Source organism: Schistocerca serialis, chromosome 3 (genome assembly GCF_023864345.2).
Source record: "Schistocerca serialis cubense isolate TAMUIC-IGC-003099 chromosome 3, iqSchSeri2.2, whole genome shotgun sequence".
NCBI classification, from domain to species: Eukaryota; Metazoa; Arthropoda; class Insecta; order Orthoptera; family Acrididae; genus Schistocerca; species Schistocerca serialis.
The window spans coordinates 72,179,878-72,468,235 of record NC_064640.1 but is presented as its reverse complement, the minus strand read 5'-3'; the positions used below and the strand labels follow the sequence as shown (position 1 = coordinate 72,468,235).

At 39.7% G+C, this 288,358-nt stretch overlaps 1 protein-coding gene across 4 annotated transcripts; it reads left to right on the top strand.

The window, feature by feature from the left end:
- The first annotated feature begins 66,612 nt into the window (after nucleotides 1-66,612).
- LOC126469726 (carnosine N-methyltransferase) lies at nucleotides 66,613-251,393 on the top strand. 4 transcript variants are annotated; one of them, XM_050096918.1, is made up of 9 exons: nucleotides 66,613-66,938; nucleotides 67,052-67,136; nucleotides 83,564-83,756; nucleotides 133,413-133,576; nucleotides 154,187-154,327; nucleotides 154,438-154,603; nucleotides 183,681-183,789; nucleotides 208,359-208,486; nucleotides 250,688-251,393. In XM_050096918.1, the coding sequence occupies exons 2-9, from the start codon at nucleotides 67,057-67,059 to the stop codon at nucleotides 250,994-250,996; spliced, it is 1,290 nt and encodes a 429-aa protein (XP_049952875.1). In that variant the 5' UTR covers nucleotides 66,613-66,938; nucleotides 67,052-67,056; the 3' UTR covers nucleotides 250,997-251,393. The 4 variants fall into 4 exon arrangements, 2 of the variants coding, with proteins under 2 accessions (XP_049952875.1, XP_049952874.1); XM_050096917.1 differs by having other exon boundaries at nucleotides 66,614-66,915; XR_007586055.1 differs by lacking the exons at nucleotides 83,564-83,756; nucleotides 133,413-133,576; nucleotides 154,187-154,327; ... (2 more) ...; nucleotides 208,359-208,486; nucleotides 250,688-251,393 and adding an exon at nucleotides 72,339-72,734 and having other exon boundaries at nucleotides 66,631-66,938.
- The last annotated feature ends 36,965 nt before the right edge of the window (nucleotides 251,394-288,358 follow it).

Below are 288,358 nucleotides of genomic sequence, written 5' to 3'. Positions count from 1 at the left end.
GACGCTTCATCCAGTCCCAAACATGCTCAATGGGGTACAGATCCGGAGATCTTGCTGGCCAGGGTAGTTGACTTACACCTTCTAGAGCACGTTGGGTGGCACGGGATACATGCGGACGTGCATTGTCCTGTTGGAACAGCAAGTTTCCTTGCCGGTCTAGGAATGGTAGAACGATGGGTTCGATGATGGTTTGGATGTACCGTGCACTATTCAGTGTCCCCTCGACGATCACCAGTGGTGTACGGCCAGTGTAGGAGATCGCTCCCCACACCATGATGCCGGGTGTTGGCCCTGTGTGCTTCGGTCGTATGCAGTCCTGATTGTGGCGCTCACCTGCACGGCGCCAAACACGATTACGACCATCATTGGCACCAAGGCAGAAGCGACTCTCATCGCTGAAGACGACACGTCTCCATTCGTCCCTCCATTCACGCCTGTCGCAACACCACTGGAGGCGGGCTGCACAATGTTGGGGCGTGAGCGGAAGACGGCCTAACGGTGTGCGGGACCGTAGCCCAGCTTCATGGAGACGGTTGCGAATGGTCCTCGCCGATACCCCAGGAGCAACAGTGTCCCTAATTTGCTGGGAAGTGGCGGTGCGGTCCCCTACGGCACTGCGTAGGATCCTACGGTCTTGGCGTGCATCCGTGCGTCGCTGCGGTCCGGTCCCAGGTCGACGGGCACGTACACCTTCCGCCGACCACTGGCGACAACATCGATGTACTGTGGAGACCTCACGCCCCACGTGTTGAGCAATTCGGCGGTACGTCCACCCGGCCTCCCGCATGCCCACTATACGCCCTCGCTCAAAGTCCGTCAACTGCACATACGGTTCACGTCCACGCTGTCGCGGCATGCTACCACTGTTAAAGACAGCGATGGAGCTCCGTATGCCACGGCAAACTGGCTGACACTGACGGCGGCGGTGCACAAATGCTGCGCAGCTAGCGCCATTCGACGGCCAACACCGCGGTTCCTGGTGTGTCCGCTGTGCCATGCGTGTGATCATTGCTTGTACAGCCCTCTCGCAGTGTCCGGAGCAAGTATGGTGGGTCTGACACACCGGTGTCAATGTGTTCTTTTTTCCATTTCCAGGAGTGTATTTATTCTTTAGTGAAATTTATCATTAAAAATATATCACTTTTTCAAACCAACAGCTCAATTCATGGAATCAATACTAGAAACAATACTAGAAACAAGAATAATCTTCACAAGGCTCTAAAGTCACTTACTCTGGTACAAAAAGGTGTACATTATTCAGGTAAACACATTTTCAATAACTTGGCAGCAGCCATAAAAACAACCAATGAAATTCAGTTTAAGAGATGCCTAAAGGATTTATTGGTGACCAACTTCTTGTACTCCATTGATGAATTTCTCAGTAGATCCAACTGTGCTATATATATATAACTTCTGCACAATTTCAGAGCAGTAATGTGTTCATTGTAAACAAGTATTATAGAAGTTTTATTACATGTTTATTACCTTACAAATTAAAAAAAAACTTTTTTTATTTTGAATTCGGTGCGTTAGTGTTTGTAAAATGATTCTTTCATATAGTGTTCGTTAAAAAAATGACGATCATTCCACTTGGGACCTGTGGAAGGTACATTAGCTTATTTGTTTGAGTTGTAAATATTTGTCATGTATTATTGTTTTTCTGACATGTTTTACATCCAGGAGGACCACCTCACTATGGATCAATTGGAATGGAAGTACATCTAATCTAATTAAACACTTTTTCTTATTTTATCTATGCTCCCATACTAGATTTCAGCATAGGACAGTGAAAGTATGCCAATAATCTGTTATTCAGGTGGATGTACTGAGAGAGATTTCTAAATGCAAACCAGGCAGTACTAATAATTTTGCTTAAGTTTACTTAAGTCCACAACGATTTTTTAAAATTACAATTTCCTTGTAGGGTAAACTGTTCTTGTTTTTTCTATTAAAGAGTTATAAGCTGCTGCCTTGTTATCTCGATCGCTGTAATCCGTTTACACCAACGTGTGTCACTTCTATATATTTCAATAAATTCAGTAAAGAACTCCCAAAGCACTGATGCATATCAACGATCTTAGAATTCACTGTGTACACAAGGACGAGATATCGAGATATGATAGATTGAACAAACAGCAGATTCAATGACGTTTCGATCGCCAAAATTGAGGTTATTTTCTGTTCACATGATACAATTTGTGTGTGCAGAAATAATTTGTGCCACTACATTAGCTGGAGTCATAAGAAAGGACGAAACTCTGGAGATGACCTACCAATGATGAAGTTCTGCATTCAGGGAAATATGAATTATGATTATTTTGATTTCAACTGTTGTAAAATGTGCAACATCTGATAAAATGATCCCCATAGAAATTGAAAGACCGCTGCTCTGTCTGTAAAGGCGAATGTTCTACTCTTTTAATTATATAAACGATATTAAAATACACCATAAGAGTGTGAAGACATGTAATAAACTGCATAGGTGTAACATGTTAGAAAAAAGTTTTGTTACATATAGCAAATGTGTATTATAATCAATTAAACAACATTTTTCAGATGCCATACACATATGTCGTCCCAGGATATGCAAAGAGTTGTCGTTACAGTGGCACTAAGAGCTACATCATTTAATTCCAGTTCTCAGCAGGTATGGACATGCAGGGAGCAATTCTGAGGAAAAGCTGGATAATTTTCTTGGGTCCATGGACTATATGAAACATTTTGATGAAGAGAACATAAACAACAATTGTTCATGTTTCCTGCTTTCTGCATTTTTATACACTCCTGGAAATGGAAAAAAGAACACATTGACACCGGTGTGTCAGACCCATCATACTTGCTCCGGACACTGCGAGAGGGCTGTACAAGCAATGATCACACGCACGGCACAGCGGACACACCAGGAACCGCGGTGTTGGCCGTCGAATGGCGCTAGCTGCGCAGCATTTGTGCACCGCCGCCGTCAGTGTCAGCCAGTTTGCCGTGGCATACGGAGCTCCATCGCTGTCTTTAACAGTGGTAGCATGCCGTGACAGCGTGGACGTGAACCGTATGTGCAGTTGACGGACTTTGAGCGAGGGCGTATAGTGGGCATGCGGGAGGCCGGGTGGACGTACCGCCGAATTGCTCAACACGTGGGGCGTGAGGTCTCCACAGTACATCGATGTTGTCGCCAGTGGTCGGCGGAAGGTGTACGTGCCCGTCGACCTGGGACCGGACCGCAGCGACGCACGGATGCACGCCAAGACCGTAGGATCCTACGCAGTGCCGTAGGGGACCGCACCGCCACTTCCCAGCAAATTAGGGACACTGTTGCTCCTGGGGTATCGGCGAGGACCATTCGCAACCGTCTCCATGAAGCTGGGCTACGGTCCCGCACACCGTTAGGCCGTCTTCCGCTCACGCCCCAACATCGTGCAGCCCGCCTCCAGTGGTGTCGCGACAGGCGTGAATGGAGGGACGAATGGAGACGTGTCGTCTTCAGCGATGAGAGTCGCTTCTGCCTTGGTGCCAATGATGGTCGTAATCGTGTTTGGCGCCGTGCAGGTGAGCGCCACAATCAGGACTGCATACGACCGAGGCACACAGGGCCAACGCATTAGTATTTGTACAATGATTCTTTCATATAGCGTTCATTAAGAAATGACAATCATTCCACTTGGGACCTGTGGAATGGTACATTTTCTTATTTGTTTGAGTTGTAAATATTTGTCATGTATTGTTGTTTTTCTGACATGTTCTACATCCTGGAGGACCTCCTCACTATGGATCAACTGGAATGAAAGTAAATCTAATCTAATCTAATCAACACCTTTACATTTGTTGCAGTGGAACTGACAGCTCCACAATGTTTGGTTCTCATGTACTGTAATTTCTGTCATTTGTTAAAATTCCATTCCCATCCATTCAAATGGGAATAGCAATGCTGATTGACTGTGGGTCACATGTAATCATTGCATTACATTTATGTTTGAGCTACTGACGAGTTCTGTCATATACAGTACTAGGTTTTTGCATTGTGCACAATGTTCCATTTTCATATTTCATGGTTTCCGACACTTATTAAATTACATTTGTATATATTCCAATGATAATATATCAGTGATTTCTTCTTTTGTGCATTATGCTAAAAGCACAATTGTATGTATTAGTGATACCCATTTTGGAAGTCCGACCGTCTATTTAACAATTGCATAGTGTTATCATATTGAATGCTCTGGCTACTGTAGGGTAGGCTATTATTTTTCTGCCCACAGATTTGGGCAAATTTGCTCACATCCCGAATTTATCAGGTTATGCAAATCCTATGTCTGCACAAATTTGCTTTCAACACAACACGATTTGTTTGCAGAGAGATGACAAGTGCAGATTGAAACCTGCACAAACCTGCTGGAAGATGGAGTTAAGTGGTTTTCCACAGACATCACTCTTTTTTAGCCCCCCCCCCCCCCAACCCCCACTACCATCCCCACTCAGTAAGTCAGCCTACATGTGGAAACACTCTACTTGCAAATTGTTATGCCAGCTTATACATAAGTTATGAAAGTTGAAAGGCATTTTCATTTCTTGCACGATGTCGCTTCCCCCATCATCACCTATGAGCATCAGCAACTGCCAGAGGTGGATCTGCTCTCATACTGCACTGGTTTGTTAGACAGCACACATCGAGAAACGTTTGTTAATGTACATGGAAAGTTAGCTTGATGCCATAATAATGGGCTTTGTCTTCAATTAAATAAATAAATACTTTCTAAAGTGGCAAAATGTTCTTAAATAGTGCGATTGGAGAATAATTATAGCATTCAGCAACTCTTTATAATCACTTTTTTATAAGAGAGTAACATATCATTATTTGGAGTGTTCAGATGGTTTAAGAAATATTGAAACTGAATCTGTGTACTTTCTGAGGTTCATATTACTGCAGAACTGTCAATACTGTAAATATTTCATAATAATGATAATATTTGTTTTCTTTTATATTTGAGTGTAAATATTACCATTGCTAAATGGATTTTACTCATTCGAAAATGATTTTCGAACAAAACGTCGTCCTCGGCGGATAACTCCATTATTAGTAATTTGATGTTCGTAAATGATTCCTATGAGATGCCCATTTCCTTACCCAACATCTGTGGGTCAGTTTTATCTTCGTCAATATCACTCTATGCTCGTCAGCTAAAATGTGCGCTGCTCTCGTATGAATAATTTAATTTGTCACCATCTCGAAAATCGCTAAATAGCATTTGCAACCCAACCAAATGGAAACACTAGTGTAGTTGTAAGGATTGTGTTGGGCGACACACATGTAAGAAATTCATGACTGCGGAAATTCACTTTAGAAATTTGAGCATAATTTTCAAAATCTCGCACTGCAAAACACAGGAGTTCTTAAATCCTGAGCATAAAATTCTTTCCCACTAATGATACTAGTGTAATGCGAGAAAAGTGTGTGCAAAGCTGGTGCCGAAAATTCTCACGAGCGGACAAAAAGAAGCTTGTGAAAATGGTTGTACTGACACTTTGAATACCATTGAAAGTGATCCTAATTTCTTGGAAAAGGTAATAATGTGAGACGAACACAGATTTTTCATTTCTGATTCAGAATATAATCTCCAGTACATGCATTGGAAGACCCAATTTCACGGAGAGCAAAAAAAGTTCGAAGGAGCAAATCTAGATTCAAAACGATGATGATTGTTTTTTCTGGGTTATGGACTATTAATCAGTTGCCTTAAGGTTCTCGCTCAAGTCTGCAAAAAAATAAGGCCCAAAGTGTTTAAAACCAAATTCCGGGTTCTGCATCAAGACAACGCACCACCTCACAACATTGTCTGTTAAGAGGTTTCTAGTGAAGTGTTACTTCCTGGCAGATTAAAGCTATGTGCCTGACCGAGACTTGAACTCGGGACCTTTGCCTTTCGCGGGCGGAATTAAAGCTGTGAGGACGGGGCATGAGTCGTGCTTGGGTAGCTTAGTTGCCCGCGAAAGGCAAAGGTCCCGAGTTCGAGTCTTGGTCCGGCACATAGCTTTAATCTCCCAGGAAGCTTCATATCAGCGCACACTCCGCTGTAGAGTGAAAATTTCATTCTAGAAACATCTCCCAGGCTGTCCCACATGTCCTTTCTTCCAGGAGTGCTAGTTCTGCAAGGTTCGCAGGAGAGCTTCTGTGAAGTTTGGAAGGTAGGAGACGAAGTACTGGCAGAAGTAAAGCTGTGAGGACGAGGCGTGAGTCGTGCTTGGGTAGCTCAGTTGGTAGAGCACTTGCCCGTGAAAGGCAAAGGTCCCGAGTTCGAGGCTCGAACCGGCACATAGTTTTAATCTTCCAGGAAGTTTCATATCAGCGCACACTCCGCTGTAAGAGTGAAAATTTCATTCTATCCCAGTGTTACACTACCCACCTTGTTAACCTGACCTAGCATCATGTGAGTTTTATTCATTCCCCAACATCAAATCTGCATTAAAAAGAACAAGATTTCAGTCCGTTGAAGCAGTGAAAGAAAAAGCGGCACGCAACATCAAGGATATCGCAGAGGAAGGCTTCTACCACTGTTGCCACCAATGGAAAATTCGCATGTAGCGTTATAGGGATAGAGGAGGGCAATATATTGAGGACGACAGTAGCTAAATAGGCATGTTTTACAGCAGTAGTCACGTTATTTTATAGCCACACCTCGTGAAAGCGTGCTCTCCCAGAAATCAATTTCTTCGAATTTTTTACTTTTTTCTTATTAGGAAACAAAGGACGAAACTGCTGCAGGTGAGACGACCAGTAATGAAATTCCTGTTCTTGCTTGTCACAAATATTTAGCCGGTTTTTCCTAGTACGTCGCGATTTCTGAGGGTACAGTCGTGGCATGAACCTAAACAAACAACTTAAAATCCTGCCAGGAAACGAGCAGCAATGACATTTACATTTCTCGCTAGTCACAAATTTTTGGCTATTTATTTCCAAATACGTCCAATTTCCGAAGATGTCATTACCCAGTAGCCTAAGAGGATAGATTAAATTTCTGTTGGAAATCTATATATTCAGAACAGCATTTTGTAATATTTCTACTCTATGAGCAAAATTGAGTTTCAGTTATTCTTACCTTCATGATTTCACCCAAAGAAGTATTCTATATCTCTGGTTTCAACGGGTTTTGCTCTTTTCCCCATAGCAATAGTGACTATACAGGGTGTTTCAGAAGGGATGGTCAATAATTTGCATGTGGAAAGTACAAGCCAAAAGTAGTTAAAAAGCTCCAACGAACAAGGGTCCACAGATCAAGCGTTGCCGAGAAACAACACATTTTCTGTTGCAGTTCATCAGTGTCTAGGAATGCATGACATCTCTAAACGTTAAAGCGGGTGTTCAAAATGTTGCCCATGCATCTGAAGGCAACATCGAACTCGTCTCTGAAATGAGTTGCGAATCCTCTCAGATGGTCCTAGGGAATTCTGTAAATTATGGAAGCTACTTAAATCCGCAAGCGTAAGTGCTCAATAGAGTTCACCTCAGTAGCGTAGACCAGGCTTCTGACGTGACCACACACACACAGAATTTCATGGGATTTAAATCCGGAGACCTCAGAGACCATGGCACACGCCCTCCTCTGTCTATCCAATGTAGACCATACATCCGAATTACAAGCCGATGCACTCATAAATGAAAATGAGCTGGAACGCCATTACGTGTGAACCACATGTTCTGGCGTTGGTTCAATTGGACATCATCATGAACTGCAGGTAATGCTGTCTGGTTAGTCTCTGTGGTAGGAACTGTGGTCCAGTCATGTGGTCTCCGAGCAGTCCTGCGTAGACGGTCAACGAATAACGCTGCTTATGTCGTGATACGTGTGTTGCAGTAGGATTGACATCAGCCAAAATGTGACAATTATCGTAGTTAAAAATACCGTCACAGGTAAATCTAGCCTCATCCATGAACAGAATACTGCTCACAAACAGCGGATTTAGGGTAATTTTTGTTGCACCCATTGGAAGAAATTCTCTCAAGGAGGAATGTCTGCATTTTTGAGGATTTGCACTCGCTGCCGAAGATATGGATAGAGTACTAGCCGATGTAAAATACGCCACACACTACTATGACTCAGCAACGCTCTTGGGTATGAATAATCCTTGTTGAAATACTCGGACGTTCGTGTACAATGCGTAACACCCTTTCCTCAACGGGTGTTATGGATCTGGCTCGACCTTCTCGTACATGGTGTGTGAAACGCTCAGTTTCTCTAAGGTGCTGGTATAACCGGCTAAATGAACGCCTGTCGGGCTGCCTATGGAGGGGAAAGGCTTCTTCATATAATCGTGCAGCCTCAAGGGTATTGCCTTTCGCTTTGCCATACATGAAGTGCATGCCAGCGTACTCTTCATTGTGTAACCTGTGTCCATGGTGCCTTGAATTTCGTAACTGATTGTGAGGCCGGAACGGCATAGTGCACAGAAGGGAAACGGAAGTAGTTGCACATGCGTAAACCAACAGACTGTCGATCGCAAACCTAGAGATACCAACGTAAATACCGCGGTATGCAGGGGCGTTTACAGTTGGTTCTCAATTCGAATTAATGTGATACCTCAGCAACGGTTGATTTGTGGACCCATGTTTATTGGAGCTTTTTAGCTACTTTTGGCCTCTACTTTCCATGTGTGAATTATTGACCATCACTTTTGGAACACGCTTTTTTTGCCAGGAAAGATTTTACTGCTTAGGAAATAAGTGCACATGCAAAACACATCTGCACACACAAATCGTACCATGTAGACAGGAAATCGCCACAAAAATGGCACACATATACGAGTGAGTCAACTATTTGTTCAGTATGGTGCTTCTTTTCTTTTCGTGTACACTGAATTTTAAAATGGCCGATATGCCTGATTACTCTACAGAGTTCATTGCTGAGTTTACTGATAAATAAAATTCACATATTCCTGTGGAAATTTGAGAGCAAAGTATAGAGGAATCGATCAGTAGGGATAAGGAAGAAGCTGCTTATCATCCTTTAATGGGCAAGATAAGAGCAAACAGGATAACAATAATTTAAAAAATGTGGGAATAACCGATCCATCAATCGATTGTATTGTGTGTTACCCAAGGTACAACTTCTAAGTGGTCCTCAAACACTCAGTATTTATTGAGCAACAATATTGGTTCAATCCCATGTGGAGTTGCTAGTCTCCCATCGGGCACCTCCCCAGGTGGCGGATTGGGGAATGTTCACCAGATATGGTGGACACTGGGGAAATAAAATACCTGGGGCGGACCAAAACGAGCAAAACAATAACTGCTGCCTTGCAGTTGGGAGTTGGGTCTCCAAAGGTTAATGGAAGAAAACCCTGATTAAAAATCACCTGTCCCCTGGTAGGGGTTGGACGCAGGGTTTACAGCCCGCTGTGTAAAAAAACAACTGTTGCAAAACTTCTACAAAGTTAAGTCGGACGGATGAAGGAAGACGGACTTGGCATGGAAAAGGACAAAGAGGATGGAATACAAGTAAATGAAGGAGGGGAAATTAGGAAGAAGAGAAATATAAGGCATAGATCAGATCTATATATTGGTTCTTGGAATGTGAGATCCCTATATCGACCAGGAGCACACATAGTAATGCTGGATCAAATAATGAGTCTGAAGCAAAGCATAATTGCACTACAAGAAATTACATGGACAGGGAGTGGAGTTTTAGAAAAGAAAGAGGCGAATATATTCAATAGCTGCAGTGAAAGAAATCACCAGCTGCGGACAGAATTTGTTGTACATCATCAATTAAAGCATTTGGTAATAGGGTTTACACCCATTAGTCCAAGATTATCAACACTCAGGATAAAGAGGAAATTCTTTACCTGCTCCATAATTGATGCACATGCACCAACAGAAGAATCCGAAGAAGAAGAGAAAGAAGTATGCTATGAATCTTTGGAAAGAGTATATGCTGAGTGCCCAGGGTATGATATTAAAATAATAGCTGGAGACCTAAAAGCTCAGGTGGGGAAAGAACAGATTTATAGACCAATAATTGGCCCCCATAGCAAACACGCAACAAGCAATGATAACGGAACAAGGCTTATACTGTTCGCAGCACCTAGAAATACGGTAATAGGATAAACCCTGTTCCCACATAAAGAAGTTCATAAGAGAACATGGAACTCACCGGATGGAAACACAGTAAGCCATATCGACCATATGTTGATAGATCTGAGACACAAATCGGACCTATTGGACGTGAGGAGTCTCAGAGGCCCAAACATAGATACAGATCATTTTGTGGTATGGGCACGGGTGAGGGCAAGGATATCTAATGTAGCGAAAGGAGACCAACCCAGGGCACAGAAATATAATATAACAACTTTAGAATCAGTGGAAGTAAGAGAACAGTATCAGGAAAAGATAACTCGGATTCTGGAAAATGCAGGAGAATATAACAATACTGAAGATCAGTGGGAAGCGATAAAAACGATGGTGGAGACATCGGCAAGAGAGACACTTGGAATTGGGACAAGACAAGTAAGACCATCATGGTTTGATACTGAATGCGAAATAGTAACTGAAGAAAAGAACAAAGCATGTAGGAGGACACTGCGATCACACTTTATGAGGAGGATAGTAGAAGAATACAAAGAAAAACGGAAGATTGAAAAGAGGACTCACCAAAGAAAAAAGAGAGAATGGATGATATCAAGTGTCAAAAAACTAGATCTCATGAGAATCAAAAATGAAATAAGAAAATTCTATAGAGAGGTGAATGCACCACGGAAGCCTTTTGGTTGCAAAACAAGCTTAATAAAAGATGAGACAGGGAATATAATAAGTGAAGTGAAGGGAATATGCGAAAGATGGCGCAGGTGTTTTGATAGTCTCCTCAACCATAGAATAACTATACCAGAGAACCCAACAGACACGAATGGGGAAGAGGACCCAGACAACAACACTACCCTACCAAATATAGAAGAAGTGAAATCTGCCATGAAGAAATTGAAAAACAACAAGCCAGCGGGGACAGATGGTATTCCAGCAGAACTGTTTAAGCAAGGGGGCAGAGAGCTAGAACAAAGTCTTCTGAAAATGGTCACCAGAATATGGGAAGAGGAGAAAATGCCCCAACAATGGAAAGGGGGTATCATATGCCCCATATATAAGAAAGGAGATAAGATGGAGTGTGTCAATTACAGAGGGATCACACTACTTAATTTAGGATATAAAATACTCTCTAATATACTATTCGACAGAATACTCCCAATCATACAGAGGGAGAAGGGGCCGTACATATGCAATTCCTTCCTGGGAAGTCAACCATAGATCAAATATTCACCTTAAGACAAATCCTGGAAAAACCAAACGAATACGGAGTTGGTGTGCATCACCTCTTTATAGATTTCAAAGCAGCTTATGATAGCATAAATAGAGAGCAGTTAAATCAAGCTCTAGATGAACTGGGAATCTCTAGAAAGTTGGTAAGGCTGCTGAGAATGACAAACACAACATAGTGTAAGAATAGGAGAAATGATGTCCAACATATTGAGTGATAAAAATAGAGTGCAACAAGGGGATGCATTTGCATGCCTTCTCTACAATGCTGCCCTGGAGAAGGTGATGAGAAACGCAAACCTTCTGATCAGAGGAACGATCTTCTATAAATCGGTGCAGATACTGGCCTATGCAGATGACATAGATATAATAGCGAGAACCCAAAAAGCAATGGAAGAGACATTTACAGCTCTTGAACAGGCCAGTAGGAACATGGGGTTAATTATTAATTAACAAAAAACAAAATATATGGCAGCTGGAAAAGCACATAGAGAAAATATGCCAAATGCAATAACAATGGGCAATTATACATTTGAGAGAGTTGAACATTTCAAGTATCTGGGCTCGGCAGTTACACATCTAAATGATACCTCCTTTGAAATTAAGCAGAGATTAATACTGGCCAACAGAGCCTATTTTGCCCTAACAAGACTTCTATCCTCAAGGCTCCTGACTCGTACCACGAAATTAACTATGTATAAATCACTTATAGACCAGTGCTTACATATTCATCTGAAGCCTGGACATTAACACCTAAAGATATTGAAACACTGTATGCATTTGAAAGAAAGGTACTTAGACGAATTATCGGCCCAGTCTGTGAAAGAGGAAGATGTAGGAGGAGATACAACCATGAGTAGTATACCATATACAAAGAACAACCCATCAGAAAGATAGTGAAATAATCCTGACTGAGGTGGGCGGGACATGTGGCTCGCATGAATGATAGAGAAGTACCAAAAAGAATATTACAAGGAAAGCCAGGAGGGCGGAGAGGACGTGGTCGACCAAGAGCCAGATGGGAAGATGGAGTAATCGAAGATCTTAGGAAGATGGGCTATAGAAACTGGAGAGTATTGGCAAAGGACCGAGACAGATGGAAGAAAATTGTAGAAGAGGCAAAAGAAGATCGGCAAAATATTTTGCACGAAAGTGCGAGGCCAAGAACGGCACAATATTATTGCGCAATGTTTATGCCTGAAACGCATCAGTTAGAACTCCGTCTTTGTAGCGAACATGTCGGCGCTTGTTGATGTAGAACTTGCATGTACTGCGATTGCAATCGCTGTGTGCTGCGAAAAGAAAACCAACAGGGAGAGACGATGGGCGAAAAGCGGCTTGGAAGGTGTTCTATGCACAGCTACATTAACTTGGTAAGAGAACTTGCAGCAGAGCCAGATGGCTGTCTGAATGAATGAGGAATCTTTCAACGAATCGGGAACCTCACTACACCTTATGTATACAGACAACATACTGTTCCTATACTCGTGGGACTGCACTTTCCACAATGCTGTATAAGATCTATAAATCTGAAAGGAGTAAGGTACATTATTGTAGAGAATCAGCAGGTAGTGCTGTTATGTATTCAAGCAATAAATAATTCAAGCTTCTTAAATTAACAAATAAGCAGTTGAAGTGTTATTTCCCTGCAATTTAAACGCTTTTGTCGAATGTTTCTATGGCTAATTACTGAATAAGTATTAAATATACGATCAAACTCCTCCTGTGAATGCACTGCAACAGGTGATTCCTTTTCACATGTCTTTCCGTGTAGGTGTCAATAAACACAATCAGACATCAACAAAAGACAAGACATTAATAAGTTTATTTACACTTATTAATTGAGCTCTTCATAACTTTGAATGATGTAGGTTCTCCAGTGGTGCTCAGTTGGTGCTCAGTTATATAGAATTATAGTAATGTTATTGATAAGTAGGCTTCAATACTACACTGACAAGGAGTAATGCTCGGTAGTGTCGTGCTACATCAATATATTGTTCTCACTGCAGTCTTCCACACTAACGCAGATAAATCCGGTGCTGCTGCACCGCAAACTAATTCCCGGGTATGTATATAAGTTTGTGAAGCTATTACTTGAAGTAGACGCATGGAACTAGGTCCGACTCTTACTGTGTGTCACAGCCGGTATCTGGGACACGCGAGTGTTTTATGTTGTAGAAGGCAAAGCGCTGCTCGTAACACCTTGCTCCATTGCCTCGTATGAATAAAAAAGAGAACATCATCTGGAGAAGATTCCCAGAGCAAAAGAACATTCTCCGAGAAAGTTCGCAATTTCGTATGAACAAAAAACTCGAAGTATATTCAGCGTCGAGGGTGTTCCTTCTCACTACACCCCCCCCCCCCCCCCCCCCCCCCCCGAAAAGGCTATTGGTGTGTGTCGTCTGCTGTGTCCGGCACAGAACGCACGCGCGTAATGTTACATTTCATTCAGCTCGCTCAAACAAGGAAACTATTCAGTGTAGGAATATGGAGCAGGTGTCAGTGTGTCCTGGAAGAACTGCACTATGTTTCCATTTTACGAAAATGCATTTTCTAGCGATGTTACCGCATTTTCCATGTGCGGGAAACTCTTTTCATTTTCATCTACTCCAAACCAGAACTCTGTACAGTTTTCTAACACGTGACAATTTTGGTTAATCAAATGGTTCAAATGGCTCTAAGGACTATGGGACTTAACATCTGAGGTCATCAGTCCCCTAGACTTAGAACTACTTTAACCTAATTAACCTCAGGACATCACATATATCCATGCCCGAGGCAGGATTCGAACCTGCGACCGTAGCAGCAGCGCGGTTCCGGACTGAAGCTCCTAGACCGCTCGGCCACAGCGGCCGGCTTTGGTTAATCACGACGCATAATGGTCTGCTCGCATATCCAGTACGTTAAGTGCGCACCCGTGCGGTTAGTTGCGAGAACAGATTGCTACGTTTGTAATAAGCCAGTTATTAATTTTTCTGATCCGCCTACTTATTTCTAATGTAACAAAGTATAAGATTTATGCTGTGAGAAGACATGACGATGAACATCTGTAAATGTCAATGACACAGTTGTTTGGTGTTTACCTAAGTCTTCTCGTAGATCAGTCTGAATACTTGGGTATGCTTCATAGCATCAAAAATCTCTTAATTTTCACTTCCTTTGAAAGGTCGCTCCCTCTTCTTTCATGATTTTCCCGTAGGAAGTTCGCCAGACAAATAATGTTTTTACACTACTGGCCATCAAAATTGTTACACCACGAAGATGATTTGTTACAGACACGAAATTTAACCGGCAGGAAGAAGATGCTGTGATATGCAAATGATTAGCTTTTCAGAGCATTAACACAAGGTTGGCGCCGGTGGCGACACCCACGACGTGCGGACATGAGGAAAGTTTCCAACTGATTTCTCATACACAAACAGCAGTTGACCGGCGTTGCCTGGTGAAACGTTGTTGCGATGCCTCGTGTAAGGAGAAGAAATGCGTACCATCACGTTTCCGACTTTGATAAACGTCGGATTGTTGCCTATCGGGATTGCGGTTTATCGTATCGTGACATTGCTGCTCGCGTTGGTAGAGATCCAATGACTGTTAGCTGAATATGGAATCATTGGGTTCAGGAGGGTAATACGGAACGCCGTGTTGGATCCCAACGGCTTCGTATCACTAGCAGTCGAGATGACAGGCATCTTATCCGCATGGCTGTAACGGATAGTGCAAACACGTCTCGATCCCTGATGGGGACGTTTGCAAGACAACAACCATCTGCACGAACAGTTCGACGATGTTTGCAGCTGCATGGACTATCACTTCGGAGAAAATGGCTGCGGTTACCCTTGACGCTGCATCACAGGCAGGAGTGCCTGCGATGGTGTACTCAACGACGAACCTGGGTGCACGAATAGCAAAAGGTCATGTTTTCAAATGAATCCAGGTTCTGGTTACAGCATCCGTGTTTGGCGACATAGCGGTGAACGCACATTGGAAGCGTGTATTCGTCATCGCCATACTGGCGTATCACCCGGCGTGATGGTATGGGGTGCCATTGGTTACACGTCTCGGTCACCTCTTGTTCACACTGACGGCACTTTGAATAGTGGACGTTACATTTCAGATTTGTTACGACCCGTGGCTCTACCCTTCATTCGATCCCTGTGAAACCCTACATTTCAGCAGGATAATGCACGACCGCATGTTGAAGGTCCTGTACGGGCCTTTCTGGATATAGAAAATGTTCGACTGCTGCCCTGGCCAGCACATTCTCCAAATCTCTCACCAACTGAAAACGTCTGGTCAATGGTTACCAAGCAACTGGCTCGTCACAATAAGCCAGTCACTACTCTTCATGAACTGTGGTATCGTGTTGAAGCTGCATGGGCAGCTGTACCTGTACACGCCATCCAAGCGTTGTTTCACTCAATGTCCAGGCGTATCAAGGCCGTTATTACGCCCAGAGGTGGTTGTTCTGGGTACTGATTTCTCAGGATCTATGCACCCAAATTGCGTGAAAATGTAATCACATGTCAGTTCTAGTAGAATATATTTGTCCAATGAATACCCGTTTATCATCTGCATTTCTTCTTGGTGTAGCAACTTTAATGGCCAGTAGTGTATTATTAAACCCATATAAACTTCTACAGTACCTATTTTCAGTATTTCTTTGGGTTATGGACATCCTTTTCGCCTTCCAAGCAACAAAAGTTCTTCCATTGCTTCAAAAAAGTCGGTAAAACGTAGCCTCAACAGAACTTACTCAGCTCGGAGTATGCTACAGAGCTCATTAAAAAAAAAATACAGTAGTACAGTAGAATGCTCTCCGCTTGTGAAATGCTCTTATAGTTTCATTCATACGAAACCGGAGTATGTTCTTTGTTTTGAGCAGCTTCCCCCACCCTTTTACTAACGCTGAGAACGTTCTCAGGCGGAGTATGTTATCCGACTCGCTTTCTTCATGTGAACCTGAGAATGTTCCCCGAAATTTCGAGTATAAATTCTACGCTTTAATGATACAACCCATTGAACCGATCCATAATTGAGAAGCACAAATAGGGCAGTATCACACCTCCTAGTTACGTTATTTTTCGAGCCTTGCACTATATATCGATAGCATGTAACCTCCATGCTGAGCTGCTCCATGACATGCTAGTACGGATGGAAAGCGCGAAAGCAAGGGGGACGGACAATAGCTGAGACTCAATGGTCGGGACAGTCCGCCCTCGGTAGCTGATTGGTCAGCGCGACGGAATGTTAATCCCAAGGGTCCGGGTTCAATTCCCGGCTGGGTCAGAGATAATCTCCGCTCAGAGATTGGGTGTTGTGTTGTCCTAATATCATCATTTCATCCCCATCGACGCACAAGTCGCCAAAGTGGCGTCAAATCGAAAGACTTGCACCAGGCGAACGGTCTACCCGACGGCAGGCCCCAGCCACACGACATTATTATTATTAATGGTCGGGACAAGTCCACTGACACCTCTGTATAATGAAGGCAAATGACCGCGTACCCAGCCATGAAAACATTATGCCCAGCTTTAAATACGACCGTTTTTGAAGACTCACTCTCAGTGTTTGGTCTTCCCATCTGTATCACATTTTCCAAGGGAATGTAGTCTCGATAGATGCAGAATAGCCTGACTGACTAATAGTGATGTCGTAATGTGCTGCCAAGAGAAGACATCGCCTCTGAGATCACGGCAAGCCAGCTGTAGTGGGACTTAGCAACTGCAAGGTGTCACTGCTGCGTGCCAGCCATTGTCATTGAAGAAAATTTGGGAAAGCCTGCGCCTTCCCATGCCGAAGGGTCATACTGAGCGACTGCAAACTTCAGCCTTCCTGGCTTTACGCTGTGTTGCCGATCGGGATCCTGGGCTTCTCCCTTAATGACACGTGTCATCTGCGATGTGCTGTTGACTCCCACCTAAACGCACGTCCCTCTTCGAGAGCACTGAGGTGGAAACTGCGCCAGGTCATTATGGAATGTCTAGAAGGGCAATGCCTCCCTCGCCGCCGCCACCATCACCTGCACAGCATGCGGCTGTGGCACTGACCCATGGCAGCAACGTTATGACTCACTGACAAGGCAGCAGCATTTCTTTGCGGCACGTGTGCTTCCACACCTGGTCACTGACTGCAGCTCTTTAGACTGACATAGCTCTGTACATTTTACAGAAAACAGTTGTGATTCCAGATACTGATGTTTCACTGATGCAGTAGGATATATGAGAGCCACCCACGCCAGCTCCTGAGGTCGCCCTCCTACACCAGTAGTGTCACCACCTCACCTGCTCAACCTCCACACCCACTAAAAACCTCAACTGAGGGGTGACCACTACAGGCTCATTCAAGTGTAGTGAGGCCATGTCAATTTAGCGTCCTCTGGTGGAATATATGCGTAGCTCCAACTGATGGAGTGACAAGTGATGGAAGAGCAATGCTCACACAGTAGCGAGCTGGCAGGAGATTTAAAAGTATGCCTCCCATATAACTGTGGGCAGCACACAGTGCACTGGGTGTAGTCGACGAAGTAGCTATCGATACCACTGTTTCAGTTGTTCACACATCCTCAAAACACCAAGTCTCAGCAGGAAATGCAGTGCATTGCGCAGGTTAGTATTATTGCATCATAAATATTGTGTGTGAGGACCCCTTTACTTCCTTGTATTTTTTCTGTCTAGTACACAGAACACCAAAATATAAACAGTACAATGCCTCTGTATGATACGGAAACAGAGAATGACAACATTCCTCCAAGTGGTCTGCCAGTGAACTTTGAATACGAGAAAATATGGTGGAAAAAACCTTATTTTCAACTCGAAATATGCAATTTAGATGACAATATAATTCAGTTTTTGTTTATGGGTGACCCTCGTAGTCTCGTGGTGACATGTGTGCCTGGAATCGTTTTTCTGACCTTCCAAAGTAATATATTCGAGAAATGATATCAAAAGAACTAAGATTAAATTCTTATAGCTGGAGTTCACATTCATGAAAAGTTTTGATAATGACATCATAGTCGCCTTTTGACTATAAAATTATTTGTTAGTGAAACCCAATATTGCATATTCTATTGTGTGGTCATTATCAAGTGGAAAATGAAATTACCTCTACTACATGATGGTCACATGACCAAAATCTGAATAGTGGCTTGTACAAATAAGCAATTTGACAGTCAAAAGGCGACTATGATTTAACCTACAAAAATTGAGAGTAATATTCTATACTGCAAAATAAGGATGTACTATAATCTCTATTAAAATTGATTTATTCTAATTTATTCACCGATTATCAGTGATGCATATTCAATCAGCTGAAACAGCCTTCCTATACGGCCACTCTCAAAGAAATTAAATTTACAGAACTCATAAACTACTTATTCATATCGACTGGGAAACAAATTAAGAGCAGCGGAGTACTTCCTGGCATTCCATTCATGTAGCCAAAAGTTTTTGTGGATGGAAAATGCAAGACAACACACTAATTAAGAAATCTTATCGGTTTTTAACATTTTCCATCAACTGGTCAGTTTTTTGGCTATACCTATATATTTTTAAATACGGAAATGTGATTCGATTCAAGCGAATACAGTCTTCAGACAACTTACAGGAATGCTGCTGGGTGACGTAGTCGACAACCGCCGATATTTTGACAGGTGGCCACCCTATCATCTTCAAGGTAAAACTGCAGCAATTAAGTGCTGTGTAAGTCAATTGAAGTTATTAACAGTGAAAAATTACTAACCGTCAGGTCAGCTAGCCTTTCTCCCTCTTGTTTTTGACAATTAGGAGAGCAGGATTCCACTCACAATTGAAGCAAAGATCTCCATCTCTATTTACGAGGTTACTTGCTTATTTCATCTCAACAACTTCCTTAATAACACTATCCCAGTAGTCGGAAGTGCGTGCCAGGATCTCTGTGTTGTTATATGCCATAGGATGACCAGTGCCAAGACGATGTTCTACAGCAGCCAATTTGCTCGTCTGTTGTAATCTTGAGAGACACTTATCCTCAGTACACTGGTCCTTCATGGTCCTGATAGTCTGACCAATGTATGACATGCGAAACTACAAGGAGTGTGATAGACACCCACCTTGTACAAACCTTGGCCATGTGTTGAAATATCGGTGGTTGTCGGCCATGTCACCCTTCTGCATTCCCATAAGTCACTTGAACTTTTATTTATTCATGTCTTCGTTCTTTGAAAACTTTGTTCAGTACACTACTGAAAATGAATGCACAAATTTCTGCCAACAACGATTTATTCATTACACTTCTCAACTCCATCAGAGTCCCATCATCAAACTAATGTATTGACAGCTATTTTGGAAACAGAGAAAAAAAGGAAGCCAACTCCTGAAACATTATTTTGCATAGGTACACACTTGATATCACATTAAAAATATAGTCACAAATATCATGGACATTTATCACTCCTGTGAGCGAAAATAACAAATTGCAGAAACAATTCTCGAGAAGAATTTTTTTTAAATTCTGGCCTAAAATCCCTTTCCTCCTCCAACCATGAGTTGGATACTGCCAGTGTATTATAAAGCATGACACCGATTTGGCTAACATGTCTGAGATGTTATTGCTAACATATGGAGGGACCCACTATTTAGTTTATTGTAGCTATGATAATCATTGTTAGTTTGTAGCTCTCCAAGTTTTGCTCTGATCAACACCACATATTTGTATATGCATAGGGAGATGACAGTAATTTCACTGATGATGAATAACGAAATACAAACTTTACTAAAATGATTTGAACTTCTTCTTTTTTTTACACTGTTGCACAAACAACTACCTTTGTTCAAATTTTACTTCTCCTTCACATACTTTTATACGCTAAATGTGGTACTTGTCTTTAGGAGTGCTTCTTTTATGGTATGTTTATACAAAATATTATGAGGCAGATATAATTTTTTTTAAAATTATCATGTGTTCTTGTTGTGTGACCATGGCTAGTGAGGTAATCATACAGCTGCTCATGGAGAGTCCTCAGGTAAATCATAACACTTTGACTTACATTTTTCAAATGAGAAGACGTTTCATCATTCTCTTTAAAGTAAGTATATATATGATTTGCAGCTACAATAGACAAGTAGACTAATTTTACAGTTTCACAGTTCATCTAGTACATCTATGTTTTCCAGTATATAGCCCGCCACATAAGCTATGCCCTTTTGGTGTTCTACAGACTCACTCACATCATCTGAGTAAAAATTAAGAATAAGCTGAAGCATATCGGCGTCACCACAATTATCCAACCACTTTCATTTAAATGTTCAATACTAGCATTATTTATTACAAAATGAATTCACAAATGCTATTTTGTCAAAAACGTACGTTTTGAGACTGTGGCTGTGTAAAGAATATAGGTTGCCTCTCACAGAGAAGATAACCTCAACCAGACACTTTTTACAATGCTACTTATTTATTTAAATACCGCCGTTACCGGTTTCGAACCAACAAGTTCATCTTCAGACTGGTCATTCACGTGAAGATACATTTCACGTTAGCTTTCACTTTCTGTTTTACCAAATAATGAAATTTCTTTGGGGTGGTTGTACCATTGAAAAATCCGCGCCATTACCTTCCATTGCTGACTGCCACATGGAAGTACGTATAAAGAGATGGCGATCTTGGTGTGCGAGTGATACTTTAGATTATGTGCCTACATACACATAAAGAAAGTGCTTCATACAGCCTTGGCTGCAGCACGAACACAAGCAGCCAGAACTGGGCTGTGCGGGGTAGTCACGCGGTCTGGGGCGTCTTGTCACAGTCCGTGCAGCTACCCCCATCGGAGGTTCGAGCCCTCCCTCAGGCATGGGTATGTGTGTTGTCCTTAGCATAAGTTAGTTTAAGTTAGATTAAGTAGTGCGTAAGCTTAGGGACCGATGACCTCAGCAGTTTGGATCCATAAGACCTTACCACACATTTACAAATCTTTCAGAACTGGAGTGCAATGACGGGGATTTTTCAACAGCAATAACACCCCAAGGAAATTTCATCATTTGGGAAAACAAAGAGTGGAACCTAATGTAAAATGTATCTTAATGTGAATGAGCCATCTGAAGATGAACATGTCGGTTTTAAACCAGTAATGGCGCTATTTAAATAAATAAATAACATTATAAAAAGTGACTGGTTGCTGTTATTTTTTCTCTGTAAGAGTCAACCTAGGATTCACAAATTGTGAATGTATTTTGGTGTCAGCTGTATATTTTATTTGTGACACTGAAAATTTTTACCAGACTGGGGCTTGAAGCTGAATTTCTTGTTTATCACAGACTGTCACCTTAACTACTTTGGCTATTCATGCACGGCACCCAGACTGATCCAAACTTTCATATGTCATACATTGTCCACATCCCCTGTGCTCAAACTTTGTGATTCCTGCACAGGGAGAGATCAATTTTCACTGTAGTCATTTTAGCCCATGGAGGCTTATATATCAATGATTTAATCAATGTCTGTGTTTATCAAGTGTCTGTGTATTAGATCAAAATATGCTTAAGACATGCAGACATTCTATAAATCACTGACATTAGTTCCTGAAGAGTGTCACAAATTTTTAAATGGAGTGTAATCATCATTTTCACAATTACTTACACTTATGGATTTGAAAGGCAAAGTCATATGATACACAACACAACTCTTCAGAGGTTTTACAAATTGAAAACAAGCTGGATTTGTATTAGCAATATCATACTGCCTTATACAACAAAAGAAACGCTCTAGAGCATCTTGTGGAAGGCCTTTAAATTTAAGTACAGTACTTAATGTCAACTTCGTTTAAGGTCTTCTACAAGAAAATAATGGACTTTTATATTATGTACCAACCTTTCATAACACGAAACATATTAGTCGTGTTTCTATCTATTTTGTAACCTATTATTTGCCAGCTACCTATTTCCTTCAATATGTCTGAGTCATGCACAGTCTTGTATCGATGAGTTGCGAGCATGGCCAGAGACCCTATTACTTCATCGCTGATTATGGCTTTTACGGCATTCTGATAGGGCATACAAAAAGGTGGCTACGCATGAAGTAGATTGTGCAGAATATTTATTCATCATTTCGGATGGAGTGCAGGCTATGGTGATGTCATGTGGCATTTGGGCCTGTGTGTGGTGTGTCGTAATGGACGGAAGGTTAACGCTGAGCATATCTTAAACTTATGGCTGCAAGTTCCTGGGACATAATTCACTGGTGATTTACTGGAATTTCATCTGGGTTACGTTGAAATTGATGAGACTTATTTTTTCTAACCTTAAGCAGTGGTTTACATTCGTTGAAGATCCATTCTGATGTAATGTCCTGTCCACCCTCTTGCAGACTAAAATAAGAGTAACAGTGTCACAGGCCATCAGTGTGTTTTATACAGGGGTTTTCACGTGGTGAAGGCAACTCTAACTGGTTACTTTTCCAGAACCTCATTAGTTTTATGGCCACTTGCCACGTCTTGACTTTGGTATCACTTGAACTTCTCTTTGTATTCAGGAATTGTTAATTATGCTTTTCATTCCCAGTCTTTTGGCGAGTATTGCACCGGCTGTAATAATTGTCGGCACGAATTTCATTTTCATAGCCTGCTGATTGGATGCATTCCCTTTTTATTTAATTATATATATGCCATGTGTATAAATCCATTCTTTTTATGTTGTGGTAAAGTTGATCATTAGCAGTAGTTGCTTTCATAATTTGTAAGTCGCCTTGTCACCTTTAGGAAGTCGACCTTGATTGATGTGCTGGATCAGTGGGCTTAATACAGAGAAGCAGGTTATGATTCTTTCATTTTTTGCAATCATTAAAGTTTTTGTTCTATCTCTTAGTTTTACAAACTGTAAACAAGGTGCTTGTGCCTCTAATTATTAATTGAAGATTGTTTTTCTTAACTGTGTAAATTTTGCACGAAGATTGTATTTCTTAACATGTCTTAAATTTACTAGAAAATTAACTTTTCTAAATGTAGCCAAATTTCTTTTTGTTCCTATGGGAATAAAAATAAATTTGTGATAGACTGTTATATTTTGTGGTGTGGTCCTCCCACCCCCTGCTATACATATTGCTAACATTACAATTTCAAAAGAGCAGGGTTGTCTGATTTGTGGAAGGTGTTATACCAGGAAACATAAAAGAAATTTGGCAATTCTAGTAAATTAACTAAAACAGTTCGACTGCTTGGTGCTGCTCTTTGTGTTGTGTTACAGGTTTTTTTATTGGTAAATATGGGCACCGAAGAAGTGACTAGCACCTCGCATTTCTTACAACTGGTACGCTGTTGATTAGCGCATAATAATTGACTGACATCGCTTGTAAGAGATGGAGAGAGAGTCTTGGTGGAGGGGCAACACCTTCTGGTGATGGCTAGCACAGAGACAGTGATCACGTACATGACTGCAATATGAGGAATCAATCGAAAATGGAACACTGAGACATAGCTATCCTGTCACTGTGAAAGATGATTTTAAATGTAGATGTTGCCAGTCACCTTCAGCCAGCAGTTAGGAAACGCTCCATAACGCTCCAAAACTCTTCCAGTTTCCTTATGTCGTGACTGTCTTTTATTTCAATCATCCAGTGTGTGTGTTGTGGGAGCAGCAGCAACATGATTTACACCATGCGATGTCCAGTTTTGTGTGAGAGCCAATGGATTGGAATGTGTTAATGTCAGTTTAGAACCTGACACAGACCTCGAAGTCGTTGTGGCAGTAACAAAATGTATGCCGGTGTACAAAGCGTGTTACAGCAGAAAAAAAACGATGTATCAAACAAAAAACAGGTACCTTCTCTTGCGACTGATAGTCCATGGGATATGGTTCATCCTACAGTACAGGCAATGAAACTTTTCACTGGTCTGTGCAAGCGACTTCGATCACTGACCACGTGCTCCAATGGATCAATACCTATATACTTAATTGGATCACCACATGTGCTCGATGCCGGCACGCAAATGGTATTTTTTTTCGATATATCGGAAGAGAGAGTTGCGGTAACAATCTTACAGAGTTCCCTGTCGGATGAAGTTAGCGGCGGTTTTATAGTCCGTAGTTTTTCTCTGTTGGATGGTACACGATAACGATGATAGAATGTTTAGGTGACAGACGTGAATGCACCCTGAGGGACGCAGATCTCCTTTGGACTGTAGTACCTGTATGTAGTTTGGAAACGCATGGAATTGCAGTAGCAAAATCCTCGTCCTTCTTCCAGTTCCTGTAAGATGTGGAGTCTTCCGAATTTTCCCGATAAGAAACACCACCATACTGTTCATACTGTCTTTTATACTAGCTTGTAATGCAGGAGAAATCTTCCTTCTGGCGCTAACATTACACATTGTGCATCGTTGGCGGAGCTACGACTACATGTCTCCATTTCAAACGAGTGGTCAAAAGAAGGTCCGGACACATTAACCCAGCTTACCCTGTTTCTACACAGGGTGCAGAAGGTGGCAGATATAGCGCTCTCCAACTTCTGCTCAGTTCCGACTTAAATTGAAACGATCACATGCACAAAGCTGCATGGACGGCGGAGGAGACTGAGGAGCAGTTACAGGATGCATAGAGATTGTCTAAAAGCGCGTTAGAGTTTTACTGTAGCAGATAGGTTCGAAAAGGGTGACTTGTTTCGAGGTATGAGAGTGCCACGAATCTGATTCACTAGTAGCTGTAATCATTAACATTCATTTCCATAGGATCCAACGTAGGCATGTGAGTGAATGGAAATACTTGATTCCAAATCGCACAGAGCATTTCTACCAGAAAGCGTATCACTATCGGCGACTCTTCTATGTACCTGTAGAATCAAGACCCTTTCTATGCAGGGTGGCGGTAACATAGTCGTTCTGATCGTGTTTTTAATAGCGCGGCCCTTACGTGTAATGTATGTTGGCAGTGGTAGAATCCTTCTATGGTCAGTTCAAATGTCGGTTCTTAATAGTGTTCCTCGAAAGGAACGTCGTCTTCCCTCCAGGGATTCCCATTTGAACTATCTGGTGAGTATAATACGACTACTGAAAAAGGAAAATTACTTGCCATGAAAAGTGACTCTCAAGATCAATTTTATTAATTAGCCTACCAGTTTGACATCAGTGAAATGTCGCCTGGCGGGTGTACGCCATGGATAGGGCACCACAGATATGATTCTACACTTGGTGTTTTTTTCGTTGAGGCGATATCTTCTAACGATATTTCAATCGTCCACCTATACAGGGAAGGGCAACTATCGCAATAGAACCAGATGTGTTGCCGAATTTATATTTAGAACATCTCTGTGCTGTTACCTTAAGAGACTTCGTATGTGGCGAGACATCTGGCCACTTAAGAGAGAGTTCGAAAGTGAGGAGGCGTCCTGTGACAGTGGTAGATCTTAGCACTCCGTCATGAGCCAAAAATGAGTTTAATGTTCTAGTCCTGTGGTGCATGATGTGACAGATAAGGAAAGCTATTTTTCTACCTGATGAAAAAATTCTTAGAGGGAATATAGTCTATGCCATAGTCTATAAGTCTACCTCTACTATTGTAATTTAGTATGCTTTTACGTAAATAACAGAAAAACCTTTCTCTATCTTGTCACGTATACTATACCCGAACAGAACAAATAGCCCTGTTACGGGAAAAGCCACGTATAACCCTCCAAGTAAAATTTAGTTTAGTTCCAAAATAAAGTACACTATTGGAGGATAGTCCTCTTAATAGGAAATCTAATCAATAGAGTTACCATTTTTACAGGATTTGACCGTGTGATGTGTCTAGTGGCTAAATAAATCAGACTGTTCAATTCTTTTCCTAGGATTTTACCCAGCGGTTAAACAGAAATGAAGTATGAATAATAGTATACTGAAGCAAGGGAAACTGAGTTCTAAGTTCATTTAATGTTTCAAAACATGTAATAAAGGTCGCCAGCCTATCCAGTCAATGAAACAGTGAAGTATTGGAAAAGCAGAAGAATGAGTTTTGCCTGTTTTCTTTCTACTGTTTAATTTGGTTCTTTAACAAAAATATTACTCCACGTAAACAATATTGGTGCAGACACTCGAATTTCTTTTTGAGTACAACACCCTTATACATTACGTTTTTAAAAGAGAAAAGGCCCAGTAGACAGGGAAGCAAAAAACATTGGCCAGCGGGGATATGTAGAAAAGCATTTTCTATAATAAACAAACTTAAATAACAAAATACTTAGATACTAAAGCACACAATTCTTATACTGATAATTTCGCTTCAAGAAAACCTCTTTCCAACTGGAATTTACTTTCAAAAGCTATTATTCTTTGAACTAACTTTGTATACTGATTTACCAGATTCTAGTAGCTTGGCTGCACCCTGATTGAATTTTATGTAAGCAAACTTTTACTGTAACACTTTGTATTTGTTAAGAAAACACAAAAACAATTTAAATTGTGCCTCATTATATTAACTTGGCACTTCATAAGTCTGTAAAATAAGATACTCGGATTCATCAAACGCCAGGAACGACCCCTATACAGGTGTATGATTAGGATGAAGGAACAGGGCGAAGCACTTTCTCTAAAGTTCAAGAAAGATTATTAAGACACAGTCCACATTAATGATTAACTCTGTAAAAAAGTAAATTTACTATAAAAAAGCCTTATCTGGTGGCTGTAGGCTTGGATGTGGCGAACAATTATGGCGTCTACACTACCCACACTATGGCCTGCAAGTCTCTTGCTGTATGGCCTTAATTTCTCTTCTTGGCGTCTTTCAGTTCTACAAACAATAGCCCAACAACTCGCAGCTATGCCGTAAGCCGTTTGCAGTTTCCATCCGTCGCATTTTGTGTGAATCTGCAGGCAAAAGTTATCCTGCTCCACAAAGGTGTTGCCTCAAACATTGCTGCCTACAGACTGTAGCGCGCCAGTTCGCCCTTGCCACCTTTTCCACTCCCCATAGCCACTTTTGTTCTAAACAAAAGCACACTGTCTTTTACATAACGCCTATTTCTTATATTGTTACTAAGCATGACCATTTCTTAAATTGTCATATTTACATCAACATGAACAATTTAATCACTCAAAATATTTTTAAATATGAAAGGCCATCACATAATTATTTAACATAATAAATAATGTACACATTATTTTACTTACATTATTCACATACAATACAAAGAACTTCAACCTCGAGTGTAGCATACTTTACATATACAGAAAATATAGTACCAATATGCGAAAATTTTAAAACAAAAGAAATTCTAAAAAACCTGAATGAACCATAAACAAATATTGTTGTAAGTCCTGTGCAGAACTTTCACAATAAGTAATGATGCTTTAGCGACGTGAAGACGGGTGTATTGTCTTCAAAAATAACTCGTATAAACGAGAGGAATCTATATTTCGCATGAGAAATTCGAGGCGTATGGTCAACAACATTGTGCCACAGACTGGGTGAAGCAGATTGTTTAAACTGGTGGGCCTATGTCGGGGTGGAATTGTTTAGAACTACTGTCTACGACCAAGCCGCAGCTGCTTTTTTTGCAGTGCACCACGGCTGCCTGCAAGGGTGGTCATGAGATGTCGGAACCTGGAAATAATGGATTAGTTCAGCCTCTGACGTTTGCAAAGAATGCGCCTACCTGTCTGATCTTGCCCACAGCAACGAGGGCTGGCGAAGTGACGAGTGTGCTCGGTGAGCGCGACAGAAGCGGACATGTGTTTGTTGTATGAGAGAAGATTTAAAATGATGGACGTTTGCGCTGGACGTATCAATAACATCCGAATTCCTACCAATCGAATCATCCCCGGAAGGCCCCCCCCCCCCCCCCCCCCCATGTCCGAGGAGGCTTCTGGGAAATTTTCACTTACCTCTTTATGCGGCGCTGGGGTTGTACATGGTGGCGGGCCCACTGCGTGTGAACCTCGGGACAGGGGCACGCAGGGTGAGTGTGTATTTTTCACTATCTCCGACATCTAGTCATGGCAACTTCTGCTACAGACTTGTTCGTAGTTTAAGTTTGTCATGTTTAGTGTTTCTCAATACATTGCAGAGGACTCTGTCTTGCAGTGGTATTTGATGTTGTCTCCATCCTGTAGGCTTTCCTCCTTCCGAATGTAGCAGAGAGAATAGGCTTTCCTCCTTCTGAATGTAGTGGAGAGAACCAATTTAGGAATTCTATAGTGCTTGAAACACCAATCGCGATGTCAAACTTCCGACTGATAGCGATCTCCAACATCTAGCCACGACAACTAATGCTACTACAGATTGGATCGTGGTTAAGTGTGCTGCGTTTAGTGCTTCTCAATACATCGCAGTGGACAATGTCTAGCAGTGGTATTTTCTGTTGCCTCTACTATATCATGCACCTTCCACGCTCCTCCCGAATGTAGCAGAGAGAACCAGTTTAGGAATTCTACAGTACTTTTAAAAACCCAATCGCGACGTCAAATTCCTGATCGATCAATTTACTATTTCTGATTGTTGTATTGCATGCACGCATGTGTTCGGTTATGGGGCTCTCTTGGCCGGTGCAGACGGGGGCTACGCTCTACATGGCGTATGGGCGAGTGCCTCGCGATCACTGCTTTGTGTGATCGGTAGGATTTTTTTTTCATCAGATATGCTTAGTGGAACGTTATGGTGGAGAAGGGTGTTTGTGCTCTCAAACATTGGTACATACAAGACCTCTGATATATTTAGTGCTATGAACAATTTGTGGTGGAAATTTCATTTCTTGATTTGCATAATGTTTGTGTGCGATACTCAAATGTTGAAAATATGTTTTATTATGAAGGTGGATCATCGTAAGATGGAGGTGAGTGTTTTAATCAATCTGTTTGACTGTTGTAAATTATTAAACAATTAGTTTGAAAGGGTACTGCAAATGACTTATTTCATTCTATTTTGAATATCGAAATTGCATCAGATCTCCCCTTGTCTCCAGCACTAGCCAATAGGAACACTGTATTCTGAGGAGAGATGCAAACCCTGTTAGCATGTTTTGGTACGTTGGTTCACACAGACAATCAGGAAGTGGCTTCTTGAGAAAGACAGAGACAACGTTTAGATATCTAATTGTTCTAATTTTACCGTCTGTGCTTAGACAACAGTGTGCTTCGAAAAGTGAGTAAAATAAACATTAAGAGCCTTAATATCCCTGACACCAGTAGCAAATATAAACTAAACCTACTCAGCGTTTCCAATCATGATCAGAATAAAATAGTACGGCAGTTGTTTAAATATTTCATACTGCTATCGATTTCCTGACAAATTCTTTAAATAAACCGTATTCCATACACCATCTTGTACTCTGTAAATTGATTAAATAACCACTATTCCACACTTTGTTTAAATTGTTAAAACAATATTCCATAGTTTGCAATCGATTTCCCACAAAAATCTTTTAATAAATAAATAAACTGTATTCCATTCAGTGCCATAAATAAATAAGCAATATTCCACATATTGTCTAAATTGTTTAAACAATATTCTATACACTACAATCGATTTCCCATCAAATTATTTAAATAAATGAACTATATTCTCTAAATTGTTTAAACAATATACCATGAACTGCAATCCATCTCCCTCTAAATGGCCAATCAACTGAGTCTTTGTCCCACAAACTTCCAGGAGGGCGAGGGAACTGGGAGGGCTGGGAGGTTTCCCATAAGGTAGATTTAATTAAGTAATCGATTTAATTAATTATTCAATGATATTGCTATCAAAAGTGTGCTTGTATTGGCGAGGGGAGTTCCGAGAGGGATGGGGCAGGAGGAGGGTTGAGGGGGGAGGAGGAAGGGTGAGGGTGGGGGAACAATAGGTTAAGGACCTGCCAATGAAAAGGAAGAATTACGCCAGTGGGTCATAACCTGACAATCAAAAGGTTGGATTATTTCCAGGTAGTCTTAATCCTCTTAGCAAAAAATTAGGTTAAAGACCCATCAGTCAAAAGAGAGCAGTAGATTTACGCCTGAATGTATGCTTGCCCCTGATGTAAGCAACCTGAAATGTGTGCTGATTCTCTCTTTGTCCCCCTACTTCAATGTTTGACCTATATCGTTCATACATTTACATGCCCTGGGTCCGTTGGCTCTGTTCTGTCTAATACGAGAGTTTAAATGAAAAGAAGAATTTTTCAGACATTATCATCAGTGAATATTTTCTTGTAACTTTATTGATATAATATAAGACAGGTGAGATAACTTGAATAGTTTACTCTAGTTAAAAAGAATATACCTTCAATCCTGAATAATTTAATTTGAACAAATTACATTATGCTGTATCGTGTTTGAGGGATAGTAATAAACTGCTCCATAACCATGAATACGTTTTTCTGTAGGAAGGGATAGAAGCTATTCTAATCATTAATAACTGGATCAAATCCATTGAAAGTTATTTGATGAAAAGTCTCTTCTTCTGCAAAATCCCTTGTGATATGTGATGTGTTACATGCAGAATGAAGGCATTTAGAGTACATACGCCATTATTTTGCACCAGAGAGCTATTGGGCCAGTGTTTAGTTTGTCTTTTGTATGTATGATTGCGTGCCAGCCAATCCATAACATCCACACCACCCTTCCTTTGGTTATGAAATATCACTGCCTCACACTTCCGTTTTGGGTATAGTTTATCTATGAAGTTATCATGATGCATGATACTGAGAAGGATTGCACACTTGTTTTTCTTTGTCAAAAAACTAACGAGTATCATATCTTCCATAAATGCACACACACTTGAATTTACTTGTCTATTACTATTCCGCTTCATCTCTTTTGGAGCTTCTCTTTTATTCGTCTTTCTTGTTCCTGGAACCGTTAGGTTTTTACTCAAGAGATGTTCTGCTAATAGTACAATTTTGCCCAAGTGTGTGCAGGTGTGTTATTTGCGCTGGAGAACTTTTACTCCATACCATACCATTTGGAGCAATACATATGTTAGCAGCTACACTGTTTATTTGTCCAAAGGCGTTATTACTTACATCACCATCATCACATCACAACTGCTTTGCTCTTCATCCAGAGATTTCCATGTCACTGCCTGAGGAACAACTTTATGGTTTTCATACAAAGTAATTCCTATATCTGAAAGGAAATCGTTATCTACAATTACCCATTGAGTAACAACTGATTCAAAATAAGGGCTTGGAAAACGTATGATATCTTTTTTCCTGCTTCTTTTTTTAGATGTAGATTCCGACATTCCATACGAAAAAGAGTAATATGAAGAAATAACCTATATACTCTCTTCTTCTGAGGTCTGCTGTTCATGTTATTGTTGTGTGTTGCAAATGGCCCTTTTCTTTCTTTCAAATGAGAATCGAATATCAAACACAACAGTGCTGTTTACCAAATTCCTACAACAAAATGTACTGCTTCACACACTTGTAACCATCTACTACAATATTTCGCACTCTTACACGACACAGGAATACTCTGTCCACAGTGCTGCTGAGAGCGAGGACTGGGCCCAAGGCAAGATCTGTGATTGAGCCCAATCTTCAAATATAGCAACCCAATTTGATTGTTACTTTAAAGAAGATTTGACATGATTTAAACATAACGCAATTTCAGGAATTTTGGAGATACACAAAAAGTGCTCATTTGGATGAAATATGGTATGAATATATTTTCTTATTAAAAACTAAAAATCTCTTCACAAATGCAATCAGTCTGTGCACGATAGTGCACTGTACAGTACCAATATGATCCAAAAAGCCATGTGCAAAAAATCGAATTTTCACAGGCTCATATCTTGGATTCTATTGATCATAAAAATAAGGGGTCAACTGTTTTTGATGGCCCTCGGCCTAACGACGATTTGTATACCTATTCGTTAATGGGCCATTCCCGAAAAAAACACGCATAACTCCGGTTTTTGGATATGAAAAGTGCCAGTTGTAGGGATGTCCACTTTTATAACTTCTGTTCATGGCATAATGTCGAAAATTTGTCCATATTTTCCTAAGATAATATTCTCGGGGTACTTCGAAAAATTTTTCGATATCATTATCCGCTACCAAGATCCAGAGGTTCAAATTTGTTGTGCTTATGCAGTAAAATATGAACGTAATATCCGTATTGAGGCTTAAACGTAGATTTACAGACGTTGTGATCACATGGCAAGGGTTCTAATGTCATCACAAGGATGCAAAGGTAACCAAACTATGTTTTCGTCAGCACTTTTCACAAATAATACTTTATGACGCACTGTCTCTGTATAATGGGCACTTCAAACCTATAAAATATGCCCAAAGTGGTACCTCAGTAACAAAAAAGGGCTTAAAATGAGTGTCAAATGTGAAGCTGGAGAGACTGCAAATTCAGTAAAATATTTCTAATAACATTTTCACTCGCTTATGATACAAATAATAAACCAGGCGTTTCCGATGAACTGAGCAAAGTATTGAGAAAAACGCAGACCAAACGATATTATATCAAACTTATATTATATGCACTTTTTTGCTATTTATAATGTGCATCAGAGTATATAAATGTGCCAAAATATATAAATAAATTGTCAAAACGTTGCTAACTTATACACTGAAGCGACAAGGAAACTGGTACAGGCAGTCCTATTCAAATACCGAGTTATGTAAACAGAGAATACGGAGCTGCTGTTGGAAACGTCTATATAAGACAATAAGTGCCTGGCGCAGTTGTTAGATCGGTTACTGTTACTACAATCGCAGGTTATCATGTTTTAAGTGAGTTTGAACATGGTATTATAGTCTGCGCACGAGCGATGGGACACAGCATCTCCGAGGTAGCGATGAAGTGCTGATTTTCCTGTACGACCGTGAATATCAGGAATCCGGTAAAACATCAGATCTCCGACGTCGCTACGGCCGGAAAAAGATCCTGCAAGAAAGGGACCAACGATGAGTGAAAAGAATAGTTTGACGTGACAGAAGTGCAACCCTTCCGCAAATTGCTTCAGATTTCAGTGCTGCATCATCAGCAAGTGTCAGTGTGAGAACCATTCAACGAAACATCATCAATATGGGCTTTCAGAGCCGAAGGGCCACTCGTGAACCCTTGGTGACTGGACAACACAAAACTTTACGCCTCGCCTGGGCCTGACAACACTAACATTGGACTGCTGATTACTGGAAACGTGTTGCCTGATCAGACAAATTATTTTTCAAATTGTCTCTAGTGGATGGACATGTACGGGTACAGAGACAACCTCATGAATCCATGGACCTGCATGTCAGCAGGGTACTGTTCAAGCTGGTGTAGGCCCTGTAATGGTGAGGGACGTGTACAGTAGGAGTGATATGGGACCCCTGATACGTCTAGATACCTGACACGTACATAAGCATCCTGTCTGATCACCTGCATCCTTTTATGTGCATTATGCATTCCGACGGACTTGGGCAATTCCAGCAGGACAATGCGACGCCCCTCACGTACAGAATCGCTACATAGTGGTTCCAGGAACACTCTTCTGAGTTTAAACACTTCCTGTGGCCACCAAACTCTCCAAATATGAACATTATTGAGCATATCTGGGATACCTTACAACATGCCTTTCAGGAGAGATCTGCACCCCCTCGTACTCTTAGGGATTTATGAACAGACCTGCAGGGTTCGTGGTGTCAGTTCCTCTAGCACTACTTCAGCCATTAGTAGAGTCCATGCCACGTCGTGTTGCAGCACTTCTGTGTTGTCGCGTGGGTCCTACACAATATTGGGCAGGTGTACCAATTTCTTTGGCTATTCAGTGTAAAATTCGTCTCATGTAAGCTGCATACGCTGCTATAGTAAGGAACAGAGAGGAAGCAGCGGAATTCCTCAGCAAAAATTTCGGCATGCGAACATATTCGTGATTATCAAAAATATCCACGGGTGTACTGCCGGTCTACAGTGTCCAACGGGCACAATATTTCGGCGATCATACATGTCGCCATCTGCTCAGCTGAGCAGCCATAGTGTACGGATCTCCGTACCGGCACGTTCACAGGAGCTCAGTCCGTCAGTTCACCTGATGATGGCGACATGTATGATCGCCGAAATATTGTGCCCGTTGGACACAGTAGACCGGCAGTACACCCGTGGATATTTTGATTATCAAATACGCTGGGAGAAACTCGAGAATCACATATTCGTGATTTTTTGTGCTGACAGGGAATAGCAGAGAGATATTGACAGTAGTAGAGAGAGTAAAAGTGCCACTGGAAGAGACAGAGAGAGGAGACAATGATGGTGGTACAGAGAAAACGTGTCAGTTAAAGAGAAAGAGAGATGTATGAAGACAATTGCAGTGGTAGGCAAAGAGAGAGGAGACAGTGGTAGTCAGTGAGAGACAAAGTCAGTGAAAGATAAATAGAGATAGAAGGAGTGGAAGGAAAAGAGAAAGGATGCAGTGGAAATGAAAAATAGAGATGAGTGTACACCATACATAGGCTTGGGAAACCTGGACCCTTCCAGACATGGTGCATTTTGAGCCTAAATTTTAAGCACGTGGGTGTAGGGGCAAAGATAAATTGGACCCTTCCCTCCCCCCTGTCCCCTCGCCCCGTAGGTGTTTAGTCCTGCCAGGGTATGGTGGAGACAGTAGCAGTGGCAAAGAAAGACAAAAGAGGAGACACTGGCAGTGGCAAGGCAGAAAACAGATATGACTTACGAAATTAAAAGTTCAGCTTGAGGTGCTACTCAGTAATGAACTACTGTAAAACTATGTATGCTCAATTTAATTATATTTTTTTAATTGGTGAATTTTACTTTAACTTAAATTTAAAAGAAAAGGCTAAGTATTATACTGAGTTGTATATTGACGAGAGGTCTGGTGCTATTAATGCTGCAATGTGAAGTGTTCCGTACCCACTCGTTCTATGGTGTGACCACACGTTTCAGTAAATAGACATCAGCGCAGACGCATAGAAACCGCCATGAATCGTATGTTATAACCTGTTTGCTAATAACACTGTCAATGGCGCTTTGCGAGCCTTTCGTTTAGGAAATGTTTGACTTGTAGCATCAACACCATACTGCTCTGAGAAATTATATTCATTTTCCAAGGTTCCCAAACCTGTGAAATTTTGTTAATGCATAGTTGATCTGAGACAGCTTTTAACACGAGCCACAGTGCTGAAAGACCTTTCTGCTTCAGCTACAATCACTGGAAGAGTGTAAAAGATGCGTATTCATACACACACATTCGGAAACAAGCTTAAAATATTAGGTCATGCATCTTATTCAAGAGTTCTAATTGTTCCAAATTTATGTATTCAAAGTTTGAAGTATGAGTTGTTTTCAAATAAAGTCTCTTGTAACATCATCATGGCATTAATTGATAATTAACTTGCATGTCTCAGCGAACTGATCGTCAGTCATCTTTAAGTATTTCCATAAAATCCAGATGTATCGTCTAAACTCTTCATTTATCTTGACTAAATTTTCTGAATTCTCATCTATCACTTCATTCCTGGCTCCAGTATGTAATGATTTCTTCTTCTTAGTGCGCAACTTTGGTAATTCAGGATCGATAATAACTGCAATGGAAACAACTTTAGATCATGGATAATGGCGTCCCAATTTTCTTGAAGATATTTTACGTCACTTAATAAGCTCTCAAAGTGTCTTACCTTGGCATCAATGGTAGCATTTCGAGCTTATAGTAATATGCTTCTGTAATCAGTTGGTACCAACAACTGTAGCTAAATTCATGCCATGATTAAACACTTGAATGATATCACATAATACAAAACACCCTGTATCACAGAATTTGTTTTTAGTCGATAATTTACAACACTGTTTCAGAAGAGATGTACTACTAATGAACAGGTTGTAAAGAACTTGAATCACTCCGAAAAAAGTGTCTGCTTCATGACGACTGTTGACTGCATGTACACCACAAAAAGCTATGACAACTACACAGAGAAAATTTTTCAAACGGATTTCACTGAGGATAATGTTTCCGACCTTCTTTATAAGGCCGTCTAATACCACTTTGGTTATCATAAAATTGTCCGTGGCATTCACTGATGGTAACTGAGTGTTTCAGAAGTGTTGCTCTAATTAAATGTGCCATAGTAAATTTCGTTTTCTGATTACAGTTTACAAATTACAAAAACCGTTTATTCATTTCATATTTATCAAATTCCTTCTTGAACTTAATATAACGCACAATGAATTTTGTGTGGTCAATATGATATGAGTGAGTAGTTGGATCACCAATAATTGAACAATACTTCTAATTTTCTCTCAGTTCCAAGATGGTACACTGACATGATGGGCACAACTAGAAATAGATTTATTTTGAGTATCGCTTGACAGATAACGCACTTGCAAATGCTTTCCAGATCTTGTCGGTCTCTGACCTTTGATAATGTATTTTGCAGGAACTGGATCATAGTGATTCAAGAGCCCTAATATTCCAAGAAAATTTTCGTTATGTAATCCCCATGAAATATGGACCTTGCCGTTGGTGGGGAGGCTTGCGTGCCTCAGCGATACAGATGGCCGTACCGTAGGTGCAACCACATCGGAGGGGTATCTGTTGAGAGGCCAGACAAACGTGTGGTTCCTGAATAGGGGCCGCAGCCTTTTCAGTAGTTGCAGGGGCAACAGTCTGGATGATTGACTGATCTGGCCTTGCAACACTAACCAAAACGGCCTTGCTGTGCTGGTACTGCGAACGGCTGAAAGCAAGGGGAAACTACAGCCGTAATTTTTCTCGAGGGCATGCAGTTTTACTGTATGGTTAAATGATGATGGCGTCCTCTTGGTTAAAATATTCCGGAGGTAAAATAGTCCCCCATTCGGATCTCCGGGCAGGGACTACTCAAGAGGACGTCGTTATCAGGAGAAAGAAAACTGGCATTCTACGGATCGGAGCATAGAATGTCAGATCCCTTAATCGGGCAGGTAGGTTAGAAAATTTAAAAAGGGAAATGGATAGGTTGAAGTTAGATATAGTGGGAATTAGTGAAGTTCGGTGGCAGGAGGAACAAGACTTTTGGCCAGGGGAATACAGGGTTATAAATACAAAATCAAATAGGGGTAATGCAGGAGTAGGTTTAATAACGAATAAAAAAATAGGAGTGTGGGTAAGCTACTACCAACAGCATAGTGAACGCATTATTGTGGCCAAGATAGACACGAAGCCCATGCCTACTACAGTAGCACAAGTTTATATGCCAACTAGCTCTGCAGATGATGAAGAAATTGATGAAATATATGATGAGATAAAAGAAATTATTCAGGTAGTGAAGGGAGACGAAAATTTAATAGTCATAGGTGACTGGAATTCGAGAGTAGGAAAAGGGAGAGAAGGAAACATAGTGGGTGAATATGGATTGGGGGAGAGAAATGAAAGAAGAAGCAGTCTGGTAGAGTTTCGCACAGAGCATAACTTAATCATAGCTAACACTTGGTTCAAGAATCATGAAAGAAGGTTGTATACATGGAAGTATCCTGGAGATACTAGAAGGTATCAGATAGATTATATAATGGTAAGACAGAGATTTAGGAACCAGGTTTTAAATTGTAAGACATTTCCAGGGGCAGATGTGGACTCTGACCACAATCTATTGGTCATGAACTGTAGATTAAAACTGAAGAAACTGCAAAAAGGTGGGAATTTAAGGAGATGGGACCTGAATAAACTGACTAAACCAGAGGTTGTACAGAGTTTCAGCGAGAGCATAGGGGAACAACTGACAAGAATGGGGGAAAGAAATACAGTATAAGAAGAATGGGTAGCTCTGAGGGATGAAATAGTGAAGGCAGCAGAGGATCAAGTAGCTAAAAAGACGAGAGCTAGTAGAAATTCTTGGGTAACAGAAGAAATATTGAATTTAATTGATGAAAGGAGAAAATATAAAAAAGCAGCGAATGAAGCAGGCAAAAGGGAATACAAATGTCTCAAAAATGATATCGACAGGAAGTGCAAAATGGCTAAGCAGGGATGGCTAGAGGACAAATGTAAGGATGTAGAGGCTTATCTCACTAGTGGTAAGATAGATATTGCCTACAGGAAAATTAAAGAGACCTTTGGAGAAAAGAGAACGACTTGTATGAATATCAAGAGCTCAGATGGAAACCCAGTTCTAAGCAAAGAGGGGAAAGCAGAAAGGTGGAAGGAGTATATAGAGGGCCTATACAAGGGCGATGTACTTGAGGACAATATTATGGAAATGGAAGAGGATATAGATGAAGATGAAATGGGAGATACGATACTGCGTGAAGAGTTTGACAGAGCACTGAAAGACCTGAGTCGAAACAAGGCTCCGGAAGTAGACAACATTCCATTAGAACTACTGATGGCCTTGGGAGAGCCAGTCCTGACAAAACTCTACCTTCTGGTGAGCAAGATGTATGAGACAGGCGCTATACCCTCAGACTTCAAGAAGAATATAATAATTCCAATTCCAAAGAAAGCAGGTGTTGACAGATGTGAAAATTATCGAACTATCAGTTTATGAAGTCACAGCTGCAAAATACTAACGCGAATTCTTTACAGACGAATGGAAAAACTGGTAGAAGCCGACCTAGGCGAAGATAGTCTCAGGACTGAAGACAACAACAACAACAACAAAATGCAATCAGTCAAGGGACGTGGATAGAGATTGTAAGTTTCGGTGACCTGTTTTTCAGAACAGCTGGCGGTATCAGTGAAGTACTAGTCCGTCAAAAGTTTGGAATCAGATCATGGGAGTGAACCATGGCCTTCCCTTCATATGCACTGTTATTAATCGAGAGTGGGTTTGTATCTTACAGTAGTCAGGGAGTAGATGATCGTTTATGGATTATCATTGGTATCAAAGTGATAGGCACATTTGTAATTGGTTAACCACTAATAGCTTACTGTGAATGGCGAAAGTCTGCTGTTGTTCGGTAAGATGTGGACCAGTGTGAAAATTTCAAATTTGTCTTGGCTATTGGTGTTCCTGGTTACTAGGGGTCTTTCTTCATGTGTTATTTTGGGCTGTGACTCTATAATAAAGACACATTGCATTTTGGATTATGCTACAGAAAAGTTCCTGTTTAAATTAAAACCAGAGAGGAAGTATAGATTGTGCAAGCGTAATCGAGTCCATGGTATTAACACAGTGGAAAGGGTCAGTAGTGAGGTAAAGCCAGTTATATAGCACTTTTGATATCAAATTGATATGCTAATTAATCAAATTGATCAATCAAACCATTCTCCCCTTAACCTATCGGTCTGCTAAGTGATTTATGACCTCCTGGTTGTTGGCCTATGTCCCCATGAGGATAACACATACTTCTGAAAAACACCCCTCCCCTCTTTGTCCACATCCTCCTCCCCCACCCTCTGAGCAAAGGGACATTTTTGTCGCCCCTGCCCAGTTCAGTTTTGAGCCTCTTTTCCACCTCCTGGGAAATCCCTCAGGCCTCCCCTCCCCTACTTCTGCCCTGCCTCCCCATCTGGAAATTGGTGGGAAAAAGACTCAGTCTGTGCTGAGCTGCTGGAGAGGAAGGATCTCATGACATGCAATTTAAATCAATATCTATTGACATACTAACATACTGCTCAATTCAATTTGAGTGTCCTTTATTTAATCAGTGTGCAGGAGACAGAGCTCCTCCCCCCATCCCCAACTTTCCATGATGTAATAACTGCAGGCACCGAGGAATGGAATGAAGAGTGATATATTAACCACCGATCTGGGTCGCCAACCCGTTTGTCAGCTAGCTGGGCACGGGTGCCCTGTTGTACACATCCACCAGGAGAGTGCGGAGCACTGAGCAAGGACATCTGCATGATGTGGAGGTCGAAAACCATCCAATGTTCTTATTACAGGTCCCGATGCTAAATACCACTTGAATATCATGGAACTAGTCCTCACAGCTGCACAATGTTAAAAACAATACGAATTACTGCTCGTTTCATCTACATACCACTTGAAATCATGAAACTAGTCCTTTTGCCCGATTGCATGCATATAAAGCTCATAACACGCCCTATATATGCTGTGGAAGCTTCGACAGCTCTATTCGCTGTGGACACCTGCAGGCTAATAGTGCACCCGAGATCGCAAGCAGCAGTGCGTGCTCCTAGCATTGCCACACGGTGGTCAGAAGAAATTCCACAAGACTGCTTATGCCCAGGGTGCTGCTCCTCCACGCTGTGGAAGGAAGCTGCTGTTGGGAGCTGCACAGCTCACCACAGAGAAACTGCTTTGAGAGGCCACACAGCCAGCTACTGCTAGGAGCTGCGTTTGCTGATACTGGTCCGATTTTTCGTGTGCCTACCCATCAGTGGGATATCCATTTGTTCTCATAGCACCGAACACAGCATAATGTGGTGACATTTCTTTGATCGGAAAATTCTGGACTTACCTCCTGTCTGCATGTCTCTGTGTGTGTGTCTCTCTCTCTCTCAAATAGTTATTTGTGTGAACATGTGCATGAACCAACGTGTCCAAACACAGGTGGAGGCTTTCATCCCTCCTCAGAATACTGCATTCCTGTTGGCCAATGCTGAATCAATGAAGTTACGTAAAGCCTACCCTCACTCCCAGGCATCCTCATTCTGTTATCGTCCGTTGATGCATCAGGTTGTCTGTGTGCTTATCAACATTCCCAGTCTTCATTTGTTTGCTTGTGTGCTACTTGTTTACATTACGAGATGAAAGTTCAGCCAGCAGCAGCAATGGTGCCTGGGGCAAACGCCCTGGAGAAGGAGATTTACCTGGTAAGCGCATATACCAATCGAAAGCTGTAACTTTTTCCTCACAATTCTTTCATTAATAATATCATAGTATTGAATACGCATCTTCTTCTTATTGTTTCAGCATATATCTGTGAAATACTGGACCATCTGGAAGTTGAGAGACAACAACAGCATTAGCATCACAAGAATATATCTTGTTCTTCGTAATGCTGTGTGTATATGTAATATGTTCCTGAGACATATCCTTTTCTTTAAAAAAAATTCTTTCTGAAGTTTCACTGTAGTGCTGTGTGTATACACATGTTGTTGTATGGCACATATTCTTTGTTGCTGTAGATGGTTTTAAGGAAGAGGAGCAGAGAGGGATAGACGTTGCAATGTTTTCCCCATCACAGTTATCATGTAAGTGTACATATAGTCAACAAATAATATTCCTTCATTTTGTGTGTGTGTGTGTACTTCTTTTTATAATTAAATCAGCATGTTGCTGTCGTAGGTGATTTTGGCGACTTCGATCGATTGATCTATGGTGGTTCAGGTGAGGATGGTGATCTGCTGCAATGGATGGAGGAAATCAAGTTGGATCTGCGTCAGCTTGAGGAGATGCCAAAGGTGGTTTCCACTGACCTGAGGGATATGTCATGGAGCCAGAGCAATATAGGTAATTTTTATAAATACTCACATTTCTTGCATAAAATCTGTGCTCTTCCTTCCTTGTAACAGCAGCAAGCAATGTCTAGAACGTTGTACTAATTTTTTTTCGTTATTCTTCTTCTTCCATCACGTGTCTCACCACAATACACCGTGGCGCGGATATGGAGGGGGTGGGGGGTGAACGCAGTCCTGTGCATCACTCACAGCCATGTAAGACGCCACTCATCGCTGTGTGAGAAGCCGCAGGTGCAGCCACAGCTGTAGCTTCAGTCGCCCCTGCCGTCACTCCTAGCTGGTTCACTTAGGCGTCCATGCGCCATCTTCCCTACGGCAACTGACCCAGGGTTGTGGCAACAACCATCTCCACAACCACAGTCACACTGCTCACACTGGGGCAACGCACCATCTCCTCCCTCACATTCTCGCCTGAACCACAAGATACATGCACCTTCCTGCTGGTGCACAAAGCCTTCATCATGGTCATAGCCAGCCCCAGCAGCATCGTCAACTAGCTGTACTTGTAGCAATAGTAGTAAACCTGTGGCTCACTGCAGTTCCCTCCCCCATCCTTTCAGTGCAGGAGTTCACATTAGTAACACCATAGTTTCAATGCGTCGCTTGTATTTTATTTTATAAAATAATTCTTTACACACTTTAATCTTGAAAGATTGTATGCAGCTCAACATCCTCGCACTCGAGAAATTTCGGGATTTTATAGACGACATAACCCACTGGAACAGAGGTTGCATTTTCCAATTTAGTGTCTTTCTCATCGTTAATGTCATTCATTTCATTTTCTAGTAGTTTGTTGAGCAGCTACACGTACCCCATCTCTTCCTTTGTTCACGTGTGGGCTCCTCAATTCTTATGCTATTGAATCGTTATAGCATGAATATTCGTCCACAGTTTTGATATACACCTTTTATAAATTTTCTGGCGTATTCTTCTCTGTTTTTCTACTTCGAAATTTACGCTATCTTATTCTTTACAGTAATATGATCGAAGACTTTTTATCTAATACTTGTCAGATCAACACATCTCAAATTTTTATTCATATAATCTGTGGATGTAGCAATCCATACAACTTTTTGGTCTGTAATCATGTATAAATTAAAGTGTGCTTCCTTTGGAGTCAACAGACATTATTGCACATAAATCGATTCACAGCAGAACCTGAACCCACTACACATGAAACACACATGTACCCCAGCTGCCTGTCATCTGCTAAAAAGGGCAAAGTTTCCTATCGCAGTGGGGAAGCAATGCACTATAAAAGTGAATCCACACTGTGCCTTTTATCTGTTCAGCTTTGTGTATGCGAATAAATTTCCAACAGCATAGCTATGCATGCACATTTCTGCATGCACAATTTCCTGGAATTGAAGGCCTACCTTCAACGGGAATCTTTGTGCTTTTTGGCAGATGACAGGCAGCTGAGATCCATGTGTGTTTCATTGTGGAGTGTGTTTAGGTTCTGCTGTGAAGTGATTTATGTGCATTAATGTCAGTTGACTCCTAAGGTGGTGGTGGTGGTTTGTGTTTAACGTCCCATCGACAACGAGGTCGTTAGAGACGGAGCGCAAGCTCGGATTAGGGAAGGATTGGGAAGGAAATCGGCCGTGCCCTTTCAAAGGAACCATCCCGGCATTTGCCTGAAACGATTTAGGGAAATCACGGAGAACCTAAATCAGGATGGCTGGAGACGGGATTGAACCGTCGTCCTCCCGAATGCGAGTCCAGTGTGCTAACCGCTGCACCACCTCGCTCGGACTCCTAAGGAAGCACTCTTAAATTTATAGATGATTACAGCTACATAGACATCTTCATCTACATGGATACTATGCAAATCACATTTAAGTGCCTGGCAGATGGTTCATCGAACCACTTCACAATTCTCTATTATTCCAATCTCGTATAGTGCACCGAACAAACGAACAACTGTATCTTTCTGGGCGAGCATGGATTTCCCATATTCTATTACTGTGATCTTTTCTGCCTATGTAGGTCGGCGTCAAAAAATATTTTCGCTTTCAGAGGAGAAATTTGGTGACTGAAATTTTGTGAGAAGATTTCTCCGCAACGAAAAACGCCTTTGTTTTAATGATGTCCACCCCAAATCCTGCATCATTTCAGTGACACACTTTCTTCTATTTCGCGAAAATACAAAACGTGCTGCTCCTCTTTGGACTTTTTCGATGTATTCCGTCAATCCTGTCTGGTAAGAATCACACAGCGCGCAGCAGAATTCGAAAAGAGGACGAACAAGTGTAGTGCAGACAGTCTCTTTAGTAGATCTGTTACATTTTCTAAGTGTCCAAAAAATGCAGTCTTTGGTTAGTCTCCTCCACAACATTTTCTATGTGTTCCTTTCAATTTAAGTTGTTCATAATTGTATTTCCTAAGTATTTAGTTGAATTTACGGCCTTTAGATTTGACTGATTTATCGTGTAACCGAAGTTTAACAGAGTCCTTTCATCACGCATGTGGATGACCTCGCACTTTTCGTTATTTAGCTTCAATTACCAATTTTCACACCATACAGATATCATTTCTAAGTCGTTTTGCAATCTCATTTGAGCTTCTGATGACTTTACTAGACGATAAACGACAGCGTCATCTGCAAGCAACCGAAGACGGCTGCTCAGATTTCCCCCAAATTGTTTATATAGATAAGGAACAGCGAAGGGCATATGACACTACCTTGGGGAACTCCATAAATCACATCTGTTTTACCCGATGACTTTCCATCAATTACTACAAAACTGTGACCTCTCTGACAGGAAATCACGAATCCAGTCACATAAGAGAGACGATATTCCTCAGGCACGGTTTCACTACAAGCAGCTTGTGTGGTTCACTGTCAAAAGCTTCTGGCAATCCAGAAATGCGGATTCCATTTTAAATCCCTTGTCAATAGCGCTCAGCACTTTGTGCAAGTAAAGAGCTAGTTGTGTTTCACAAGAACGATGTTTTCTAAATTCGCTTTGACTGTGCGTCAATAGATGTTTTCTTCGAGGTAATTCATAATCTTCGAACACAATATATGTTCCAAAATCCTGCTGCATATCGATGTGAATGATATGGTCCTATAATTTTGTGGATTACTCCTCCTACCATTCTTGAATACTGTTGTGACCTGTGCAACTTTCCAGTCTTTGGCTTTGGATCTTCCGTCAAGCGAAAGGTTGTGTATGATTTTTAAGTATGGAGATATTGCATCAGCATACTCCGAAAGGACCATTACTGGTATACAGTGTGGACCGGAGGACTTGTTTTTGTTAAGTGCTTTAAGCTGCTTCACTACTCCAAGGATACCAAATTCCACGTTACTCATATTGGCAGCTGTTCTGATTCGAATTCTGGAATATTTACTTCGTCTTAATTGGTGAAGGAATTTAGGAAGGCTATGTTTAGTAATGCTGCTTTGACAACACTGTCTTCGATAGTATCTCCATTGCTATCGCGCAGAGAAGGCATTGATTGTGCCTTGCTGCTAACATACTTCACATAAGACCAGAATCTCTTTGGAATTTCTGCCAGTTTTTGTGACAAACTGTGGTTGTGGAAGCTATTGTAAGCATCCCACATTGAAGTCCGCGCTAAATTTCGAGCTTCTGTAAAAGATCTCCAATCTTGGAGATTTTGCGTCCGTTTAAATTTGGCATGTTTTTTTTTCGTTGTTTATGCAACAGTGTTCTGAGCCGTTTTGTGTACCAAGGACGATCAGTTTCATCGTTTGTTAATTTATGTGGTAGAAACCTCTCAATTGCTGCCGATATTATTTCCCTGAATTCAAGCCACTTCTGGTCTACACTTACATTATTAGTTTGGAAGAAGTAGAGATTGTCTCTCAGGAAGGCGTCAAGTGAGTTTTTATCTGGTGTTTTGAATAGGTACATTTATCATTTATTTTTGGAGGATTTGGAGTGCACATTGACTTTCTTCCATTTCTTGGCAGCCATGTCCCTAAGGTGCCCCATAACGGGCCCAATGTTGGAGCTCCCAACTATCAATAATCTCTCCCCTGTGATTGCCCGGATCTTGCAGGCTGAGAGGTTTCCTCTGAAACAGGACACGCGACTGCATCTGGTTGAGTGACAGTCTCACCCACAGACAGCATCTGGATCCTGTTTGTCAGACTAACTGGGGTGACCTTACATATGGCCGCCTGCCACGCTCTGAGGCGATCTACAAACTTGACCACAGATGAGGGGTCGACCTCATTGCGAGCAGTAACTGTGCTGGGCACCAGTGAGGAGGACTCAGATGTGCTGGATGTACGTTGGATCCCCACTGCCAGCCTGCAACAGTGGTGCCCATGCATTGCAGCTTCAAGCTATCTATGTAACCAAAGCCATCACAGCCTGGAGCTGAGTGTGAAGAGTCACCAACTCAGCTCGCATCCACACACAACAATCATAGTCCCTGTTCTTACTAAAGACCATGGAAAACTATACTACCCAGATAAACAGACTATTTAATTGCACTACAGAACTCTACTGTAGACCCTGACGAAAACGCAGGAATTATGTCTAATAAATTCGATTAATACGCAGAGATTCAAAAACCAAACTACCAAAGGAATCAGGTGAGAATTAATAATTAGCCCCTGATTAGGAACTTGTAATATGTCACAGAATCAGTTTAGTTTCCGACGGAAACGAAAACACGAGAACTGTTCCTATTAGATATTAAATTAGCATGCTGAAATACGAGAAACTAAACTATCAAAGCACAAAGGTGAATTTATACAATTCGCTCCTGGTAAGGAACTCGCAAAAATCACAAAGTCGGTTACTTCCCTGTTGCTGCGTCAGTCTCAGCTGGCCACTGCTGCCTGACTACATTAGACAAAGAAAAGTCGCATGAAAAGTCGCTGCTAAATATTTTTTGAATAAAAATTTGAGATTTGATGTCCTGAGTGTCAAGTATTAGATAAAAAGCCTTATCATGTTACTGTAAGGAATGAGATACCTTAAGTTTCCATGTAGAAAAACAGAAGAATAGGCCTGAAAATTTATAAAAAATGTACACTGGCCAAAACAATTAGGGGATCAGTTGGGATATCTAGGGTCTGAAGTATTGTCAGCGGCAGAATGAACTAAAATGGTTCGACATGTTTCTGTCGGTTCTACAGAGTGGAGACATTACGATCACCGTGATAGTGGTAATAACGGAAAGTTGCTGCAGAGATGATTGGTGTTGACTTGTGTTTACTCTACCAAACGAATTACACAAGCAGTTGGGTTCAGATAGTTTAGTGAGCAGGTAGTGCAATGCAACATCGTGGCTCACCCAAAGCTATGGCGTGGATAGCCATAGAATGGTTGGAAGCGGGACAGACACAGAGGGAGTTGGCTGCAGCTACTGGAGTGTCCCAAAGTGTAATTTCCAGGATCTGGACGCGATTTCAGACGACAGGAACCGTTAAAAGAAGGTAAGGTCAAGGCCGCCACGGGTAATATCAGCAAGAGATGACCATTATCTACGGTTAACAGCCTGTCCAGATAGGAGGCTGAATGCAACTCAGCTACAACGCACCCTCCAGGCAGCAACAGGACGCGCAATATCAATACAAACAGTCCGAAATCGCCTTCGGGAATATGACCTCTACGCATGGAGGTCTATGTTGTGTGTCCCATTAAAACCACGACACCGTTTAGCCCGCAGTAACTGGGTTGAGGAACATCAGGATTGGAGCGGTAGCGAATGGCGCCAGGTACTGTTCACAGATGAGTCAAGATTTTGTGTTCAGCCAGACAATCGCCGTTCCCTCATCTGGAGAGAAAGACGAACTCGGAACAATCCTGCTTATGTGCAGGAAATATCACCATATCATGGAGGTGGACGAATTGTATGGGCAGGAGTCAATACTGGTGGACGTAAGGACCTCTATGCCTTTCAGAATGGCGCTTTGACTGCTCAGAGGTATAGAGACGAGATCTTTCGATCTTTTGTTGTGCTCTACGCTGGTGCCATAGGAGTTGAATTTCTTCTGGTGGACGATAAAGCTCGTCCGCACAGAGCTGCACTGGTGGACAATATGCTTGAAGCTGAGGGAACTGAACGAATGGAGTGGTCAGCTTGTTCACTGGACTTAAACCCGATTGAGCATGTGTAGGATGCACTTGGCAGACGCATTGCAGCCAGAGCAGTATCTCCCACAACGACTGCAGAGCTGGATATTGCACTGATGGAAGGATGGCCAAATATCCGTCAAAGCTGATTGATAAGCTCATAATGTCCATGTCACGCAGGTGTGCAACTGTACTGACTGTCTGAGGTGATCACACACCATATTAGAGGGCAACGAGAATGACTGTTTCACCATTATGGTAGCCCCATGGTACCTCGCTCTAAGTAAACTCCATGTAAACCTCAAGTAAAGAGTCGAGACAGCAAAATATCGTACTGTATCATACATAAATTACAATTGTAACCGCTATCTGAATAAAATACGTTACGATATGTCTGTCGTGTATGATATCTCACCTGATCCCCTAAATGTTTCGAGCACTGTATATCAAATCTGTGGTCGAATATTCATTCAATGGTGACTTAATAGTATAACAACTGAGGAGCCTAAGGTCTGAACAAAAGAAATGATGGGGGTGTGTAGCTTCTCAACAACCTACTAGAGACGGAAATGAAGGATATTAATAATGCGAAAAATACTAAATTGGAAAATGCAACCGCTGTTCTAGTGGATTGAGGCGCCTGTAAAATTCCGAAATTTATCGAGTCCAAGTATGTTAAGCTACATACAATCTTACGTGATTAAAGTGTGTAAACATTTTTTTTATAAAAATATACAAACGACGCATTCAAAGCTTCACATAACGACTAAGAACCTCCCTTATTCATTTCTAAGTTTGAGAAACAATTTCTGAAATACTTTGTTTTAAAATATGGAATAAATATTTAAACCGGTATATAAAGCGACGGTTACTAGTTAGAAAAATGTTATTGCCAGCCTTATAGCTTCAGTTTCCCAAGCGGAAAATCTAAAAGTTCACCATGACCTCTTTCTGAAAACAAAACATTGTCATAACATTGCATTTATCGTACCTTTGTTATTTAGTTACTTGTTTATCTACAGTCCTCTTACGTTTTATTATTCTATCGACTTTTTATCAGAATAAAGGCGGCGCACGCTCCCAATCAAAGAATGGGATATAGAGGAGACTACTTGTTCAATGAGGCAACATGTGGCCACGAAAACACCCATGTATACATGCTTTGTTCCCATGAATTTCATGCCTGTCCTTTTACTAACATGTGTCTGCAGTAGCGCGTGAGGAAAGAGGCATCGTGTGGACACAGCTTAAGGGCCCTCAAACGTTCAGTAATACTGTCATAGTGTTCATATATTGATCGTCTGAGGGTGCGTATTGACGTACTATCAATACGAGAATTATTGACGAGCAGTACTGATGGCTCTCAAAATATTCCCAGTATGTCCAAATTTACTGAAGTGTGAGGTGAACTTTTGATGGTTTTGATAATATTCTCCATTCAGATGTTGACCGAGCTTCATGAACCAGCCCTACGGCATTAGTGTACACTGTTTATTTTTGCAGTTCGTGCATATCGTACCTCGGATTCAATTTTTCGAGTACTCTTTTAGCACAAAACAATTTTAATAGAACGATTATGACGCAAAAGTTACTCAAAGGCCGGGAAAAGAATGACATGATGTACACTTCCATCGTAATCGATTTCAGTCGATATGGTTCTCAATCCACAACATCCAGTAGTTGTGTCGTTGTTTCATTGGATACGTTGCTCCACTCACCAAACTGAAAAACAAAATTGTCAATGATGACGACGTCCTTCACAACCTAAGTCACAACAACCGATATTTATACAATGGCGCAACTGCCCTTTAGTGGTACTATGTGTAACGACAGTTCCGACGATTTTTCGCTATATGCAGTACCTATTTCCGAGATGACTACAGGGAGAAACTAAATTTGTCGAGTTTTTAGTTGCGCCATTGTTTTTCCTTAATGGCAAAGTTATTCATATGTAACTCTTTACACTGGACCCAAATACTTTAACGATTTCAAAATATATATGACTTGCAACTCGCCTGTGTTTGGAAAGAATAACACAGCGTCCAGAATAATAACAAAAAATAAAGAAATTACCATTTCGTCGTGCACACAGAACAAGTGGGACTATCACAATTTCCTCTTGTCACCATGCCTCTCTCTAGAATGCACCATCTTTCCACTATTTAAACGTATGTGATATCATTTCCTATGTTATAACAACCCATTACACTAAGGACCTACAGCTCCTCTCCACCAATTACTAGATCTCCCTATTGCTTTTTTATTTCTAAGTGTATGTGTCGTATCATGTCTATCCCTTCATACCTCTGTATAAATAAAAAAACTCCAAATATTTTCCCCATGGGGTCTGTGGGATCTCTCAGTCGATTCTGGAGCAGATGGTGCTGTGATTATTCTAATTGTTCTCTTCCTTGGTATAAACTTTTGTAAGCCCTTTAGGAAAGTTTCCGAGAGATCTCCAGACACTTTCACATAGTGCTAGTGTCACACAAAAATCGACTACTTCCTTTGCATAAACACCAGATATCCTGTATGATAATTTCGTATCTGGGTTTTAATGTATTGTTTGATATTTTTAATTGTATTTCCCGCATTTTCTTCGTTTTCCTAATTTTTAGATATTTTTCCATGTTATCCATATTTCTCTTCTCCATAGTCTATATGTAAGCGTATAAATGTATACATACACACTCACATGCACCACTCACATGCACACACACACACACACACACACACACACACACACAAACACACACACACACACACACACACACACACATATATATATATATATATATAGGAAAGGAAGTCGTGAAGGACATACCCGAAAGGTTCAGATACTAGACTTGGAGGAAAATGTGATTAAACCTGTAGAAGGCTATAGCCATGTCAGTACGAAGCAGCTGGTCTGTCAGTACAGGGTAAAGCTAGACGATAGTGTGGAACATTCTCCGTGAAAATTGTTACTACCCTTATAACTTACAGCGCAAGCAGGGCTTACTAGCGACAGACTTCCTACACTGGGAGCAGTTTTGTCACTGGTTTCTTCACCAGGCAACCACGATTCCAGGTTTTGTGTCAGTCATCCTATTCCTATTCACAAGGTGAGGCCATCTTTATGTGGAGTTGTATCTTCAACTTTCATAACAGTCATCTGTGGAATAGTATGCAGAACCCCCTTGGTATGGTGACAGCGGCCGGCCGCGGTGGTCTAGCGGTTCTAGGCGAGCAGTCCGGAACTGCGCGACTGCTACGGTCGCAGGTTCGAATCCTGCCTCGGGCATGAATGTGTGTGATGTTCTTAGGTTAGTTAGGTTTAAGTAGTTCTAAGTTCTAGGGGACTGATGACCACAGATGTTAAGTCCCATAGTGCTCAGAGCCATTTGAACCATTGGTGACAGCGAATCATCAGCAGCAGTACAGTCGGAATGTGGGGGCTGGGATAATTGGCGACCGTATTTTGGGACCAGTCTTCCTTCCATGTCGCCTAACAGGTCGGAACTCTCGGCGCTTTTTGCAGTCGACTTTGCTTCCCCTGTTGAAAGAAGTGCCATTGATGATTCGAAGGGTTATGTGGCTGCTACATGATGGTGGTCCAGCCCACTTTGTCGTTATCATCCAGGCGCATCTCAATCGAGTCTTCCATAGTTGATGCATCAGATGAAGGGGTCCAGTTGCATGGTCTGCTCATTCACTGGATCTCAACCAGGGGCCATCTCAAAAGTATTGTGTATGTAGAACCCATTCCAGATGTGGAGACATTGGAGCAGAATACTCATGCTGCCTTTGACACTATTTGGATGCATCCTTGCCGATGTGAACATGTGAGACAGTTCATGCTATGGCATGTACACATATGCGTTGAAGCACATGCAAACCATTTTCAACACATACTGTAACTGTGGATGCATGATACAGTGTGTACTGGACCACGGTCTCTGTAATGATGAATGATTGAATAAATGGTCTGTAGCATGGGAACCAACCATTTCGAGACATAAGTTCATTAGACCTTTTTTCCTGTATCAATACCTAGAGTTTGTACACGGTGGAAAAAATCACCCTCTATATATACTGCTTGACAACTGCTAAAAAACAACTGATCCTTGGTAGGGAAAAACCGCCAATCACTACCGAAGAACCTGCAACTGCTATGAAACACCTGACCAACAATAGTACAAGGAAATGTATAAAACAGGACGTTTTACCTGCTGCGAAGTCTGTGCACGAACGCTCTTCGACAGTTAATGCAATACAGTGTTTGACGAAGGTTGCAAAATTCCGTGTGATACTGCAACACATCTGCAAGACATCATCTGAGTGCTTGCAATCGTTGACGAGCAGTTGGACAGCTCAAAGCTGACCATAGAATCACTATTGCGGCCATAGTAATGTGTGTGTTCAAAATTGTTATCTTAGGATTAAAAAAGTCTGCTAAAGGTGGAAATGCATGAAGAGGCATGCCGGTGGACGTAGATGGACCACCACACAAGAAGAGGATCGATACCTAGCCCTAGTGGTGAAACAGAACAGAGATCTCATTCCTAGGCATATTGCTGCAGACCTTGCAACTGCTACCCGTACATATGTCTCTGCCAGAACCATTTTGTGGCCATTAAATCAAGGTGAAACTTCCTTGCAGATTAAAACTGTGTGCCAGACTGAGGCTCGACCTTGGGTCCCGAGTTCGAGTCTTGGTCCGGCAAACAGTTTTAATCTGCCAGGAAGTTTCATATCAGCGCACACTCCGCTGCCGAGCGAAAATCTCATTCTGAAAGTAGGGTGGTTTGTGTGCTGGGAAGCCTCTTAAATGCATCCCACTTAATTCACACCATCGTTAACAAAGAGTTCGTTTGGTGTAGGAAGCATATTAGTTGCAGTCAACAGCAACGGTCTAGAGTGATGTTCTCTGACGCATCTAACTTCACTGTGCCAAATGATTCTAGCCACCACTTAGTTTAAAGAGAGAGGGGACATGTTACACATCACAGAATATTCATGAACGTCATCGGTATGGCCTAGCCATTATGGCATGGGCTGGCATTACGCACAGTCGCTGAACATCGCTTGGAACACCTATTTTCGACCTATTTTGTATCTGTATCGATATTTCTGTGTCATCTTGTAGTGTTGCTTATATAAAATGTTGTGTCTGTCAGGGAAATTCTTTGTCTATGTATACATGTTTCAGTTATGTGAGACTTTTGAACGATGGTGTTTAAAATGTGCTTGTGAATTTAAATAACTACTAAAATGATTGTTATAAATTGACTTGCTCCATAGCTAAGGAACGTAGTATTGAATGTAAAAGACGCGGGGAAGCCCTGCAGCTAGGGAAGTAGCATGGCGGAAAGGAAAAGGTGTGGTTGACACACAAGTGGCAACTTGTCCTTTGCGACAGGTAAGGAGTCTGGACAGAGCAGTGCTGTGGTTAACACATTGCTAGTAGTAGCGGATTATTGTGGCTCATATTCCAGGAGTTTTGAGCACAGAAGAGCTTAAGGCAGTATTTATGAGCCTCGGATGCTGCATTTGGCGATACCATTATCATGGCATGGATTTTTGTCGTATAAAAATATAATTTCGATGCCAGGAAGATATATAACAGGACGAGGCCAACAGTATTGTTATGACTGCATCGCCGCCAGGTTAATAGCCATTGCAAATTGCGCCACCAGTGTCACTAGTCTTCCACTAAATTGTCTGCATCTGTCACTCTGTCAATGGATCAGGTATTCGTGAAATTTGGTTTATTTTATTATAATAATTGTGGTGTTGCTAAAAACTCTACTTTACATCTGTGATTATCCCAAATCACAAACCTGGACAGGAGTCCTGTCTCAATGAATTTAATTCCAAGTGTCCTAATTTATTATGAGAAAGTCTTTGAACTTGAATTTAATGTTGTGTTGTCATTTGCACAGATAATTATAGTTTTGAGTAGGTCCAAAGAGTGCTTATGAAAGCACATTTTTTATTTAAATAGCTATAATTTGTTGTGCTTTAATTAATTAATAATTAATGATAATAATACTTACCATTTCTCATAATACTGATGTAGTTCTGTTAATGAGCGTGGTTGTCCAAACCATGAAAGATTAAGTGTCCTCATGTACTACATTAGTTAGTCGATGAAGCAATGGCTCCTTCAGAGCCACTGTAGTTAGATTTGCATTCTGTTTAGTTGCTTCAGTCCAAGTTTAAGAAAGAACTATTTACTGTGTTATCTGTTTTAATGCAAGTTGGTTAATGCACAACCATAGAGGCCCTGTACTAAGCTATGAAGTTATAGATTATGATCATTTGCGGACACTCTGACTTAAATTCAGAATCATTTCAAGCTTTTCCTTGTCCATATTGCTACTACTTTCCTGTGTGTCGGTAAATGGATTTGTAAACTGTTACACGTAGTCGATTTAAGTTACGTGTTGTCGAGAGTCATATGTTTCTTTTCACTACAGCTCAATGGCCATTAGTTTATTAGTAATACATTTGTCTGAAAGGGGAGTTTACTGTGTTGCAGTATGAACTGATGTGAGGAAACAGTTTAGTGCGTATGTCAAGGAAAGTTAGATGAACCTTAGCACTGCCTTGTGCTTTATCATTGTGCTTGACACAAGAATGCCTAATTAGGCTGGCGATCGGTTTTAATACATAATGTTGAAACTTGCGTTTGTGCTGCGAGAACGTCTGCTCCTGACCCACCTATTTACTGTTGTTTACACTCTGCTGGAGTGTTTTGGAAACGAATCACAGTTTGATTGTTCTATTTCCATTAGGTTATCTCACGGTCAAGTTTCTCAAAAATTCCTCACAGAGGTATAACGTTAGCATCGATTGACGTTTTAAGGTGGTCGGTGATACCGTTACATGCTGAGGTATCGTTACAACACAGTGGTATTGCAGAGAGATCATTCTGGATCATGTACATCTGTTTAGGGTGTAGTAGAGCCTGATTTTCTGTTTATGGACGACAATACCTGCCCACACTGGACCGATGAGATATCAGACGCAATGGAAAGCAAAGATACGGAATGGTCTGCTTACTCCCCATACCTAAAACCTATAGAGCATGCCTGAGATGCTCCTGGCAGATGTGTATCTCAGTGAACACTCTCCCCTGAGCTGTGCAGAAACTGAAAACCACCTTGAGTGAGGAGTGGGAAACTATTCCCCAAGGACTCCTCAAGAGTTTGGTAGACACCATGAATGGGCATTAGTGCCAAGGAGGGACATTCCCTACTGGGAGTCCAATATTGACCTTTGTATTTGGAATCTGACCTGTGTCAAACATAAACGTTATTTGTATCTGTTACCCTCGTTTTTCATGTGGCGAAACCTCTACTGTTTTTTTCTTATAAATCTACCACTCTACCTATATTACATATGTACTGTATTTTATGTCTTCCATTATTGCCTGTGATTATTGCTGCCCAACGAGGTCTCTGCTCCTTAGGAATTTCCAGGCAGTATATATCTCTTCTTGCCTACATTACCAGGTGTGCTTTTTATTTTTTTACCATCCAGCTGTGATACAGAGTCCCAAACCAGCCATAAATCTACAAACGATAATTCTTCGTAATGCCCACCCACATAACACTAACTAACAAAACTGCTGATAAAAAATGCACTTACATGCGTTGCTGTGGAGGTTGAGTGTTGTTATCCTGTTGTAAACACACATATTTAGTTCATCGGCTTCCCACAGAAGCCCCCTACGCCCTTCCCCCACAAACATCAAGACGCCAGAGGCGCCTTTGGGGGGCAGCAGAAATGGTGGTGGTGGTGGGGGCGGCAGCTGTGATGTTGTCCCAGTGTAGGTTCAGAGTAGTGTCTGAAAGGTGGACCTGCCTGCTTTATGGAAGGGGTACTGTTCATGGTGGATCCATAACAAACTGTGTCTGTGAATGTTAATTGGGGTGGATCCACCATGTGCTTCATCTGGGAATATTGTTCATGGTGGATCCCAAATGACCTATATCCAGGAATATTATTGACTTACCAGTCCCAACAGGACAAACCTCTGCCTTTTTCTACAACTTAAGACACAACTACTACAATTTCACATTAAATGTCCACACATACATTGTTTTCGTAATCTGTTTGATTTACTTTTGTTGCTTGTTGCAGGTGTCAGAGACTGGAAACGATAGAAGCATTTGCTTTTTTCGCACGAGCTAATTGGAAGCAGGGGTGTAATAGAAACAGCAACTTGTGCATTACTGTGTCTTGAAGAGTTATCTAAGAAGCTTTCTTAGATTAATTTTTTATTTAACTTAAACATTTGTGGAGGACGTCAAAAAAAGAGTAAGTACCAAAACTGCACCCTATGATTCACATAAATCCTTTAAAAAACTGTTTTTGTTGCAGAAATCACATTGACTAAAATTTTCGACTTGATTGCAGTGTACTTGTATGTGGTACAACAGCCGGATATTCAGCCCATTATGCTCAAGTATTTGATTTACAGTCACACTCAGAATGCGGGAGACGTAGTTCATAGCATTGTTGAGAGAGTGGTTAAGAGTGCAAAGAAGTCCAGGCCAATTTATGTACCCAATAAAAACATACTAGTCATCTGAAATGCGAATCAGGAGTGAAATTCTCTGCATCTTAGAGAAATATGTTTTTTTTTCAGATTTCAACGATATTAAAGCTTTGAGTGATGGAGTGGTTCATTAGGTGGCCCAGTTTCAACGATATTAAAGCTCTGAGTGATGGAGTGGTTCATTAGGTGGCTTAGGATGTTGATAGAAATATATTCAAAGTGTCTGAAGGTAAATTATTTCAAAGTAAGGAGGGAAATGATATTTCAATATAGAAGAAGCTACAAATAATCCGAGTAAGGACAAGCCAAGTTTGAAGGTATTGAGGAAGACGTTTACAGAGCATGTAGATGCAAGTAAGCTGGATTTGAAACCTGCCAATAATACGAAAATGACCCTTCCAGAAAACAAAATTCGAGATTTAAATAATTTGTTTAACTGCAACATCAGTCCTAAATATGACAAGGGTGTCCATGATTCTCTTTCAACATAAATGTATATTGTTGCTTTACATGCATTTGTTTTGAATTTCGTTTTCTTTGTCAGTCTATTATTTCACTTCATTTATAAGGAAGGTACAAATAGTAAAAATGAAATTACAATGATGAAACTATCTAAGAATGACCAAATAAAATAATGAGTTAGAGATAAATTTAAGTTTTTCCGACACACCTCTTTGATCATACATATTACTTTGGTTACTAATGTTAGAAGAACAATGAAATATTTGCAAAAAGGCTTGCAAGTGGGTGAATAACGTGAAATTTAACAGAAATAATTTTTGTGTTTTGTGGGGAACACTTAGTGTCACAGTTAGCCTTAGTTTCAATTCCACAGTTAATTTTACTGTTGCTTAATGATGTCTTCAGACAATGTCGGTTGTAATTCTGTATTTCTTGTAAATTTTTCATTTTGGCAGTTATGTAGTTCTTCTGCAATAGTGATATATTGACGCTGCTACAGATGAACTCACAAGAAGTTTGCTGGCAGGGGATAGAATGAGCTCTGTGCACGTCATGGATAGTATACATTTCATCTACATAACTTAAATCAGCTCCTAATACCATTTCTCGGTGTTTTTTTCATTTTTAAACCATTTAACTTACATTTCACCATTTTTTTGCGATTGATCGCTCCAGCAGTATCAGTTGTGTGAAATTTACTGTTTTCAACACATATACAATGGACTGTTTTGGAGGAGAATTACCACATGTTGGAGAGAGATTGTCGAAAATGATGTCTGCACAGGCACTGACCATATCTCATTGCCACAGTGTGGTAGATTATGTCTCTCACAGCTGTAATGCCAGAGTCTTTCGATAGCTCCATCTGCCACCTCGCTAGATCCTGTCGGTATTTTATGGTTTTAATGTTTAAGATTTTACCATCATACACCATTATTATTATCACAACCAATTACACTCTTGATTTGAAGTGGACCTGGGCTACTTTAGAGTGAATTTCCTCCATTAGTATGCGTTGTGGATGGGATCATGCATACAGAAAAAAGATCACATCCTTCCTACCCCTGACCTTGGGGTAGCCGCATCGCAGAACACTCATAAAGTAGTGTGTAATTACATCTAGACCTAGACAGTACAATAGAAAGTCCTGACAACTTGGGTCTCTACTCACAGATTTTTTGTTACCAGTAAAAATCATCGACTAAACTATGTTTGACATATGGTGGTCTAATGCTGTATACTATCTATCTACCTATAGTTTCAATTATTTAACATGGAAATCGATTGCGAAAATTCGTACTGTTGGTGTGCTCATGCAAAATAATGTATTCTGAGACATTTACTACCACAGAGGCGCGTAAGCGGAAGACTGGGGACCTAAGACTAGAGTGTGTGAATTATTTTATCTAAATATACATCTTAGTTCTACTTAAAACGATATCAAAGTTATCCATACATTATGACAAATGCTAGGGTCACATTATTATGTTCTTCCATAGAGTTGTCGGGATTGCTAGTGGCATTTCGCATTTTTTTTATATAGACGTTGGAACTGTTACTTTAATAATAAATATACGCCACTAAGTGCGCGTTTTTGGTGTGCAGAGTAGTTCTACAAATACAAACAAAACAAATACATGTTGCTGTCATTGCTGGGTTCACACCACACCCTATGGCCCTGGATATTTACGTCACAGCATGAACAAATTAGTGTAATTGGATTGAAAGTCCAATCACATTTAGAAGCTATGGTCAGAAGATAATGTAGCTGGAAGTATTGTCATTATAAGTTTTATCCTAAGGTTTTTGCTACTGATATGAATAATCATCATTAGTAAAAAGCATTTGCTGCTGGTGGTCATTCTGATCATATTGCTGTACCAACACACACTCCAGTGTTTGTCCTACACATTTAATAACATGTCATACACATAAGAATGGGATCTACACCAACAAAATTAAAATAAATACTATTGACAGGGGTGGAGGTTCTTACGTTCCAGGTAATCACGACTGATGATTGGTTATAAAACTAAGCTCTGTAGGTCTATAGTTTTAATTATTTAATCTGGAAATTGATTACACAAACTACCAAATAGTAATGCTGATGGTTTTGCTCTAGACTATATTTTGGCTATATTCTATTTTGTACATCTGGATGGCTGTCTATTCATGATAAGCAAATCACATTTCAAAATCAGTATGGTATGAAATATCTGCCCAGAGGTTTCTTTGCTAGTGTTAAGAATATACTACCAACAAATGATAATAAATCTGGGACCGTAAAAAACAGCAATACATCTCTAGAGGGCCTGACTGCCTTTCTGGCAAAGATATAGGACAAATTGTACCTTACTGATGCATGAAGGAGGCAAAGTGTTGAGCAGTCGTAGACCATTATCTATTAAAGTTTTCGTACATGTAGTCCTAATGTCGTTCTGCAATTTCTCAACTGGGATGTAAAATCAGCTTGTATGTTGATCACGTAATGATGCCGTCTTTTCCAGTTACGACTCCTAAAATTAAAGTACATAAGTGCTATGGATTAGATGTGTGTGTGCATGTTGTAGAAGATTGTATTTGTAATGGAGTATTCGGTAATGGTAGGATGATGTACCATATATAGATACTCTGCTTCAAAAAAAAGACAATCAGGTGTGATATAGGTTATAAAACTATGCACTTTATGCCTGTAGTTTTATTTATTTAAAGTGGAAATTGATTACAAAAACAGTGATACTGACAGTCGTATTATGGTCGCTTATTGCTTGTAAGAGAATCACATGACCATAACGTCTCTTCCCAATTTTTTTTTAGAATACACAGATACTCCATATGGTACCTTGTGCCACTCACAAAAATGGAGGTATATAGGAAATCGTCTATCTAGACGAGTCCTAGTAATTTCACTTATCCAAAATGTACACTGCCTACAAGTGTCAGTTCTCAATAGTGTTTCTGCAAAAAGAGCATTGCCCAGTTTGAGTTCACGTAATACAAGCATGTTGATTGAAACTACCAGTAAAACGTTCAGTGTTACATTACTAATTTCAGGAAAATTCTTCTAATTAGTAACGAGTGTTTTAAAGCATCTCTACAAGCAACAAAAGATTCACTGCTATGAAGTGATGCCTGCAACCTCATAAACCACACAGGTACTATACCTATTCTATTCCAGTCGTCGTTTTCTTTCTTCGTAGGATGTAGAGTATGGACGTCTCTTGTGTTACATCCAACGTAGTTCACCACTGCATATCTAACCAAAACTTACATTTAGTGGTCCCATCCCAATGTCCAAAATGACACAAGTTACTGCATATTTGTCTCAGAGCGTTTTTCTTAGTGCAAGCGACTTAATAAATTCCTACTGCATGGGAAACTCTGCTACCATTAGTAGCATGTCATTGATAGTATTATTCTCGTTATTTAGAGGGATGTTCTGTATGTGTATCCACTGGCTGTCACACGTCATTGCCAGATGACACACTATCTGCCTTATCAAGCACCTGCTCCCTGAGATTACGAATGTCGTCTCCAATGTGTGTGTGTACTCCTCGGCTCTTGTTTCGTTTACTTATTACTGAGTGGCCTTTCTGTTCTATATGTTGCGATCATGGATAGGGAAGAAGTATCTTGACTATTACCGCTAGCAAAACATAGGGCAGGGTTTTCTGACACGTAGGAAGATTTCCTGCATTTACTGTTAACCAATGTCCGCACGCTGAGGCTGTGGCGGTTCTTCACCAGGGATAGACGTTTCATGTACGTGGGGAGCGCTCCTGCAGAGGTATTGGGAGGCCTGGCCAGTATTCCCAGCACCAGAGTCGGCGCTCGCAGTCACTGGGATCGGCTCCCGCGTCGACAGTACTGACAGCGCCGCCTGTAAGTTCTGCAGAGATTTGCAGCACAACGTCCGAAATTGTTCATAGGCTTACTGACAGATGATGGGTAAATGCTGCAGCTCTCTACAGCCGCAGTTTATTATGTACTGCCACAGGTGTCGTGATCTGTGTGGGTCAATGACTTGGTAAGTAGGAATAGCTTATTTCCCTGTACTGTGGCAATTGCCCAGTCTCATTTGAATTGCAAGGATGTGTACTTATACTTCGGATTATTTATGAGTTTCACAGTGACGTTGGACACTAATATTGTAATAAATGTCAATTCTCAATAGTCTTTTTGCGAAAAGTGTATTGCACAAATGCTCTAACAAATTGCTTACTAAGTAAATTGACATTTATTTCGTGTTATGTGTATTTTTATTCTGCCTGTGAGCACTAGCAGTTCTCGCCTGTCATCACTGTACTTGCACAATTGTATTTGTTGCTAAATTTTTCCGCATATGTCCAGTAGGGTTCAATTGTAGGGGTGGGGGAGTAGCGATATAGTGGTTTCGTTGCATTGTGCCACTCCTGCACACGTTTGAAGGAAAGGTACACTAACCTTATCAATGTGATGGACATAGGAGTGGTACCTCTCCTACTCAAAAGTTTGTACATGCCTTCCAGCAATCTCACACATTCACAAATAATAGTGCAATAAGTTACACTGAAGAGCCAAAGAAACTGGCACACCTGCCTAATATTGTGTAGGGCCTACGCGAGCATGCAGAAGTGTAGCAACACGACGTGGCATGGACACAACTAATGTCCAAAGTAGTGCTGGATACGACTGACACTACGAATCCTACAGGCCTGTCCACAAATCTGTAAGAGTACAAGACGGTGGAGATCTCTTCTGAATGGTATGTTGCAAGGCATCCCAGATATGCTCAATAATGCTCATGTCTGGGGAGTTTGGTGGCCAGCGGAAGTGTTTAAACTCGGAAGTGTAATAGTAAACAGCATTGACCTGCTGGAATTGCCCAAGTCCGTCGGAATGCACAATGGGCATGAATGGATGCAGGTGATCAGACAGGATGCTTACATAAATGTCACCTGTCAGAATCATATCTAGAGTATCAGGGATCCCACACCACTTCAACTGCACGTGCCCCACACCATAACAGAGCCTCCACCAGCTTGAACACAATGTACACGAGTGGTCCTTCGGCTCCGAAAGCCCGTATCGGTGATATTTCGTTGAATGATTCGCATACTGACACTTGTTGATGGCCCAACACTGAAATCTGCAGCAATCTGCGGAAGGGTTGCACTTCTGTCACATTGAACGATTCTCTTCAGTCGTCGTTGGTCCTGTTCTTGCAGGATGTTTTTCCGGCCGCAGCGATGTCGGAGATTTGATGTTTTATCACATTCCTGATATTCACGGCACACTCGTGAAATGGTCGTGCAGGAAAATCTCCACTTCACCGCTACCTCTGAGATGTTGTGTCCCATAGCTCGTAGGCGACTGTAACACCACGTTCACACTCACTTAAATCTTGATAGCCTGCTATTGTAGCAGCAGTAACCGATCTAACAACTGCGCCTGACACTTGTTGTCTTATATAGGCGTTGCCGACCTCAGCGCCATATTCTACTTGTTTACATATCTCTGTATTTGAATACACATGCCTATACCAGTTTCTTTGGCGTTTCAGTGTATATCATGTTGAATGCCTTCTTATTATGCCTGGGAGCTCTGGCTGACTTAGACTGACGTTGCCCAAGCATAAGCGCTAGTTTTGAAAGTGGCATTCGGATTGATTCAGAGAGAGAAAGGAGGGAGGGGATGACGCTTATATACAATGAAGCCTACATATTTCTACCGATGTGTTGGGGCCTGTTTGCTGTTATTACTGTGGATGGGAGGCCCATCGCTGAATGCCTGATAGAGCAGTAGTGACTTTTGTGCCAGCAACCTAGTTGGAAATAATTAGATATAAAATACTGTGAACTACTTGGCCACTGCTAGAGCAGGGTATATGGCAGTGGCTATACTCTACAGGTCAGTATTAGAAGGGTGATATACTCTACAGGCGACTTACTTGTGCTGGGGGTGGTTGGAAATACTAGTCAGCTCCCTCTAGGTGTGTACTTTCTTTAGTGCTACACTATGTAATCAGAAGTATCTGGACACCTGGCTGAAAATGACATACAAGTTCGTGGCGCCCTCCATAGGTAATGCTGAAGTTCAATGTGGTGTTGGCCCACACTTAGCCTTGATGACAGCTTCCACTGTCGCTAGCATACGTTCAATCAGATGCTGGAAGGTTTTTTGGAGAATGGCAACCATTTCTTCACGGAGTACTACACTGAGGTGAAGTATTGATGTCGGACGGTAAGGCCTGGCACAAAGTCGGCGTTCCAAAACATCCCAAATGTGTTCAATAGGATTCAGGTCAAAATCTGTGCAGGCCAGTGCGTCACAGGGATGTGATTGCCGTGCAACCATTCTGCCACAGGCCGTGAATTATGAACAAGTGCTCGATTGTGTTGAAAGATGGAATCGCCATCCCCGAGTTGCTCTTCAACTGTGGAAAGCAAGAAGGTGCTTAAAATATCAATGTAGGTCTGTGCTGTGATAGTGCTACGCAAAACAAGAAGGGGAGTAAGCTCCCTCCATGAAAACCAAGACCAAACCATAACACCACCGCCTCCGAATTTTACTATTGGCACTACACACACTGACAGATGACGTTCACCGGGCATTCGCCATACCCACTCCCAGCCATCGTATCGCTACATTGTGTACCGTGATTCGTCACTATACACAACGTTTTTCCACTGTTCAGTGGTCCAATGTTTACGCTCCTTACACCAATCTAGGCATCGTTTGGCATTTACCAGCGTGATGTGTGGCTTATGAGCAGCCGCTCGACCATGAAATCCACGTTTTCTCACCTCCCGCCTAACTGTCATAGTACTTGTAGTGGATCGTGATGTAGTTTCGAATTCCTGTGTGATGGTCTGGATAGATGTGTGCCTATTAACATTACGACCCTCTTCAACTGTCGGCGGTCTCTGTCAGTCAACAGACGAGGTCGGCCTGTATGCTTTTGTGCTGTACGTGATCTTAACGTTTCCACTTCCCTATCACATCGGAACAGTGGACCTAGGGATGTTTAGGAGTGTCGAAATCTCGTGTATAGCGTATGACACAAGTGACCCAATCGCCTGACCACGTTCGAAGTCCGTAAGTTCCGCGCAGCCCTACAGTCTGCTCTCTCGCGATGTGTAATGACTACTGAGGTCGGTGATATGGAGTACTTGGCAGTAGGTGGCAGCAAAATACACCTAATATGAAAAACGTATTTTTTTGGGTGTCCAGATACTTTTGATGACACAGTGTTTGATAATGATTATACAAACAGTATCCTTGATTGGAAATCGGTAAACCTCAGAATTTTGCTATGATGTCACTATTATTTCTAACAATGAACTCATTTTAAAACATAAACGATGACATCACAAAATCTATTAATGTATCAGTGGCTTTGGTTTATCTATGGCAGTGTGGCATTTTGGATGCATGCAGTATCTTTGGTTGGAAATTGATAAACCAGCAGCGCTTATAGATTTTGCTATGGCGTTAATATGTCATGACAGCATTATTTCTACCAATAGTGGAATGTGTTCGTTTGTGACACATACACTATGATGTCAGCCTCACAGTAGTAACGTAGTGGTGGCTTAGCAATAATAAATAATTCGGATGCTTTTGGGCACATGCTGCTGCATTGTGACTGGTTCACTCTGATGGAAAATAAGGGGGAAAATTTCATTAAAATGTGTAGGATGTTTTCCAAGAAAATAGCAAAATTTCCAGAGCAAGAAAAACTATGATCTCTAGCCCACTCCACCTTACTTAATCTATGATAGAGTAAGTTTACATGTTCGTTGGGGAACTGGCGTTTGGGGTAGTTTTTTTTATTTTTAGCAAGGTTGTATTGTTTTAGGTAACTCCAAAAACAGAGCACCATGATCACAAAGTCCTAAATCTAAGCAAAACTTATTTGTCTCTTTATACATGTAATTGTTTAAAATATTATATGAATGTTGCAGACATTTCGTTTACTTGAGTAAAATCAGTGAAATTTACGCAAAAACCCGATATCTAAGTCATATCAATGAATTTTGTTGAGTTATTGGCTTCACTGGCTAGATCTATGTTGAAATCAGCAGTTATTAAGACTCTTTTCTTGGTTTCTTTTTGAAGTTTTTGCAGTAGACACTGGAATTTCGACAAAAAATGTTTCGTTTCTTCTGGGAATGGAGTTCTATACACAGATAAAATAAGAATATTATGTCCTAACTCTACGCAGCAGCTTTCAAATGTACATTGTACATTAAGGAATCGAAATCGGATCTTGCACATATTTCATTGATCTTTCCACAAGTATGCACGATCCTCCTTGGGTTAAATTACTCCTACAAATGCTGCTGGCAACTTAAAAATTATCAAGGTTATTTAAGATTTTGATATATCTTTGCAAACCAGTGTTCATTCAAGCATACAACCTTGATACTTGGTATTTCTGACAAAATAATTGGCAAGTTGTTAAGTTTTGTTTCTTTGCCATTTGTGTAGTTTGAAGTTAACCCATTTATGTTCAAGTGCATTACCAACGTATTGTTACTTTTTTGGATATTCCTAATGGCGTCTGTTTTGAAACGCTGTTTGTGTATTTTCGTTTCAACTTCGTTATCAACTTTTACAACCTCGTCTCTGCATACTAGTTTCCCTTTCTAAGTAAGATCTTACAAATATTAATTATATAGTACTAAATTTTGCCGATCCTAGCCTGTTTAGATGCAGCTCATCTTGTCTTACACATTTATCACTGATAAATTTATTCTAATCCAAGAAAACTGCATCGAGTCTGTTGCACTGCTCTCTGGTGTGATTGTTGATCTTTTCCATGTAGTTATCACTTAACGATCTCCTGAGCAGGATACTACTAATAATTAACTTTGATGCTGTGTACACGTTTTTCACTGTTCGGATTAGATTTTTTGCTTCGTTTACAATCTCTTCTTCACTGTTGTTTCTGATGTGCCAGTAGGAATGCATTTTGTTTAATTGTCTACGTGTTCTTGAGGTGATTATTTAATTGATGTATACCTATCCCTGGGCGGACACCAGTTTTAGTATTCGATACTGCAACGTTTTTAATTATGAATCACAAGTTATTAAGAAGTCACTTCCGATGGTTTGTTTGCCACGTTTTTGTACGTTGCTGCAACCCACTTGTATTTATTTCTATGTTCGACACATTTTGCATTTCTTTCTACACGATTTTCGTCATTATAATAACTTTTTTCGATTTGCATATCACTTTTAACACTTTGACATTTTTTGGTCAATTTTCTCCACTGGTTCACTGTTCCACGGATCCATCGTCGTTTTTCATTTAATAGCTTCGTGTTTTCTTGCTTCAAAGTGGCAATTCCTTTTCTGGGGGTCTCAATGTCAGTATTCAGTAACTTGATAACTTCGTCTTTTGAATTTATCGTGTTGAGAAAATCTTCACGTTCATCACTAACAAAGTTACGGCATGACCACCTAATGAGATTATCTTGTTCTGTGGCTGTCTCTCATTTCACTGCATTCCATACACCCCTTTGTTTGGTGTCATAATTACTGATTTCTGACATTATGTGCATGTTCCTTGATTTTTAATAACCTTACTTAGAATTGAGAGTAGTTTTTATAGTGTGTAGCTACTGCAGGGTCCTACTTGTCCTTGCCAATAGATAAATTTCCCTTTTCCTTTCACAAGATACTTTAATCCTTATAGTGAACCATCGCTTTTTACATGGCTGTTTAGTGTCCTTTCTGATTGGTTTATGAGGAAAGCGATTTTCAAACAATGATCAAACTTTCGGAATGTGGTGCTATAGAAGAATGCTGAAGATTAGACCGTCAAACCATTTAACTAATGAGAAGATACTGAATAGAAATTGAGAGAAATGAAATTTGTGGCATAACTTGACTAAAAGAAGGGATCTGTTGCCGGCCACATCAAGGGATCCCCAATTTAGTACTGGAGGGAAGTGTTTAAGATAAAAATTGTAGAGCGACATCTCTATATGAATACAGTAGGACGGTTCGAAAGAATGTCGGTTGCAGTAGTTCATCGGAGACGAAGGGGCTTGCACAGGACAGTATAAAATGGAGAGCTGTACCAAACCAGCCCTAGGACTCCTGAAGATTACGCCAACAACATGCATTCTTATGAACTTTGAGTTTTCGACTATACTCTTTGACTGCTTCGAATCTGAAGTATTGTTTCTGCACGGGCGTCATTGTGTGGTGTTTGTAAATATGAAGCAGTAGTTGAAAACATCGTTAGAATTAGGTTTAGTTGTTAGTGGAGATGGTGTAGCTACTCGTTGGGTTTGTACCGCCGAACATAAACAGTACTTTTCTTGGATCATATTAATAACTAATAATTACTGAAAAACTGACATGTTTCTGTTTAGTTGAAAAGCGGCTTAGTTTACTGAAATTGTTTATTTTGTGAATGTGACAGGGACCATGGCTGAAGTGAACATAAGTCCCGATGAAGAAGAACGTGTCCATTTCAGAAGAATAGTTGCTGCCTTTAAATGTTATAGGTAAATGCGTTTTTTAAATGTTCTTTTCATATGTTTCCTACAACAGTGAGCAACGTCAGCCTAGGTTATATTATAAACATTCGTACAAGATCCGAGAAATTGCAGGAGTAGAAGCTGAGTTTGTTATTTGTTGCAGTGTAATGGAACTTTCTTGATGAAAGTTATCTTTTTCCATGATGTTATTCGCATATTTCGACATTTCTGCTGTCAGGCAGGTCCGATGGAATGCCCATCACTGTTGTAAATACTGTGTGTAATATTATTTCCTACCCATTGACTACAACAATTAACCAGTCTCTAGAACAGGAATCTTTTCTAAATGTCTTGAAATATGATAAGATGAAGCCAATCTTCAAAAAGCGATTACCAGAAAATGTAGGGAGACTTTTATGTTGCACAGTGTTCTGTAAGTCATTGGAAAGGTTGTGCCCAAACAGATGGAGAAGTTTCTGACAAAAACAGTAATACTTGTACAAATCACGTAGGTTTCCAGAAAGGGAAAACCTTTATACTTGAGATTGGCGAATTAACTGACAAAAATAAGCTCCTCATTAGATAAATTAAAATGGTCACATGAATTTTCTGTGAACTGTCAAAAGCTTTTGTTTTAATGTATCACACATAACTTGTTTTCAAAATACAAAGGTATAGTATCAGGGCCTGTGAGTTGCAGTGGTTCATGTCATATTTGGTAGATTGAAAACATAGAGTAACCACAAATGGAAGCAATTACTTCTCAGGCTTGAAGACTTTTATCTCCAAGATTCAATAGTGAGTCGATACCTGTTTCTGTTGTGTATAAATAACTTGCCATTAAATAATGATGTGCATTCGGTGTTGTTTGCAGATTACACCTGAGTCCTAATTGAATATAATGTCCTAGAAAGTATCCCAGATAGTATACAAAACATTAAAAAACCTTGAATCCTGGTTTTATCAAAGTGGACTGAAAATGAATGTAACAAAGACTGACGTGATGCAGTTTAGAGCTAAAATACCAGAAACAATTGAAAATAAAATAACTCACAATGGCCACGAAATGACAGAAGTAAGCCATGTTAAGTTTTTGGGGCCAAGTCTAGACAAATATTTTTAATTGGAAGGCACAAGTAGGTGTCATAGCAAACAATTTAAATAGTCTAACTTTGCAATGTGTGGTTTATCTGATGTGTCCCATTGAAGCAAAAATGTGTCTCACAGATACTTTGAATTGGTTATTGGGTATAGTATAACCTTCTGGGAAACTTCAACCAACAGCATTAGACTTCTGATGCTTCGCAAAAAGATAATCAAAAACAGGTATAGCTCGCTACTTAAAAATGCTAAAAAGTAACTAATACTAACTATATATTTATGAAAGTTTTATTTTCCTCTGCAGTAACTGCTATACGCTTAGAAATAATCATTTGAAACTCAATTACAGTGACTAGATTGTGATATTGGACCCCTCCTCCCCTCCATTGAAAAGTAGGCTTTGGTGACATACTGATTTGTAGTGTAGCCCAAAGTCAAGGTTAGGGTGAATGTGATAATTTGCCACTCGTCACAAAGAAAAATGCAAGCTTTCAATGCACAGATTAAAACTATGACCAAATACAACTATATGTGTGACGGAAGATTTATAATTAACTTAAAGGCTACAAAATATATAATGTGAACCTTGGCTAGCTGAAATAATGGATTATTAACTTTTGGAAACCACCGCCAGTAGTGTGTAGTGGTCATCATATTCATACTACTCCCCTTGTCCCCTTTTCCTTTTTTTTGTTTTTAAGCAACTTCATCTGTTAATCTCATGAGGAGGTAGACACAAAGAGGTTACAAATTTCAAATTGCCGTTGACAGTTAACTTTACCCAGATGTTTCTGCTTCTTTGGTACAATCTGTGCACAGGTGATTTCATGCCAATTTCACAAAATTGTTAATGTGTATGGCCAGCTTTCTTTCGAAACACCTCAAGTGGCAAGTGACGTGTAAATTATAGAGTGATAAACTGCCCCTGTTTGATTTATCATCATTCTGAGTACCTAAGTATTTGGAAAAAGTGTTGTCATAACTAGTGTATATTTGAAGTTCTCTGATTGCTTAGCCTCCCAGATCCCCTGACTTGAATTCATTGGATTCTTTGGTTGAAGAGTACTTGAAGTGTTGGTGGCCCTTCTACTGCGTACTGTTTTTGGCAGTTTGTTTCCATTGCTTGTAGCCAAACAGTTGATAGTATACAGTAGCCAATGAACACATCTGAATGTAATGACTTTTTCAGCTGAAGACACAAATTGATTAATTTTGTTTTTTACGCAGGTAGCTCATGATTATGATTATAGATCTGGCCACTACGGATCATTAAGGGATGTGTCCACTAGCTAGTACACTTCCACAAGTTAGTTGCACAAGAATTCTCTTGAAAGTGTTTTTGAACTCTGGGAAAATATTGTGGATGACTGTCATTGCATTCTGAATGTGCCTTGAATTTTGGAATGTGTACGGGTATCAGTGAGGAGACTTGCTGACCCTGTCAAGGGAGAAGGTAATTATGGCAGTGTGGGATAGCTGAATGCATTAAAGAACGCAGTTCCGGGATACCAGGAGGTGCGCTGGTCTCAGATCGCTTGTGCCTCGCAGATTAATTATGGGGACCAGTGTGCTGGGCAGTCTGGATGTGGTATTTAGGCAGTTTCCCGCATCCACATATGTAAATACCAGACTGGTTCCCATACCCTGCCTCAGGTACATGATGTGTAAACACTTTATGCCACAATGTCATATTTGATCTTTTGATTACACTAGATGCAGACAGAAAATGTAGACAGCTTGGAATGTTGAAATACCCTAAGTATTTGTACCACAGTGGATGCCATGTCAACATAAATAGAGGGCTGGGAGGATTTCGCCATCAACAAATTTTTTAAGCTCCACTTAAAATCATATGTCATTAGCAGCTAAAATGTTCATGGTTGCCAGCCAGCCATTGAAAATGAATGCTCCCACATAATTAACGCAATTCTGAACCAAAGTGAGTGCCTTTAAGTCTTTATGAAGGTTTTCTCATTTTTAGTATTGATTTTGTGAACTGAACTTTTGCTTCAGAAGACAGATAAATTATGTGGAAGAAATTCAATTAAACAGTAGTTAGTATGCCCAGTTCTTTGAACAGGCTCTTGCAGGACATTTTTGAATTCCTGCCACAAACAATTTGTATTACACACTTTCGAATATAGAAACTGGGTTGGAGTTATGGTGGTCTATGGTTACTTTCTTATGTTGTCAGTACACTTGTGGATGTGTAATACATCTATTACTCTGCTGTGTGCCTTAGGATGAAGCCTTTTGTACTTCGAAACTGACTGCAGCTGGTGGAATACAATAAACTCGGCTGGTTGGACATAAAAGCAATAATAAAATTGATTAAATAGTTTTTACTATTCTAATAACATATGGCAATGGTTTATGTGAACTAGTTTATTGTAAGAGGTGGAGCAATAATATCGTCAACAATTTTCCTTGGATGTAATAGTGGGTATTTACAAAGTTTTTTTACTTCAGTGTTATTTACACAAATAATTTACATACACAAATAATACTGATTTACAGCTTCGGTACATAGTATAACATGGAATGCAGTTACATATATACTGAAACACACCACCCTTTCTCTTCTCTTACCTCCTGATAAATGCCCTTCAAAGAGATTCATTTCTGTCATCAATGAAATTTGATCAGAACCATGTTCTCACCTAAGACTCAGTTGGAATAGGATTTCAAAATTTAGATGGTGGAAAAAAAGAAAAAAAAACATACCTCACAGGCTTCAGAACACTGTTTTTATGCCCCAGAAGCAGACAAACCGTAAAAAATAAATTTAAAAGATCACAGTCACCAATGCAAAAGGATACTGCAATCTGCAAACATAACTGTGCTTCCACAAAGTGGAGCATAAATTGGAAAATCAAATTAAAATTAAAAATGGTGTAGAAAGAGCACCATCTAATAAGCAACACAATCCTCCTGGGATCTTTTGTCAGTTTCCAAACATGTTTTGCTTTGTACGGTTGGTCCAACCTATTTGTAGATGCATTTTGGAGAGCTGTCAAGTTTCTCATACAACTAAGAGTGACGGTCAATAGTGCAGCTCTTGTAACACAAATAAACACAATCACATAACACTGGTACAGACGATTCTCAAATATTCCTCAAATGTGTGGGACGCATACTAGATAGGCCTAACGGGAGATATTGAACGTATGCAAAGAAAGCCACCACAAACGGTCCCATGTTTGTTTGACCCATTGGAGAGCATCACGGAGATGCTGAAACAACTGAGCTGCAGTAGGCACAAACTATTCTATGAAAGCTACTTACAAAGTTTCAAGAGCCAGCTTTTAAGTGATTAATCAAATGGTTCATATGGCTCTGAGCACTATGGGACTTAACATCTTAGGTCATCAGTTCCCTAGAACTTAGAACTACTTAAACCTAACTAACCTAAGGACATCACACACATCCATGCCCGAGGCAGGATTCAAACCTGCGACCGTAGCAGTCGCGCAGTTCCGGACTGAAGCGCCTAGAACCGCTCGGCCACCGCGGTCGGCAGTAACTAATCAAGAAATATACTACAACCCCCTACAAATGACTCCTGCCTCAATAACAACATGAGACAAGTTACAGCAAATGTAGAGATGTTTAAGCAATCTGTTCTCCTGCACTCCGTACTTAAGTGGAATGGAAAGAAATCCTAATAACTAGTACAATGCGAAGTACTTTCCACTATGCACTTCACAGTGATTTACAGAATATGGATGTAGTTTTGTGATCATGTTACACCCTGCCCACTGGAACTGAACCATATATGTTCATTGAGATTTTTTTTTTTTTTTTTTTTTTTTTTTTTTTGTTTAATTGTATTGCTGCAGGATTTGATGTTAGTCAACTTGAAAGGGTCAGGAGGGGATAATTTCCATTATATAACTTTTATTCTTAATGCCAAAGGTAATTGTATGGTAGGCTGCTTCCTCATAATTTACTGACGAATTAACTTCCTGCATCTCATATATTAAAGTTAAAGCAGCTATTTCTGGAGTTTTCTGTAGGTGGAAATGCATATGAATTTGTGTATTATGTAACTATCAAATCATTTATCAGTGTACTCAGAAACATAATTATGTTTTGCATGACCCACTATTTCAAAAACGCTGGCAATAGTTTGTTTCAGGTTGCTGTTGTTTAAATGTTAATGAAAACTCTGAAGCAAGTAGGAGTCAGTTCCCTCTGAGCGACACAGGTGTTAACAGACTGAAATCTTCAGTCATCATCACCAGTGAATTCTACATAACAGTGGAAAATGACATAAGGACAAATTAAACAATGTGTACTGCATTTAGCTAGTTATTTATGTGTTCCATAGAATGTTTGTATGATATTTAATTATAACATGGCATTGGTCAGTTGACAGGTTAAAGGAGTGGCTACATTATGCCCATGTACTGAATTTGTGTAATAGTAAAAAATATTTAGGTTATTAGCAGAAGAAAGTATGTAATTCTCTTGAACTTCATACAAAACAAGTTTCTAAATAAAAACTCCTCTTTAGAATACAAACTTTTTCAGCTTCCTATTGTATTTTCCTTTGCTGCTTGCCTGAAATTTTATATAAATAGGAAAGTGAAGAAAATTTTCATTAACAGTATTTTAGGAAAATTAGGAACTGTGACTGGTCCATGTGTTTCACTACATCCATTCATCACAGCGCACTCCATCCCCGCTTAAAGTTTGAGTTGTATCAGTAGTTTTTTTTCAGTTTGCCTCATTCAGTCTTTGCAAGAGTATCTTACCTATTTTTATGTATTTCTAACATACACTACATACTGTTAATTACTGTGTGGATTTTAGAAAAGGTAATTTTGCTTTAGCACTGATCACACATTACACACAATTATGACATATTACCTACAGAAAAGGAAATTGCAATTTTATACAGTATACATATTACCACATTATTATTATTATTATTATGGTTATTCTTCCCTTAAAATGAATTTCTTACACATTTACAGGCCACACACATATATTGGCTATATGGGTAGGTGTGACAGCTTTGACTATTTGAGGTGAATTGTGGCTCACATAACTGGCATTTATAAAGGAAAGTAATGCCTGTATTTTTTGTTTGTTTTGCAATGTGATTAAAATTACTTGGCACTGTATGTTGCCAAACTGGCTGTCAGCTCTATCCTTGTGAAAACTCGTACAAGGGGTGGACTCATTTTTGCATGCTGTAGCTGGTAGCAATTAAAAAGAGGATCCAGCACTGCCTGGTAAATGGTTGTATACATACACTGCAAGTCAACTGAAAGTCTGTTGCATTGGCAGTTGCAGTTATTGTCACATTGCAAGCTCCGTGTGGAGAAACTAAGTACCAAGGTGTGAAGTTTCAACTAACAAGTAATTTGAATCGTACTATAGTATTGTCATTATGGCTGTCACTATTTCATATCAACCATAATGGATTATTTAAAAAAAAAAAAAAAAAAAAAAAAAAAAAAAAAAAAAAAAGGTGGGAGAATGTGTAATATGTATTGCAGTACTGTAGTTAAAATACATAACACTTGTAAGATGTGTCTTGCTTTCATAATTGAAAGTTTCAACACTTCCAGACCAGTATTTGTTATATCTATCAAACTTATGCCATGGTAATACTGAGAATGATTATCCACTAAAACTAGCGGACTATCATATTGAGAGTTGCACATTTTTCTGCATGCATTTACACAATGAACTGATTCTTAAGTGTGAGTTATACAGAATATAATTGCATTGGAAATAATTGAATGAAAATGTGTGCAAAGTATGTTTGCTTTGTGAATTTTTCTCTCTTCGAAGGTTAACACAAAATACAAAAGTGACTGAACTGAATTGTTTGAGAAGCTTCAGACACCTTTTTCTTTTTTTCTTTTTTTTTCAAATTTAAATATGAACATCCAATAATTTTGCAGATTCCACCTAGTTATTATCTCTTGCCTGTGCATAATATATATCATTGGCAGTGTACTTTTTGATGTGCACTATTACTTATTGAGGCAAACAGTGATGAAACCACTGGCATATATAACTTGTGTGAGCAGTAAAGTATAGAAATCCTGTGATGATGTGATAGAACCAATCTTGAGCTACCTTAGTAATCACTCAGAAAATATATGCCTGGATGACTGACAGACTTGACGTACAGTTTAGCCCTTTCCATTTGTGATAGTGGACGTAAGCATGTCATCCTTAACGATAACATAACTAGAGAAATGTGCAAATATCGAGTGGAATTGATACCTGTGGCACCTGAAGAGACACTTAATGTTATTAGTGACAAGATGCCAGTTTAAACTGTGACGTGCACTAGCAGAATACAGTATGTGAAAATAGTTCTCATCTGGACTCTGCAGTTCCTGGAAGGAGAGAACATGAAGTGCTGTATTTTGGTTCAAAATGTGTGAAGAAATTTTCCACAGACAAAATACATCACTTCTGGGAATCAGAGTTGAAATCGCATCTTATATTCCTGTCAAGCTAGATGCCACAGTGGCAAGATGCTGAACTAGCATTTGGGAGAGCATTGGTTCAAATCCCAGTCCAGCCATCCAGGTTTAGCTTTTCCATAATTTCCCTAAATTGCACAAGTCAGATGCCAGGATGGTTCCTTTCCCATGAGACACTCCCACTTACAGCAGCCCCAGGAGAGGAACCATGACAGAGGATAACCAGGTCACCAAATGAGATTGAGCTCTCTCACTTTGGGTATTAGGACACAGGTAAGCCATTCTTCTGGTAATGCTGATCATACAGAAATAAGCAGTAAGGGTTTGCTTGCAGCTGGAGTATGAGGATTCATGGGACATGTCTTATACATTTGCAGTTCACCACTTCTGCCTAAGGATTAAGTGATGTTTGTTGAAAATAATGTTACATTCTGTTTTATTTAATAAATAAAAGATCACAGATTATTATGACAAATTGAGTAAAAGCTTTGGTTCCTCTGAACAGAAAGTCAGTGCTTTAGACCACAATGACTTTAAATTTTCGTTTGTGTGATGGCAAAGGAGGATAACTGTACCAGTGAAATAAAGACCTCCTGAAAATTTCCACAGTATATTGTATTATTTGCAGCAAGCTAAAGAAGTGTGTTCACCTTATCAAATGACAGTGCATATAAAGTAATATAGAGGGTGACTAAAAATGTCAATTGTTGCTGTATTATGTCATTTGTTTTACATTTTTTTGAATTCTTGTTGATCCATAGACTCAATACACAACTATCAAAGCACTTTTCCACATTGTGTTTTGCAGTGCCAGTAATATCTCAGCAGACACCTTCTCCAGATTCTTCTTAATAGCTTCCATGACAGAACAGAGTTCCTGTCCCAATTCAGTTTCTAATCTTGTTGAGTCATGTTAAGTGACATTTACACCCTCACCAGAGGAGAGCGAGCCTGTGCCACCTGCTTCAACCCTTCTACTTAGAAAATTACTTAGCTACAAAATGAAATAACAAGTTTATTGTTATCAGTCTCAATTTATTTCCACATTATGTTTTAGAAATTTAAACCTGCATTGTGAGGTGGATTTATGTAGATTAGCATGTCTCATGTTACATCTTTGGAATAACCTGTATTACTTTTGAATAGAAGAAAATAAAAAATAAAAATCTATTCCAATAAATGGCTTACAGTTTTATGAAAGTTCTTGACTGAAAGTATGAAGATAAATTTGAATGTAAAAGTAAAAATACTTCCAGGGGGCACAACACCTTTTTCTGTCGTGTTCCATCACAGGAATGATCACACTTCATAAACATCAAAGGAAGTGAAGATGGCATATAGAACCTAATAAGTTCAAAGAACATATAACAGACAAAACTCTATTTTGGAACATATCAATGTACTGTGGAGATCTTAGATTGCATAGATGAACGGAAATATAAAATATAAAAATCTCGTGTTCACAAATTCTTTTATCTCATGTTTACATCAATTACTTCTTTCTACACATTTGAGAACTCAGGATGGCATATTAGAAACATGAAGTATAAAGAACATATGAAATAATTATTTTGCTAACAGTGGCAAAGCGGCAAACTAACTCACTAATTATTTGTGAATATGAAGGAGGTGGCAGGCATTTTTTAATCCTTTACGATGGGCTCAGGTTGTTGATTTTTGGAGCATTTCAAGGCTGTCTAGTTTTTTGCCTTTAGGGTGGATATGTAAAATGCTGATACTTCCGTTATTAACGTGGTGTTTAGTTTCATGGAGGTGAATGGCTGCTGCTGATATGAGATATTTTTTGTTTTATTAATGCTCCCATGTCTTTCTTGAATTTGATCATCGCTGTAGAAGGTGGTGGTGTCACCTACTTGGTATGCAAATGTGAAGTTCATATTTTCATGGAAGCTGTTGAACAATTGGTTTAACTCACTGATATCTTTTGTGACACAGATTAAAATGATGGCATCATTTACATATAAGTAGTAGTAAACAACGTTTTTGATAATATAGTGGTTGAAACTCAGAGTCTTGTTTCCTAAGTTTATGAAAATTATAGCTAACAATCCAGAGAGGTTTGATCCCATTGCCAGGCCATTTACAGCTTCTTGTTGAATTTGAAATAGTGAGTGAGTGTGTGTAGGTCCATCAGTTTAGTAATGTATGTAGAAATGAGTTGTTGTTGGTTTTTTTTTTTTTTAATTGGCATTAATGATCTGTAGTGCTGGAGCTATTGGTACAAAGGGAATAATTTTTTTTGTGTCAAACAAGGCAAGTGTTTCTCCATCTGGAATTTTTGACATGTGTAAACTCAGTTGTTTTTCTAAGTTTTCTGTTATTATTCAATATGTACATTACATAAAAAATTCTGAAGAACTTTTTGTTGAATTTGAATGTTCTACTGTTGTATAGTTCTCTTTAGCTGTGGCAATTGGGATTCCATTTTTATGGATTTTTTGTTGTGACCTGAGGGAGGGTGCTTGAGGGCTCATTGCCAGTGTTTCTTGCTTTTTGAATGGTGAGTAGGAAATTTATGTTATTTGAAATGTATGTAATCTCCTTTTGGATTCTGACTGTTGGAGTCTTAGGTATTTCTATTACATCATTGGGTTGGAAAAAGTTTAAAGTTTTCTCTATGTATGTTGATCTATTCATGATTACATGTGCATTACTTTTGTCAGCTTTTACAGTTATTGCATTATTTGTATTTATATTTTATACTACATATGAGGGCTGCTTCTCCTTTCTTGTGTGCGTGAGGTGGTTTTATGACCTCCTCCTCCTTAATTTTGTGACATGTCGCTATTCTGTCATTTTGCTTGTCAAGGGCAATAGCTAAAATCTGTGTGACACTGGTGACGAGCTTATCTCAAGTCTTTGGTGCAATGGAACTTGAATATTGTGTTTTAATTCTTTGCTGGGCGGTACCTCTACTTCTGCAGTGATTATTATCTCAGTGTTGTTGAGGACAGGGGTAATGGATCTGTGTTTCTTTCAGCTGTTTTCATTCGCTTTGGGATGTAACTATTGTTTGACAAGATTGTCTAGTTTTCCCTTATGTGTGGTTTTCATTTTTTGCACAATAGATTCTAGTTGATGAAACAACATTCCCAACAGTAACTCTGTGTTATAAAGCTATATATTGATCATATTGTCTAATAGATACAAGCTTAAGTTCCAACACATCTGTCAAAATAAAACCTGTGCACTCTCTTGGCCATTGCTTACATATAGCATGTTATAGATGTAATCTTAATAACCTACCGCTCTGCCATAAAACTGTGCTCGCTCTCTCTCTCTCTCTCTCTCTCTCTCTCTCACTCACTCACACACACACACACACACACACACACACACACACACACACACCAATCAATGTCACATAGTAATGAGAAGTAAATTGTTATGTGTACTGGTATAATTTATGCCAGTGTTGGCAACATAATTATTTTATTTGTTCTTTTGTTCTTTACACTTCATGTTTCCAACATGCCATCCTGCATACTTAAATGCATACAAAATATAAACTGATCTAAACATTACAGAAAGTAATCTGTGACCACTGGCATATTTACACTTATATTTATATTCGCTTATGGAACTGGCAACTGTAGATCTTCACAATCCTTAGACACTTGGTCATAAATAGTGTTTTGTTTGTTATGTGTTCTCTGCACTTATTAGATTCTACATGCCATCTTTGCTTCCACTACTGTTTACAAAGCGTGATGATTTACATTTTCCTTCAAACTTTCAGTCACAGATCACCATAAAACTATGAGCTGTGTACTAGAATAGTGTTTTGTTTTTGTCTTCTTCTGCTAGACAGTGCCAAAGTCATAACACAACACAAATACGTCATATTAATCCACATAAATTCACCTGACGATGAAGGTTTAAATCTCTGAAACACATAATGGAAGTAAGTAAACTGTAACTGGTGACAATAAACTTGATTCCATTACTTATGGAAAAACACGTCTGTGGTAAAGACAGCCAACCTTTCAGATTTGGTACAGCTTTGAAATATACAAAAGTTCTTGATCACACAGTTCTTTATTAAACATTGTTACACTTAATTTTTGCATAGTTTCTAACATGAAGGCAATTAAGGCCTTCATGAAAGTATGTTTTAATAGGAAATGTTTACCTTACAGTGTTTCACCTATTTATGCAAAAATTAAGTGTAAAAGTATTGAATAAAGAATTGTGCCATCCAGACCTTTCTATATTTCACAGATGTGCCACTAGACATGATGTTTCATTCGATATCAGTAACAGTCATGGTAAAATCAAAACAAAAATTTTCAAATTTAAGGCTACCCAGCTATTATTCTCAAAAAATTCACTAAAAACCTTGATAAATATCATATCATTAAACTCATCCATCTCAGATGTTTCAAATCCTTTTGAAAAAGTGTAAACTTCCATTAAACAGACGATAGTCACTTCCATGTCTTGGAATATAAAAGGAATCAAGTATTGCTGATCTAACAAATTAGTTGTTGCATATTGTACCATCATATACTGGAAAAGTCAATATCTAGGACCATTAACAAAATATTGTGGTTGTTTGATTTAGGCAGCTAACCACTCATTGACATATTATATTGTTGGTGTTTGATGGTGGTGTTAAGAAATGCAAGTGATGCCAGACTGAGATTCATTGGAAGAATCCTAAGGAAATGCAATCTGAAAACAAAGGAACTAGGTTACAGTGCACTTGTTTGCCCACTGCTTGAATGCTGCTCACCAGTGTGGGATCCGTACCAGATAGGGTTCATAGAAGAGATAGAGAAGATCCAACGGAGAGCAGCGCGCTTCGTTACAGGATCATTTAGTAATCGTGAAAGCATTACGGAGATGATAGATAAACTCCAGTGGAAGACACTGCAAGAGAGACGCTCAGTAACTCGGTATGGACTTTTGTTGAAGTTTCGAGAATATACCTTCACCGATGAGTCAAGCAGTATATTGCTCCCTCCTACGTATATCTCGCGAAGAGACCATGAGGATAAAATCAGAGAGATTAGAGCCCACACAGAGGCATACCGACAATCTTTCTTTCCACAAACAATATGAGTCTGGAATAGAAGGGAGAACCGATAGAGGTACTCAAAGTATCCAATGGCACACACCCTCAGGTGGCTTGCGGAGTATGGATGTAGATGTAGATGAAATAAAAATATTGAAGCAGATAGGTCTGTCAGTGACTAGGGTTATAGCTGTCCCTGCCTTAAAGTCTTTCCATTTTACAGAGTGTATGGTAAGGTTCGTTCCACAAACTGTGCCACAGTAGGATGGCTTATGTGCCTCGGTGATACAGATAGCTGTACAGTAAGTGCAACCACTTCAGAGCAGTGTCTTTAGAGAGCTCTGACTGATGTATAGTTCCTGAAGAGGGGTGGCAATCTTTTAAGTAGTTGCTAGGGCACCAGTGTGGATGATTGACTGATCTGGCTGGCAACATGGTGTTGATACTATGAGTGGCTGAAAGGGAGGCTAACGTCAACCATTATATTTTCAGTGAACATGCGGCTCTGCTGTTTTATTTAATAATGATGACATCCCCTTGGGTTAAATATTTCAGAGGTAAAATAATTTTCCACTTGTATCTCTGAGTGGGAGATTGCTCGTGAGGTTGTTGTAATCAGAAGGAACAAATGTGGCAATCTGTAGGTCGGAGTGTGGAATGTTAGATCCCTTAATTGAGTAGGTAGGTTAGAGAATTCGAAAAGAGAAATGGATCGATGGAGGTTACATATAGCGGGAATTACTAAAGTTTTATGGCAGGAGGAATAGAATTATTTTTGGGATGAGTGCAGGATTACCAACACAAAATCAAATAGGAGTAATGCAAGTGTACAAGACTAGTAGCTCGACAGTTGATGAAGAGATTGAAATGAAGTATAGTCAGGTAAAAGGAAACAAAGTATGGTGAAACAAAAGAAATTACTCAGTTTGTTAACGGAGATGAAAATTTAATTTTAATGTGGGACTGGAATTCAATATAAGGAAGAGAAGGAAAAATAATAGGAAAATCTGTACTGGAGAAAGAATTGAGTGAAATTCCCTGGTAGAATTTTGTGCAGAGCAAAATATAATCACTGCAAATGCTTGGTTTAAGAATCGTGAACAAAAGCTGTGTACATGAAAGAGACCTGGAGTAACCTGAAAGTTTCAGATAGATTGTACAATAATAAGACACATTTTAGACCGAAAAACATTTCCAGGAATAGCTGTGGATACTGACCATGACTTACTGGTTATGAACTGCAGATTGAAACTAAAGAAGTTCCAGGAAATAAAGGAGCTAGGATATGGGTAAGGTGAAAGATCCAGGTGTTGAGTATTTTAAATGGGGCATTAGGTAACACTTGACTGAAATGGGAAAAGTAGCAAAAAGGCAAGGACCAGTAGCAAACCTTGGATAAGACATGAGAAACTGAATCTAATTGAGATACGAGAAAATACAAAAATACAGGATATGAATTAAGCAAAAGGGATTACAATTGTTTATAATATTTGATTTTTTTTATTGAGCCAAGAAATCCCATTGTGCGATGTTGCACGTGGATATGAAACAAGAAATATAAAATGACAACCCAGGAATGGTTAGAGGAAACATGCAAAGCTGTAGAATCTTGCTTGACTTTGGGAAAGATAGATGCAGTCTATATGAAAATTGAAGTTATTTTTGAAGAAAAGAGAATGTCTCAGATGACAAACAAGTACTAAACAAATAAATGAAAGCTGAAAAGCGGAAGGATATATTGAAGGACTGTACAAAGGGAATAACGTGTAGTTAGTAGTTAATTAAAGTGGCAGAGGTTTGCACAGGGTAGAGTAAAATGGAGAGCTGAATCAAACCAGTCCTCAGATTGAGGACAGCATGGTAATTGTATTGCCTCTGCAGTGCTGGATGAGATAAGGATTTCAGCTTCTAGTATATTGTTATAGAGAATGAATACCATTTATTACTATTTTTATGTCCAACCAGATGCATTTATTGTTTTTCAGTAATTGTAATCAATTTTAAATCACAAGAAGCTTCGTCCTCAGTTACACAAAATAGCAATTGATGTTTCACATGTCTGGAAGTGTATCAGGTCATTGTATGGCTGGAGTTACAGTGGTGCCATTAAGTGCAGAATAATTCCACTCTGAGGACATCAACATACAAAGGGCAGACAATTTCAGATCACAGCAGCCTAGAATCAGAATTAAAATATTTGTTCAGAAGAATGCCTGTAAGCCACACCAAATGTGATATGCACGTACTTGTAAGTAAAGGTACAAACCTGTTCGGCTGATTGATAAAAAGTAGATCTGCAACACTCCTTCCATTCTGCAGAGCTATCTTTGGTGTGAAAGGTTATATTCTAGGAAAATATAGTATTAGACTAGTTTTCAGATCACCACAAAAAGCTAAATAAGTTCCTTGTTTGCAGTGCAAGATGATCTGGGTATGAAATGATGGAATACCTACTATTTTATGTGCAAATGCTACAAAAATTGTATAGTGCGAGCAGTGTACATCATTCTTGGAATGGGTTAAAAAAATAAAGAAATGTCTTAAAAAGACAATGGGAGCAGAACGCAGCCATACAAAGCTTATAAAATCATTTTTGAAGATGTTGAGAGCCATGCGAGCCTTAGTCTTTTTGAGAGTATGTGTTAAAGGGAACAATACAATGTGCATGGGTACCGGCACTTTTAACAGAGAAACCGACTGTAATATTAGTAGAGTTTGGAGATGGAAAATAACGAAAATTTTTCCGTCAGAGGAGAATGGTGGTACTATGCTCAAGATGTCCAGTCTGATGGGATAGGAGGAGATACACAATATCTCACATTTTCATGGTCAAATCCTTTCTCGCTTGACTGTAGTAAGCCAGACAGTGAGAGTGTAGTAGGCACATTCACTTTCTTTGAACCCTCAAGTAATAATATAATGTGCCTCAAATGCGAGAAAATTTTATATCAGAAATTCATGACAAAAAAAATTTGAGGTTACTGTAGTGGGCAACTTGAGTGATTTGTGTGTGTTGCTCAAAGTGTAAATTGGGATTTGTGGTTTTTAAGAGTAAATAAAGCAGCTGCAACTAAATGAACATAGACTACTGCTGTACAAAGGAGGATGAGTGTGCCATTATTACAGTGTCCATTTTGGACTATAATATTTTATTATTCCACCTATACAATAATTGAAAATCGCCTGTGAAAAATAAATAATGGAACAGCTGAAGACAACCGATGTCTGTGAAATGGAGGCACCAAGCAGTGGATAGGCATGTAAATGAGAAATTGGATGTGATGTCTCTAATTTGTAGCCGACATCATCCTATAACAGTTAAGCGAAAGAATTTCAGTTCCTCTTTCATTTTTTAAGATATTTCATTTCAGTTAAAAGTATATAAAAGACATGAGATGATTGCTGCATAGCTGTTATTTAAAAATGTGCTCAGAAATTTATTTGTCTTACTCTTCAGTTATCTATTGATTTTTCCCAAAATCTTGAGATTATCCTCAGTTAAATGTTTTACTAATGTCTGCAATCAGTCAAATGAACAAAGTGAAACTTTATAACGTTGTAGGAATGTAAACAGAGGCAAATTATTATGATAAAGACTTTTTTTTCATTTTAGATATGGATAGATGAAAGTAATAGATCTTTGTGAATTGAACTATATCATATCTGTACTTTCAGGGAAATGATATCATTCATGTGTATAAAAACTTTTCCAAAATTAATTTTGATAAAACATCAAAACTGTATGGAAGCTGTTATATCCAGCCATTAAAATATGTTTGGGGACGATGAGAACATGGAGAGGTATAACTCTTGCAATGTATTTTGTTAATATGTGTCATGATAGTCTTCATTTTTCTTCACAGAGAAATGTATGAAACGAGACTAAGGAGGGCAGAAACAAATTTGAGAAAACTTTCTGCAAGGCACCAACAGCTCTTACAAAGTTATAAATTGCATCTGCGCAGCGTCAGAGAATGTATTGAGAAAAATGCTGAGGTTCTTTCAGCATTTGTTCAAGATGCTTATGCACTGTTTGACAATGCGGAGGAATTTGAAGTAAGTTATTTAGGTATTATTAAATCTGAACATCCAAATTACATTTTTCTAAGTATTAAAATTTTTCTGTAAGTGGTTTAGTAATTAGTGTGGTCTTTCATGAGTTGTCTTTTCCATAGCAAGTAAAGAAAATTTGGTTTTTTAAAAATTGTCCCTAAGATCATGATATAACATGTAGCTAGTTAGTTCCTTGTTCCATAGATCAAATTCACAATAAACGTTATGATGTAGAATGTGTCAACATAGAAAATAAAAAGGGCAGTCAAATGAACACAAGACAGGTGGAACAAAAGTAAGTAAATTGTTTATTATTTCAGGGGTCATCACCAGAACTGTTAATTCATTTACCTCACTGTGAGACATCACTGTTAGTGCCTTCACAAAAAAAAAGGGTGCGTTGTTGCCGACAGAACCATGATTGTACCCATGCATGCACTTCTTCATCCAAAGCAAATCGTCGGTATGAATATCTTTCTTCAGGGCTCCAAAAATATGAAAATTGTACTTGGGGGGGGGGGGGGGGGAGGGGGGTGATGGGGACTGTATGGAGGAGTTGTAAGGGCATTCCATGGCTATGAATGTCATTCTTCAGGGTTCAAAAAATATGGAAATTGCATGGGGAGAAGTCGGGACTGTTTGGAGCATTTGTAAGGGCTTCCCAGCAAAAGTAATGCAGTGCATTTTCAATGTTATTGCAAGTACACTGCAGAAGTTTTGCTGGGAAACACTTACAAATCATCTGTACAGTCATGATCTCTCCCCCATGCAATACCGATATTTTTGGAGCGCTGAAGAAAGTCATTGTTTATCATCAACTTGCTTCGGACTAAGAGGTGCACGCCTAGTTACAATCATGGTCCTGTTGGCAACTGCAAACAGTTTTCCATGAAGCCACTGACCATCATGTCTCACAGTGGGATAAATTTGTCAATAGGTTCGACAATTACTTTTGAAATAATAAACAATTTTATACTTCTTTTTCCACCTCTCTCTTTCTCATTTGACTGCCCCTTACATAGATAAAATAATATTAATATGGATACATGCTGGCCATTTACAGTATTTCTTTTACTGACTAATCATTGCTATTCAAGAATTCCTATATAGCACTGAAGGAGATATTAAGGAGAAACATCTTTACTACATTTGAAAACACTTCTGCCATCTGTCAGACATTTTATATCTGCGGGTAGATTGTCAAAGAGTTTCATATTGGCATATTTAACTCATTTCTGTGCTAAAGTTAGATTCGTTAAAGAGTAATTGAAATAATTACTCCGTCTAGTGTTGTACTTATTAACATCTCTTTTACTCTCAGACTCAAATGGTTTGTTGATAACAAATTTCATAAGTGAATAAGTGTATTATGAGGCTATGGTTAATAATGCCAGCTGCTTAAAGATATGGCTGCAAGATGTACACATGTGAACTCCACACATAATGTAATTGCTTTCTTGTATTCATTGTACACTTTTTGCATAAGCGAGGTGTTACCGCAGAATATTTTCCTGTATGACATCAGTGAGCTGAAATATGCAAAATACATTAACTTACTGACTAAAACATCCCAAAAGTTGGCAATTATTCTTGAGTTAAAAATAGCAACACACAAATGTTTTTGCAGGTATACTATTTGGTTTTTGCAATTTAAATTGTCATCAATATGCAAACTGAAGAACTTGCAACAATTTTCTACTCTGTTTATTACTTCTTATTGGTATACTATGTCAATAGGAGGTGGGATACCAGTACAAAGCTGAATGAACTGATTTTTTCAAAATTTAAAACTAGCCCATTTGCACAAAAACATTCAGTTACTTTCACAAAAACATCAGTTACCATTTTCTCTTCTGATGCTTCTTTGCTTGGCTTCACAACAATTCTTGTATTATTTGCAGACAGGACTAATTATGCCTCCTGATTGAAATGAAGTGGCAGATCATTAATATAAAGCAAGAACAGTAATGGTTCAATAATAAAATCCTGTGGGATTCCCACTATAATTACACCCCATGCAGATGATGTGGCATCCCTCTTTGTTTTTCTTGAACATACTGTGGTAACTTTGTGCATTCTCTCTCTTAAATAAGAATTAAACCAGGCATTTGTTGAACTTGACTCAGTAGAAAGACCCTTTTGAAATCCGGATGGTGATTGATTAAGTATTCCATTACCACACGGGTGGCTGACAGCCTTGGAGTATATTACCTTCCCAAAAATTTTAGAAAATGTTGTAAGGAGTGACACTGGATGGTAGTTATTGACATCTGTGGAGTCACCCTTTTTTAGAGAATCTCAACAATGGCATATTTCACTTTTTCTGGAAAATACCCTGAGTTAATGATCCTTTACGTGACTAAGGACATTACAAATTATAGGACCATAACTTTTTAGTGTCTTTTTCATGATATTATCAATTGCATATGAACTTCTACATTTTAGAGTCATGATTTGAGATTAATTTTTAATTCACTAAATGTCCTCTGTATTGTCTCTTTAGTGAAATGTTTTGCTTTCTCTTCTAAACTATGTGCATCAATTTTTTCACCTATTTGTAGAAAGTAATTGTGAAAAATGTCTACTAAAGGCAAACTTTTAGTATGTTCCCATTCTCTTTAACAGAAATATCATCATCATCATCTATCACTTCTTTCTCTGCTTCTCCTTTAACAATACTCCACATAGATTTTATTCTGTTATTTGATCTCTCAATTTCAGACAAGGTGTGCATACTCTATGATTTTTACACAACTTTTCCTCATATGTTGCAGTACTGTTTATAATAAGAAAGTATTTCTTGATCATTACTATTTCTGACCATTTCATACAAGTCCTTTTTTCATTGTCAGAAAACTCTGATACGTGTATTGATCTGAGGTTTCTTTAATGATTTGCCATTATTACATTTAATTATCTTCTTTAGGAAAAGTGCTTTCAAAAATGTATAAATCCTCATTAAGAAATATCTTAAATTTATAGTTAGCATTATGCTCATTGGAAACTTTACAGGAGTCAACATTATTTAACCTTTCTTTAAAATCTTCAGTAGTTTTGCCATTAACCAGCCGTACTGTTTCCTTAGACTCTTAGAACTGTACATGGAGCTGCTAACTTATAAAATGTGTCTAACAGTGCATCATGCTCTGACAATCTATTTACTGCCTAATGGGCGTGAGTCTCTAACTTCTGTTTGTTGAATCTGTACATTAGGTAGAAGGGTACTGGGCAAGTTATAAGTGGCTTAGAGCACCTATAGATCATTCTCCTGTCAGATTCTTTTAAGAAATTTATATTGTAATCAACACAGATTAATAATTTCTTCCTCCTGTCTGTCAGAGAGCACGATAATTCATCAAAATTTTTCATGAAAATTTTCCAATTACCCACTGGACCTACATACTGTAAAACTCACATATATTACATTCCCATTAATAATTCACAAGCACATGCTTCTATATCCAGATCTATGCAGAATTTACTTATTTCTGCATTTTTGTACCTATTTCTCTTTGTATGAATGTGACAAATCCTTCTCTATCTACGTTGGATCTACATGAATATGTAGCTAACTTATAACTACTACACTAAGATGTATAATATGGGTTTATACCAAGTTAATGAAAGAACAGTTTGTGATTTATGAAATAATAGATAAATCCTGCAGTTTTAGCAGCCATGAGATAAAATTTTATGAAGTACATGTATGAACTATATTAGTCTATGCTAAGAGGGAATAACTATGATTTTTTCACTAGAATCAAAGCAGTTTTAGTTGATATGTGGTTGCCAAGTACACGGACCAATTAATTATCATTGACATTAGATATGTACTCAAGCGAGTATAAACACATTATATCCGGGCTTACAGCTATGGAAGTATGACACTGCAATGAAGTAAATCAGGAATACATGTAACAATAGTGTTAGAAAATACCAAAAAATTGCAGTTAGGCATCAGTGTTCCAATAGTAAATTTATAAAGAGGCTAGAAGCCTTGTATGTAATTCCTTAGTTTTATTTCCCATGGAAAATTATATGTCATTTCATGTTTTATTTTTCTCATGGTTCAAATCAGTAGAGTCACTTACACAATTAATTTGAGATATACCAATACAATTCTCTCACATCAGTGAAATACAATACATGTAACAAACAGATTATCTGATTGCAGTGATAGATTTTGCCGTACAAAGAGGTTTAGATTAGAGATTAGATTTACTTTCTTTCCAATTGATCCATAGCGAGGAGGTCCTCCAGGATGTAGAACATGTCAGAAAAACAACAATACATGACAAATATTTACAACCAACACAAAACAAATAAGCTAATGTACCATTCCACAGGTCAAAGTGGAATGATCGTCATTTTTTTAATGAATACTATGAAAGAGTCATTTTACAAATACTAATGCACTGAATTTAAAATAAATAAAAATAAAAAAGTTTATTTATTTATTTATAAAGTAATAAATGTGTGAGGGAAACATTCCACGTGGGAGATATATATATCCTTTTGCCTTTACAAATGTCTGCTTGTGTGTGTATGTGCGGATGGATAAGTGTGTGTGTGCGCGAGTGTATACCTGTCCTTTTTTCCCCCTAAGGTAAGTCTTTCCGCTCCCGGGACTGGAATGACTCCTTACCCTCTCCCTTAAAACCCACATCCTTTCGTCTTTCCCTCTCCTTCCCTCTTTCCTGATGAAGCTGCCGTTGGTTGCGAAGGCTTAAATTTTGTGTGTATGTTTGTGTTTGTTTGTGTGTCTATCAACCTGTCAACCTGCCAGCACTTTCGTTTGGTAAGTCACATCATCTTTGAGGGATATATATATATTCTTGAGTTCACACCGCATATAACACTTGCTGCACGTTCTTGTGCCCAGAAAACTTTAGCTTGGCTTGATGAATTATATATATTTTTTCCACGTGGGAAAAATATATCTAAAAACAAAGATGATGTGACTTACCAAACGAAAGTGCTGGCAGGTTGACAGGTTCCATATATATATATATATATATATATATCTTTGTTTTTATATGGTGTTAGAAGGTGGAAAGTGTAACCTGAGGTGAAATGAAAATGAAATGAAAATGAAAATATATAATTTTTCCCACGTGGAATGTTTCCTTCCATTATATTGATATCTTTGTTTTTAGATATATTTTTCCCACGTGGGATGAAAGTAAGCATAGTATGCCAGCTTTTTCATTTTTATATCCTCTATGTCTGACACAATTCACATTGCAAATAGAGATTTGTTAAGACGTTTCAGCAGTTCTGTGGTGTGCTCCTCCCAGTTGAATTTATTATCAAGCTGTAATCCCAAGAATTTAACACTGTCCACTTTTCTATCTGCTTGTCATCATATGTTAGGCATATACTCGTGGGACGCCCCTTACAAGTTCTGAACTGCATGTAGTGTGTTTTTTCAAACTTTAGTGACAAAGAATTGCCTAGGAACCAGTGATTAATGTCCACAAATATTTTATTAGCTGATCTTTCTAAGACTACACTTGATTTGCTATTTATTGCAATGTTTGTATCATCGGCAAACAAAACAAACTTGGCATCTGGTAATGTTACTGATGAAAGGTCATTGATATACACGAGAAAAAGTAAGGGCCCCAAAATGGAACCTTGTGGGATCCCACATGTAATTAATTCCCAGTTGGATGTTGCCTGATAGATTGATACATGTCTCTTTCCTAATAACACCCTTTGTTTCCTGCCAGAGATATAGGATTTGAACCATTTTGCAGTGTTTCCTGTTACACTATAATATTCTAATTTACTTAAAAGGACATTGTGATTTACACAGTCAAATGCCTTTGACAAATCAGAAAATATACCAGTTGTCTGCAATTTTTTGTCTAATGAATTAAGCACATTTTCACTGTAAGTGTAGATAGCCTTCTCAATATCAGAACCCTTTAGAAATCCAAACTGTGACTTTGACAGTATGTTATTTGAGATAAGATGGTTATAAAGCTGATTGTACATTACTTTATCTAAAATTTTTGAGAATGCTGGCAACTGTGAAATTGGACGGAAATTTAATGCTATTTCTTTACCTCCTTTCTTCAACAGTGGCTTAACTTCAACATATTTCAACCATTCAGGAAATATTCCACTGATAAACGACTGGTTACACAGATAGCTTAATATGTTACTTAGCTCAGATCACATTCTTTAATTAACTTTGTTGATATTTCATCATACCCACTAGATGTTTTTGATTTTAAAGATTTTGTGATGGACATTATTTCTGCTGGGGTAGTGAGGCACAAATTCATATTATGGAAGTTACTTGAAATGTCTGGTCTGAGGTATTCCATAGCAGCATCTACCGAATCTTACAACCCCATATTTTCAGTAACAGTTATAAAATGTTTGTTAAAAAGTTCTGCAACACTATACACATCTGTCACCAATGTATCATTTACTCTTAATCCTATTTGTTCCTCTTCATGTCTGGTTACTGACAACATACCAGTTTTACTAAGAAGCATACCATGTAAAAGATGTCAACTGTATGATTAGAAAATTATGATTTGAAAATTAGAATTTTCTTTTCAGAAGCATGTCAATAGAATAGGTACATAATTAACAATAGTCCTGCTTTCTTTCCTTTTGTGATTTTATCCATAACAGAATATTTCACAATACATTTGACAGCATTATAAGAATTACAATTGAAAGTTTGTAGTGTACAACTAATGTCTTGTGCTGTTAAGTGTCTTAGTATTGTTACAGTGTTATGACCTGAAATGTTGCATGAAGTTGACTGTAATTTTAATAAACTGTTGCAAACTCTGTAATCTGTTAAATAATTTCCTTTTACCTTTGGAACAAAAACAGCTGAGTTACATAAGTTTTATGATTGTTTGAACTCTCTGTGTTAAATTAAATCAGTAGTGTCCTGTTGTTATACCTCAGGAAAAGATGTTTTCCTGCTGTTGTGGCACTAGACATGTTGCTGTCTTGCACCATAGCCATTTCAACTAGACCTATTCTCAACAGTTCTGGTAGAAAAACTTGGATCTGGAAAAAAAAAGTTTTATCTCCTTTGGTTCTCATTGGGGGCGCACTTCCTCAAATTTGAAACATGTTATTTATGTCTCCCTGTTTACTATGAAACAGTGAGTTTACAACCACCAAAGAAATAAATGGACGATTAAAAATAAGATCATACAATGTACAATAAAAAATTAGGATTAAATATGTAATGTGTTGAATATTGTTACTCACGACATATTGACACAGGGTACTTCTTACTACACAACAGAGGTCATAGTGGTTTCAGTAACTTTCATATAATTTAAGGATGAAGTTTTCGCTACAAATTATATAGCTGTACTATGCAGAGTCTGTGGGGGAGGTGGAAGGACTAACCTGGTTTGCCTTTGGCTACTGTAACACAGAGAAAGCAAAATGTATTCGTCATTCAGTGGCCCTCCTGGATGCCGTATTTGATTTTTTTTTTCTTTTGTGTCTAATATTTCAAGTCCTGGAAGAATTTGATCTCTTGGTACTCAGTGAATTATTTTGACGTGAATGGAATATTTGTGGTTGGTGTCTGCACAATGCCTTGCAAAGGTGCAATCTGTTTCGCTTGTGGAATATGAGCTACACTCTTGACAAGTAGTTTTTTCTCTTCAGTTTTGTTCAATATGCAACAAATTACCAATGAGTGCCAGCACACATTTTTACTTGGCCAAAATTTGAGAAGTTATTTACTACATTCACATTGGCACCAAAATCCAGTTTTCTGCAAAGAGGTTTCCAATACCACTTCTAGGTTGGTTTGGTACATTGAGGAATAAACTGCTATTGAACAAATTGGGAAAGTATCTTAATGGAGTTTACTTAAACAAGACAATAATGTAGTTGTGGGTTCCTTTGTATCGTGGTTCTTCTTTCTATTTTAGAGATAATACTGCTACACTCGTGTGTACTTGTCATACTTGTGCATTGAATGGTTGTCTTTGCATCCTTACAAAGCTTCTGAATTGAAGGGATTCTGAGGAGTCATCCTCCTTCTTCAAGAAACTTATTTTATTCAAAAGCACATATGAATGCTCATAACAGCCTTTCTCACTGTTACCTTACTTTCATTCACTCACTTTCTTAACTTTGCAAGAGTGAGTACTTCTCTGTTACACCATTATTTAACTGTTGTTGCTACAGATTCACTTGTTCTATTTCCTCTGCACACTCTACTTCATATATTATCGATTCCATAATGATTGACCCCTGACTTTGGTCTCATATTCTGGTTACATTGCATGGCAGACATTGATATGTTGTACCTTGCCAGAATTGTGGCAATGTCTACATTTATTTTATGTGTGAATATTACATTTTAGTTGAAAAGGGGATGACATATGTAGTAATATTTAAGAGAAAACATGCTTTTTTGAGCATTATTTGGTGAGAGCCAACTTTGAGGTGAGGTGTCATAGGAACCGGACCATACATAGGAGAAAAATTTTCATTGTCCTTTTTAAAGATACAATCTTTTGCTGTTTGCAGGCGGGAGAATACTGTTGCAGCCACTGCAGTGGAGAAAGCGCAGGTGTAAAGCTTGAAACTTTGTTGATCACATCATATGTCATCAGTAATGAATACTTCCTATCTTAATAGTTTGTAGAGCAGTTACATTAATAGCTACAATCCGTGTGATGGAACATAGTTGTCATACCAGCATGCTGCCAGTTTTGTAAGACAAGATAAGTGCCTGTTCATCAGTGGAAGATGGCGACTTAGTACTAGTATTCCAATACAGCATTGCCACATTCAGTTGTTGCAGGTAGAGGGCAATAAAATGTGAAAATGCAAATCATCGCTTGATGTACAAGCAGCTGTCAGTAAATGAACAGTGAAAGGTACGATACATTTTAATAGTAAATGAAAAATCAATTAGCTCGAATAAATTTTGCAGGAAAGAATGATGAATGAAGTAAAACCTTCCTTAATCATTTTTACTGCTGTATTAAGAGTCACTGCTGCTGTTGCAGTTTTATGCTTGGCTCAGCAATGGTTCTATTGCTATGTCAAGACAATGGGCTCTTTGTGCATATGTTTGTAAGTTCATTCAAGTGACTCACTGAACTCCTCCACACATTTTGGGGAACACTTTCCTGAGCAGAGCGATACAACTGTAAAGCACCATTTATCTTAAAATTCTGTTACATTGTTCTTGACAAAAGCCCAAATAAGTTCAGTGACACTAAATTCATGATATGCCACAGGCAACCACAGAAGCTTAATTTCCAGTCCACTGAGTGCAATATACTGTCTGGAAGGTTTTCTTGTGACCTGAAATGCGGTCATGCGTGTTCCAGTACGCCTGCTTTAGTAAATTCCTCATATGATGTTGCATTAGATGGAAGGTGTACATTATTGCTTTCCATCCATTCAATATTAGAATTCTTCTTCCATTTTACAGATTGCTTTTGTGATGCTAGATTTATCATTGTGTGGTGCAGAGCCTGGTTTATAACAACTGCAGATCTTTTTGATAAATTTTTGAGAGTGCCCTTAAACCACTCTTCATAATGTCTGGCATTCATCTCGGAATAATAATCTGCACCTCCTTTTTGTCCACTGAAACAGAAGCCAGCATTTTGCATGAACCCATTTTCATTCCCATTGTGGAACATTATAATCCTTTTTTCAGACCTGGATGCTGTTTGAGTTTCTCCGTTCCATCCAGTTCATTCTTGAACACTTCCTCTGTGATAATTGTGTACATCTGCATTTACATCTACATAGACACTCCGCAAGCCACTGTACGGTGCATGGCGGAGGGTACTCGTACCACTACTTGTCATTTCCCTTCCTGTTCCACTCGCAAATAGACCGAGGGGAAAACGACTGTCTATATGTCTCCGTATCAGGCCTAATTTCTCGTATCTTATCTTTGTGGTCCTTGGCACAATGTATGTAGGTAGCAGTAGAGTCGTTTGGCAGTCAGCTTCAAATGCCAGTTCTTCAAATTTTCTCAATAAGAACATTGCCTTCCCTCCAGGAATTCCCGTTTGAGTTCCTGAAGCATCTGTGCAATGCTTACATCTTGTTCAAACCTACCGGTAACAATTGATGTCTTCCTTCAGTCCAACCCAGTTTGAATCCCAAACACTCAAGCAGTACTCAAGAACAGGTCGTGCTAGTGTCCTATATGCTGTCTCCTTTACTGGTGAACCTCTCTTTTGTAAAATTCTCCCAATAAACCAAAGTCGACCATTCACCTTCCGTACCACAGTTCTCACATGCTCGTTCCATCTCATCACTTTGCAATGTTACGCCCAGATAGTTAAATGACTTGACTGTGTCAAGCAGGACACTAGTAATACTGTATCCGAACATTATAGGTTTGATCTTCCTACTCATCCCCATTAACTCACATTTTTCTACATTTAGGGCTAGCTGCCATCCACCACACCAACTGGAAACTTTGTCTAAGTTGTTTTGTATCTTCCTACAGTCATTCAACTGAAACATCTTACTGTACACCACAGCATCATCAGCAAATAACCACAAATTGCTGCCCACCCTGTCTGCCAAATCATTTATCTATATAGAGGACAACAGCTGTTCTATCATGCTTCGCTAGGGCACTCCTGATGATACCCTTGTCTGTGATGAACACTTGCTGTCGAGGAAAACATACTGGGTTCTATTTTTTAAGGAGTCTTCAAGTCACTCATATCTGTTAACTTGTTCCATATGCTTGTACTTTTTTAACAGCCTGCAATGGGGCACCATGTCAAATGATTTCTGGAAATCTAGAAGTATGGAATCTGCCTGTTGCCCTTCATCTGTAGTTCTCAGTATATCATGTGTGAAATGGGCAAACTAAGTTTTGCACAATGATCTGTGGACATGCAATTCTTAGTCTCAAGAAAGTTTATTATATTCAAATTGAGAATATGTTCAAGGATTCTGCAGCAAACGGATGTTAGGGAAATTATAGGTCTGTAATTTTGCAGGCCCATTCTTTTACCTTTCTTGTATACTGGAGTCATCTGCTCTTTTTCCCATTCGCTTGGAACTTTGTGCTGGGTGAGAGATTCATGATAAATGCAAGCTAGGTAAGGGGCCAATGGCATAGAATACTCTTTGTAAAATCGAACTGGGATTCCATCTGGACCAGGTAATTTATTTCCTTTCAATTCTTTCAGCTGTTTCTCTATGCCATGTATGCTTGTTACTTTGTTGTCCATACAGGAGTCTGTCTGATTTAGGTATTCCGTGATTTCCCTAAATTGCTACAGGCAAATGCCAGGATGATTCCTTTGCAAGGGCATGGCCAATTTCCTTCCCCATCCTTCCCTAATCGAATGGGACTGATGACCTTGCTGTTTGGTCCCCTCCCCCATATCAACCAACCAACCTAGCTGCTCTAGACAGTATTTAGAAAATGTGTTCACAAGTATTTTGCATGACTGTCTGTCTGTACACCCCACCCCCCACCCCACCCAATGAATCTATATACATTCCAGTGTATACTCAGCAGGTTTTTGATGCATAAAGCAGTTTTTGTTCCTGCCATCCAAATGTTTGGAATGATTTGCTCTACACCAACTCTGATCATTGTAATAAATAGTCCATTCAGTGTTTTGCAAGTGTCTTATTTTCTACAAGAACTTGTCTCTCTTTCCTGCTATTCAGTTCTTTTCCCTCAGTACGAGATTTTTTGTTGAACATTTTGTATCTGAAGCCCAATTTCCAAATAATATGCCAAAGGATTCTTTCATTCATATCAGTAAAGTCTCACACTTAAGTCTTCACTTTTCCAATATAGCTGCAATTGTAGGAAACTGCTTTTCCACATTGAAGTCATAGATTTTTCTTTTCATCTGATGTAAACTTCTGTCACCTGTTATAACTTTTTTTTCCTGATGCATGACATGAAGTATTTCTAGATTCTCTCAAGATCTTCTTCACTGTACTGAGACATTCATAAGTTCTCCTTACAGGCTTTGAGACAGAACTGCCTGTGCCCTCTTCTTTTTCAACCTCAAAGTAAGCACATTCACTGATTACAATGGACTTTTCACAACTCTGTAAATGGTACAGGGTTTCACACAAGTACAGACAACTAATTGTATTGTGACGACTGCTTTACACGAGTATCCAACAGTGAATGGAGGCACAGTTGTTTCCTATCTTATGGGAAGCTTCAATGTAAGCATTGCTTCAATGAACAATAAAGTTGAAATACTGCGTAGAGGGCCAGCATACATGAGCATGTGACAAATAATGATCAAAAACCAAATAAATGAAACATGTGATATTAGTTCTTAATGTAGATTATGGTGTACAAAATACACTGAAAGAATCACAACACTGAAAAAGAGTTGTTCAACATAAACAAATGTTAGTATGCATGTTTGTACATCTGAAAAATGATGTCTATTCAAATTTCATCTGAATCACGAGTGGTGTTAGTAGCACCACTATGAAGATGCAAATCAGGTTTGCTTTAAATACATGCTGTAATGGTCGTGAGCATTTGTCACCTTTGAGATTGGACGTGGGGAGTTGGTGAGTGCCTTTAAGGCAACTTTGTCGCCATTGTCAGCACCTCATGAGTTTGAACAAGGTCATGTAATTGGGCTACAAGAAGCTGAATGTGATGTTGCCAAAAGACTTGACAGGAATGTAACCACAGTCCATGATTGCTGGTAGCAGTGGTCATGAGAATGTTCTGTCGGAAGAAGACCGGGCTCTGGATGGCGACATGGCAGTTTCAAGAGGGAAGACCATCGTGTTCACCATATAGCTCTGGTGCGTAGTACTGCATCTGCAGCAGCAATTTGAGCAGCAGTTGGCATGACAGTGACACAGTGAACTGTTAGAAATCGGCTACTTCAAGGACAGCTCCGAGCTAGATACTCTGTAATGTCCACTCCATTGAACCCAAACCACCATCATTTGTGATTTCAGTGGTGTCAAGCGAGAGCTCATTGGAGGGCAGGGTGGAGGTCTGCTGTGTTTTCTGATGAAAGTTGGTACTGCCTCAGTGCCAGTGTGTGTTGGTTATTAGGTGGCCAGTTGAGAACCTGAAGCCAACCTGCATGCTGGACACACTGGACCTGCACTTGTAGTTAAGGTCTGGGGTGTGGTTTTGTACAACAGCACTAGCACTCTCGTGATTATCTCACATACCCTGACTTCAAATTTGTATGTCAATCTGGTGATTCGATGTGTTGTACTGCCATTCGTGAACAACAACCCAGGGGGTATTTTCCAACAGGATAACACCTGCCCACATACTGCTGTTGTAACCCAACATGGTCTACAGAATGTTGAAATGTTGCCTTAGCCTGCTCGATCAACAAATTTTACCTCCAATGAACACATATGGGACACAATCAGGTGACAACTCCAGTGTCATCCACAAACAGCATTAAAGTTCCTGTATTGACCAATCAATTGCTACTGGCAGGAAACTCCATCCCACAAACTGACATCTGGCACCTGTACAACACAATGCATGCATGTGTGCCTGCTTGCATTCAACATTCTGGCGTTACACAGGTTATTAATGTACCAGCAATTCACATTTGCAATGGCTTATCTTGTGCTTACAATCACCTGTAGTCTTACAATGTTAATCACTTAAATATGCTACCTAGACAATTATATTCCTGAACTTGCATTACTCTATATTAATTATTTTTTGGTGTTGCAGTTTTTTTCCTGTCATTGTATAACAGCTGTGAAAGGCAACAGCCATGCATGCTATACAAATTTACTTTACTTTACTCTAAAAATGTTTCTTCATTCACTGACAATGGTCACCACCAAAGCATTTACTTGCTGATTCTCCAGTTTAGGAAAGCAGTTGTGGATAGAATGTATTGGTGTTGATGAGTGCTGACTTATTTCATGTGTGAAGGATCATTTTTCATTGGTAGCATTGAGCATCACTATCAATTCTAGGAACATCAAAATGTCTTCAATTTAAAGCCTGTGTGGTAAATGTCCAACTTGTGAAGAAAAGTGGCAATTTTATCTTGCACTGTCAAAATATCCACCATATTTCCTTGCAAGCTGAGGTTAGGTGGATTTATTCTATAAAGAAATCCACAAGGTGTGCCACTTTTGATATAAATGTATAGGAGTGCTCAAATGAAAAGGTATGAAAAATAACCAAACCAGTTTGAATATCCATATGTTGCTTTGGGGTAACATAATGAGACATGTAGGGACAACAATGTAGCATCGTCACCTCTCTCTAAAAAATTCAAAGTTGTGCCATCAGCAGGCAAGGTGATGTTTACCGACATTTTTGACATCCAAGGTCCAATACTCATCGAATTCCTCAAGTACAGACAAACCATTAACAGTGATGTGTACTGTGAGGCACTTTGTAGCCTATTCAAGTCCATCAAAAACAAACCGCCTGGGATTCTCGTGGAGGGAGTGATTGTGTTCCACAATAACGCTCATCCATATGTCTCCAAGCCCACACAAGTGAATGGCCAAGTTCAAGTGGGAGCAGCTTCAAAATTTGTCCTATAGCCTGGATGTGTTTCCCTGCAACTTTCATGTGTTTGGTCCACGAAAAAAAATATCTCAAAGCGAAGCGCTTCAACTCAGACGTTGAACTGAAGGACACAGTGGAGTACTGGCACCTGTCACATTCACAGGAATTCTGGGAACAGGAAATCCTTCAGCTCATGAAACAGTGGTATAGTTGTGCTCAGTCCTCTGGTGATTACTTTTGAACAAAGAGTTCAATTATATGCACAATATTATTTCGAACCTTTTCTTTTGAATACCCCGTATACACTGAAGTGACAAAGAAACTGGTATAGGCACGCATATTCAAATATAGACACATGTAAATAGGCAGAATACAGTGCTGAGGTCATCAACGCCTATATAAGACAACAAGTGACTGCTCTTTTATAATCATAAAAAGTATTTTAACATGCTAGCTACATTTATTACACTGCAATGTATAATACAAAGTACACTAACTGAAAAGCACTGCTTATAAATGATGTTGCATTAACGAGCTGCTTTAAGAAAGAAACAGACATCTTTTTTACACCTTAAAAACGGGGGATGGAATGGGATTTTGGACTTCCATGTGGATGACTACAGATGATTTCTAAAGCCTTCTAGAGGTGTTTGGGGGACACACATAAAAAAAATCCGCCATAGCTTGCCAGTTTCTGCTTTCTCGTATTAGCAATGGCACCTCACATCCATAATTCACTACCAATTCTTCGAACAGTGGACAGTGATTACTTAACTTCATAGTATCATACTAAATACATGTGTGACTATAAGATGTGAAAAACTCAAATATTTGTACCTAATAGTATCCCTGCAATTGTTTCAGAGTGAAGCAAATCCAAAATCTTTGGCTTTTAAATTTTATCAAGAAGTATTAGATTTTCCTTCACCGAAGGATACAGCTTGGCTTCGTCTGTATAAAGGGGTTTTTTCAGCAACGCAGCAGATGACTCAACCTTCACCTTTCTCCTTACCTTGAATCAAACCTATATGTGGACATGATTCTTTGCTTGGTAGGTTGAAAAAGTCTGCCACAAAGAGTTCATGACAAAGAATTACGGGAATGGGTTGGAACAATGAATCAATGCATACTAATATTTGGAAGGGGAGTGCTGTCATGGGCTAAATGTCTAGATCAGGCATGTTCAGGAGGTGGCTTGAAAAGGACGTGCATTGTGATAAAACAGGCAGGCAGACAGCGACATGTAGTGCAAAGTGTGTGCTGCCTTTTGATGTGTGACCTGATGTTAAATTTATTGTAGTCTTGATCTCAAGCAGATCCATTCATCACGATCTGGTGATGTCAATATTTTCTTTTTTTATCTAAATGAGAATAGTGTAAAAAATACGTTTCATACATTTCTGTAATCATTCCTCCCGCCCTAAGTTTTCTTGACTTTACAAGCTCGCAACCATGAGTATACTAATGTTTGCCTAAATCATAGACATGTGTGTGCAACTTTTATTCTGCAGTGAAAAGGCTGGCTTGAAGCACATGTGGAATTCAATTGTGTCCTTATTGTGAAGTAATTTTTAGAGTTTAAGCTCTGTTGCACTGCAACTGCAAATAAGAAAGAAACTTACACACCCACTTTTCTTATCAACTCAACTATTTGTGTTCAATAATAAGTGAAAGGTAGTGCTGTAAATTTGCTATTTCTTACCCAATAGTTGGCTTTTGAATAGGAAAAATGTCACTCACCTGCTTCTGTTCCACGTCCAAAAATCCGAAATAGATTGAGAAGGTAGGAAAGTCGGAGGCAGTAACAGTGCATTCACTTCACATATTTGTGTACTTTTTGGAGAGCAGGCTGACGAAAGGGGAACAGTGGGCAAGGCAGATAACTCAGTTAAGCCTAAAATGGGCGTGCTGCACCAAGCAAGTTGCTAGCTGTGGCTAGTTGTCATCGCTAACTATGTGCACATTTCAAATAATGTTGTTAATACATTCACTGTGGCTTTTGCTGTGTGGCAACATGTGTTAATGCTCTTATTTGATAACTTAAAATTAGTCCAGTGTGGTAGTGATATTGATTTTTAAAACAATTCAGTTTTGCAACTGGACCATAATCAAACACCCTTCCTGTTTTTACCACCAAGAAAATTTCATTCATTTTACCCCTCAGGGGGTAACAACCCATGCTCTCCTCCCTCTGCCCCCCTCTCCCCCCCCCCCCCCCCCCTGACTGAATCAACTCATAACTGATCTAATGCCCTTGGTGTTAGAGTGTTCTTAGGCATATACTTTTAATCTTTTGCTAATAAATGTTTTTCTTCTTCCTCCTCCTCCTCATCATCATCATCATCCTCATCCTCAATCTCTGAGTTGTTTTGCCCTTCCCACACACATTCGTTATTGTTCAGTTACGCAATTGGAACTGAAAACTCCGTCTTTAAATACAGTGAAAATGTGTGAAATAGTGGTGTGTAGTATATAATACTCTATTGCCAATATTTTGTTGTTAGAATTCTGTATTTAGACTCTAGCCTATTTGGTTTATTGTCCATATTAACCCATAATCTTTTATCTAGTACTCCTCAAATGTGTCATAGCATCACTTGATTTCTTTATGGTATATTATAAGACCATGATGTATTTTAAGTTACCACTAACTTTCTTTGGTGGTTGTAGAGTTTTTGTTTTATAGTACACGAGAAGACATGAATAACAGCTTTGAGATGATAACACTACAACAACGGCCTGTAACCAGACATTGAAATTGTGTAAAATAAACTAAAATTTTGTGGAGCACAGACAAAAATGCATTTCCTTGCGTAATTATACATCCCTACTTTTATGATTCTTCACTGCCTGACAAAAAAAGTGAAGTACACAGGGGAAGAGGAGAAAACAAAATGATGCTTCATGGATTGAGAGTATATGTGAAATTATTTCAGTTGTTACAATTATTAGTCAGATTTACAAAGAACTTGGCAGTATGGTCCCACTTATCAGTATGAGGTTGCACCTCCTCCATCCTGGATGCATGCAGTGAGTCAGTTGCGAAAGGGTGCCATAAAGCTGTTGTATCCTCTCCTGAGACAAGCTAGCCCACAGCTGTGGCATCTTGCTGGCCATAGGAGTACCTCAACATCACACAGATAGGACATAGAAACAGGTACAATGTGTGGACGAACACTGTCCTGTTAAAAAATGGCACCACAAAACAGTCACATGATAGGTAATATATGAGGATGCACGATGTCCTTGATGTACTGTTGTGCCATAAGTCACTAACAGCTGTGACCTGTGATCATGCCTGATGGCTCCCCATGCCATGACAGCAGGAGTAACACTGCTGTACTTCTCGAAGACATTAGAAGAGTGAGACCTCTCCCAGGGTAACCTCCTTACTCGCTGATGATGGTCGTCCAGGGTAGTGCAGAATCATGATTCATTGCTGAACACAATGTGAGACCATTCTTCAGCAGTCCATGCTTTCTGGTCACAACATCACTCTGTATGCAGCCATTTGTGTTGTTGCCTTAACAGCAGCCTATGCATGGGACAGTAATTCTCTAATCCAGCTGTTGCTAGTGTCCAACAAATGGTGCAGTATGACACAGAATGTTGAAGGAAGTCTGTTACTTGATCTCAGATGGCAGGCACAGATGTGAAGGGATTATGATGTATGTGGTGCAGAAAATGGTGATCCTCACTTATGGGGGTCAGGCATGGCCGACTTGAATCTTGACGCTGAGTGGGCCTGTCCTCATTTTCCGATAAAGTCCAACATTGAACCACTCTCACATCAGAATGCCCCACAAATATTTCATAAGTCAATCATCCAGGCAAATGGGGACTCCAGTGAGATCTCTTTCAGTCTCTGTCAGGTACTGATAAAGCTGTCCTGTCTCACATGAGTACACAGCACCACTATGTCCTTCACAGTGATCACTCAACATCTGATGCTGTTTGTACCTTTTATATACCCTACCAGGCCTGGTGACAACACAAATAGCTTTAAAGCACTTCTACTTGCCGCAGAGAGTTGCAATTCTAATCATTTACACACCCAATGGTGCGTACATGTACAAAGTTACATTGACATCCAATCTTGTCTTATGGGTGCTTAATGCTTTTTGTCAGGCAGCTTCAGGTTAGACCATCTTCCTGATGCTCATTTTAGTCTTTTTCTGTCATAAAATAATGGATTAACTATGTCCAAATTCTCATACTTAAAAGGTGTGACTTACTTTTTCCTAAAGTATTGATTAAAATGGATACATTTTATATGTAAATCACTTCTTGCCTTTTTTATTATATTCTTAGAATTTGAAATATGTCCTGATGCATCTCAAAACTTAAGTTATATACATTTTCAAAAATGGTGAGCTGCATTTGTTTCTCAGTTGTTCCAGTGTCTTGTGCACAATTATCTCATTGCCAACAATCAATCTGGCTTCCAGTCACATAAATATTCCTCTGGTGCTGCTCATATCACTGTGAACGAAGTCTTACAGGATATTAAAATAAACTGTAGTCTGTTGAACATTCTATTGGCATAAATTTTTATGCTATATGTTTATTATAACTTTTATTATATTTGTTGTGTTTGTGTTCTGATATTTCAGTGTTTGATTATTCAGATTGTTTTGAAACAAGTATACATTATGTTACAACAGGTTCTATGAAATTGTCATGGACACAGATGTATGAATGGATAAAAATTTAACCATTTTCCAACATAGATAACTACAGTCATCACAAACATCCATTCATTGTAATACGTTCCTGGTTGTAGCTTGCTACTTTTCCAACAGTCTTTATAGTAGTACTTTAGTTGTACTTATAAATAAAACTTAATGTGAGCTTGTGAAATGGAGCCTTTAATATGAGCATAACAAATTTTAATCACTGCTTCATGGGCCCCAGAAGCATGTTTTTCATACACACTAAAAGTAATTAATGCTTTTGGAAGAAAGTGACTGCACTGATTCAGATTGCCATCAAAACAGTTATCATCAGGACAGTAATGCACATCATACTTCATAAAGTGATCACTCCAGTAATATTTTTGAATATGGTACAATAGAATGTAGTGCACAATAAAAGATTTCTGTCACACCAAACATTTGCCACTTTTACCATAATTTGTCTGGCTGTGTATGTAAAGATGAATGAGTTGTTCTGTAACACTGTTGAATTGAGTTGAGATTTATTTGACCCTGTAGGATTACGTTGCGTACTGCAAGTGCACATGTAATACAGGGCACTGATAACAAAAGGTTGAGTTTCTTTGGATGTTAGTGTCATGAATATAATCATTTAGGCTCTTCTGTAGAATTATTAGTAACTTGATAACAAAGTAATGATGTCATTTTTCAGGAATTGTAAGTCATTGGGGTGGTAATCCACTCTGAACTATCTTTTGCACTTAGATTATTGTTCTGTATGTATTACGAGTTGTAAGAGTTAAGTAGATTTTTGAAACAATATCTGCATGTTTCAGAAGTCGTCCTTAAAATGATCCTAATCATTTCTTTTTATGTTAACACCTGTTTTCTCTCATTTATATTTGAGTTTCTCCACACTGTCACTCCATACTGTTAAAAAGAGTCAATGGTGTACTGTGCACAGAAGCTATATGTCTCCATATTACAATAGCAATTTTAGTATGACTGTTATTAAAAATCCTATTACTGGACCTCTCACAGCACCATTTTTCAACCCTGTGACAAGGAAAATAAATGCTTACACATTAAAAGTCTTTCAAGAGACCACTGCTCATTCAAAAATTGGTAAAAAAATATTGGTTTCCTGTAACATTAGTGTAGTTTCCTAAAATCGATTGAGATATTGCCCTGATAGTTCCTTTCATTTCTTGTCTTTTGTGGATCCCATGGAGAATAATAGGCTTCAGGGTTGTGGCGGAATCAAGATATACGTTAACAAAAGGGGAACACCTCAAGGAAATGTGATGAGTACTCTGTATTAACAATAAATTATGAAAAAAAGACACAGCCAAATCTTTTTCGATCCTCAACCTACTGAAGATCATCCTCTGTCCCCAATAACCTCACCATTAACAAGACTTTAACCTTTATCTTCTTTCTTTCCTTCCCGGTAACAGTTAGCAAGCTGAAGGTGTATTTCACTCATTGTATCCTAATTTCAAAAGAGAACAATGTTTTCCAGTCAGTTCAATTGGTTTAAGGGAATTGAAGCTCCATGATTTGCTGAAACAGTGAAATTTACACGATTCACTTTCATTCACAGGTATTTGCACTTAACTTCAGATGTCCTAGAAACACAGCCTTGGTTAAAGTCCAGAATAGGGGCCATGAAGGCTAGGACACTGTCCAGTAAAGTGTATAAGTAGGCAACACATCTATTTTGCATATTCAGTGACATACTAGTAGTAACCTACCCCCATGAACCATGGACCTTGCCGTTGGTGGGGAGGCTTGCGTGCCTCAGCGATACAGATGGCCGTACCGTAGGTGCAACCGCAACGGAGGGGTATATGTTGTGAGGCCAGACAAACGTGTGGTTCCTGAAGAGGAGCAGCAGCCTTTTCAGTAGTTGCAGGGGCAACAGTCTGGCCTTGCAACACTAACCAAAATGGCCTTGCTGTGCTGGTACTGTGAACGGCTGAAAGCAAGAGGAAACTACAGCCGTAATTTTTCCTGAGGGCATGCAGCTTTACTGTATGGTTAAATGATGATGGCGTCCTCTTGGTTAAAATATTCCGGAGATAAAATAGTCCCCCATTTGGATCTCTGGGCGGGGACTACTCAAGAGGACGTCATTATCAGGAGAAAGAAAACTGGCGTTCTACGGATCGGAGCGTGGAATGTCAGATCCCTTAATCGGGCAGGTAGGTTAGAAAATTTAAAAAGGGAAATGGATAGGTTGAAGTTAGATAAAGTGGGAATTAGTGAAGTTCGGTGGCAGGAGGAACAAGACTTTCGGTCAGGTGAATACAGGGTTATAAATACAAAATCAAATAGGGGTAATGCAGGAGTAGGTTTAATAATGAATAAAAAAATAGGAGTGCAGGTAAGCTACTACCAACAGCATAGTGAACACATTATTGTGGCCAAGATAGACACGAAGCCCGTGCCTGCTACAGTAGCACAAGTTTATATGCCAACTAGCTCTGCAGATGATGAAGAAATTGATGAAATGTATGATGAGATAAAAGAAATTATTCAGGTAGTGAAGGGAGATGAAAATTTAATAGTCATGGGTGACTGGAATTCGAGAGTAGGAAAAGGGAGAGAAGGAAACATAGTGCGTGAATATGGATTCGGGGAGAGAAATGAAAGAGGGAGCTGTCTGGTAGAATTTTGCACAGATCATAACTTAATCATAGCTAACACTTGGTTCAAGAATCATAAAAGAAGGTTGTATACATGGAAGAATCCTGGAGATACTAGAAGGTATCAGATAGATTATATAATGATAAGACAGAGATTTAGGAACCAGGTTTTAAATTGTAAGACATTTCCAGGGGCAGATGTGGACTCTGACCACAATCTATTGGTTATGAACTGTAGATTAAAACTGAAGAAACTGCAAAAAGGTGGAAATTTAAGGAGATGGGACCTGGATAAACTGAAAGAACCAGAGGTTGTACAGAGTTTCAGGGAGAGCATAAGGGAACAATTGACAGGAATGGGGGAAAGAAATACAGTATAAGAAGAATGGGTAGCTCTGAGGGATGAAGTATTGAAATCAGCAGAGGATAAAATAGGTAAAAAGATGAGGGCTAGTAGAAATCCTTGGGTAACAGAAGAAATATTGAATGTAATTGATGAAAGGAGGAAACATAAAAACACAGTAAATGAAGCAGGCAAAAAGGAATACAAACGTCTCAAAAATGAGATCGACAGGAAGTGCAAAATGGCTAAGCAGGGTACAAACGTCTCAAAAATGAGATCGACAGGAAGTGCAAAATGGCTAAGCAGGGATGGCTAAGAGGACAAATGTAAGGATGTAGAGGCTTATCTCACTAGGGGTAAGATAGATACTGCGTACAGGAAAATTAAAGAGACCTTTGGAGAAAAGAGAGCCACTTGTATGAATATCAAGAGCTCAGATGGAAACCCAGTTCTAAGCAAAGAAGGGAAAGCAGAAAGGTGGAAGGAGTATATAGAGGGTCTATACAAGGGCGATGTACTTGAGGACAATATTATGGAAATGGAAGAGGATGTAGATGAAGATGAAATGGGAGATACGATAATGCGTGAAGAGTTTGACAGAGCACTGGAAGACCTGAGTTGAAACAAGGCCTCGGGAGTAGACAACATTCCATTAGAACTACTGACGGCCTTGGGAGAGCCAGTCCTGACAAAACTCTACCATCTGGTGAGCAAGATGTATGAGACAGGCGAAATACCCTCAGACTTGAAGAAGAATATAATAATTCCAATCCCAAAGAAAGCAGGTGTTGACAGATGTGAAAATTACCGAACTATCAGTTTAATAAGTCACAGCTGCAAAATACTAACGCGAATTCTTTACAGATGAATGGAAAAACTGATAGAAGCCAACCTCGGCGAAGATCAGTTTGGATTCCGCAGAAATGTTGGAACACGTGAGGCAATACTGACCCTACGACTTATCTTAGAAAATAGATTAAGGAAAGACAAACCTACATTTCTAGCATTTGTAGACTTGGAGAAAGCTTTTGACAATGTTGACTGGAATCCTCTCTTTCAAATTCTAAAGGTGGCAGGGGTAAAATACAGGGAGCGAAAGGCTATTTACAATTTGTACAGAAACCAGATGGCAGTTATAAGAGTCGAGGGGCACGAAAGGGAAGCAGTGGTTGGGAAGGGAGTGAGACAGGGTTGTAGTCTCTCCCTGATGTTATTCAATCTGTATATTGAGCAAGCAGTAAAGGAAACAAAAGAAAATTTCGGAGTAGGTATTAGAGTCCATGGAGAAGAAATAAAAACGTTGAGGTTTGCCGATGACATTGTAATTCTCTCAGAGACAGCAAAGGACTTGGAAGAGCTGTTGAATGGAATGGACAGTGTCTTGAAACGAAGGTATAAGATGAACATCAACAAAAGCAAAATGAGGATAATGGAATGTAGTCGAATTAAATCGGGTGATGCTGAGGGAATTAGATTAGGAAATGAGACGCTTAAAGTAGTAAACGAGTTTTGCTATTTGGGGAGCAAAATAACTGATGATGGTCGAAGTAGAGAGGATTTAAAATGTAGACTGGCAATGGCAAGGAAAGCGTTTCTGAAGAAGAGGAATTTGTTAACATCGAGTATATATTTAAGTGTCAGGAAGTCTTTTCTGAAAGTATTTGTATGGAGTGTAGCCATGTATGGAAGTGAAACATGGACAATAAATAGTTTGGACAAGAAGAGAATAGAAGCTTTCGAAATGTGGTGCTACAGAAAAATGCTGAAGATTTGATGGGTAGATCACATAACTAATGAGAAGGTATTGAATAGAATTGTGGAGAAGAGAAGTTTGTGGCACAACTTGGCAAGAAGATGGGACCGGTTGGTAGGACATGTTCTGAGGCATTGAGGAATCACAAATTTAGCATTGGAGGGCAGTTTGGAGGGTAAAAATCGTAGAGGGAGACCAAGAGATGAATACACTAAGCAGATTCAGAAGGATGTAGGTTGCAGTAAGTACTGGGAGATGAAGAAGCTTGCACAGGATAGAGTAGCATGGAGAGCTGCATCAAACCAGTCTCAGGACTGAAGATGACAACAACAACTAGTAGTAACCCATGTGAGGGAATATATTTTGAGTGTGAGAATTGAAACCATTGAGTATTCTTCTCAGATTATTTATGATGATGTAACATTGTGAGATATTTCATTAAATTGTGAATGCCACCACAGTTTGCGTATCTCTTACTATATTATATATAAAAACAAAGATGAGGTGACTTACCGAACAAAAGCGCTGGCAGGTCGATAGACACACAAACAAACACAAACATACACACAAAATTCAAGCTTTCGCAACAAACTGTTGCCTCATCAGGAAAGAGGGAAGGAGAGGGGAAGATGAAAGGAAGTGGGTTTTAAGGGAGAGGGTAAGGAGTCATTCCAATCCCGGGAGCGGAAAGACTTACCTTAGGGGGAAAAAAGGACAGGTATACACTCGCACACACGCACATATATGGCAGAATGTTAAGTCTTCTTTTATGCCACAAAATTAATTACAATGTACACTGGTATCCAAAATTAAAGCAACAAATGGAAATTTTGTGAGGTTGCATTTACTTTGCCGCAAAACAGTATAATCAGGTGACAGTAAAGTAGAAACAATATAAAGAATACAGAAGGTGAACAACTGCAACATGCATAATGGCAGACAAAAATGTTCTTAATTTTTTCCAACTTAATGGACTTACACACACTCTAACAACAGGTTAATCCTCTCAGTATGGGGTGTGACCACCTCTGCAGCAGTAAAGGCCTGCCAAACAACGGGGCATGCTGTGAAAGATGTCATCAATCTCATGTTGAGACAAGAACACCCATTCTTTCTGCAGTGCTGCTTGCAAGTCTTGGAGAGTGGTTGGTGGATGCTGACATGATGCAACCTGTGTCCCTAGTGCATCCCAGACGTCCTCTATAGGATTCAAATCAGGAGAGCGAGGAAGGCTGCACCATGCAGGCAGTATCTTATCTTTCCAAGAAAACATCAACCACACATGTTCTATGAGCTCAAGCATTATCGTCCAACAATACGAAGTCAGGGCCCACAGCATCTCACAACAGCTGCACATGAGGTCTCAAGAGCTCATCACGATACCTGACAGCAGTTAAACCTTGCCAATTTGACCATACAATTTCATGAAGAGGTATTCGAGTGGTCAACATATTCCCTGCCCACGTCATTAGGGATCATCCTCGATATCAGTCTCTTTCCACAAAAGTTGCCTCCTGAAATAGTGTTTCACATTTCCTCCAGATGCGAATCTGTCTAGAATCACTGTCCAGACCAAATCGGGACTCTTTTGGGGAAAGAGCATCAGCCCACTGTTGGACTGTCCAGGTGGTATGTTGACGGCTCCACCCTAGACATTCCTTTCTGTGAAGACAATAAAGGTCACACTGCCAAAGCCTTCTGTACGCTGCTTTCCTTGATACAGCACATCCAGTGGATGCTGCGAGTTTCGAGGCCGGTTGCTGTGCAGTACTAAAATGGTACCATCATGTCTGTACAGCCAAATACTGGTCCTCTCTTTCTGATGTTACATGTGCTCGGCCCTGCCCTGGTCTTCGGGATACAGTTTCAATCTCTATAAACTGTCACCAAATCTGAAAAACAACAGAATGATTCACATTAAGCCATCGGGCCACATCAGTCTGCGACTGTCCTGCTTCCATTCTTCCTATGGCCATCCACCACAGAGAGCCTGATGGGAGTCTTCTCTGTTCCATACTTCACTGTCTGTGACTGTGTACACAGTGATTGTGGTTGTGAGACTACCCAGCAAACATTACCCTGTTTGATAGGTGCCCTGATGTCATCTTTGGCATGGTTGTCCATTAACCAGAGTGTCATCTTTTGTGAAGGACACAATTGTACGGACGTCTGTTGACAGTTTCTACGATTATGCCATGAATTAGACACAGGAAAGGGAAATAATGGTTTGTTTCTTTAATTTTGGACACCAGTGTACAATCCATGAATGGAAGGGAAACAATTTGAACTAAGAGTACTCGCAAAAGTGATTAAAAGAAGTTACACACACGTAATATGAACAGCCAATTTTGACAATGTTTGAGATAGGCCTAGACTGATCGTAATCCCAGTTATCTAATCAAGATTATTAAATAAATTATTACTGTCATTTATGCAAACAACAGCATGTATTTCTTATCTTCCTTCTCCTTATTTCCACATTTATGATTCTTTTATCTTTGAGTACATTAAGATCCATCTTTTGTTTCTGCACTTTTATTTTATTTATCTATTTTTATTTTATAGGATGTCTGTGTCCTGAAGCATGTCATAAAATGTCCAGAGTTTTTTAAAGAAAAATCTGACATGTAAAAATGCTGAACTGTGCAATGACAAAATGAGAATACCAATTAAAATTACACAGAAGGATTAACTTTTTTTTACTGAGCTTAGTAATGGGGAAGTCATTAGCCGCAATTTATTTGTTGGATTTATCCCAGGAGGTTACTCGGACTGATTTGAGAAAAGTGCAGAAAACTCAAATCAGGTAAACAAGCCTGAATGTTATTTGCATCAACACTTTTTCCCACTTTTTGATTTGTGTCAGTAATTTCCAAACACTATAATGTAATTGAGCAAATCTAAACTACTCATGCAAGTGTCATTTTCCAATTTATTTCTGTGCTGTGGGTTTAATTGGATGTCAGTCTTCACTGAATAAGTGCTTCTAATCCTATTGATAAAGTCTGCATGATCAACAGTGAATCTCATAAATGAGTAATTGTGCTGTGATATATCCAACTTCTTAAGTGGGAACCTACACCGGGTTCATAAATTGACACCACAGATGGCCTTGATGACTCACTTTTGGGCTACGAATACTTTCATACCTTAACCAAATTGCCAGAACACTGAAAGGATGTTCTGATTCAGATGATGATTGTCTGTTAAGGCAGTGGTTGCTGTACTTAACAATAGAGAATTATTTGTTACAAAAATGGCATTTTTTATGTTGTTACAATCAAGTTACAGGCAACAATAGGTCGATGGAACAGTACATATATTTACTTGCAGTTTTCACACAAGGTTAAATTGTATTTGGATAAACTGAGAGCAGTTGTGCTTCTTGCAGTTGGTACTCATCACATAATAGTTGCAGATGCCAAGTTTGGTGCAGCTGTGGTGATGGATGGACATAATCTGATGGCAGTGATAGCGGAACTAAATGTACTACTAGTAAATGAGGAGTAGAGGCAGTAGAGCAGTTGCAGCTACCAATATTGCCATATGTCAGTGAGCAGATAGGCAGTGGAGAGTGTTCATGGTCAAACTGTAAAGTGGAATCTCACTATGAGTAACTGCAGTGCCATCAGTTTTAATATAGGAATTGTTTATACATACTGACTGGACTGATCAAGCTTTCACACAAGAAGGTTTTTGCACCATTTCGCCTGAAGTCTCCAGCGTACTGTAGTTGACAGCAAACACAAGAAGTTTAAGTAGCTGGATTGAGCTACTGCCTTCTGTTTTTGTCGGAAGTTTTTGCTGTATTTGTATACAAAAATCGTATGAAATTATTGTGTTTGTGTATGCTTTAGGGGAATTAGAAATGTAAAGAAGAGGAAAGTTATTTAAAATCTACTGTTACCTGTTGAAGGCATAAAAATAAAATGTCCAAAATTATAATAGTAGTTTTGTGTTTGTCAGTGTGTAAGCAGTTTTTGTTTTATAAGAGGGTGGAACTATAAAAAGGGTATGATTGGATTTGAGAGAAGAGCTAACAGACTGTGCAAGAGAAAGAAAAGAGAGTGGAATAAGAAGAAATTTCAAGAACTAGAAGAACTAAAGGAACAGAGTGAAATAAGAAAGTTCTATCATGCCATAGGCAAAATGAAGAATAGATCCCAACCAAAAACAATGGCCTGTTCCAGTAAAGATGGGAAAATGATAAGGGAGGAAGAACAGATAGTGGGAAGATGGGCAGAGTATTTCAAAGATACACTAAGCACCAGCCTAGAAGATGAAGAGACAGCTGCACAGGAGGGAAGAGTGGAGCTGGAAGTAGACAATGAAACCAATGAGGCAAGAAAGCCAACACTACAAGAGGTCTCCCAGGCTGTGCGCAAGTCAAAAAACAATCGAGCCCCTGGGGAAGACAGCATAATTGCTGAATTAATAAAAACTGGTGGTGAGGCTGTAATAAAGGAACTGCACACATTAATATCAGATATATGGGAAACAGAAACTATGCCAGATAATTGGAAAATTGGAATAATAGTCCCCATTTATAAGAAAGGGGACAGAACAGCATGTGAAAACTATAGAGGTGTAACACTCCTAAGTACAGCTTATAAGATCTTCACAAGTATATTAAACGAAAGGATACGGAAGTGTGCAGAAGGCATACTAGGGGAATATCAGTGTGGCTTTCGACCGGGCAGAGTAACAACTGATCAAATATTTGTGATAAGGCAAATGATGGAAAAGTTCTATGAATATGATATGGATCTGCATTTCTTATTCATCGATTTCAAACAAGCCTTTGACAGCATAAATCGGCAAGAACTATACAGAGTACTGAAAGAAGTTGGTATATGTGCTAAATTAATAAGACTAATCAGAATGACAATGACAGAGACAAGAGCGAAAGTAAAGGTCCTTAGCAGAGCAAGTGAAAGCTTTGACTTTAATAAAGATGTGAAGCAAGGGGATAGTCTCTCCACTGTCCTATTCAACATAGCCCTGCATAGTGCAGTAAATAAAATCAACAAAAGAGGCACCATATTTATGAAAACTAGCCAGATATGTGCATATGCTGATGACATTGCTGTAGTAGGAAGAAATACCAACACACTCCTAGAAACATACCGGGCAATGGAAACAGAAGCCTTAAAAATTGGCCTCATAGTAAATGAAAACAAAACAAAATATATGGTAATGTCACAATCTGAGGCCAGAAGAACCCCTAAAAACCTAAACATCAATGGGAAATGCTTCAATGGAGTGTCCTCTTTTAACTACTTGGGAGCCCTAATAACAAATGATAACAGTATTAGAAAGGCTATAAGGGAAAGAATACAAGCAGGAAACAGAGCTTACTTTGCAAATATGCAGCTTTTCAAAAGTAGCCTTGTTACAAGAAAAACTAAATTGCTAATATATATATATATATATAACAAGGCTACTTTTGAAAAGCTGCATATTTGCAAAGTAAGCTATATATATATATATATATATATTTTTTTTTTCCCTAGCCTGCCCAGTTATCACATACGGCTCAGAGGTATGGACGTTGACAGAACACGATAAAAATGCTCTAAGAAGCATTGAGCGGAAAATATTACGCAAAATCTATGGGCCAATAAGGGAGGAAGAAGGTTGGAGAATACGCTACAATGCCGAATTACAAGAGTTAATACAAGGCAGGGACATAGTAAAATTTGTGAAATCACAGCGAATACGATGGCTAGGACACTTGGAGAGAATGGCAGAGCATAGAATTCCAAAGAAAATGATGAAAGGTATGATCCATTCAGTTAGGCGAAAAGGTAGACCTAGAAGAAGATGGATCAATGAGGTAATAATGGATATCAGCAATATGGGAGTCCGGGGGTGGAAAAGAGCAGCAAATAACCGAGAAGTGTGGAGGAAGATTGTTGAAGAAGCCAAGGCTCACCAAGGGCTGTAGAGCTACTGAAGAAGAAGAAGATTGGGTATGAAGATAGTAACTGAATTTAAAATAACAGAAGTATTGTTATTTTTGGATGGAAAGTAGGAAAAATAAATTAGGAACAAAGAAATACATGTATTTGTTGTAGGAAAATTCTTGTAGAATGTAAGTACTATAGGATTAAAGGAGACCACTCACCAAGAAGCAGAAGCATTTAGTCATCAATACGACATGCAAAAGAAGGAAAACTTGCTAGATTTGGTGTTATACTTTGACAAGCTAAAGCATGCACGCGCGCGCGCACACACACACACACACACACACACACACACACACACGTGAGCCTGCACCTATGTGTCCTCCCCCCCCACCAACACACACACACACACACACACACACACACACACACACACACACACACACACAAGTGGGTGCCTACATCTATTGACGCTACATGTTTCCAGCACAGAGGTGTGTGTGTTGTGTGCGTGCATGCGTGCGTGCGTGCGTGTGGACGGATAACTCTGAAAGCTAGCAACTTTTCCTTTTCTTGTGTGTGCCTATCAATGATCCACTGCTTCTGCTTTTTGGTGAATAATCTTCTTTAATCCTCAAGTTAATATGTATGTTTCTATGTAACAAAAAATAGCTCTGGTCAATTATATTAGAAGAAAACATTTTACTGACAATAAATAATTGCAACTTCAATTAAAAAAATCTCTTTGCTTCTCTGCTTTTTAAAAGAACTGTTATATATCTGATCTATGGTCTGATACCAAAAAGTCACACTGCCGTCATCATGGAGGTCAATTTGAGCACCCTCAGTGCTATACTAAGCTGGGTCTTGTTGGAGGTGGGTTGCCCTTGCTTCCTTCCAACCTTAGAACTGATTTTCCCAGCCAGTTATAGGGAGCCTACATTTTAATATGGACTCCATACCAGAAAAAGTACAGCCTGGCAATTTTCACATTAACAAATCATTGCCGGAGTTGAAAGAACCAATAAGTGACAGAAAAAGAAATTCCCAGGACTGAGAGATCGGACTCCTGATCTTCGGTTTGGAAGCCTGGCACGTACCCACCGACCTGGTGAGTTGTATTGTTTGTATCTGTCTAAGCATAATATATTTTGTGATTACAAACACAAAACACAATACTATTCTCAGAGACAATGCTACTCATTGTGGCATTTGGAGATTTTGGAAATTTGTGGTAAGTTCCTATGGGACCAAACTGCTGAGGTCATCGGTCCCTAGGCATACCCACTACTTAATCTAACTTAAACTAAGGACAACATACACATGCATGCCCGAAGGAGGACTCGAACCTCCGATGATGGAGAGCCACGCGAACCATGGCAAGGCCCCTTAGACCACGCGGCTACCCTGTGCCGCATTGTGGCATGTAAAATATACAACACATTTCAACTCTAAGATGAGTAAGGGTTTGTGGGGTCAGCAGAGAGCCTAGCTTCAAAAGCAAATGCACATAGAATATCATAACATTGGTACTGTCCTTAATCGTATGGAGGAAGAGGTAGCCTCAGCCAACTCTATGAATCTCTAGATCCTGCTAACAGTATTTTTCAGCATACGGTGTGCTATACACATGGTTTACTCTGGTCATATGATCAGTGATAAGCTGCACTAAAAATACGTCAATGAAGGATGCAGAATGAAATAAGATAAAAATAGAATGAGATTTTCACTCTGCAGTGGAGTGTGCACTGATATGAAGCTTCCTGGTGGATTAAAACTGTGTGCCGGCCGAAGGTAGGAGGCGAGGTACTGGCGGAAGTAAAGCTGTGAGGATGGGGCGTGAGTTGTACTTGGGTAGCTCAGTTGGTAGAGCACTTGCCCGCAAAAGGCAGAGGTCCCGAGTTCGAGTCTCGGTCCGGCACACAGTTTTAATCCTCCAGGAAGTTTCAAGATAAAAATAGATAAGATGTAGAATACAATAAAACAGAACATAACATCATAGTAGGTAAATTGCGTAACTTGTATCTTCATATTCTGATTTACAGGTTGGTGTTGCATTGGAGGCAGTATGATGCGGTGATAAGGAAGTCAGCTAGGTTACCGAGATAGGCTCTTAGTTCACGGTCCAGGGTGGTGTGTTGGACGGTTTGACTTGGAGCCCTTCAATCACAGATAGAAGTGGGTAGCTTTCCCCACTTGTGGAGATTGTTTGCACCTGTTCCATGTCTCGTTCGAAGTCTGTTTATGCTTTACAGTATCTACCATGGAAGTTCAAAGCCCTTAGGGTTTTCTACTGGATTGACATGATCACTGTTATTGGATGAGGGACTGTCACTGAAGCTCTTGTGCCATTTAGTATCCCTGCTAAAATTAGTAGCTACCAGTTGTTGGTCCACTCTCAGAGGAATGTTTCTAGAGTGAAGCTGAGTTTTTCCAAAATTGGGGCACTTTTGTGGATGGAAAGTAGTGAATTATTCATTGCTTTTATACATTTCTTCACCAAAACTTCCTGTCTCCAAAGGGAAGGTGCAACTATATGGGTAATTGTTGGAAGTCAATATAGTGCGGTAGTCTGTATACATCCACTTATAATCTTCATAGCAGCACTGAGCTGGATGTCCACCATCTTTACATGCTAGCTGGTTAACCACACTAGTGCACAGTACTCAGCTGCAGAGTTCAACTAAAGCAAGTGCAGAGGTGCATAGTGTATCCATTGATGTTCCCCAGTTAGTGCTGCATAGCCTCTGAATGAGATTATTGTGTGATCTTATTTTATGGGATACATTTTCAAGATGTCTTTGATTGATAAGGTCCTATCTAGAGTAACTGTCAAGCACTTTGGTTGTTGCTGATAGGGGAGTTCAGTGTTGATCATGTGAACGTTCAGCTTTTATCCCACCATTTTGTTGTTCAAATGAAAATATCCTACATCGATCTTGTTGGGGTGCAGTATTAGCCTCCATTTAGTGAAATACCCATGCATTTTATTTAAATCAGCAGTGAGAATGTTTTCAGCATCTTTTAACTGCTTGTTCAGGACAGCTAGAGTCATATTATCAGCATAGCTGAGTTCCCGTGACTGTGTTTCAAGCAGATTAGAGATGTAGTGGTTAAAAATGATTGATGCTAGTACTGATCATTGAGACAGCCCATTATATAATTTCCTATGTTTGGCTATGTTATTAATCACCTGGCAGTTTCTATCTGAAACCATGTTGTCGAAAAGTCTCAGTGTGGTTCAGGATGGGTCTACTTTTATTAAATCGTGTAGAAGCCCTTCTTTGCACACAGTGTCATAGGCAGCTGTTAGGTCTGCAGAAGCTACCACTATTTTTTTGATTTAGAATATGAGCCTCAGTGTGCATGGTTAGGCTCAAAACCTGGTCTGTACAACTCCTGTCTGATCTGAAACCTTCCTGCTCTGGTGGGATAACTTCTAGGATTTGTGAACCCATCCTGTTCAAAAGTAGCTGTTTAAGGGGTTTGTACAGCTGCTGAGAAAAGCTATTAGGTGGTAGCTTTTTGCTTTATCTGATGATTTGTTTGCTTTCAGCATTGTCATTAGTTTAGTAATCTTAAAAGTTTTTGGCAGGCAATCCAATGTTAGTATGCATGAGTAAAATTTTATCAGCCATTTCTTTATTTCCTTCCCACACTGATTCAGGGTCCAATCAAAACCAGGCACCTTACCCATTTTAACATCACTGAAAGCCACTTACAGTTCTTCAGTGTCAAAGGTCAGAGAGTACTCAGTTTCTTATGATGTTACTTGTTGTGTATGTCTGTATTCCTTTTTAAATTTTTGTGTTTGATATTTGTCTTGTGGTGCTCTAGATAGTGATAGAGTTCTACTTGCTATCTCATCAGGTGATACTGGACAAGTTACTTTGACAGGTGGTTTGCTTCCACTGATCTTCTTCAGTAATCTCCATGCTTGCCTGTTAGATTTTTTAAAAATGTATTTCAATAGTTGACTTAATCCTTCTGTTTCTTCGTGCATTGTCCAATTTCTCTAGCAGTTCATTGGCTATGTCTGCATCACCATTCTTTATGTAGGTTTCAAAATGTTCAGCATAGTCTTTGCTCCATCCTGGAATGTATTCTTTGTAGTGCCCACATGGTATATTCTTTTTTGCTGTTGCAATCACTGTGCCTGTGAATCTGTTGTAATTTTTAGATGTTGGTGGGATCTATCTTACAACCTTGTCAAGTTCTTATGAAAACTGTTCCCAATTTGCCTTTTGGAAGTTCTGCCTAGGTTATGGGATGTATAGGTTCTCCAGGATTTGTATGCTTATTTCATATATTACTGGGTGATATTGGCTGTGTGGGAAATCTGATAGTACCATTCTGGATTTGCTTACTGTTTGGATATTTTTATTCTGTGTTGAGAGTCTCTGCCCTAGGCTGCTGATCTGAAAGTTCCCTTATCCTATGCATCAAATATGATACGTAGGCTGTTTTCCTCTATCCAGTCAGGTAGTGCAAGGCCATTCTGGTCATTGAAATTGTAGTTCCACATTGTACAGTGACTTTTGAAATCTCCCAAGTAGAGAGCTGGGTGGGGAAAGGGAGGGCGGTGGGGAGGAGGTTAATACCTCAGGAGGCCAGTGAGCCAGTGGAAGCTTGTCAGTATTAGGTATTTAAATCTCTTTGACTTTTGTAACAACACTGTAAATTCCAGTTTCAATGCCAGAGGACAGTAATTACACATTTTCTATGTTGATGTGAATACAAGTGACACAGTTGTGTGCGTGATAGTATTTATCCAGATATCTTGTGGTGTGTAGCTCTGCAAATGGTGCCTCTTTTGACATCTATTTTTAATGGTCCACGTGTACTCTGGTACATTCTGGAAATTTGGAAAATAGTGTGAACCATAATGAGAAAAAATGATGAATATGCTTAAAATTTGAAGAGCTGTAGACCCTATATCATGAGTACTATAGCAGAAGTCCAGGAGAGATTTCCACATGTCTGCATGCAGAGCTCGATGTGCTGCACCAATATCAATCAGACTTTAGAAAGCATAGCTCTGTTGATGATGCAGTAGATATCACTGCATGCTAGCTGGATGACACTGCTAAGAATTATGCAGTTGCTATAATGATGGACATTGTAGATGCCTTTGACAATGTCTGGTGACCTGGGAAGTTTGTCCAGTTAAGCCCTTTCAACAATCTGCCCTACAACTGTGTAGGATGAACTGTTGAGTGGGAAGTTGGGCAGCTAAAGATAACAAAATGCTGTCCACAAGGTTCTATCTGCTGTCCAATTCTTCTCATTTAACTGTCAAATCTTACATAACCCTGCTGAAAGAGGACAGCGAAGCAGGTGGTTTGTTCGCACATATTGATGATGTACCAGTTGTTATTTCAGTGAAATTCAAGAAGCAAAAGCAAGAAGGTGATGGGTAAATAATATAAAAACAACAAGCAGCAGCCAGACAGGCTCTTTCCTGCTGAAGAATAGATTGCTCCTGACTAGAAAGTCAGAGAAATTTTCATTCCCAAAAGATTGATGTGTAGAGATTAAATTTACATTTAGAAAAGAAAAGAAATGTTTCATATCACCACAGCAAGGTCACAAGAAACTTGCAAAATTATGTACAAATTAGCTGAATTTGGAATTTTGACATAAACTACCATTGTTAGCATTGAGACTACACCATAGTGTCATCATTACTGCCACTGTCGTATTCGTTACATGTGTGGGCATTACAGCTGAAGTCAAAGCACCCCTCCACCATAGATGGTGAGATGGTTTTGTAAGATAAATGGTGGTCTTTGTAAACATACCAATAAAAGCATTGTCTGTATTCTGTGAATGTATCTTACCAGTATAAATTTCAGATACAGAACTGCTGCGTATTACTTGTTGCAAAAAGGTTACATGAATATGTAAGGCAGATAACTGAAGTCAAAATCACGAGTAAGATTCAATTAAAGTTATGGAGATTTTTTCCATGGCAAAGGAATTTGCACAAGGACAACACCTGTTGTATTTGCGAGCTATTCTCAGATATTTGTAAAATGTTGATGAAATATGTGTACCCAAGCAGTGGCTTAAGCCATTTTGTGATGTGAACTGGACTATAAGCTCTCTATCTATACAAATTTTGCAAAGGACAGTGAGATGTCAATACACTGGTCATCCAGTCACACGTCATGTTACATAAAACCTGTCAATAACACAGACCTTCAGGGATGTTGAGCAAGTCAGGTTTTCATGAACAGGCGGAAGCAGCTAGTGCAACCTTTGTATGCAAAGTATACTAACAACCAGTTATGATTAGTGCTAGTCTATTCGTTCTGTAAATCATAAGAATTGCTTCTATATTACTTTGTATATGTGTATAAGGGAGACAGTTTTCACTTTGCACATGATAGTAAAGGCAAGGCTTAACAAAAATTGAGACACTTCATTGGATTTGTTGACCTAGAAAAAGCATTTGACAGTGTGTGACGATGTGAAGTGGTGCAAGATGTTTGACATTCATAAGTCAAGGAATGCAGTGTTTCTCTCCTACTGTTCAGCCTGAATACTGAACAAGCAATGATGGACATAAAAGAAAGGTTCAGCTGGGGGATTAAAAATCGGGGGTGAAAGGACATCAATGATAAGATTAGCTGATGATAGTCGTAACCTTAATGAAAATGGGGAAGAATTATGGGACGTGCTGAATGGAATGGGCAGTTCAGTGAGCACATAATATGGGTTGATAGTAAACCAAAGAAAGACAAAAGTGATGAGAAGTACCAGGAATGAAATCAGCTATAAATGTGAACTGAAGTAGACAATGTGAAGAAATTCTTCTATCTTGGAAGGAAGCTGAATAATGCATGGTAATGCATGGCGGATGATGTGAGGAGATTATAAGAAGCAGTCTAGTGATAGCAATGAGGGCATTTCTGACTAGAGTCTTAATTTGAGGAATACATTTTCGAAAATGTGTGTCTTGAGCAGAGGACTCTATGGATGTCAGTCATTGTGGAAAAATATTTGTCGGCTAGACAGTGACTTCTCTTTAATCTGTGATGAAGCATCTTTTGCTTTCTTAACAATTTTCTAACATGGCTAGTAAATTTGGTGGGTCATTCCCAACCCTTACAACTTTGCTCAGCACATACTGGTCTAAGGCATATTTTACAATGCTTTCGAATTTTATCCATCTATGCTTCATATCTTAATACTTGAAGCTGAGTATTTGATGTTGATTACTCAGAAACTTTGCAGTTTGTTTCCTTTCACTCTTGCTAAGTAAAAATATTTTCCTACCTTTCTTAACAATCCTAGTAATGCCTGCTGGCAATAATGTCTTGCTCTACCTCAACTGTTTCTAAAAGTTCAGATCCGTTAGTTAGTAGCAGGTCTAACAAACTCCCTTCGTGAGATAGTTCCCTATCTGCCCAAAGTAATTTTCAGTCAATACATTCAGAGCAATCTCATATGAATCCTCATCTCTGGCAGTGCCTGTTTTAGTCATAAGCTATTCCCATTCTATAACAGGCAAATTGAAGTCTTCCCATATTATAACAGTATCATCCGGAAACTTACCGTGATCTTCTCCAAGTTTTCTCTGAAATGCTATGCTACTATAGCTCTTGAGGCAGATGGTCAATAGAAGCAGCGGATACCATGGTTGACCTGCCTTTGATGTTTACTTTTACTCAGATTACACCACATTTGTTTTCTGTAATGAAGTCACTAGATATTATTGAGTTTTTCCATGAGAATAAATACATCACTACCACTGGTGTCTGTTCCAACCTTCCATTATATGTTCCCAGAGTTTGGAAGAACAATATTACATGAAGGTATGCAAAGAATGCTAGAAATTCTGTTTGAAGTTCAGCATATGGAGAGAAATTCCTAAGTGCAAAGCAGTAAAAACTGATGTTTTTGGTTAACTTGTCTACGTATTGGTGATATCTTATTTAGTTTTATTATCCACCTAGCTGCATAGGGACTTTGCACGTGGGCCTCATTCAGTGTGTGCTCATAGGTCTCTACTTTTGGAACCTGTAAGTCATTGTTATTTGTTTTTAGTTTCATAACATGAGTCTTTGTAAGAGTAACAGTTAAACTGTTTGCCATGAACAATTTGTGAACCTGTTCTACTATGGTATTCTCCTGGCTCTGTATGTTATACAGTGTGTTAGGGTCCTTTATCACAATACTTGTGCCATCATCTAACATCACAGTTTTTGAAGAGTCCACCAATATCCCACAGAATTTAGTGTAATATGCTGAGCCAAGTGCTCCTAGCTTTAGAGGAATTTAAAATCCTGTTTCCTGCTGCACGCAGCACTCTCTTTAGCAGTGGTGTTGCCTGATGGCTGTTTTCACCACCTTAGACTTGCAGCAGCTGGAGACGGGGTCTTCCCACTGATGACATGCAGTAGAGCAGAATTCACTAACAGTACTGGTTTGCTCTAGCGGTTGTGGTGATAGGGTTTTTCCTCCTGGAATCACTGAGGCGAGAAGTGGCGTAAGTAGATGTTGATGTGTTGGGTTCCCATCAGGCCATAGTGTGCACAAGAGTGAAGTTATATACTATTCAATATTCTCCTGGAAGTAGAAGTGTTTTTAACTCATTTCTCTCAGCTGCCCAATGGCTTTGTAACTCACAAATTGTGGAAGCACTGGCTAGCATCAGTCATGTTTCACCGGCTGTAGTGCAATATTTGTTTCTGAGTGCAGGTACCAACAAATTGGTTTACAAGAGTTTTTGTGGTGAGTTTGGTGAGCGTATGTGTTTCTGGTCAATTATGGTATAGCATCTTGGGAAATTGGTTCTGGCACAATTGTGAAGTTTCTGCAATGACACATAGTTGGTGATTTGAGACATTTACATTGTCTCTTCATATGTGAACCATGTGGAGGATTGTTTATCAATAGTTCATCTGTCTGGTGTTAAGTATTATCACTTGTCTATTGGGATACTTCAGTTTGCGGAATCTGACTGAAACCGTGTAATGATTCCCTATATCAGTGAGTTTATTGACAGGGAATGAGTTCTGCATGTCATCTGGGTGGAAACAGTCAGTCTCACTTGCAGTACTGTTTTGAATGTTAAACGACAGTAATTGAATGTGGTTGTCATAATTAAGACTGGTTATGCCACATGTGGTTAGAGTGGGGCTTGGTAGGATGTGCCCGTGCGTGTATTTCTGAGGATGTGTTGTTTATGATAGCCATGTCTGAGCAAGCATTGCCTTTTGGCTGGCTGTGCTTTATGAACTTTTCTCAGTCCAGTTGGATGTGTTAAGTGTGTGTGTAGTTTAAATTGTTGCTTTGTGTCAATCAGTGTCTCCCTTGAATATTGTCATCATGTGTTTTGGCATTACAGGCCAATTCTTGTCAGGCATTGAAGATTAATTTTAAGTAACAATGTATGATTGTTACCATGGTTCACCCACATTGCTCAACGGCTATCTTGAGTGATTAACTGTAAATACATATAGCTAGAGTTGTTCTCATCATAAATCGGCATTATTGGGTTGATTTCCAGCAAGGCTACTGTTGTAAGCTTGTATTTTATGGTCAGTAGTGATCCGCCTAAAGGCTGTGTTGTTATAAAGGTGTTTTTTCCCCAGTATATATTGAAAATGTAGAAAAGCCCCGGCTAGTGCTGTCTTAGGGTAAGAAGCTTATTGTCTGATAGTTGTAAGGGGTATTACACCATGATTGGCTACTGCCTTAGTTGTAAGTGACGTTACCATCATTAAAGTTCGTAAACATCAATAGCTAGCTTAAAGAGTCAGTTTAGGTGTAGCTCAGTGAGTAGCCACTAATTCGCAGCAACCATTACTATTAACTGGGTACTGGGTTACGTATGTAACTAACTCTGCTATGGATGTTGTTTATTAATTGTAACCTGTGGTGACCATTAAACTGTGTGTTAATCAGAGTCACTAGATTGTGACTTGAAGTGCATTGTCTGCCTTGAGATTAAATATTCATTGATACCAGAATTTTACTTTCTTGAAGTGTTCAATTAGTTGTAGCCAGTGAATGTATTGCTGATCAAATATTTAAATTGTGGGTTTTGCACGTTTTTATTTGGAGTGTTTTAAATATGAATGTTGCCAGCTAGTTGCACTGTTTGTCAGAGTGAAGAGGAATCTGAAACCTTTCTGTAGATCACCATTGGTAATTATTCCTATATGCATAATCGGTGTTTGCCACTTAACACAAACTATGACCACCTTGTGGCACTGATTAAGACACAGTTTACTGGTCACTACAGGTTACACGTAACAAACAACATTGTATGTTTTTATTTGGTGTGTTTTAATATGAATGTTGCCAATCAGTTGTGCTCCTAGTCAGAGTGAGAAGGAAGTTGAAACTTTCAGTAGATCACATTATTATTCAGGTCTCTGTTTCAGAACAAAATCACTTGTGCCTTCCATTTGTCTTCCACCCTCAAGAATTTCAATGTCACTGCTATTGACACTGCACTGGTTGAGCTGTGTTGAGCTCTGATGTCCAGTGCAGAGTTCAGTCTGAAGATGTTGTATGGTCAAAATTCTCATATTCCAAAAACCGAAAATTGCATGCTTGAGCAATTTGAAACTGAAGGATTGAATAAAAAAGATTGTTTCAGCTCAACCAACCCTCAGTCACAAAAACCCAATGCTCCACTTGCCAATTTTATTGTGTGGCATATTGTCTGGCATCATTTGTCAATGTGCCAACCTGTTTTCTATTGTCAAGATGAGACTCCATTGATGGAATGGAAATGTCCTTTATATCATACCATTTTAGTGTCTGTAGGACAATTTTATGGTCTATACATTTGGATATCATGTCAAAATCACAGAAAATGGCAACATGTTAATTTCCCATGTTCATTTATACCAGAACTGAGTTTTTCATATAATATATTGCTTTCTTAGTAGAGAAATCTCTACTGATGCCAGATAAAGGTAATGAAATGTTATTCTCAGTAAGATGATATAGTATTATATTGTAAGTTAACTTATCAACAGTTTTTGAGAACATGTGAAGATGTAGGTCTATACTTGATAATTGCTTATCTCAACTTCTATAAATGGCTGTTACTACCACATACCTCAGTCTTTCAGGAAACACACCTTGACTCATCAACTTGTTACGCATTGCACGTGCATCCAGAAAAGCACAAGATTTTAGTACTTTGATTAAAACAACATCCATATCAAAAGAGTTACTTCTTTTCAAGGACCAAATAATTCTTGTGATCTCTGTAACAGTTGATTTGGCAAAACTGATGTCTGACAGTGGAGTTTGTAACTATCCTTGATCAGAACTATCTCAGATGCAATCAGTATTGAAATATCCTCTTACAATCCCTTCCATTCATTTTTAATTCTTACCTGTACTCCCTGTAACTGCTTAATGTAGTTGAAAAATTTGTTGTTGGGGGACTTCTAGAACTGCTGTCTTGTATGTTTCCAAATCTGTTACTGAAGTATAGTTGTCCAAGCACTTTTCAGTGCAGTACCCATCTGTGCATTGTTGGCTGTTCAATGGGTACAGAAAATCGAACATTGTACCAATTATGCTGAAAAGTAATGAAAGTTATGTACAGTTTTTACACAAACTAATATTTATGGAGCTATCACTGCTTTTCTTTAGAACATAAATGACACCTAAGATGATCACATTATAAAGATATAAATTAAGAATATTAGGTGTAAAATGCATGAAAACTGTCAATGATGAACCAATCAAATGAGGGTTGTAACTTTGAGAACACTACTTGCACCAGGGTTGGCTGGCAGCACTATGTGTTGAATGTTGTCAAGTGAATGTAGCATACTTTTTCTTGTACATATCTGTCTTGTATTGACAACATGAACCAGAAAGTCTCCCACGTGGTGGTTTGTTCTGACATCTACACATGGCTGCCAATTCTAACTGCAGGCAGGTTCTGAAGGTCATACCTATAAACAAAAACCTTTGATAATTATTGACTGAGCTATTGGCCAAACAATTAAAATGGAACAGGAAATTTTGTCTGCAAATTATCTCAGTTCCTGCAAATGACATTTTAGTCTGCATCAAAAAATCACCCTGTGTATTAACGTATAAATTACCAGTACCATCAGTAAGACTATACTTTAGTGGTGTCTGTTATAACGTCAAGTTTAACACATATGTTTCAGAACAACACAACACATATAAGTCACAGAGTAAGTTGACAAGCAAGACATGTGTACATGTTAGCATTTGAATGAGCACTCAGTCCCAGTCTAGCGGCCACTGCTCGGCTGGCCGCTTAGGTGGCACAGCTGCTGCATGGCTGGCAGACAGCGCCGCACGTAGAAGACGCGCGTAATTGCGCGGCGGCACTTTGAATGATCGGCGAGTCATAACACTTTTCCCCCCTTTGAAATTGTTGCACTGGTCTTGATGGAGGTGTCCTGGAGATGGCTAACGTCCATAGGCGTTGTTTGACTCGCCGTAAAGTCTCGAGGAGGAGGCTTCCCGTACGGACAGAAGTGTCCCCGATGATAACGGGTCGAGATGACAGGAGACGTAGGGGTCGAATCTGCTGGGGCCCCATGCATCAATCTGCCCGTTGCGGCAAGTCCAGTTTGATATGACAGGAGACATGGGCGATGTGTCGGCGTCCGTTGGAGGAGGAGGCGAGTAGATTTGTTTTGACAGAGGATGGTCATCTGGTTCCTGCGTGGGCACGTCTCCTGGTGGCGTCCGTTCTTGTGTTGGCATCGCGATGACAGTGAGAGGGCTGCGTTGTGAGTATTGAGAGATGCCAAGATCCCGAGCGTCAGGTAGAGCCAAAGGTGGTGTAGCGGCATTCGGAACAGGCATTGCAGGCACACGAGGCCGAAGCTGGTCCGAATGACGCACTGCAACACCCGTGTCCGTCTGGATTTCATGCAGGCATCTGCCACAGTGTCTTAATATGCGGCCCGGGCTCCATTTTGGCCACCTGCCATATCCCCGTACCCAGACGAGGTCGTCGGCGGTGAACCGGCCAAGTGAAGGCACCTGCGGCCGTGAGGTGGAAGGCCGCAGAAGATGAAGTAGCGTGCGGGGCTGTTGGCCATGTAAGAGCTCAGCCGGGCTGTGGTCACCCATGGGGGTGAAACAGTAAGACGCCAGAAACTGGAGAAGTGCATCATCAGCAGCAGAAGAAGTCAGAAGGATCCGCATCTGAGCCTTAAATGTGCGGACCAGTCGTTCAGCCTCATGCGTTGGATTGTGGATGGAACGGCGGGGCCGTGACATGCATAACGCCGTGACGAGCACAAAAATCCGCAAATTCGGAAGAGGCAAATTGCGGACCATTATCAGTAACAAGAGTAGAGGGGAGGCCTTCCAAAGAAAAAATGCGGGCGAGAGCACTGGTGGTTGCCGCGGTGGTAGGCGACATGCAACGGACAATGAAAGGAAAGTTAGAGCAGGCGTCAATTACGAGGAGCCAATAAGTACCTAAAAAGGGTCCCGCAAAGTCAGCATGAATGCGCTCCCAGGGCTTCTCAGGCGAAGGCCACGGTGACAAAGATGACTTCGGGGCAGCGGCCTGTGATGCACAAGTGCCGCAGGCAGCGACCATGTGTGCTATTTCAGAGTCGATGCCGGGCCAGTACACATGACGGCGCGCCAGAGATTTTGTGCGAGACACACCCCAGTGCCCTTGGTGAAGGAGGCGCAAGACCGAAGCACGCAAAGACGCAGGTACCACAACATTGTCGGTGGAGAGGAGGATAACATCATCCCTAGCCGTGAGGCGGTAGCGCAAAGCGTAGTAGTTCCACAACGGATCAGAAGTCTTAGCGGACGGGTGATCTGGCCAACCCTTCTGAATACAGCGTAAAACCCGGGAGAGGGTAGTGTCAGAACCCGTAGCAGCCGCCAGCCTGTCCCCAGTGATGGGGAACTCGTCCACAACCCGATGCTCAGCAACATCCAGGTGGAAACACAAAAGTTCGTCCCTATCGAATGCCTGATCAGGACCCATGGGAAGGCGAGACAGAGCATCAGCATTTGCATGTCGAGCCGTTGGCCGGAAATGAATCTCATATTTGAAACGAGACAAGGAAAGAGCCCAACGCTGGTGGCGGTGTGCAGCGTTGTCGGGAAGTGACGTTGATGGATGAAACAAGGGAACAAGTGGTTTGTGATCTGTAACAAGATGAAATTTTGAGCCATAGAGAAAAACACCAAACTTATGAAGAGCATAAATAATGGCCAAAGCTTCTTTCTCAATTTGAGAATACTTTTGTTGGGCATCCATGAGCGTTTTGGAGGCATAAGCAATGGATTGTTCCGAGCCGTCAGAAAAACGGTGCGCAAGGACTGCACCGACGCCGTATTGAGAAGCGTCTGTGGCAAGAACAAGATGTTGGCCAGGTCGATAAGTAGCCAGGCACGGGGCCTGTTTCAGCATAGTCTTCAATTTCTGGAAAGCCGCTTCGCATGACACGGACCAGTGAAAAGGCACGTTTTTATGCAACAGGCGATGCAACGGCTGAGCCACCGAAGCAGCAGACGGTAAAAACTTGTGATAGTATGCTATTTTCCCCAAGAAGGCCTGCAGTTCCTTAACAGATGTAGGTCGGGGAAGGGCATCGATCGCAGCGACAGTTTGCTGAAGTGGACGAATACCATCCTGAGAGAGTTGAAACCCCAAGTACGTGATAGAGGCCTGAAAAATTGTGATTTCTGAAGATTACACTTAAGACCGGCAGTCTGTAAGACATGAAAAAGTGTGCGGAGATTTTGAAGATGTTCTTTAGTGGTGGAGCCAGTGACAACAATGTCGCCCATGTAATTGATACACCCAGGGACAGGGAGGAATAATTGTTCCAAGAATCGCTGAAAGAGAGCAGGGGCACTAGCAACCCCGAATGGCAAGCGTTGGTATTGATAGAGGCCGAAAGGCGTGTTAGGGACCAGAAACTGCCGGGAAGCAGCGTCGAGAGGAAGTTGATGATAAGCTTCTGACAGGTCAATTTTAGAAAAATACTGGCCTCCAGCAAGTTTAGTGAACAGTTCTTCAGGACGGGGCATAGGGTAAGTGTCAATGAGGCATTGAGCATTTACAGTGGCTTTGAAATTGCCACAGAGACGAATATCACCATTTGGCTTAGCAACGACAACGACAGGAGAGGACCACTCACTGGAAGTGATGGGAAGCAAGACCCCTGAAGTAGTGAGACGATCCAACTCCTGTTTTACCTGATCACGAAGGGCCACAGGAATGGGCCAAGCCCGAAAAAACTTTGGCCGAGCAGTGGGTTTGAGCGTGATATGAGCTTCAAAGTCGTTTGCACGGCCTAACCCAGAAGAAAAAAAGGGACGACAATGTCGTCAACAAGGAATCCAGTTGAGCATAAGGAATAGCATCAGAGACAATATTGACAGAGTCATCTATGGAGAACCCAAAAACGCGAAAGGCATCGAAACCAAAAAGATTTTCTGCATTGCTCTGGTCGACAACAAATATGGGAACAGTGCGAACGACGGATTTGTAAGATACCTCAGCATTAAACTGTCACAAGAGAGAAATCTTCTGTTTATTGTACGTCCGTAATTGCCGAGTGACAGGTGACAGGAGTGGAGAACCCAACTGAAGATACGTCTGACAATTAATTATAGTGGCAGCAGAACCGATATCCACTTGCATGCGAACATCTCGACAAAGGATTTGGACAGTGAGGAATAACTTCGCTGAAAGGGAAGAAGTGCAATTGACAGACAACACAGAATCAGCGTCATGTTCATGAACATCATGTATGCGGTCAGATTTGCAAACGGAAGACACATGACCTTTCTTTTTGCACTTGTGACACACAGTCCAATGTTGGGGACAATCCTCGCGTGAATGCTTCGTAAAACACCGCGGACATGAAGGAAGTTGCCAGGGGTTTTGCTGCAGTTTCTTAGCGGGTTGTTTACGGCTAGGCCGAAGCTGCGTGTGGGAGCGCACTGCGGCCACGTTGGCCGGCGGGGACGCGCCGCACGTGTCGTCAACAGTGCACAGAGGTTGTATTTCCCCGACATCACCCCACACCTCTATTTGCGCCCCAGCGGTGCGAGAAATTTCAAAAGACTGTGCAATGGAGAGAACTTCATCTAGAGTCGGATTCGCCAACTGAAGGGCACGTTGCTGAACTTCTTTGTCGGGCGCCGACCGGATAATAGCATCCCGTACCATGGAATCAGCATAGGATTCTTTGTGAACGTCAGTAACAAATTGGCAATTTCGACTGAGGCCATGAAGTTCAGCAGCCCAAGCGCGATAGGATTGATGTGGCTGTTTTTGACAACGATAAAAGGCCACGTGAGAGGCTACCACATGCGTTTGCTTTTGAAAATAGACAGACAGAAGTGAGCACATTTCGGCAAAGGACAAAGACGCAGGATCCCATCCTCGTCGCCAATTGTTATAACGTCAAGTTTAACAAATATGTTTCAGAATGACACAACACATATAAGTCACAGAGTAAGTTGACGAGCAAGACATGTGTACACATTAGCATTTGAATGAGCACTCAGTCCCAGTCTAGTGGCCACTGCTCGGCTGGCCGCTTAGGTGGCGCAGCTGCTGCATGGCTGGGAGACAGCGCCGCATGTAGAGGACGTGTGTAATTGGGCGGCGGCGCTTTGAATGATCGGCGAGTCACAACAGTGTCTTTTTTCCCGCATTTTATTTCACCAGTCACTTCTTGATAAATAGAATTATTATTGCCTTAATATGTTGTGTGCATGTATCTAATAGTTATTATTTTGCCAATCTCTCTCCTTTTTTGTAAAAGCTGTTGCTATATTATTATAGCATATTCAATTTAATGGTAACTGAAGTTTTCATTACTTTACCTTCATATTGTTGCTATATCTTCTGTTGCAAAGAATTTCAGTTGTTGTGTACTTCATGTCATTGAAAATTATCAGCCTTGTGATTTTCTGTGCTTGACTTGTTTGCTTAGTAGATGTGAATTTGTGTGTTTGAAATACAATCTCAGAAAACTGAATTGATGGCAATCCACATTGGACATGGCAGTGTGAGTTCTATACAGTGCCGTAAAATTATTGGGCTTGTGTACAACGTAATAAACAAAAGAGATTGGCAGGGGTGGGAGGGAGAGAGAGAAGATAAATCTACACTATTAATCCTGAATGGTGTGCTGAGGCTTGAGTTTATCTGTGACTTGTACTTAATCAGAAGAAGATTGTGTTTATATTTATAGTTGATTTGAAGAATAATCAAGAACAGGTGATTTCCTAAGACCCATCAGTTATATTTTTACCTAGTGTTCCTGCAAGTATTTAAAATTTTGTTTCTGTAATGTGTAGATGGAATCAGTTCAAAGTGATACTGCGTTTGTTTAAGCAGAAGCCCAATGTAAATGAAAAATTTCTTATTATAAACAAAATATTTTGTAATATGAGGTTTTATGTGCCCATTCAATAAAATGATCTCAAATTAATATAGTGTGATATTTTGTTTAAAAACATGTTCTTTAACACTTACATTATCTGTAAATATTGTTAACAGATTGCTTTAAAATGTTTTCTTCAAATCGTCTAAAAAACTTATGGTAGCTCATAGGCTGTTGATAATCCTTTATTCATAGATTATACATGACTGGTTTCACAATATTGCAATCCCTTCTTCAGGTGAAAAAAGCTACAAAAACATGTAGTATCAATTAGGAGCAAATTAATAATACCAAACATGTTGGATACCTAAACCAGAAAAAGAAGCAGTGAAATACTTGCATAACTTATTGAACATTAGGCCATTGAAATAGTATGATCTCCCAATATTCAGATGGTACTTGGCATAAGCATTGCCATTTAAAATGTATGTTGAGTAATCCAGAAAAAGAAAACCAAGAAATAGTGGGTGTAGGCCATATAACTGACTGCTGCAAGTCGCATTTTTAGACCTAAAAAGGGAACATAACATAAGAAACCTGAAAAAGTATTGGAAAACTAACTTATGGTAAAGTAAAGGAATGACGCCTCACCAGTGCTGTAAAATGTCTCCAGCAGGAAGGTCGTATCACTGCATGAAGGTATGGACATGGCCAAGTGCCAGAGAAAAATTATGTTGGGCAATGTGCTGTGAAAGGGCAAGTAAGAAATAGTGGAATATGTTGGTAGAGAGGAAAGTAACAGTTTTGAAACAAAGGTTGGGAGTCATTACATAGACAAAAAATGTAGCAGTGTTACTTCCTCGCCACTTTCATGCCCTCTATCATTTTATTCCCCTACTTCTTACTCGCTCTCTCGTGGCACATTGCCCAACATCAGTTTTCTCCAACACTTGGTTATGTTCACACCTTAATGCGGTGGTATGACCTTCCTGCTGCAGGCAGAGCCACAGTCACTATATGTGGTTTTTGCTATTTTCACAAATTCTGCATTAGTGTTGAGCCATCATTCTTGTACTTTAGTGTAAGTTAGTTCCTCTGTAGTTTTTTGAGTTTCTTGCGCTATGTTGCCTTTGTTAGGTCTAAGAGTGTGACTTGCAGTGGACTGTTACATGGCCTAAAACCACTAATTCTTGGTTTTCTTTTTCTGGATTATTCAACATCCATTTTAACTGGCAATGCTAATGACAAGTGCCATATGAACACTGGGAGACCGTACTATTTCAAAGGCCTAATGTTAAATTAGCTGTGTAAGTATTTCACTCCCTCTTTTTCTGGTGTGGGTATCCAACATGTTTGGTATTATTAATTTGCTGCAAATCAACATATGTTTTCATAGATTTTTTTTTTTTTACCTGAAGATGCGATTACAATGTTGCATAGCTGGCCGTGTATAATCTTGGAATAAAGGATTATCAACAGCTAACATGGTTTCCAAAAATTTTTTAGAAGATTTTAATAAAACATTTTTAAAGAAATTCGTTAACATGTGTCATCTAAGCTGCGGATGGTTGCACCATAAAATGATGTTCTGTAAATATTTCTTTGTCATGTCCTTCTATCCTGAGTCACCCCATCACATGTGCTGGCCTGTGTTGTGCTGTCTACTGGCACTATGTAGGAGTGCTACTCACTCACTCACTCCTGGGGTACTGATTATACTTCATATTTTACTGTTCCTGTTAATATGTGTATCTAAACCGAATACTGCAATGGATTAATTTGAGACCACTCTGTTGAATGATCACATAAAATTCTCCCATTTTGTTCATAAAAGGAAGCAGACCAACATTTTTCATTAACACTATGTGTTACATGAAACACATGATGAACAATATTTGTGTAGGCTGATTCATCTACACAGTGAAAAACAAAAGAGAAAATATTTACCAAAATCCCAGAGAATATGTGCCGGACAACTCAGAGGAGAGATACTTGGTTTCATATTTATGTTTTATATGAGCTGGAGGATATATCATAACTGTGACAAATATCATACTATGGAAATTTGAAGGTTTCATATAATTCATGTTTTAGGCAATAAGGAATCATGTAATGTAATTGATAGCATCAATGAATGTTTAAAAGTGCACCAAAATACTATCCCTTATAGTTTCAAGAAATGCAGTTGCACAATAAACGAATTTCAATACATTGAGGGTTCTGAGTAGGCAATGATCCGAGGGTAAAGGTAACTCTGCATTTAGCTGTAAACATGTGCCTTCCAAATGAACTTTCCATTTACACTCTGTCTGATGTCTACTGAAAGTCTCCAAATACTTAGATTTCCATGTATGCTACAAAGCTATAGTTCTTAAATGTATCTTATTGAAAACACTTGTAAGTTTCTTTAGTCAACATTTTGTGACTGTGTCAAATTAAACATTGTGAACTTGAAGTATTATAAGTTGCTGGCATCAAGTAATACTTTACGCTTTCTTTGCTATATTTTTAGAGAGGTGGACGTGATGAGCCACCTACCTGGCAAGACATTGAGAAGCTGCAGGCAACATTGAAAAGTGTGTATCGCGATTGGACTGTTGAGGGAGCTCTTGAGCGGGACCAATGTTATAAACCAATACTTGAAGCTATTGACAACCATTTCTCCACTGAAAAGGCGTGAGTAATATGAGAGTTGTTATGTTATTCACCATAGAGATGACACATTTAATTGCAGACAGGCACAAGAAGAAGATTGTTACACACTGAGCTTTCAGCCAAAGCCTTCATCAGAAAAGAAAGGAAAACACACATTATATTATTGTACCAACTGATCTAAATTTTTAAAGCAAATTAATGAATTATGTTGCATGGGTATTCAAATTTGTGTCACTGAGCAAGCTTTAGGTAAATGCTTTCTGTGTTGTTTGTTGTACTTAGGAAATATTGCCATCTGCTTTATAAAGATAAAGATTGGGGTTTAATTTCCTGTCAGTGACAATGTTGTTAGAGCACTTGTTCAGGCAGGAAAAGAATGAGGAAGGAAATTGGCTGCTTCCTCTTTACCTTACTTAATTTTGAGAGACTACCAAAAACCTTAAACACTATGACCCTCTCTCCCTCTCTCTATCTCCCCCTCTCTCCCTCTCTTTCTCCCCCCTCTCCCTCCCTCCCCCCCTCCCCCTCCCTCCCTCCCTCCCTCCCTCCCTCCCTCCCTCCCTCCCTCCCTCCCTCCCTCCCCGTCCATCCCTCTCCTCCTCTATCACTCTTCCCTCCTCTCTCCTGTTTTCTCCCTCCCCCTCTCTCCCTTCCCCCCTCCTCAAATATCCGCGCTTTTGTGCCATGGTTTCCATTCCAAATACCAAGTGAGGTGGTGCAGTTGTTAGCACATTACGCTTACATTGGGGGCAGTGGTTTAAATTATCATCCAGTCATCCAGATTTAGGTTTTCGTCAATTTCCTTAAACTGTTTAAGGTGAATACTAGGAAGGGTTCCTTTGAAAATTACGCAATTTGCTTCCTACCCCAACTATCTCAATGCAAATTTTAACTTGTGCTCCATCATTAGTTAACTCATCACCAACAAGATGTAAAACTTGGATCTTTCTCCCCATCATTCTAATTCCATCATTTTCTACCCTATTATCATTTTCTCATGTGCTGCCCTTTACAACGCAAGATGATTAAGAGTGAAATGGCTAGATTTCTATTCCCTAAATCATACCAAGACAGTTCCTTTTAGATGAACAAAGCTGATACTCTTCTCTGTCTGTGCTAGGACTCCACCTATAATGGCTTTATCTCTGATGGTATATTAGACTGTAATTTTCCTTCCTTCTCTTCTTAATTTTCCATGTCATGTCTTTACTGTATCTTCCTGTCATTGTCTAGAAAGCTGATTCTTTTGTCATTCATTTCACACAACCACAATATTTACAACATTATGCGGAACACATTTAAATGCTTCTGCAACTGTGTTCCTTCCTTGTGTTTTGATGGTTGAAAATTTTCAGGGTCCTAATTGTTTTATTCTCATGATTTCACTTCTGTTTTCTGTTATTCAGTTGCAGAGATTCTTGTGAAAACAATTATTGTCAATGCAGAGTTCTCTTGTGCTTATGTGGTACGTCTATTTTGAGAAAAAGTCAACAAAAAATTATTTATGGTTGGTTCTATCACAAAACAGATAGTTGAAAAGAAAGTGACGGTGCCTCAGATTTATGAAATACGACTGTTTTGTATGAGAAATTGAGATATTGTACTGTTTGAGACTCTTGGTGTCCTTACTATTTCAATATAAGATTTTTTGGAATGACTACTATGTAGCATTGAGTGTCTGTCTATTAAAGTTAAGATTAGCTGTGTAGTGTTCAGAGTAGCAGCAAAGTGTTAAAAGTTGTCCATGGTTATGCTATCATCTTTCAGGCGTGCATCCAGGGCAGCAGTATTTGATCTTCTGATACATCAGCTGTTGACCATACAGCTATCTTCGAGGTGTGTCAGTGACTGAATTAAAACCATTTGACATAGAGATATACTGTGGAGTAAAATATGCATGTGTTAGAGATAAGACAGTCTACACAACAATGCCAGATAAAACTTTATTTGTGTAGGAATAAAACATAGCAAGCACTGTGGATTTACTGACTCAGCACTTGTTATGTTTTCTTCTTAGACACACAAAGTTGTACACATGGCTGGCACTGTTGTGTTGACTGTCTTATCTCTGATGTATGTACATTTTATTCCACAATATATTATTCATCAAGTGGTTTTAAGTCAGTCACTGACTCACTTTGAAGATGGTTGTACGTATAACAGGTGAAATATTGGATGATGAAATATTATTGTCCCAGATGCGTGCCCTTAAGAGGATGTCCTCTCTGCTGAGCAAACTAGAGCTCATACATTTAGCGGAGTTTCTATATTCTGTCCTTGAAATGCTGAGAACTCAGAATTAGTACCATTGCTCTGCAACAATTTGAAAACCAATGAGGTGAAACTTTAGTAGGAGATAGTAGGTGACATATCTCTAAGTTCAGAGGATAGCAGGACCCTGATTGATAACATTTTTATTGACTATGCATAGGCTGAAACAAGTAATGTGTACCAAATTGTTAATGAAAATAAACACTGTAGTACCTTACAGCCCTGAGGCATGTTCACACACAACAGAGAAGCTTATTTATGAGAACAGGATACAATGTTTTAAGAATAAGTGAAAAGAGGTGGTATGGGATGAGGTACAGGGGTTGGGCAAAAATACGGAAATGCCATGGGAAATGCTTCAACAAAAATGTGGACCTGGCCAAGCCTGCAGGTTGTGGTTTTGTTTTTGACCATGAATGGCACCAGTGCAATGCCCTCAATACATTGCAAGTGTCAGTCATGGGCACAACAGTGTTCTGCGTAGTTGTGAGTGCGTTATGTTGGAGCTAAGTGAATTCAAATGTCAGCAAATTGATTGTGCTCGTATGGTTAGTGCATCTGTAAGCAAGGTGGCCGAAGGGTTTGGTGTTGCAGGTGGCAGCATATTGAAGATTTATACCGCATACAGGAAAAGTGGAAAAACATCACACGCTGCGTCACAATGCAGATGAAAGTGTATATTGAGTGATCATGGCAGATTATCATTGAAGAGTTTTGTGATGAAAAATAAGAGAATGACAGCTGCAAAAGTCACCACACAACTGAATGTTGCACTCATTGACTCTGTCAGTGTCAAAACAACACAAAGGGAACTCCATTAGCAGGGACTAACAGGGCAGTCTGGGATTCCAAAACCACCCATCAGTGATGCAAATGTCCGTAACAGGAAAATGTGGAGATGAAGCCATAAAACCTAGACTTTGGAGCCATGGAAGAAAGTTATTTGGTCAGATGCATCTTGTTTCACACTGTTTCCAACTTCTGGTCGAGTTTGCATCCCAAGAATGAAACATTGTGTGGGTTTGGTGATGATTTGGGCAACCATATTGTAGTATTCCATGGGCATCATGGTTACTCTGAAAGGCTGCATTACTGCCAAGGATTATGTGATCATTTTGACTGATTAGGTCCATACCATGGCACAATGTTTCTTCCCCAGTGGCGATGATGTGTTCCAGGATGACAGGGCCATTGTTCACACAAGTCACATAGTCCAAGATTGGTTTTGTGAGTAGAAGAATGAATTGTCGCATCCTTCCTGGCCACCACAGTCAAAGATCTCAATGTTATTTATCCTTTTTGGTCTGTTTTTGAGAGAAGGGTGTGTGTTCGCTATTGGTCTCCATCATCATTACCTGAACTTGCGACTGTTTTGCAAGAAGAGTGGTGTAAGATCACCTTGAAAACCATACAGGACCAATATTTCCTGACTTTGAAGTGACTGGAAGCTCTTTTGAATGCCAACAGGTTTCTTAAACCATATTAGGTGTGGTAATGTGTTTTGTTTTTGATGTTTCCATATTTTTGTCCAACTCCTGTATATATAGAAAGAGATGCTAATGTAGAATTCAGTATATTCCATAGTAAATTTCTGTCAATATTTGAAAGTAGCTTCCCTAAAATGTTATTCAGAAAGTCCATTTAAAAAAAAGTAAGCCATGAATAACTGAAGGAATCAAAATTTAATGTAAGAGAAAAAGGGAAATTTATAGAAGCTAGAATAAGTCAAGATCCAACATTATTTGCATTCTACAAAAAAGGAAAGTTATTAAAATGTCCAGAAATATGCATGTTCTGACAAAATAAATAATGCAGATAACAAGATTAAAACTGTATGGAATGTCATGAAATGGGAGATAGGCAGGCTAGTTAGTGTACAAGATAGAACAACAATTAAACTAAATGACAATGTTGTGACTGACAATTCAAAAGTTGCAAGTATTTTCAACAATCACTTTCTAAAAGTAGCAGCAAAAATAGGATTAAGTAGTTCAGTTGAAGAAACAATAGAATATATAAAGACTGTCATTCTATAAAACTTGAAGTGAATAGAAGTAGCACCAAAATCCTGCACTGAAATTAATAGAATTCTAAAAAGCAAAAGCTCGTATGCTGTTGATGGAATTTCAAACATAATTTTGAAAATTTGTTCTTGCTTAATAAGCAGTGTCCTTAGTGATAAATGTAGTGCTTCATGGCACAGAGAATTTTTCCAGACAGATTAAAGTATGCAGCTGTTAAACCTCTTTCCAAGAAAGATGACAAGAAAGACTTACATGATTAGTTGTCCAATTTCCTTACTAACACGTTTTTCTGAAATACCGGAGGAAGTAACGTTTGCTAGAGTAATCCCACATTTAAATAGAAGTAATTCACTTACCATGTTACAGTTTGGATTCTAGAGAGGTTGCTCCACTGAAAATGCGATTTATAGATTCACTCACTAAATGTTACAAGCCTTAAATAATGAAATATTGCCAGTCAGTATTTTTTGTGATCTTCCCAAGGTGTGTAACTGTGTAGATCATGTTACTCTCTTAGAAAAACTTAAGATTTATGGAATTGGCGGCTTTACACACAATTGGGTTTAGTCATACTTAACAAAGAGAATGCAAAAGGTTGTGCTGAATAATTCAAACAATATTGAAAGGAGAGAAAATTATAGTCACTGGGGAGAAATCACACTGCCCACCAGGTTTGTTTTGGGATCACTCGTATTCCTTATATATGTGAATTAACTTCCGCTTAACATTCATCAAGTAGAGTTGGTACCTTTACTAGTGTTATAATAAGTCCCATTAGAGAGGAAGCAAGAGAAAACATTGTTAATGATTTGTTTCAAAGCATTATTAAGTGGTTCTATGAAATTTGTCTGGGTCATAATTTTGAGAGAAAAAACACTATATTCAGTTATGTACAACAAATAATGTCATATCAACAATTGATGTAGCACATGAACAGCAGTCAGTAAACAGTGTAGAATGCACCAAATTTTTGGGTGTAAATATTGATGAACAACTGAACTGGAAGGAGCGTATTACTGACAGTTAAGTCAGCTGCTTTTGTTCTTTGTATGGTTGCTAATCTTGGAAACAAGCAGATAACTTCTTGACATATTTTGCATATTTACTCTTGATAATATTGTGTGGAACTTTTTTTTGACTTGTGACTTAGAAATAAAATATTGATTGCACAAAACCAAGCAGGTTAACTGCACCACACTAATGTGTATGTTCGCTAATGAAATTCATCACAAGTAATCCATCACAACCTGAGAAGAATACTGAGGTCTGTCCCTACAACATTAGAGGAAAAAATGACCTTTATTACACCTTAATAAGCTGTCAGTGGCTCAGAAATGAATTCAGTGTGAAACAACATAAATTTTTGCTCGTTTGTCCAATAAAACCTAAAATGTCTGACAGGTAATAAGGCAAGTTTTAAATCCATTCCATGTATGTCTTTTTTTTTTAGAAAAAAATTAAAAACTGATAGTGTGTTAAAAAGCCCTAGTTTTTAAGTGTAGTTGCATGAGTAGGACTAAAAATATATGTTCGTTAATGTTAACATGAATTATGTATCCGTACCCTGTAAACTGACTCATTCCACATCATTTTGATGCAATAATCATTCAGCTGCTCCATGAAACAGATAACTAACTAACTATCATAGGTTAAAGTGGAGGAGTAACCATTTATATTGTGGGAATTCATTCAAGGATGTTGCCACAACATTCGGCTCTCATTTATTGCATGACTGGTTTTAGGGCACAATGCTTCATTTACAGTAGCATCCTGATACCATGATATGGTGAATGAAAGTTCCTAATAAAGTATAAAATCTGTCAAATTGATAATACTACAACACATCAAACTTAAACCAATTGTTATGCAGCCAAAATTAATAATTGTGAACCTATTCAGTATCGCTCTATACAAATATTCTGTAAATGGTCACATTCCTAGGAAGTGCAGCATATTATTAATCATAAACTTTATATACATGATGTATTCGGTTTCATGTCATCCAATGATGAAAAGAATATACAATATAAAACTCTGTTTGATAGCTGAGTGAAGTCACAAATTAAATTGCCTATATAGTCAATAGTCACAAGGCATTAATAAAATGGCAAAGCTGTTTTAAATTTAAACAAATGCCTAACTATGAGCCATCAAATGTTGGCCCACTTTCATGACTTGCGCACTTCATCTGGTATAAGTAAGTAATGGAACGAATAATATTGAACCATATGAGTCAGCTACAACAATACATCTCATATTATGATAACTTTCTATAATTGCTTGAAAAATCATGGTATGCAAAGAGAAGTACCAGTTTTATGAAATATGGCAGCCCAAGAAGAAATAACAAAACAAGTAAGCCAGGAGACTCAATTCACAAACAGTTCAACCCATTCTTAACCCCTTAACATATTGGTTTTTTTTTCCTTTTCTTCCCAAATTACAATAAAAAAAAATTTTTTTTAATTAATGAAAAACATCCTATATTGAATGTCATTACATATAGACACATAAATATAGCTTTTAAAGCTCAAAATAATGAGTTACAAAATTTTGAAGAGCATCAGTAATAAAATCTCAAGTATACTTGTGCACTGGGCTTTGACTAAAATGTCCTGCAACTTGAAGTCATTTTTTAGTTTCTGTGTAGCTGTGAAGTCTAAACTTGTATTTCACAATGGTTTCCTGTGGACAGAAATCTCGTACCACTGGCCAATACTTGTCACTCAGCTGACAAACTGTTGTCAATTTCAGTCTCAATTGAAGTAATATCACATTCTTCTTCACTTTATGAGCTGCTAAATTCAATATCAAACTCAGGATCACTAGAGCCATCCTTTTTTGGAAACACTGCCTAAACAATAATACAGGACACAGGTTGAAAATGCACATTTTGTTGCTGAGTATCCAATGCTGCACACATTAAAGAATATCTAATGGCAACCACCTCAACCAAAACATGACAGCCAGGCTACAAATGTAGAACTGGATGTGCTCTCTAGCGGCCAAACACTTAACTATCACTTACAGAAAGCTATAACCACCATTTGACTGTACGATATGGTTCATTACACAATCTAGATTTCAACCTTAGGCCACTATCAGGTGTTACAAATTTAAAAAAATTGTCTGAATTGTTTGGAACTACACAAGTCAGATGACTTTCATTATTTTATTATTTTGACAGAAACTTTAACTCCTGTGTATACTTGGGCAACTTAAGAACAGACCTTCAAAACAATCTTTCTGCAAGTTTTGCATGACTGTGGCTCCACATGAAGGAAAAATCATTACTTAAATATTAATGCTGAAATGGATACAAGAGGGGTTTTATGTTTTGAAGGTTTGTTCTTAAGTTGCCTCAGTATACTCAGGAGTTTAAGTTTCTGCAAAATAATAAAATGAGGCAACTCAGGGCTCTATGTTAAGAGGGTAAATAAAGTGAATCTCATAGACTGAACAGAGGTAAATTTGGTAATAAGTAGACATAAATTGATACTTGCAGTAAAGACATGGGCTAACAGCATCAGACATCCCATGTTCATTTTATGTAAGTATGAGTTATGCTGTTCCATAAAAACACGGGAGAACTGCTGGATATCAGTAACGTCCTGCCATGATATTTCGGTGCAGAGATTTGTGGCCATCTTCAGGTGAGTGCCCCTGTAGTACATCACATGAGTTATGCTAGTTGTGAGTTGAGTAACCTGGCAACCTTGTCACTGTTATCTTTTCTTGGCCTGCCACATTCCATGATGCTGGTACGTGTCTTCAAATACAGTAATTTTTTGAGCAGTTGTGGGATATTGTTATTAGGGTGTATTGCAGTGGCTGACCAACATGTTTAAATATTTTTCATTCAATTACTTTAGTATATGTATTGTGCAGTATCATTAACTGTAAGGCCATATTGGGTGGCTCATAGTACATGACTAGTTGTCTGTTTGCCTAAATTGTTGTTAAGAATATCTATGACAACACATTAGTTTTATGAATATTCTACAAATATTCAGGCATGCTAATTTTGGCTGCTAATCATGTGTCAGTTGCAGTTTTATAACAAATGTCCTTCTTAGCACTGGATGATATGAAAAGGAATGTTGTTGTTGTGGTCTTCAGTCCAGAGACTGGTTTGATGCAGCTCTCCATGCTACTCTATCATGTGCAAGCTTCTGCATCTCCAAGTACCTACTGCAACCCACATCCTTCTGAATCTGCTTAGTGTATTCATCTCTTGGTCTCCCTCTAAGATTTTCACCGTCCATGCTGCCCTCCAATACTAAATTGGTGATCCCTTGATGCCTCAGAACATGTCCTATAGTCAATCCCTTCTTCTAGTCAAGTTGCGCCACAAATTTCTCTTCTCTCCAATTCTGTTCAGTACCTCCTCATTAGTTAGGTGATCTACCCATTTAATCTTCAGCACCACATTTCAGAAGCTTCTATTGTCTTCTTGTCTGAACTATTTATTGTCCATGTTTCACTACCGTACAGGGCTGCACTCCATACAAATACTTTCAGAAAACACTTCCTGACACTTAAATCTACACTCAATGTTAACAAATTTCTCTTCTTCAGAAATGCTTTCCTTTCCTTGCCATTGCCAGTCTACATTTTATATGCTCTCTACTTCTACCATCATCAGTTATTTTGCTCCCCAAATAGCAACACTCATCTATTAATTTAAGTTTCTCATTTCCTAATTTAATTCCCTCACCACCACCTGATTTAATTCAACTACATTCCATTATCCTTGTTTTGCTTTTGTGATGTTCGTCTTTATCCTCCTGTAAAGATGCTGTCCATTCTGTTCAACTACTCTTCCAGGTCCTTTGCTGTCTCAGATAGAAATACAATGTCATAGGCAAACCTCAAAGTTTTTATTTCTTCTCCATGGATTTTAATTCCTACTCCAAATTTTGCTTTTGTTTCCATACTGCATGCTCAATATACAGATTGAATAACATCAGGGATAGGCTACAACCCTGTCTCACTTCCTTCCCATCCACTGCTTTTCTTTCATGCCCCTCAACTCGTACAACTGCCATCTGGTTTCTGTTCAAATTGTAAATAGCCTTTCGCTCCCTGTATTTCACCCCTGCCACCTTCAGAATGTGAAAGAGAGTATTCCAGTCAACATTGTCAAAAGATATCTCTAAGTCTACAAATGCTAGAAATGTAGGTTTGCCTTTCCTTAATCTATTGTCTAAGATAAGTCGTAGGGTCAGTATTGCCTCACTTGTTCCAATATTTCTACGGAATCCAAACTGATCTTCACTGAGGTGGGCTTCTACCAGTTTTTCCATTCTTTTGTAAAGAATTCATGTTAGTATTTTGCAGCTGTGACTTATTAAATTTTTGCACGTGTCAACACCTGCTTTATTTGGGATTGGAATTACTATATTCTTCTTGAAGTCTGAAGGTATTTCACCTGCCTCATACATCTTTCTCACCAAATGGAAGAGTTTTGTCATGGCTGGCTCTCCCAATGCTATCAGTAGCTCTAACGGAATGTTGTCTACTCCTGGGGCCTTATTTTGACTTTCAGTGCTCTGTGAAACTCTCCATGCAATATCATATCTCCCATTTCTTCTTCATCTACGTCCTCTTCCATTTCCATAATATTGCCCTTAAGTGCATCACTCTTGTATAAACCCTTTATATATTCCTTCCACCTTTCTGATTTCCCTTCTTTGCGTAGAATTGGTTTTCCATCTGAGCTCTTGATATTCATGCATGTGGTTCTCATTTCTCCAAAGGTCTCTTTAATTTTTCTGTAGGAAGCATCTACCTTACCCCTAGTGATATATGCCCCTACATCCTTACATTTGTCCTCTAGCCATCCCCGCTTAGCCATTTTGCACATCCTGTCGATCTCATTTTTCAGATGTTTGTACTCATTTATGCCTGTTTCCTTTACTGCATTTTTATAATTCCTCCTTTCATCAATTAAATACAATATCCCTTCTGTTACCCGAGGATTTCTACTTGCCCTCGTCTTTTTACCTACTTGATCCTCTGCTGCCTTCACTATTTCATCTCTCAAAGTTACCCATTCTTCTTGTACTGTATTTCTTTCCCCCATATTTGTCAGTTGTTCCCTAATGCTCTTCCTGGAACTCTCTACAGCCTCTGGTTGTTTCAGTTTATCCAGGTCCCATCTCCTTAAATTCCCAACCTTTTGCAGTTTCTTCAGTTTTAATCTACAGCTCATAACAGACAGATTGTGGTCAGAGTCCACATCTGCCCCTGGAAATGTCTTACAGTTTAAAAACTGGTTCCTAGATCTTGGTCTTACCATTATGTAATCTATCTGAAACCGTCCAGTGTCTCCAGGCCTCTTCCACTTATATAACCTTCTTTCATGATACTTAAACCAAGTGTTAACTATGATTAATTAACTGTGAAATTCTACCAGGCGGTTTCCTCTTTCATTCCTTATCCCCATTCCATATTGACTCACTATTTTTCATTCTCTTCCTTTTCCTGCTATTGAATTCCAGTCTCACATGACTACTAAATTTTTGTCTCCCTTCAGTATCTGAATAATTTCTTTTATCTCATCATACATTTCTTCAATCTGTTCATCATCTGCAGAGCTAGTTGGCATGTAAACTTGTACTACTGTGGTAGGTGTGAGCTTCGCGTCTATCTTGGCTACAGTAATGCGTTCACTATGCTGTTCATAGTAGCTTACCCGCATTCCTATTTTTTTATTCATTATTAAAACTACTCCTGCATTACCCATATTTGATTATGTATTTATAACCCTGTATTCACCTGACCAGAGGTCTTGTTCCTCCTGCCACCGAACTTCAATAATTCCCACTATATCTAACTTTAACCTATCCATTTCCCTTTTTAAATTTTCTAAACTACCTGCCCAAGTAAGGAGATGTGACATTCCAAGCTCCGACCTGTAGAACGTCAGTTTTGTTTCTCCTGATAATGACGTCCTCCTGAGTAGTCCCCTCCCAGAGATCTGAATGGGTGGCTATTTTACCTCTGGAATATTTTACCCAAGAGTATGCCATCATCATTTAACCATATAGTAAAGCTGCATGCCATCAGGAAAAATTACAGCTGTAGTTTCCCCTTGCTTTCAGCTGTTCGCGGTACCATCACAGCAAGGCAGTTTTGTTTGATCTTACAAGACCAGATCAGTCAATCATCCAGACTGTTGCTCCTGCAACTACTGAAAAGGTTGCTGCCCCTCTTCAGGAACCCCACGTTTGTCTGGCCTCTCAACAGATACCCCTCTGTTGTGGTTGCACCTGCAGTATGGCTATCTGTATCACTGAGGCATGCAAGCCTTCCCACCAATGGTAAGGTCCATGGTTCATGGGGGGTGGGGGGGATGAAAAGGAATATATCACCCAATAAAGTTTATAACTAATAGTATGTCATACTTCCCTTTCCACGATTTATAGTGTCTGCCCTGAAAGTGAGTTCTTGGAGTTTTCTAAGCAGTTTGTTCAAAATTTCTATTATACTGCCCAACCAGACAAACAAACCTGTGACCACTCACACTTTTCTTCTTTGGATTTGCTGGATGACCACTTCTAGTCTGATGTGACATGTGCCCACACACTTGTGCAGGATTAAAGCATTGGTTGTATGAATGTTTTGTAGTCTATCTCGTTTGTGTACAGTTTCATAGTATCCTACCAATGAATCAAAAACAGCCCTTTGCTTTATGTACTACTGAGACCCTGTGATTGTTCCACTTTATATTTCTTCACATTTTTACTCCCAAGTGTTTTATGACATGACTAATACTAATAGTTTTGTTTGATGAGCTCTGAATGTAGTCAGCTCCTGGTGTGGGACTGCAAGAGCAACTGAACTGATCTGAAATGGCCTTCTGGAGGCTGTGCTTGGTCTTACATACACATCTGGTGGAAGTATGTTTGTGATTAAATGATGTGAGGTGAGTGCTTGTTCTTTGGTAGCAGCATTGCCATCTTCCTGGTGTGTGTGCTACTCAGAAACATAGCTGCTGCCCCCTGGCGGAGCCCATAAAAAACAGAATATAAACATACTATTTGTATACAGCACTGTGTAGTCTTGTATAAATACACAATCTCTGGAAGAGAGACATTTTCGGGTAATGGGTAGGCAACCCAGCAGGGCAGAGATGTCAGACTAGTAGTGTATGTACGTGGTCTGCAGCTGATAGGTAACATCCTTTCCCCTTATGAAAGAGATGGCGAAGCCATCTCGAAGGAGGCCGACCATGGCTGTAGCTGTGTGGCAAAGGTGCGAAGCAGTGCAGCAGCATTGGGCCAGCTGATGAGATGGGGCATGGCAGCCAGCCAGGACGACCCAGTTGAAAACCTTTCAAGACACTGTGTGTGGACGGGAACAGAAGATGGTGCAAGAGCTATCAAAGGTGCTGGAGCTGGATAAAGTGCTGGATCCTGGCAAGGAGGTGCTGGATTGGCCCAGACACGTGGATGAGTGACAGCAGCTATTAGTGACAAACTGTCTCCCTTGACTTTTCTTTCACCATCAACAGGAATCTCCAGAAAAACTATGAAATAATGAACAACAGCTGGTATTCAAGTACACGGAATTGAACAGAACTAAAAACGATATGTCTAATGAGAATCTTCGAATTGGTATAAACTTCTGAGTACAAGATTCAGTGAACAAGACTGCTGAACTGCTGAGCATGGGGCATAGGACCTGTGGGATCTACACGAGAATAGAAAAAGTACATAAATATTTTATGACAACTGCAGCACCAGTTACATGAAAATACGAATTGAACACCTGATTAACACAAGAAAATGATTTCAACAGATTAAGCATGTAGGGGAACAGTGACTGGCCATCACGGGCAACAAAAGAAAAGGCCGGGTGCTGGAGGGGCATTCAGCGAAACTTCCACGAAGGCATAATCCAGTGCCCAGAAGAACACAGGACAGGATTGGTGGCACCAGCCAGGATGGTGAGACCAGCAGCAAGGTCGGCAATGACAGTAGAAGTGGGTGGTCATAGCGATGCCAGTAGTGACAACTGGACTGACCGCAGAAACAGTGGCAGCGAGAGCACTGGCCCTGGAGGATCAGCAATCAATACACTGACTAGACAGTTGGCATCAGCATTGGCAGAGTTGGCGATGGCCAGGGGCCGACATCACAAAGACTGATGAACAGACCGACGTCATCGCAAACAGACATGCCAATAACTGGAGAGCAAGCATGGCTGGTGACTCACATACTGACTACAGGACTGAGAGCATCGCAAACTTACTTGCCAACAACTGTAGGGCAGGCGACTTGCAATCTGACAACGGGACGGATGTTGTTGCATACAGACATGGTGATGGCTGGAAGGTTGGCCATGACAGTGTCGGCAACATAAAGACTGATCACATGAATGACATCATTGCTGACAGGCTTTCCAATGACAGGAGGGCTAGTTGGAACCGGTCTAGCGATGGACGGACTGAAGACAGGACTGATGTTGTCATTGACGGACTGAGTGATGACATGAGGGCCAGCCAGGACAGGGCCAGCTGCGTGCGGATGGATAACGGGGCAGACGTCACCATTGACAGACTTGGCAGTGACAGGAGGGCTGGCCTTGGTTCAAATGGCTCTGAGCACTATGTGACTTAACTTCTGAGGTCATCAGTCGCCTAGAACTTAGAACTAATTAAACCTAACTAGCCTAAAGACATCACACACATCCATGCCCGAGGCAGGATTCGAACCTGCGACCGTAGCGGTCGCTCGACTCCAGACTGTAGCGCCTAGAACCGCACGGCCACTCCGGCAACCCCATCAAAACAAACTAACACCCAACCAAAAATGCATATGCTTGAGCAACTCTCAACCAGAGAGAAAAACAGAATGATACTCCAGCAAACAAACTAACACACTGCAAGAACCAGAAACCATGCATGAAAATAGCCTCATCGCCAATGTCCTCAATAATGGATGAGGGAAGAGTAAACAGTTGCAACAATGTACTTTAACACATGTGGACAAAGACTTGTCATAAATTTACTTTCCTGCTATTTGTAGGTGGTTGCTTGCTGTGTTAAAAGATGATTCTCAAATTGCAATACAAAACATTATCTTAACTGCACAAATTCATGATGACATTTGTCCTGAAAACAATTACTGAAAGATGATTCATGATCATTTGAAGTAACAACCACAAAGTTCGCTGATGTGATACCAGATCTGTGGGAAACATCATCCCGTATGGCTTAGGGCGGTGTCTGTGAGGGACCACACTGTGTGGAGTAACGTAGTAGCATGACGACGGTGCGAAGCACAGTGGAGCATCCTGGCTTATCTCAGCGAGTTCCATTTGATGAACTGATTAACTATGAGTATAGCCAGCTCCAGGCTCGGAACTGTGGGAGCAAATGAACTGAACAGGCCTGCTTTAGGCTGTGTTTTGCATTATGTACCCAGCTGCTGGAAGTATGTTCCTGAGTTTTAGTTTAGTTTTAGTTCTAGTTATGTCATGTTCCATAGATCATTTTCCTGATTATTTTATCGATATGATGTGGAACAGGTCAGCTTACAAGATATATATACATACACACACATGAATAATGCTAATATTAATATTACTGAAATTTTTAGTTCTACACATGCAACTACATTTAGAGGTACCTTTTTTTTTTTTTACCATTTCTGAAACAGAAACTCGTCCATAGAGTAGAAGGAGTTGTCCAAAAGAAATGATTTTAAGCTAGATTTAAAACTTGATCTGCCAGACACTTTATGTTGTTGGGCAAATGACAAAGATTTTTGTTGCTGAATAATGTACTCCTTTTTGAGCAACTGACAGCTTCAATAATGGATAGGAAAGGTCATTTTTCCCTCTAGTGTTGTACGTATGAACATCACTGTTCTTCGCGAATTGAGATGGATGATTTGTAACGAATTTTATTAGCGAATATATTTACTTTGCTGGTGCAGTTAAAATACCTAACTCCTTGAAAAGGTGCCTACATGACGTCCTTGGGAGAACACCACTAATTATTCTCAGTGCTCTCTTTTGTGCAATCAATACTTTATTTCTTAGTGGTGAGTTACCCCAGAAAACTATTCCATAAGACATTATTGAATGGAAATATGCAAAGTACGTTAGGAGGCTGATCTGTTTACTACCAAGACTAGCGATTTTACGAAGAGCAAAAGAAGCTGAACTTAGTTGTTTGGGAAGCTCAGTAATATGCTTCTTCCAGTTCAAGTTGTCATCAATGTGAACACCCAAAAATTTGGAGAAATCTACCCTGTTAACTGAGCCCTGTTCACATGCTACATCAATTGTCGGTATGACTCTATTCGGTGTACAGAACTGGATGTAGTGAGTTTTTTCAAAATTAAGGGAGAGTCCATTTTCTGAGAACCACATAACAATTCTTTGAAAGACATCCTTAACAATATCATCAACTGCTTTTTCTGGAATGGGGTTTATTATAACACTCATGTCATCTGCAAAAAGTACTAGTTTCGCATGCTGAACATTAGGTGGGAGGTCATTAACATGAATAAGGAACAGCAGAGGACCTAAAAATTGAACCCTGTGGAACTCCCTTTGTGATAACTCCCCATTCACTAGAATTTACCACCCTCCTAACATTATTTGTGCTATTCAGCACAACTTTTTGCGTTCTGTTCATTAAGTATGATTCAAACCAGCTGTGTGTATAGCCTTCAATTCCATAAAACCTGAGCTTTTCTAAGAGTGTGACATGATCCCCACACTCAAAAGCCTTGGAGAGATCACAAAAAATAGCAACTGCCGATAATTTGTTATTTAGGGCTTGTACTATTTGATGGGTAAATGTGTAGATAGCATTCTCAGTCGAGTAACCCTTCCGGAATCCGAACTGTGACACACTGAGTAAATTATTTTCACTTAAATGTGAGACTACTCTTGAATACACAACTTTTTTGAATATTTTAGAAAATGAAGTCAGCAATGAGATTGGTCTATAGTTATTTAAGTCACTCTTGTCCCCTTTCTTATGGAAAAGTTTGACAATTGCTTGTTTCAATCTGTCTGGAAAAATTCCCTGTGCCAGCGAAGCATTACATATATCGTTAAGGACTCCACTTATTAAATTAGAACAAAACTTCAAAATTCTGTTAGAGACTCCATCAACACCACGTGAGCTATTATTTTTCAATTTATTTATAATTCCCTTAATTTCAGTGGGGGAAGTTGGTGCTATTTCTAAAGGCCTAAAGTCCTGGGGAATGACATTTTTAACATATTTTTTTCTATTCTTCAACGGAACTCTTTAACCCTGTTTTTGCTGCTACATTCAGAAAGTGAAATACTTGCATACTGACTACATGATGTGTGGACTGTGATTGTTCTTTGATAATAGGGGTGCCAGTTTCTGGGTGCAAGTGCTGCTCAGAAGCATAGCTGGTGCCCCCTGGTGGAGCCTATGACAATGATGTATAAACTTACTGTTTGCATACAGCACTGTGTTGTGACATGTGATGCCTGTCATTTATGAATACAAACTCTCAGGAAGAGAGAGACTTCTGAGTAATGGATAGCCCACTGTAGAGGTCGGAGACGTCAGGCTGGCAGCAGGCATATGTGGCCTATGGCATATATACAACAGTACCAAACAAAGAAGCTCTGGGAATCACCAGGATTCTTATAGAAGATGTAATTTGAAAGCTTGGAAGACACTGTGCTATGCTCTGTTATTGTGGAAAAAGGTGCAGTTACTGCTGTCAGTACGACTTTTGTTTTGCAACATTATTTGTAGAATGAACATTTCCTACCATCTGCAGGTAGACGACCTCGTGAAACATTTTAATAATACATTGGCAGATACACTTTTGATGTACATTGAAGTCAAACAGTGAGACCCGGATGTGCTACTGCGTGTCATGACATTTTCATACAACACAACAGAGCAAGCCATATCGCTGTTTTTCCTGAACCATGGGCAAAAGGCTGAAACAACAATGAATGCTTTGTTTCTGTTCAACCTGACAATGCTGAGAATTGTTACAGCAATCAGCTCATCACCTAGACTAAAGACGCAAGACAGCTGACACCCAGAATACGGACAGTAAAAATTATAAAATCAAACACCTACCATAAAATTACAACCCAGGTCCACTAATATGCATCTTTACACTTGTGTGGAAGGTCGGGCTATCAGAAAAGTATTGAACTGTTACTTTGGTACATGCCATTTCCAATTTTGTTTGTCAGATATTACCTACAAAGTTGAGGACGATGATCTGTATCAAGACTACAATGGCACAGAGACATTGTCCACGTCCTTTGCATGAAGCCTTAGCATAGTCATGAAGCGAGGCGTCACCATGACTGCCATATGAAGGATCACTGACTAAGTCTAGATCCAAAAAGCTATAGTCCACTCCAAAGCAATGGGTTACCATTCTACAGGGAGGGGGAGCAGTGCCATCCACCATGGTGTAGCAGTTGTAATCTGTGTGGTACTAGTTAAATTGCTGCTTATTGCATTTATTTACTATTTAAGATTTATGATTTCTGGAGTATTGAAGATTACTATAACATTCTATGTATGTATGAATAAATGAATGATTAATAGCATTATCTGCTGAGGAAAGCAGTTCAGTCCTGTCTGCACTGTTGTGTGTGCTTAATAAAAATGTTTTCTGTGTGAAATGTTAGTTTTTGTGGATGGCCCTGCTATTACAGTTGGTATTTAGTTACAGATGGTACATGAGAATGTTGTGTATTGGAACCCCAAAAATTCACAGTTTATGTTGTGTTCTGAAATGGTATGTCTTTCAGTTTGCATTTTAGTAGTGTAGTCACTAGTCACAATATATTATTGTGTGTACAATCGTCTACGGCCCATTTCTTATTCCCGTAAGCTATGCAGCAAAGTGTCTGCTCAGCAGTATTTCTTTCATCAGAAATTGCTAGGTGTTAAAAGTTCTCATTGTTTCTGGCAAATTTGATTTCACACTATGAAAGGAAACTATTGGCTGAGGATGTTTTTTTACAGGATTGAAAGTGTGTTTTCCAGTGCAGCTACTTTTGCAGTTTGTAGTCTGTAGGTTAATACAACTTCAGCTGAGTTCTCTGTTCTTTCCAGTGGTGACATGTTGTTTCAGCATCCTGCAGCTTAGAAAATAGTGCCATGCTGATAGTGTTTGAGAAGGGAGACTGTATAGAATAGAATAGAACAGAAGTTTGTTGTCTTGTAACATACAGTTTCGAGTCATTGACTCAATTTACAGGAGACTCGTCAAAATACAAAAACTGGTTACAATGTTTCTTATAATATCATTAATATAATATACTGTACTTTTAACTAATTAAGCAATTAATAATTTTTCTTAGGCAGCAACAAACTTTTAAAAATTAACAGTCCGAAGTACTTGCTCTCTCCTGCTCAAATTTTCAGGTTGTCCTTCATGAATTCTTCTACAGAATAGTAACATTTATGCACTGGTTTCTCATACAAGGTTTGTTCAGTGTCTCTGAATTTGTACTGAGCAATTCTCTTCCTTTCACTTTGTTATAAATTTTCATACCCGTATACTGTGGAGTTTGAGCATAAATTTTTTAACTGTGGGTGGGTGCCATGAAATTATTTTGATTTCTGGTGTTGTAATCATGTTGAAAATGAATGAGAATTTCACTCTGCAGTGGAGTGTGAGCTGATATGAAACTTCCTGGCAGATTAAAACTGTGTGCCGGACTGAGACTAGAACTCGGGACCTTTGCCTTTCGCTGGCAAGTGCTCTACCAACTGAGCTACCCAACCACAACTCACGCCCCATCCTCACAGCTTTACTTCTGCCAGTACCTTGTCTTCTACCTTCCAAACTTTCTTTCAGGAGTGCTAGTTCTGCAAGGTTTGCAGGAGAGCAGCTGTAAAGTTTGGAAGGTAGGAGACGAGGTACTGGCAGAAGTAAAGCTGTGAGGACAGGGTGTGAGTCATGCTTGGGTAGCTCAGTTGGTAGAGCACTTGCCCACAAAAGGCCAAGGTCCCGAGTTCGAGTCTCAGTCCGGCACACAGTTTTAATTTGCCAGGAAGTTTCATGTTGAAAATGATTTGCTACAAATAAATTAGGGTTACTATCTACAAAGATAAGCAGCTCATAGATGTATAGTGAGGGATCTCTTAACATACTTAGATTTTTTAGAAGTCGGTGACATGATTTTCTTCACTCTACATTGCGCATATTTCTAATGATGGTTTCCTGAAGTTTTAATATTTGGTACTTATGGTTTGAGTTATCCCAAAATACAATTCTGTACCTTATTACTGACTCAAAGTAGCTCTAATATACTACTTTTCTTACATCCATACTAGTAGCATTGTACAATGTTCTCATTGCTAATACTAGGCTATTCAATTTATTTGCAAGGTAATTTATTTTTAAGCCTCATGATAGATTTTTATCCAGTTGCATTCTTAGGAATTTCACGCACCTAGCTTCCTGCAGATCGTAGTTTAAGTGACTGACTTGAATATCATTTAATTTTGCTTGTTTTGTTTTAAACTGCATTAACTGAGTATTTTGCATGTTTGATTTTAACCCATTAAAATCAAACCAAGTATCTAATTTTTCTGAAGTATTTAATACAGTTTGAGAAATTTCGTCAGTAATGTTACTTTGAATTATTGCAGATGTGTCATCTGCAAATAAAACGAAGTGATACTCGATATTAAGTGGTAGATCAAAATGGGACCTAAGACAGAACCTTGTGGTACTCCTTGTGAAATGGTTTACCATATTGAACTATAAGTTCCTCTCTCTAATGATATAACAATTCTTTGTCTTCAGATGTGTAGGTAGGACTTAAACCATTGTAATACAGTGCCCAATGCCATATATTTGAAGTTTACAGAGGAGCAAAGAGTGGTTCACACTATCAAAGGCCTTTGATAGATCACAAAAAGTTCCTATGGCATGCGCCTGACTATCATCCATGATTTCACCTTTTGGCTTTATTCTTGTATAAATTCATATTTATTTTTAATTTTTGTAATTTAGAAATTTAAATCAAAACATTATGTGCTGTGAAATTCTTGTTAACTTGTTACAAAGAAAAATAACTTTTATATTTTCCATGAGAATTGCCTTCACAGTTCAGTGTTGAGTGTTTTTTCTTGACTTTTTTTGATGAATATGTTTATATCTCCTCGTTATTTGAATAATACCTTACACCGGTAGATGTATGTAATAATTGTGTAAATTCGATTTGACATCAGCGTGACAAAAAGTATTTGCATGATAATATTAAGTAATATAGCTATACTGTTGTTACAGTGCAGGTGCAGTTGAGCTGCCGTCAATTCTCAATGAATTTGTTTATGTTGTAGACTTCGTCAGGAGATTAAAATATTAGTCCCAGGTGCTGGGTTGGGTCGTCTGATGTTTGAAGTAGCGTGCCGAGGCTACAGCTGCCAGGGTAATGAAGTCTCATATTTCATGTTGTTATCATCATATTTTCTATTAAACAGGTGTGTACTTCAGAGATTCTAAATGACTTACAGAATTACATTATACATTTATTATTAGGTTTCTATTTGGACTAGTATACTGATTTAGTTGTTTTTTCTGATATTATCAGGTGTCATACAGCACATATGTTTACAATTTACCCATGGGTACATAATTTTGCAAACAACCTGACCTGTGAGTCCCAAACTCGAGGTGTCACATTTCCTGATGCTGTTGCCAGCGAAATCTTGAGCTCTTCCGACCTCATGTCTATGGCTGCCGGAGATTTTATGGAGGTTGTACAAAACCATTTTAATTCTGATTTGATAAACTTCCCTAACAATCTCTAGCGCTATAATTTTTCACGGAATATGAAAAAAGTTGTAAATTTTTATTACTGTTTTCCAGGACAGTAATTTTCCAGAAATTATACTTTCTCTCGCTGTAGATTGAATGGAAAATCTGTGTAACTGTATTAATAAGTATAACAAGTATTTTGCATTTAGTGAATTCCAGTGTTGGAGCAGCAGATTACTTTTAAAATGTCAACTTATATCAACTATAATTTTGGAGGCTCTTGAGCCACATGACATTATTATTGAACAAGTTAACATTTCAACATTAATCTGCTGCTCCAGTACTTGGGAATTCACCAATTATTTGCAGAACAGTAGCGTCTGTAACACAGCCTTCTTATTAGGAAGTACACGGTCCAGTCACATAATGTGGCTACCGCTGATGTTTGACGTCAGTGTACATTAACCACTCACAGACAGCAGGTAGCAGCACTAGCAGTGAAGGGTATATAACACATGTCATGATGAATGAGGAAAACAGTGGTCATCGTAATGTGGAAACAGAGCAATTTAGCTGATGTTGAAAAGGATGTGATAATTGGCTTTGAGGCCAAGGATGAAAACATTTCCCAAACGACTAAGTTTGTAAAGTGTTTGTATGCTGCTGTGATTGAAGCATACTGTGCATGACAAAATAGCACTATCCATAACTGGTGCCAACATGGGTGAATGACAACTGTGGAAATGTGTACAGTTGAATAGACTTGACTACCCATATGAACTGAGGGGCTACCAGCAGTGTCTCCCAATGGGTACTCAGCGAACATTGCTGCACAGCAGGCACCTGGTTCATGTACCCATGGTGATTGCAGTTCATTGGCAACAAAGGCTGGAATTTTCATGCCAATACCACATGTGACCATTATGGTTTGGTGAATGTTTTTATAGCATTCCCTGGGTGATAACGTAATACTGGAAAGCATGCAGGATAACACAAGTGTGCATCTGTCCTTGGCTTTAGTGTTGTTGCAGTTAAAATGTGGCATCAGCTCTGGAATCAGTGTAGCCATACAGATAGGTATGTAAAACTGTTGTATGTGTAAACAGGATACGATGGCCATTTGATCTGGCTGCCTCACAGCTAAAAGTCCCATAATTCACAGTATGCTGTGGAAACATTTGAAAGTGAAACTGTAAAAGTTGATATTCCTTTGGTCACTGAACGGGGGATGATGAGGAAGAAAAAACTTTTTTTTTTTTTTTTTTAGCAACATTCATCCTCTGTGAGAAAGCTAATTGTTAAAATCCGCATGTGGGCTCTAGAGAATCCTTTTGGAAAAAGGCATGAATCTTAAAACAGTTCATGGTAGCTTCGTCTGTTCTGTTCAAATCCTTCCCTTTAAACTACCACTAAAAACACTACAGTAGATCCATTTCATTAAATGGACAGGGACAGCACAGAATATTACCTGTTTCAAATTGTAGCTTAGATCGGTTATGCATTTTGGAGCTGATGATTTCATTTCGGCCTATTTGGACGTGGTGGTGATGGTGATGGTGGTGGCAGTGGTGGCAGCGGCAGTGGTGGCATTGGTGGGGGTGGCGGTGGTCTTCAGTCCAAAGACTGGTGTAATGCAGCTCTCCTTGCTACTCTATCCTCGGTAAGCCTCTTCGTCTCCGAATAACTACTGCAACCTACATACATTTGCACCTGCTTACTATACTTGTCTGTTGGTATCTCTCTATAGTTTTTACCCTCCACACCTTCTTTCGTACTAAATTGACAATTTCTTGATTTAAAATGTCTCAAGTTAGGCCACAAATTGCTTTTCTCCCAATTATTTTTAGTACCTCCTTATTAGTTATGTGATCTACCATCTATTATTTGGCATTTTTCTGTAGTACCAAATTTCAAAAACTTCTTTTCTCTTCTTGTGTGAGCTGCTTATCATCTACGACTTCTGAGTACTTAGATTTATACTTGATGTTAACAAATTTTTCTTCTTCATGAACACTTTCCTTGCCATTGACAGTGTAAATTTTATCTCCTCCCTACTTTGGCCATCATCACTAATTTTACTGCTCAAATAGCAAAACTCGTCTACTACTTTTAGTGTCTCATTTCCTGATCTAATTCCATCATTGTCACCTGATTTAATTCGACTAAATTCCATTACCCTTGTTTTGATTTTGTTTAGTGTTAATCTTACGCCAGCCTCTCAAGACATTGTCTATTCCATTCAACTGCATTTCCAAGTTCTTTGCTATCTAACGGAATTGGGAAACCTCATTTTTTTTTCCTTCTCCCTGAACTGTAATTTCTTCTCTAAATTTTTCTTTGACTTCCTTTACTGCTTCCTTGTGCAATGTGGGGGTAGGCTACAGTCCTGTTTCACTCTCTTCTCTATCACTGCTTCCCTTTCACGCCATTCAACTCTTATAATTGCTTTCAAGTTATAGAGCACAGCAATCAGTTGTCCTTTTCTTGCTACCTTCATAATTTTAAAAAAGTTTATTCCAGTTTACATTTCCAAAAGCTTTCTCTAAGTCTGCAAAAACTATAGATGTAAGTTTGTCTTTCTTTAATTTATCTTCTAACATAAGTTGTAGGGCCAATATTGCCCCATGTGGTCCAATATTTCTTTGCAACCCTAACTGACCTAACCCAAGGTCGGATTCTACCAGTTTTTCCATTCGTCTGTAAGTAATTTATGTCAGTATTTTGCAACTGTGACTTATTAAACTGATAGTTGGTAATATTGACACCTGTCACCATCTGCTTCCTTTGGAATTTGAATTAATATATTGTTCAGTTGAAACTTACAGGCTGACAGACTATTGTCAAAATACAAAATTATTCCCAAATGTTTAGTCTCAGTCTCCAACTGCAGGAGACACCTTCAAAGGTGCTGTTTACCTCGAAAGATGTATCCCACAGGCAGAGCTGAAATGTCAGGGAGTAGGTGTTTTCTGCCCTCCCCCCCTCCCCTAATCGCTGAGGAGGTGCTGTCGACTACCAATGAAATATGTAAGTGCCACAACAACTGTTTGTTATCGACTTATGAAAAGAATTTAAATACAGAGTCTATAGACAAACATCCACACCACTGAAGTACAAAGAGAAATGTTACTCGTAGACGTTGCCTGGGATGTGCCTATATAATGAAGTCAATGAGTCATAGTAGGTGACTGAGTGGAAGGGTGTTGAGGATGATTGATGGTAGGATCCAACCAGGCATGCAGAGTGTGTCCTTGAGGACAACGGCATTTCTGGCATGTCAGGGGTCGGCAGATGACAGAGGCGATAGCTCAATGACAGCAGCTGCCAGCAGGACACAATACTTGTGGGACGTCAGGTGGCAGTGGATGTCAGAGGTGATGGCTCAACGAAGATGGTTGGCGGTGGGATGATGTGCGATGGGCTTGGCACCTGGGGGTGGGATAATGTGTGACGGGCTTGGCACCTGGGAGCGGTGGACAACAATCCTGCAGAGCATTGGTGACAGGTGCTCATGGCCAGGGCACAGTGATTCTGGTTGGTGGGGTGCTAGTGTAGCTGGTGTCAAGCCCTGTCCGTGTACTGGCTGCAGCATGGTCTGGCAACAGCCTAAATAACCTCCATCAGAGGAATACCTGTGTGGCTCTAAGTGGGCACATCATGCGACGTAAGAAAATGGTACTCAGACTACAGCACTCTCTACCATGATAGGCACGCTGCCTATTGGTGAAGTTGGTGCCACAAGATACCGTGGAGACTGTGTGAAGTTGTGACACAAACAGCCCAAGCCGTACGAGGCTAGACTTGTAAACAGCTCTGTGGATTATATTGACATTAACTTTTTAAGTGCATCTTCCATTAGAGGCCTGTTATGTGGAGCTGTGTAGTCCCAGGCGGATACTATCCACCCAGCTGAGAAGAGGTTGCACAGCCACTTTGAAGGTTAAGCAGCTGCTGCTGGCAGGCCTGAAAAAGCAATAGACAGACAAGATCAACATAATGAAAAATTACCCGGTCACCATGGGTCCAACAGTGTAGTGCCTAGTATTGCCCAACATTTGTGACAAAATTTTCATGAAAGCTAAACTCCAAGTGCAGTGACAGAGGAAGAACCTGCAACCAGTACAGACAAAGGATGGAGCAGCACAGAATGGAAGGGGGAAGTCCTCGGATCATGCATGCAGAGCAGGGCCAAACGGCACAGGAAACAAAGGCACAGGATGAAGCTGAGGAGGCCCAGAGAATGGGTAATTTGACAGGGATGATGAGACTGGCTGCTGGGTCAGCTGCAGTGGGATCAGCAGTGGGACCAGATGCAGGGGCAGCTGTGATGGTGGGGTTGGCTGCAGTGTCAGGCTGCAGTGGTGGTGGGGACAGTGGTGCCAAAACTGCTAGCAGTAGTGTCGAGGCCAGTGGCAAGAGGGCTGACGGCGACAAGGCCAGTAGTGGAAGTGCCAGTGTCAGTGGTGACAGGGCTGGCCAGAACCGGGCCAGCATTGACTGGGTCAGCGACAAGAGGGCCCGCAATGATGGCACGGCTAGTGTTGGGGGCAGTGGAGGTGAAAGCATCTCTGCAGGCCCCTGGGCTGACACTAGTGCAGTGACAGGGGAGGCCACAAAAGAGTCGGCAGTGGGTGGTGTTGGGGATGGCAGAGATTAAGGCATCTTTGCAGTCACTCTGGCTAATATCAGTGTGTTGACAGGTGCCAGAGCTGCTATGACAGGTCCTGGTATGACAGAGGATGGTAAGTGTCCTGGAAAATAAGTTTACAAAGGAACTATCCTAACATTTGCCTCAAATGACCTTGGGATGTGATGGGAAACCTAAATCTTGCTGCCTGGATGGTGTTTGAACCTACACTCCTTCAAAATGTGAATCAAGAGTCTTAAACAATGCACCACCACGCTCAGCTTCCTGTGTCTGCCAATTTCGCACACAACATACAAAGAATCTCATTCCGATTAGTAAGGTATAACATTTGCCTGTAATTGTGATCTGCCTCAGAGTGGTATAGAGAGTGAATGTCTCCTTAATTCAAAGCTTTATTTGAAAACCACAGTGTTCTACTACACAGTCTCTATGCCTCCCCACTGTCCTTAATTTGAGAACTGGTCTCCTCACCCATTTTTAGAAAGACTTGTAGTTTAACATGCAATCAAAAATGATGCAGATAGTCATATTATCAGCCAGAAAAATATCATGTGACCATCCAGGGATAACACATTTGTATTTGTAGTCTCAACCTGCTCAGCTGCCAAGTCACACCAGGTTAGTAAAAGGTGTTTGTAAAAATTATTTGAAATGAAACAGCTACCTCAGTTAAGATTAAGGAAGTTATTTGTACATTAACTACACAAAATTTCATAACAGTAACAGACATTAGGTATTAAATCTATAAAATTTAGTAGGAAAAGATTTTGAGTGATTAAGTGGTTCATAGATGAGAGGGAACATTCAATACAGACTGTTAGAATGTTCACAGTTAGTAGCAGAGTAAGTGGTAGTGAAATTTAACTGAGTAATTGGTGGAAAGGATTAGTGAGAACAGACATTCACAATGAGCACACTTGATCTCCCACTATAAGATGAAGTGGAATAAAATATCTCTAGCTTGCTGTAAACAGTGGCAATTTTCTAAGATGAACACGTCCAAAAACATATGCTATGCTGTATATGTGTTTCAAAAAATTGAGGCAGTTATATTAATAGAAGCTATGTTGTTGTATGAATTATTAGTACCACTGGTATTTATATTTGCATTGTTAGTTGTTTATTTATTTTTGTTCTAATTTTTAATTTTTTTAAAAATTTAATTGATTTTTTTATTTTATCAAACCTTCTTTCTGGATGACTCATATCTGAAAAATGTATGACTATAAATTCACTGATGATGATAATTAATGTGTTTGTTTGTTTTTCGGACAGTAGCTGATGGTTGAAATATTTGAAGACACTTCTTTTGGTATGTAGTGTATACTAGTTGGAATTGCTCATTTTAACAATCATGTCAATCATCCAGTCAAATTTCAGAGAACATTGAGGAAAATACCAAGACAGTCATGTTGTGTTTCCCAAGTCATTCTGTGCTAACATAAAAGAATTTCATTTTAATAGTAATTGATTAGAAGGATGTGCTGCTCATGCTGTATGGGAGACAAATAATGATTTTTGTAGAACTATGCATAAAGCATTGTTTGATAGTATCTTGTTAGACAAGCCAATTGTACTTTGCATCTTCATAGTAAAGTAACTGAATCCCTTTGATCATTTGACAGTGTCAAAGAGACTGACATACTTTACCGTGAAGACTCTGTACTACAGTTTTATTATTTAACATGTTGTATCACACAATTTCATTAGTATAATTCTGCAGAACTCTTTTTTTGTCATTCTCACAGTAAGAGCAACATAACTGTCTAATCAACTACTTGCAAAGTAATATTCTCTTTATTCTGGTACAGATACATGATGAGAAGCAGTTCAGGTTCTTTTGTTTGTTAATCAGAGAGAATACTAATGTAATCAGCAATAGGTAAGTTACACAAGTTCACCTCTGGGATGGAGCACAGAGGTTTCACAGTCATAATATGAGACCTATTATTATGAATTGCTGAATATGTTTTGTGTTCACCTTGCAGCACTGGTATCTGAAAAGAATTCATCAAAAATGCAGTGATTGTAGCCTTATGTCACAGTTGATACTAATGGCACTTTTTTTGGTGGGTCATAATTCTTCTAACGGGTTTGATGAAGTCCAGCATGAATTCCTCTCCTGTGCTGACCTCTTCATCTCAGAGCAGCACTTGCACCCATCATCCTCAATTGTTTATTGGATATACTCCAGTCCCTGTCTTCCTCTACAGTTTTTACCCTCTACAGCTCCCTCAAGCACCATTGAAGTTATTTGTTGATGTCCTAGGAAAATGATCTATCATTCTGTCCCTTCTATTTGTCAATGTTTTCCACATGTTCCTCTCCTTGCCAGTTCTGCAGAGAATCTCCTCATTTCTTATCAGTCCACCTAATTCGCAACACCCTTCTATAGCATCACATCCCAAACATTTTGATTCTCTTCTTTTCCAGTTTTACCACAGTCTGTGATTTACTTCCATAAAATGCTGTGCTCCAAACATACATTCTCAGAAATCTCTTCCTCAAATTGATGCCGATGTTCAACACTAGTATACTTCTTTTTGCCAGGAATGCCCTCTTTTCCCATGCTAGTCTGCTTTTTACGTCTTCCTTGCTTTGTGTGTCTTATTATTTTGCTTCAAAGTTATGGAATTCCATCACTTCATCTTACTTTGCAGTGTCTCATATCACAATCTTTGTTTTCTGCATGATAAGGCTTTTAGAGCTTAGAATTGTAATTCACAGACAAATGAACACCAGTTTCCCACTTGTACCTTACTTGTAAGATGAGATCTCTTTTATGTGTGTTGTGAACTGTGCTCTCCTGGTACGAGAGTTCCTTCGCTTAGTTGAAAATTAATCCAACTGCAGGGTCAGGTCTTGCTCCAACTACCTTGACATTAGCACATATCGTGTCTTATTGTCATTAATATGTGTATCTGTTTCATCCACATCTACATCTACAGCGTACTCCTCAAGCCACCTAATGGTGTGTGGCAGAGGGTACTTTATGTTCTACTAACTGAGCCCTCCAACCATGTTCCACTCACAAATAGTGTGTGGGAAGAATGATTGTCCGTAAGCCTCTGTATTGGCTCTAATTTTCTCCTCATGGTCATAACGTGAGATGTGTGTGGGTGGAAGTAATATGTTGTCTGACTCTTCCCGGAAAGTGCTCTCTTGAAGTTTCAATAGTAAATCTCTCCATGATGCACAATGCCTCTCTTGTAATGTCTGCCAAATGGAGATTGTTGAGCATCTTTGTAACACTCTCGTACCGACTAAATGATCATGTGATGAAGTGTGCCGCTCGTCGTTGGAACTTCTCTATCTCTTCTACAAGTACTATCTGGTAGGGATGCCAGATAGATGAACAGTATTCAATAATCGGTTGAACATGTGCCTTGTTAGCCACTTCCTTCATGGATGAGTTACATTTCCTTAAGATTCTTCCCATGAATCTGAGTCTGGCAGCCGGCCGTGGTGGCCGTGTGGTTCTGGCGCTGCAGTCCGGAACCGCGGGACTGCTACGGTCACAGGTTCGAATCCTGCCTCGGGCATGGGTGTGTGTGATGTCCTTAGGTTAGTTAGGTTTAAGTAGTTCTAAGTTCTAGGGGACTTATGATCTAAGATGTTGAGTCCCATAGTGCTCAGAGCCATTTGAAACATTTTTTTGAGTCTGGCATCTGCTTTTCCCACTATTTGTTTTATGTGGTCATTTCACTTAAGGTCACTCTGAAGCTTGCCACAGAGTTCCTTCTACCATACTTTTCCTTTTGTCTCTGTCTCGTCACCCGCACAATATTGGTGTAGATTTGCCACTTACAATTTTCTTTCAGTTCTACACTGACTACTGTCCCTTAGCTGCATGTCTAATGACCCATTCCATTGCTAGTTCAAATAAAACTGGGGATACTGCATCTCCCTACCTCAGACAGTAATTCACTTTAAACTTCTCAGACAACATTATATAACACATTACAGCCACTTATGATCCTTGTATGCAAATTTATGTTAATACCTTCAAGACAGCATGTACCAGTGATGGCTTATGCCTGACTCTCCCATTGAGCAGCACTTACAACTGATGGCACATGCTGGAGTCGCCTATCATGCGGCATGTACCACCAGTGGCTCATGCTAGAGTCTCCTATCAGGCAGTGTGTACCATTGGTGGCTCATGCTGGAGTCTTCCATCAGGCAGCATGTACTACCAGTGTATCATGCTGGAGTTTCCCATCAGGCAGCGTGTACCACTAGTGATTCACACTTGAATGTCCCATCAGACAATGAGAAAACCAAATATTAAAAAAATGTCATATAATCAAAATTAAATAATGGAAATTTAACATATATTAATTGATGAACTGTAGGAATTATTTTATTTCATCTGAATATTATAAACACAAATTACAAAATTTCAATAGTAAAAACAATACATTTCAGTGTTATAGACTTCACTAAACATAACACTATAAACACAAATAACAAAAATTCCAATGTAAAAACGTACTTCAGTATTATAAACTTCACTTGGTGTTTATGTTTTATATGTAATTTTTGAAAGCATTTCAAACAGTGTGCTGGCAGGCCCTCAAACAATTGCAATAAGTTGTTACCTTCTTAACTTTCATTATTGCATAACCTCTACGTTTTGCAGTCTCTTTGTATGATTCAAGACAATGTGAAATCCTTTTTGAAGGTATTTGGCTTTTAATATCCAAGAGGAGCTACCCATTGTGTTGGAAGTGCACTCCTTGTGTGAAACAGAACATGTCATTGCAACGTGATGGTTGCCAGCACATCACTCCACAAGAGCCAAAGAAGCATTGAATCGTGATTTCAATGGCCGCTGGATCGGTAAAGGCAGTCATATCACCTGACCTTACGTCGCCGGATTTTTCCTTGTGGGGCTATCTGAAGGACAAAGCTTGTGTTGAAGTACCAACTACTCTACAGAACATGATAGAACATATCAGAAATACTTGTGCAAACATTTCACTAGACATGCTTTTAAATTGTGTATGTGCGTTCCATGCATATGAAGTAATAAATGTATTGAAATTGAGGTCGTCAGTTTGAGCATTTGTAGTGAATTACAGTTATGGTGACAGGCAAGGAGACTCACTGAAATCATGCGCCAATTGGTGAGGGAACTCACCGATATCAAGCATCCCTCTGGGAACCTAAGACTATTACATCCACATTATTGTTCCTGGGTCATGCTAAACATAGTTTATAACCAGATATTGAAACAGCTAACCATATTTTACTAACAGTCAAATTTTCAACACTAAAATAAATTTTGAACGTAAACATCATCTGTTAGAACACAAAGCTTTACATTTACATCATAAATGAGTGTTGAAACAAATGTATTGCTTCTTAATTCCAAAAACAGGCACACTTGATATTTGTTGATTACAGTGTCATCTACTATGAATGGAAACAGTACTTATGTTTTGGTGTACAATCCGAATATGCAATAAAAATGAGGAGTTCCCATTTGAAAATACAAAGTTGACCCTGACCACACTGATGGGCTGATTAGGAGATGGCCACTTGTAGCAAAAACAGATGTCTTCTTTACTGATATGAACTTTTCACCTTGAAATTTTTTTTTCATATTATGAGTCGCTTCCGAGATATTTTTGTTGTCTCCTGTTAAAGCAAACACCCTGTGTATATACCACACATTTATTAGGCAAGTCCTGCATATTAATTGTATGATAATTTTTCTATACCATTTAACTGTTTTCTCATGACAATTGATCAGATAAATCAACACCCTTTTTGCATTATTATATAAAAAAGACAGCATCAGGCTTTAGTTTATCCTTTTTTCCTCGAACAGATGTACATGTGTGATTCTGGCACGTACTTGCTGCTATGATTTCCAGATGAAATAAAATCACCCAGTCTTTGTTTTTGTTTTGCCTATGATGGTAGAATTCTTTTTGCTTATTTTAACAATACCACAAATAAAGGTTCTTCTCCCTCCAAAAGACCTTCAGCCAAAGAGACACCTGCGTAATATCTACCGATAAACAATAGATGGTCCTCAAATAATGATCCACTTTGAATCTCATTAAAATATCATGTGAATATGTTTCCTCAATAATCGTTGCATCTTTTCCAGAATAAATGTCAATATTATAAATGTAGCCTTTAGGAAGACACAGTTTATGCACTTTTACACTATACTTATGGCCCTTGTCTGGAATGTATTGGTGAAAACCAAGATGTCCTCTCCTTGGAACAATGCTGTCATTGATGACAACATTTTTGCCAGGTTTAACAGCATTTTTGAAAGTATCAACAATTGCTTCTACAGTATTTCAAATTTTGTTCAATCATTCTTCAGTTTTAGCTAATATATTGTCAAAAAATGTAAAAATTCAATATAGATAAAAATATCATGTTTCATGGCATTTTTATGTGTGTGTTCATATACATGTTCTTTTTAGACCAATATAGTGTAATTTCTGGTAGTTGCATTACACCCATGATAAGCAGCATTCCTATAGAAGTATTAATTTCGCCACTCGTAACAGACTGCTGGCCAGTTGGTGTCTTCTGCTTGTAGGTAAAGAATTAATCCATTGTATAACATATTTGTTTGTTTCTTCAACTATCATTCGTAATCTATAATCAGTCAAGAATAGTTTGTATAAAAAGCAGCGACAATGCAATCAACATTTTGAAGTAACACCTCCTTTCCTGTCGAATACTCAGTTACTATTGGACTTCTTTTTCTTATTTGCTAACATTCCTTATTGTTGTCATTTTCCTCTGATGGTGACTCAGACTTGGAATCATCTTCCTGTTTGGTAGAGTCATTATGTTTGTTAACTAATGACTCACCTTCATTCCATGCATGAACAAGATCCTCATCTGAAGAGGTTGTGAGTGTTTTTCATCTTTTATTTTTTCTGCATCTAATTACAGATTCATCAGATGAATCACTTGTTTCCATATCCATGTTATCTGTTATTTATGTAAGCAAAAATTAAAAAAAAAGACAAATGCCCACCACCTTTCCAGTTACTCATGCTCTAAAAGTATTTGGTCAGGATGAACAAATGGGATGAGCTTTGTATAGGTTCCAACACGAAGTTATAACAACAAATAGCTTATTTAAAAGGAGCTGATGGAGGTCGAAGAAAATCCCTTGATCGTATGAATATAATTTAACAAGTAACTGCAAACACACTAAATACACTTGGTTTTGACATTCTGTCAAAATGTCGATTCACAAACTGTATCTCTGGTAACACTTTACACTGATGGTATTGAACAACATTACACTTACGCAATCAAGTACAGATCTTATCCTGGACTTTTTTTTTTTTTATGTTGTGTTAATACTTTTTTCAACAAAGGAGGTATCACATAATTTGTGATTAATTTAGCATAAAATTTTTATTTTATGTGATATCATGTTTTTAAAATTTGTTGTAATGGACTGACGCTACTTTCAAAATAAAAGGTCAATGTATTAAGAAGTTGCCAAGGGTTTTTGAATATGACTGCAAGAAACAGGAAAAGTAGCACAACCAGATGAAGTGCAGCAGGAATACGCATACCAAACCTCAGTGAGAAACATTATTATGAGCACCTGCATACATTTTAAACTGATTTTAGATAGATTTAACTTGCTCATGATGGGCCGTTAATATAAAGTCTGTTGTATGCCTTTTTAACACTGTCGAGACCGACCACTTAGAACAATATTGGGCCTAGGAAACGAGCCATTTACGTCGTTTTTTAAAGCATTACTGGCACATATTTAATTCATGTATCTTCAAAGTTTATACTTGCTGAAAAAGGACCAAGCTTCAAGATTTATTTTTCATATTTATTTCTTTGATAGATTACAAATATTAAAATAGTGATGACAGCAGGTATAAATATTTCTTTAAGGAAGAAAGTGTGAGGTGAGCAATTGAGTAATTTCTTCCTCTTGAGCTTCCAAAATTTCTTGCTCACTCAACAAATGTGATGTGTTTGTCACAGAATTACAAGAAACTGCAAAACCTAATGATTATGCACATGAAATAACGTCAATGCAATCATATAGGCTCAGCCATTCATGACAGCACCTGTTACGTTCATTAACGTTTCTTTCAAAATGATTTTAGAAGTTCATAATAGAAGGCAGCACCACTTGAGGAGCAACTCATAAGACATCTGTACATTGTTCTCATTGGAAAGGACTCCAGTTTTTGAATGATAAGTGGCTCCTGTGTCAAGAAAATCGTGGCCTGAGCAGTACTCGGATGTGGTCTTTTTAACACAGAGTTGTGGCCAGAGCTATACTTGGGCTTGGTCTCCCAAGTGATAAAACCACTGAATGGGATGTAAATATTCATAATATTTTAACTACAGCTTTCTCAGAGAAAATATGTTTTTCCTGTTGACCACTATGTCCTGAAGCCTTTATGATAGTCTTCTGAGGTGGATCTGGTTGTTTTCCCGTTTCTTTTCACTGAAAACATTGAGGATGTTTTAAGCATGGTAATAGTTATTTCAGTCCATCTTTTGACCCTTTTTGTGGACTGTACTTTCTGATTCTCGTCCGTGTTCCAGGTCCTATCTATTGAATACAGTATCTCAAGATGCAGCACATCATTCCCTCATGGAGCAGTTCCATCCCAAATCCGTCTCTTCTCTATTCTTTGTACTTCAATCTGAAACAGAGCTCTTCTTCCTACTCTCCTTCCAACATCTTGATATTTTCTCCGGCTTCTAATTGAAATTCGTTATGTAAGAGTCTGAATATGTGATTTCTTCGTATTTTTAACATTTTCTCTTTAATGACCTTTATGCATCCTTTCCTATTTAGAGTATAATTGGTTCTCATCCATGTGTATTTTCTGTAGGTTTTGATTGCTCAGAAGAACCTCCTTGTTTGGTTGGTCTGATTGTAGTTTCATAACATTCCCTGAGTCTGAGTCATCTGCTTACATTTTTCCGTGCTACCCTTGTGTTTTTCTCTTCTGGCCTCCATCAAATAGTCTTTCTTCCTTTTATTTGTTGCATCAACTACCTATATTACCACTTTGTCCCATATCACAACTTGATTTTTGTCAGGAATCTTCTGCCATAACCACTGAGATGTGCTCTCAGGGGCTCAGCATTCATTTGCTGGATAAGGATGTGGTGACCCCAGAATTCCTCAACTGGGGACTGATAAGTGGTACTCTGGCACTGTAAGCTCTGGGCATGCTTCAGCGACCACTGTGTGGCATGGCGGTGGAACGTTGTGTGGCACTGGGAACAGGTATGTTGACTTTACCATCCATATCACGAGGATGGTAAAAACCTCTATAAAAAACCTTCAATCTCAAGGTGTGCTGCATACTGAATACAGTCACATCTCAGTTGTATAAGCCTTACCTAGGTGCATGGCACACTGTCTAGTTGGACTTTTATTTCTCTAGCTACTGATGGGACCAGGATGGGTCCTATGAAATTTTCCCCACCTCCTTCCAGCGGAAAGGGTGGACCGCTGGAAGGTACCAACACCTAGTTCAACAAGAGAGCCTGGGTAGCCAGTCCTGACTCAGTCAGTGGTACCAGAACACATGCTATTTGTCAGAATGTTTTTATAATAGTTAAAGAAAAGAGTGGAGCTTCAATAAAGTTTCACAATTTTACATATAGAAAGGTTTAAAGGGCATTACTGGAATCTTAAAATCTGATAAGTCCTTCTGCAGTGGAACCCTGTTGATTGAAACATCTAGTTCTCAACAAGTGAAGAACCTTTAGAAAGCTCAATGCCTCAGGGAGGATGCAACTGAGACTGAATTGTAAAACACCTGGAACTATAGTAAAGGTGTTATGACTTGCAGGGTTCTAGTTGACATTCCCCAAGAAGAACTGATAGCTGAGTGGTCCCAGGAAGGCATTGTCGATGTGCAGAACATTATGGAAAGGGTGGATGGTGATCTTGTCAGATCAGACTTTTTTTTTTATCCTTCCATTTAACAGCACCAAACTTCCAGAGCACGTCAAGGCACGTTTCCTACGCCTAAGCATGCTGCGTTATTTCCCGAACATAATGCCCTGTTTTAAATGTCAGTACTTTGGGCACAGTACTCTTGGTTGTAAGGGAGAAGCCACTTGTAGCAAATGTGGTAAAGCCACCCACGACGGAGTTGGTTGTTCCTCTCATCCAGTGTGTTTCAACTACTGTGGGACTCACCCTGTTTGGAGTAGGGCCTGCAGTGTCTTCCTTAAAGAATGTAAGATCCAGAGATAAAAGTGACAGTTCCAAAAAGATATACAATGCCATGCAGCCGCCCACTTGTTCTGCCTCATCTGCTTCTGTTCTTAAACAGTCAGTCCAGAAAACTGACTCTGCTACACCAACGGAGGTTGCTAGTGTTAACACTGGTACCTGTGTTTGTCAATGCACTTGTGCTGCTGCAGTAACCTGGAAGCCTGCCCCTCACCCAGAACTTCAGAAAAGGCTGTGGTTGCTGACATTGTGGAACTTCCTGCCCCTTCAGAGATCAGCTCTTGTCCACCATCTAGCGCTGCTGCTACCACTTCTGTGATTGTGGCTCTGTAACTGCCTCAGACAAAAAAATCAAAACTGAAATTGAAGGTGAAGAATCACCCACGGACGGAGATGGGAACTACATAGTCCAGTGATGTCGATGTCATCCTGTGTGAGGTCTCTCTTGAATCTTGTTCAGAGGTGATGGACCTCGATATCAGGCTGGGCCAATCATCTTGCCTCAAGACGAGCTTCTATCCATTGTGGGCTCCTATCCCCGGCAGAAAGTACTACCCCTATGATAGGTGGCTTCCATCCTACAATGGAATATTAATGGGTTCAGAACACATGTAGAGGAACTGAAACTCCTAGCACAGGAATGCCCCCTATGCTTGTGTTTGCAGGAGATGCATTTTAAAACATCTTATGCCCCTGTACTACAGGGCTGTACCGTCTATGGCAGAAATGATGTGACTGGGGAAAGGGACAAGGGAGGGGTCACTGTGTTGGTCAATAATTCACACCACTCCTCTGCTCTATCCTTGGCTACTGACCTGCAAACAGCCGCCATTGAAATTCACGTGAGTTGGAGGATCACTGTTTGTTCACTGTATCTACCTCCGCAAGATGCAACAGACTCTGAGACTCTCATAGATCTTATGGAATAACTCCCCTGATCTTTTCTGCTACTGGGAGACTTCAATGCACATAATGTTTCATGGGGCTTGACATCTGCTTGCCCTCGGGGTCGGGTTTCGGAGCACCTGATGAAGTATCATGAGCTGTTCATCCTCTACACAGATACCCCCATTCATTTATGTGCTGCTTCTGGGTCATTCTCTGCCACTGAACTTTCTTTCTGCTCTCCAGCCCTTGTAGACACTGTTCAGTAGGAAGTCATTGACAACCTTCAATCCAGTGGTTACTACCCACTCCGCATTCATCTACTGGATGGATTACCTGAAGAGAAGGCATCAGTTTGGATGGTCAGTGGGGCTAACTGGAGACTTACATTAATTCATGATGTCTGTTCTTTCAGACATATCCAAAAGAACAGACATCACGTGGAGTCTGTAGCTGTGATATTTATTATGTAAATAGAAGGTGGAGGGGGGAGAAAGGTTTTGTATCCCACTTAGAAGGCGGCGCATGTGTTGGCTCAGGAAAAGGTAAAACACGTCGGTACTACTGTATGAATTTAAATCCCCTTTACTCAAGCAGTAAGAATACATAACTTGGAATGAGGTGCGAATGCTGAAGTGAAATGTCCTGGCTGGCTGCACCTGATGAAATGGGCGGAATCTGTAGCAGAGCTCGTAGAGCTGCACAGCGCCAGCTAGAGGGCGCTGCCAACGGTGTCTTGTGGTAGTGCCAACCTTTGAAACTATGTGGCATAGTTACTATCAATACCACATCCCTCCCCCCTGAAACAATGCACCGTCGATGAGTATGGCTTCCGACGGCAGGTGAAGGGACCCAGGGGCAGTGCAGCCGAGGGAGCGGTCAGCGGAACTGCTGGGGCGTGCCGTCCACCCATGACCCCAAATTGCTCGCGAGGGGGTGAGGCAAACGCCCCGTGGAAAACCTGCCCAGGCCGCGCACTGCTACTGGGTATGCTCAGATGAGGACGTGGAGCAACAACCTGTCCGGTGTCGCTTGACAGTGCTGGAGGGACCAGAAATGACAAATAAGGCACGGCCAAGCTGGTGAAGAATGCGCCCCTACTCCCTGCGCTGCCTGCCAGAGAAAATGCGATAGAGCACCAAATCATGCGGCGCCAAGACAGAACGATACGAAGCAGTGGGATCGTGCAGCGGCGGGTGCAATAGCTGCAGGAGCGACTGATGGGCGCGGCCACGTGGCAAATCCACAGGGGAATGGGTGCTGCCCGGCTGAGAGCAACAGGAAGCAAGAAAAGTTCAGAGCGTGTGCTCGCAAGAGTGCGCGGCACGCAACTTGCTCAACTTAAACGTACACACAAAGCGTTCAGCCTTGCCGTTCGACTGGGGGTGGAATGGGGCTGAGGTCAGATGACGGTTTCCATTAGCAGCACAGAACGCTTCAAACTCTGAGGACACGAATTGGGGGCCATTGTTGGAGACAATAACTTCAGGAAGGCCCTCAATGCGAAAAATAGGTATCAAAGCCCGAATAGTTCTGGCAGACGTAGTAGAGGACATAGGTACAACAAAAGGAAAGTTACTGTACGCATCAATAACTATCAACCAGCGGGTGTCCCAGAAAGGACCTGCAAAATCAATATGAATGTGCTGCCAAGGCACAGTAGGAGTTGGCCATGCAAAGAAGCACTGATGGGGAGCAGATTGATGCTCTGCGCAAGAGCGACAGTTAGCAAGCAAATTCTCAATTTGTCTATCAATGCCGACCCAAGTCCAGTGACGACGCGCGGATTTCTTCGTCCCCACTATACCCTAAGCGTGCAGCAATCGGAGGATTTCCGGCTGCAACGAATGAGGTACAACCACACGAGACTGATCATTGTCAGTTTGTAACAAGATAAAACACTTTGGTGTACAGACAAGTTGTGATGTTACGCAACGTAACGTCGAATGAGTGGATCTCGAATCTGCGTAGCAGATGGAGGCCATTGAGTACGAATATACTGCAAAAGAATCTGCAAAGAAGCATCGGCGGCAGTCGTGGCAGCAATGCGACGAAAATCCACTGGAAAACCAGTACCTAAATCCTTATCTTGCGAATCAATAAACATGCATGACAGTTCGGAAGAATCAAACACTTCATCAGGACCGATAGGCAGACAAGACAGAGCATCAGCATTGCCATGCTGGGCCATAGGCCGAAACAAAATTTCGTAATTGTAGTTGGACAAAAACAAAGACCAATATTGAAACTTTTGTGCGGTACAGGCCGGAACTGGCTTGGACGGGTGGAACAACAATGTCAAAGGCTTATGGTCGGTGACCAAATAGAACTTTTGACCATACAAAAAATCATGAAACTTAGGTACTCCATATACAATAGCTAAAGCTTCTTTCTCGATTTGAGAATAGTTTTGCTGTGCAGAATTGAGCAACTTAGACGCAAAAGTGATCGGGCGATCGACAGAATTAATGTGGTGTGAGAGAACTGCGCTGATGCCGTGCAAAGATGCATCGACAGCCAAGACCACTGGTTTGGAGGGATCAAAAGGAATCAAACAGTGATCACTCAACAAAGCAGATTGGAGCTTGTGGAAAGCAGCGTCACATTCTGAAGACCAAACAAAAGGAACGTTCTTACGCCGAAGGCGATGCAATCTGCGCTGCATTTCGTATAAACCGAATATAATAAGTGATTTTGCCCAACACCGACTGAAGTTCTTTCAAGTTCCTGGGCACTGGCAAGTCTCTAATCGCACTGAGATGTGAGGGTGTGGGGTGGATACCCTGTCCGTTAATCATATGTCCTAAATACTGAATCTCAGTTTGAAAAAATTTACACTTGTCTCTGTTACACTTTAATCCTGCCTGCAAAAGTACAGTAAATAAGGCATACAAATTCTGCAAATGTTCGTCAAGGGTGCGACGTGATACAGCTATACCGTCCAGATAATTGGCACAACCAGGGACAGTGGCACACAACTGCAGCAAATAAGACTGAAAAATAGCAGGAGCCGAAGCACAACTGAACGGAAGGTGGCAAAACTTGAACAATCCAATGTGTGTGTTGATCACAAAATAGCGCTGCGACTGTTCATCGAGCAGAAGCTGAAAGTATGCGTTCCCACAAGTCAATCGTGGAAATGAATTTTCCCGCACCAAGCTTATCAAAAATGTCTTCAGGATGTGGTAAGGGAAATGTAGCTACCACTGTCTGGGGATTTACTGTAGACTTAAAGTCAGCACAAATATGGAGGCAACCGTTTAGTTTCTTCACACACATGATAGGGGAAGCCCATTGCGAAGCAGAAACAGGTTCAATGGCACCACTATCTTGCAAATGCGTAAGTTCAGCAGCTACAGTGTCATGCAGTGCGTGCGGTACCGGGCATGCGCGCCGGAAAACAAGCATGGCATTGTCTTTAACTACAACATGTGCTGCAAAGTCTGTAGCACAACCAAGGCCATCAGAAAAGAGTTCAGCTAAATCATCGCATAGTGTGGCCACACTGTCTACATGGTCACTAGCGTTGATGCAAAGTACATTGTCCTGAATTGCGAGGCCAAAGAGTTCAAATGCGTCCATGCCAAAAATTTTCGTAGCATCACTAGAGCGGAACACATGGAAAGACACTGTACGGGTCGTTGCACCATACGTGGCTTGCAAACTACACACGCCGAGCACTGAGATTTCCTGTCCAGTAAATGCAGTCAGCGTGGAATGCGAATGACGAAGTGGGGGCGAGCCAAGCAAGTCATATGTAGATTTGTTCAGTAAAGAAACTGATGCACCAGTGTCCAGCTGCAAGCGAACAGAATGTCCACAAATATGCAAAGTAACAAAAAGGTTCCTCGCATTGCGCTGAATGCGAGAGGAAGTGTCTGGCAAAACTTGATTCACACAACGAGCTGTCGAAGCACGTGAAGCAGAAGGCTTTGAATAAATGGCATTAACATCCATAGGCTGATGTGAATCCTAATTATGGCAGTTGCCGTTGCAGTGACGCCAATGTGAGTCACGCGAACAGGAGACATGTTGTGAATCAGAGTTTCTCTTACTACACACAGCTTGCACATGTCCTTTCTTACTACAAAAATAACACTGTGCTTGATGGGATCGGCAACTGTCCCGTGGATGGACACGAAAGCAGTTTGGACATGATTTCAGTTTCTTAGTAGACGCCTGATTTGAACCATGTTTACGTGCGCACGAGCGGCGTGGCTGGCTGGGAGGGCACGTGTTGTGCCGCACTAACAGTACACACACCCGGAGTCACGTCGAATGTAGAAGTAGCCATGTCTAATGTATCTTGTCTGTCTAGCAAGTCCACTACTTCCTGCAAAGATGGGTTTTTAAATCTGAGGATTTGCTCGCGGATGCGGTGATCCACCACATTCTGCATAATAGCGTCTCTAAGCATATGAGCATCCACACGAACAATTAAAGTCACAATCAGAAGTTAGTCCCTGAAGGTCCACTAACCAAGATTTATTCGAGTGAGTAGGGCCATGCCAGAGGCGAAAGAATTTGTAACGTGCAGCTACCACATATACACTATCACGGAAGTGGGAGTTCAAAGTTTCAATCACTTTGTCGTAAGTTTTAGTTTCTGGGCGGGTGGTGGGAAACAATTTCACGAGCACACGGTACAACACAACACCCGTGTTGGAAATGAAAAAGGCAAGCCGCTCTGTACCTGGTATGTTGTAAGCTGTGAAGTGTGCCTCGAGCTGGGCGATGTATTCTGGCCAGCGTTCAACGTCATGATTGAATGCACAAAATGGCGGCGCCGTCAGCGACGGCGTTGGTACAGGCAGTGGCGTCGGAGGTGCCGAAGTAGCTGCAGTTTGTAGTGTGACTAGTCCATTTATGGCAGCAAGCAGCTGCGGCGTTTGCTGAGCCTGAAAATGGACAAGATCGGACAGCGAAGCCTGTTCCTGTGGCGAAGCCATGGTGTACACAAATGAAAGTTTTATAGCAACTGGGAAATCACAAAAAAGCTAAATCAGTACCAAGCAAAAAAGGAAATGATAGGAAGAGACAGCTGAGTCCTCGTCGCCAATTTTTTGTATCCCGTCTGGAAGGTGGCACGTGGGTTGTATCAAGAAAAGGTAAAACATGTCGGTACTGCTGTATGAATTTAAATCCCCTTTACTCAAGCAATAAAAATACATAACTTGGAATGAGATGCGAAATCTGAAGTGTCCTGGCTGGCTGCACCTGATGAAATGGGCAGAATCTGTAGCAGAGCTCGTAGAGCTTCACAGCACCATCTAGAGGGCGCTGCCATCGGTGTCTTGTGGTAGTGCCAACCTTTGAAACTATGTGGCATCATTACTATCGATACCACAAAAGGAAAGGAAAAGGAAGAGGCTGTTTATGTCAGCTACATCAGGATTTTATGCAGAATCAGCAGTGATGACCAAAAATGTGTGCCGGGTTGGGGTTTGAACCCAGGATCTCCTGCTTACTAGGCAGTTGCATTAACCACTGCACCACCTGGACACAGTGTTTATCGCAATTGCATGGAATATCTCGGTACGCCTCTCGGCTAACTCATATTCCCACCCAGCACCACCTGTCCGCAGTCCCTGACCATATCCTCCATGCTCGCTACTTTCAGATTCCTGCAGGAGGTCAGATGTAATTGTGCGTCCCACTGAGGGTGGTAGATTCATTGCTCATCAAGGCCAGTCAGTTATATGAATGTGTGGAGAAGATGGAAGGGGGAGAATGGAAAGGAAAAAGAAGGGGCTGTTGATGTCAGCTGCATTGGGACTTTTATGTGGAATCAGTGTTGACAAGCAAAAATGTGTGCTGGACCATGATTTGAACCCAGGATCTCCTGCTTACTAGGCAGTTGCGTTAAACACTGCACCATCCGGACACAGTGTTTATCACACGTCTGAAAGAGCAGACACCACACATTTATAATTGATTCATCTCAATGGGCAATGAATCTACCACCCTCAGTGTGAATGGACAATTACATCCGACCTCCTGCAGGAATCTGAATGTAGTGAACGTGGAGGACATGGATGGGGACTGCGAATAGTTGTCACTGGGTGGGAATGTGGGTTGGCCAAGAGGTGTATTGAGATAGTCTGCGCAGTTGTGATAAACACTATGTCTGGGTGGTGCAGTTGTTCCTTCCCTTTCTGATCCCTCCACCTTCCATTACATAACTGGATGCTGCTGAGCCAGCTGGCTGTTTTTGAACACAGCAAAAGTGCCCAGGAATGGGTGGACCACATTACGTGAGTGATCCATCATACCGCTGACTTATCTGTACGAAAGTTCTCAGGTCATCTTGGGAGGCAACCTGTATTGGTAGACCAGTGAGTGCCACTCAGAAATCTGGATCAGGTGTGTGGCACTTCAAAAGTTTAAGCACCACCCTACAGCAGAGAACTTCACAGCATCTTAGGTGACGAGGGCCATGGCTCAATGCGTAATTAAGGAGAGCAAGAAAAGGTCATGGTAAGCATTCCTGGACTTCATCAAACATTCCACTTGTTCTACAAAAGTATGGGAAGCCATCAAGAGGGTTTCTGGTAAGCACAGTCATTTGTCAATAGCAGCAGTGTGTGACAAGGGTGTCTCCAAACAATGCCCACAGATGTCGCACAGATACCAGCAGAGCATTTTGCAAAAACTACTGTCAAAACTACCCAGGATACAACATGAACTGCAGAGAGACGAAGATTCTTTCGTCTGCTTCCATGTACTAGGACTCCATCATTAAAGAAGCAGTCAAAATTCGTATAAGTAATGACCTGATCAATGGATCACGGGATTTCCAACTCAGCAAGGCATGGGAACCAGCACTGGTGGTACGAAGGCAATGTCTGCCGCAGTCGAACAAATGCGAGTCATTTGGGATGGAGAATCAAAATCCACACATTTAAACTGGGCGCCAACACTCTGACCGCACACGCGCTGGGCCACTGTTTGCAGCTGCTCTTTTCTGTGTCGCAAATGAGAAGCCCATGGCCCGTGGCCCATTTGTACGGCATGGGCATTGGATGTTGCTCTGCTCTATGATTCATCTATGATGCTGTTGTAGCCTTAACCCTTGGTGTCTGGGCTCTTCTAGCAAGTCAGCGTACAGGGTATTGGTGAGCCATTACAACAACATGTCAGTAAGCACCTGAAGATGATGAGCAGCTGTCTTGTCGAAATATTGTGCAGCTTTCACAACATTATCCAACATGATGCTCATGAACCATTGAAGCAGTTACTGCATTGGGAAAGTCTTAAACAGCACACCTCACCGTTTCTCCAGTCGTCCACAAGCAACAAGGCCATTAGGGATCCGCATGCGGCATGTGCTGGAGTCATTTGGTGTGGTGCAAACACAACCTCAAATCTAGGGTTTTTACCATCTGCCACCCTCCCAGAGTAATTTTAGATTTAGTGCTGTGCAGGTGAGATTACATTCCTGCATACAGTTTTAGTATTTCATTTTCTGTCATTTTCACTGAGCGTCACAACTCTACAGCTGTCTTTACAGATGGATCGAAACAGGGGTACTGTGTGGGTTGCTCCGTTGCTTTCCGGGGTCATGTCCTCAAGGTACAACTGCCTTGAGGCTTCACTGTCTTCGACACAGAACCTTATGCAATCTCGAATGTATTGTAGCAGGTGGGGTGAGCCTCAAGTGCTAAATTCCTTGTTTGTTCTCATTCTCTGAGTGCCCTTCACTCTCTGCAATGCTTATACCCAGCAGAGTAGGTAGTCTAGAATATCAAGGAATCCCTCCTTCAACTACAACAGCTGGGGGAGGTGGAGTCTTTCTGCCGGGTACCTGGACACATGGGTATTGCGGGCATGAAATGGCAGATGTAGCAGCGAAGGAGGAGTTTAACAATCCTTAGTTATTTCATTGTATTCTGTCACCTCACTGTTGAGGTATAGAGTCATGCGTGGATTGGAAAAAACCACTACACGGCCATGGCGTACCACCTTTCACCACAAAGATGGGATGAGGTCCTACTTACTCATCTTCGCATAGGCCACAGTCCTCTGACACATGGCTTCTTCCTTTAGGTTGAGTATCCTCCAAGGTGGTGTGCTTGTGGCATGCAGATTACTGTGTGCATTTTACTGGCCTGTGTTTTATTTTCAAACCAGTGGGCAGCAGCAGATTTACCGGCAGATATACCCTTTATTTTGAGTGACATTGAAATGAATGTGGTTAGAGTTTTAAGATTTTGCGTGTCCAACTTGTTTCCAAAAATTTTAAGGAGATGTTTGTAACATGTTAACATGGTGACTGGCTCACCCATGTTTTTTGTAAGTGAGCTGTCGGGTAGGTTTCACTATGCTTTTCTTTTAGCTCTTCTGTGGTTTTCCTTGTCTTTTAACCTCATGTATAGCACCTTTCACCCTTCTCTGTTTGTGGTATAACGCCTTTCACCCTTGTCTGTTGTATTAAGGCCTGTGAGATATGGGAGTGAGTGAATGAGTGTCATTTTATAGGTTTTCTCCTCACTGTGTGACAACCATTTTAGGCATTTTATCCACATTCATTTCATTTAATATGTGTAAGGGTGCTGATAATCTTGACGTTGAATGCCTGCGCACACACACACACACACACACACACACCACTGAGCACTGAGTTGTAAATTATACACAATTTGGCACCTCCACTTAAACTGTTCCTATTTAAGATTGACATTGTCACTTCTCTGGAGAATAAACTCTCATGATAATAATTATAAAGGTGAGAGCCCACAGTTGCACAAATCTAAACATATCAGTTTCCAGTAAATGATATGGTTTTTTCACTTTAATCAAATGCAGCTGAATCCATTACTTCAACCAGAGCTTTATTCTATCTATTAGCTCTAAACCCTAATGCAGTGCTACACACACATATATAGACTAAAATCTTTGTTTATGAACTTCCAGCATTCTGGAGTAACTTGGGTCAGCAACTTCTGTTAATCAGTATAACAAAAAACCAGTCCAAGTTGCAAGTATTCTATTTTTCATTTGATGACTAGTTTTGGGCTGAAACCATGCATACAGATTACTGTGAATGTACATTACACATTTTGTTGACAACTTTGGAAATGCCATTAAAACTTTGTTATGTTGATTTGGAAATGGATCTTGGCCTGAAACTAGTCATCTAATGAAAAATAAAATATTTGCAACTTGGACTGACTTTTTGTTCTATTAAAAACATTGCCTCAAATAACCCTTTCTACATTAGCCTCCTGTAAGAGGAATCCTAAAAACAGTTTCCCAGTACCTCTACACATTCGAACCCAACTCCACCACAACTTCCTCCTTCAAAAGGACATATCTGTCCAAAAACTACTGTTTCAGTTTGGCATGGTACAAGAAGCCATAATTTTTTACTGTACTCTGCTTAACTCTATGCCTGAGTCTTGATTTTCCTCATTTGGAGCAGATCTCAAAAGCTCTTTTGAAATTCTGCCTTTCAATTACCTTACACTTTGTTAAGAGGGTGATTGTCCTTTGTCGACCCATTGAACATTACTCTCAGCAATGTCCCCTCTCTGGCTAATTACAGTTCTGTGCTTCGTGCTGTCTTGTATTTAGGCCTATGTCATAAAATCAGACCAACTTCCACTGTTCTAACAGAAAGCCCTCTGATACTCAGACCTGCCTAGAAACTACTGAACAAGCATTTTTCATGTGTAAGGAACTTTCCCAAACACCAACCGCTATTTGTCTTAAGGAAACCCACATTCCACTATAGTGATTTGCAATTAAGAAGGCAGCTCTGTGATGCATTCTGTGCAAAAGAATATGTTGGGGTGGCCCTACACACCTCATGCTCCCATCGTTGCTAACCCTGGTAAATGGCAACTCTGGGGTGAAGGCCACTGTTGATGCTTCTGATTCTTCCTAGAAAAAATTTTGTGCTTGGTACTGTATCCCAAGCTATCACATGCTCCTACAACTACCTGGCAGTGCAGCCATGAGTGTTGGGTTGCCGTGCTACAGAACCACAGGCTCCACAGTGTGGATTGGCAGGCACATTGAATCAACCACAACAAATGCTGGACTGTATGTTAACACAGCAGCCAACCAAAACACACCGGTCTGTTTTGGAGTTAGCCCCCAGCAGTCACCTTGAGAAATGTGCGGCACTATTCTCTCAACCCATGGTGGATATATCACTGTTAGTTGCACTAAATTTGCAGGCACTATGTTGTGTCCACCTATCACATGTCCTTTCAACTTACAACAGGTATCTGTCCACCAGGCATGTACTTATGATGCCAGTTGGCCACTAGTGAGTCAATTCAGTCCTCTGAACCACAACCGGATCTTCTCCTTGCATTGTCATTGAGCTCCAACTGTCGCATCAACCCCACAGGTTCTTCACAGCAGCATCATACTGAGCAGACTGCAGTTGCTACTGGAGCCATCACCTCCAATGACCATGGCTTCAACAGACACTGTACTCCTGGAATAGTACATGTGTCATTTGAACTTATATTCTGTGCCCTCATCAAGTTGCTGCCATCACCAGCTTATGTCCTGACATACTTTGACTATCCTAATTAATTTCCATAACTTGTGATTCGTGAACACTAGATTCACAATCTTATAAGTGGAAACTTACGAGACCAGTCTCATTTGGTGTATCTTCAGGCTTTCTAGGAATAGCACCCCGTGGTCATTTATTTGTGAATTAGTTTTGTTATTTGTGTTCCAAGAAAGTGTTTGTTATTTATACTACCTGGGAATATATTTCATTTGTCTACTGCCATATAGAACACATCACTTGGAAAACCATTGTTGTCACTTCTTCATGTAATACTTGTTATATATGGTTTCTGTTACTCATAATGAATAGTACAGCAGCTGAGTACCCTACCAAATCTAAACTAACATGAAAATCAGTGCTAAACATTCTGTGCACAGACAGACATAGCAGAATAAAGCTGTTGGCTGGAGTGTCATTTGGTACATTGTTGTTGTCATTGCACATCCCTCCAGCACCCACTGTATTACATGCACACAACTGTAATATAGGCATAGGGAGGGACCCTCTCATGAAATATCTTGACTCCAGACAGCCACTATTTTGGTGACAGCAGTGTGCATTGTGCCAGCCTAATCAGTGTAAAATTGCTATCGGAATTGAAGTCCGAGTTGGATAATTAATTTATATGAATGCTGATACCTGCAGTGTTAAAACATGATATGTAATGTACTTGCATGTCAGAACTTATTAAATGTGCAGACCTATAAATATAGAGAATACCCGTATCTCAACTGAAAAGAGAATGGACAAGTATATCAGATGAAGAAAGTTTAGCGTGATCAAGTGCTAAAAGAATTTGAAACAATTGTCAATTTTGTGCCCTTCTTCCATTATGTGATTAGTTTTTGCCTCATCAAATACAATCTGTCAGAAATGCAGCAGTAACTGATTTAATGTAATGGGAGATGTAATTAGCTTCAACCTTATTGAAGAAACAGTCCTAGTAATTACGGGAGTAATTTAGAGAAACCTTATTGTGACCCAGGCGTGACTTCTCTTAAATATAAGTAACATATATTCAATAAAACTTTTGCTGTTATGTAATCATCTCTTCACATTGATTTATTTAATAATGTATCAGTGATGTGCTACAGCAACAAGAAGATGACATGATCACATACCTAGAAAAGTTTTTTTGAAGATGGCTGTGGCTACAGAAGCTTATACCTTATACTCACACACAAGTAAAGTTATTTTACTTCTGTGTTACTTCAGTTAGTGTTGGTTATGTGTAAAGTTTTATTTAATAATAAATTGTATTTCACTAAGGTAACAAAAGTTATGGGGTACCTCCTTATCATGTCGGACCTTCTGTAGCCCAACTTAATGGTGCAGCTCAACATGGCAGGCATTCAACGAGTCGTTGAAAGTCCCCTGTGGAAACATAGAGCCATGCGGCCTCCATAGCTGCCCATAATTGCGAAAGTGTAGGCAGTGCAGGATTTTGTGCATGAACTGACCTTTTGATTGTGTCTCACAAATGTTTGATGAGATTCATGCTGGGTGATATGGACGGCCTGATCATTTATTCAAATTTTGCAAGATGTTCTTCAAACAAGTTGCGAACAATTGTGGCTTGGTGACATGGCACATTGTCATCCATAAAAATTCCATTGTTGTTCGGGAACACGAAGCCTGTGAATGGCTGCAAATGATCTCCAAGTAGCCTGACATTTGGACCAGAGGACCCAGTCTGTTCCATGTAAACACAGCCCACACCATTATAGAATCACCACCAGCTTGCACACTACCTTGTTGACAGCTCAAGTCCATGGCTTCGTGGGGTCTTCACCACACTCGAATTCTACCATCAGCTCTTACCAACTGAAATTAGGACTCATCTCATCAGGCCACTGTTTTCCAGTCATCTAGGCTCCAACAAATATGGTCACAAGCCCAGGAGAGGTGCTGTTATAAAAGGTATTCATATTGGTTGTCTGCTGCCATAGCCCATTAACTCCAAACATTGCCTCACTGTCCTATCGGATACACCTATCGTACGTCCCACATTGATTTATGCAATTATTTGATGCAGTGTTGCTTGTCTGTTAGCACTGACAACACCGATGCTCTTGGTCATTAAGTGAAGGCCATCGGCCACAGCATAGTCCATGATGAGAGCTAATCTCTGAAATTTGGTATTCTCAGCATGCTATTGACACCATAGCTGTTGGAATAATGAATTCCCTTACAATTTCCTAAATGGAATGTCACATGCGTCTAGCTCCAACTATTATTCCATGTTCAAAGTCTGTTAATTTCCGTTGTGCAGCCATAATTGTGTCGATCACCTTTTCATGTGAATTACCTGATTACAAATGACAACTCTGCCAATGCACTGCCCTTTTATACCTTGTTTATGCAATAGTGCCACCATCTGTACATGTGCATATCTTTATCCCTTGACTTTTGTCACCTCAATGTATTTTAACCCTTTTAGTGCCAAATACGATCTGATCGTGATCCAGATTTTTGGCAAAAAATGCCAGTAACGAACTGATCGTGATGCCTTTCTCATTCATTTTTTCCGCGCTTGAAGGCAAAGTTGTTAGTATTTCCTAGCGAATGAGAAAGGCATCACGATCAGATCGTTACTGGCATTTTTCGCCGAAAATCTGGATCACGATCAGATCGTATTTGGCACTAAAAGGGTTAACATCATTTGCCTCAGAGAAACACTACAGTATATTTCTGACAGGTTTGTTAGAATTTTTGTTACTATAAAATCATGCAGCATCTTTGTTATCCCGAGGAAATAATTTTAATTTTGTGAAATCATTTTTTCAGATTTATCATGAAAATGCTTACTGGGACTGTGTAGCAACTTGTTTCTTTATTGACTGCTCAAGTAATGTTGTAGATTGCATAGAGAAGATATACAGCATTCTCAAACCAGGTAACCAGTGCTATAATCAATATTTATATCCTTATCTGTTTCACTGCTGATGATGTGTCAAACTAAATATTGTGTGACATATATAATTTATGCCTTGAGTATGGAAAGAATCTCCATTATTATACTGAAACATTTTGTGAGAGGCAGTATTGAACCATATGTTGTACAGTATACTACTACTATGAATTGTATCAATAACAATCTCATGAGATTTACCTCAAATTTTCTGAATTTCTAAATAATTAATCAGTCTAATTGTGACAAAACATATAGGTCGTTGTTAATATTTATTATTGCCTGTAGAAACACTTAAGTGGAAAATACTAGTCATAGCTCTGGGACTGTACATGCTTTCTTCAGGGAGGTAAGAGGAATCAATTAGGGAACGTTGGAGAAAAAAGGGGTGATGGCTGGGGGGGGGGGGGGGGGGGGGGGCATCTGTTATGTGTTATGAACACTGGGAAGGCAAAGGTGAAGAATAAGGCCTCAGAGAGAATAAGAGGCCAAAGGCAGTACATTGCTAAACACTGCCCCAGCTTCAGTTCAGAGATAATAGAAAAGAAGTGAAGATGAATTAAAAGAGGAAGAGAGATTAAAAGTGGAGATAATAATGTAGTTAAAGAATGGAAAAGAGAGAGAGGTAGTGGTAGACAGGTAGGGGAAAAAGGGATAACTAACAATATGGAGAGAGGGAAAGTGAAAATAACAATAATTGAGTAAATAAGTAAGTAAATAATTGAATAAGTCATTAAATTAACCTCATAGAAAAGGGGAGGTTATGCTAATGGAAGTTAAGTCCAGAAATGTGGTAGGAAGAGAGGATATGTGAGGGAGCAAGTTGTCATCTCTGAACTTTGGGAAAACAAATTCTCCTTGAAGGATTCATATGGCCTGTGTGGTATATCAGGTATAGCATGCTCAGCAAGTGGGTAGTGATTGTCCCCAAGGTGAACAGTTCTCTGTATTCAACCAGTTTGCTGACACTGTGATTCTTTTAAAAATGTGGTGCTGTGAATACGTGTAAACAACATGGTGCCCTGTCTTTAATGTTGCAGAATCTGCTAGTGGTGGCACCAATGTGTAAATGGTAGTGGATGAGATCATGGAGCAAGAGTTATAGTGGAATGATTGAGGGCAGAACCATCAGAGTATAGTGATAAGAACAACCAAATCAAAACAATCGATTCAGTCAGTTGTCGGAAAACGACTTAACTCTTTCAGTTGTACCTTTACGTATTGAATTATTCATTCATTGTATTGAGTGAAACCAGTCTATGAGAGCTACCAAATGGAAACATTAAAATCAGTCAGTTGTAGCTTTATGAATCAGTGGGATATTTATTCGTTCATTTCTTTTGCATGAAACAAGTCTCAGGGAGCAACAGAATGAAAACAGTCAACACAGTCCAGAGACATTTTGTGTGCTACTGACTGAGTTATTCATTCTTTCCTTTTAAAATGAAAGCAGTCTCTAGTTATCCTGTTAGTTGAAGCTTTTATTCATTTGTTCATTCAATAGAAAGCACTGTTTAGTGGTTTAGCTGACCGAGTTATCCAGTTATTCTTCTGAGTGAAACCAGTCTGTAGTACTTTCATTAGGTGAAGTAAAGCAGTGGTATACAATACAAACCAGGGTGCACATACCCCTAGGTTTCGCAAAACAAGCAATAAACACATTTGTTTCATTATGTACTTCTTTTCACTGTTCAAAACTTGTTTGCCTAACACATAACTAGTAAAGCTTCATTGGGTGTACAATACTGAGCAAGCATAGGAGTTCTCTTAGGGGCACGTGAATAAGAAAGGAACATTGTCACATTTTTGCGACTATTAGCACTATGTTTTTCTTTAAAGAGATGATGATCATAAATAAAATTAAAATTTGAGATAGCGCCTGTGTCACTCATGCTTCACGTTAGCGTCCTGCAGCTGGCAGGGGCAGGCTTGCAGCTGGCGCAAGGAGGTGGGGTGGTGGCCAGATGCCCTAGCATGGGTCCTGGCAGTGTTACGCTGACTCCGGCTACCATGCCAGCTTCTCATGCTGGCTGTGACCCTGGCAGACACAGGAGGAAGTTATGACGGCAGCATCACATGCCTACCCCAATGACCCCACAGAGAAAGTTGAGTAAGTATGTTAGTAAATATCACCCAAACCTAGAGACAGAGTGAAAACATTCATATAACGGCCGCAGCCGACAGAGACTTGAGTCTGTCAGTTCTCTCGCATGGAATGAAACCACTCAGACCTGGTCAGTTAGTGAAAACATTCATATAACAGCCACAGCTGGTAGAGATTTGTTTCAGTAAGTTGTCTCACATTGAGTGAAACCACTCAAAGCTATTGACTGAGTGAAGACATTCATGTTGCAAACATGGTGGCAGAGACTTGTTTCATGTTAAAAACATTCAGTTGTCCCATCACTGTTGGAGTAGTGATAATAGTGTAGGAATGTTCGACAGTTTCGCAAGGATATGGCAGAGGTTAGGGATGCGATGGTAGGTGACAGTTGGTGAGAGTATCGGGGAAAGTCACTCTCATTTCAGTCATTTTAGTCATGGTATAGTAATATATTGAGGCACTTTAGACCTGGGTGGTACAGGGTGGCAAGAGGATTGCTACTATTTTGAAGTAAGGTCTTGTTAGTTGGAGTGGGAGACTTCTCAGTAGATTTATTTGGAGACACCGTTGGTAGCAGGGAGAAGAGCATGAGAGAATTCAGTGAGGCAAGGTTACTTCAACTTAAGGTTAGCAGAATCTTTTTCCTCTACTCGGCTTCTCTATTGACAGTATATTGAAGATAAATATTATTTTTCACTGTACAACATGGTGCTCCAGTTCTCTGAGTCTCTGGTTTATCTTTGCTGAAAACAGGCTGCAGAATCAACCCTGTGACTTAAGCTAATAAACAGTGAATAGTCTCACCAAATTTCGTGTAGGAATTAAACTACTGCTTGTAAATGATGTACATGTTTGTATATATGCATAAGCTGCATCAATGTTAACAATAAGTTTTCTTGAAGCATCACTTGCCTTGGACTCCTTACATCTGTTAATGGCATACATTTTTGTGTGCGTATAATACTGTTCTTTTCTTACACATAAATACATTCTCCAATATCAGTTGTAATGTTGGCTGTATAAATCAGTAATTGACACATAATGTTCAGTGAATAGAAATAACAGAATATTCAGTCTCAGTTTATGTACAGACTCACTGAACTATTGTGACTGTTAAATATGATGTATGTATTAAGTTGTTGGCTCCAGTTTGAATATAATGCTGTACCTTTATTACATAAACATAAATTGAATTATAAAAAAAATAATGTTAAATTTTACAGAGTAAACGAAATGAACAAAAATTTCACAACAAGAGTACACATGGTCATTTCACACTGACCACCATTACTTTGGCACACTTAACTTTTTCATACACGTATATAAACTAAACATATTGTGAAAACAGATTTTCATAAAAAATTGGAAGATAATAACATGTTGCCATACTTCCATTTATTTGATTGCATAGATGAGTAAGTAACATCCATGGTGAGTATTTAATATGCACCCAGGTCTACTGCAGACTTCACCTCAATAACAAACTATGATTGCAGCTGTGAATGATTGCTGTTAGTACCTCATACACTAGTGTGTTCCAGAACAGTCCAATATTCACTTTTGTCTTTAATTTTCTTGAATGACAATTTGCCCTTGATGAATATTTTCTTATATATGGACAGTCCCTTTGAGTGACTGAAGTTAAAGGCATTCATCAGCTGCCTCAAAGCTACACTCCTGGAAATTGAAATAAGAACACCGTGAATTCATTGTCCCAGGAAGGGGAAACTTTATTGACACATTCCTGGGGTCAGATACATCACATGATCACACTGACAGAACCACAGGCACATAGACACAGGCAACAGAGCATGCACAATGTCGGCACTAGTACAGTGTATATCCACCTTTCGCAGCAATGCAGGCTGCTATGCTTCCATTCTGCCATGCCATTTCCACCTGGCGCCTCAGTTGGACCAGCATTCGTGCTGGACGTGCAGACCGCGTGAGACGACGCTTCATCCAGTCCCAAACATGCTCAATGGGGGACAGATCCGGAGATCTTGCTGGCCAGGGTAGTTGACTTACACCTTCTAGAGCACGTTGGGTGGCACGGGATAGATGCGGACATGCATTGTCCTGTTGGAACAGCAAGTTCCATTGCCGGTCTAGGAATGGTAGAACGATGGGTTCGATGACGGTTTGGATGTACCGTGCACTATTCAGTGTCCCCTTGACGATCACCAGTGGTGTACGGCCAGTGTAGGAGATCGCTCCCCACACCATGATGCCGGGTGTTGGCCCTGTGTGCCTCGGTCGTATGCAGTCCTGATTGTAGCGCTCACCTGCACGGCGCCAAACACGCATACGACCATCATTGGCACCAAGGCAGAAGCGACTCTCACCGCTGAAGACGACACGTCTCCATTCGTCCCTCCATTCACGCCTGTCGCGACGCCCCTGGAGGCGGGCTGCACGATGTTGGGGCGTGAGCGGAAGACGGCCTAACGGTGTGCGGGACCGTAGCCCAGCTTCATGGAGACGGTTGCGAATGGTCCTCGCCGATACCCCAGGAGCGACAGTGTCCCTAATTTGCTGGGAAGTGGCGGTGTGGTCCCCTACGGCACTGTGTAGGATCCTACGGTCGTGGTGTGCATCCGTGCGTCGCTGCGGTCCGGTCCCAGGTCGACGGGCACGTGCACCTTCCGCCGACCACTGGCGACAACATCGACGTACTGTGGAGACCTCACGCCCCACGTGTTGAGCAATTCGGCGGTACGTCCACCCGGCCTCCCGCATGCCCACTATACGCCCTCGCTCAAAGTCCGTCAACTGCACATACGGTTCACGTCCACGCTGTCGTGGCATGCTACCAGTGTTAAAGACTGCGATGGAGCTCCATATGCCACGGCAAACTGGCTGACACTGACGGCGGCGGTGCACAAATGCTGCGCAGCTAGCGCCGTTCGGCGGCCAACACCGCGGTTCCTGGTGTGTCCGCTGTGCCGTGCGTGTGATCATTGCTTGTACAGCCCTCTCGCAGTGTCCGGAGCAAGTATGGTGGGTCTGACACACCGGTGTCAATGTGTTCTTTTTTCCATTTCCAGGAGTGTATTTGAAAATGGTAATGTTTAAAGTGACCGAAAGCTGAAATGTGTACACATTTATTTTTCAATTCCTAAATAACACAGTGTACCACCAACACATCTATCTCTCATTCACTCATGTCCACTCAGGACATTCATTCTTATGCTGACTTCATCATGCTGAGATAGTTAAAATCTGCCATTCTTTATGCACTCTGTACAGAGTGAACACTTCCTTTCCATCCATCCTACAGATCAAAAACTGGTCTGAAACTCATGTTGACCCTTGCTTCATCTAGTTCACAATTATGTCTGGTCATGATCCTCCTCTGTTACCACTCTACTGCATCTTAATAAACTTCCAGGAATTTGACACATCCCTCCATTAGCCCCTTCTCAATAACACAGATAAAAAGGGCACCCTCAAAACAGATCCTAGCCTACCCATCATGCTTGTAGACAGATGTCACTTTCTAGATGAAGCACTAACAGTATATGTCAGAAAGTCTTTTAAGTATTTCTGCAAGGTCCCAATACCAGAAGTCCAGTGTGACCTGCAATAGCTGATAAACTCCCTAGTTGCAGGCAAGAATGTGTCTCATTCTCTACCCTTTCCAACTCTTCACACCCACATAATTTGTGCTTACAGCACCAGCAACCACACTTTCCCTGCAACCAAATGTGTTTTCCCATCAAAATGCTTTCTGCTCCAGTCAAGAAATGGCTATGACTGATCACTTATGGCCTGCCTTGTTCGTGCATTAGAAGTGCTCACCTATTCCTCTGTCACCTATATACAATTTGTAGCCGTATTACTACCAAGCTACCTGTTTGATACTGTTAACATCTTCATCGTTCTCATCAATATCTCCTGCTCCCATGTACCATTGCCGTCAAACACTAAATTTCTCAACATCTTGCAGATTCTGCACATACCACCTTCTTCCTCATGCAAATGACAGACCGTACCCTCATCTGCTATTATTACTTTTTTGGAGGGTATATGCAGAGTGTTTCATGAAGAATAGTAAATATTTTAGGAGCTGGTGTTATAGACTAATTTGAACAATTGGCATGCTAGTACCTTAGTTGCTGTGGGCTTATTTAAACATTGTCATTTTTGTATTGAAGTTCTAGTTGAGAAGTTGGGCTTGAGTTTATGTAATTTAATTTTTCAACTGTGATTGTAATTGTTGACCAATTCTAGTATATCGTTTAAGCATGTTGCATACATTTAAAAATATTGAGTATTCCAGTATGCAGTGTTATTTGTGTATGTGTTTTTTTAATGGAAATAGTGTTGCTGCTTGTAGAGAATGTGGTAGATGATTTCCTAACCACAGAGTATAGACTCAGCAGTGCCTAATTGCATTTTCACTAAATTCTGTGAGACTGGTGCAGTGCCCAACAGTCATATGGATGTGCAAATAAACAGAGTCTACATGAAATAGAAGACATTATTCAGTTGATAGAACATAGTCCTTTGATAAGCATACACAGAATTTCTGCACATATTGGTGTTTCACATACAAGAATATGGTTGACGTTATGCATGCATGGCATCTGTCCTTACCATTTACAGGAGATTGAACACCTTTGAGAAGGAGATGAAGGTAGCCAACTGGAATTTTTCACTGAAACATTGGCTAAATGAAAATCACTTAGTAATCCCGTTAATGCTGTTTTCTGATGAGGGTATTCTAACCTATGTCATTGTCAGTAATACTTGTAACTCACATTGGTGGTCCCACAAAACCCACGTACCTTTGTGGAGGCACATGTTGAAGAATGCTTCTCTGAAAATGTGTGGTATGGTATGATAGAAAATCAGTTGATTGAGGCTGTTGTATTAGCACACCATCTTTGAAAATGAGCTTCGAGCATTATTGGATAAAGTTCTTTCTTCTAAAAGGATGGGTATGTTTATCTAGCATGATGCTGCTCCTCCCCACACTAGTTGTCATGTGACACATCATCTAAACCTAATACTCCTCAGAAGACAATTGGCAGAAATGGTCACACAAGAGATGAATCAATCATTCAGATTATGAATAATGCTGACCTTATAAAAGAACATCAGGATGACCTCAGAAGAGCTACAAATGGTTTTGTCAAGAGAATTCAAAAGTGCACTGAGGTCGGAGGTGAAATTTATGAAAATCAACTTTGTACTTAATCGCTTCTATGAGTATTTGTTTCTATTACATTATAACAGCTGTATCTTTTTAAGAAGTAAAAAAATGGAAACATTTGAAATGGAATATTTTATCCAAATTAGTCAGCACTGCTACCTCTGAAAATATTTACTGCTTTTCCTGAAACACGCTGTATACTGACAAATCAGCTGCACAGTAACGGCCACTCACACAGCATCCTCATACATCAACCTGTTTGAAGCTGGTCTGAAATTCTAAACACATTCTCCTGTTCAGACTCGTATATGCATGCACCATTTTCGTTCTTCCACAATATCAATGCGTACCACATCATTGATTGCATATGATAAAGACTATTACCTGAAAATATAGTGTTTATCTCCCCTTGGAATCCGATAAAGTACTTCCTTGTTTGAAGAGATAAGAATAGACTGAGAAGACAACCTAATGAAATATGGAGAGGTTACATCAAATGCTGCACAGGAAGAACCACAGTTGCTTTCAGCTGAAGTAACATCTAAAGAAGGCATTTATCCAACAGTGCATGTCAGATAGTTCATGATTATAATGATGATATTTCATTATCTCTAAGTGCAACTTAGTATCGCTTATGTGCTTCACTGCATGTCATTGCACATTATGAAATACTGTATTAAAAACTTACATTATAATTCTTATGGAAATAAATTCATTCACTGCCTCTTTATTATTCCTGACATTGTATGACATAAATGTTCGGAAATGTATTTTGCATTAAAGGCCCATATCTTGCTGCCATAAGTCAAAACTGGTAATACACACTGAATGTAAACTTAGTATTTCAGACAAACCAGAAACTTAGTTTTGAAAATGTCCATTTGGGCTCCCCTGTTTATTCTTTTGCTATCTATTGAGTCACTGCCTTCAACTACCATTGAAACGGATACTCATTTAGTGGTTCTGTGACTTGTTCATTTGTACAATTTTGTGTTAATATGTTCATTAGATATCATTTTTCTCTTATTGTGAATGGTTCTCAAGTCTGCTTTAAAACTTGCTGTATGAAATGTGAGGACATATCAAATATGAATTGGAATTTTAATCTGACAGCTGTGGTAGTGGGCAGAAATGGGTATCACCTTGACAGGAAGGTGGTTGGGATGACTGGAATAGCATTGTGATGCTGCAGTTGGATGGACATGACTGCTCGAGTTAGTGTGCGAAAGAAGTACACAAGTCAGTTGCACAGTGCATAAACATCAAGTTTCTGATGAAAGAAGGTACCAGACCTATGGAAATTTCAAGGAGGCTTTGTGCACAGTTTTGAGAAGAGACCCTTTTCAAGATTGAAGTGTATAAATGGCATAAAACATTTGGGGCAGGATGGGTAGCTGTGGAAAATGTACCCCACTAAAGATGACCATGGACAAGTTTCACACCAGACAACATTCGTGTTGTACAGGGCCTTATTGCCGAAGATTGGTACATAAAGCTTTGTGAAATTGCTACAGCAGTAGGAATGATCTATGGAAGTGGTCAACCCATCATCACAGATAATGATTTTTCTGCACAACGATGCAAGTCCGCACTCTGCTGCTTTAATGAGGGAAAAATTGCAGGAAATTCATTGGGCAGCTCTGGAACATCCTCCTTACAGAACAGATTCATCCCCTTGTGACTACCACATATTTGGACCACTGAAAGAAGAACTTGGAGGACCTTGGTTTGATGACAATGCAGTGGTAGAAGAGTTCATGCACAAGTGGCTGTACACATGCCCCTCTTCTTTCTTTGAGGATGGCATCAAAAAGTTTCCAGTTCAGGAGATTAAGTAGAAAACAAGGGGAGTGTACTTTTGTTTTGTTTAAAAAAAAAATTCCAGTTCATATTTGATTTCCTCGTGTACTTCCATTCATTGTTGGTTATTTGTGCTAGAAGCAAATACTACTATAACATAAACAGTACAATGTCATCAGCAAAATGACGGTAATTCAGATGAGATCAGTTAACTCTATTTATTCCCCACCAATTTAGGGATCATGATAGAAAGGGAGAGGGGGGTCAGGATTGGTGAAGGTAGATGGAATTAATTTGGAACTAACAACTCTTTTTAATGACTCTTTTAAAACCTTTAGAGTGGGATAGCTTCGATACGGTGATCCTTGAGTGGAAAGCCACTGGACGATAGATTTCTAAAACAAGTATTAACATTAAGTAAGAAACGGATATTGGTACTTAGACCATTCAATAGGATTGCTTATATCGTGATTCCAGATACTGACTTGTTTTACTCAAATAAAAAAAAGGTTAGCATTACTGATTGGCGGCACTAAGCCACTTAGAAGGTTCTCAACAAAGCTAGCAAGATTTCTTTAATTATATCATGGTGCTAACCACATATATATATATTTTAAAAAGAGCATAGTAATAACAACATGCACCAACATCTTGACCTCAAGCCAATGGATATAGCTTCAGATTTGCAGAGTGGCCACCTGCTGTATTATCTTCAACCTAAGATAACCAGCAGTCATTAGTGCACGTGACTAGATAATAAGTATCCACTACAATGGTTGTACAATGCCAGGTAGTAGCTCCTTTAAAATTTATTATCTAACAGGGCAAAATCTGTGGACTACAAAGATGCACACCAGCCCCTTCAGGAAGTCATAGGAAGTTTAAAGACTATTTACTTGTGACAAATAAAATTTTTTTGCACCAAAATTGCATGTACACGGACACTAGTCTTTGGGAATTAATGAACTAAAATTTAAATCTCAAGTTTAGCAAGTTTTTCAAAATGATCTGGGATCAGATCCTTTTAAAATAATAAGACACATGACCAATACTGAGCCAAGACAAATTACAACACACATTTTTAGATAAAAACTGTAAATAACTTAAACTCCGGGCACTAGCCCTCCACTAAATTATCCTCAAAGCAGCCCAAATCTATGACACAATGTAGTTATTCAAACTCTGGCACCATCCAATTTGAACTACAGGTTAATAGGCCAGTTTTCCTTAAGCACGTAACAAGAGTAAAGGTAATTTCAGTTTGAAATCAACAACCACATTGAGCAGCACAGCTGTTGGTTCCCTTAAAATTCAACACTTAAATTGATGCTTTGAGTTTTTTTTTATTAAAAAGAGTGAGCTTTCAATTGCAGCTGAAGAATCCAATTAAGCAACATGACAACTGTTTGTTCCTTTTAAAAATTTAACCACTTACGTTTGAGCTTTACATACTTGTCACCCAAGACAACAACCCACAACTTTATTATTGGAAATTGATGAAACAAGAATACATGCTCAATTACTGTACCACGAGCTGACAGCCACTTTTTCAGCACTCAAGAATCAAAATTGTACTACCCATTTTGTTGCAGACAGTTTGCCAGCGTGTTTGGCTGTCAGCATAGAAATCAGCCATTGGTAAGCACAATCCATCAGCTGATACTGTTAACAAACACCACTCTAAGGCTGTTTCATTGCTTATATGTAAACCTTCCTTCTTCTACAACAGGTAACAGAAAGGAACATTAATCCACACTGGATCATAAAAGAGAACCTGCCACACGAGCAAACAAAATTTTCGACAAGCAGTTGATGTGGTGGATCGAAATAGAGCACAGTAACAACTCAAAAACTCGTGGTGCACTCCCTGTTGAACACAGGCACCTCAGTGGCCTGCTTTTGCCACTCTCCAGTACATCAAAACAGTTGCTGAGTACCGACTGCCAAGACGTGGCTGCGTCCACCACACGTGATTCCATAAAACCTCCTTACAGGGCATGTCGCCTCTTGACAGCCCACAGCTCACTCCAAGCACACAGTCAGAGGGCTTTTTCTATGCTTGGAATGAGTAAGACCTCTGACTTTAGCCACCCCGATACAGCTACACGGCCAACTGACAGGTCCTGTCAATACGCACGTATCAGATCTGAAGGTGTCCTCAGGGCCTGCTGAAAATAGTTTTAGTGATATGGAATCTCTTTGCCTGCCCTCTCTTTCATTTCTTAATTTCTCAATATCTGGTCTGAGAAGGGGAGGGGGGGGGGGGGGGTTATCTTAGCTGCATATATGGCATACGATTAGCCACACTTATCTCCTAGGTGAGCATCTTGGGTACAGGTTTAGCGAACCTGGGGTGACAATGCCAGAAACTGGGAAATGCTGCCTGTCCTTTGTAACTGTAAATTCTGGGCATGCTTCACCAAGCCCCATCCTGTGTGGCAGTGGAACATTGTGTGTTGCAGGTGTAGGTGACCTCAGTTTTAATACTTTGTCAGTGTGGTGAGTGGGTGTTGAGGAGAACCAGTTGTTAACAGATAACGTTGGGTGCACTTACAACTCCTCAGTTCTATAATGCTTACTTGGCGAAGTGGACAGTTGGGGGGCTCTGTCTGGGTGGACTGTTAGTTCCCTAGCTACTTGTGGGACCAAGATGGCACCTTCAAACTCTTATCTTTGGACTGATGGTGGGATGGATGTACTGCTGATGGGTATTGAACTCAACTCAACTCAACTCAATAAGTCACAGGTCCTTCAAAACAAAAGCAAACATCATGTATGAGTAACAGAGCAAGAACTGCTGGTCACTGTGTACAGTATTTTTAATCATTGCAAGAAAACATACAGCTTTGACTACGTTTCACTGTTTGAAATCCAAAAGAATTGGAAGGCATTGCTGGCACTTCAATAATTGATAAAATGTTCAAGGAATAGGACATCACTGGTAGGAACACTCACTTTCTAGGAAGATAAATGCCTATGAGAATACACCATTAAAATGGAGTTGCACTAAATGCTGTGCTATTGTACCCTGCAGAGACATAATGGATATACTGAAAGAGGAACTGAACAATAAGAGGACACAAGATAGTGCAATTAATGTACAAAATATAATGACAATAGAAGATGGCAAACTAGCAAAAACAGTTGCATTTATTCTTACATTTAGTGAAATGACACTCACAGAGCATATAAGGGTAGGATACATTTATCTAAATGTGAGGCATTACATACCCAGTCTGAAATACTGTTGTAAATGCCAGTATTTTGACCACACCACTTAAATGTGTAAGGGAGAGACAGCTTGCAGCAAATATGTCAAGGCTGCCCACATTGGTGTCATTTCTTCATCTTCTTGCTCTAGGGCCACCTTGTCTGGACTAGAGATTGCACTGTATACCTTGAAGAAAGAAAGATGGAATAACTGCAGATAACAAGGCAGAACACGTACAGTGAAGCAAGAAGATCTGTGAAGCTATGTGACTCCCTACATTCACTGCCTCATTTGTTGCAGGTATTAAAAACCAAGCCAGAAAGCCAATTCCTCAACACAAACTAAAGTAATTAGTGCCAGCACAAATACCTGTATCTGTAAATGCAATTGCAAAAGCACGCTTACTTCAAAATATTCTGCTCCCTTCAGACAAGAAGAAAAAGCCACAGGCACTTAGAATATAGAACTTTCGACACCACAGCAGGCAGACTTGAGAAAACAGTCAAGCATGGCTAGTGCCATGAAACTTCCACAACTCCTCCATAAGAAAAAAACAAAAAGGTGAGCTTAAAAGGCAAATGACAGCAGATTGTGAACAGTCAAATTGTGCAGATCTAGTTCTGTCTTGAAAGATCTAGTGCTTCTGCTTCAGAGACTGTGGACTCTGAGACATACCCGAGGGAACTGTCTGGACCCTCAACTGAAGCCCCAATAGTTGCATAACCTCCCACCTTAGCAGAAAAAGTAACCTGACTGATAAAATGGCTCCTTTATTCCAGTGGAACGTCAGTGATTTCAGGTCTCCTGTGGAGGGACTGAAACTTTGAGCACAGGAAGAGTATTGTGTTTGTGTCTACAAGGGACATATTTTAAGGACTTTGATACTTCTATGATAAGTGGATATTGGCTCCACAGAAAGGTTGACCTTAGTTGGGATACATCTAGTGGAGGAGTGGCAACCTTTAAAGATAACATTTGTCATTCCTCAACTGTCCCCTTTATCAACAAGTTACAAGCAGTTACTGCTACAATTTACTTGAAACATAAGGTTACTATATGTTCCCTCTAGCTGCCTCATCATCAACCAGTAGATCAGGGGGGTTCTCACCATCCTCATCCTTCCCAACCATTCCTTAGATGTATGTATGTCTGTGTGTGTGTGTGTGTGTGTGTGTGTGTGTGTGTGTGTGTGTGTGTTTGTGTTTGTGTTGGGGTGGGTAGATAGGTGGGCGGAAGTTAAAACACAGTGTGCTATAGGACTCCCGGACTGCCTGCCTCTTGAGTAGAGTGTTGAGAGCCTCCTGTTGGCAGGAGATCATTGTCTTCTAAAATATGAAACAGATTTCAGCACTGCTACAAGGTCATTCTTTGCCATCAGTCTTTCAGTATGCTCTCTGGCTTTCACACTCGCAGCACATGGGGATAAGTGATTGCTGAATTGCATTTGAGTGATGGCTTCCCAATCAGGAATCACCTGTGACAGAGCAGTGCTCAAAAGAAAGCCAACATGATGGTTTTCCAGTAAGGTGAAATGAACACTGTACAGCCAACTCACCTCGTTTGAACACAGTGACAGTATCTGGTGGTGGATGTATCATATAACAGAGATGATCCAGCATGCTGCAGAAGTATCCAATCCACACTCTTTGGACCAGCTATGAGGGAAGGTTCTTCCCTAGTGGAATGACAAATGCCACTCTATTGTGACAGACAAATTGGTGGGTCAGTGTACTTTCAAATACTGACCAACAGCGGAGAGTTTTGAAACCTTTCAGGTAATGAGGGCCAACAGTTCCCAAACACTATAAACTGCTTTGCCAACAGTACAGTTGCATGGGAATCCATTAGAGTGATTTCAAAGACAGGCAGAAGATGCCTAGTCAGGACCCAGATTTCTAAAGCCACAGAATTCTCACTAAAAGGTGTGGAAATTCAGTTCTGTTAATGACAAAGCTGCCCATTGTCCATTATAAGCTGGATTTGGCACTGTTTGTGCCTTGTAACATGTCATATGAATGTGATAGGGTCCATTTCAGTATGTTGCAACAACTCACAGTGAGGACAAAGAAGTCCTCCTTGCCCTTTCTAGCTTCGTCTGCCCAACTGACAATTTTCCAACTTGTGGAGAGAATCCATTTTAATCCCCCTCTAGAAGGTCTGCACATGACCAAGTAGCTATCATAGTGTTATTCTCACCAGCCACATGGGAAAGACCTCAGAACAGATGGAAACTGCTGCCTTGTGTGGAGTTAAAACTCTGGACAGTTCCTTAGTCACAGTGAGTGTGGTTTCAGGAGATACTGATTGATTTTTGATAATCTGGCTGTGCTGGAAGCAGATGTATGCAAGCTTTTGTGTTCAGGAATCACCTAACACACATTTTTTTTTTCCAAACTGAAAAAGTTAATATCAGGTTGCGGCCTACTTCATTGTTAATCTGGACATATGAATGTGCACTTTAAGTGAAATTATGCATTTTACTATGGTTTACGAGATTCTGATGCTCTTGGAGGATTATCTGATGTCTTGTTTCTTTTATGACATAATGTAAGATCTCTTAATGGTTTAAACATACGAACATACAAGCTTCGTATGTCATTGTAGCTGTGCACGCGCAGTAGTGACTGGTTTCTGGCAGTCAATGGCATCTGCTGAAAAGAACTTGTTTCTAATAGCTCGAGGGAAAATATTGTGAATGGTGGTTTGAGAAGCGTCACTTTCAATGTATATTTTCTTTTACACAAGATGAATTATGTTGCATATGAGAAAGTGCAATGAATTTCTTAAATCACGGAGTGTTTGACTCTCATTTAAAACTTAACACTTTGAGTACCAGCCACTTAGAAGAATTTTGAGCCCAGAAGACCAGACATTTATTTCATTTTTACTGGCACATTCGTGTGATGTATCTTAAAGGTAACACATGTAAAAAAAGACCAATTTATCCGTGAAAGCATAGCTTTTCTGGTGGCTTATTGATCTTCGAGATCAGTATTATAAGTGAAAGCATAGCTTTTCTTGTAGCCATACTTGTACATTAATTTAAACCATTAGCTTTTCTACTTGTGTGTTCGCGCTGCTTAACAGTGATGTTGCTGTTGACTGACTATCTGTTTTCATTGACTGGTGAGATCACGTGACATGAGTTAAGATTGTCTTACAAAAGCACATCGTAATCTCGATTTCAACGTTTCAGAAACTAATGTGTTGTATTTGGTGGAATTCGAATGTATACTTTTGTAACATGAAAATATGCAGTGTACTTGTTGCTGCACATCAGCTATCTTTCCTTGTTCTCTGCTCGCAATTGTTTACTAATGTACTGGGAAGTTCAAGGCGGTGCATAAAACTTTAACCCTTCAAAGGATTGTTAAGTTTTACAGTTTCGAGGGAAAGTATACTGTCATTTAACAGGGAAAAAGTGTATTTTCATCCAGGAGAAAGTGTATTTTTAACTAAGAAATCCAGTAAAAATCTGGGAATTTTTTTCCTTGTCCATGTATATACCCTGAACTACGATCGAGGCCAAAAACAAAATAACACTGACAATTACCAAAATAGCAGAGGTATCACATCTTTCCCAGCTGCACATTACGCAGCATGAGGTTGAACAAATACCATTATTTTGCTCATAACATACAAGTGGGAGTGCAATGGAATAACTGAAATCAAAATTCTCTTGTTCTTCTGTGGACGGTGTGATATTTTAATAAACTATTATTAGAGGAGCAAGCAGAAGAGAATAAAATTTAATTTTCACATACATGTGTCTTTTTTTCAATGTGAGGGTGGAGTAACTCTAAACAAGTTACCCATTAAACATTTCACTGTCCAGCTGCAGAAAGTTGATGTAATCATCAGATCCTGAATGTAACAGTTCCATTAACAGGTTTTCATGTGTATATTTCTCTCTCATTTTAAACCTTTCCCTGGACCAGTGTCTTGTTTTCTTCTTCTTTAAACACAGTGCTATAGTAAATGTTAGAAGAACTTTACCAGCATTTATAGCCATTCGCACTAGTACCAAAACAGAGCATATACGAAAAGCATTTGCATCAAATGTGGATTTGAGAAACTTCTTTGTTTTATTGCTATTTGTCTTTTAATGGATCAAGTTAAAAAATGCTCATGCTCTCTACAGGTCATTTACAGGGTGAAAAATGGCACTTGCAGAGTTTCACCTGTCTCTTGTTAGGGGAAAATATAGAAATATATGTGACAAAATGGAGATGTCACATATTTTTATATAGTTTCCCCTAACAAGAGACAGGTGAAACTCTGCAAGTGCCATTTTTCACCCTGTAAATGACCCGTAGAGAGCACGAGCATTGAAAATGTGCATATCCAGAACATGAAAAAGATATTTCTTGTACCGTTTCACAGTCTTATGCACTAATCGTATTGAGCGCAGTAGCGTGTCACATTGGTCAACTGCACCCATACTTGAACTGTGATCTACAATACATTGGGGTTTCTTGATCTTTTTTTGCCGCTATTTCTGTCTGCTTTTTTCTGTTTCAACCATTTTGTTGTGTTACACATGGTCAACATCCACACTTCTCTTTTGTCACACCACTTGAAGGCAAGCATCTTGTCAGTTGACTTAAATTCAGCTTTTCTTCATTTTGATTGCACACGCAGTTTTGGAATGTTGTGCATATTCTTATGAATAGTGCCACATGCAGTTGTTCTGTGATTGTGAAGCCAGAGAAGCAGGTAGAAATACCTGTTGTTGACATACAGAGTACATCCCTGTTCCAAATATGGTCTCATAAGTATTGCCACTATGTTGCCACTTTTCCCTAAATTGTGGAACCCAGTTTCTTTTATTGCACTTGTATGTATAATTAAATCCACAACATACCCAGTCTGACAGTCACACTGTACAAATGGCTTTATTCTGAATATACTTCACTTCAGTGGCATAATTCTTTTAAAACATAAATGACCCTTGAACAACAAAAGACTTTCATCAATGCAAAGCTTCTGATGTAGACAAAATGCACTGTGGAATGTCATATGAACTTCATCAACAATATTCCTAATTTTAAACAAACAGTCACCTCCAGTACTCGTAGAGTTGTTACTAAAGTGTAGCTTCCTCAAAAGTGAAATAATCACTCTCAGGACATAATTTCGCTGAAAACTGGAGAATTTAAAAAGTATACCTTTGGACCAATAATAACTTATTTGCAACTTTTTAACTTGAGCCATTAAAAGACAAATAGCAATAAAACAAAGAAGTTTCTCAAATCCAGTATCTTTCCACTTTGACAGTCAAGAATGCTGCACAGATTCTTGAGTATTTCCATGGTGTACACACAAAATCAATTTCTTTTGCCTGCTGTAAACTACAACAGGTCTTCCGACAGAAATATAAAAATGGCAGAATGCTTGGGTCATTAACCAGTTTACATTTTTGTTCTGAAGCCGAGTCATCATACACATGCTTTAATGGCTGGAAATCAGTTTGTTTTTGTTACACCTGATCTTATGTGCATGTGGGATCTCAGTTGTTTGGCAGGAGCATGGAGCACAGTGCACTGTTAACATAAATACAGACAGTTATCTTTTATTCTAAGTACTGGTACCACTAAGAAAAGAATGAACACATATCTTTCTGGTAGCAGTTGAATGTACAAGTTCCTTGTTAAGACAGATACACAAGTTCTGAATTATCCAGTCAGGACAATGAATGCTAATTATAAACTCCATAAGCTCTGACCAACAAGTACATGAGAACACTGAATAGAAAATACAAGGACAAGTCACAAGTGAGCATGAGAAAAGCCGTTCTCATAATTTAAATACATCCACCGCTGGGCCTCGGAGAGGGAAGGTCCCTTGTAGATTGTTGGCGCCGGTGTAACGGCATCAAAGCAGCACCCGTTGGCCATGGTGGTGGTTGTGGGAAGTGCAACAGTGACTAGCACTGTGCATATTTCTAAGTGCAGTTGACAAGTGGTGGTAGGTACTGCAGTTTCCAATCAAAAGGTCACTAATGTGTGCTCTTTTCCAAACTGCTTTGCTATCGCTTTCTGACTTTTCAAATTCTGAATAACTGTTGACTGCACCTCCGGAAGAAGCAACAAATTGTTGTGTTGTACCAGCTGATGTACAGGGCTGAGGACTTCAATTTCGTGATTCTGTTGAAGAATCATCACTGCTAACAACATCAGAGAATTAAAAGTCACTGTCGCTTCTAGTGAATATCTCCAGAATGTGTCTATCTGTTCAACCATGGTGATGTGTCATTTATCTCACAGAACTGAAGATTGCAAAGTTGAAACTGACAGGTGCTCTACCACTTGCCCGCGAAAGGCAAAGGTCCCAAGTTCGAGTCTCAGTCCAGCACGCAGTTTTAATCTACCAGGAAGTTTCATATCAATGCACACTCCACTGCAGAGTGAAAATCTCATTCTGGAAACATCCCCCATTCTGTGGCTAAGCCATGTATCCACAATATCCTTTCTTTCAGGAGTGCTAGTTCTGCAAGCTTCGCAGGAGAGATTCTGTAAAGTTTGGAAGGTAGGAGATGAGGTACTGGTGGAAGTAAAGCTGTGAGGATGGGCCGTGAGTCATGCTTGGGTAGCTCAGTTGGTAGAGCACTTACCCGCGAAAGGCAAAGGTCCCGAGTTCAAATCTCGGTCTGGCACACAGTTTTAACCTGCCAGGAAGTTTCATATCAATGCACACTCCGCTGCAGAGTGAAAATCTCATTCTGGAATCAAAGGGTTAATCAGGCTCTCTGTAGCAAAGTAAAGTTGCAGAATTAGCTGGGTGTGTCCCATGACTTAAAGCCATTACCTGAGTTAAGTGCATTAGTCCAGTATTCTTTCACCTGGACCAGAACACCAATATCCCAAGGACTCACACATATCATTAGGGACTCCGTGAACACTACCCACAGCACGTTAACCTCCCAGGGCCTGAAGAGTTTGGTGAGACACATCAACAGTGATAAACCTCAATACAGTTGTGCTCCCAGCAGTGTTGGCCCTGAACTGAATGCTCTTGATCTCAAATTGTGGAACAGTGCTATCATGCCATATGCAGATCACTTGCCAGCAGAACTGTCAACTCTTCAGTCAGTTATCATCACTTGTCAGTCTGTCTGTCTTTGTGTCACCTGTAATACATTTTGGCCAGAGAGTAGCAGGGTAATTGACATCCTGTCTGTAGTGCAGGTGTTTGAGCAGCCCCAGCTATGTTTGTTTCTCGTACAGTGATCCATCAAGGCTGTTTCTGTATGGATGATAACAGGTGTACAGTGTGGACATATGTAATAAATTGTATAGTGTTTCACATACAATGACAAAAAAAGTGCTCCAAAGAAAACAGCTCATTGATTTACTAATCCATATCTAATTCTTATCTGTTCCTGTGAAGTATAGTTTCAAAATCCTTATCTGTTGGTTCCAAGTAGGGCATCTGATTTTTAACTTTGCACAAGTGTCAGTTATGCACATGCTTATGGATGGGAGGAGGAAAATGTTTTTGGTTATTTTGTGTGCATGCTCATGTCTTCTCACACTAAAGTGAAACAAGTGGTAACAGCTTGAAGTTCACTACAATTTCTTTTGCAAACATTCTAGATTTACATGTAGATGGTATATGTAGTTTCTAGATTATAACTTGTGAGCAGCACATAGATTTAAAACAACAATACTTTTGCACATCCCTTGGCATTAGGCAAATACAAAAGAAATCCTTAAATTTTCTAACACAGGAAAGAAATAGCTCTTTTGTAGTTTATGGTATTTATAGTTTACTGCCTCAAAATAGCCACAACCTTGTTTTAATGATTTTTGCTTTGTGTTATAGCTTCTTTTACTAATTTATTGTTCATATTTATAAGTGGTATGTAATGTAAGCTTTGTCTGTTAGCTTTCTGTCAAAAGAACTCTTTCTACATATATGGGGTGATTTTGCTAAATGGGGACAAACTAAAGGAAACAATCCCTGAGAGGATAAGGAGCAGAAAATGTCATATGGACATATGGCTGGAAACACATTTGAAGGGAAGTACACCCACTTGAAGGTGGAGATAAAGACCTCTGACAATGTAGGTTTCAGTGATTGATAGCAGACATGAGAACACACTAGTTAAGTGTGAATGCTCTGTCTGTACTAGTGTTCTAGCTCCACATTCAAGAGGTCAGTGAGTGGAGCACCAACATGTACTATCCACATAATGTTTTGTACAACCAAAGGCACTTCTTCAGCAGGGGAACCAGGGTTACCTGCAGTAAATGCAGATACATCTCACCTGTGAGGGATTGTAGAAGGATGACCAGACCCATGAGGCAGTTACCAATAATCACCACCCACACATTGACACTGAATCATTACTGATGGTTCACTGCCATCATTCTGTGGGGATTCCCTGTAGCCCACTGATGGGTGTTTTGAAAGTTGATGATGCTGCACTGTAGTATCCCATTGTGGGGGATGTACGCACAAGCAGAGAAAGGTGCCTAGGTAGCCAAGCTTCAGTACTAACAGTGAAAGTACACAATAACAGTAGCAACTGGAACAGCTTCTGAGTAAGGACGATGTAAATATTGTCCTGATCTAATGAAGGTTTGTCCCAGACATGATAACAGTTCTCTAATTTTCAAGCTTTGTATACTGTCGAGAAACACTGCCCTAGGCAGAGTTTGTATATGCGAGGAATACTAGGAAGCTGTCTAGTATCTCCTTGTAAAGGTAGCCTCATCTGTGAATAGGATGGATAACAGAAATCCCAGCACCACAGTGGCCCATACAACAAACCATTGGGAAAATCGTCACCATGGAGGCAAGTCTGTAGGTAATAAGGCCTCTGCACTCGTCTGGCTTATCCCAGGCTGGTGGGCCACCTGCCTGGTTTTGGTACGTGGCTCATTGTCAAAAATCTTTTATCTCCACCTTAAAGTGGGTTACTTCCCATGGAATTCATTTACACCAATATTTCCGTCTAACCTTTTGTGCTCCTTGCCCTTTCAGAGACCATTTCCTGCAGTTTGTTCCCATTTAGCAAATTACCCTGTATGTGGTATGTGTTGCTCACAAATATTTATAAATTGAGTGTTTAGTTAGTAATTACATAAATATATCACTGATTCTGTGTTCAGTCAGTGGAAAGGCCACATATACATCTCAAATTGGTCTGACACTTGTTTTGAGTAAAAGTGGCATATATTTTGTGTAGCCCCGTAAATGGGAAGAGTAATAGCTGAGTCAGTGATCAATGACCATTTCCAGTGCAGGGATCCAGAGAATATTTTCTAGTTATATCATTCAAAAAGTAGTGTAACATAACACCTGGAAATATTTTCTGTGCTCTCTTTCCTATTTGTGTTAAGCAGTTTTGAATGCAAAGGTGAACAGGCTACTTATGTGACAGTTCCAAGCCATCTGACTATTGTTTTAATCATCTTTCTAAGTCCAGAAAAGCTGAGAGGATTGATTTTTAAATGCATACATTGGTAATAGTCACCAGAACATACTTTCATTTCTCCCTTATCCCCATAAAGCTACTGTGTCATCTACATCACTATCGTAATGAATTATCGTAAATTATTTTTGATGTCTTGTCTGCAGCTTCTTGCATGTTTGACCTAAATTAATGTTAGGGTATATTTTTCATAATCTTTGTTCCAGTCTAGCTAGCCTGTTTTAACTTTTCTGTTTTATTTCTGAATAAGGCAACACTAAATCCAAATCATTTACAGGAATAGTCATAAAGTTTTAATTGTAAACTTGAAAAAATGAAGCTACAACCACGAAACTTGGTGATTGTATTAATCCTTCTCCACATATCCACCCATCAGTGTGACAGATTTTTCCCAAAGTTGGATATCTTAGTGGAGATTTCAGTTGTAGAAGTCTGCATTTTGGATGTTCGGGAAAGGTCTAACCTTGAAAGTCACCTCTGTGTCATTCTGGAAGTGCGTACCATGCAAAGATTTCTTTATATGAATAAAGAGGAAAATATCACTTGCTTCTTTGTCAGGAGAATATTGGGAAAGAGGGGGGGGGGGGGGGGGGATTAGTAGTCATCTGGATTGGCCTGACACAGCTGCAACATTTCCACTGCTGCCTCAGTTTGGAAAGCTTTTTGAATGAGTGTGAGCAGTTGTGAAACCCATCAGGCAGTGACCATTGTCATGTACAAACCGTTGCACTAGAGCTTGAAAACTGATCCATGACTGATTTTCACTTATTTGCCTCACTAGAGATATGGTGGTCTTGAAGCACAAGGGCTTCCACTTCTCTTGTGATTCCCAGTTTTCACAGAGAGGTGATTTAACACTTCGTTCTTTGTCACTCAGACTTTTTTCAGCCCTTGAGGATATTTTTGTTCTGTCGTTGCAACTACAACATTTTTTTAGTTGTAACAACAGAACAAAAATACAATCAGGAATTATAAAGCAACTACAGACACTATGGCCACACAAATGAAGAATTTAATTGTTTGACCCCATTGGAAGCATTTGCAGCACCATTTAATGACTGTGTCATATGATTATTGCATTTTTGCCATACACATCTACCAACCCAGCATATATTGTTGCATCATTGTTCTTTGTTAGATGCTGATAATGAATTGCTGCATAATATTGTACTTTACCAATGGGCAGCACCTCTTGGATTTCAGTATGTGCGTTAACTACAGACATGTACCTGCAAACAAACAAAAAATTAATTTCATAACTTTTTTAATGTGACATTAAAAGCTTTGTGACTACCCCCTCATACATTCAGAAAGACATGGTGGATTTCCTTCCAAAACCATGTCAAAACTAAGGTCATTCTCTGCCAGTTATGCTGTCAGTATTGACAAAACTTTGCATTCTAACAACAAAAATTTTGTTATTCACAGTGCAGTATCATTTCAACTGCACAAGAAATAACTTCAAATTAGCATGAAAATCAATTGTAATTATTGTTAGGCTATGTCTATATTAACTATCCGAGCGGCTGTGCAGAAGTGTAGCTTTACCCAATGTTAGCAGTTCTTGGTGGTCTTAGACTTGAACTTCACTTGAAAGTTATTTTTTTTTTTTTTTTTTTTAACTGCTGATGATTATATTGCACTACTCATGCCTAGTGGCAACTACTGCTGTATTTGCAACTTTATGCATAGTAAATTAACTCTTTCTGTGAATGGTGAATTGTTTTGTTAATGCTAGTATGTGTACTGCTGGTGCTTAAAATGTCATATTCAGCAATATTTGTTTGGTTTTTTGATGACCAGGCAAAGAAAAACTTCTTTCTGAATTAATTTCTTGTATTAATATGAAAAAGGGCAGTCAGAAAGTAATGTATCATTTTGCCGTATAAATACAAGAATTAGACAGTTGACATGATTGTCATTCAGTGTTGGTCACAGCCCTGTAACACAGTAGGTAAGGCAAATTCACAAGTGATTTCAGTTGTTGAAAACCTTTGTTGTTTAAATATTTTTCAATTATGGGTACCCAAACCTTTGAGCAAAAGAAAAAAAGCTGCTACAGGAGGGAGAGAAATTGTTATTGAAGATAGTGACAAATGGTATGATATGGAATTATTTCTTTGAACCTGAAATCAAGGCAGAATTTATGGTATGATGGTACTCGTTTCATCTAAAATGAAGAAATGTGTAAGCTGGTGGGAAAGCTCCAGGCTTCTCTCTCTTGAAATGCAGTGAGAGTGATCCTTGCAAATTTATAAGACCAGGATGCTGCAACTGGAATGTTTAGATCGTCAATAACAAGTTTATCAAACAAAATGAGTGACAGATATTCTTTGCTCACACACAAGTCACATCCTCACATTTATGTACCAGTACAAGCTAAATTTCAAAATCTCACTGGCAAGTTTTAACACACTCATTATACAGCCCAGAAATCACACACTAGACTTTCACCTTTTAGTTATCATGAATGAAAATCTTTAAACACACCACTTTCAGAATAATGTGAAATCAAAAGATACCATGCCATAGTGACTGAGGATTTGAGGATAATGCACAAGTGTGACTTGATTTCTTATAATGTGAAGATAATGGCACAGTTCAATGTTGAGCTGTACTGCAGTATATGATAGCAAACTAATTCTATAGAAAACAATAGAGGTGACTTTTTAGCAAGTAATAATTTCAGCAAGAATTTTGTCACTGCGATTTTGTGTAAATTCAATGCAGATTTCTTCTGGAACAATGAACATGAACAATAGAAAGCATTACTTTCTGACTGTACCTAGAACTAAAATTTTGACATATGTTGTATGTTATAATGATTTATTTTGCAATGCAGGTGGCATATGGGTGAACTTGGGCCCATTATTGTATCACTATTCAGATGCAACTACAAAACAGCCCCTGGTGGAACCTCCATTTGATATAGTTCTGAGCATTATTAAGAAATTTGGATTCGATGTGCAGGTAACTATCCAAGAACATAGCCTAAATAACCTCTAGATGGGCAGTACATGCCAATAGAAGTAGTAATAATGTCACCAAAGTTATTCTCAAGCTTTTGAAAATGAAATTTCTCATTAACATATTGAGGACAGAATGAAATAATGATGGATACATGGGGGAGAGGAAAGCAAGAAATAGTGCCCACACACTTTGAAATTGAACTAGAGCCAAACATTGCATAAGAGTCTGGTGTAGATAAAAGTAATTTGTTCCAAATCCTCATCAAGATTATTTTAATTTCATTAAAGGCATGAAATGGTGGAAAGCACTGCCCATACTCATGGGGTGAAAACACATTTCAAGGTTTCCAGTGACTTTCTTAAAACTGATCGTCATCCTCCTGTTTGGTTCTGGTGGATGGATCAAATTAGCGGCTCAGACAGTTTTATTACTATTTTGGATTTGATCATCATCTTCTTGTTTGGACCTGGTGGATGGATCAGATTATCAATTCTGGCAATTGTATGAATGTCTTGGATGTGAATTTCTCAATGTACACTATTGACTGGAGACATTCAGAAGTCATCTAATCAAGTCAGAGGTGCACTACACGGGAAGTGGCTACTTGGGTGGTAGAGTGTGTGTGGTGTGTACATGAAGACTTTTTGAGCTAGAGAAGTACCTCCATAGACCAAATGACCTAGTACATGTATTCAGAGAGATGACTATATCACCCACATTAATTGCAGTGGAAAACGTTAGTCCTCACTGTTCAGAAAGAGAAAATGTTAATACAGTACTTCTTAAATGCACTATCTTTCAGGATCAATTCTGAGAATTTGTATTACTTATTAGAGGTGATAATGCCTGTGTGGTACTAGGAAGGAAAAACTGACTGAAACTACAAGTGAATAGCAGGCAGATCTAAATTCAGAATGTAACATCTAAGTTATTTCCAAACCATAAAAAAAAACCTCCAAAAGTGATCGTCCCTTGTATGAAAATGAGAAAAAAATGTTGTTATAAACACAGAGTACACATTATAGCATTACGGTGTATCTCCACAACTGAAAATTCAATGGATTAATGTTCTGAGACTGAACAGATCTGGCATTCAACATTTAATTCACCATCTTGGAATCTGGTGTACATCAGAACTGAAATGTGATGAGACTCTGCAGAAATGTGACGTCACTCCTATACATCGTATGTACCATCTGTTTATTATCTGCACAAATACATTTATTTAATTGTGTGTATGAACAAATACAGACAAAAACTAATATATCACCGAGTATGTGATACCATATTTGTTTAAGAAATGTACCCTATTAGTAGTTCATCATAGAAGATACATGTGTAGGAATATTTTGTTTTGTTAAGATTCTCTGAACCCTCACCAAAGTATGTTACAAAAATTTAGAAACACCCAATATATCACTACAATAGCTGGGTCACCTATGGCGGTAGCATGTCAATTGCCATAAAGAACTCTGTCATATCTTCTTATGTTATTATGGATTCCAGATTTGAAAAAATAATGAACTCACCCAGATTGAGCTGGGCTGGGCACATAGCTTAGTGAAAGTGCCCCAAAAAGGTATTACAAGGAAAGACAAGATGATAGAGTGGCTGAGATCGACTGAGAATAAGATTGGAGAATGGAGTCACTGAGGATTTCCAGAAAATAAGTAATAGAAATTTGAGAATTCTAGCAATGGACTGAAATAAATGGCAGAAAATTGTTGAAAAGGCTGAGGCCCACAAGAAACTGTGGAACCACAAAAGAAGAAGAAGAAGTGAAATTGTTTGGGTGAAGATAATCGTTACATATGAATCAAACATTGTAACTGATTATTTTTACAAGCCACCTACTACCGGTAACTATGACAAACTGAGTAAATCAGTTGAATTTGTTATTGTGGTAGGGGGAACTTCCAACTTGGCAACTATAGAATGAGAGACTCACACTGTTGGAACCAGGGGTAAGGACACAGATTTGTGTTATTGTACAGTAATCTCTGCTCCAAAAATTAGTTTTTGCTGCACAGTTAAAAAACTGACTTGTGCAGATGACATTTTGATGTATATATATGGGAAGTGGTGACTATAATGCTATAAGGTGCCATTGATGATGAGGGTTCAAAGGGTTGTTAAGAAATGTAGAAAAATATTTCTGCTTAGTAAGTATGGTGAGAAACAGATTGCTGATTATCTGAGCAGCCAATATAAAATTGTCATCTCTGGAACTGAAAGCTTGGAAGAAGAGTAGGAAAAAATGAAACACAGTCAAAATGAGTGTAAAGAGTCCAACATTAGGAGCATTCCACAAATTTTAAGGTGCTGTCTTATCTAGATGTCTTTTATTACTTTCCAGTGTCACACTTTTTATAATTATGATCAGTTTTCTTCAATTAGAGAACATAGGATCATAGGTGTTGCAGAGCAGCTGTTCAGTTTCAAGTGCTGTGGATGTTGCCCATGAGTCATTACGACTTTAGTAGCGTGTACAACATTAATGAATTGCTAACCCTCGAGGTCTCGCGGTAGCGTTCTCGCTTCCCGAGCACGGGGTCTCGGGTTCGATTCCCGGCGGGGTCAGAGATTTTTCCTGCCTCGAGATGACTGGATGTTGTTGTGTCGTCTTCATCATCATCATTCATCCCCATTACGGTCGGAGGAAGGCAACGGCAAACCACCTCCATTAGGACCTTGCCTAGTAAGGTGGTGCGGGTCTCCCGCATCGTTCCCCTACGCTCTGTAAAGAAGCATGGGACTTCATTTCCATTTTTTTTTCCAAGACCTTAGGGACTCATGGACACTTTACATGGGCATCTGAAACTGACTGTTTGCTCTATGGCTACTATTACCAAAGATGTTCTGTAATCGAAAGAAACTGGCTATCATTGTAAAAAACATGACATTAGATTGTAATAAAAGACATTTCAACAATTCATTTGTTGTAGATTTCTACACTTGACATATGACAAGCCTTCACATTAAAATCTTGTATGATAAGTAGTCAACCATATTTGACAAAGGGCCACAGCCATTTATGAAACTTCCTGGCAGATTAAAACTGTGTGCCCGACCGAGACTCGAACTCGGGACCTTTGCCTTTCGCGGGCAAGTGCTCTACCATCTGAGTCAGCTGAAACAAGGGCCACATGTCAGTTATCAAATGGATGTGCAACCCCCCCCCCCCCTCCCTCCCTGCTCTACACACACACACACACACACACACACACACACACACACACACACACACACACTACTAGCTCTTTATTCTCATGAAGTAATGAGTGCTATAGACAGGGAATTTCTAGATTTCCAGAAGGCTTTTGAAACTGTTCTTCACAAGCAGCTTCTAATCAGATTGTGTGCCTATGGAGTATTGTATCAGTTATGGGACTGGATTTGTAGTTTCCTGTCAGAAAGGTCGCACTTCTTAGTAACTGACAGAAAGTCATTGAGTAAAACAGAAGTGATATCTGGTGCTCCCCAAGGAAGTGTTATAGTCTCTCTGCTGTATCTGATCTACATAAACAATTTAGGAGGCAATATGAACAGCCCTCATATACTGTTTGCAGATGATGCTGTCATTTACCATCTAGTAAAGTCACCAGATGAACAAAAACAATTGAAAAATGGTGTATGGTGCAAAAAGTGGAAATTGATCCTAAATAATGAAAAGTGAGAGGTCATCCTCATGAGTACTGAAAAGAAAATGTTAGATTTTGGTTATGTGATAAAATGAACAAAGCAAAAGGCTACCATTTCAAGAAAATACTTAAGGATAACAATTATGAAACTTAAATTGGAACAGTCACATAGATAATGTTGTGGTTAATGTGAACCAAAGTCTGCGTTTTATTCACAGAATGCTTAGAAGATGCAACAAATCCATTGCAGAGACTGCCTACACTATGCTTGTTCATCCTCTGCTGCACTAATACCATGTCCAGCTAGGATTGACGGAGGACATTGAGAAAGTTCAGAGAAGGGCAGCTCATTTTGTGCTATTGCGAAATGGGTGGGAGTCATGAATATGATACATGAGTTAAGGTGGCAATAATTAAAACAAAGACATATTTCATTGCGGTGAGATCTTTTCATGTAATTTTGATCACTAACTGTCTCCTCTGAATGTGAAAATATTGTGTTGACGCCCACTTACATAGGGAGAAGAGATCATTGTAGTGAAATAACATAAATCAGAGTTCCCATGGAAAGATTTAAGTGTTCGTTTTTCCCATGGCACAGTAGAGAGGAACAGTAGAGAAATAGTGTGAAAGTGGTTCAATGAATCATCTGCTGGGCACTTAAGTGAAAATTGCAGAATAGTCACGTAGAGGTGTGGTAAAATGGTATTACCTGCATGAGACAGGATACAAATATCAGTTCATGCTCTGGGCAGAACAGAACAGATTGTAGTTAAATAGTTACGGATGAATCTAATTCAATATAAAAGTAAAGGGAAAAATATTTTTAATTAAATATTACCTGACAGTGACAGACCTGGCAATTTGTCTCTCGAACAAGGCTTCCTAAACTTGTTTTGATGCTTGTAGTAGCAGCTTGAAGTGAACTTGCCAGATAAATTTAAGTGATTTTAGGTCTTTTTATGCTTGCATATCTGTGCCACCAAAAATGATGTGACGTGAATACCGTGCCTATTAATGCATGGAAATTTTTCCCTGGAGACATATTTGCAACAAAATTCTAGTAGCGGTTTTTCAGGAGACACTGAAAATTTCCACATTCCATTTGTAAATACTAAGATACTTCATCCATGGATAGAGAGGAGTGAGAGAGATTGAAGATTGCTTTATTGCTCTTGAACTCTTGAATATGTCTTTTAGGCCAAATATAGTAGGTAAATATTTAGAAGTTTGATGATGACTGGGTCTATAGTCTTCATGAAATTTTTAAATGAAATCATTCTTCTTTAGACTGTTAGAACATTATTCATTGGGGCTGCAGTTTCAACATGTGATCATTTTCAAGCATTGTGGGATGTTGTAATCCACTCAATAGTATAAAGCTGTGACATACTGTGTAAGAGCAGTTGCATGTGGTGATGTGAATTTATTTGCTGTTCTATCTACCATACATATAAGAAACCTGGTGAAATAATGATATAAACAATAATGTTTTAACAACCTAAAGTGGAATAGTTTCATTTTAAAAAAAGGTAAATATTTGTCACAATTTTTATTGTTACATTTCTGCAAGGAAGGAAAATGCAGAAAATTGCCATTTTTTAATTTGTGATTCCAAAATTTGCAATTTTGTTTTGAATACCTTCACATGCTCATACGTAAATCCCTCTCTCTCCATCTGAACAATCCTTGGAAGGCTCAGCTGTACCGACTGACCGCTGTGTCATCCTCAGCTGTTAGGCACCACTGGATGCAGATATTGAGGGGCATGTGGTCAGCACACCATTCTCTCAGCCATTCTCACTTTTTGCAACCAGAGCCACTACTTTTTGATAAGTATCTCCTCAATTGGTTGTGCAAGGGCTGAGTGCAACCTGCTTGCCAACAGCACTTGGCAGACTCAGACGATCACCAGTCCAAGTGCTAAGTCAAGCTCAACAGCACTCAACTTCAATGATCTGATGAGAGCTGGTGTTACAACTGTGGCAAGGCCATTGGACATGCTTTTATGTAGAACATTTTAATTCATCTTCCCCTTGTAATTGTTCATTTAGTTTGTTCAATTGAACTGTTACATCTACCAGTAAAGCAAAATCACACATCCATTTGGCATCTTTAAATTGAGCAACAGACTTTGTCTTTTCTGTCACAAATATTTATATTTCATCTTTGAGATTACTCACTCACTTCAACATTTTGCCATGGCTAAGTCATTTGACGTTGGTGTAATAAATAATATTTCCTCATTCTGAATTAACAGTCTGTGGAAAGTTAACAAATTCTCTGTGTAGCAAACCATCAGCCTTCTTTGGTGAAGCACAAGGATACTAACGAGTCACATGTTTAGTTTTGTGTTGTGTTTATAGTTTAACCTTAAATTCTTTGCATGATTTTTTGTGCTTGCAATGTTTAATTCATAAATTCAGTGCATATTTTTGTGTTTGAGAAGTATAGTATTGCATAATTACACATACCTTTGTGCAGTCTGTAGTGCAGTAGTCATTTGTTTGTTTACTTTGGATGGTCAGTAACCATTGATAAAAGCTCAATGAGCCATCAGCCTTCATTGATGAAGCACCATGAGACTAGCAAGTCACATTTTTTTAGCTTTTCTGTTTGTTTCAGTATTTAATGCCTAAGTTAGTAGGATGGACAGGATGTGTGTGTGCTGTGTGCATACACCGGAGCAGCTGGCCTCAGTTAGTGAGCAGCTGAAGATGCTACGGTCTTGGTAAGCAGTCTGTAGGGTGCTGCCTTGGGTATAGTGGTGGCGGAGCATGGGACACCTTAGGTGTCACTAGTTTTTCCCACGGGCTCCGCTGCCGAGGCACCGTGCAGCATACCCATCATGGGGGATCTGTTCTCATCACATATGAGTTGCAGGTTGTAATGCATCTGCATTGGTCGAGGCTGAAATTCAGTGTGGAAGCTAGCTATCTGGCCTTGCGCATTCATCCTATGAATGGATAGGTGGCCACTCCATCAGCAGGGGCCGAGCAGGCACATGATGAAGAGTTTACTAATTATCGGCAGTTTCAAGATTCGGAGTGTTACGGAGCCTCTTAGGGAAATAAAATGCAGGTCTGGAAGAAAGCCAATGTTCACTCGGTATGTCTGCAGGAACACCTCATCTGAGATGTGGAGAAGGCTGTGCATGCTGCTATCAAGCATGCAGGGTGCAGCTGTCTGAAAGTTGTGGCTGACATCGGCACTAGTGACATCAATCACTTGGGCTCTGAGGCCATCCTCAGTTTGTACGGGCAGTTGATGGAAGTAGTGAAGACAGCTAGCCTTATACTCGGGGCGTAAGCAGAGCTGACAATATGCAGCATCGTTCCCAGAATTGATCTGCGTCCTTTGCTTTGGAACCAAATGGGGGGCCTCAACCAAAGACTGTATCAATTGTGTAGTGGTCTTGGCTGCAGATTTCCAGCCCTGCATTATGGGGTGAAAAATTGTTGGACTCCCCTTGATAGGTCAGAGGGGCACTACACAAATGGAGCAGCTACTCTGATAGTAGAATACTTGTGACACGCATGTGAGGGTTTTAAGCTTAGGCGGTAGTTTGAGGGCTCCTGATGAACACTCACTGGTTGATACATGGAGAGTGAAATCAGATCACAGACAAAGTAGAGATACTTTGAGCACCAAACTTTTAACAGTAAATTGTCAAAGTATTCATAACAAAGTTCCTGAACTTACTGCCCTGCAGGAAAATTGTTGCACTCAAATTATTCTTGGAACCAAGAGCTGGATGAAACCTGAAGTAGAAAGCTCTGAAATGTTTAACGAGTCATGAAAAATATACAGATTAGATTAGATGTCATAGGTAAAGGAGGGTTCATTGCTTTTGACGAATATATTGTGTCTATCGAAGTTGAAATTGAGCCTGTATATGAAGTTATCTGAACATATATAGCAGATGTAGGTAAACTCAAGTTAACTATCGGGTGTTTTTACTGGCCACCTGATTCTATCATAACAGTTGTAGAATCATTCAAGGAAAGTTTGAACTCAGCAGTGTGGAAATACCCAGATCATGCAGTATTAGTCGGAGATGTCTTTAATCTGATGCATATAGACTGGACCATTTATGGATTCACTGCAGGTGGTATAGTCAGACAGTCTTGTGAAGTACTTTTGAACACATTTTCCGAAAACTGCTGTGAACAACTAGTTCGACAGCCCATGAGCAATGGAAATATTTTAGATCTCGTAGCTCCAAACAGGCCTGTCCTTATCAACAATGTCAGTATAGGGACGGGGATTAGGGATCATCACGTTGTTGTAAAGACAATGGTTACTATAGTTACTACACTGAAGAGCCAAAGAAACTGGTATGGCTGCCTAATATCATGTAGGTCCCCTGTGAGCAGGCAGAAGTGCTGGAACATGACATGGAATAGACTCGACTAATGTCTGAAGTAGTGCTGGAGGGAAATGACACCATGAATCCTGCAGGGCTGTCCATAAGTCCGTAAGAGTACGAGGGGGTGGAGATCTCTTCTGAACAGCATGTTGCCAGGCATCCCAGATATGCTCAATAATGTTCATGTCTGGGGAGTTTGGTGGCCAGTGGAAGTGTTTAAACTCAGAAGAGTGTTCCTAGAGACACTATGTAGCAATTCTGGATGTGTGGGGAGTTGTATTGTCCTGCTGGAATTGCCCAAGGCCATCAGAATGCGCAATGGGCATGAATGACAGGATGCTTATGTATGTGTCACTTGTCAGAGTCGTATCTAGACATAACAGGGGACACATATCACTCAAACTGCACGCCCTTCACACTATTACAGAGCCTCCACCAACTTGAACAGTCTCCTGCTGATGTGCAGGGTCTATGAATTCATGAGGTTGGCTCCATACCTGTACATGTCCATCTGCTCAATACAATGTGAAATGAGATTCGTCCGACCAGGCATGTTTCCAGTCATCAACAGTCCAATGTTGGTGATGATGGGCCCAGGCAAGGCATAAATCTTTGTGTCGTGTAATCATCAAGCCGATATCAATTATTCCAGAATGAGATTTTCACTCTGCAGTGGAGTGTGCGCTGATATGAAACTTCCTGGCAGATTAAAACTGTGTGCCCGACCGAGACTCAAACTCGGGACCTTTGCCTTTCGCTGGCAAGTGCTCTACCATCTGAGCTACCGAAGCACGACTCACGCCCGGTACTCACAGCTTTACTTCTGCCAGTATCTCGTCTCCTACCTTCCAAACTTTACAGAAGCTCGCAGGAGAGCTTCTGTAAAGTTTGGAAGGTAGGAGACGAGATACTGGCAGAAGTAAAGCTCGCAGGAGAGCTTCTGTAAAGTTTGGAAGGTAGGAGACGAGATACTGGCAGAAGTAAAGCTGTGAGTACCGGGCGTGAGTCATTCTTCGGTAGCTCAGATGGTAGAGCACTTCCCCGCGAAAGGCAAAGGTCCCGAGTTTGAGTCTCGGTCGGGCACACAGTTTTAATCTGCCAGGAAGTCCCATATCAATGACGTTTCATTGAATGTTTCGCACCCTGACACTTGTTGATGGCACAGCATTGAAATCTGCAGCAGTTTGTGGAAGGGCTGCACTTCTGTCACGTTGAATGATTCTATTCAGTTGCTGTCAGCCTCATTCTTGCAGGGTATTTCCAGCCACAGCGATGTCAGCGATTTGATGTTTTAATGGATTCCTGATATTCATGATGCACTCGTGAAATGGTCGTTCGGGAAAATTCCCACTTCATCATTATCTCAGAGATGCTGTGTCCCATTGCTCGTGCACCTACTGTAACACCATGTTCAAACTCACATAAGTCTGCCTGTTTATGCATCTCTGTATTTTAATACGTATCCCTATACCAGTTTCTTTGGCACTTCAGTGTAAATCCATCAAGAAGGCTATGAGAGTATTATGGTAGAAAAAGCAGATAAGCAGCCATTGGCACCCCTCTTAGACAATGAATGGACATCATTTATTTCCAATAAAATGGATGTAGAGGAAATACAGGTGAAGTTTAAACTGATTGTTAATCACACTCTGGAGATGTATATGACAAGTAAGTGGATTAAAGATGGAAAAGATCCTCTGTGGTGTGATAATCAAATTTGGAAAATGCTGAGGAAACAAAGATTGTGCACTCTCAGTTAAAAACAGAATGCACTACTATTGACTGGCAAAAGTAAGTAGAAATTTGTGCTTCTGTTAGCACCATCATACCTTAGTGAAAGATTATGCTGAGAACCCGAGAAAATTCGAGACATCCATAAATCACCCAGCAGATCAAAGGCTTCTATCTAGTCTCTGGTCGACCAATCTAGTTTAGCAATAGGAGACAACAAAAGGAAAACTGAAGTTTTAAATTTCATATATAAGAAATCATTCACGCTTTAGGATCATACAAACATAGCATAATTTTATAGTCGCACAGATTTCCACATGGAAGACATAGAAATTTGCATCCCTGTCTTGGAGAAGCAACTGAAAAATTTGAAAACAAGTAAGTCACCATGTCCAGATGGAATACAAATTCCATTACACTGACTGGTTGCTGCTTATTTGGTAATTTTATTACACTGAGTGTTCTCTGCTACATTGGTCCTTTACTTAGCTTGCATTTATCGCAAATCTATCTCCCAGGGCAAAGTCCCAAGCAACTGGAAAAAGTGCTGGTGACTCCTGTATGTAAGAAAGGTCAAAGAATGTACCCACATAATTACACCAATATACTTAACATTGTTATGCTGCAGAATCTTGAACATATTCTCAGTCCAAATATAATAAATTTCCTTGAGGCAGAAAAGCTTATGTCCACAAATGAATAGAGGTTTAGAACACATCGCTCATGCGAATCTCAGCTTGCCCTTTTCTCAAATGATATCCTACAAACCATGAATGTAGGGCAGCAAGCAGATTCCATATTCCTAGGTTTTTGGAAAGCATTTGACACGGTACCATTGGCGGACTGCTGATGAAGGTCCGAGCATCCTAATTGGATTCGCAGATATGTGAATGGTATGAAGACTTTAAGGTAATAGAACCCAGTAAGTTGCCCTTCAGGGCGAGTGTTCATCATGGACAAGGTTGATAGGGCCACTCTTATTCTCTATGTATGTAAAGGATCTGGTGGACAGGGTGAACAGTGATTTATTGCTGTTTGCTGATGACACTGTGATGTACTGGAAGGTTTCTTCCTTGAGTGACTGCAAAGGGATACAAGATCACAATTTGTAGTTGGTGTGATGAATGGTAGCTTGCTCTAAATGTAGGAAAACACAAATTAATGCAGATCAGTAGGAAAAACATTCCTGTAACATTCGAATACAGTATTAGTAATGTGCTGCTTGACACAATTACATTGATTATATATCTAGGCATCACACTGAAAAGTGATATGAAATAGAATGAACATGTCTGGTAGGTAATTGGGAAGATTAATGCTTGACTTCATTTTAGTGGGAGAAATTTGTAAAAGTGTAGCTCATCAATAAATGAGGTGGCATGTAGAATATAAGTGTAATCCATTTTTGAGTACTGCTCAAGTGTTTGGGATCCCCACTAGTTCAGATTAAAGGAAGCATTTCAGAGACATTCTGCTAGGTTTGTTACTGGTTGTTACTTGTAGGTTCGATCAGCATGTAAGTATTATGGAAATCCTTCATGAACTCAAATGGCTATCCTTGGAGGGAAGACAATACTCTTTTCACGAGGCACTATTATGGAAATATGGAGAACCGGCATTTGAGACCTATTGCAGATTTATTCTACTGCTGCCATCATACATTTACAGTAAGGAGCATGAAGATAAAATGAGAGAGATTAGGGCTCATACAGAGGCTTATAGACAGTCATTTTTCCTTCATTCTATTTGCAAGTGGTACAGGAAAGGAAATGGCAGATAGTGGTATGTGGTACCCTCTGCCATGCACTATACAGTGGCTTGTGGAGCATGTTTGTGGATGTACATATGAAATTCCCTACTCTAGTGACAACTTCTAATACACTCTCTAAGTTTAAAGATTTAGGACAAAAATTTTTTTGTGAATTATGCTATGACACTGAATTACAGAACTTTTGCCCATCTTAGCTTTTTGTGTATGGCATAATTTTTGCTAATGCTTCTCACTTTCCTGCAACTGTAAGAACTCCATCAGTTGTTTCTGCTGACAGATTTGTAAGTTCCAAACAGCACCTGCTTATGGTCCCAATAACAGCCTCCGTTAAATCATTAGCTTTTGTGATGGCTTTGAGAGGTACTAGAGCACCCAATTCTTCCATAATATTCAAATTTTTATCAATTTCCTTCACAAAAATTGCTGACTGAGCAGTGTTGTGGACATCTTAGCTCTTGTTGAGTGCTATAGAATAAATTTCAAACTTTGTGGCTTGCTGTTTTAAAGTTTTCTCAACACTGTTGGCTAATTTGTCAATAAGATGAAATAGTCTGTCACAATAAGCTTCATTTAGTGAACTGCAGTTTGTTGTCAGTGTGTAAATAACAGCAATGTTTTAAAGGACGTCTTTGACATACTTGCCATCTGATAATTATTTTGATTTTGTTGCAATCATTTCCACTATGATGTAACTCATTTTGAAATGTAACAGCTGCCTGAAAAGTTAGTTCCAAGTTAGAACACTTCATCTTCATGAAACTGGCCCTCAAATGTATCATATGATGAAGCATGGTTCACATTGTAATGTTGCTTAATATTATATGAAACCATTTCATTACAAATTAAACACATTGCTTTCTTTGTTTACCTCAGTAAAGAAATGCTGATTTTTCCCTGTGACCTGAAATGGTCTGCCCTCCTCCACAATTTCTCTTTTCTTCTTGCTGCATTCAAAACCCATAATCATTTCACTTTCTAACTGACTTGAGTAGCACTGGAACACAATGCTATCCATAACATAACACAGTTAATACTACAGTACCAGACAACAATCGCAGACTGATAGCTGCTTTATTGTTGTATCCAAAGATTATACAGTTGTGTATAGAACTTAGAACAGAAGTAACTTTGCATGATGTGTCACTTCCAAGTAACATAGCTCACTAAAACTTGGCCCATACAAAGAGAGAACTGTTAAAGTGTAGTACAGAAGGTAAGTGAAAGAAATTCACAATGAGACGAATAGAAATGACACTTTTATTCAAATATAAAAATATAATAATTACACTGGAGTCACTATGATTCATGATGGTCCCCTGAACATTATATTAGGTGGGACATGGTTCTTAATAGTGTGTGTGCTCACCATGGACAGCAATTCATGCTCTGCACCATGCTCCTAAGCTGGCCACAAGTTCGGTGAGGAGTTCTTCTGGTAGGGCATTCCATTCATTCTCCACCATGGTTGGCAGTTGCTGGATGGTCATTCATGCATGTGGGCGTTCTGCAATACGTCTTACCAATGCATCCCACAGGTGCTCAATGGGATTCAAGTCAGGGAAACAGGCAGACCAGTCCATCGCCAAATATGTCCTCTTGTTCAACATTGTTCCTGGGTGCATTACATGTTCCCACCAGTTATTATATGAGGGTATGTCCAGCATTGTTGAACAGTATTCCTGGCTGCATTACATCTCTCGCCATATGAGTGTACATCCAGCATAGTTGAACAAGATTGTTTTGGATCTCCAGTTATGGTGTGGGAAGGCATAATGTTGTATGGGCACTCTGATCTCCAAATCTTTGAACATGGCACACTCAATGCTCAATGTTATTCTGACACTGTACTCCTTCACACCTGCATCTTTTGAGGGGTGCAATAGGCCCTAACTTCATTTCTAGGGATGAAAGTGTGTGACTGCATCAAACAGCCTAGGTCAAACAGCTCTTGAAATGAGAGGATATTGGGCAAATGCACTGGCCTGCGTATTACCCCTATTTAATCCCATTGAGCAGATGTGGAATGCATTGGGGAGACATGTTGCATCACTTCCACATGCACCAATGACTATCCAGCAGTTGTCAACCACACTGGTGGAAGAAAGGAACACCCTACCACAAAAACTCTTCAAAAACCTTGTGGGCAGCATGCTGCAGGGCATGCAGTGCCATCCATTGTGATCACAAGCCCTAAAAGAGTCATGTCCCACCTTTTATAATATCCATGGGACCATCGTGTATTGTGATGACTTCAAAGTAATTATTGTCTGTGAATAAAAGTGTAATTTCTATTTGTCTGATTATGTATTTCTTTCCATTGCCTTCTGCAGTATACTGTAGAAGTTATTTCTGTGTATGGTCTTAAGTTTCATTGAGCTGTGTTCCTGGGTAGTGACACATCGTACAAAAGTTACTTCTGTCCTTAAGGTTTGCACATAAGTGTATTTAATCTTTGTAGGCCATGAAACATGGATAAAAATATCAATGAACTAGCGACTGTTCTTGTACAAGTCGGTGCTTCATAAGCACGTAGTTTTTCTTTTTTCGTAATTTAAAGTTCCCAAGCACTTGAAGTAGATTAGATTTTACATTTCAGGAAAATTGGTCTGTGTTATATACACTGGAACTTCAATTTTACATTATCTGACATTTTTGTGATTCTACAGCATAAATTCGTGGCCCCTGTGAAAAACCCATAAGATCAATGCTAAAAATTTGTCAGTTTTACATTTCTTCCTAATAAGGCTTGCCTTGATTCTAAGTTCTTACTCGACATCTCACTAGAGTTGATCTAGTTTTCTTTCTGTTGATATTTGATGTGACTGAAGAAGTTATAAGTGGCACAAAACACAGATGGTTCGCACCACCGGTAGTGGCGGAGTTAGGGAATTTTTAGGCCGTTGGGGAGAGGGGAGATGTGAGAGAGGAAATGCTGATGTAATCGATGATCAGTGTTGCAACACAACTTTCAAGTTCTAGCTTCACCATGCAATTATGATGCAGCTAGTGCTAGGTTGCAGCGGTAATGGAATAACAAGACAGTCGATGCAAAGTGTTCCGGGCCAAGCCAATACATGATGTAGGGGCCCAGCCACCACCTTATCGTGTGGCACTTATAGCTCAGTCTCATCTTTTTGCATGTATTTTCAATGTACTGTATTCAGCAACAATATCAATCATCAATCTTTTAAATTAAAACACTGAGTCTCGGAGAATATGCTCAGTCATAATCAAAGAAACGTCACCTGTTTCCGGCTAGTGAACATATTGGTTGACAACTTGTTAAGTCACCCAATAGCCAGTGCAGCCACCACACCACACTCTTGTTGTTGTTGTGGTCTTCAGTCCTGAGACTGGTTTTATGCAGCTCTCCATACTACTCTATCCTGTGCAAGCTTCTTCATCTCCCAGTACCTACTGCAACCTACATCCTTCTGAATCTGCTTAGTGTATTGATGTCTTGGTCTCCCTCTACGATTTTTACCCTCCACGCTGCCCTCCAATGCTAAATTTGTGATCCCTTGATGCCTCAAAACATGTCCTACCAACCGATCCCTTCTTCTAGTCAAGTTGTGCCACAAACTTCTCTTCTCCCCAATCCTATTCAATACCTCCTCATTAGTTACGTGACCTACCCACCTTATCTTCAGCATTCTTCTGTAGCACCACATTTCGAAAGCTTCTATTCTCTTCTTGTCCAAACTGGTTATCGTCCATGTTTCACTTCCATACATGGCTACACTCCATACAAATACTTTCAGAAACGACTTCCTGACACTTAAATCTATACTCGATGTTAACAAATTTCTCTTCTTCAGAAACGATTTCCTTGCCATTGCCAGTCTACATTTTATATCCTCTCTACTTCGACCATCATCAGTTATTTTACTCCCTAAATAGCAAAACTCCTTTACTACTTTAAGTGTCTCATTTCCTAATCTAATCCCCTCAGCATCACCCGATTTAATTTGACTACATTCCATTATCCTCGTTTTGCTTTTGTTGATGTTCATCTTATATCCTCCTTTCAAGACACTGTCCATTCCGTTCAACTGCTCTTCCAAGTCCTTTGCTGTCTCTGACAGAATTACAATGTCATCGGCGAACCTCAAAGTTTTTATTTCTTCTCCATGGATTTTAATACCTACTCCGAATTTTTCTTTTGTTTCCTTTACTGCTTGCTCAATATACCGATTCAATAACATCGGGGAGAGGCTACAACCCTGTCTCACTCCTTTCCCAACCACTGCTTCTCTTTCATGCCCCTCGACTCTTATAACTGCCATCTGGTTTCTGTACAAATTGTAAATAGCCTTTTGCTCCCTGTATTTTACCCCTGCCACCTTCAGAATTTGAAAGAGAGTATTCCAGTTAACGTTGTCAAAAGCTTTCTCTAAGTCTACAAATGCTAGAAACGTAGGTTTGCCTTTTCTTAACCTTTCTTCTAAGATAAGTCGTAAGGTTAGTATTGCCTCACGTGTTCCAACATTGCTACGGAATCCAAACTGATCTTCCCCGAGGTCCGCTTCTACCAGTTTTTCCATTCGTCTGTAAATAATTCGCATTAGTATTTTGCAGCTGTGACTTATTAAACTGATAGTTCGGTAATTTTCACATCTGTCAACACCTGCTTTCTTTGGGATACACCACACTAACACATGAAAAATGAGCTTGTCTACTTGATTGTTGGAGAGGAGGAGTGGCCCTTCACTGACCACTAGGTAGGGTTGAAAGCATTTTTTAGAGTGCTGAAAATATACTTTTCATGTTGATGCTGTGCTATGACAGAGATGTCATACAGAAAAAGAACAAGGGTTTTGTGATAGTACATTTTAAAGACTTCCATGTTCACACCTTACGTGAAACAGTTTGCAACAACTACATACACTACTCGTGTATACACTTTGCAGCACACACACCGCACGCTGTAGATCATAAAGATTGACAGCAGTGAAAGAGGGCATGAAGTGAAACTGTAGCACCTGAGTTTCTTTCAAATTTATATTTTACATAGTGTATAGAAATTTACTCAGCCGGCTTCTAATAAGCTTGTAATGTCAATTGTGGAAGTAATTTCATTTTTTCATGTTTCTATTTCTCTCATCAGCCCTAAAATAACACTTTAATGGTGGTGAGCATATGATGTGTGGCTCGTAAGAAAAGCGTTAAACAATAACATCAGTGGTGACAAGGTATGTCGTTAAGCAGATGTCCCCATTTACACTTATGGTTTAACCACGTAGCTGCTGTGATGTTTTTGGTTTAATCCAACATGTTCATCAGTTTTTGCTTTTTCCTGGGCGGGCACAAAGGAAGATCTCTTAAAAACATGTGTTTTGAATGTATAATTTGTGGTTGTAGCATGTTGGAAAACAACTCTATTACCCTTTATCCAGATACTAACTTCAATTTCTTGGTGAGTTTTTACTTGCTGTTACACATCTGTAATTTTTAAAGAACTGATGAAATTCATTACTGCAAATTATTGTATAAACGTCGTGTTGTACACTGGTGTCCAAAATTAAAGCAACAAACTGCTATTTCCCCATCTTGTTTCTAATTGACGTTATAATCATACAAACTGTCAACAGATATCTGTATGATCGTGTTTTGCAAGGAAGATGGCATTCCAGTCACCACGCCAACAATGACATCAGGGCACCTATCAAAGGGGGTAATGTTTGCCGGGTAGTCCCAAATCCACAATTGCTGTGTACACAGTCAGAGACAGTGAAGTATGGCTCAAAGAAGATGCCTACCAGACTCCCTGTGGTGGAGGGCTATAGGAAAAATGGAAGTAGGAGAGTCGTAAACTGATGTGGCCTGACAGCTTAATGTGAATGGTTCTGTTGTTTGTCAGTTGTGGCGACAGTTTATAGAGACCGAAGCTGTATCCCAAAGACCACGGCAGGGCTGACCACGTATGATTTCAGAAACAGATGGACCTCGCAGCATCCACTGCACATGTTGTACAGAGGCAGATAGTATACAGACGGCTTCGGCAGAGTGGCCTTTATTGTTGGAGACCTGCCATGTGTGTATCTCTGACCTGTCTTCACAGAGGGGAACGTCTAGAGTGGAGTTGTCGACATTCCACCTGAATGATCAAACAGTGGACTAATGGATGGGTCTGGAGAGTGATTTTCGATCGGTTGACTTCGTATTGATGGGCGATAATGCTGGATCTCATAGAGCAAAATGGTTGATGTTTTCTTGGAAATGGAAGATATTGCATGCATGTTGTGGCCCGGTCACTCTCCCAATTTGAATCCCATAGAACATGTCTGAGATGCATTAGATAGATTGGCTGCATTATGTCAGCATCCACCAACCACTCTCCAAGACTTGCGAGCAGCTCTGCAGGAAGAATGGGCATTTTTGCTTCAATATGAGACTGATGACTTCATTTGCAGCATGCCCCATAATTGTGAGCCCTGCATTGCTGCCATGTCTCTAATATGGTGACCAGTGCAAAAGAATGTCATGCATCTCCTCGGAAAAATGTAAATATTGCCAGTAAAAAGAAATCGTGTGCTAATTTTAAGGACGAAATATCAAAACTACACAAATGAGTATCCAGTCTACAGTTTATCATCAGTACACAAAAAATGGAAATTACTAAACTTCAAACACCAAGAAATGTGAACCACTGATAAAGAAAAGTGCACCAAAAATTCCGCCAGAAACAACGCCCTTTCTGACGAGTGGTCTCAAGTGATCAAGAACGAAGTTAAAAAAGTGTTGCAAGAAGAAAACAGTACTATGAAGATTAAAATCAAGTATTCAGAAGCACAAATACCTCATAATGAGCAGAATGCAGTGAAAAACCGTAATCATGATTCGTGTGAAAACTCATGATCTGTTAGGCCTCAAACAACTGCTGCAAAAGGAAATAAAGTTCTAGTTTTAAATGACAGTCATGGCAGAAATTGTGGGAGTATACTACAAGATGAATTTGGCAAAAAATTCAGTGTGCAAAGTATTATAAAACCTGGGGCACCAAATAAGAAAGTTGTGAAAAATGCAGACAAATTAACTGATAACTTCTCGGTCAATGATACTTTAATCATTATTGGTGGTACAAATGACACTGATAAACCTCTGGGAGAATTGCAGAGGAACATGAAAGATTCTTTGGAATACATACTTAAAGTCACGCAAAAAACAAATGTAATAATTCATCCAATACCGCTTAGATGTGACGCACAAGGTCTGAATGGAAAAATCAAAGCTGCAAACTGCCTTATGTTAGAAAAGATCAACACTGCCACAGGCGTGTGTAGGAAGAGATTATCTGTGAATTTCAAAATCAAACACCTGAAAAGAAATGAATACACAACTCATGGTTTACATCTAAACAAACAAGGAAAGATTCGCATTTGTAATAGGCTTGCTTCTTTCATACACATGGCAAAAACTGAAAAACCACGCACTGGTACAGGAGAAAAGCATACGGAAATGGACCATCAGATAGAGAGTGGCAGTCTTGAAGTGAAAGTGCCACCCACGAAAAAACAGTTATGGACCATTTTATAACAAAAAATAAGTCCAATGAAAGTCATAACAACACACTTACTAGGTCGAATTTCAAGCCATCAAATGCAGCAACAAGGCAGTCGTTAATGGACAGATGGGTGAAAAAGGACGGAAAACAAATGTTCAGTTGCTCCTGAATAAACTAAATGAAATAGAAATAATATTAAATGAACTAAATGATATTTCTGTATTGTTATGGAACACTGGCTCAAACAAGATATGTTAGAGCAAACATACCTTCCTCAGTTCAAACTTGCAATCGTGTTTCATAGGAAAATGTTGAGTCTTGGGGGTACTTGTATATATGTTAAAGAAAATATTGAATTCAATAGTGTAACTAAATACCATAAACTGTCCTGTGAAAAAGATATAGAACTCTCAATTGATTAACTACCAAGCCAAAATACAGTTATTATTTGTGTATACAGGTCACCAGATGGAGACAAAAAAGTGTTTTACAATCAAATGTAGGATCTCTTGGAAGAAACTCGCTTTCCCAAGAAAATTATAATTATGTGTAGTGACTTTAACATTGATTTTTCAAAATCCAATAAATTCAGAAATGATATTATAAATTTACTACAATCGTTCATATCAGTTCAATGGTAACTGAACCAACTCGAGAAACGTCTACCTCTGCATCTATTATTGATCAGATCTTGATAAATACATGCAAATATGCCTATAACACACAAGTTGTAAACATGGGTTTTAGCGATCACTATGCTCAGATTCTTGCAATGAATGTTTCAGGACACCAAATTCCCAGTCAAATGTAAGGAATTTCAGTATAAAAAAATGTGGAATATTTTTGTTCTCTCCTAGGGGGTGAAAGTTGGAAAGATGTATATGACTGTAATGAGACCAATGAGAAATATGATAAGTTTATGGCTACATTCAAACATTTTTTTGAAATGGCTTTTCCCAAGAAAACAACTATGCTAAACTCTACTCAAAAAACAAACACGTGGATTACAAAAGGGATAAGGATATCACGTCAAAATAAAAGGAGATTGTATGAGTACTCCAAGCATAATACCAGTCCTGACTTTATTGCATATTTCAAAAGATACAAAAGAACACAAACACGAGTTAAAAATAAATAAAAATAATAATAAAAAACTATAAAATGACAAAATATTGTGTGATTCCAAGAATAAAACTAAAGCAACCTGGCAAATTATAAGGAAAGAAATGGGTACCAGGCCAATTAATCACAGTAATATAGAGCTGATTGTGAATAAAAATAAACTAACTGACCCCAAACATATTGCTAGTGCTTTCAACAATTATTTCTCAAATATAGCACAGCAGTTAATAAATACACACCATGACAAACAGCCAACCAGTCACTCAGATCAAAAAAATCATTTATACACATTATTCCTGTAGCCTGCAACACCTGAGGAACTGTCAAGAATCCTAAAAGAATTACCTGATAAATATTCAGTGGATGTTGATGAGATACCAGATGCTATTATCAAAGCTAGTGCAACATTTATTGTGGAACCACTAACAGACATAGTAAATTCATCTTTTGAGAGTAGTGTATTTCCAAATAATCTAAAAACTGCAAAAGTAACACTTTTGCATAAGAAGGTTGCAAAAAGTGATATTGCTAATTATAGATAAGTTTCAGTTTTCTCAGGCTTCAGCAAAATTATCGAAAAAATGTTCCGTAGAAGATTAACAGTTTTCTTAAATAAAGAGAGGCTGATAAGTGACTCCCAACATGGGTTCAGAGCTGGAAAGTCAATTCAGTCAGCAATTTTTGCCTTCTTAAATGAAGTATTAAAAGCGGTGTTTGATAAACAACATGTATCTGGGATATTTCTGGATCTAAGTAAAGCCTTTGATGTAATTGATCATGTCGTTCTCTTGTGTAAATTAAGTAATTATGCTAGTTTTTACAGTGATGAGCAGAAAATCAAGTATGGAGTCCCACAAGGGTCAGTTCTAGGACCTGTCCTATTTCTGCTGTATGTAAATGACTTGGCTGGTAAAATACATGATGGAACCACTGTACTGTTTGCAGATGACACTAATATTATAATCAAATCACAGAATGAGGAAAATCTGCAAGAGGCTGCGATATTAGTTATGCGTACCTTAACACACTGGTTCAAGACTAATAGGCTCATCATAAATTCTGAAAAAACTTTGGTAGTTAACTTTCATACCACACAAAACCTCCATCAAGCAAACCCTATTTTCACTATCGAAGGAAAAAAAGTGTTGAAGGTCAGTCATACAAAATTTCTAGGGGTACATGTTCAGGCAGATCTGAAGTGGGAGGTACACTAAAACAATTTAAGTAAGTGACTGAATTCACTAGCATATGCTGTTAGGATCCTCACTCAAAATAGAAGCTGCTCATCAGTGCTGACAATGTATCATTATAGTTTACAGTCGCTACTTATGTACGGAATAATTTCTGGGAGGAATTCCACAAATACTAAAAAAACATTTAAAATACAGAAAAAGATTATCAGGGTGATAAAAAAAGCTAAATGTAAGGATTCCTGTAGACCCCTTTTTAAAACTCTGAAAATATTTCCACTGCCTTGCTTCTATATATACGAAATGCTAATTTTCACAAAAGGGAGCATCTTAAAAAAGGAAAATCTCTTCAAACACAACTGTGATATACACACATAAGAAAATAGACAGAAGATGAACCTACACAGGAACACAGTAAATACAAACTTATGCAAAAGAGGAGTGTATCATTCTGGAGCTATGTTACATAACCATATGCCTTCTTACCTAAATTGCATACCAACATTAAATGCATTTAAGATTAGATTAGATTAGATTAGATTTACTTTCATTCCAATTGATCCGTAGTGAGGAGGTCCTCCAGGATGGGCAACATGTCAGAAAAACAACAATACATGACAAATATTTACAACTAAAACAAATAAGCTAATGTACCATTCCACAGGTCCCAAGTGGAATGATCGTCATTTTTAATGAACACTGTATGAAAGTCATTTTACAAATACTAATGCACTGAATTTAAAATAAAAAAGTTTTTTATTTATTTATAAGGTAATAAACATGTAATACAACTACTATAATACTTATTTACAATGAACTCATTACTGCACTGAAATGGTGCAGAAGTTAGATTGTACTTACACACACACACACACACACACACACACACACACACAGATATATATATATATATATATATATATATATATATATATATATATATATATATATATATATATAAAGATGATGTGACTTACCATACGAAAGCACTGGCAGGTCAATAGAAACACAAACAGACACATACATACACACAAAATTCAAGCTTTCGCAACAAACTATTGCCTCATCAGGAAAGAGGGAAGGAGAGGGAAAGACGAAAGGAAGTGGGTTTTAAGGGAGAGGGTAAGGAGTCATTCCAATCCCGGGAGCGGAAAGACTTTACAGTGGGAATTAAGTTGAATGATAGTGTTACTAACTCAAATAAGTTCTTATTGGGAGAGTCTTTGAGGAAATCTACATTGAAATCACCAGCAACCACTATTTCTTTGTTTTTGGGTGTTAGATGGTCCAGTACAGATTCAAGGTGGTTTACAAACAGATTAAAGTTATCTGCAGGTGCTCGATATACACTTAATATTATGAAGGATTTTTTGTGAAATTCTAATTCTGTTGCACATGCTTCCATATGCTGTTCTAGGCAAAATTTATGAATGTCTATGTTCTTAAATTTATGACATTTCCTAATGAATGTGGCAACTCCTCCTTTCTCCATTTATGATCTACAAAAGTGAGATGCTAACCTAAACCCTGTAACACTTACAAGTTCTATACCAGTGGTCACATGATGTTCAGACAGGCAGATTATGTCAGCTGGGTTTGAAGACTCTAATTCATCTATGCAGATAGTTAATTCATTAATTTTATTTCTCAGTCCTCGAATATTTTGATGCAATAAAGATAGCTGACATTTCACGTTGACTGAGTTAAAATTTGGTAGAGTTATAATATCTGCTGACTGTTGAAAATTCTTAACCAATAGCTGTTTATGCTGATGTAATAAGCTGGAATTATGTTTCTTGATTTCTTTCTCAAACTTAAGGTTTGTCTCAGTTCTAACCTCTCTTAAAATTTGCTTTCTTTCTGTCCTCCCTACCCTAAAAAATGGTCTTTTCTGAACCCTATAACCACTGGTATTTTATCACTCATGACAGTGCCTCACCCCTTTAACTTTCCTGCTATTTCCCCAGCCAATTTACCCTTCCCCTTCCTGTTGAGGTGAAGGCCATGCCTAGTATAATCCCACCTACTGAGAGAATCAACAGGAACCACACCAATGTGTGACCCTGCACCCAACATAAGCAGCCGTTCCAGCTCCAAATTAACTCTCTTGACAGAAGAGTTCAAATGAGGTCGGTCATGGTGCCCAAGAACAGATAAAAACTCAACACTAGTATGCTTCGATGCTGATGCAATCTTCGCCAGGTCACACTCTATGCTGTACCCAGGATCTCTGTCAATATTGTTATCTGTCCCACTCACTATAACCATGGTGTCTTCCTTAGTGAAATCTTTGCAAAGTGATCCTAAATCCTCTGTCACCTGCTCCAGACCAGCACTACGTTTAAAAAAAATTGGTGACCTGGTATTCTGTTCTTAGTTCATCCTGCAAAAGTTGGCCAAAACCTCTTCCATGGGAATTACCTAACAACAACACTTTCTTTCTCTTTACTGATTTCCCTACATTCTTACTTTTCAATTTGCTGCTGAAAGTTTGTTGTGCCCTGTCTACACCTGCAGCTGCTTGAGGCTCACCAGCTTCTAACTGAAGCAACAGGTCAAATCTATTTTCCACATTCACCACGAAGCTGTCAGACAAAGTTCTAGGCCTGTTCCTCCTGTCGCCTGTTGCCACTTCCCACCTCTCTTTACCCTTCTCCCTCCTTAACCTGTCAAGATCTCCCCTGGCCTTGTCTAACTCAGCCTGAAGGACAGCAACTTTCCCCTCCTGTTCTAGTATCTTCCTATCTCTACTACAAATCCTACAAAACCACTGATGAGTCTCATTTACTTCCCCTATTCCCACGCCACTACAGTCACCCACATGGAAAAAACTACAGCACCCCTCACACCAAAGCCCTGACCTAACGGCAAGTCAAGGACTTTTCACTCATGATAAACGTAATGGTTTATTAATAATAAGTCAGTTAAATTACAGATAAACACGAAAATTCGGTTACACAAATTTGGACTAAACACAACTGTGTGTAAACAAAAACAAAAGTGCAAAGTTTCTGAAACAACGACTTAAACTTTACGCTACTTTCCGGAAATGCTAGTTGAATAATGAAGAGGTATGCTAAGTTAAATTGTTGGAGAGAGTAAGGAACAACTAAACAAAATTCTATAGATTTGCTGCATCAGAAAGTAAACAGAAAATACGACTGCACGGTCTTTTCGCGTTTTCTGCTTTATTATGTAAAGAAAAATGAAACTTTTAAACGTACACTTAAAAAGCACACTAATACACCTATTTACCTTGTAATCAGTACTAATCTATATGTTTTATAATCTAAAATGACTTATCTTTACGAGAACACCAAAACTCGCGCTTGTCGCCTGGCTGCAGTTCTTGTGGACCACTGCTTCTATTCTTTGTCTGAGTCTATGGAACATCATAATCATTTACCAAATTTCACTAATTGTCAATTCATAATATAGTTTACATTGTGGTTATCATGTCATCTCACTTAATAAGTACTATTATCACACGTAGAAGCAATGTAGTACACCAACCTACATTATTATGCATTTTCATTATGTTAACAGTGTAGTCAAAATGACGACTGGATTGTAAACTAACTAGGTTTACCACTGTCCTATATCACATCTACAAACAATGTAGGAAACTGATTCTTGGACCAATAAATAAATAAATAAATATTAGGTGGTCGCACCCGATACTGAGCACATTAACAAGTTGTAGGAATTCATGTGCATATCCATTAAGGTGGAAAAAAAAATGAACGTTTTTGTCTAAGATTATGCATGTTGCAGTTGTTTATATTCTATGTTCTTTACATTGTTCCTATTTTACTACTGTCACCGGTTTATACTGTTATGTGGCAAAATAAATGCAACCGTGTAAAATTTCTGTTTGTTGTTTCAATTTTGGACACCAGTGTACATTTAACTTTCTTTGCGTAGACAGATTTTATATAAAGTATTGGAGAGGATGGGATATTTAGTCATATATGCCAATTACATGTGTTCTTGGTGATAAATGGGGAGTTTTAACATTTTCCTTGTCTCTGCATTTTCCTCAATTTTGCATTTTTCAAGTCTGGGCCGCACAGATATGAAACATGGGTGTTTCGCTGTGTTATGTTCCCAAAAACTGCTGCAGGCAACAAACAACTTAGAAGCGGATCGTATATTTCCTTGTGGCCCTGAGACGTGGCTCGGAAAACTCTTCCTTAGATAAAGTTGATCAATGTATCACATTAATCTGTCCAGTTACTCATAGGTGACACCAAAATAGAGGATTTCAGGCAAAATATTGAATTTCATCCTCCAAAATTCTTTCACTGTTGATGAGTATACCACAGTTCCACTTTTGACAGTTTTCCAAGCACTGAAATGATAAATATAAAGTTAAGTGATTGCAGAATTTAAATCCAGTTAAATTTGGTCAATAGAACAAAGGCGACTGTATTTGATCCAATACCTTTTTGATAATTTGTATATTATATGAAAGGATTTATTCATCTTCTTGTAGCTAATTCTTTTTTTCTGTAGTGATTAGATTAGATTAGATTTACTTTCATTCCAATTCATCCATAGTGAGGAGGTCCTCCAGGATGTAGGACATGTCAGAAAAGCAATAATACATGACAAATATGTTCAACTGAAACAAACTGTTCCATAAATTTCGTGTTTGTTTTGAATACAGTCAGAGAGAGTCCCTTTAGTCAGCCATAGTGCCAGTAGTGCTAGTGTTTGTTTTGAATACAGTCCAGAGACGGGTAGTGCTATTTTCATTGTTTTCTACAAGAAGGGTATAGTAACCACAGTTTAGTCAACTATCAACTGCCTTTAGTGAATTAGCAGTCTAGTTAAAAGTTGATTAACTTTCTACAGTAAATTGATTTCTTAGGATGGATAGGATGTGTGACTGCTGTGTACGGACACAGGAGGAGCTGGCCACTGTTCGCGAACAGCTGAACGTGTTGATGGCCGTGGTCAGCCATCTTCAGGCTGCTGCCTCAGAGTGTAGCGGCAGTGGGGAGTCTGGTGTGTCGCATGGTAAACCCCAGGTGTTACATGCTTCACCCACTGTCCCTACTGTCGAGACATCTTCGCGGGTACCAGGCACGGTTGGGCCACCTTCTCCCCAAGGGGAGTGGCGGGTTCAGCGGCGTTCGTGGCGCACGAGGCGGAGAGTCAATGTGGAGGATGGCCGTGTGGCATCGCCCGCTCTGCCTGTGAGTGGACATGTGGCCGCTCCTTCAGCAAGGTACGAGCAGCCACGGGGGGAGGGGTTTATCAGTGATTGGGAGCTCCAACGTTAGGCGGGTGATGGAGCCCCTTAGGGACATAGCAGAAAGGTCAGGGAAGAAGGCCAGTGTTCACTCTGTCTGCTTGCCGGGGGGTCTCATCCGAGATGTGGAGGAGGCCCTGCCGGCGGCGATAGAGAGCACTGGGCGCACCCGACTGCAAATTGTTGCTCATGTCGGCACCAATGACTCCTGCCGTCTGGGTTCAGAGGTCATCCTCAGTTCATACAGGTGGTTGACAGAGTTGGTGAAGGCGGAAAGCCTCGCTCGCAGGGTGGAATCTGAGCTAACTATTTGTAGTATCGTTCCCAGAACCGATCGCGGTCCTCTGGTTTGGAGCTGAGTGGAAGGCTTAAACCAGAGGCTCAGACGATTCTGCGGAGATCTGGGGCACAAATTTCTCGACCTCCGCTATTGGGTGGAGAAATGTAGGGTCCCCCTGAATAGGTCAGGCATGCACTACATGCAGGAAGTGGCTACAAGGGTAGCGGAGTATGTGTGGAGTGCACATGTGGGTTTTGTAGGTTAGAGAATTCCCTCCCTAGGCCTGACAAGAACCTCCTGAGATGCAGCAAGGTAGGAGTAGGCAAAATGCAACAGGGAATAACAATATTAATGTGCTAATAGTAAACTGCTGGAGCGTCTATAGAAAGGTCCCAGAATTGCTCTCATTAATAAATGGTCACAATGCCCACATAGTACTAGGGACAGGAAGTTGGCTGAAACCAGATGGAAACAGTAATGAAATTCTAAACTCAGATTGGAATGTATACCGCAGAGACAGGCTGGACAGTGAAGGGGGAGGCGTGTTTATAGTGATAAAAAGTGCAATAGTATCGAAGGAAATTACGAAGATCCGAAATGTGAAATAATTTGGGTGAAAGTCACGGTTAAAGCACACTCAGACATGGTAATTGGATGTCTCTATAGGCCCCCTGGCTCAGCAGCTGTTGTGGCTGAGCACCTGAAGGATAATTTGGAAAATATTTCAAGTAGATTTCCCCACCATGTTATAGTTCTGGGTGGAGATTTTAATTTGCCGGATATAGACTGGGAGACTCAAACATTCATAACAGGTGGCAAAGACAAAGAATGCAGTGAAATTTTTAAGTGCTTTATCTGAAAATTACCTTGAGCAGTTAAACAGAGAACCGACTCATGGCGATAACATATTAGACCTTCTGGTGACAAACAGACCCGAACTATTTGAAACAGTTAACGCAGAACAGGGAATCAGCGATCATAAAGCAGTTACTGCATCGATGATTTCAGCCATAAATAGAAATATTAAAAAAGGTAGGAAGATTTTTCTGTTTAGCAAAAGTGACAAACAGCAGATTTCAGAGTACCTGACGACTCAACACAATAGTTTTGTTTCAAGTACAGGTAGTGTTGAGGATCAGTGGACAAAGTTTAAAACCATCGTACAATATGCGTTAGATGAGTATCTGCCAAGCAAGATCGTAAGAGATGGAAAAGAGCCACAGTGGTACAGCAACCGAGTTAGAAAACTGCTGCGGAAGCAAGGGGAACTTCACAGCAAACATAAACATAGCCAAACTCTTGCAGACAAACAAAAATTACACGAAGCGAAATGTAGTATGAGGAGGGCTATGCTAGAGGCGTTCAATGAATTCGAAAGTAAAGTTCTATATACTGTCTTGGCAGAAAATCCTAAGAAATTTTGGTCTTATGTCAAAGTAGTAGGTGGATCAAAACAAAATGTCCAGACACTCTGTGACCAAAGTTGTACTGAAATGGAGGATGACAGACTAAAGGCTGAAATACTAAATGTCTTTTTCCAAAGCTGTTTCACAGAGGAAGACTGCACTGTAGTTCCTTCTCTAGATTGTCGCATAGATGACAAAATAGTAGATATTGAAATAGACGACAGAAGAATAGAGAAACAATTAAAATCGCTCAAAAGAGGAAGAGTAGAAATCTACTCTGTAGGAATCAGCATGGGTTTCGAAAAAGACTATCGTGTGAACCCCAGCTCACACTATTCATCCACGAGACTCAGAGGGCCATAGACACGGGTTCCCAGGTAGATGCCGTGTTTCTTGACTTCCGCAAGGCGTTCGATTCAGTTCCCCACAGTCATTTAATGAACAAAGTAAGAGCATACGGACTATCAGACAAATTGTGTGATTGGATTGAAGAGTTCCTAGATGACAGAATGCAGCATGTCATTCTCAATGGAGAGAAGTCTTCCGAAGTAAGAGTGATTTCAGGTGTGCCCCAGGGGAGTGTCGTAGGACCGTTGCTATTCACAATATACATAAATGACCTTGTGGATGACATCGGAAGTTCACTGAGGCTTTTTGCGGATGATGCTGTGGTATATTGAGAGGTTGTAACAATGAAAAATTGTACTGAAATGCGGGAGAATCTGCAGCGAATTGACGCATGGTGCAGGGAATGGCAATTGAATCTCAATGTAGACAAGTGTAATGTGCTGCGAATACATAGAAAGAAAGATCCCTTATCACTTAGCTGCAATATAGCAGGTCAGCAACTGGAAGCAGTTAATTCCATAAATTATCTGGGAGTAGGCATTAGGAGTGATTTAAATGGAATGATCATATAAAGTTGATCGTCGGTAAAGCAGATGCCAGACTGAGATTCATTGGAAGAATCCTAAGAAAATGCAATCTGAAAACAAAGGAAGTAGGTTACAGTACATTTGTTCGCCCACTGCTTGAATATTGCTCACTAATGTGGGATCTGTACCAGATAGGGTTGATAGAAGAGATAGAGAAGATCCAACGAAGAGCAGCGCGCTTCGTTACAGGATCATTTAGTAATCGTGAAAGCGTTACGGAGATGATAGATAAACTCCAGAGGAAGACTCTGCAGGAGAGATGCTCAGTAGCTTGGTACGGGCTTTTGTTGAAGTTTCGAGAACATACCTTCACCGAGGAGTCAAGCAGTATATTGCTCCCTCCTACGTATATCTCGCGAAGAGACCATGAGAATAAAATCAGAGAGATTAGAGCCCATACAGAGGCATACCGACAATCCTTCTTTCCACGAACAATACGAGACTGGAATAGAAGGGAGAACCGATAGAGTTACTCAAGGTACCCTCTGCCACACACCGTCAGGTGGCTTGTGGAGTATGGATGTAGATGTAGAAGCTAATGCACTTTCCACAGGTCCCCAGTAGAATGATCATCATTTTTGTAATGAACACTATATGAAAGAATCATTTTACAAACACTAATGCACTGAATTTAAAATAAAAAAAAGTTTTTTTTTATGTATAAGGTAATAAACATGCAGTATAACTACTACAATACTTATTTACAATGAACACATTACTGCACTGAAATGGTAGAAGTTATATTGTAGTTACACACACACACACACACACACACACTACACACACACACACACACACACACACACACTCTCTTATTTACAATGAACGCATTACTGCACTGAAATGGTGCAGAAATATATACAAATCAGTTGGTTCTACTGAGAAATTCATCAATGGCCACCAATAAATCCTTTAGGCTTCTCTTAAACTGAATTTCATTGGTTGTTAGGCTTTTTATGGCTCCCGGAAAGTTATTGAAAATGTGTGTTCCTGAATAATGCACACCTTTTTCTACAAGAATAAGTGACTTTAAATCCTTGTGAAGATTATTCTTATTTCTAGTACTGATTCCATGAATTGAGCTGTTGGTTGAAAAAGTGATATATTCTTAATGACAAATTTCATTAAGGAATAGATATATTGGGAAGCAGTAGTTAGTATCCCTAGTTCCCTAAACAGGCCTCTGCAGGATGTTCTTGAGTCCACACCACATATAACTCCTACTGCACGTTTTTGTGCCCGGAAAACTTTAGCTTGGCTTCATGAATTACCCCAGAAAATAATCCCATATGAGATTATGAAATGAAAGTAAGCATAGTATGCCAGCTTTTTCATTTTTATATCCCCTATGTCTGATACAATTCGCATTGCAAACAGAGATTTGTTAAGACACTTCAGCAGTTCTGTGATGTGCTCCTCCCAGTTGAATTTATCATCAAGCTATAATCCCAGGAATTTAACACTGCCCACTTCTTCTATCTGCTTGTCATCGTATGTTAAGCATATACTCGTGGGACACCCCTTACAAGTTCTGAACTGCATGTAGTGTTTTTTTTCAAAGTTTAGTGACAAAGAATTGGCTAAGAACCAGTGATTAATGTCCACAAATATTTTATTACCTGATCTTTCTAAGACTACGCTTGATTTGCTATTTATTGCAATGTTTGTATCATCGGCAAACAAAATGAACTTGGCATCTGGTAATGTTACTGATGAAAGGTCATTGGTATACACAAGAAAAAGTAAGGGCCCCTAAATTGAACCTTGTGAGACCCCACATGTAATTAGTTCCCAGTTGGATGTTGCCTGATAGCTAGATACATGTCTCTTTCCTAATAACACCCTTTGTTTCCTGCCAGGGATGTAAGATTTGAACCATTGTGCAGCATTTCCTGTTAAACTATAATATTCTAATTTACTTAAAAGGATATTGTGATTTACACAGTCAAATGCCTTTGACAGATCACAAAATATACCAGTTGTCTGCAATTTTCTGTCTAATGAATTAAGCACATTTTCACTGTAAGTGTAGATAGCCTTCTCAATATCAGAACCCTTTAGAAATCCAAACTGTGACTTTGACAGCATGTTATTTGAGATAAGATGGTTATAAATCCGATTGTACATTACTTTATCTAAAATTTTTGAGAACGCTGGCAACTGTGAAATTGGACGGAAATTTAATGCTATTTCTTTACCTCCTTTCTTAAACAGTGGCTTAACTTCAACATATTTCAGCCATTCAGGAAATATTCCACTGATAAATGACTGGTTACACAGATAGCTTAATATGTTACTTAACTCAGAATCACATTCTTTAATTAACTTTGTTGATATTTCATCATACCCATTAGATGTTTTTGATTTTAAAGATTTTATGATGGACATTATTTCTGTTGGGGTAGTGAGGATCAACTTCATATCATGGAAGTTACCTGAAATGCCTGTTCTGGGGTATTCCATAGCAGCATCTACAGAACCTGACAACCCCATCTTTTCAGTAACAGTTATAAAATGTTTGTTAAAAAGTTCTGCATCTGTCACTAATGTATCATTTACTCTTAATGCTATTTTCCCTCTTCATGTCCGGTTCTACCAGTCTCCTCCTTCACTATATCCCATATTACCTTTATTTTGTTATCTGATATGACTATCTTTTCCTTGTAATATATTTCCTTTGAAATCCGTATTACAGTGTTTAATATTTTGCAGTATTTCTTGTAATGTGCTGTAGCATCAACATCAGAACTGTTTCAGATTGACAGATACTGTTTTCTTTTTGTTTTACAAGGTAATCTTATTTCTTGAGTAATCCAGGGCTTCTTTGTAGACTTTACTCTAACCTTGGTTAGTTTTGGGGGAAAACAGTGTTCAAATAAGGTAAGCACTTTATTAGCAAAAGTGTTATATTTTTCATTCATGTCATGAACACTGCAAACATCAGTCCAGTGAATAATCAATTTTTGGCTTATTGATTACCCTCTTGAGCTCAGATTTAACAGATTTTATATCCTGTTCAGTATTAACATTTGACAGAAGGAACTGCATCTCATGGTCTGAGAGGCCATTGACTATTGGTTTTGTAATATAATTTTGTTCATTGTACTTTTCTATAAAGATATTATCAATGGCTGTTTGTGAGCAATTGGGTACCCTAGTGGAGAACTTACTCAAATAAGTTCTTATTGGGAGAGTCTTTAAGGAAATCTACATTGAAATCACCAGCAACCACTATTTCTTTGTTTTTGGTTGTTAAATGGGCCAGTCCAGCTTCAAGGTGGTTTATGAACAGATTAAAGTTACCTGCAGGTGCTCGATATACACTCAATATTGTGAAGGATTTTTTGTGAAATTCTAGTTCTGTTGCACATGCTTCCATATGCTGTTCTAGGCAAAATTTATGAATGTCTATGTTCTTAAATTTATGACAATTCCTGATGAATGTGGCAACTCCTCCTTTCTCCATTTCTGCTCTACAAAAGTGAGATGCTAACCTAAACCCTGTAACACTTACAAGTTCTATACCAGTGGTCATATGATGTTCTGAGGGGCAGATTATGTCAGCTGGGTTTGAGGACTCTAATTCATCTATGCAGATAATTAATTCATTAATTTTATTTCTCAGTCCTTGAATATTTTCATGCCGTAAAGATAGCTGATATTTCACATTGAATTAGTTAAAATTGGGTAGAGTTGAAATATCTGCTGATTTTTGAAAATTCTTAACCAATAGGTCTCAGTCCTAACCTCTCTTAAAATTTGGTGTCTTTCTGTCCTCCCTACCCTAGAAAAAGGGTCTTTTCTGAACCCTATAACCACTGGTATTTTACCACTCATGACAGTGCCTCCCCCCTTTAATTTTCCTGCTATTTCCCCAGCCAATTTACCCTTCTCCTTCCTGTTGAGGTGAAGGCCATGCCTAGTATAATCCCACCTACTGAGAGAATCAACAGGAACCACACCAATGTGTGACCCTGCACCCGACATAATCAGCCGTTCCAGCTCCAAATTAACTCTCTTGACAGAAGAGTTCAAATGAGGTCGGTCATGGTGCCCAAGAACAGATACAAACTCAACACTGGTATGCTTCGATGCTGATGCAATCTTCGCCAGGTCACACTCTATGCTGTACCCAGGATCTCTGTCAATATTGTTACCTGTCCCACTCACTATATCCATGGTGTCTTCCTTAGTGAAATCTTTGCAAAGTGATCCTAAATCCTCTGTCACCTGCTCCAGACCAGCACTAGGTTAAAAAAAATTGGTGACCTGGTATTCTGTTCTTAGTTCATCCTGCAAAAGTTGGCCAAAACCTCTTCCATGGGAATTACCTAACAACAACACTTTCTTTCTCTTTACTGATTTCCCTACATTCTTACTTTTCAATTTGCTGCTGATAGTTTGTTGTGCCCTGTCTACACCTGCAACTGCTTGAGGCTCACCAGCTTCTAACTGAAGCAACAGGCCAAATCTATTTTCCACATTCACCACGAAGCTGTCAGACAAAGTTCTAGGCCTGTTCCTCCTATCGCCTGTTGCCACTTCCCACCTCTCTTTACCCTTCTCCCTCCTTAACCTGTCAAGATCTCCCCTGGCCTTGTCTAACTCAGCCTGAAGGGCGGCAGTTTTCCCCTCCTGTTCTAGTATCTTCCTATCTCGACTACATATCCTACAAAACCACTGACGAGTCTCATTTACTTCTCCTATTCCCATGCCACTACAGTCACCCACATGGAAAAAACAACAGCACCTGTCACACCAAAGCCCCGACCTAAGAATTCTACGGCAAGTCAAGCACTTTTCACTCATGATAAATGTAATAGTTTATTAAGAATAAGTCAGTTAAATTACAGATAAACATGAAAATATTATTCCACAAATTTGGCCTATACACAACTGTGTGTAAACAAAAACAACAGTGGAAAATTTCTGAAACAACAACTTAAACTTTACGCTACTTTCCGGAAATGTGAGTTAAATAATGAAGAGGAATGCTACAGTTAAATTGCTGGAGAGCACTAAAAACAACTTGATGAAATTCTAGAGATTTGCTGCAGCAAAACGTAAACAGAAAATAGGACTGTACGATTTTTTTGCGTTTTCTGCTATATTACATAAAGAAAAATGAAACCGTTAATGGTACACTGAAAAGGCACACTAATACACCTATTTACCATGTAATCAGTACTAAACTATATTTTTTTATAATCTAAAATGACTTATCTTTACAAGAACACCAAAACTTATGCTAGTCGCGTGGCTGCAGGGCTGCCAACCTTGAAGTGTTCGAAGTGATTGAAAAAGCCACAAGTCATTCATGTCATTAATCAGTGAACATAATGATAGACCACAACTCACACATGGCCACTGCCTCTGCCTACTGGGGCCAGAGACAATGGTCATGTGTGTGAATGTGTGTGTGTGTGTGTTTTCTACTTTGGAAGAAAGCCTTTTGGCTGAAAGCTTAAATGTATGGCAGTCTTTTCGTTGTGCTCGTCTGTGACTCAACATATCCTCTCTATGGTTAGTAGCAATCTGTCCTTTTCATGATATTGTAAATATAGATACCACATATAGCAAAATTAAAACAAAAACAGTTTCAAGAAAAGTGAAGTATCAGAGAAGATAAGGCTAAAAGGTGGAATATACAGAACAACAATATAACAGAGAGAATCTTCATGACAATATTATGGAAAGAAAAGAGGAAGCGGATGAAGATGAGGTGGGTGATGTTATTCTGCAAGAATAATTTGACAAAGCTCTGACAGACCTAAATCGAAACAAGGCACTTGGAAAAGATGCTGACCCTATGGCTTATCTTTTATAGCATTTGTACATTTAGAAAAAGAGTGTTGACTGGAATATACTTCTTAGAACACAAAAATTCTCAAGTACATGTGGCAGAAGATTACATGTAATTTGTACAGAAATGAAACTGCAGTTCTAAGAGTCCAAGGACATGAAAATGTTGCAGCAACTGAAAGGGAGTGGGACAAGGTTATAGCCTATCCCCTATGTTATTCAGTCAGTACATTGATCAAGCTGCTAGAAAACTATGGAGAATTTGTGAACATGCATTAAAAGTTTGATACAGACATAGTAGATCTGTCAGAGATGGCCAAGCACTTGGAAGGTCAGTTTAAAGGAATGGGTGTGTCTTAAAGTGGTTATAAGATGAGCATAATGAAGGTAGAACAAAGGTAATGGAGTATAGTTGAATTAAATCAATTGATACTGAGGGTATCAGATTAGGAAATGAACATTGAGGGTCTGATTTATAAAATGGTTGATCTTAGGTTAGTACAAAAAATGAGTTCATACCATGTTGGACTTGGAAATCTGCATTGTATTACATGAGATTATTTTGCCATGAATTGGGATCTACTTTGATTAGCAAAATTTCATGGCTCAAGTAAGGTTAAATTGCAGTTGTTTCACACAAATAAAAGATGAAAAGACAACAAGCTATTAAAATCAAAGCACTCATCAGGAGTAGGTAATATACCAGATTTTGCTGTTATATGTGAATCACTGATATATCTTATAAATCTATCCATCTCAAGTAGCAACTTTCCAACAGTCTTAAAAATCACTAAAGTGAAACCACTTCACAAAAAAGAAGCCTAGGAGAGATGGCAGACTACAGACCTGTTTCTTTACTGTCAGTGTTTTCGAAACATGTAGAATTCTTTTTTTAATTTTTTTTGGTAAAAAGACTGATTTGTTAAATAAACATTAATAGAATCACCACATGGCCTTAGAAAAAAGCCACTCAACAGAAACAGCAATCTATTCTGTTCTATATGAAACACTGCAGCTATCATTTGGCAGGAATGTACCTTTTACATATTTCTAGACTTATTAAAAGTCTTTGACATTATCAATCATAATAAATTAATTATTAATATTGAGAACTGTGATATTAGGTGAGAAGCACATAACTGGATTAAATCATACCTGTATGAAAGAAAGCAGCTCGTAGAGCTAAGACATTAAGTAAATGGCACAGTCAGTATACATCAGTTAGATCTATTACTGCTCAAACACGGAGTATCCCAAGGTTCCATACTATCACCAATCCTATTTTTACTAAATGTAAATTATTTAACTATAGATAATAGTAACAGAAAAATGTATAAATTTGCAGATGACTCAAGCATCTTAAATGCAGGAAGTACCAAATAAACCTTTGAAAATAGCATTAATGCCATCACTAAGAATGCAATAGACTACTTAGATGCAAACAGTTTAATTGTAAATCTGGAACAAACTGTCGCAATGCGTATATTCACCAGCCAGAATAGGACATCAACTTATCCTCATATTGAAAGAAATGGACAAATAATTGAAAAAAAAGTACAAAATTTCTAGGTTTGTGGATACAGCAGAACATGAAATGTGGATATGGTTGTAGACTAAATAAACAGTAAACTGAGCAAACCAAATTTCATAGTACAAATAATAGGGAGCTGTATGCCATACGATAATCTCAGAACTGCATATTTTGGTTATGTTCACTTGTTATTGAAATTTGGTGTAATATTTTGGGGATACTGTAGAGCAATTTTGAAATCATTTCGCTCACAGAAAAAAAATTGTTAGACTAATGGAAGGGATAAACCATGTATGCTAAAAAATGTTGTTGTTATAAAAGAAAAATTAAACAGTAACATTCAATGCATTGCCCATAATGAACCTGTACACAGCTACCACACATGATAAATAAATAAATGATGTAAACCCAAAACAGATAATTGTAGTATTTTTACAGGAAAGCATACTCCATCCTGACATCAAACTGTATCATGCATTACCCAGATCCACAAAAATAGTAATGGACAAGAACAATTTCAAATCAACTATGAAGGATTACTTACTTAGTGTAGCACTCCTTCCATAGCTACAGTAAGGGAGTATCTAGTGAACAAAACTGTAGCACCAATGATAATTGTAAAGTGTGTAGAGTAATGAAATATTGTGTAATATTGCTTTTGCTAAAAGTGCTGTGTGTAAAAATATCAAGGAATATCTTCTGTAAACTGTGCAGTCCTAGATTAACAGAGTAAATAAATAAATAAACAAAGTGATCTTTATTTGCCAATGATGAAATGAATTTGGGTGTCTGAGGATAGGTAGTTATGTGCTGGATTGAAAGGTCTATGGTTTAGTCCCAGACAAATTGTAGGACCTTTTTTCACTTATTACTTTTTTCTCCTTTGTCATTGTTTGTTAATGTGCAAAATGATATGTTGCACTGTGGTTCTGAGTACACGTCAAACTATAGGTTCACTTATATCTGTGTGGATAAGGCTGTTAAAAGGTCTGAGGAAGGCAAGGATACACCACCTCCGAAAGGGCAACACTTAATAAATTACTATGTTGATCAAACCAACATTTGGATTTATGACTTCTCCACCAAAGCAGACAATCAAATGTATATTTTTAATGCTCACTCCATTGATAGTTTCTTTAGCATTAAATAACAATGATTTTAATACCTGCAAACTATTGAAACTTTCATCCACATAGAAACCTGCTTAAATAACAATGATTTTAATATCTGCAAACTATTGAAACTTTCATCCACATAGAAACCTGCAGAAATCCGCGACCAGTGAGTGATCTTTAATATGTATGTGTTCGTTATGCTCACCAAACAGCTGAAAGCCCAGTGTGACACATTACCATGGTTGCCTACAGCTTGTGTCCAAAGTCAAATTGGTCATGCCACCTACTGGCCAATGCCAGATTTCTGTGATTTATCAGCTGCTGGATGATTAGTTATAAAGATAATTACGACAATGCTGAGTATGCAAGTCAGTTTGGAATTATCAGTAGCTGGCTCAGTAGTTGTGTCCTGACAGAGTCCAGAGGATGTCAGGTCGATCCCAGGTTATGTCTCAGTGGTCCCTCTCCACAATGCCCCCCCCCCCCCCCCCCTCCAGTCTCAGCCCCACTCCCTACTTCCGCTTCTTTCATTGATGCAGAATGCTCAGTTTTAAGTTTAGGAATCAGAGTAAAACTAATCTCACAGAAGTTATTATAGCTGCAACATTGGACGTGCAGATTACAATATACCTATCAGTGCAGCAGATGAGGGAACTGAAATGGATAGCACTGTTCTCGTTTGGAGAAAAGTTTATGAAGAAATTACAGAACCAACAGAAAGTGAAGTCAGCTGGAGTCACAATACAATGAGGACAGACAATGTATTTACATAAAAATTACAAAATTGGAATACATTTAGAAAGTGTCACCTTAAAAGCCTGATTTTTTCATTTCTTTTAGTTCCAGTTATTTAATTTCCCTATCTCCTTTCAGTGTTAATGCACTGTGCTTTTATTTTATGTTTGTGCTTCTTTTGTAAAATTGTTATTTGACATCAAGAACATTTTTAATGCTATTCTGGCATTTTAGTTTCGATAGCAGACTCATGGATTGAGTGTTTGCCTGTAATTAGAGATTATTTGTAGTTCAAAATATGCGATGTATAGCTTTCACAGTTAACATACACTACTGTTCTTAGTAGCTCAACATAAACAGTCTCTCCTCCTTAATTCTCATTGTCATCAATGATGAAAACAATATTTTTATTTGAAGTTACAGTTGTTTCATCATTTACTGATATTAATGGATTTCAACCTTCAGGCTTCTTTAAATCTGCGTCAGAACACGAAGTCAGTTAGAATATAATGAATAATATTGTCAACTACGTTTTATGCAATAAATTCTTTAAAAAAATTATCTGATTGTATTCAAATATATAAAAACCGTGGCATGTAACTTAGGGATAAAAGTATGCACTGCCATTATATGGGTTGGAAATATAAATTAATTGTGGCTTCAGGACTGCACTTACATTATTTCTGCTTTTCATAACAGTAGGCCTGCTAAAATTACCTCCTCCAGTTTTATGCATTTCATCCTTGAAAAGTTTCGATACTATCTTTCCTCCAGTTTACATGGCATATGTAGTTACGTAAAGATGAAATGTAATAACTGTAATGTATGGTTAAAATTATGTCTTATCACGTGTGAATGTGTCTTGGTCATTTTCTTACTAACGTGATAACACATTTTCAAACTTTTCATCATGATTTGAGATTTGCTCCTATGTTCTGTGAACTAAAGTCAACAGCAACTCTTTCCAAACCTTTTCTTTGCTAGCCATAGCAACTTATCAGTTTTTTTGTGTCTTTAACTGACTTGGTATGATCACAAGCAATAAATCTTTTTCAGTTTGGGAGAAGTTTGGAGGTCACACCTCCTTCTCTTTAATTTCCAACATCTTTACAACATGATACATTCGATAATAACATTATGTATCAATGATGTATGATTAACATCTGCCATTGAAGCACAATAATTGTGTTGACAGCTGATTTTTAGTGGTATTGGCAAGTGTATTTCGTGCTAATTTAGATCAACGTTCAACCTCATTCAGTGGATCTAAGTTTAGTGTTACACATTACAGCAGGTTCCTGAACAGAGTTCACATTCTGAGCTAAAGTCAAAATTGGTTTCCAGTCACTGACATGTATGAAATCGACCCAGAAAGTAGTAGATGAGTTTTGCTATTTGGGCAAAAGAATGGTTGTCGATGTCAGAAGTAAAGAAGATATAATATGTAGACTGACAATAGCAAGAAAATATTTCCAAGAAAAGAAAAGTATGCAAACATTGTATATCAATTTAAGTGTTAGGGAGTCCTTCCTGAAAGTATTTGTTTGGATTGTACCCTTTTATGATTGTTAAACATGGATGATAAAACAGTACAGTAGCTCCAGGTAAATGCTGAAGATAACATGAGGAGATTAAGTAAATAATGATGAGGTAATGTATCAAATTATGGACCATAGAGTGTGGTATGACACAGTTTGAATAAATAAAACAATGGAAATCTGGAATGGAATGTAACAATATTATGAAAAGGATAGTTGCTACTCACCATACAGCGGAGATGCTTACATGCACATATGCACAACAAAAAGACTGTCAGAAAGTGTGTGCCTATCTGTGATGCAGCATCTCTGATATATGGTGGTAGCAACTATCCTTTTCAAAAATTTGAATAAATAAAAAAAATAGGTTCAAGGACACCAAGAAATAGGTAATGTGGCGATGGAGGAAAGGGAAGTGCGGAGGGGTTAAAATTTTAGAGCAAGACCAAGGCTTGAATACAATGTAAGTGGGTGGAAATGAATATAGGGTGCAGTATTTATGATTATGTGGGAAGACTTGCACAAGATAAACTCACAGTAATCTAGTGAATTGCTGAATGTTGGACTGGCGTTTTTACTATACTGAAGACTTTGTAGCAAATATAACTAAGTATATAATTCTCAGTGGGGAGATATTGTTTGATGTGAAATGAGCTTCTGGAAAACATCAAGAGGATGTTATAGAACCATAGCTGTTCACAGTCTGTGTATAACTCATATGGTGAATAATGTCGGCAGCTCCATGAGACTGTTACTGAAACACGTTAATATATATTTGTGGCTGTTGTAACCCAGAAAATTGTAGTTAACTACAGGAAGATCAGCAGAAGGGCAGCAAGTGATCCAAGGACTGTCTGTTGACCCACAACAAAAACCTACATATTATATTGCTCATAAATTGATGATAAAACCAATTATTGTTTCAATAAACAATTGACATTCAGGTGTATAATAACTAGTTGTATGTACCTGGAATTATTTAAAACTGAACAACAACAAAAATCTAGCTGCAGAATAAGCAGTTGCCAGACTAAGGTCCAGTGGAACAATTTTAATTAAATAAAATTCTTTAAGGAAGAAGGTATCATACGGAACCCTCATTCCACAAAGTCTCGCTTATTGCTTGTCAGTGTGAGACCTTCATCAGGTGGGGTTAATAGAGGAAATAACATGATTTAAAGAAAAGCTGCATGTTTCATCATGAATACACTAAGATAGTGGAAGAGTGTCAGCGATATGCTCATTTATTTCAATTTGCAGACACTGCAAGGTATATATGCAATCGCAAGAGGCCTACTGTTAACATTATGAGTGCACACATTCCAAGAATAGTCAGGCAACATATTATTTCCTTCAACACATATCACACATCCACATTGTAGAAATTGGGTGTGCACAGAGGCTTACTGACAATCATTCATCCCAAATACCATTTGCAAATAGAAGAGAAGTTAGATACACACTTTATGGTGAATTATGGAGAATTAGTATAGATGTTGAGAAATTAACAAAATTAGTATATTAATGTGATTTTTGTCATCCCATATATGTTTAATTTAATTTGTTGTATGTTCTATAGATAAAATGCATGTTAAGTTTTTATGGTGTGGAACATCTCAGTTTTTTTTAAAAAGTCAGTTTATCAGAAACAACTTTTGAGTGCTTCTCTGCCTACATGCTGACCATTTACATGGGGTAGTGTTGTGTAGTGTAGTGTAGTGTAGTGTTGTGATGAGCCATTGTAGTCATTTGCTGGTAAATGCACACTATTGCATGTTGTAAGGATTTTGTAAATTCAACTGATACAGAGCAATCTGTGATTCAGACAAGATGAGAAGAACATCTTAAGTGAGTGGAAACAAGTAGAAGAGCAGCATTGCTATACAGATGTTGCCTTTGCAGTGGGAGTTAGAATTAAATCCATCCATTCTATTAGTACATTCTCCCATTTTGATACTTCTTTCTTTTTTCATAGAAAATCAATATATTACGAATTGCACTGTCACCATTTTCAGCTGCGGGTTATTTTGTTCACTTAACCAATCATCATAATACTAGCTTAAATATTAAAATAAGTAATACATTTCATGCCAGAGCATTAAAAGCTGTCTTTTAATCATTGATGCCTTCTAAGGACTTAGCACTGTGTAAGAAAGTTGACTATATTCCCCTGACTTATGCTTGCAACTGCAGCCCGTATCTAGTGTAAGGTCATAACATTATCTCTTAGTTTGACTGTCTGTGGTATTATATTCTGTTCTGTTTTCTTTGCAGACTGTAAGATATAATGTGGAGAGTACTTACGCGCACAACACAGAATCATTATTGCAGTATAAATACAAGAGTATATTTTTTGTCTGCACTAAACCTGTACCAGTACATCAGATGGAAGCGCATGCTGTGGTTGAAGAAAATGTGGAAAATGCTGCTGGAACTAGTTCTTCCCAAAGTGAAAATGATTCATGTACAAACCCGACAGCTTCATCTGAATCACACACTAAGAAGAGAAAGTCGAAACCAAATTCTGAAGAAACACAAGATAATTCAGATTCACCTACGAGTGATGTACAAAGTGATAAATAGCAACATGATTCTGACGTAAATACTACTGACTGAAAAGAAAGAGGAAATAGAATGTAAACCCTGGGGCAACATTAATCCTCACATTCCTTGAATCGTTGTATTTCTGAAGCTTCCACTAAACAGAAGTTTCTTTCACATCATTAACTGGGTGTGCACATTTTCCCACATATTATGCCACGTGGGAAATTTTATTTTATATACATATTATATTTGATCACTTCATATAAACTGTCTATTTGCATTTCTTCCTTTTGTCAGTATCATTAAGCTCCATTACATAACTCTGCCATACAGCACAATTTCTCCATCTTCTATGAAACTTCCTGGCAGATTAAAACTGTGTGCCCGACCGAGACTCGAACTCGGGACCTTTGCCTTTCGCGGGCAAGTGCTCTACCAACTGAGCTACCGAAGCACGACTCACGCCCAGTACTCACAGCTTTACTTCTGCCAGTACCTCGTCTCCTACCTTCCAAACTTTACAGAAGCTCTCCTGCGAACCTTGCAGAACTAGCACTCCTGAAAGAAAGGATATTGTGGAGACATGGCTTAGCCACAGCCTGGGGGATGTTTCCAGAATGAGATTTTCACTCTGCAGCAGAGTGTGCGCTGATATGAAACTTCCTGGCAGATTAAAACTGTGTGCCCGACCGAGACTCGAACTCAGGACCTTTGCCTTTCGCCAGTTTTAATCTGCCAGGAAGTTTCATATCAGCGCACACTCCGCTGCAGAGTGAAAATCTCATTCTGGAAACATCCCCCTGGCTGTGGCTAAGCCATGTCTCCGCAATATCCTTTCTTTCAGGAGTGCTAGTTCTGCAAGTTTCGCAGGAGAGCTTCTGTAAAGTTTGGAAGGTAGGAGACGAGGTACTGGCAGAAGTAAAGCTGTGAGTACCGGGCGTGAGTCATGCTTCGGTAGCTCAGTTGGTAGAGCACTTGCGCGCCAAAGGCAAAGGTCCCGAGTTCGAGTCTCGGTCGGGCACACAGTTTTAATCTGCCAGGAAGTTTCATATCAGCGCACACTCCGCTGCAGAGTGAAAATCTCATTCTGTCTCCATCTTCTGTTCCTTGCATCATCATAAATTTTTCCCTCTAAAGGCTTTATTCTCTGTAATTCTAATTTTTGTGTAATTTTTATCTCTGGTATTAAGACACTCCTTTTCTCTCTTACTTCTTTTAGGACTTCATTGCACTTTAGTCCTTGAACTGAACTGATTAACTGCTAAGTATCATGTTCACATAATCAGTTCCAAACTGTCAATAACCTTCATAATGTAAAATTAATTGCCCTTTATTTATCTTCTCTCTCACCTGAAAAACTAAGTTGAAGGCTAGTGATATTTATTTTGTCATGGTCTCAAATCACCGATTTTCATATCAGATAAGAGAAGACGTATTTCCCTTAGGTTTTAATTTATCTCTTCTGTTGTCATAAGCACTAGTCTGTGTATGACTAGCAATTCATGGTTCTTCTGTATGTACCAGTGCAAAGCTTTCAGCGATGCCAATTTCATTAAAAAAAAAAAAAAAAAAAAAAATAGCCAAAGTCCTTCATCGTTTGGAATATTTGGGGACTGTGTGTGTGTGTGTGTGTGTGTGTGTGTGTGTGTGTGTGTGTGTGTGTGTGTGTGCGAAGCACTCAGAAGTGGAGGTACAAAAATGAGTCAAATTTACAAAGCCCTTGGCAGTATGAGCCAATTTATCAGTAAATATATAAAGTTGTTGTCAGTATTATGCCATTTATCAGTATGACATTGCACCCACACTGTCCTGGATGCTTGCTCTGATTCAGTTGGGAAAGGTGTCATAAAGCCGTTGTATCTTGTTCTGAGACAAGCTGGCCCACATCTGTCATAAATGGTCCTTGATATCCTTGATAGCACTTGGAACGAATGGATGTCCAATTTGGCCCCACGCATGTTCTGTCAGGTACAGACCAGGGGATCTTGCTGACCATGGGAATACTTCCATCATGATGCAGTCAGTTCATAGACATTCACATCATGTGTGGACGAGCATTGTCTTGTTGAAAACTGGCATCAAAATATTGTATGTCCTGTGAAACATAACACATGGGAATGCTGGATATCCCTGACATTCCATCATGCCACCATAGTTGTTTCAGTCACTACGAGCTATGACTTGAAGTCATACTCTATGGCTCCCCACATCATGGCATGAGGAGTGACAACACTGTGCTTCTCCAAAACATTGGAAGAGTAGGACCTATTCCTAGGCCACAGCTGTATTTGTTGATGATGGTCACGCAGAGTGGTGCAGAACCACAATTCGTCACCGAACAGAATACAACACTGACCATCAGCAGTCCATGCTTCCCAGGCACAGCACAACTCCAAACTTGGCCATTTGTGTTGTGGTGTTAATGGCAGCTTTTGCACATAATGGTAATTCCTTGGTCCAGCTGCTGCTAGTCTCCAACCAATAATGCAAAATGACACAGAGTGTTGCAGGGAGGTGATTACTTGTTCTTGAATGGCAAGCGCAGATGTGAAGAGGTTACAGTGTGCCTGATGCACAACACAGTGATCCTCCTTTGAGGTGGTCAGACATTGTCAGTTGAAATTTTGACAAGTATGCCTGCCCTCACATTCCCATGCAGTCCAGTATTGAGCCACTGTCACATCCAAATGCCTCACAAATCTGGAAATACCACAATTTGACCAGCAAGCCAAGCGAAGACCCACAATGAGGCCCCTTTCAAATTCTGTCAGGTGCTGATAACACTTTCTCAGAGGAGTACACAGTATCTCCATGTCCTTCACAGTGGTCATTCAACATCCAACACTGTTTCCACTTTCTGTATATCTTGCCAGGCCTAGTAACAACACTAATCATGAACAACATTAATGCACTCTGGTGGCCTCCCACAGAGAACTGCTACTCTTAATCATTTATCCTCCTGCCGATGGTATGTACTTATTCAAAGTGACATTGATTCCAACCATGTCTCTGGGTGCTTCACTTTTTTATCATGTATTGTGTTTTTGCTACTGTTGGATGTTACCAGACACTTGAAGAAATGAAACAAATGATTGAGTAACATAAATTGAAATAAATGAAATTAATATAATATTTGCAGGCATACTGTTTAATTTACCAGAAATTGCTGGGAAACATTTCTTATTGACAACTGTGTATTAAACAATTGTATGATGATGTAAATATTCACATATTTTTTCTTATTTTTTGTGAAGACCATCAGAAATGTAATGTGCCCTGTACCAAACCATAAAGCTGTGATTGATCCATAGGTTGCAATACCATAGTGCTTTACTTGACACAGTCCTATTGGAGGTGGTATGCCCTTGCCTTTCTGTGGCCTTTGAACTGACTTGCCCAGCTAGTTACTTGGGACCTACAGTTTAATGTAGACTTGTAATCATGGTGCAGCTCAGTATTTTTCACTTTAAGGCAAAAGAAGTTGTAAGTGAATGATAAAAATCGTTACAGTGATTGGGGATTGAAACCCCAACTTTTAGATATGTAATGTGGCACTCAACCACTGAGCCGCGACTACCACAACACAAAAGAAACAAGTTTGTTTGCATTAATGTGGAATTAGTTGTCATGGTTTGTTAGTGTGCATCTGGTTTCTTTTCTACCTTGAAGTCCATCCTGACACTCATAGAAGATTTATGAAAATCAGTTGACCCTGGTCATTTGTGAGCAGTTTACTACAGACATGTTCTTGCATTCCAGTGCCAAGTATGATGTCTGACTCAGAAGATAACATTGTAGAAAGTGGACTTGACTCATTAAAATGTAAAGACTCTGCTTGAGGTTGGAGAATGGTCAGTCAAGCTGTAATACACCGTGACAAATAGCTTTTTAGTGATGTCAAGGTAATATGCTTTTAATAGTGATTGTATGACTCACTTGATTTACTAACTTATGTATCAGTGAGTATGTGCTTTATTGTTAAATGATAATGTGTTGTGGACTAGGATCTTTACACAATATTCTCATAGACGTCCAGTTCCCAGCTGAATTCTGATGCAGACAGTCATGAGCAGTAAAGAAGGTGTTTACAAAAATGAAGGGACACCTCAAACGAGATAAATGGGAATTGAAAACTGATCATTTTGATCATAAGGAAACAGTAAAATACCTGAGAAAGGTAAATGAAATGTGAAGAGATAGAAGTATAATATTCCTCTCGTATGAGGATCATAAAACTAAACTGTCATTAAAATCACTTGTAAAGAAAAAATGATTTAATATTGAAAAATTAATCAGAACATTACCATCATGAAACTAAGTAAAGAGTTGAAAGATGGCAGATAAAACCTCCATTAACTCACTAAGCATTTTCTTATTCTGCAAAGAGGAATGTGAAATGTACAACAAAACTGACCCATTTCTGATGGTGCTCTCACAGCCTCAAGTACTCATTGCCATACAAGTTCATTTATGAAATGGTGGTTACAATTTACTTCTCACACATTGAAGCAAATATTGCAGTTCTACACATTATTTTGTTCTAAGGTCAGAGTCGTCATTATCACAGTTGTGATAGGTCTTGATTTTGCTGTATCATTCCTGCTGTTTGACAGTGCCTGCAAGGAGTAGAATAACTTTGCCCTGTTTTACATTTTTTACTTATTCACCAGTAACCTGACTTTTCTGATGTGGCCCACCAGAATTTCCTCTCCTGTGCTAATATCTTCATTCCAGAGTAGCACCCTATGTCCTTACTTATTTGTCATATGTATTCTAACTCTGTCTTCGTCTATAAATTATGCCTCTCCGCTCCCAATAGTGCAATAGCATTTATTCCCCAGTGTCTCAGCACATGTCCTATCGTCCTGTCACTTCTTTTACTTAGTCTTTTCCAGCCATTCATTTCCTCACTGATTCTCCCAATTACTTCTTGATTTCTTATCCTCTCACTCCACTTAATTTATGCCGTCCTTCTAGAACTGCACATCTGAAGTATTTTCATTCTCTTTGTGTCGCCATTTCATAATGGATTAAATTGTGGACACCGACTCATGTTGTAATTGTACAGGGTGTTAAAAAAGGTATTCCATATTTTGAGAGGTGGTAGTGTGGACCAGAACAAAAAAGTCCAGTAAATAGTGGCTATAAAATGCATATTTTAAGAGCTATGAGCACTTGTTCATCTTCTGTGGTGTGAGACACATCTCTTCTACTGTAAGCTCTTTGCTATTTTGAATGACGTACAGAATGCAGTAAACAAATGAGAACACATTATTCTGTTACTGGGAAACAGTAGAGCTTCTAATGCAATCTGTTTGCTATTACATACGACATGCACTTTTGAGCGATCAGTAAAAGAGGTGCTCGGTATGGTGCCCATTGATAGTAAGGCGTGCTTCTATCTGACATCTTAGGGAATCATGCAGACTCTGAAAAACTCCATGTTGGACACAGGTGCCATTGCAGCTACTGATCATAGCTGTGGTTTCAAGTGTCCCCACAACCAGAAATCCAAGGATCAGGGAATGAGCTGGCCAGTGTACTGGATCTCTCTGATCAATTCACAGCCCATTAAATGTCTGTGTGTGGTGTTTTCCGACATTTCGGAGAAAATCGGCTGGTGCTTCATCATGCATGAACCATACCTCCAGCCGTTGTTGAAATAATATCTCATTACCTGGACAAGTAAGTCCTTTGATAGGAACTGATGATACCTTGTATCACTTAACTCGTTTGACAGTATGTTAGGTGTCATTAGTCTATCGCAAATAACTTCTGCCTATACATTAATGAAAATCGGCAATGATGACTTGCTTCTTCAACTGCATGTGCATTTACATCAGCCCACAGATGTTGATTATGAAGATTGACAATCCCATCTCGTGGAAAACCACCCTATCTGTGGGTTTGTTGAGAAAAGTGGATTTTCACTGCACCCATGCAACAGCCATTGGCAGAACTGCAAGGGATTGGACACGCTGTACATGATGTGGGTGTAGCAACTGTTCATGAAGGACCTCCCAGACTACAGTATGACAAACCCTGATAGATGCTGAGAGTCTGCGTACACTAGTTCCAGCATATTCTTCCACTTATTGCATTACTCACTCCTCCACAACAGGAGTACGAATGGTGCAAGGTCTGCCAAGATTTGCAATTGCTGGGGCTACAGAACCAGAGAGTGCTAGTCCCTGGAAAAGATGACTGAATAATGGGGCAGTTGGTACCCTGCATTTTGGGTATTTTTCACAATATTGGACACAGGCTTGACGGTTGCTTCCATTTGCTAGATGGAAACAGAAGATCATGTTTGCCATTTCCCGTGTGGCATAATAGGCTTCCAATATCTTGCTAAGTGGAAAGGTAAAACTACAATGTAAAAGCATTTCAGAAATTTCTCACAACACAATCTGGTTCCAGTATAACTAATGTATGTGCAGCAGTTACCCAGAAATGTGAATACGGTTTTCAGTAACAACACTAACAAATGTTTACTGTGTGTTAAATTCATGGACAATAATGGAAGAAGCCTGCAACAGAAGAAATGTGTTTCACAGTAGTGCAGATGAAAAAATGCTCATTATAGTAACCATAATCTAACATGACCAGGAACGATTCGAGAACCAGTAGAACAGGCTGACCAGCTGAGGGCGGCACAGCAGATTGACAGAGCAACAAATGGACAAAGAATTAGAGAAAGGCAAACAATAGAGACAGTATGGCAGAATAACATGTCCAGCGAGTAAACTGAGATCGAAAGCCTAAGACCTGGTGAATAAAGAACAAAGACAACAATGTGTAGTGAGATCAACCCAAAACAGAGAGAAATCGAGACTGACTGCAGAGCTGCTGCACTCTTGTCTTTAAAGGGCAGCTGCGGGTGCTGACAGACTGACAAGGCAGGTGTGTCCTTATGGCAGCACTTCCAGTGCTGATGCCAGCATCCACAGATGTAGCAGTGTGCCATCTAGTGGCTGTCATCAAATTCATTACTTTCTGGCAGGCCTTCAAACTCGCTGGGTCGGGGTACCAGATCCCTCCCCCCTGAAAGGGGTGCGTAGGGCTGAAAGTGTCCCGGACAATGCTTGTGAAGGTGAACTGGTGACATTGGTAGACTCCTCGCAAGGAAGCCCGCCAGCTGTGAGGAAGAAATGGGGGTTCTGGCAATGTGGTGGGGCGCAACAGTGCAACCATGGCAGAGATGGCGGACATTTCACATAGACCTCCACTTCCACGCCTTTGTCCATAGGAACTGGTGCTGGTGCCCCGGAGTGCAAGTTGTACCCATGCGGGTATGGGAGAATCAGATCCGATGAAGCCAGCAGCGGTGGTGCAGTCGGTAGGTGTGGACACAGTTGGTTGGTATACAGGTGCTCCAAACCCCTTGGAATGTTAACTGTTGTAAGGTACTGCCTGTGGGTGGCAACGACCGTGGCTGGCGTCCACAAAGGTTTTGCCCATATGAGTGTGCTCACATAGCTGAGACCAGCAAAAAAACCCAGCGTGCTAGGTCTGGGGTTCCGTCGGTTGTGGGGCGAGTGGATGGAGGAGAATATGTGGCTACCACTGATGGAGGAGCTCCACCATGCTACAGTTGTGGGTAGGGCTGGTCCAATAAGTGCTCAGAAACATCATGAGTGGAGCTGAGCTGATGGAGCTGCCCACCACTTTCAGTATTTGTTTAAACGTTCACATCATACACACCACTTTTCCATTGGAGGATAGATGAAATGGCAGACTAAACAGGTGCTTGATACCACTGGAGGTGCAGAACCACTCAAAAGCCATCACTGTGAATTGTTCCCCATTTACTGACATGATGGTTTAGGGAAGCCCTTTGAAGGCTAGAATCAGGACCAACACAATGAGAGTGGCTTCACTGGTGGTAGATGCAGTGCTGACCACCAAGGGATAGTTAGAATAAGCATCCACAACAGTGAGCCACCCAGAGCCCAGAAAGGTGCTAGCAAAGGGCGGATGGAGCAAAGGCCCAGGGGTGATAGAGTGTGGACCAGGGAGCAAAAGACTAACAGGAGTAGCGTACCAAGCACAAACAGGACAACCATGCACCATGACCTCCACATCTTTGTTCAGTCCAGGCCAGTAGGCATGTTATCTTGCAAGAGCTTTCATCTATGACATACCTCAGGTCCACGAAGCAGCAGCTGCAAAACACAAGACCACAGGTTGTATGGGCTATGAAACGGTGCTTATATGCCTTGACATTAACCAGGAGAACATTGGAAATGACTGTAAAGCAATGGGATAGCGAGCTAAGGGTCGGCATTTTTTGAAAAATAAGTGGGCCATCCACCGCATAGTGCATGACGCGTTGCAAGATAGGGTCATGTGTGTACAGCAGTGTGAGTAACCATAATGGAAAAATCATCTAAAGCGTGCTTTTCCACATTTAACTGAAAACAGAATATTTCCTCCTCCTGTTGCGTGGCTGTATTGTTCATAGTTGCTTTACAACTCCTAAGGGTATTTTCATTCTGTCTTTACAGCTACAAGAAAACGCGTGTTTTTCTCACCAGTCACAGATCGCTTTATTGAGCTAAAGCTTCGTCAGTGGTGGTGATCTCTGCTTGGATGATTGCCTATGTCAGAAAATGCTGTCTGATAGCACATCTTTTTTGTCTTTCTTCATTAGACACTGATATTGTAGTGTAATGTGTCACTGCTCTGCAGAACTATGCATTTCTTACATTTTACACAGCACACATTTCATACACCATGTTTACTGTTTATTGGAAGAATAAAAATAAACAGTAAACAGTGATGCATGAAAAAGTGTGCTGTGTAAAATGTAAGAAGTGCATAGTTCTGCAGAGCAGTGAAAAATTAGACTACAAGTATCAATGTCTCATGCAGGAAGACACTAGGGATGTGCTAGCAGATGCCATTTCCTGATGTAGGTGAGAAACCAAGCAGAAATCACCACCACTGATGATACTTTACCGTAATAAAGTGAAACATGTCTGGTGACAAAAACATGCATTTTCTTGTAGTTGTAATGATTGGACAAAAGTACCCTCAGGAAGAATATTTCCGGTTAGCCAAATTCCAGAAAAGGCCCTGAGGGTAGGCGAGAGAGAGTATACGCATTTGCATGTTGTGCTGTGGGCTTGTATTTCATGGTATTCTATAATTGTAGGAGCTAAGGACAAGAGCCCAACACTGAAGCTGTTGAGCTATCCACTCAGGGAGCTGAGAGCATGGCCCGAAGAGGGCTGCCAGCAGTTTCTGGTGTACAGTGAGGGTGAACTTGGAGCCAAATAGGTAAACATGGAAATTCTTAATAGCAAAGATACACGTCAAAGCTTATTTTTCAATGTGTGAGTAGTTCTTTTGTGCATGGGTCAGCACCTATGACACACAGACAGTAGGTCGCCCAATACCATCATTGTTCCGATGCCCTGATAGGACACAAGTGTCATAGGGAGAAGTATCAGTGGCCAAACCAGGGGATGTGACGGAAAAAGGGCATACGGCAGGATGCCGAGCACAACAGATGCTTCAGCTGTGTGGAGATGTGCTCACTGGCAGCCATCCACCTGTACCAAATGCCCTTCTTCTGCAACTGGTGGAGTGGATGCATAATGTGGGCCATCTGTGGGAGGAACTTAGAATAATTATTCATCTTTCCCAAAAAAGCTTGCAGCTCCTGTAAGTTTTGAGATCAGGACAAAAGTCAATATCAGAAACATTGTGGATAGTGGGCTGGATTCCATCTTTGTTGAACAAGTGGCTGAGGTACTTCACTTGTTCCTGGAAAAACTGGCATTTGGACAAGTGACATTTGAGCCCTGCATCATGCAACATGTTTAAAGAGGGTACAAAAATTGTGCAGGTGATCCTGACCTGTGGCACCCGTAACTATTAATTCATCAAAATAATTGATACAGGCAGGGATGGATTTGTTTAACTGTTCCAGATATCCCTGGAAGATTGACAAAGTGGAATAGATACCAGAAGACAAGATGCTTGTATTTGTATAAGCCAGAGGGTGTACTGATGATCATAACATGTTGTGATTCCTCGTCCAGTGAGATCTGTAAATATGCATTAATAAGGCCAATCTGAGAAAAATATTCACCTCTGACAAGCTTCATGGTGAGGTCCTCCAGACGCAGAGTGGGGTAGGTTCTACTTTGGCCTGGGCATGGCCAGAAGGAGCCATTGGGTTTCTTAACCACCACCAGGGATGCAGCCCAAGCTCTGTTTTTAACTGGTTCAATCACCCCAGCTTCATGGAGCTGATCAAGTTCATGCTTAGCAGCCATGTGCAAGGAGACAGGAATAGGATGTTGCCTGGTAGAACAGATATCTGGACGTAAGGATATACATAAGTCTGGAAATGTGTGGTACTCCCCACACCAGGTGCGAATAGAGACACAAAGGAGGCACAGAGATTGTCGAGCTCTGGGAAGCAAACGGTGTGCGGGGGATGACCTGAACCTCATTAGTGTTGAAGAACCCAAATAGCGAGAAGGCATCCAGTCTGAAAATTTTGCCAACTGAGTGACTATTGACAAAAAACAGAATTATCAGCCATGTGACACTTTTGTATGGAGCATGGATTGTGAATTAATCCTGGAGGGGAATTGAACTGTCACCATATGTGACCAACATACGGGAGGGTTGGGCTGACACAGGGAAAACCAGACAAGCATACATTTGGAGGCAAATCAAAGAAATAGCAGGTCCTATGTCCACCTAGAAATGCACATCCTGGTATACAATTGTGAGGTTGATAAACAACACAATACTGGAAGTATTGTCCTGGAGAACAACTGCCTGAAGGTCGTCTACTTTCCTTTGATGCTTGTGGGGAGTGGGAGCTGACTATCCTGACAGTTTTTGACAGACTATTCAAAGATGTCCAAGATGTCATTCTTTCCCACAATGGCTGCAGTGCACCCAGTGATCCAAACAGTCTGCATGCAAGTGTGCTGAGAAGCAGTTAGGACACGACGGGAGACCCCACTGCTGACGTCTACGGGATGTGATTGGCTGTTCAGAGGTCATGGAATGTTCAAGACTGATGACTCGTGATACTGCTATTGGGAAAATGTCTTATGAGAATTCCACTCCCAAGGCAGTAGCTGGACCATTGCCACTTGGGGCCGAGCCTTGAGGCATTCATTAGCTGCCTACACAATCTTGGAAGAGTGCACGATTTTCAAAATATCATCCAAGGAAGGGTTGTCAAGTCTGAAAGCTGTCATGCATACTTCTGGATTGGTAGCCAATTGGACCACAGTGTCTTGAATCAAAGAATCTGCAAGTGAAATTTTGCAAGTCAGGTTTGCACAAGTTAAATCACAATGGCAACTCAAACTGCAAATTCTTCAGCCACAAGCTGTATGACTGAACAAGTTGCTTGTGGTACTGATGGAACTTGAGATGTGATGTAACCATACAAAATTGTTTTGAATAATAACTTGAAAGCAAGAAACACATCACCTCAAAACTGAGGATTCAAGATTGGAGCCAGCTTCTTCAGTGAGAAACACATCTCTGATGAACGCAAGAAAGGAAAAGTGACCATTGGAGAGCATCATCAGAAACCTGAAAAGTGACAAAGTGCTGTTTCAGTCACTGAAAGTATACAACCACTGCTTGTATGGGATGGGTACTCTGAATGTGCAATTGGTCCTTCAAATGCTGAGTTTCCTCATGGAGTAAGTCAGCATGCTACTGCAGTTGTTATCACTATTGTTGAAACTGTTGTTGCACTTGCTGTTGCTGTTCCATGAGATGCAGTAGTTTGACATCCACAGAATGCTGCTAACTTTATAGTGATTGGAATTCGACAAGGCTGGGAACAACTCATGAGCCAATTGGTTGTGGGTATCACAGTGGGTTGCTGGAGAATAAATGATTGGACAAACAACTAGGAAAAGACAAACAATGGATATGGATTGGCAGAATACCAAGTCCAATAAGTAAACCAAAACTGAAAGCCAAAGATTTAGCGAACTGAGAACCAAGCCAGTGATGTGTAGAGAGATCAATGCAATAGTGCAGAGAAATCATGACTGACTATGGAGCTCCTGGACAGCTGGCTTTAAAGAGCAACTGCAGGCACTGATAGGCTGGCAAGGCAAGTGTAGACGTAGTAGTGCGATCTAGTAACTAGGCCCTTCTGATGGGCCTTCAAACTGTATGGGCCAGATACCAGACTTACAGTTCTTAAGGTATGAATTTTAGAGCCCATATTTACTGGAAATATTTGTCTTGTTTTGGCCCATATTATCACTTCTCAAATTATGATATACCTTGTTCCAGAAGATGATGGTTTGTTAATCCTGCACTTGGAACAGTGAATACATGTGCAGCAATGGAACATTTTGTTTCTTTCATTGCAAGAAAAACGTAGTCATAATTTCATTTATATCACTATAGGGCATACGTTTATACTGATGTTTTGTCTGCTGCTGCTCAAGGGGTTGTCATTCGTATTTGGGAAGGCTCATAAGAGGTTGTCTCGTATGAGATTTTCGTGATTTGTAAAATAAGCCAAAACCTCTCAAATGGGATAATCACTGGAGGCAATCCCCAAGGCTGTTCAGTCTGCATAAACAGTGAAAGCTGTGAACAACACTGTACTCCAGAGCACCTGGTTTACCATACCATCTGTCTGTTGACCCAAAAAAATAGGGACACCACAATTTGGTTCCCCAGTATCACCAAAGTTGCCTTCCTGCTAGAGTGCCACTGCCACCAAGCTTCTTGTATCGAATGAGGTCATACTGGACAGGTCTTAGTAGTACATGTCAGTAGCACAAACGTGTGCCCATAATCCACACATTTCACATATTGGGAATACCCAGAAATAGGCAACAGTCGATAAGTGTCACCATTGGCAGTGAACGAGTCCCCATTCAACTGGATGCAGGAGCAATAACCACACTCCCTTTGGCAGTGATCTATTGGGAGTTGATTTCAGCATCAGTCTTGAAATCCATTACAATATCGATAAGGTGTGAACAATCACCTTCGGCGTAGTACTTGTCTGCCTCACAAATTTACAAAATTTAGTCACACAGTGTCTTGAGCTCTTGGTGATGTTTCATGACAATGATCTGAACACATTAGGGCTGGAATTATTTAACATCTGTGATATTTCTGTAAACAATTTTGTGAAGTTTGTACCATTTAATGAACATAGCAACCTATGCATGCAGTTTCCTTCCCTATTCCAACAAGAACAAGGAGGTAAAAATAAGTAAATAAATCAGAGCACAAAACTCCCTTCATGGTAATGCCATCCCACATTTTTAAGACATATGGTATACTACATGCCCTTTGGAATGTGACTGATGAGGAACTTGTATACCTGTTAAATATATGTGCTATGCAACACATTAAATTTAGTATTTGACAGCCACCATCATTACTGTTTATAAGTGATGTAGTCCCTGAAAACATCCAGTGATTGTAAGCAACTACCAACATGCAATTTGATTATTGTTTTTTTTTTGTTTTTTTTTTCACCCACAGCCCTCCAGAAACCTAGAGATTTTATGGCTTCACCTCTGTGTTAATGAGTAATCAGTATGACATTTGTATTAAGCAAGTATTATTGTAGCTTGAACTGTTGACCAACATGCCATTACTCTGGTACTTTGTCCCATAATTTGTGGGACCAATTAGCAACTTATACGCCAGGACAAAACCTGTTGTCAGCTAAAGAATTCACTCCTGTTGTCGTCACTAAATATTCAATCAGCTGGGATGCAATAAAAGCGGACCCCCACCTTTTCATTTCAACTGTACACAAAATGGCTCACAACTCGGCACTGACTAAGCTGCTCAAAAAGCCTCCTGATGGTCATTTGTGGCATTCTCCTCATTGTCTAAACCAAAGGAAATTGTGTTATCATGCCTCTGGCACGATAACTCAAATTGCAGGCCTGTACTGTGCCAGAAGATATACCTACTGTTTTAACACCCAGTGTTGACACAAAATAAGAATGGCCTGGTTGGTGCAGTCAAGCACAAAATGTGGTGTGAAATGTATCATAATCGTGTAATAATTCAAGATTTTGATTAGTAATTTTTAACATTGCATCCCAAGACAAGCCTGGTACTGTAAAATACCAAGAAGGATCTAAATTATATGTATTTATATATATTTTTCTAAATTTTTCAAAAACAGCACTTAATAATAATACATCAGTTTTAAGATATAAATCATGATGTATACCAAGATTTTTAATGTTGAATTTTTCCCAAACTAATTTTGCATTTTCATAATCTTCATCACTTATGTCACATTGATTTAATTCACTATAAAATTTTTTTGTTGGTAATTGTGTTTCTTCAAATTTTTCCAAGAATCCATGTAATCATATGGATAAACACCTATTCTAATTACTAAGTTAAATAATTCTGGAGAAACATTCTTTTTAATATTTTAAATTGAGTTTTCTTTAAATTTGATGAACGTTTATCAAGTGAAGAAGCCATACATCTTAATGTATCAATTTACACAAAAAGTTCCATTTGTTATTTATGCCGATTTTGAAAGTTTACTTTTAAAATGGATAATTGTGAACCAAATCCAGAAACACCATATACAATGAAATATCAAAAACATGAACCAAGTGGATTTTGTTATTATATATATATATATATATATATATATAAGATCCTGTTGCTATAGAGGACCAAATTGTCATAAAAAATTTATAGAATGTATAAAACAAGAAGTTGAAGAAATCGGAAGAATATATTCTGTAACTGAAGAAATGAAGACACTTACACTTGATGAATACAAAATGTATTATAAATCTACAGTGTGTGACTTGAACGATTAGTAATAATAAATCTAATCAAATCAGCTTTACATAAATTTGAATATCCTCGTAAATTATTTTCTTGACAAAATTCACGAAGTCTTACAGCAATATAATGTTGTAATTGATAAGCAAATTGTTCTGCTTGAACAGCAGTGTATCTTTACATTTTGCTACTCTAGTTATTACAAAAAAAATAATATATGAGTAAACATTATTTTTATTAATAAAATTATAATTATTTTGTAGGTGGATAAGGATTATTATTTAATAAATAATTAATCAAAAAGAGAATTAGTTTAAATATCAATTAGTCTTTAAGAGAATGCAAAATGAAGAAAAATCTAAATCTAGAATGGATAATGGAGAAGTTATAAATGAAGAATGAAAGAAGTATAAAATTTGTCAAGAAATTAAAGATTTAAAATGTTTTTACATAAATCCATCACATAAAGATAAATATAACAATAAATGTAATAAATGAACCTTAGAATATATTAAGAATAAGAAAGCTTTAATTTTAAATAATAATCCTTTATGATTATTTATCTGTTATATAATAAGACTTATCCATATATTACATAATTATCATTTTATTCATAAAAATAATTTTTAGTAATCTAATGATTTTTTTGTCATAAATATAATAGGAAACTAATCGATTGTTAAACTAAATAGTGGATTTAAATGGGATAAACCGAATAATTTTTAAAATAAACAGATTCTCCTTTACCTGGCATTTCAACTTTTAATGTTTTTTTGTGTGTTCACCTAATTTTTCTTTACTATTAAAATGAAGTAAACATATATCGCAAATAGATTTTACTTCATGATGTTTAGTCATTTGCCTTGGTACAAGTCTAGAAAATTTTTTTATATAACAATAATGTGAATGATTATCTTTCTTGAAATAAAGTAGATTTACATGTTTCCTTTTTTAGATCTTGTTATTTCTAATGGATACCCTTGGTAATTTTTATCTTCATCATAAAATGAATAAACATCAATAGATACATCAATAATTTTTTTCTATTTTTGGAATATGATCGACTAGTACAGCAAAGTCAATATTTTCAAGTTTTTTTTATTGAGATCAAGACCAACAGTTTTCTATTTTATTATTCTTTCCTCATTTTTATCTACAGGAAACAAAGATGATTTTATAGACCACAAAAACCACTTTTGATCATCATTTTTCACATTAATACAAGATTTTTGTTTTTATTACCTCCGGTAAATCAGTACAAGATGATCCTCATAGTGGAACATATTTGTTAATTACTAGTTGTAAGCCAATTATTCTATTTAATGACCATCCTGGTCCTAGTGCTTGAAAGTAGAAATTTTTTCTAAAATGTGTCTGTTACCATATTTCAATTTTTTATTAAAATCTTTTTCTGTTAAAATAGTATAGTTTGGTGTCTGTTGTCCAAATTCTTGACCTTTTTCATTTATTTCATTTGTTTCTAGTGTATATTCACAATATAAATTAAAATTCATCTTTACACCATCATGTACTTTTAAATAGTTTTTAACAATTTAAAAGAATTTATTTTTACTGCATATAAGAAATGATTAGGATCAAATATATCTGTACTATTTTCTAAATTTATAGTTTGTTATCTGTCTGCCAATGCTTTTTCAACTAAGTAATCTTTAATTGTTTTCTTTATCTCTTAGTTTCTGAAATACATTTGTAGAAAATGGACATATTCCTCTCAATGGTTTATCTTCTTTTGTTAGAAAAAACACCAATAAAAATCATATAATTTTAACTTTTTCACTTACTTTGACTGTATTGTTTTTAACAATATTTTTTTTATTATCACTTACTTTTTCAGGTATATAAATATTAACAGTATTTCTATGATTTTTACTTACTTCTGTTATATAATTTTTATGACTTTCACTTGTTATAACTGTATTATTTTTAACAATATTTGTATTGATTTCAGATATATTTTTTCACTTACTATAGGTGTATTATTTCTAAAAATATTTGGATGATTGCTAATAATAATTGAACGATTACTAATAATAAATCTAATTAAATCAGCTTTACGTAAATTTGAATATCCTCTTAAATTATTTTCTTTATAAAATTCACGAAGTCTTACAGCAGTATATTGTTGTAATTGATAAGCAAATCGCAGAACAATCTTGTTGAACTTGCTCCATTTATACAGAAAAAATTAATTAGAATTGTAAAAAAGTTAATTTTTAATTTTAAATTATTTTTATAAATTACTTTAACAATAATCATCACTAATAATCATCTTCATAATCATCAGATTCATAGTCCTGATTTCAAAATTGTCGATTTCTATCAAATAAAGGATCAAAATAGCTTGTAGTTAGTGGTAAAGAATCAAGTACAGCTAATATATCTTTTAATGTTGGTTCATTATTTTTAATAATACTTCTACAAAGTGGAAAATTTCCTTTTTCCTTTAACCATTGGTAAATATATTCTTTATGAAAAATATGATTTCAGCTTGCTTTAACAAATTGATTATTATTTTCATCACTTAAACAAATAGGACAATCAATATCTTTTTCACATACCTCAATTAGTACACAAGTTTCTTTTAGCTTAATTTGCATTTCGTTTTGGTTGTCCATTTATAAGAAATAATTTGTATTGAATTTATAAAGAAGTTAAATTCTCTAATTTTTGTACAGTATCTTTCAATATAGTTATTACTTTTAGGAATTAATTCAGATGTTTTATGGCAATCAGTACCAAACAAACATAAATCAGTTGTACCAGCTCTAACTACGTTTTTTGTAAATTCGTTGTATTCATAGAAAATATTATCTTTGAAAAAATACAACAAACCATTTGTGTATCTAAACTCAGAATTCCTTTTTGGCGGTAATCCTGAAAATTTTTTGTTACAGTTCCCCTTGATTTACATGTAAAAGTACTTTCATCTAATTCTACATACAAATATTCATTAAAGAATAAGAATGTTCTTCCTTAATAAGTGTTTACTATACTATTCAATAAAAAATTTTACGTTATCCTATTGTAGTTATTGATTTTGGATATCTGGAAATTAATTGTAATGTGTGTAAATTTACCATATAAAACATATCATCAACAAATATTACAGTTTCACCACTTTGTCTTTGATATATTCCATCTATTTTTTGTAAATCTTGAGGTAAAAATGTTAACCAATTAGTTATTACTTTTGGTTTATCCTCATTTATTGAAACCCACTTATTATGAAAAATATACAAAATTCCATAGTAGATGATCAAATTTCTTAAGTTCACATAATAATACAATTGGTTCAATTGGTATAGGTGATGTAGTAGTAATTGTTGTTTTTCTTGTTGTTGCTGGTGTATTTGTTTGTTTTCCATATACACTTTGAAAAGCATCAATATCATCTTGAGATAATACTAAATGTGAATTATTATAGTAATAATACATTATTGATTCAAATACATCTGAATGTTCTAAACCTAATGCATGACCAATTTCATGTACTAAAACTTCAAATAGATTTGTTTGATATTTTGGTGTATTTTTATCAATTTCCAAGTACCAGTTTTCATCTTTGTCCATATGTATTTCTAATGGATCATTATTCCTATTTGGAAAAAAGCATGACCTAACACATTTCCTTTCCCGTCTAACTCCTTTGGACAACGTTGACCATTAAATTCATATAAATGTATTCATCTTTTACCTGTAATTAAAATATCAGGATCATTGACATGAATAAACTGAATACCACTATATATATATGCCATAAACTGAAAGCTGCATTTGTTAATTCTAATACTCTTTTATTTGATCCTTTATAATTACATTCTTTATTCTTCTTATTTCATTTATACATACTACTTCTATAACTATCAAATGAATCTTTTACACCGCATCTAGGTTTCTTCATAAAACGTAATGTTTCTTCGTTTAATTCACCACTAACCTCAAGATTGTGTGTTAGATGAAATAACATAAATGATTCTCTTAATAATTCATCACTAACTTGGGTTATTTCAAATTTTGGTGAAATATCTAAGTAATCAAAAAATAATCTATGGTTTAAAGGAACAGATATAGCTAGAATTTTCGATCATAAAAGACCTAAGGATGCAATTTATGATAACATAGACAAAAAGGACACAAAAATGTATACTAAATTAAATCTTGGTCAATCACCGACGATTAATAATATGAAACCAAACACTGTTTTTAACAACGAATCAGCTCTATACAAACTTATATGCAGATCTAAAATGCCTGCATCTGAAAAATTTACTGATTGGGTAACTAAAGAAGTTTTACCATGAATTAAAAAACATGGAGAATGTAAGATTAAAAAAGAGATGATTGATGCCTATAAATAGCAAATAAAAGACAAAGATAATTGTATACAACAACTACAAGAATTGAATAAATTAAACATAGATATAATTCAGTTAAAAGATGATAGAATTAAAATGAAAGATAATCATATTCAAAATTTGAGAGAAGCAGTTAATATTGCTTCAGAAATAATAGGTAAAAAAATGAAGAAATCAATAGTTTATTACCACATGTAGTTCCTAAAACAATTGACGACAGTTTATGACCAACATTCATTCTTTTAAAATTATTTTATGATGAATGTGAAAATAACTACTATGTCATTAGAACACAGCGAAAAAATTTGCAGAAACAACTATATAAATTTGAAGAATGAATCAAAATTATGAAGAAATGTTAAGATTGAATTATAATCCTAATTCAATAAATCTGTATCAACGAATGAAAGAAAATTTCAGTATTCAGAATGAATTTTTCACTCTGCATCGGAGTGTGCACTGATATGAAACTTCCTGGCCGATTAAAACTGTGTGCAGGACCGAGACTCGAACTCGGGACCTTTGCCTTTCGTGGGCAAGTGCTCTACCAACTGAACTACCCAAGTACGACTCACGCCCCGTCCTCACAGCTTTACTTCTGCCAGTACCTCGTCTCCTACCTTCCAAACTTTACAGAATCTCTCCTGCGGACCTTGCAGAACTAGCACTCCTGAAAGAAAGGATATTGCGGATACATGGCTTAGCCACAGCCTGGGGGATGTTTCCAGAATGAGATTTTCACTCTACAGCGGAGTGTGTGCTGATATGAAACTTCCTGGCAGATTAAAACTGTGTGCCAGACCAAGACTTGAGCTCAGAACCTTTGCCTTTTGCAGGTAAGTGCTCTACCAACTGAGCTACCCAAGCACGACTCACGCCCCGTCCTCAGAGCTTTACTTCTGCCAGTACCTCGTCTCCTATCTTCCAAACTTTACAGAAGCTCTCCTGCGAACCTTGCAGAACTAGTACTCCTGAAAGAAAGGATATTGCGGAGACATGGCTTAGCCACAGCCTGGGGAATGTTTCAAGAATGAATTTTTAACGATGCAGTGGAGTGTGTGCTGATATGAAACTTCCTGACAGATTAAAACTGTGTACACACACAGCACACAGCTTTAACCTGCCAGGAAGTTTCTATTTTAGGATTGTCTGTCATCTGAACTATTTCAATATTTTGGATAACTATACACAAGAACAGTTGATTAATGATATAATTAGTCGTCATCAAACACAACTACTATAAAATAACTTTGTCTTTACTTACCCAACTATTATGTGATTTAACAAAACCTAACCATTTAACATAAACTTTATCTCCATTCTTTCTTAAAACTTTTTCAACTAAGTATACATCTGGATATTACGTTTTCTGTAGTCCTTGTTCATAAAAATTTCCTTTATATCTTTTAATTTATATGTAATTGGATTAGAATGAATAACATCTTCAATTTCAAATACTTCTGTTAACCAATTCGCTGTATATCCTTTTCCAAAAAGACCTTTAAGATTACTAATTCTCACTTTTTCACCTTTTCTAAATTTAGCTTGCTCACTAGATACAATGTTACTTATTTTTAATTTTGTTTTCATTTACTTCTCTTGGTTTCATTTTTATTGTAGAATGTTTTGTATTATTATATTCATCAATTAGATACTTAACTAGATCGATCCATTTATAATTTCCTTGTAAAGCAAATTTCTTTTATTTCCATCACCTTTAGGCTGCAGCTTATTTCCAAAAATGTCCATTTATTAAATCTAAAATATCATTGAAATTTAATTCTGACATAACAATTTTAAAACGAATAAACAGAAATGACCACAAATTACTACAGCAAAATTTTGTATTATTTCTGTGTTGTAGTATAGATCATTTTTTCTTAAATAGTTAACTAATTGTTTTGGTATATTACCACCAAATGAATTAAAGACAACTTTTTTAGAATTGTTTTATAGTAATCAGTCCAATGTGTACCAGGATTTTCAGATGTATCTAAATTAACTATACCACATTCAATTTTAAATGGTTTATAAACTAATTCATCAATCAGGTATACACCATGAAAGTGTTTAATTTTTGATTAGTAAGTTCTTCTATATAAAAATTACTTAATGCTTTAGGATATTTATTAATTAGCTTTTGAATTTTGTTTTGTTTTCTTTATTCCAGTACCTGAATTCTTAACCATTTTTGTTCTTCTAATTCTTTATCAGCTTCCTTCTTATTTATAACTGCATTTGCAATTGCTCCAGATTCACCAGCTAAAGGACCAACTGTTGCTAAATAAGGTAATGCAGCTAATAATAATGGTTAAAATCCGTCTTCATGTTGTGTTCGTCGTTTGCCATCTTTCTTTTTGTTAAATATTCAATAATTTTTTTAAGAAAATGTTACAAGTAAAGTTACAAGTAAAGTTACAAGTAAATTTCCACTAACTTTCTTTTCTTTCTTTTTTTTTTGAACATCTGTAAGAAATGATTCAATTGCATTTAATTGTTCATTGTTCAACTTTGATTTAATTGACTTTGATTTAGTTTTGTTACTAGGCACCAGAGTATAATCAATTGTAAAGTTATTCATGTATATACAATTCTGAAAATTGAAATAAGAACACCGTAAATTCATTTGTCCCAGAAAGGGGAAACTTTATTGACACATTCCTGGGGTCAGATACATCACATGATCACACTGACAGAACCACAGGCACATAGACACAGGCAACAGAGCATGCACAATGTCGGCATTAGTACAGTGTATATCCACCTTTCGCAGCAATGCAGGCTGCTATTCTCCCATGGAGACGATCGTAGAGATGCTGGATGTAGTCCTGTGGAACGGCTTGCCATGCCATTTCCACCTGGCGCCCCAGTTGGACCAGCGTTCGTGCTGGACGTGCAGACCGCGTGAGACGACGCTTCATCCAGTCCCAAACATGCTCAATGGGGGACAGATCCGGAGATCTTGCTGGCCAGGGTAGTTGACTTACACCTTCTAGAGCATGTTGGGTGGCACGGGATACATGCGGACGTGCATTGTCCTGATGGAACAGCAAGTTCCCTTGCCGGTCTAGGAATGGTAGAACGATGGGTTCGATGACGGTTTGGATGTACTGTGCACTATTCAGTGTCCCCTCGACGATCACCAGTGGTGTACGGCCAGTGTAGGAGATCGCTCCCCACACCATGATGCCGGGTGTTGGCCCTGTGTGCCTCGGTCGTATGCAGTCCTGATTGTGGCTCTCACCTGCACGGCGCCAAGCACGCATACCACCATCATTGGCACCAAGGCAGAAGCGACTCTCATCGCTGAAGACGACACGTCTGCATTCGTCCCTCCATTCACACCTGTCGCGACACCACTGGAGGCGGGCTGCACGATGTTGGGGCGTGAGCGGAAGACGGCCTAACGGTGTGCGGGACCATAGCCCAGCTTCATGGAGCCGGTTGCGAACGGTCCTCGCCGATACCCCAGGAGCAACAGTGTCCCTAATTTGCTGGGAGGTGGTGGTGCGGTCCCCTACGGCACTGCGTAGGATCCTACGGTGTTGGCGTGCATCCGTGCGTCGCTGCGGTCCGGTCCCAGGTCGACGGGCACGTGCACCTTCCGCCGACCACTTGCGACAACATCGATGTACTGTGGAGACCTCACGCCCCACGTGTTGAGCAATTCGGCGGTACGTCCACCCGGCCTCCCGCATGCCCACTATACGCCCTCGCTCAAAGTCCGTCAACTGCACATACGGTTCACGTCCACGCTGTCGCGGCATGCTACCAGTGTTAAAGACTGCGATGGAGCTCCGTATGCCACAGCAAACTGGCTGACACTGACGGCGGCGGTGCACAAATGCTGCGCAGCTAGCGCCATTCGACGGCCAACACTGCGGTTCCTGGTGTTATCTCTGAAAGAAATATCATGTTTTTTACAAGCTTCATATAATGGATTTATACCTTTATCACCTTTAGCTAATCTTTCTTCTAATTTTGTATCCGGACCACAATAATTATAATCTGGAAGATGCATTTCAAATAGCAATTTGTTAATTAAAGTTTTTACTAATCCTTTTCCATATTTATCACTTTCCCAAAATGTATGTGGAAGATTATTCAAAACTGTAATTAAATATGGAATTTCTCTTGCATTATCAATTATAAAATCACTAAATTTTTGGTAACATTTGTGCAATGCTAACTTTTTCATTATGATAATTCTTATTTCCAGCTAGTCTTCACCATGAATAACTGCTAATCTATCAATTAAGTCTCTAACATCATTCATCCAAACATATTCAATTGATTTATCTGTATATTTTTTATCTAAACCAAATCAAATAGCTTCACTTGATGATGAAAAATCTGATGGCAGTTGACATCCTTTTGGAAAATATACATTAACGATTTGTTTTATCAGTTTATTATATTTTTTACCTCTACTTGATTTTATTTTATTTCGATTACTTTCAGAATATAGTGCTCCTGAACAATTCAATATATCTGCATAATTTGATAAATCAATAGAATTAAACTTTTCATTTAAATCATCTATAGTAATTTGTTTTTTAGTTAAAAGATTCATTAATCCATCTGTACTTTCATATCCTTTCCCACCAACTTTTAATCTGTCACCATTAAATATTACAGGTAATTTACCAACAAATTTAAATGCTCCTACAGGTTTTACTCCAAAAGATGGATCTTTACTATGATTAATATACTTTCACATTTTTTCACTTACGTCTACTAGCCTTTTTTTATATTTTTGAATACGCTTGAGCTAAATAAAAGCAATCTATACCTTTGTGTCTTCCTCTAGTAATAATATAATTGTTATAGAATGTAATTTAAAATTGTATATGGATGTAGCAGATTGTATTGGAAGTTTACTTGGTTTCAATAATCAAGTTGTTTTAGCTAATGAAAAAGCTGTAGCTAAAGATGTTACCAAAATAATTTCTTTTCAATTAATAAATATAAATTTTAATCTTGCTGATGGAATGTATGTAATACATAATGATCATTTTCGTAAAGAAACTAATATTATTGCTTCATTCAAACATAATGCAGAGTTTGGTAGAGCAATAATTTAGAAACCAAAATATCCTGTAAATGTTCCTATGTTTAATACAATTCAAAATTTAGAAGTTACTATAACTGATGAAAATAAATTGACTTTAATGGTGCTACTGTAACAGTTGTTTAAGAAATATCTTAATAAATTTTTTCCTTAATAAATCAGCGATAGCTAAAGCACTCTTAGACTGTGTCATGAATAAAATTGAAAGTCATCAATTCTACTCATTCTCTGTGAATGAGAAAACTAAAAATAATTTAAATGTTCCTAGCAAACACACAGAAATTGAAATAAATATTGGTGATGGTTGATTTCATCCAAATCATGCACAATTCTACATGAATTTTAGTATTATTGGAAATGATGGTATAGATTATCTGACTTATAATGGAAAATCAAAAAAAAAAATTAACTGATAATTATGTAGCAAAACTGTTTGATTTTATAATGATAAAGAAAGGAAATAATATTTTATCTAGAATTGAACATCCTCTTATTTCTTCATCGGTTTTATTGCATCTAACTTCATCTGTTACTGATAAAATAAGTTAGGACACATAATTAATACAGGAAAAATAAATGGTAAAATAAATGAGGTACTTTATCCATTATCATTACTTGGTGGATTTTTTAAAGATTATAAAGAAATTATGTGGGAAGGAGATTTAACTTAATTTCTTCTGGAGACATAATTCTTCATTCAGCTGATAAAAATGATGCTGGAATTGAAATAAATGGTACACTTCCTAAAGAGGGAAAATAGTTATAGAATCTAGAAATTCGTGTACCAGTTGTTAAATATGAACCAAATTATGAACTTGAACAATGTGAAATTATTCTTAAAAATCCGAAAATTCCTATTTCTTTTTATGAACTTCAAACAAAAGAAGTTGCTGGATTATCTAGTAAAAACAGTTTTGAACTAGATATCACAAATTACTATAACTCTACAAAATTTGATATGCCATACTTCATATTTGTTACATTTCAGACAAATTGTAAAAATAATCAATTAGTTGATTCATCGGCATTTGATCATGTTAAACTACGGAATATTTATTTAAAAATTGTAGAAATGAAGTTTTTCCTCAAGAAATGTGGAATATTAATCCGCCTAATTAATTTTCTTAAAGCATATGATGCATCTCTAGATTTTAAACGAATTACTTTACTAAAATCAGATATTGATATTAATCCATTTAGTTTTATAACTATTTATCCAATTTATGTAATCAATATGACACGCAGAAAGAATGTTGTAACTACACAGAAAACAACTATGAAATTTTGTGCAACTTTAAATGATAAACTTCAGAATGATACACTTGTTTATGTAGTTATGTATGGTAAAAACAATCTTACATATGATGCACAACATAGAATACTTACTGAAAATTTTTAGTTATTAACATTTGCTTCTATATACATGAATGAGAAACTTAAAAAATTTATAAAAGTGTTAACTTCGTGCTTATATATGTTTCTGAAAAATTTTAAGATAAAAAATAAAAAATAAAAATTTTAATATAAATTACCTTTGTTAACTAATTTATTTTAATTAATTTACATATGTTCACAACATTAGATTCTTAAAGTAATTTACTTTTGTTTTAATTAATTTACCTACATTCAAAAAGTAGCTGAAAGTAAAGTAATTTTCTTACCTATCTGATTTATATTTTTTAAAAAATAAATCATATTTATTTCATCTATATACTCTTATGGTTGCTAATGCAGAAAGTAAATAATTTTATGTACTTATTCTTTAATATAATTTTAAATGTTTTTCACAGAAATCACAGATAGGACAATTTTTTAGGGTTAAGAAAATGTTATAAAAATGCTTCTCTTAAAAAAAATTTTTTAAAAATAGTTTTAATAAACACCTTTTTCACAGAAGTCAAAAATAGGACAATTTTTGAGGCTAAGAAATTGATCTAAAAAATGCTTTTTTAATATTGTTTCGAAAATAATTTTAAAAAAGACGTTTTTCAAAAAAGTCAAAAAGTATGATGCATCCTGGGACTAAGAAAATGATGTAAAAATGCCTTTTTTAAAAATTGTTTTTTAAAAGTAATAGTTAATTACCTAATTTATTTCATTATATTACATTCACCTATGGTAAATGTATGTAAAATAATTGATTTTTTATTATAGTTATTATTATTATTATATTATATTATATTATATTATATTATATTATATTATATTATTATTAAGTAAATGGGATAGTGGATTTATTTTGTATGTTCTGAATAACTAGGTCAATTTTGTGAAAAATAAAAAATTGTATTAACAAACAATTTTTTATTTTTTATAAAATTGAGCTAGTGAGCCAGAACATACAAAATCAATCTACTTGAAATTGACTGTCTGCCTTTGTTATCGTCTTTAGAGCATATCATGCAGTCAGTACAGAACCCATATTCATCTTAACTTGAACGAAGTCTGATGCCAGTTTTAAAAAGTAGATATTCATGGTCGTGCATCACTTATTTAGAATCGGAACATCATCCATGGTAATGCATTGCAACTGCTTCCAGCTACATTAAATAGCATTGTCTCACAGTACCAATATAACTGCTCTCTCGCATTAATTTATCAAACTTTAAAGTATTGAATCACTTAAAATCGATACCCTTTACCGTTGTAATATGGACTTTTTATGAAACGACGATTGCAATGCTCTCTGCTCTCAAACAAACTTGCTGGTTTAGTCTTTCATTTATTGTATAATAGATACTGATTGATTATCATGGTTTTGGTGGTTTGACAACTGATCTGTTATTGAAATATAATTATATTATTCCAACCGTGCACTACCTCATCTCTTAACGATGGGTGAGTGTGCTCCTCAGTATAGTATTCTAGTTGAGTTGCTGTGTATCTCAACTGTTTTTGGGTGGTCTGGTGAACCCTCAATCTGAGGAACAGATGATAGCGAGAACTTGCAGAATAGTACTGTGATAAAAATCCTTACTTTTAGTTTTCTTCTCCTGGTAGTGTTCCAAAATAGTCCTAGAGAGTGGTTATAAATAAGCTCTTGTGACTTGGGCTAGTGTAAATGGAAAAATTATTTCACCATAAGAGCACCAAGCTTTATAGGGATGATGTTCAGACCGTTTACAGTTTGGTACAGTGAAACACATACACACAGTCAAGATGGTTCTGGACTATGTGGGCATGTATTAGTATAACTGGGAATGAGAGAGTATTTCCAATGAATAAGGTAACAATCTGCATTGAGGCACTATATAAACGATTCCACTACCGGTAACAGGGATAATATTACTCCAACGTCACTATATCATATATTTTCACATACAACCACTGGATGATACTCGCAATCCATTTACATGTACTCCTGTTGAAGTTACAAACAGCATCTTTTGCAATGACATGGAAGTTCTCAAGCAAATTGGTGATTTATCGATAGCCACTAATAAGTATTTTAGAGGGAAATTATGGTTTTCTCATAGAATAATTTCGCTCCTCGTCCCTGACTTAGTGTGATCCTATGTCCACCTTGTGTCAGAGCTGTCATTCACAATACATCTTGGCTGTTTGGATACTGGGAAACAGAAGTAGTTTCAAATATACATGCAAGATGTTCAAATAAAGTATTGAATAATTTGAGAGGTGGTGCTACTCATTGAAGCAAGAAAAATAAGTCCAATTAACATAGGTCCTGAAATGCGTACTTTCTGAGATAAGTCCATAAACATGTGTCCAGAAATTCATACTTTCTGTGATAAACACATGTTTATGGGATGTGTTCAATGTGTCGTTCATTCAAGACAATTGAGAGTGGTCACATACAGTAGATGGTGCGCTGACTGAGTTTGTAAGTTATGTACACTGGCTTTTCAGATCTCTAGTGCTACGCTTTCTGGTAGAAATGCTGTCTCAGATTTGTAGTCAAGTTTTTCCATTCAACAACGTATCTGCACTGTATCATATGAAGAAGTCTTTTAATGATTACAGCCACTAGTGGATCATATTTCTGGCACTCTCATATCTCGAAACGAATCACTTTTTCGAACCTATCTGCTACAGTAAAATTTTTGATTGTCCCTATGCATCTTGCAACTGCCCCTCAGAGTCTGTCCTGCCACCCTGCAGCTTTGCGCATGTGATTGTTCCAAATTAAGCCGGAAATGAGCAGACGTTAGAGACAGCTATAGCCACCACATTCTACAACCCATGTAGAAGCAGAGTGACCTGAGTTAGTGCGACAGGACCATGTTTTAACCATTCAGTGGAAATGGGAACATGTTGTCATAGCTCCGCCAACAGTGTACAATGTGTAAGTTCAGCACGAAACAAAACCTACTCCTGCAACAGGAGGTGGTATAAAAGATAGTATGGGAACTTGGAAAAGGACGAGGGTTTTGCCACTGCATTGTGGTGCGTCTCCATACTACATACAGGTAGTGCAGTCTGAAGCAGATGCCCATCTCTTAGAGCCCATTTACATCTATCATCCCAACATGCTATCATCGTTATTCTGTACCATCCAACGGAGATGAATTACGAACTATAAAAGGCCCACTAACTTCATCCAATAGCAAACTCGATAAGATTTTTACGGCATCTCTCTCCTCCCATATATCGAAAACAAATACCATCTGTAGCCGGCATAGAGTACATGTGGAGATCCTATTAAATATATATGTATTGATCCATTGCACAAACCAGTGGAAAGCTTCATCACCTGTACTGTAGGAGGATGACCGTATACCACAGACTATACTATAAGTCAGAAGAGACGCTCCGTGTGACCCTGTGTCGTCGTTTGAAACACTTTCTTTTTTTTTTTTTGCTGTAACACGCTTTGTACACTGCCATACATTTTGTTTTATTCCGCCACATCCTCGAGGTCTATGTCAGGTTCTAAACTGACATTAACATGTTCCGATCCATTGCCTCTCACAGGAAACTAAATGTTACATGGTGTGAATCATGTTGCTTCTGCTGCTACCATAACACACACACACACACACACACACACACACACACACACACACACACACACACACTCTGGACGATTTTAAATAAAAGACAGTCACATCATAAGGAAGCTGGAAGAGTTTTGCGGCGTTGTGGAGTGTTTCCAAACTGCTGTCCAAAGGTGACTAATGGCCTCTACATTTAAGCTCATCTGTCACAGTGACGAAAGAGGTGATGGCTTTGTGTTTCATTTCGATTGATTCCTCATATTGTAGCCATGTACGCGATCACTGTTTTGGTGCTAGCCATCCCCGAAGGTGTTGCCCCTCCATCAAGACTCTTTCCCCATGTCAAACAAGCGATCTGAGTCAGTCACTATGTGGTAATCAACAGCATACCAGTGGACAGATGGGATGAAAAGATATCGTTGATATACTGTAATAATAAGCATCACAGTTGATAGTGCAAACAATTTTAGCAATTTACAGAAATTTAAACACAATCCAATGATGCGACAGCATGCTTCCCAGTTTCAGTATCATCTCTAAATCGCCCCTCCTCTAACTTACGCATACCATTGCGAATGTAGATAGATGACTGTGCAGTACATCCATCCATTGTTAATTCTCGAACATATACATCATCAAAGTATACCAGACAGTGATCTACATGTTTCTAACACCTCGAGCATAGTACGTAATTTACGATTTGTCTCGATGCTGATGGGTGTCACAGATCATTCTCGCATCCTTAGGATAAAGTTAGAGACTGAAAGAACCCTCGCACTGTCTTTGACCAACCCGCCCTGCAGCACCGTTACCGATTTAATCTACAGCTGACCAGAAGTAGACCGCTATATTCTGAGTCTCATCAGTGAATGGAGCTGGCCGAGTCTGCACCCATCCAAGTGCAAAAGATTTCTCTAGATGCGCGCATGTCGAGGAGGTATAGTAGTAGATTTGACAGTGTTGTGATGTAATGCAGACAATTAAGAAGAACAAGAAGTGTGTGGTTTTTATGCATGATGGAGCTCCAGACGGATGGAGTTCAGAGCATTTTACGTGAATCAACTAGGCTATCAACTCTAAAGTATTGTTCAATAGTCTGGGATCAGTACCTGGAAGGTATTGGTAATAGAGAATGTAAACAAACGCACTCCTAAGGCTACACGGTTCTGTACTTAAAACAGGCTATAATGTTAGACCGCTTCAGTTTCCGACCTATTAGTCGTGTGAAATGCAACACTGTTAATATTCCAATGTAAGAAATATATTTACAGGGCATGACGTACGTCCCTCTTTCATGTTTCTCTACGATATGGTAACAAACTGTCAAATGGAAAAACTACTTCCTTAAGACATCGGTTCTGTTTAAAACATGCAAAATATTCCAGAGATGTACAGCGTGCACTGCCCACATCCGATCATGGTTCAGAAATTATACTGTGCCCGCATCATTCCTATATAAAAATGATCGTTAGTAACGGAGAATACCTCTTACAAGGAAACAGATAAACGCATAGCAGCGGCGTCCGACATGTGAAATTACACATCATGCAGGCACTAACTCTGTAAACAGGATACATGTCAAGCAGCTGTATATACGGGGATTGCAGTGCCCTTGTGGCGGCAGCACCGTCCAACGCACGAAGGGCTGAACTACGGCACTGCCGACACAAGTAGGGGCAGCTGTACCGTTACGCAGAATTTCGGCAACGGTGCGTCGCACACCGGACCGCATGGGAACAAAGCAGGCGGCCAGTGCGAGCTAGTCGACGCGACGCGACACACGTCTCCCAGTTCTTCCGTCGCGGACCACGTGCGTCGAGTCAACGTGACTCCACCGTAAATGCGTACGCGCGGTCGTAAGCACAGTCGCCGTTAAAGTGTCTTCCGCTCCTCACAGCTCGTCACTGGAGTGTACACCCTCCGGGATCGGTGATCGAGCTGTGCCGCCAGTGCAACGCACCCGTATAGATGGACATTAGCGAAGAATGTTACGTGTCATTTATTGTAACGGTAGGAAAAATAAATGTGTCCTGTCCCGAAACCGCTCTAGTCATTTATTGCCACAAAGCCTCTCCCTTGAGCATAGTGCGTGGGCGCGGCGATAAAGCCGGTTCACTGCACATGAGCGACTGTAAGCGGAGATACAACACGTCCCGCTTCACTGGTGACCCCAACGTGATCTGAGGCTAAAAAAACACGTGGTGACGAACGTTCGTCGGTACGAGAGACGTGGAACCGCGAGTAGGCTTGCGCGTATACGCCCGCGCCGAACAGTGCTCCGTAGTAAAAATTTTTTTTTAACTAACTTTTTTTGTATTGTTTTTGTGGCCGTATGTTTTGATCGCGGACTGCTTAGTGTTATTTTTTTTTCGTGTGTTTCGCTTGTCGTGTTATTTTCGCTGTGTACTTTCCTCTTGTACGAGGATTCGACTCTGAACTAAGATGGCGACACTAGAGGAGTTGCAAAAGACCGTCGAAGAACTGCTCACACGCAACATGAGGCTAGAGAGTGAGCTACAGGCACGGACTACACGCGCGGACGCCGCGCAGCCACCGTCAGCTCAGGACAATGTTGGCGCGCAAATCCCCGCCACACCGACGCCTCCTACGACCGCTGGAACGCCGACAAGCGCTGGACGGGCATTGATCAGGCTGCCTCCCTTTTGGTCGCGCGACCCTGTAATGTGGTTCAGCCAGGTTGAGGCGGTATTTATGAGCAACAACGTGACCTGCGACCTGTCAAAATTTGGGCATGTAGTGAGCCAGCTGGACCAGAACTATGCGGCCGAAGTGTGGGACATAATCACCACCCCGCCGACGCAGTCAAGCTACAAACAGCTCAAGGAAGAGCTGATCCAGCGGATTTCGTCATTAGAAGAACAGCGAGTGCACCCACAGCTGCGGCAAGAGGAATGCGGCGATCGGAGGCCCTCGCTGTTCCTGCGCCACTTGCGGAGCCTCGCGCTGTCCAATATGGTGCCAGATTCGCTGTTACGCACTATCTGGGTGCGCAGCCTCCCAGCTCAGGTGCAGGCAGTGATAGCCGCACAGACGGAGATGCAGCTGGACGCTGTCGCTAACTTGGCCGACAGGGTGCACGACGCGCTGACAACGGCGCCTAGCACCACGGCTGCGGCAGCTTACGACTCTGTCCCCCCACCTCCGTGGCGGCAAGCGCCTCCCGCACCCGCATCGGATGCCGACCAGCACCAGCTAGTGCAACACTTGACTGTACAGGTGGCAGCTCTCTCGACGCAAGTCGCCCGGCTGGCGCGCTCGCAGCAAGAGGGCAGCACGCGCCGCAGTGGCAGCAGACCGGGCGACAGGCGGCGCGGCTTGCGCAGCCATCAACGCAGCAACAGCCACTCCAACGGTACCCCGCCAACGTCACAGCACGCACAAAGCGGCTACTGCTGGTACCACGCCCGCTTCGTCAACTAAGCAACCAGATGCCGCGCTCCTTGCTCGCACCCAAACGCCAGCTGCGACTGGACCTAGGCGCACCCGGCTGCAATATGATATCGAAGCGTCTATTTGTTGCGGAACGGGGGGCAGGCATGAGGTACCTCGTCGACACGGGTTCGGACCTCTCGATATTCCCCCGTTCTATGTTACGAGACCGCAGGCGGGCCGACACACTCTGCCTTACAACGGCGAACAATTCCGCTATTAAAACTTACGGCACACACAGCCACAATGTAGATCGAGGCCTACGTCGCACATTCTCGTGGACTTTTACCATGGCCGACGTCAATGAGCCGATCCTGGGCGCAGACTTTCTCAGCCACTACGGGCTGCTAGCCGACATCGCAAACGGCCAGCTCATCGACGCCACAACGAATTTAAAGATATCGGGACAGTGCCAGCAGGCTGCATACTACAGCGTTAAACTCGTGAAGTGCCCCGGACTGTACGCTGACATTCTTGAACAATTCCCCGACCTCACCCGCCCAGCCGGTGCACTGAGGGACATCAAACATTCGATGGTGCACCACTTAATAACCACACCCGGACCCCCCACATCGTGTCGCCCACGTCGACTTGCGCCGGACAGACTCACAGCAGCAAAGGCAGAGTTCGAGGGCATGCTGCGGCAAGGCATCGTGCGACCATCGAGCAGCCCATGGTCATCGGCGTTGCATTTAGTGCCCAAAAAAGACAATTCGTGGTGCCCGTGTGGGGACTATCGCGCCCTTAATTCGCGAATGGTGCCAGACTGATACCCAGTCCCACACCTTCAAGACTTCAGCTATGCCTTGGCAGGCTGTGCGGTGTTCAGCAAGATTGACTGCGCAAAGGCGTACACCCAAATTCCCGTGGCGCCCGAAGACATCGAAAAAACAGCCATCGTAACGCCCTTTGGGCTTTTCGAAAGCCTGTTTATGACTTTCGGTCTCCGGAATGCTGCCCAGACGTGGCAGCGGTTCCTGGACGGAGTCTTGCGAGACTTGCCATTTTGCTTCGCGTACCTCGACGACATCCTGGTGTATTCCAAGTCGCCCGAACTCCACCGCCGCCACTTAACGACCGTCTTTCAGCGCCTGAGTGAAGCCGACATCGTTATTAACCCCGCTAAATGCGAGTTCGGTGTGACGGAAATCGAGTTCCTCGGCCATTTAATTACGCCCACCGGATCGACACCGCTACCGGAGAAAGTGAAGGCAATACTGAACATGCCGCGTCCGCAGACGCACAAAGAATTACGACGTTACCTCGGCATGTTGAACTTTTATCGTCGACACCTGCCCAACGCCGCAGCCGTGCAAGAGCCGCTGACTAAGGCGTTACAAGGTCCTACCTCAAAAGGAAAGACCCTCGTGAATTGGACAGACACAATGGAGCAGAGCTTCACGGACTCAAAAAGGAATCTCGTGGAAGCGACGCTGCTCGCGCACCTGGTACATGACGCGGACTTAGCTGTAGTCGTGGACGCCAGCCAGGCCGCCATCGGCGCGGCGTTACAACAGCGCGTCGGCGGGAGTTGGCAGCCTCTCGGTTTTTTCTCTAAAAAGCTTTCCGATTCGCAACGTGCTTGGAGCGCTTATGACCGAGAGTTGCTTGCGGTGTACACGGCGGTGAAATACTTCCGACCGTCCATAGAAGCCCGACAATTCGTCATTTTCACCGACCACAAACCCATTACACACGCGTTCGAGAACAACCACACTAAGTGTTCACCGCGCCAACTCCAGCAGTTAGAGTATGTGTCGCAATTCACGACTGACATTCGACACATTTCGGGGATAGACAATATCGTCGCCGATTGTTTGTCCCGAGCGTGTGCCGTTATTTCACCCCCTGTGAACTTTGAGGGCGTGGCCCAAGTGCAGGAGAGTGACGAAGAACTGCACCGCTTCCGTCACGACACTTCCAGCGGCCTACAACTGGAGCTGGTGCCTGTCCCCAGCTCCGCACGGAAGATTTGGTGTGACACCTCAACCGGCACACACAGACCGTTCCTCCCGGAGAAATTCCGGCGCAGTGCCTTCGACCGTGTCCACGGACTGTCACACCCCGGCACTAACACCACTGCAACGCTCGTGGCTGCGCGTTTCGTCTGGCCCGGGCTTCGGAAGGACTATCGCGAATGGGCGCGCACTTGCACCGCATGTCAGCGCGCCAAAGTCGGGAGGCACACCCATGCACCCGTGGGCACCTTCCCAGACGCGACACGCCGATTTGCGCACGTTCACGTGGACCTCGTCAGCCCGCTTCCTCTCTCACAAGGCAAGCGGTACCTCCTAACTATGGTGGACCGCTTCACTCGCTGGCCGGAAGCAACGCCCGTCACGGACGTCACAGCCGAGACTGTTGTCACCGCATTCGTCGACACCTGGGTGGCACGCTTCGGATGTCCCAGTCACGTGACAACTGATCGCGGCCGCCAGTTTGACTGCGCGTTGTTCGCGCACGTCGCCAGACTGTGTGGCACCCGGTTACACAGGACAACCAGCTACCAACCGGTATCGAATGGCATGGTCGAACGGTTACACAGGACTCTCAAAGCTGCTCTAACCTGCCACGACACCTCATGGCCAGAGGCGCTCCCACTGGTGCTGCTCGGCCTGCGAGTCACGCAGAAGGAGGAGATCGGCGCGTCACATGCCGACCTCGTTTACGGGCAATCTCTAACAATCCCGGGCGATTTTGTCGAAGATGTAAGACTCCCACGCGACGCCGTGGCACCGACTCTGGCGGAACGTCTGCGCAGTCACATGGGCGGCCTCCGAGCGCACGCACCGATGCGGCACGGCACCGGGAAGATATTCGTCCACGCCGACCTGCAGCACTGCACGCACGTAATGTTGCGTACCAACGCAGTACGGCCACCTCTCCGACCGCCCTACAGTGGACCGCACTGCGTGATCGCCCAAGGAGACAAAACGCTGGTCATCGAGTGCAACGGAAAGCCGTGGACAGTGTCAGTCGACCGCGTCAAACCAGCCTACGTCTTGCCCCCTCCATCAGCCACGCATTTCTTTGACCCGGCAGAAGATCTGATCACGGATGACACTCCCTCTGCCAGCGGTCAGACGGAACCCGCACCCGGAGCCGCCGGTGACGCACAGCTGCAGCCTGCTGTCATCGCGCCTCCACGTGCGCCTCCCACCACCACGCCCAGGCAGCTGGTACGGCCGCCCGGACCGCGCCTACCACAGGCGCACTGGTCGCCCCCACCACAGCCGCCAGCGGACTACGTCACGCGCGCCGGCCGCCGCGTCCGATTCAAACGGCCGTGCTGCGTCGCCAGCGCACCTCGACACCCAAACCGGCAATCACGCGCCCGAGCCGCCGAACGCCGTCAGAATTCGGCGCCCACGTGCCTCCGTCCGCTGTAGAGACCCGACCTCCAGCTGTAAACGCCTTCGGCCGGTAACTTCAGTCGAGCCCCGGACACCGTCTCCTGCGTTCGTCACAGCTCCTGGACCCGCGTTCGCGTCGTTTGCCTCCGCCGCGTCGCGCGTTGAGGCCGGATCGGCATCCGCGCCAGCTTACCGCATTCGCTTCTCCGTCGAGCTCCGGACATCGCGCTCCACACCGCCCGGCTTGTCCGTAGTAGCTCCCGGACCCGCGTTCGAGTTCCGACGGCAACGCACTCGCGCAAGCGCCTTCGAGACGTCACCACGAACGACCCGCAACGCGCGCCTTCACGCGCATCGCTACGGACAGTAGCAGCCAGTGCCTGCTGCCGCTGTCACCAGCCGCCAGCGCGAGGACACGCCCACCGCACGCTCGCCGGTCCGGCGCGCTGACGTCTCGGGCCGCCGCCCCTCCGACGCCGACCGACCCCCACCAAAGCTGCCGCACTGCCATCACGCAGCGCGCGAACTTTAAACACACGCGCGCCACCTAACGATCGCCGCGTTTTGGCAGCTACGGAGCTCCGCTCTCCAAGGGGGGATCTGTGTGGCGGCAGCACCGTCCAACGCACGAAGGGCTGAACTGCGGCACTGCCGACACAAGTAGTGGCAGCTGTACCGTTACGCAGAATTTCGGCAACGGTGCGCCGCACACCGGACCGCACGGGAACAAAGCAGGCGGCCAGTGCGAGCTAGTCGACGCGACGCGACACACGTCTCCCAGTTCTCCCGCCGCGGACCACGTGCGTCGAGTCAACGTGACTCCACCGTAAATGCGTAAGTGCAGTCGCCGTTAAAGTGTCTTCCGCTCCTTCGCGGACGTTACGGCGCCTCCGGTCGCGCCAGGAGCAGAACATTCTGTGACGCGGCCTTTTGTCCCACTCGGTCCACGCGGTCGCGCCACGGCTCGTCACTGGAGTGTACACCCTCCGGGATCGGTGATCGAGCCGTGCCGCCAGTGCAACACACCCCTATAGACGGACATTGGCGAAGAATGTTATGTGTCATTTATTGTAACAGTAGGAAAAATAAATGTGTCCTCTCCCGAAACCGCTCTAGTCGTTTATTGCCACAAAGCCTCTCCCTTGAGCTTAGTGCGTGGGCGCGGCGATAAAGCCGGTTCACTGCACATGAGCGACTGTAAGCGGAGATACAACACGTCCCGCTTCACCCTCACAAACCCCTGTTGCTAACTTAGAATAACATTAGTTACGAAACTGAAGTCTCGATTTTATACCCAAGATGCGACAGGGGAATGAAGTACATCGTATAAATCTTCGTACACTTAGAGGAATGTGTCGAAACAAGGTGGTCACGTTTCATCACACTTCAGATGGGCGTCCTCT

Excerpts from the sequence above, each read along its gene's own strand:
- LOC126469726 (XM_050096918.1), top strand. The coding sequence starts at position 67,057 with ATGGCTGAAGTGAACATAAGTCCCGATGAAGAAGAACGTGTCCATTTC. Across the intron at positions 83,757-133,412 it reads ACAATGCGGAGGAATTTGAA|AGAGGTGGACGTGATGAGCC; the intron begins GTAAGTTATTTA and ends CTATATTTTTAG. Across the intron at positions 208,487-250,687 it reads AATTTGGATTCGATGTGCAG|ACTGTAAGATATAATGTGGA; the intron begins GTAACTATCCAA and ends TTTTCTTTGCAG.